Below are 283,393 nucleotides of genomic sequence, written 5' to 3'. Positions count from 1 at the left end.
GAATGAAGAGTACTTTAAGCTAATGTGTTCTTTGTTGTGAACTGAAAAGAGAGCTCTGGTCCACAGCCTCCAGAGCCAAACACACTGCCTTCCATAAGGACCAGTGTTGTTAACCCATGCTTTGGGCTATTTCTATACTACAGAGCTTATGCCTGCATAGCCTTCTAGTAGAGACGCAGCCATACATCAACTTTTTTTTTTTTTTTTTTTTGCCAGAATAGGAACAAGAGAGAGAAAGTGGGTAAAGTAGTCATTTTTTCTTAGACCAACTTCTGCGGGTGAGAGACAAGTCTTCGAGTTTACACAGAGCTCTCTCTCTTTCACGAACGACATCACCAGAAACATGCTTCTGATAGCACAGCTGTGTTCTACATTGGGGCTTTTGACACCACACTGCTGCCATAACTCTTAAGTGTAGAACCAAGCCTTGTGCTTCCCTCTCCAGTATATCCACTTAGTTGCCTTATATGTGGCCTGTCAACTCTTTGGGGGAGGTCCCAGTTTTTTTGTTACATGTTTGTACAGCATCTAGCACAGTGGTTTTTGAACTTCTTGTATGGGTGACCCCTTTCACATGGCAAGCCTCTTAGTGTGACCCCTCTTATACATTAAAAATTCACAATGGGGCCTTGGCCTGCAATGGAGGGGGGTAGGGTCACTAAATGCCACGGCAATACATAATGTTGAACATATTTCTGTTTTGCAAATAGCCCCAGTTGTTATAACTTGTCTGAGTAGCCAGGAACTGTGAGCGGGGGGGGGTGGGGTGTGAAATCTGTCCTCTCACTGCACAGCTTGAGCCCAGTTTGAATCAGGATGGTCCAACCTTTACAAAGCTGTGGTCTGGGTGCTCGTTTTGGGGCACCTCTATGGGCCATATACAGAGAAATGATCTGATTCTTGGATCTGAAATTATATTTTTAGGATTTAGCCATAAAGCATTAATGGGATTAAGAAGTATTAAAAAGACACTCGCTCACCTCTTAGTGAAGACCCTAAGGAAAAGATCTTTCTTGCACTAGAGTCCCAGTGTCTATCATATTTGCAGTGGCAGAGATAGCAGCCAAGTGGTGCTCTCCAGTTTGTTTTGACTTCTCGTTTAATTACTGAGAATGTGCTTCTGAACATTGAACAAAGCTTCAGGACAAAGTCTTCTAAGTTTGGAAACTGATCCTTAGGGACAAGTTTCCAGAAGTTTTCATGCAATTTATTCTTGAAAAGAAAATGATAGTCTGTAGTTCACACAGGTCAAACTGAAGATTGTGCGATTTCTGCTCAATTGGTACTTCCATCAGATTGTTAAATGCTAGATCTCTCACTCTCAAACTGCTAATCTAGGGCTGAGATACAATATTTCTGAGAAGCTGTGAAAATCAGCACCCCCACTCTCACATGAGAGTTCCTTACATGGTGGAAAATGGGTGATGTTCTTGGGAAGGGACACTCTGAATAATCTAAGCTTTCTGTGGTCTGCATCAGCATGGTCCACTAAAGTAGAAACATCCTGATTTCTACCTTGCAGCAGCCCATGCCTGAGGGTACCGAGATGTGTATGGGTGGAAAGGCACAGAGAAAGGCTGGGTTTTCCCGCTGCTCTTGAAACTAGACATGGTTGCTTTTTTTTTTTTCCAGAAACACACAGCTCACCTTTCTAATTTGAAAAATAAATTGTAGAAGGCACATTCCTGCACTCAGCTACCAAACTTGTAAATGGCAATGCAAATCTTCATATTCTGCATTCAAGTCCTCAAGGAAGCTGATAAATTTTCTGTGCTTCTGTGCTCTATTTTCTCTATGGATTACTTTTACCACTTTTATTACATTAGTTATCACATCACTTGTTTCAACAGATTTCTTGCAATATGCCTCCTGCTATAGGATGTAGTGCAGAAGGTAGGGTGTTCAACTCTATTTTCTTTTAGCAAACCTCCTAATCCCCCTATACAGCTGGTCATTGTTCATGCTTCAGCACAGATGGTACAAAAGCACACTTAGCAACCTCCATATTTGCTCACAGAAGTAAGGGCCGTGGTGGAATTAGCTCAGTAACTCCATGCATGGAGAAATCCTCATCAATAGTTTGGATGAAAATTAGTCTGGCAGTAAGTGGGCTGATGGCACGGGCTTCAATACACTGTTTTCCCCAGGAATTGACATTGCGGGTGGGTGGGGTGGTTTAAATTTATGGGGGGGCAGGAAAATCAGGGCTGATGAGGGGTGAGACTGTGAAGGTGGGCTCTATGGCACCATAGTAAAAACTGAAATGTTTCATGACTATTTTATTAGATTTAACTCCTATTTTAAAATCATCACACAAATTAAAGTTGGCTACTCAAGCCTTCTATGAAGCAGTACATCTACATCCTTCTTGGTTTCTTGTTATAATTTTGCACAACTCTGTTAATGCACTTCTTGAATGAAATGTGCTCATCTTCGGTGGCTTCTCATGTGTCTGGTACTTCCCTTCCTTCAATTGATATGCTCATTAGTTCATTCACATGCTCAGGCAGAGGGTGACTTCTTTCAGAACACAAAATTCTATTCAATGATGAAAAAGAACGCTCAACTATAGCTGTTGTGACTGGGAGTAGCAAGAGATTACTTCCTGAGCTGAAAGAAGTAGGAATTCTAGCACAAAGATCAGTTCAAGCCACTAGTGATAATAAAAAAGAAGTTGAAGTCAAATCTTCATTCATTCGTCATATGATATTCCACTCTGTTCAAATTCTCTATTCTATCCTGAGCACATGGCAGCCCCATTGCTGGTAGTGCCTCACTCTGCTCAACTGTTGGTGTTTTACAGGACAGGCATCTGTAAAAGCTACGTAGAGGTTGAGCAGAATCTAGAAGTCGCTGTTGTAGATTTTTAAGAATCAAGTCTGTGTACTTTTTCAGTTGTCTTAATAAACACTCCTTGTCCTCTTCACTAAAAGATTCAATATAAATGCCTTCAAAAGTCACCTTCTGGACTGAAGTCTTTGTTTCTTCCAGTACTTTTTCAATGGATAGCTCTCCGATTGATTCAACTGTAGCTTCTATTGCTGGACAAAGATCTAATACTGTTGTAGCAGATGCCTGGATGGCACTGTTTCAGGTGGTTTCAACAGTAGACTTAGAGAGAGAGAGAATGGCAATAGTCTTCTCTGAACATAGTAGCAAAAGTAATCCACCAGCCTCACTACTTAGATCCATTCCATCTTGGTAGATACTTTCCAAAGCCAGTAATAATGGCTGGAGTAATTTTAAGACAACAGGCAAGGATCACTCATGAGAAAGCCAGAGGGTTTTCCCAGGTTGAACTAATATGAACTGCAGTCCCAGTGTATCTTCTGTATTTTTCAAGATATTCAGTATTTTTGGACTCTTGCTGAAAAAAATAATATAATGAAGACATTACATTTATAGCTTTTTTAATGTCTTTTGAAGAGTCTGCAGCTCGTACTAGCGCTAGTTGGAGTAGATGGCCTCTGCAGTGTGTATAGGAGAGATTAGGATTACACTTCTCTGAGCAAAGCTTGTACTCCACCATGTCTTCCAGAGAAGTTTGCAGCTCCATCAAATGCAAAAGCAGCCATCTATTTGGGGTCCAATTGACAAGCATTTAACTCTTCTAAGATGTGGGTTGTCACAGATACAGCCTATGTGTCTTCTATAACTTGAATATCTAGAAATGCATCTACTGGCCTACCACTGACATCAAAATAACGTACACAATGACTTAACACTTGATGTGCATTTGCATCGGTGCATTCATCAGCTATGTATGCAGATGTTTTGAATGTGGCGAGTTCTTTACTTTTTCAACTGTTGAGTCTTTCACTGTTGCACCACATGCTTCTAGCCAGTCAGCTGAGTTTGTTGCAGAAAGATAGTGAGCATTTGCTGGTCTTGTTTGGAACCAGTGTTCAACTTCAGGATGAACAAGTGAAAATGCACTTAACATTGGCCTCCAGTTTGTAGTGTGTGGTATCTCTTGCTTAAATAGAAAGTATGATGCCGTAGCCATGTTTGTTCGCATGAACTGTGTTGTGTCTCCAGCATTCTTAACAGCCTCATTAACACTCACTGGGGTTGTCCTTGGTCAGTGGAGACTCAGAGTGCAGAGGTGCTTACACATGAGTTCACCTCCCAGGTGGGGAGCAAGAAAGCACCTTGCTCGTTCCTCCAGCTGCTCACTGTTCACTCTGGCCACTGTTGTTTGTTGTGCCTCCATTCCTCTATTGCCAATGGCCCTGCACCATCACCTTCTGCTGCCACCTGTCTCTGTGACCTCTGCAAGTTGGTCTCTTGAGGGTCCACTAGCTTTTAGTAATTTCAGCTGAGCTCTCAGTGGGGGAATCTTGGCTGCTAGTGCAGAGTGGGCTGTCTCTTCCACAGAAACACCGTCCCACAGCAGGTCTAGGCACTTAGACCTGATTATCAGTGCCTTCAGCTGTAGTGGTTAGTTAACAATACAAAAGACTATCTATGGAGCCTAATCATCTCTGTCTTGAAACAGTGGAGTGGTGTAGGTCAAACAGTACTTGTGACTCAGGCAGACTATCAAGTAAAACACCTGTCCCCACCCTCTCTCTAGATGCCCTCAATCAGCACAGGCTAAGTACAGTTCTGCTGCCCTTTACTCATACAATAAGAATAACAACATCTCATCCCCCCACCCTCATTCAAGTGATTTGTAACTCAACCCCAGCCAAAATCTATCACTGTGGCAACACAGCTCTGTTTGCTGGATACCTAGGTAGATTAGGTGTGAATGTAAATACAATCTGGTCGTGAAGCCTTAGCCCCAGCCATCATGGAGAGCTCATTTAGACTTTACAAATCATAGTTTGAAATTATTAGGTTGGCCAACATCACCAAAATGAATGCACTGACATTGTCATTAAAAGCAACAGCTGTATAAGGAAGCTAGTCTATGTTCATACTTTTCAAATCTATTATACTTTTTCAGATACATGTATTTTATCATACACTGTATATGCTTTTAAAGTGTGTATTAACGTTTCAATTTCAATTCACATTTCCAAACAATCACTAAATTTGCAACACTTCATGTAACTAGTTCACAAAACTGTGGGGGATGTTGGGGAAATTCAGGGTGGGGGGGTATAGGAAAATCCCTGCTTCAATACTACCTCCTAGATTACTGAAAAGTACTTACATTTTTTTTCAATCATTGTAGGGTGACCAGATGTCCGGATTTTATAGGGACACTACTGATTTTTGGGTCTTTTTCTTACATAGGCTCCTATTACCCCTATCTTGAGTTTTCACATTTGCTGTCTGGTCACCCTAAATCATGGTCTTTGAGTTTTGAGGACATGTGATCATTCATCTCCATTACCCTCCTTGCTACAGTGCAGTGGGGCAGTGACACAATTTCAACATTCTTTGCCATTTCTTCATCCCCAACTGCATGAGCCAGTGTGATAACACACTTTTTTTTTTTTTTTACCATATCACCATCCCTAAAAGCCTTTTTACATTTTACTGGCCTGAGGCTGCACCTTTATGATGCAGCTAGACTGAATGTGGGCGAGTGCGGCTGCCAGTTTTGGCAGTATGTTCCTCTGCTGTTGAAGTCTGTTTTTCATGTCAGCTAGTGCAAGGCATGTTTCAGAGTAACAGCCGTGTTAGTCTGTATTCGCAAAAAGAAAAGGAGTACTTGTGGCACCTTAGAGACTAACCAATTTATTTGAGCATAAGCTTTCGTGAGCTACAGCTCACTTCATCGGATGCATGCTGTGGAAAGTGTAGAAGATCTTTTTATATACACACAAAGCATGAAAAAATACCAACTCCCACCCCACTCTCCTGCTGGAAATAGCTTATCTAAAGTGATCACTCTCCTTACAATGTGTATGATAATCAAGTTGGGCCATTTCCAGCACAAATCCAGGTTTTCTCACCCCCCCACCCCCCCTCCCCCACACAAACCCACTCTCCTGCTGGTAATGGTGAGAAAACCTGGATTTGTGCTGGAAATGGCCCAACTTGATTATCATACACATTGTAAGGAGAGTGATCACTTTAGATAAGCTATTTCCAGCAGGAGAGTGGGGTGGGAGGAGGTATTTTTTCATGCTTTGTATGTATATAAAAAGATCTTCTACACTTTCCACAGCATGCATCCGATGAAGTGAGCTGTAGCTCACGAAAGCTTATGCTCAAATAAATTGGTTAGTGCAAGGCATGACTCTCCACTATGCTGCTTGTGTCTTGCAAGGGTGTAAGGTTAGCTAATACCAGATGACTCTTTCCCCCAGCTGTCATGCGCAAACAGATGCCACCCTGCGGCCCGGTGTTACTAGCAGTGAACAAGTCGTCATCTTCCCCTCTCGTGTGAAATGCGCTAGTCTCTGCCTCAACTTTTCTGATGACAGGTTTCAGAGTAGCAGCCGTGTTAGTCTGTATCCGTAAAAAGAAAAGGAGTATTTGTGGCACCTTAGAGACTAACAAATTTATTAGAGCATAAGCTTTCATGAGCTACAGCTCACTTAGAATCACAGAATATCAGGATTGGAAGGGACCTCAGGAAGTCATCTAGTCCAACCCCCTGCTCAAAGCAGCACCAATCCCCAATTTGTTGCCCCAAATCCCTAAATGGCCCCATCAAAGATTGAACTCACAACCCTGGATTTAGCAGGCCAATGCTCAAACCACTGAGCTATCCCTCCCCCCACTTCATTGGATGCATACAGTGGAAAATATAGTGGGGAGATTTTATATACACAGAGAACATGAAACAATGGGTGTTACCATACAGACTGTAACAAGAGTGACCAGGAAGGGTGAGCTACTACCAGCAGGAGAGAGGGGGACGGAGGGGGAAACCTTTTGTAGTGATAATCAAGGTGGGCCATTTCCAGTAGTTGACAAGAACAGTAGGAGGGGAAATAAACAAGGGGAAATAGTTTTACTTTGTGTAATGACCCATCCACTCCCAGTCTTTATTCAAGCCTAAGTTAATTGTATCCAGTTTGCCACTTTTAGGTCTGTAATCGAGTGACCAAAGAGATTGAAGTGTTCTCCGACTGGTTTTTGAATGTTATAATTCTTGATGTCTGATTTGTGTCCATTTATTCTTTTACGTAGAGATTGTTCAGTTTGGCCAATGTACATGGCAGAGGGACATTGCTGGCATGTGATGGCACATATCACATTGGTAGATGTGCAGGTGAATGAGCCTCTGATAGTGTGGCTAATGTGATTAGGCCCTATGATGGTGTCCCTTGAATAGATATGTGGACACAGTTGGCAATGGGCTTTGTTGCAAGGATAGGTTCCTGGGTTAGTGGTTCTGTTGTGTGGTGTGTGGTTGCTGGTGAGAATTTGCTTCAGGTTGGGGGGCTGTCTGTAAGCAAGGACTGGCCTGTCTCCCACGATCTGTGAGAGTGATGGGTCGTCCTTCAGGATAGGTTGTAGATCCTTGATGATGCATTGGAGAGGTTTTAGTTGGGGGCTGAAGGGGATGGCTAGTGGCGTTCTGTTGTTTTCTTTGTTGGGCCTGTCCTGTAGCAGGTAACTTCTGTGTACTCTTCTGGCTCTGTCAATCTGTTTCTTCACTTCAGCAGGTGGGTATTGTAGTTGTAAGAACGCTTGATAGAGATCTTGTAGGTGTTTGTCTCTGTCTGAGGGGTTGGAGCAAATGCGGTTGTATCATAGAGCTTGGCTATAGACAATGGATCGGGTGGTGTGGTCTGGATGAAAGCTGGAGGCATTTAGGTAGGCACAGCGGTCAGTAGGTTTCCGGTACAGGGTGGCGTTTATGTGACCATCACTTATTAGCATCGTAGTGTCCAGGAAGTGGATCTCTTATGTGGACTGGTCCAGGCTGAGTTTGATGGTGGGATGGAAATTGTTGAAATCAAGGTGGAATTGCTCAAGGGCTTCTTTTCCATGGGTCCAGATGATGAAGATGTCATCAATGTAGCGCAAGTAGAGTAGGGGCATTAGGGGACGAGAGCTGAGGAAGCGTTGTTCTAAGTCAGCCATAAAAATGTTGGCATGCTGTGTGGCCATGCGGGTACCCATAGCAGTGCCACTGATTTGAAGATATACATTGTCCCCAAATGTGAAATAGTTATGGGTGAGGACAAAGTCACAAAGTTCAGCCACCAGGTTAGCCGTGACATTATCGGGGATAGTGTTCTTGACGGCTTGTAGTCCATCTTTGTATGGAATGTTGGTGTAGAGGGCTTCTACATCCATAGTGGCCAGGATGGTGTTTTCAGGAAGATCACCGATGGATTGTAGTTTCCTCAGGAAGTCAGTGGTGTCTGGAAGATAGCTGGGAGTGCTGGTAGTGTAGGGCCTGAGGGCTCACCTTTCCTGGTCACTCTCCTTACAGTGTGTATGGTAACACCCATTGTTTCATGTTCTCTATGTATATAAATCTCCCCCCTGTATTTTCCACGGTATGCATCTGATGAAGTGAGCTGTAGCTCACGAAAGCTTATGCTCAAATAGATTTGTTAGTCTCCAAGGTGCCCCAAGTCCTCCTTTTCTTTCAACTTTTCTGCACGCCGCAGCCCTTGCCCTGCCTTGCCGGTGTGCCATGTTTTAACTGCCCCGTTTTAAATTCTGCAGAGCCCAGGCCCCCACCTTCAAGTGTAATTTAGCCTCCTGCCGCAGGAGCCCCCGCAGCTGCGGCTTTAGGGAAGCCCTTCCCCCCCCACCCCGCGACTTTCCACTTGGACCATCCTGATCCCCACTCCCGCCTGCCTCCCCCCTCCCTTCGTGGGGGCGGGGCTTCCTAGCTCCCGCCCCATCCGGGACCTTCGCTGCCTGCCCCGCCCCTTTCAACACTGATGACCAATAAGGGCGGGTTGGGGGGCGGGACTAGGCGCCGCGGTCTTCGCTGTGGGCCCGGCGCTGACCGCCGCGCGCTGCCCTCGCTGTGGGATCGCTGCTCTCCCCGCCCGGCGGCGGTGCGGCCATGGGGACGGTGCACGCGCGGGTGAGGTCCCTGCCGGCTCCGCTGGCGCGCGGGGCCCCGGGGCTGCGGAGGAGGAGGAGCAGGAGCAGCCGCGCCCGCTGCCGCGACCTTCGGGAGCGGGGCCGGGCCTGGCCGGGGGCCTCTGAACGTGGGAGCAGCGGGAGTGGCTTGTTCCCGGGCGACTTGCCAACCCCTTCCCCGCGGGCTGCCGAGGCTGCCCCGCCCCGCCCCGCCCCTCGCAACCGGTGCGGGGAGACTCCCTGCGAGCCTGGGGCGGCAGGATTCCTCCCTCCGCCGCCTGTCAGCGAGCGGCGGCCCCGTGGAGTCGCTGCCCCGGGGCGAGGCAAACCGCCCGGCGGGGGAGTTTAACCTGAAATATCTGAGACGGGACGCTTGCCCCTGGGGATGTGGGGCGGCGGGGGTCCGAGGACCAGCTCTGGGCGGCAGGGCGGCCCTCTCGCCGAGCTGGTGACATTTGGCCGCGCCAGGAGACGCGGGGGACGGGACTGAGACGGTGAAGAGGCGCCCCCGGCCAGGGTCTGGCTTTGCTCTCCACACTGATTTCCCCGGGAAGGGTTTAACTCGCTGTCCAGCTCCTTCCTTCCTTCTTTCAAGGGCCTCTCTCGCACACCTGTTGGCTACGGCTGGTACTGTTTTCAAAGGGCCACCGGGCTTTCTCTAATCTGAAACCGGGAAGTGGTGACTTGTGATAAAAAAGCTAAAGGACCCAGCTCATAGAAGAATGGGGATGGGGGCTGCGGCTTTTAAGCAAAGTGCATTTTTTTCACATGGCAGTCTTTCATATATTTGCACTGGTGTTCCCCGCAGAATAAAAGTCATTGAAATATTTGGCTTTTCTGAACAACATTTGGAAGTTTTAGATAATGGCATAGACAGTACGCGTATAAAGTTTGAGGATGATACCAAGCTGGGAGGGGTTGCAAGTCCTTTGGAGGGTAGGATTAAAATTCAAAATGATCTGGACAAACTGGAGAAAAGGTCTGAAGTAAAGAGGATGAAATTCAATGGGGACTAATGGAAAGTATTCCTTCCTAAGTGGAGTAATCAGTTGCGAACCTACAAAATGGGAAATGACTGCCTAGGAAGTAATACTGCGGAAAGGTATCTGGGGGTCATAGTGGACCATAAGCTAAATATGAGTCACCTATGTGACACTGTTGTGTGGTTAAAAAAAAAAAAAGTGGACATTATTCTGGGATATATTAGCAGGAGTGTTGTAAGCAAGACACGAGAAATAATTCTTCCAATCTACTCCACGCTGATTAGGCCTCAACTGGAATATTGTGTCCCATTCTGGGTGCCACATTTCAGGAAAGATGCGGACAAATTGGAGAAAGTCCAGAGAAGAGCAACAAAAATAATTAAAGGTCTAGAAAACATGATCTATGAGGGAAGATTTAAAAAATTGGGTTTCTTTAGTCTGGAAAAGAGAAGATTGAGAGGGGACATAAGTTTTCAAGTACATAAAAGGTTGTTACAAGGAGCAGGGAGCAAAATGGTTCTTATCCTATCCTCAGAGGTTAAGAAGTAATCTGCTTAAATTGCAGCAAGGGAGGTTTAGGTTTGATATTAGGAAAAACTTCCTAACTGTCAGGGTGGTTAAGCACTGGAATAAATTGCCTAAGGAGGTTGTGGAATCTCCATCATTGGAGATTTGTAAGAGCAAGTTAGACAAACACCTGTCAGGGATGGTCTAGATAATACTTAGTCCTGCCATGAGTGTGATGACCTCTCCAGGCCCTCTTCAGTTCTATGATTCTAAGTCAAGAAACTTGGAGTTAAAGTATGACACCTAGATTCAAGTTCCCTTATATGCACAAAAACAGAGCCCTTGGCTTGTATATTGGATGAGTCATAGAATACTATAATTTCAGCATATGTTGCCTTATCTTGTATTTTTCGTTCTGGTTCCAGAGCTCCAAGGTAATATTCAGTGAAATGAAAAGATGGTAAACTTTAAATTGATAAAGGCATATGTTTTTTCACACAATATGTAATCAGACAGTGGAATTTATTGTTACAGGAAGTTACTGAGACCAAGAACTTAGTAAGATTCTAAAAAATGATTGGACATTTATATGCATATCAAGGATATCCAGAGTTGTCATAATTAATTATAAAAATTTTGAAGGTGGTATTAAGCCTCATTCTTAAGGGTTTAAGCAAATTTCTGGTAGAGATCAGAATAAGATCTAAAGTGGGGGCAGATTATCCCACATCTCCCTACTGCAATGTTCTGAAACCTTCCTCTGACTCAGCTGTTACTGGTTGTTGTTAGAGACAGGATAATGAACTAGTTGGACCCTGGGTCTGGTGCAGTATGGCATTTCCTGTGTTGCAAAAGAATAGCTTCTCCCTGAAGTGATTCAGCGTATACTCTGCTGGTGACCTTGCCATAGAGATTGTTGCTGAAGTCTGATATAAGCAGTAGTGTAAGAGGGTATTCCACGACTTTGTGAAGTTCTTATTGTTCTTATTTCATAATGCTATAAGCTATAGCAAACAAACCCATTTTTAGTTGGGAAACTGAACTGACTTACCTTCTCACCTCAAAAGCAGACTCCAACATTGATGAGTCATGTTCTTAGAATGATGTTCAGAGGGCTGGTGATAGGAAGAAAACCTTGTGTTTGCAAATCTAAAAAGATTTAAGCCACACAACAAAGTAACATGCTGAAAAACCTGTTTTTCTTTCTAAACCAAATGTTATGATACCTTTAATTTTGCGTATCATTTCACATAGCGAAAGTATGCCTTAAAAATAAGATGACCGACAAGCATAGATGCCTATTAAAAATTGAATTATACAAGTATTTTTGAAGGGCTGGTGAATAATATCAGAAAAGTTAAATATTTGAAATTTTATAAAGGAAAGGAACTTTTTCTCCTGCAAAACTGTGTAGTGATTTAAAGAAACATACTGTACTTTTTTCTAGGCAGACATAACTTACTGTATAACATATCTTACTAAAGAAAACTCTCTCAACAAGGAAATTATTCAATATATAATAAAACTTTCTGCAAATATATACTGTACAAATACATACATGTAATGTCCAGTATTTTCTCTCTTCTATTTATGTTATTGTCATTCATTATAATATGATGGGCGGAATGGTGAGAATTTTCCTCACAAGAAAAAAACTCTCTGATGTGGTACAAAATGTTTAATTTATTAAATAGCAAATGCCAATTATTTTGTGTATATATTTTATTAAGAGTCTGGAGCCTCTTCCAGTGAGTGGGTCTGACTTTGGTGCTCTAGGAGATGAACCTGAACTAGTTGAAGTTGAACCTGAAGCCAAGCAGGAAGTCCTTGAAAACAAAGATGTGAGTTCCTAATCAATGGGTGTGAATGTTTTATTTAAATCTTTTATTTGTAGGGACTATCCCAAACCAGTATTTGAGATACAAAAGAAGAGAATGAATCCAGTAATGTCTGGTTTCCTGTGTTATTCGGTGATTAAAATCTGCAAACAGTTATTAAAATGATTTAAGTAATTGATTTTAATCATGTTTTGCATATGTACTTTTTAGTTCTTTTCCTGATAAAAAGTTGATTGATTGTTGAGTTGCAACTAAATATAGCTTTCATACTGAATTTGGTGCTGCTTTTTGCTAACCAGGAGGCTGCACTATGTCTGTAGCCATTTATTTAAGCAATTATATAACTTACATTTATTCAGATTCTTAACTTTTACATTTTATTATGTTAAAAATGTTGAATGCATTTCTTATTTACTAGATGGCTAATTTTTTACTAGTGATTTGTGTCAAGCTGTATTTAGATGGAAATTCAATTAAATGCACTTTTTTTTAAATACAAGTGCTGAATACATAAGAAATTTATCAAAGTTTAGCAAAACATGTTTTACATTTAAAACTGATATATTAAACAAAATATTATTTGTAAGGCTAAGATTTTGTCGGGGGTTCCCCAGCCGCAGCCAGGCGCTATGGGGGTTCCTCTGCCACCTGTGGTGGCTTGGAGCTCCGGGGGCTGCCAGAGATGGCAGGGGTACCCTGCAGTTCTGTCCCACCGCAGGCTGTGGGGGACCCTGCAGTTCCTGACCCCTGCAGGCTGAAGTCACAGAGGTCGCTGGAAGTCACGGAATCTGTGACTTCTGCAATCTCAGTGACTAAATCATAGCCTTAATTATCTGTAGTTAGTGAATTGAACTAATTGTTTGTTTCTGGCAACCATGTTCTTCAAGATTTTGGAACTAGTAGATTTCATCCTCTCACACCTAGCTTTATTCATAGATTGGAAGAGGGAAAACAAGCTTTCCTTCTTTTTCAGCTCCCAGTTGGTTTCTTATCTTTGAATGAACTAGTTCAACTGAACTAGTTGAATAAACTGAAACAAAAAAAAAACTTTCTCTGCACATGCCGTAGAGGCTACTGTGGTCAACAGTTGATTCAGCACGTCAGTAAACTCTGCTTCCAGGTGCTTAGCCAGTGACATCCACCAGTTCGGTGTCTGACTTTCTTTAAAACTTGGCAAGCTGATCTACTGTTTAATATTATTTTTGGTATTTAATGTAAATGATTTCAATGCATTATATTAATTTAAGGCGTTAACAAGGTTTGGAAGTGTTTGATCTTTATTGGTAAATGTTGGTGAACATCAATTTCCACACACACACACACACACACACACACACAGAGAGAGAGAAACCAGCAAGAAATATTTCCATCGATGATGATAAATGTGCAGATAGGCATAGTAAGAAAAATGCTGCTTGGGAACTTAATAAAGTTTTTGATTTAAGGATGTTTACTTCGTATATATCAATATGCTGTTGAAAATTTGTGTTTGAACAGTTATAAAACTTTAAATTTTTAGAATCTCAACATCTACTGTCATTACATATTGTCTTTTCCTCCATAATTTCCTGCAACTATAAACATTTAAATTGACAAAAATATTTAAAAAAATTAAAAATTATTTTAAAAAAATTGAATTCTGCCAAGTCTAGCCTTAACGTAGTTTGTCAATTTCATACTTAATTTTAAATAGGTTTATCTAAAAAAAATTTATTCAATTTAAATAAAATCCAATTAAAATAAAAAGATAATCATTTTTTATCAACCCTGTTTTTCCTACAAAATATGTTATTAAATGCATTTAATATGTTTAAGAACATAATGTTCTCATTTTTAAAGATGTTTCCTTTCCTGGACTTTGTTCATAGTCACTCCTCCTGGAAGCTTGGTAATGAAGTCTTTCCTCAATAAAAAATGTTTTAATTCTATTACATGTGCACACCAGTTTATTACTGTAGGGTTGCCAGTGATGGTAGGTTGCAACTATCTTCTATTTTATTAGAAAAAGGAGCATCTAATCATTTGGGGGGTTTTGTTTGTTTGTTTCTTAGGTAGGGGTTATTTTTTTTTTTGGCAGTGAATAATAAGTCCCAAAGCTATGTGTACTGAAAAGCTTGGAGAAAATAAGGCAGATTTAATCAATATAGTGCATTAAAATCAGATAAACTAGCTACAGTACTCTGCTATATAGACAAAAAACAATTTGAGTTTAAAAAAAAAATCATTCGGTATCTTGTAGTATTGTAGACCTTGCTATGTGTTTTAGTTTATAATATTCAGATGGTGATTGAATGTTTAATATTTACTCAGGTATTTGAGACTTATTTTTGACTGTCTATTTAAACTCCTTGCTTATATGTAAGTGGTAAAGGAAGTACATAGAGAACTCTATGTTTAGGTCTTATGTGTTCAAGATCATATGGTTTCAGCCAATGACTGACTTCTTCATAAAGATATAACTAAAATCCTAGTAGCTATGGACTCTTAGTGTAGTCTTTTCCTGTAATCAGTTCTTAATTTGGAGTTAGGAAATCTGTTTTTCAACATAATTCTTGTTAATGGAAATAATTAACTACAATCCAGGATTGGTGCTCGTATTGGTCCCTGATATTATAAATTAATAGTAATTCACAAATTAATCCTAGAATCTTGTACCTTCAGTCAGACTACAGTATTATTGATGTCTAGGTGGTTTAATTTCTTTTTTTTGTTAATAGTCATTTTATGTTTAGGTGGTGGTTCAACATGTACACTTTGATGGACTTGGAAGGACTAAAGATGACATTATCATGTATGAAATTGGTGACCTTTTCAAGGCTAAAAACCTCATTGATGTAAGTATTGTAGTGAGTGGCAGATGCTCTGCAAAACATTCCAGACTTGAAAAATTTACCAAGCCACTTACAGGTACTAGTTAGATGAGTAAACCTATAGGCCAAATGTAGTGTTTTTTTTTTTTTTTTTTTTTTTTAAATTAGGTGATAGGGGTATCCCATCAGCCCAGTCTCTTGTCACTTGTGCTACTAGTCTGCAATGTCTTTGTTACCACTGATGATTCCCAAGAAAGGAAAACCCAGTTTGACTTTCAGATCAGGTTAAGTGTGCAGAACTGATTGAAAAATTATTTTGTTTTCTTATAAACAGAGATAACATACACAGAACACCATGATGTTTTTTCAGTCACTTTTCAGAGTGGAATCACGCTTTATTATGTATTTATGTTATGTAGTTGTATTCAGTTCTTTAAAAAGAAAAGACATCAGCTATCATAGTTAGCACTTTGGTGGCATTGTCAGCCGGGATTGAAGTCTGAATCAGTATGGATATTCTCTCACTCTTGAGTAGACGTCTGTCTAGAATAAGGTTGGCCGGACAATGTGGGGAAGTTTTCATTGCTGCTCCCCACCTTTATACTGCTAGAGTTCTTCTGAGGTAATTTCTTTTTTTGGACCAGCTTCTGTTGGTGTAAGAGGCAAGCCTTCAAGTTTACACAGAACTCTTCTTCAGGTCCTGTAAGCTCGAAAGCTTGTCTCAGTCACTAAGAGAATTAGTCCGCTAGAGACACCAGGTGGTGTTTCTAATATGCTGGGACTGACACTGCTATGTTGTATACAACAGTTCTGCTGATCATTTTCCTTCTGTAGAGAAGTTCTTTATATCTGGCTCCTTCTGTAAGTACTCAATACAGTAATTAACACATGAGAGGTTTTTACCTACACTTTTGAGTTTAACGTATAGTCAGTTGATAAACATAAGAAATCCAAATGAGATGTTAAGATCTTACCTTGTTAACTCTGATATGGTTCAGAAGGGTTTTTTCCTTTTTTTAAAAATGTTTTAAAGAAAATGGATATGCAAGGATGCTTCAGTATTATAAAGTTGGTGATGCAAGTTAACAAAACCAGGAAATTGAGGTGGATGCTTTGTGTTTAACTTCTTGCATTTATGTTCTAATGTGTATAGAAGCCATTCAAAATCTATGAATGACATATGAATCTCTTTGTGCTATTTAGCCATTGTACCAGTGATTCCTTGGTAAGGTGCAATCCAAATTCCTTCTCTCATTCTATAGGTAATGAGAAAATCACATGAAGCTCGTGAACAGTTGCTCCGTCTAGGAATTTTTAGGCAGGTGGAAGTTCTGATTGATACATGTCAAGGTAAGAATTGGATTCTGTTCCTTCTTCTGCCACAGAGTTCCTGTATGATGCCAGGCAAGTCACTTAAACCAGAATCCTCACAGATGGTCATTAATTGTGTGTTCCTCATTTTCTGGCTGCCTATTGTGACACACCTGGGGCCAAATTTGCCAAAGTGTTCAGCATTCACAACTGCAACTGAAATGGGTGGAACAGTGATTTGAACATATAAAGGGCTGTACTCTGAAAAATCAGGCCCTAGATTTCTCAAGTAGGGCATCCAAAATTAGTGAACACTTGACAGTTTTGTCCTTTATCTCTGTACCTCAGTTCTCCAGGTGTAAAATGAAGATATTAATACCACCTAATGTCATGGACAGATTGTGAAGATGAATATATTTATGCTTGAAGTATTCTGATATTATAGTGAGACCACCATAGAAATGCCTATGAGAAAATTAATAATTTTGTATTTAGTGCAGGTTTTGGAAGGTGTGCTTGTGTCCACACATTGAACGAGAGTGCTAATAAGAAATAATGTGCAACTACGTATTCACTGAATAAGGCACGGGTTCTCTGGAAAAAAAAATAGTATGTGATCATGTAATTAAAGGCTGTATCATAATTCATATGCAGAAGGGGGGCTGAATTAAAATTGCACGGGCAATTTCTTAACTGTAGAGTGCTTGATTTTGCAACCTTAACATTCTTTTACCACAGGGGTGTGTGTGTGGTGTTTTTTTTTTTTTTTTTTTGGGTAAACATGTATGCTGTCTGACTTTACTCATCTGATACAGTAGCAGTTTTGCATTGTTTTCAGGTAATCTCCTTAACATCACTTCAAAATGTCCAGTAAAGAATTGTATTGTCATTTTTAATATCAACTTTTATTTTGTATTGATCAAATGTGTTAAAATGACCATGGAAAAAAGATCTTTAAATTACCATGTGTCAACATCTTCTTCTGTTTTATAGCTTGTATCTGAGCTACAGAACTGTACATACAAGTTCATCTCTTTGAAATCAGTGTTTTACTTTCATCTTTCAAAGCTAACTTTCATTCATAGTTCTGATAAGGTATCATAAATCGATAATTTAGCCTTTTTTCTATCTGTATACACCATCTAGCTCCTTGAAAGTCTGTATGCTAATGACATTTCTAATTTGAAGGACACTATTGTTTTATCCAACTTCAAACTGTGAAACAGTTTGACAAAAACACTTGCCAGTGGGGAGGAGGAAGCTTTCCCTGGGCGAGCCTCCCACTTACCATCTGATGTTGTGATAGTTAGAATTATTTTTTAAAGCTTCCAAGCCTTAGTTTACCCTAAGACAACTTACTAAGTATGACAGATGCAGAGGTGCCTGCCTTAGATTGCAGACAGCTTGACATGAGAGAGATGTGAACTGCCAAAGGCCAAAATCTTCACCTCTATGGTAGGAAGGAATCTTTCTCTTCTACATTTGTGCCCAAGTTACACTTAAGCAGTAGCTTGCACTGCCACACACATGTGTAATGTGCTAAATGAATCCATTTCTATCTGGATCCACATTTCCAAATCTGTTAAATAGCAGTGTGCTGGGAGCTCACATGGAGCTGAGAGCCGTGGTGCACAGATGAGGTGTACATAGCCTGTCTGCATGGGATACACACTGGTTCTGCAACAAGAATTTTGCAAGTACATGGTTATAGATAGGGCCCTACCAAATTCATGGCCATGAAAAAAGTGTCACGGACTGTGAAATCTGGTCTCCCGGCCAGCAGCTGCCGCTCTCTGGCTTCCCAGCTGTGATGGCATAAGGGTAGCAGTATCTCAATCCCTCCTACAATAACCTTGAGACACCGCCCTCCAAACTCCTTTTTGGATCAGGACCCGTACAGTTACAACTCTGTGAAATTTGAGATTTAAATGTCTGAAATAATGAAATTTACGATATTTGCCCACCCAACACTAACAGTAAATAAGAGAAATCCAATGACATAATTGTGTCTTTGTTTAATCCTTTAAAGCCAGACTGCAGTTTTCTACCTTTAGTTGAAGGGTTTGTGTTTTACTACAGGGTGTTCTCATCCCATATGAAAGAACTAAAGGTAAAATAAAGTTGTTTAAGAACACTGAGTATTTCTATATATTTTGAAAATACAATAAGTAGTATTGTCACTAAACTAACTTCTGACCCAAACTAGATAAATTGTAGGATGAAAGGTGTAGGCCTGGAGGTCAAAGGTTAGGATTATAACCCACTAATGTGCTATTAGTTATTGCTCTAATAAATAGACTCATACAGTTAGATAGCTGGGTGGCATAAGTGAAATGGTATGGTTGTGATGGCGTCAATGGACAAATGTCCATATAATACATTTTTTTCACATTTTCAGCGGTTGCCCTCAATCTGTAGCAACCCCTGAAATTAGTTTGGGATGTTGAAAGGGTCCCTTGCTTCTAGCAACCACAGTTGATCACCATTTTAGTTCTGTTGTGGTCAGCATGTCCAAGCTCTCCAGCCAGGTCACCTTTCAGTACATTCGCCTTCCCGGGTAACCAAAAGAAATATTTCCAAATGAAAACGCAAAATCCTAATGGCCACATAGCGGGCCTGTAGTTCCTTATCCCTTTCCAGAGACTTGCACCTTCGCAAGAGGGATAGTGTAATAGGAGATGCCAGGCTCATCTTCTCCTCTCGTTCCAGCCCAGGGCCCTTGTAATAAGAAGCAAGGGTCTGTTTTTTATGATCCTTCCCGGATTTCCTGAGCTGTTTCCTACCTTTGCCTGCATACAGGTGTCTGCTATGGAGCTGCACCCTCCAGTCCTCTCTCCTTGGAGTTTCATCAACTGTGTAGCTTTTACAAGTCTGTAGCTAAGTTGTTTTCTCAGGGTGTCACTTAGCTTGTCTGGCAGGTACCTTGGAACCCCATCATTCCTGCTCTCCCTTCAGGGTCAGTCTTGGGGTATCAGTCCCCTACTGCTGCTCTGCTGTCTCAGTCCTCTTCTATTGGCTCTGCAGTCCTTCTTTTGTAGGTGCTGCTCAGCTTGGTTCTCCCTAATTGGGGCTAATCCTTAATTAGTTGTGGCCCCCCAGGTGTGCCAGAATGGGCTAATTGGGCTTTCAGATTCCCTGTTAATCCATTATTTGCCAATGTGGGGCATGTGCCCCGTCATATACATGCTTACCGCTTCTCATCCCAGGATCTTTACAAAGCTTGGTATTTTACTTAACTGAGAGGGAAACTGAGGCATATAGAAATCAAGTAGTTTGCCTAAGTTTCCACAGCAAGTCTTTGTGACAGTCTGGCCTCCTGATTCCCATCCTCGTCTCTAACTACTAGTTCACACTACTTTAAATCAAAACAAAACAAAGTAGTTTCAACAGAGGGGCCAAAGATTGAAGAGGCATACAGAATGAACTACCTTTTCACTCCTAGTGGCATCCTCCACAGGTCAGGACTGAGACATGTAGTCAAGGCAGAGTGGAGAAACTTGTGTGCTATACCTGTTCTGTGACTGAATAGAGGAATTCATTTTCTGGTGCTGTCAGTCAGTATTAGACTCTCTCTGAAGTATGAAAAATCTCAGTAATTTGTCTTTTTTTTTTTTTAAGTGTACATTTAGTGATATGGTAGAAATAAAAATAATGAATTATCTGAGAATTTTAATGTAGTTGTACGTTTCATGCTTTTGCTGCAATATGTGTTGGTAGGAAGCCTCTGAATTTCCTCCTCTTATCAGAACAGTGCTTCTGTTGAAATGGCCTACTGTTATCAAGAGACTGTTTAATTTGGGAAATATTCTGTTACTGAAAATGGAAGGTCTGTGTGACATAACACATTGTTCCTTAAAGGCATATGCCCTTTAACTCAACTGCTCTAAACTGTGATGGTAAAAGACAAGTGGGCCAGAAATTATTTTTATTTTTTAAGAGGGGGGAAAAAAATGCTTTCCCATGGAGATTGGGAACACTATATTTCCAGTGACTATTTGATACAGCTACCTTCTTCTAAGATAAAATCTGTGTAAATCTGTTTTCATAGGGTAGGTTACCAAATGTATGTTAAACTAGTTCATAACTAAAGGACTGATGCTGAAAAAGCCAAATGTATGACAGAATCAAACGCCTATACGCAAATACTCAGATTCTAATTGAGATTTCTAATTTTGTGAGATTATTTTTCTGTATAACTTAGCCATTCATGAAGATTTGAGTCAACCAAGTTTTGATTTCTAAAAGAATGTTTTACAAAAGTTAAGTTGCCTTTTATACAGATATAAAGCAATATTGAACTGATTACTTGTAAGAAATGTATTAAATGTACAGTGCTCACTAATAAATGAATGTGTTTATTTAGGAGATGATGCCCTTCCAAATGGTTTAGATGTTACATTTGAAGTAACAGAACTGAGAAGACTAACTGGAAGCTATAACACTATGGTTGGCAATAATGAAGGCAGTATGGTATGGCTGGTTTTTAAGTGTTGCAAATTTCATTTGTTGTGGCGTAATTTATTTAATTTTTTTAATCTGAGAATGAACTTCATGCTTATGTGAAGACCTGATCCTCACAAACTTACTTCCACAATATAGCTTTGCCAAAAGACCTTCATCCTGGCCTATGGATGTCCCCATTGTTTTCATTCTGTGGTTGTATTTGGTACATCTGACAGGCTTTCCTCAAGTGAGTGTATTTTTCTTGTGCCCAAATGGGTACTAGGCTGAGATCATAACTCACTTTCACTTGTAATTTATGCCTGTAGCTAGATTTTTTTAGGATGCTAAGGCCCTGATTCAGGAAAACACTTAAAGAGGTGCTTAAGGTGTTGTGTTTTGAATTTAGGCCTAATACACAGTGTCCCTAGCCCAATAATTGGTTTTTTATGGTTTACAAATGAGTCAAATCTGTAATGTAAATATAAAATTCACAAATGTGTTGAATGTTGTTTGAGATGTTTTATGTGCTTAATGTTGAAAAGCATATGAGTAACTTTGTTCTCTGGCAGATCAGTTCATGCTAGGCTTTTCTTGAAGGAGTATGAGGTGTTTGACCACCAAATCACATTTATTTCATTCTTATAGTTTTGAAGACCAATCCCGACTGTTCTGGGCTGAAATCTATAGGACTTTTCAGGGCCTCAAATATTATAGAACATATTTGCATTACATTCACCTTTTATAGTTTAAGTATGATTAAAGATACATATCAACTTAAATTATAATCTTGTCTGAAAACTATTTACCTACTGGTGTTATAAATCACACAGTTATAACTGAATGAAATGACGGGAAAAAATCTGTTTCAGTTCTAGTGCATTTGACAAAACTCCATTTTCCCTCTTATAGTCAGCTTCCCTTCTGTTTGTTTGCATTTCACACAAAGCAGTGGAGGAGAGGAACATACTAAATAGTAGGAAAATGTGACATGTAAATAGAGTCCTGTATGGATACAAATTTATATTCGCGGATATAAATCAGTATCTGCGGAACTGCAGCACTGAAAGGAACAGAACATGGGGCTGCCGCTCCCAGGAGCCAGCGCCCTTCGTCGGCAGCAATGCCGACATGGCTGTACCACCCCCAGCCATGCCACATCCCTTCCACGCAGCTGTCTGTCTCTTTTCTCTGAGGGTGGGTGTGCTGCTTGAACACGAGTGCAACCAGGGACAGCTGCCAGTGAGCCTGGTGCCTGTCACAGTGGGCAGGGTTGGGGGTGGTACAACTGACCCCAAGGAGCTGTCAGCGTGAGGCACTTGCTCTTGGGTGCGGCGGCCCCACATCCTGCTCCTTTCACCGCTGCAGTTCCCGGGAGAGCCCTGCGGTTCCGTAGATAACTAATTTATATCCACGCAGGGCTCTACTTGTAAACACACAAATTGGCTGTGGGACTAAAATCACTCTTAAGTCTTCTTAAGAATTAATCTTAATCACAAAAATAAACTAAGTCTGATAGGGTTGCCAACTTTCTATTCGCACAAAATCGAACACCCTTGCCCCGCCGCTTCTCTGAGGCCCTGCCCCCTGCTCACTCCATTCTCTTCCCCTCCCCCCCCACCCCATCGCTTGCTCTCCCCCACCCCCACTCACTTTCACTGGGCTTGGGTAGGGGCTGAGGGTTCAGGACTGGGACGGGGGTTGGGGTGTGGGCTGTGGGAGGGAGTTTGGTTGCAGGAGGAGGTTTTCTACCTGGGGTTAGGGTGTGAGAGGGGCCTTGGGGTGCAGGTTCCGGCTGGGCGGCGCTTACCTCAGGCATCTCCCGGTTGGTGGCATAGCAGGGCTAAGGCAAGCTCCCTGCCTGCCCTGGCTCCGCACAGCTCCTGGAAACAGCCGGTATGTCTGGCTCTTAGGCAGACGGGTCAGGGGGTTCCGCACGCTGTGCGTGCCAGCAGGCACTACCCCCGCAGCTCCCACTGGCCGTAGTTCCCGGCCAATAGGAGCTACAGAGTCGGCGCTGGGGCAGAGGCAGCGTGCGGAGCCTCCATGGCCACTCTTGTGCCTAGGAGCTGGACATTCCAGCCGCTTCCTGGAGCCGCGCAGAGCTAGGCAGGCACGGAGCCTGCCTTAGCCTTGCTGCACTGCCGACTGGACTTCTAATGGCCCGGTCAGCAGTGCTGACCAGAGCCACCAGGGTCCCTTTTCAACTAAGCGTTCCAGTTGAAAACTGGACACCTGGCAACCTTAAAGTATTGTGGCTCTCGTCTTTACACTTTCCCAACAGCTTTGAGACCAAGGCAAGCTGGATTTGGTACGCTGGATCTGTGGATCTCTAGATCATGCTTTTCAGCAGTTTTGTACTCCTAAAAAAAGAGGGACCCTCCTAAACACAGCTCAGTGAAACATAAGTGATGATAGTTCTGGCTGAGAAAGACCTACTTCATTTTCCCAGCCAAAGGAGTGGCACTATCATGAAAAGGGTGCAGCTAGCATACAAGGAGGCGGGTGAAGTTAGCTGTAATACTTGAAATGTAGCAAAATATTTTACTCTAACTTTGACACAGAGAAGGGCATTAGTGTAATGCTTTAGTGATGAAAATTTAACTTTTAAAATTATTTTATTATGGGAAATACATTGCCAATTTGTAAAGGCTGTACACTTTGTGGACTTTTTAAACAGAACAAAGGACATTATCAACTCAAATTATAACATGTAAATTGCATGTCTAAAAGCAAATAATATAGTGATGGTTCAAAATTCCAATAAAAACAAATATTTTTAAAGAGTCAAAAATAAAAAGCATATATTACAGTACTAAGAACCAGAAAGTGATACTGGCTATAAACAAAAGTAAATTTGAGGTAATTAATTTTCATTGTCAATGTTGTGAGAAATGCAAAAAAAATGAAGAGCATAAATAGTGATGAGTAAATTGTCTTTTTAAAATGCTTCCATGTCTAATCCCGGACATTATTAGTACCATAAATACATTTTTCTACAACATATAATTGTTTGCCAATATCTTATTCTTGCAAAATCAATAGTAGCAAATGGTTTTTTTTCCATTTCTCCTAGGTTCTTGGGCTCAAACTCCCTAATCTCTTTGGACGTGCAGAGAAGGTGACCTTCCAGTTTTCCTATGGAACAAAGGAAACTTCATATGGCCTATCATTCTTCAAACCACAGCCTGGAAACTTTGAAAGAAAGTAGGAAACAGACACAATTTCTGAATACGCTAATATTTCTTCATAATAACAGAAATATTTCAAATTGAGGTTATTCTCTGAAAACTAACAAAAATGGTGTATTGGCCTCCTGCATTTTATTTTTCAATGGACCAGGTTTACTTTGTGAAAGTGATGAGTTGTTTGAAGTTAATGAAGTAGTGTTTGCTTATGTCAAGGTGAATTGGGCCCATTATCTTAATTTCCATGTGTAAAGATGTTTTTCTTAATACCAGCACTGTGAAGTCCATTTAGGATCTGAAACTGGGTTCTTTATGGCTAATGCTTAATTACCAGCTTCACATCTTAATTTTTTGCTTCCCATGCTTGTGATGTGATTAGCTGTGAGAGACATGGCAAATTAACTTATAAGAAATACAATGGTAGTCACATTACAGTTTGGTTTTGTTTTGAAATGTTTGCCAGTACATATGTCCAAAATATGATTTCATTAGTAAGATCTCCAAGATGTAAATTTTTCACTGTCATGCATGGAGAACTAATAGAATGCAATTCACAATCTTACTTACTCTGATGCATTGAGCTGTGAAAATTGACCTTCTATTTCAGTGGCTCTCAACCAGGGGTACACATACCCTGGGATTACATAGAGGTTTTCCAGGGTGGTATCAACTCATCTTGATATTTGTCTACTTTTACAGTAGGCTACATAAAAAAAATACTAGCAAAGTCCATACAAACTAAAATGTCATATAGACAATGACTTGTTTGTATTGCTCTATATACTATGTATTGCTCTATATACTATGTGCTGAAATGTAAGTACAATATTTATATTCCAATTGATTTATTTTACAATTATATGGTAAAAATGAGAACATAAGCAATTTTTCTGAAATAGTGTTCTGTGACACTTTTTTGTATTTTATGTCTGATTTTTGTAAGCAAGTAGTTTTTAAGTGAGATGAAACTTGGGGTATGCAAGACAAATCAGACTCGTGAAAGGGGTACAGTAGTCTGGAAAGTTTACGAGCCACTGTACTATTTCATGTGTCTATAACAATGCAACAGCTTCCATCAGTCTCCTGCAAACAGGAGAACCTCTCACTTGAAAGGACAACTTGTTCTAAATGAATGCAGGAACTCCTCACTTAACGTTGTAGTTATGTTCCTGAAAAATGCGACTTTAAGCGAAACGACATTAAGCGAATCCAATTTCCCAATAAGAATTAATGTAAATGGGGGGGGGTTAGATTCCAGGGAAATTTTTTACACACACACAGTATAAGTTTTAAACAAACAATTTAATACTGGTACACAGCAATGATGATTGTAAGCTTGGTTGAGGTGAGGAAGTCAGAGGGTGGGATATTTCCCAGGGAATACCTTACTGCTAGATGATGAACTAGCCCTCAAGAGTTAACTCGTTGTTAATGTAGCCTCACACTCTACAAGGCAGAAGGAATGAAGAGAGGGGAGACAGCATAGGAGACAGAGACACAACACCTGTGTGTGTGTGTGAGAGAAAGATGTGCATTTCCCCTTAAGTATGCTGATCCCTATCTTAAGAACACTGCCTTGTTAATTAGATCAGCAAGCTGAGACCTACCTCACCTGCTGCCTCCGGGACTGGTGTGTCCCCCCTGCTCTATGGAAGATGGGGTAAGCGGGGTGCAGAAGCAGGGGGGAGGCAGACACCTTAACATTAGCCCCCCTCTTTTCGCCCCACCCCAAGGCAGAGGGCAGGAGCAGCACAGGGCAGTGAGGGGAGGGACAGCTGAACTGCCAGCAATTGATAGCCTGCTGGGTAGCTGCTGCACAGGGAATTTAAGGGAGCGGGGAGCTGATAGAGGGGCTGCCAGTCCACTCTAGTTCCAAGCCCCCACCGGCTAGTTCTACTGGGCTGCTCTTCTTGCAAGCAGTGGACAAAGCAGGTGGCTGCCAAATGACATTAGAAGGGAGCATTGCACAACTTTAAATGACCATGTTCCCTCATTGATGAGCAACGGAACAACGAAACAACGTTAACCGGGACAACCTTAAGTGAGGAGTTCCTGTATGTTAGTCACTATTTACTATAGCTTTTTTTGTTTCTAACAAATAAGATTATAAAATGAGCCACAATTCTATACTCCACTCAGATTTCTTTGATATAGACAGCTGCCTGCTAAAGCCTTAAGGGAAGGTGGGGATGTGAAATTACTAGTAAGAGTTGGCTTGAGAGCTAGAGTAACTGACTCAGTTTCTTTCACTCTTGATAAGTAAATAAAACAGTTAATATCTCTTCTAGTACAGATTGACTATTTAAATCTGTGCTTTTACGATTCGTGCCAATATCAAGGGCCACCTACTCCTCTTTACGTTAACATCACATAGATGGTTCCCGAAACACATCTTTAGTTTTAAACTTTTACACGTTCTAACAATTTTGACTTCAAATCTCCATGTACTCTTTCTGTTTAGTTTTTCAGTTAACCTGTATAAAGTAACTGGACAGTTCCCGTGGAGCTCCCTTCGTGAGACTGACAGGGGATTATCAACGGAATTTAATGTAAGCACAATAGCACCTCCCTTTGCCTGTTTCGCTGCAAGAACTTGTGGAATTGAAACATTGTTTAGATGTACTCAGTTCAAGGCGTACTTGTTTAGTTTTTATTTTTTTCTGTAGACTTCTAAAATACATGTCACCATGATCATTTTGCCTTAACATGAATGATGACAACAATTCCAAGTAATACTTTTTCATCCTTTTGATAGATTGTATTACTTGGAATTGAATCTCACTTCACCTGTAGCAAAAACAAATTAAGTCTTTCATCTTACAAAACGGTTAGCGCTAAAGATGTCCTCATCTCAGAGAGATGTCTACCTGCTTGGATCCGCATAATTCAAAATGTTTCATTTGGGAGAAGATTCAGTAATCTTTGTCCAAACATAAAGAGATGAATTTTCTTGGCTTATAGAATTATATTACTCTGATGGGGAAGAGTGACTGACTTTCCCGCATCCAGTACAGCAACTTAAAAAGAGTAAACGTACCCATCTCCTCCACATAGAAATGAGGCATTAGAAATGAAAATTTGTGAGGAAAATGTTATATTTGTACCTTGTAACACTTCTGTATTGTTCAAATGTCTTTATTTGTAGTTTCCCATATGGAAGACCAATCACACACTGAAGTGGGAAGGTGTTTGGAGAGAGCTTGGCTCTCTTGCAAGAACAGCCTCCTTTTCTGTTCGAGAAGAAAGTGGACACTCTCTTAAATCTTCTGTCTCTGTGAGGCTTTTCGTATTGTAAATGGTATATGCGTGCTTTTGAATGCTATAGGAACTGTGAATGTTGCCAAAAGAGCGCTCTCTGCCGCTGGTGCTCGAAACATTAATAATCACTGCAGGCTGTGTGTTTGGTGCTCAGATACCTACTGCGTAGTGCGACTCCTCTCAACAAATCACCCAGTAGGTCACGAGGCAAAGTACTTATCTTCAGTGACCACTGGACTTTGCATGGCTGGAGGGAAGGTTAGCGCTCTCCTCCTCATCCTGCAGAGCTCCATGGGAGAGGATTCCTTTCCCTTCTTCCCACATCTTTTTCTGAAAAGCTGCTGAACACAGTAGAAGAGAGCATTCCTCCCTCTGTCCTACAGAGCTCCTGGGTTGCTTGTAAGCATTGTATCACCACAGCACTTTGCAGTCTTTGATTTTAACTCACAAAATGCAGGACCATGAGTGGATTTGAAAAGGGTTGCCATATGACCAAGTAATTTCTGCTGGGTACTGTAGACACTACATTTCTGGGGTCTACCACAGCCAACAGAGCAGATGCGTCTTTGATGCAGCCTGTTAACACAGAATTGGGTTATCCTATAGGCACATGGTCCTCTCTTGGCTCTCCAGTCCATGTAGATGATTTAGTCTTAGCCTGAGAGTGCTACTTGTCTCCCAGCATGTGCCCAGTTTCTGATGGCAAATAACTCATCCTTTGCTTAAAATATATCTAGCTTGTACCAGTTAAATAACTCTGTGTCTCTTTAGCACGCCATGGTAATCGATTCTCGGAACTCTTCAATCTTGCCAAGACGAGGTGCTTTGCTGAAAATTAATCAGGTAGTGTGGACTCCAGTAATAAGTGTGTGCAGCATGTTTGTTTTGTTTCTGGTTGATACTGCTCATTTCTGAGTTTATATATTGTTAGGAGAGAATACATTGAATATAAGAAAATCCATTCAAAATAGTTTTGTGTTCACTTTTCGGCACCAGTGTGTATTTTTAAATCACTAATTCTCTTTATAGAGGAAGATATAAATATGAAAATAAACAATATAATTTCAAAACAGTCTTCAACTATTGGCATTAAATTCTTCGGTTAAAAAATACTGTCACATACCAAAAGTGGATCTGGCAAAATAGACGTTGAGACAACATTTTGTACCATCACATCCTAATGTGGCTAGACTACGTAGCTATTCATGACTTTTAAAGTTCATTGCACTTAAGTTATTTTTATAAAAATAACTTTTCAGGATATATGCATGAGTTTAGAAAATGGCTTCCACTATCCACTTGCCTTTCATCTTAAATCAATTAGCTTCTCAGATGTATGCGTTAACAATTAGATTGTATGGTGAATTGAAATGTCATCCTTCCTTTCAGCAAAGTCTGGAAGTGCTAGAGCAGCAACTTGGATCAAATAAGAGCAAGACTGGAAAACTTCCTGTTTGTTCCTCCTAAGCAAAGATGGTGACTGTGATTTGGGACCTTAATAGGGAAAGGAGTGGAGGGTGTAAAGTGGGAGAAATGGGGATTCTTTCAAGGATACATATGTGATAAAGTGCACACTGTGAACAAGATTACTAAACTATTGATTATTGCCAATCGTTCGTTAGATGTTCAAAACAAAATATCCTGTTTTGCTGCTTGTATTCTATACACTTACCCAGATTTTCGTATAATGCAACTCTACTTTTTATAGGTTTCAGAGTAGCAGCCATGTTAGTCTGTATTCGCAAATAACACGGCTGCTACTCTGAAACCTGTCATTATGCAAGGCACTGCATTTAGCCGTATGGAATGGAAAACTATCAATTTCATGAAAAAACTTGTACAGATACAGACAGACATCTTCCTTTCCAAATGCAAACAGATGGACATCGTACGAAAAGGACTGAAGGTAAAAAATCCATTACAATCTACATACCATATAGACTATGCTGACAGCTTGTGCCACACGCTCTCAAAGAAACTGCGGAACCACCTGATCAACATCCTCTACAGCAAACAGGGAAGGATTAAGAATAAGCTCTCAAAACTGGATACTCTCATAAAAACCAACCTTCCACACAAACTTCCTCATGGATGGACTTTACAAAAACTAGACAAGCCATTTACAACACACACTTTGCTTCTCTACAAAAGAAAAAGGACGCTAAACTATTACATGCCACAACAGTGGTTCCCTTAACCGACCCAGTGATATTGTTAATCTATCCAACTATACTCTTAGGACAAATTCTTCTGCTGGGCTATCTTGGGGCCTCTCCTTCTGCCCCTCCACCCCCACGAACATGATACAGTTCTGTGGTGACCTAGAATCCTATTTTTGACGTCTCCGACTCAAAGAATATTTCCAACACACCTCTGAACAACATACTAACCCACAGAGACCTTCCTACCAAGACTACAAAAAGAAGGATTCTGGGTGGACTCCTCCTGAAGGTCGAAACAGACTGGACTTCTACATAGAGTGCTTCTGCCGATGTGCACGGGCTGAAATTGTGGAAAAGCAGCATCACTTGCCCCATAACCTCAGCCGTGCAGAAAACAATGCCATCCACAGCCTCAGAAACAACTCTGACATCATAATCGAAAAGGCTGACAAAGGAGGTGCGATCATGAATAGGCTGGAATATGAACAAGAGGCTGCTAGACAGCTCTCCAACACCACTTTCTACAAGCCATTACCCTCTGATCCCACTGAGGGTTAGCAAAAGAAACTACAGCATTTGCTCAAGAAACTCCCTGAAAAAGCACAAGAACAAATCCGCACAGACACACCCCTAGAACCCCGAGCAGGGGCATTCTATCTGCTACCCAAGATCCATAAACCTGGAAATCCTGGACGCCCCATCATCTCAGGCATTGGTACCCTGACAGCAGGATTGTCTGGTTATGTAGACTCCCTCCTCAGTCCCTAAGCTACCAGCAGTCCTAGCTATCTTAGAGACACCACTGACTTCCTGAGGAAACTACAATCCATCGGTGATCTTCCTGAAAACACCATCCTGGCCACTATGGATGTAGAAGCCCTCTACACCAACATTCCACACAAAGATGGACTACAAGCTGTCAAGAACACTATCCCCGATAATGTCATGGCAAACCTGGTGGCTGAACTTTGTGACTTTGTCCTCACCCATAACTATTTCACATTTGGGGACAATGTATATCTTCAAATCAGAAGCACTGATATGGGTTACCCGCATGGTTCCACAGTATGCCAACATTTTTATGGCTAACTTGGAACAACACATCCTCAGCTCTCGTCCCCTAATGCCCCTACTCTACTTGCGCTACATTGATGACATCTTCATCATCTGGACCCATGGAAAAGAAGCCCTTGAGGAATTCCACCATGATTTCAACAATTTCCATCCTACCATCAACCTCAGCCTGGTCCAGTCCACACAAGAGATCCACTTCCTGGACACTACAATGCTAATAAGTGATGGTCACATAAACACCACCCTATACCGGAAACCTACTGACCGCTATTCCTGCCTACATGCCTCCAGCTTTCACCCAGACCACACCACACAATCCATTGACTACAGCGAAGCTCTACGATACAACCGCATTTGCTCCAACCCCTCAGGCAGAGACAAACACCTACAAGATCTCTATCAAGCATTCTTACAACTACGATACCCACCTGCTGAAGTGAAAAAACAAATTGACAGAGCCAGAAGAGTACCCAGAAGTCACCTACTACAGGACAGGCCCAACAAAGAAAACAGAATGCCACTAGCCATCCCCTTCAGCCCCCAACTAAAACCTCTCAAACGCATCATCAAGGATCTACCACCTATCCTGAAGGGCGACCCATCACTCTCACAAATCTTGGGAGACAGGCCAGTCCTTGCCTACAGACAGCCCCCCAACCTGAAGCAAATACTCGCCAGCAACCACATACCACACAACAGAACCACTAACCCGGGAACCTATCCTTGCAACAAAGCCCGTTGCCAACTGTGTCCACATATCTATTCAAGGGACACCATCATAGGGCCTAATCACATCAGCCACACTATCAGAGGCTCGTTCACCTGCACATCTACCAATGTGATGTATGCCATCATGTGCCAGCAATGTCCGTGTGCCATGTACATTGATCAAACTGGACAGTCTCTACGTAAAAGAATAAATGGACACAAATCAGATGTCAAGAATTATAACATTCATAAACCAGTTGGAGAACACTTCAGTCTCTCTTGTCACTCAATTACAGACCTAAAGTGGCAATTCTTCAACAAAAAAACTTCAAAAACAGACTCCAACGAGAGACTGCTGAATTGGAATTAATTTGCAAACTGAATACAATTAACTTAGGCTTGAATAAAGACTGGGGGTGGATGGGTGATTACACAAAGTAAAACTATTTCCCCTTGTTTATTCCACCCCCCTCCTCCCCCCCACTGTTCCTCAGATGTTCTTGTTAACTGCTGGAAATGGCCCACCTTGATTATCACTACAAAAGCTTTCCCCTTCCCTCCCTCTTCTCCCCCCCCCCCACCCCCGCTCTCCTGCTGGTAATAGCTCATCTTAAGTGATCACTCTCCTTACAGTGTGTATAACACCCAATTTTTTTATTTTCTGTGTGTATATAAATCTCCTCACTGTATTTCCACAGTATGCATCCGATGAAGTGAGCTGTAGCTCACGAAAGCTTATGCTCAAATAAATTGGTTAGTCTCTAATGTGCCACAAGTCCTCCTTTTCTACTTTTATAGTCTTCAGTTATATTTTACTAACTGAAATGTTACTATTTCATGGAAAAAGCTTCAACTGTTTGATGTTAGGTGTCAAACACTGTTGCCCCATTCCACCAAGCTCTTGTTGACAACAAGTGGTGTAGAAAGGGGTAGCCATATTTAACATCCGTGGTAAGAAAGTGTGGTTGACCTTTCATTTCTCTAGGACTCAGTTGTGTTTTTTCACAGGTGTTGAATTCGGTTGCCCAACCATGCCAATGTGGAAACTGCTGTTGTCTACATAGAGAACACTGCTGATGGTGACACAGCCTTAGATGAATTATGTTAGGAAGGGGGGCGGGCCTCCAAAATATGCGTGTTTGTGGTATCTTAAAAGTTTCTGTTTTTTCTTAGGAGCTAGCCGGCTACTCAGGTGGAGATGTGTCCTTTCTAAAAGAGGACTTTGAGCTTCAGCTGAATAAGCAACTTTTATGGGATTCAGTAAGTATTTAAACATTTTCAGTTCACTTCCTAATGTAACAAGTGGGGTGATTTGAATGTTTCTCATGACCCTTTTTCATCGTGCCTTCAAAAAGATTTTACTGACTAAAGCTAGATGTGTAGATACTTTGATTTGCCTTAGAATTAATATGTATTATTTTTCTCATTGTATTAATCTCTTTTTATGTGACACTTCTGCATCTGTCATAGAAATTTGGAAGCTGGACTTTTTGAAGAGAATGGATAACTCAGACAATTAGGTGTGAGAAATGTTTTCCCTTAAAAAGGAATTCAGTTTGATGTAGCTATATTATGTGGATCTTCTGTCCATAGATACTGTTATTAGCTTTCTCATTGATGGTTGGACCCTTTAGCTCATATTTCTTCTTCCCTTGATTATAAATTTTCTGGTCAGTCTTGTCTGCCTAGATTTTAGTTATACATTTTTGTTTGATTATAATAGTACTATGAGTTTATGGTTATGTACCTGTTATCACCATTATTATCTTCATGTTTTTGTTATCTTCTATGTAAAACTAATGATGGTGAACTGGAAAGCTAACCTCAGAATTGTGCTAACAACATTATACATTGAATCCCCAACATACCAAGTTGTGGAGAGCATTAAGCACACAAATACATTTGAATTTATCTGTTTTAAAAACCCCTCTTTAGGATCTCTAATTCTGTTCTCTTGGGTCCACTGTAGATGTCCCAGAATGATGGATAGATACCAGAAGTTTCATGCATACACTGATTCTTCTTACATCTGACACCTTGAAATTTATAATTGTGTGGTATCTTTAGCCGATAAATTTGAATGTAGTTGTCCACGGCCCCTTATTTTTAATAACTTTAGCACAATATTTTGTGCTAAAGCTTTTTTCGTACTTTCACTTGTATGATAGAAATGAAGAATTTTAAGGTGAAACACTAACCAAACACTTTAATATCTGAGGGGAATGGTAGCAGAAAGGCAGTACTCTCTCACTCTATGAGTAGAGGATAGCTCATCACATCATTCTCCACTGACCAACTGGTTGTCTTAAGTGGAGCAATGTTACTGGTTTTGGAAGAGGTCCCTCTTTGGTTAAAAGAAATCTCTGAGGTCAGGTGTGTTAGGGTGGGAAAGAGATAATATACCATGAAAAACAAATGCAGGCATCTTCTATGCTTCAAACGTGAGACAGTACAAGAGGGGGCCCTTGCTTTGGGGAAGCAAGATGAACTTTTTGAGGTAACACAAGTTTCAACCAAAAAAGCTTTCAGGAAACCATTAATGTGCTATCAGATGATGATTTTTAGGAGGTTCAATTAAATCATGTGCTGTTTTGATTGTGATAGTGCGCTATTGGAGTGACTTTAGTAGTGCTGCTGTGTAATCAGCTTGCTTCTCTGTATCAAGGTGTGACTGAAAATAGATGGGCAGTGGAAGGCAAATGGTACTGTTTGGGGGCTTTCAAGGCAGTATGTTCAGTTTTTAACCCTGTATCTCCCATTAAATAAGAAGTTAAAAGGCAATGTATAACAAATGGAAAAAAGGGAAGATAGAGAGCAATCAATATACAGTAGAAGTTGTGAACTGCAGAAAACTGTTAAGGGAAGCTTAACATATCAGGAAAAAAACAATAGGCAGGGCTCAGAACAATAAAGGAAGAGATTTTAAGTATATTAGGAACAGAAGAAACCTAGCAATGGTGAAGGCTCACTACTAGATGGAGATGGTAGAATTGTTGTTAATAGTGCTGATAAGGCAGAAGTGCTCAGTAAATATGTCTTCTGTACTTGGAGAGAATGAGGATGATGTGCTTGTATCATATGAGAATGAAGTACTTTCCAGCTCATTAGTAACTAAAGAGGATGTTAAATATAATCTACTAGGGATAAATATTTTTAAATTAGCTGGCCTGGATAACTTGCACCCAGTAGTCCTAAAAGAATTGGCTGAGCAGATCTCTGAACCACTGATATTAATTTTTAATAAATCTTGAATACCAGAAACATTTCAGATGACGAGAACAACGCAAATATTGTGCCACTATTTTAAAAAGGGAAGCAGGATAACCCAGGTAACTATAGACTAACTTTAAATCCGTCCTAGGCAAAATAATGGAATAACTGATCGTGGAATTAATTGATAAAGAATTAAAGGATAGAATATAATTAATGCCAGTCAGCATGGCTTTATGGAAAAAAGATAATGTCAGACAAACCTGATTTCATTCTATGTTGAGATGACCAGTTTAGCTGATAAAAGTAATCTGCATAGATGTAATATACTTAGACTGTTGTAATATATTTGACTTAGTACCATGTGACATTCTGGTTTAAAAAATTAGCATTATGTAGTTTGATTAAAAAAATTAACATTACACAGTATCAATAGACCCCTTGTTAAACGGATTCAAAACTGGCTGGCTGACAGATTTCAAACAGTCATTGTCAAGGGGAATCATAATTGAATAGGGGTGTTTCTACTGGCAGTGTTCCTCAGAAATCAGTACTAAGCCTGACAGTATTCAACCCTTTCATCAATGATCTGGAAGTGTAAATTTGAAATCACTGCTGATATAATTTATGGATGACACACAGATTGACACGCTGGTAAATATTGATGGGAGCAGTGCAATCATACAGAGCAATCTGGATTGCTTGGTAAACTGGGCCAATTCAAAGAAAATGCATTTCAATATGGCTAAGTGCAAAGTTATACATCTAGAAACTAGGAATGCAGTCCATACTTTCAGAATGGGTGACTATGTCCTGAAAAGGAGTAACTCTGAAAAGGATTTATGGGTTATAGTGGACGTGCTCCCATGCAATGTTGTAGTAAAAGAGGGCAAATGTGATCTTTAGATATGTAAACAGGAGAGTAGTGAATAGGAATAGGGAGGTGGTTTTACGTCTGTAAATGGTATTGGTAAAATCAATACTAGAATACTGCATACAGTGCTGGTGTCCATATTTTAAAAAAACATGTTGAAAAATTGGAGAGGGTGCAGAAAAGAACCACAAGAATGATTAGAGGGCTGGAGAAAATAACTTGGAGTGAGAGACCTAAAGAGCTTAATTTGTTTCGCTTATCCAAAAGAAGATTGAGCAGTAACTTGATTACAGAGTATAAGTATTTTATGGGGATGAAATACCAGGTACTAAAGAGCTCTTTAATCTAGCAGAGAAAGACATAACAAGAACCAGTGGCTGGAAGTGGAAACCAGACAAATTCAGTTTAGAAATAAGGCATAGATTTTTAACATTTGGTGTGAACAACCACTGGGAGAAACTACCAAGGGAAATGGTGGATTCTTTATTTATTGATATCTTCAAATCAAAACTGAATGCCTTTCTGGAAGATATGCTTTAGTCATACAGAAGTTGTAGAGGTTTAGCACTGCTTCTTTGTTGCTGTTGCTTGCTACATTCTACTAGTCCATTTACTTACAGGAAATTAAACTTTTGAGTCGGTTTAACATAAAATGCACTACAGCAGTGCACACATGGCTCTGAACTGCTGTCTACTTACTACTTCCATTAATAATTTTGGGCCAGATTCTGTCATCCATACTCATTCAGAATAATAATTTCCAAGTAGCACCACTGAAGAAATGGTTAAAGTATTTATTATAAGGGAATGTGTGTAAATTTGGCCTTCTGTGTTTAGGTTGTGTGTACTGAGAGTCTGTGTATCTGCAGTAAAACTATACTTTTTATTTTTTATTTGACTATAGACTTTTGGGAGACCCAGCTGCACAACAGTATTTTCCTTCTATTTTGTACACTCAGTGCAGGCTACCAGTACAGTTTATTATTGTGATTTGGTTACCAGTAAATTTACCCAATATGTTATGCTATGTAGGCTAGTAGATAAGGTTGGTTTTTTTTGTTTTTTTTTTTAAATTACAGGGGCCATATAGCTTCCATTCTTAATAGATGTTTTCTAGGGATAAAGTGTATTCTAATGTTGAAATCACAGGGAGCAACTGATGTCAAAATGATGATTTTATTTTATTTTGGGGAAAAGCATGAGAGGGGCAAGATATGAAAACGGCTGAGAGCATGGGAGCCAGACTTGACTTTTTCAAATTGAAAAATAGCACAATACTTTAACAATTCTTCTGATAATGTAACGCTACATACTTCAGAAAGAGGGCAGCAGTGGCCAACAGTTCTTCTGAAAATACATTTGTTAGAGATTAGATACTACACACAAGCATATTCTGATCTCGCGTAGCTCCTAGTAAAGCCAGTGGGAGCTCTGCATGTGTCTTGAATGGCAGAATTTGACCAACTGTGTTATACGGTATCTGAATAATACACAATTTTAAAAAACAAATTTGCTTTTTTCCTAAGGTTTTTTCAGCAACTCTCTGGGGTGGAATGTTGGTTCCTATTGGAGATAAACCCTCCAGTATTGCTGATAGGCAAGTAATGCATTTAATTCTCATTGTCCTGTTTGACTCTCTTCATTGTTTTCTGTAAACTCAGACAATATACTATGAAAACTCCATAGTTGCTGTTTCTTTTGCATTAAGAAGGGGAGGTTTTTCTTTCTTCCTTTCTGTCTTGTTATGGGTACTAAACCAGGCAAGATCCCGTTTAATTTGAGCACCACATTAACATTTCAAGCATACCTCATATTCATCCTTTCCATAATAAAGGTTGTTATATAAACTTGCAGTGGTTGCCATTAAATAGCAAATATGTGTCACCTTCAACAGTTAAATTTACCATATTATTTGCATAATTACCCATTGTAAGTTTAGGAAATATTGCAGAGAAGGTAAATACATTGAGTGGTAACCCCATCTCATAACAGTGGTGTATTCTAGCTTGGGCTTTAAAATACAGATCTTTAACAAATGTTTGTAACAGTAATGCCATAAATATAAAGGGAAGGGTAACCACCTTTCTGTATACAGTGCTATAAAATCCCTCTCAGCCAGAGATAAAACCCTTTCACCTGTAAAGGGTTAAGAAGCTAAGGTAACCTCGCTGGCACCTGACCCAAAATGACCAATGAGCGGACAAGACCCTTTCAAATCCGGGGGGGGGGCGACAAAGGGTCTGTCTGTCTGTGTGATGCTTTTGCCGGGAACAGATCAGAAACGCAAGCCTTCCAACTCCTGTTAAATTAGTAAGTAATCTAGCTAGAAAATGTATTAGATTTTCTTTTGTTTAATGGCTGGTAAAATAAGATGTGCTGGAGGGAATGTATGTTTTTGTAACTTAAGGTTTTGCCTAGACAGGTTCTCTATGTTTTGAATCTGTAAGGTATTTACCATCCTGATTTTACAGAGGTGATTCTTTTACCTTTAATTAAAATTCTTCTTTTAAGAACCTGATTGATTTTTCATTGTTCTTAAGATCCAAGGGTTTGGGTCTGTGTTCACCTGTACCAATTGGTGAGGATTATTATCAAGCCTTCCCCAGGAAAGGGGGTGTAGGGCTTGGGGGAAAACGTCTCCAAGTGGTCTCTTTTTCTGTTCTTTGTTTAAAACGCTTGGTGGTGGCAGCGTACTGTTCAAGGACAAGGTAAAGTTTGTAACTTGGGGAAGTTTTTAACCTAAGCTGGTAAGAATAAGCCTAGGGGGTCTTTCATTCATGTCCCCCCATCTGTACCCTAGAGTTCAGAGTGGGGAAGGAACCTTGACAAGTAAATATTTAGACTTTGATATTTGTAAATAATAATCCTGTGAACTGCTTTAACTTTAAGCCGTGTTTAGATGATGTGTTATGGGTACAGGTAGAACATATTAAGACAGTTGGAACTTACTGAGAACTAAGTTCAGGATTCTGCATTTCTCTTCCAATGGTGAGTACCATCAGCACCTAACCCTGTAAAGGAACTGCATTTCTTACACTGATTGTGACATCAGGCATAGCAAAAGAAATGCAGACCCCTGTATTTTGGTCTTGGTAAGTAAAGATTAAAATTATTTGAAAAAAAAAAATATCAAAATGCTTTTATTTTTAATTTAAGTAAACCTGAATATGTCGTCCTCTTGATTTGAGTTGTTTATAGCTCTTGTATTTTCTTAAAAGCATTTCACTTGTAAAAAGGTTTCCTGTAATTCTGAATATAAATTTCAAAGAATTGATAAGTGTATATTTTACAATTTAACTAGAACACTTTTACTAAGGATTATTTATTTGATTAAAAATGACTTTGCTCATTAGGTTTTACCTTGGTGGACCAACGAGTGTGCGTGGATTCAGTATGTACAGCATTGGACCCCAAAGCGAAGGTGTGAGACTCTTAAATCCCAGTCTAATATCAACGTAATAATAATTTAAGGCTAGGGTTTGTATCTTTGTTACTTATTACAAATTTCAAATAACTGGAAACTGCTCTGCCTCTGGCATTTTTTTCCTCAGAAAGGGTGGGTATAATCCCAAGGGTCTGAGAAGTTTTAGGTGTCTTTGATCTCCTGTTACGTTACTAGTTCACCATGGAACAAAGCCAGTAGCCCTCAGGTATATTTCTAGACTACTTATACTTCTTCTAAACTGACTCTGCATGTAGGCTTGTTTAGGCTGTTGTACCTTTACTCCTTACACAGTCTTCTCTAAGCTTTCTCATTTCTAAAGGAATATTTAAAACTTCCCGATATCCTTCAAAGGGCATTAAGATATTGTGTATGTGTGGCTAGTACTAAAACAAGTTGAGGGTGAGGCAGAGTTAATACTGCTTCAGTAGCCCTGCTGCTTTCTTAAGATATCCTTGCAAGAGACAGGGCTAACAAAATGTCTTTGACCTTCAAGAGCTTCATCTGAATTTACTGATGTTTGTTTACAGGAGTGACTTAGATTTCAGTCTCCAGTGAGTCACCTTTATTTTTTGCAAACAACCTTCTAAGATTTAAAAAACAAAATGTGGTTAGAGTAGTGATTGTACTGAATCTCTATGTGGAACAGCATGTGCTCATGTAGTTTATATATAAAACAATGGGGTTTTGTTTAGGAGAAAGGTAGTGTAAGATGAGATAGGGATTTAGGAGCCAGGAGCTTCCTCAATTCTAATCCTTACTCTACTACTGACTTCATGTGACTGTAAAATAGTCACTCAATCATATCATTTCCCTTTCTTTAAAATGGGGATACCTGTTTCAGAGGTGTACAGTAGGTGGACTATGCTGAACACCGAACAGGTCCCTGCTCCAAATAGCTAGTCTAAAGGCAGAGAGAAAAAAGGAAGAGTACTGAGGAGAATTAAAGGGTGTTAGCTAAGTGTTAATTTATCCTTGTTGGAGGTGGGAACCTCTGGTAAGTGGGTTGTAGCTATATAAAGCAATTTAGGAAGTTCCTCCTGTATCGTATGTAGAAAAGTTTCCATTTGGTGTATTCTATGTAAATACTGTAAATACTGTTTTTTACAATGTTTTCCTCATGTAGGTGATTACCTTGGAGGAGAAGCCTATTGGGCTGGGGGCCTGCACTTGTACACACCTCTCCCTTTTCGGCCAGGTCGTGGGGGATTTGGAGACCTCTTTAGAACACACTTCTTCCTCAATGCTGGAAACCTCTGCAATCTTAACTACGGTAAGAAGCAAGATACTTATAAACCATTGCAACCTGATCCACCAAGTCCAAAGAGCATTATAAAGTTGTTGGATATTTGTTCACTCAAACCTATTAGTTTACAGCGTATAATATAGTGGGCCAATGAAAGGCAACTTTTGGTAGGCTGCGTATTTGAACGTTAACTTTAGTAAACCTCTATCTACAGCACTTGGTTTTAAAGCCTGTTGGGTCAGGAACTTTTCAAGTTGCAGAAGCGGTGGGTGGAAGTCTAATTGTGGTATTTCCATATATTTGTTCACCTTCTGGTGTGCTTGCTTGGGGAGTTAGGTCGACGTAAGGCAGCTTACGTCAACCTACTTATGTCAATGTCTACGCTACAATGTTCATCCCGCCGATGTAAGTGCCCTCCTACACCGATATAGTAACTGCATGTCCACGAGAGGTGTAGAGCTCATGTCGGTGTAGTTAGGGCAACACAGTGTCTGTGTAGACTCTGCTTTACTTAGATCGCTGTTGGCTGTCTTGTCAGTTTTCAGGGCAGGAGCCGTGAAATTGATGAGGCTGCCCGGCTCCCAGCAGGGAGAGGAGGGGCCTAAGAAACAGGGGCAGGTAGGTCCCGCTCCCCGGCACGAGAAGCCACAGGTGGCTTCTCCCCACTCCTGGAGAGGAACCAGGACCAGAGGAGGGTTGGCATCCCACTGGGAGCCTGTGGAGAAGCGAGTCCCATCAGGGAGCTGCCACCCGAGCTGTGAGACTGGACTGTCCACTCCCCACACGGTGCCTCTTAGGTTGGTGGAAGCACTCCTGGTGAGGATGTACACCACGATTTCAGGGAGGGTAATGTGAGCACTCACCAATGCAGTAATATTGCAATGGCTGTAAGTCAACATAATGTAGGTCAACTTATCTTTCTAGTGCAGATATACCCTTACTGCCCACTATCCCAGGCAGACTACTCTGAAAAGGGTTTGCAGGCAAACAGAAGAATCAAACTAGAATTCTGTGCTCAGATTAATTAAACTTGGTAGTACCATAACATGTCCAAGGGTGCAATAACTAGTTTGATCCCCCCCCCCCCCCCCCCACACACACACACACACACTTTACTCCTTCAGCTTCCTTTTCTTCCAAAGTCTCTTCAGCTATTTTGCTGGAGATAGTGTGAGCAGCTAATATTATAGTGACATTCGTTACCTTTGTAGCTTGAAGGAAGAGGTGAATTAACTCATGCAGTGAAGGTGCATTTTATATACAATTGAGCAGCATAGGCATCTGATTTAAAATCAGTAGAAATTTATTGAAGATGCTAAATGCTCTCTTTAATACTGGGTACCATAACCGTGGAAATTAGACAGTGGCTCTTAAACACCAGAAAGGAAGTGCAGAGTAGTGATTCCTGAATCTGAGATGGATCTGAGATGCTGAGGATCCATGGGAGTTGTAGACACTTTGTATGGAGTGGGGTTTGATTCTTTGTTTGTAGTGGATGTTCCAAAGTGCTAGGTTTACTGGCCCTGAAAATTGTAGTTGGCCCTTGAAGTTCTTGACTGTGTGGTTTGATTACCAGTCTCCAAATGTTTCTTTCCCTTCTCAGGTGAAGGTCCCAAAGCTCATCTCCGGAAGCTGGCTGAGTTCATCCGATGGTCTTACGGTGCTGGAATAGTGCTCAGACTTGGAAACATTGCTAGATTAGAACTTAACTACTGTATCCCTATGGGAGTACAGGGTAGTGACAGGTTTGTGTTTTTATAGTTTTCTTAGAATATTGACTAATTTTTAAGAGTACCTAGAAACTTATTCATCTGCTTCAGTGACAATTTTAGTCTTGTGTGTGTTCTTTATCTATTTATTCCTTGGCGATTTCTCAGCACTGAAGCATTTTTCTTTCAGCCAACTTTTTCCACATTGGTTTCAGAAGTACTTCTCAATTTAGAGCCATTTATATCTCAGGTTTCAAAGTTCACTGAACTTTGAGTTCAGCTGTTGAAATTGTATGAATAAAAGTGTGGCAGGTTCTATTTCTTTACAATAAGGAAATACAGACTCAAACAGCTGATGATGCTTTCCTTATCCATTCAAAAAAATTTTAAAGGTTACCAAACATGGAATTTCCCACCTGGAAAAAGTAAGCTTTTTAGAAAGTTAGGCATTGATAATGGGAGGGCAAGGTTATAATTGCATTTTGCAGCCAACTATGATTTTATCTACTGAGTGAATGGTACAATACACCATCAGAAAGCTTCAGTGGGAATACAGTTTCAGATTTTGCAAATAGACTTTTGCTGGCCTCAAGTTTTTTATTTTCTGACATAGTTGTTGACATAGTTAAGATGGATCCTTAAAGTTTTATCCTGCTAAATTCTGTTAACTTCATTAGGGCTAAAGGTGGTGTGAGAGAGTGCAGAATTTGGCCTGTGATCTTCCATTACTGATAGGCTGAAAAGCATGGAAAATATTTAACGTAACTTTTTTTCCTCAAAATATATTTGAATTGTAGTTTTCCAAGGATTAAAAATAGTGAAAATCTGAGGGGGAGGGCACTGTCCAAAGATACCTTATGTATCATGCTAATACTATGCACTGTATTGCCTTTTTCTTTCAGGATATGTGATGGTGTCCAGTTTGGAGCTGGAATAAGATTCCTGTAATATTACAGAAACACTTCACGCTTCTGTCAAAAAAGAGAGCACTTGAATAAAATATGGCTCACAATGATTCCAGTTTTTTTTTCCTTGAAGTATAAATGTGCCTTTGAATGATTAACCGCTCAGACTTCACAGGAAACTGCATTAAAGAATTATTCTGGAAAGGTGCACTGTACCTCTGATTTTTATCAAAGGCAGGCGGACTCTTTCATGGGATTTTAAAACTATTTTAACTTTTACTGAGGCTGTGGATACTTAAAATGAAAAAAAATAGGTATATTGGAAACTAGTGCTGGGATAACTCCACAGCATTATAATTGTCAGTGGACTACTTGTCTCATAAAACCCTAACAGATGTTTAGGATGGCCCTACTATATACATATACCATGTAAAGGTTAATACAGTGGGATATTCTTTTTCTGTACTTACATTATGCCACGTTGGATGAATAGAGAGAATGCCATGAAAAATTCCAGTATCAAGCACTTTTCAGTGTGTAACAAGCATAATGGTTGTACCTACAGGAAAGTACTCTGATAAAAATACTATTTTGAATGTTGTAAAATGAGCTGTATTGAAAATTGGACCCTAAAAACTTTGACTGCCCTTTTTTCAAAAATTTGAACCCAACTGTCCTGAATGAATGAATAGTAAAATTCAAAGACTAAATTTGTAGACATTCTTGATTCAGAAACAGCTGATTCGTCAGACTCTCAGTGAAGCAGGCAGTTAAAATACGTTGTCATATTTATGACAGATTTCCTGCTCTACCTTGGTAGGTCTTGCGCTTATTGGCGGATTTGCTTGCCTTGGAGTTTCACGGCAGCCCTCAGCTTGGCCGTTTTTCTGAACCCACAGTCCAGGTCGACTCCTCCTGTGTCTGACCAGGAGTTGGGAGGATTTGGGGGGAACTCGGGCCCGCCCTCTACTCCGGGTTCCAGCCCAGGGCCCTGTGGAATGCAGCTGTCTAGAGTGCCTCCTGGAACAGCTGTGCGACAGCTACAACTCCCTGGGCTACTTCCCTATGGCCTCCTCCCAACACCACCTTTATCCTCGCCATAGGACCTTCCTCCTGGTGTCTGATAATGCTTGTACACCTCAGTCCTCCAACAGTCTGCGTTCTCACTCTCAGCTCCTCGTGCCTCTTGCTCCCAGCTCCTCACATGCACACCACAAACTGAAGTGAGCTCCTTTTTAAAACCCAGGTGCCTTGATTAGCCTGCCTTAATTGATTCTAGCAGCTTCTTGATTGGCTGCAGGTGTTCTAATCAGCCTGTCTTAATTGTCTCCAGAAGGTTCCTGATTGTTCTGGAACCTTCCCTGTTACCTCACTCAGGGAAAAGGGACCTACTTAGCCTGGGGCTAATATATCTGCCCTCTATTACTCTCCTTTAGCCATCTGGCCCGACCCTGTCACATATTGTACTGTAGACAAGTCTTGCAGTGCCAGGTTTAAAAGCTGCATTTTGTACTTCAATACTTTCTGCAGCAGTTGCAAAAAAAAAAAAAAAAAAAAGTTGTCTACTTCTATATTTGAGATCTGATACCACTATCATATTACTTGGTTGTATATCAAAGGCGAGTTTTGACTTTTATATGCATTTCACTTTTAAATTGCACTCTGCTATAATGGCTAAGCATATTTTTGAGCTTTAAAAGCATTCTTATAAGATAGCTAGTGTAAGTCACTTGCCCTGTTCTAATGACTGCTTTCAAGACACTTAAATTTATATGGAATAAATCTACTTAACACAGATTTGTCAAATTGTCATTGAAATGTACCAGCACAGGCATAAAATCTGCTTGCCTTACATCAAAATCTACTCTTTTGTTAGTCATTGTAGAAATTAAAAATAAGTAATAAAATGGCTTCTCCTGGAGAAGTAGAGTCTTGCATGTCTATTAATGCAGCTCAACTATCTTACTTTGTTCAGTTGGTTTTCCTGGTGTCTAAGTCCTTTAGAGCCATTATCCAGTGCTGATCCTCAACTAGAAAATAGTCACGGGACTACTTGGTCATTGGGCACGAACACGTTCTCTTGAATCGCTCTGTCCTGCTGAAGGCTCAGGTTTACCACACTTGCAAAATACTGTGACTTTAATGGCGAAAGCTATAAAGCCCAGGAGTAAAATCTTCGTCCCACTGAACTTAATGGCAAAACTCCCATTAACTTTAATGAAGCCAAGATTTCACCCCAGATGTTTTGGTGTTGGTGAAAGTTGCTGCTCCACTCATAGGTTTAACCCACTTAAACATGGTGTTGATTTGCATGGTTGTGTGAACCTCTGCTTTCTCAAACGTCTGTCTGTTTTAAAATACTGCATCAACAGGATAGCAAACTTGAAATGGAGTGCATAGATTGTCAATAATAGTATAGTTTTAAAGAACCTTTATCTGATTGAATCATTAGCAGTGTATTGAAAAGCAAATGCAGTTTAGTTAAAATTGACCACATGATAAATTAATATTTAACAAAGCAGTTACAGGGGACTGTTTTTTACTGTTAAGTCTTATTACGTTAAGGGGCTCAACAAATGAGTGTTTCCTGGTAGTGTTTATGCATTTTGACATAACTCCTTTTTAGTAGGAGTGGGAATATTTACATAATAAAGGGTAACCTAAGCATTCTTTCATGGCAGTTAAAAGTAGAATTTGTCCAAGTTGTTCAGGCTTCTAAGCTAGATTAATTTCTGCTAGCTTTGTCACTCTCTCCAGAGATATGAAAAGCTCCTTATATACACATGAGGCTTGTTGCCAGATGAAAGAACAGGTCAATTAAAATCTTGTACTTTCCAGCGCTAGAGAATACCAAGGCCACAACCGTCAGTCATTTTAAAAGGCAAGGTGACGTGCCTGAGTTGAATCCTAAACATCTATAAAAATTGCTTCAGTTTTCATGCTAAGAAATTACAGTTAATCCCAACCTTAATTTCCAGAAAACTGATCTGATATTGAAGTGTTGAAGGATAATGAATGACTGAGTTGGTTTTTGGCATATATTGCCTTTAGAAGAGTTGATGTGGTATGTGTAGAAGAATTTCCCTGAAGCAATCATATAAATCAAACACTTTTCCTTCCAGGGATCACTCCAGGCTAACATGGTTGTAGTTGACATACCTCCAATTGAAACTTATTGCTGCCACCTCAGTGGATATGTCTACACTGCAATATAAGTTGAGAATTAATGGGACTTGAGTCATCTGACCGTGTGTTAGAGAACCCAGGGCTTAAGCATCTACACTGATTGTCAACCACAGGTTAATAATTTTCTACCCTGGGCTTGAACCCGGAACTCCAGTGTCCACACTACAGCACACAGACCAGAGTCTAACCATATCACAGCCTCTATCACCCTCCCAAAATGTGGCCACTCTAGCTCTTTGATCGTGGTGCAATGTGAGGAAACTTGACTGTCCACCCTGCACACTATTGGAAGTTTGAACAACCCCCAACACATCCTGCTGAGCAGTCATTTTGGTCTGTGCGCTCTGCAGCAGCGGAAGTGAGCAACATGGAGGAGGCACCTTTTGAAGAACTACACTTACTTGAACTTTCACTCCTGTGTCAGAAATGGGCAGAGCTTCCATGAGACACTGGTGGACATTTTGGCTGCGTTTTCTGATCCACTGAAGGGCACCTGACAGTTATGATGGGGGAGGACACAAACATGGCAGAGTCAAACTGGCTGATTCTGCTCATGACAGCTGCTGATGACCCCTGACTTAGACTGGCATTTCTGGAGCTGAGTGGTCAGACCACATCGTCATGCAGACCTGAGGTGATCCTCAGTGGGTCCAGAACTTTTGCGAAAGAAAACTACATTTCTGGAACTTTGCGAGCAGCTTGCCCCAACCCTTCAGCACAAAGACACATGAGGGTGGCCATGCTGGTCCAGAAGTGGGTTGCTATAAACATCTGGAAACTGCTACAGATTGCTACAGGTCTGTTGCCAGCAGCAGCACCAACTTGGTGGGTGGTGCAGGGCTGGAGCACCCACAGGGAAAAATTAGTGAGTGCTCAGCACCGCCCAGCAGCCAAGCTCCCCCGTCCTCACTTCTCTTCTTTCCCCCCCGCCCCTGAATGTGCCACGTCCCCACCCCGCCCCCTCCCTCCCAGCACTTCCTCCCTTCCCCCCCCACCCCCACCGTCTAACAGCTGTTTGGCAGCACTTAGGCCTTTCAGGGAGGGAAGGGGAGGAGCAGGGACACAGCGTGCTCAGGGGAGGAAGTGGAGAAGAAGCAGGGCAGGGGCAGAGACTTGGGGGAAAGGGGTGGAAAAAGGGAGGGGGTGGAGCTGGGGGGGGGGCAGGGTCGAGCACCCACTGGGCAGAGGGAAAGTCGGTGCCAATGGTTGCCAGCCTGTTTGGTATTGGAAAGTCAATTGCAGGTAAAGTGGCGGTGCAGGTTTCTGAGGCAATCAAGCATGTGGTTTACCCCAAAGTGGCATTCATAAAAGGTATGCCTGAGGTAATTGGTGGCTTTGAGGCAATGGAGTTTCCAAATTTTGATGGAGCCATTGATGGGACTCGTGCCCATAGTTTGCCCTTCTCAAGGACCACGAGTACATAAATCGCAAAATTATACAGGTACTTGTGGACTGCAGAGGTCATTCTATGAATGTCAATGTGGGTTGCACTGGAAAAGTTCATAATGTCTTTCATTGATCAGGAGTCTACATTCATGGACAGGCTGGGACACTGTTGCCTCCAAATGGCATCGTCACAAACAGAGTTCCTGTTACTCTGGGGGATCCTGTGTACCTCTTGCCTTTGCTTATGAAACTGTACCCTGATATCAGAGGTCCTGGCAAAAGACAGTTTAATTACACTTTCAGCAGGTGTAGAATGGTTGTTTGAATGTGCATTTGGCAGATTGAAATCCTGTTGGAGATGGGTTATGACTGCTTGCAAACAAGCAGAACTCCATGGCCATCCTCCTCACACCATCTCCCTTCCCAGCATGTTTCTGGACAAAATTCAAACCAGTCTTATTTTGGGGCAAATGACTTTGTCATCTGTGAACTGTATTTAACTAAAACGTACTAGATTTATAAATGGAACACAGTTCCACCTCTCCTCGCCCCTCTTCCAAGTTCCTTGCTCTCAGGTAGTTTGTTAGACCATTGAGCAGTCACAGAGCAGTGTACTTATGACAGTGGCAATGTAAGGTTATTTTTGACAAACAGGAATGCCCTAGCAAAAATCTGCACCTTTCAAGTAAAAATTTGGTTTCAATTTTTACTGTTAAAGTTTTCTGGTTGCCATTTTGAACTCCATGTGGTGGAGACAGGAGGTGGGAGTGAGCAAAGGCACTGGCATACAATTTTCCATTAGTGGATATGTTTTGCATTTGGTTCGAAGAACGTAAGAGCAGCCATACGGGGTTAGATCAAAGATCCATCAGCCCAGTATCCTGTCTTCCAACAATGGTCAATGCTTGGTGCTTCAGAGGGAATGAAGAGAACAGGTAATCATCAAGTGATCCATCCCCGGTCACTCATTCACAGCTTCTGGCAAACAGGGGCTAGGGACACCATCCTTGCCATTGATAACCTATCCTCCAGGAATTTTTTTTTTTTTTTGAACCCTGTTATAATCTTGGCCTTCACAACATCTTCCGGCAAAGAGTTCCACAGGTTGATTGTGCATTGTGTGAAGAAATACTTCCTTTTGTTTTAAACCTGCTGCCTATTAATTTCATTTGGTGACCCCTAGTTCTTGTACTATGAGAAGGAGTAAATAACACTTCCTTATTTACTTTCTCCATACCAGTCATGATTTTTCAGACACCTGTCATATCCCTGCCTTAGTCATCTCCTTTCCAAGCTGAAAAGTCCTGGTTTTATTAATCTCTCCTCATTAATTTCCTATTCCCCTATTAATAAACATTAAAATAGAGACAAACTTTACAGGCCTTGGAGCGGCTTCTGTCTGTCCCATCTTCTGCAGGCACCACAGTGAGCTGTTCTTTGGTTGGGGGCATCAAAAAGCTTCTTTGAGTATAGACCCAAGATGTGCCACTGCTGCTCCTGCGGCAATGCCGCCTCTGGGGCCAGTTTCAGTAACCACCGTTCTTCTTCGAGTGTTTGCTCATGTAGATTCTATTCTAGGCGCGTGGTCGTCCGAGATTTTTGTCTTAGCGGTCAGACCGTCGGACCAGCTGTGGCGCCCTCTGGGGTGCCATGCTCATGCTGCGGTATATCAGGTGCCACCGGCCCTATGCCCTCTCAGTTCCTCCTTACCGCCTGTGGTGGTCAGAGCACTTTTCTTGCTGAGCAAGAGCTAGTGGTTTCTCCTGTTTGAACTTCATGCCTTAGGGCCTTTGTACATAGTTTACCTATAGTAGTGTGAAGTAGCTGGAAGGTCTCCTTCTTGGTCGCTGTAACTTCGGCCCGTAGGGTGTCAGATGAGGGTGCTCACGTTGGAGCTACCTTATATGGCCTTCAAAAAGGACAAGGCCCAGCTGCGTCCGCACCTGGCTTTTTCTGCCCAAGGTTCTCTCCCAGTGTCATACTGGTCAAGACACATACTTGCCAGTCTTTGGTCCAAAGCCTTATGCGACGGATGAGGAACGCAGGCTTCATACCCTGGATGTCAGGCAAGCGCTGGCCTTCTACATAGATAGAACCAAGCTGTTCTGTAAGTCAACACAGTTGGTTGTTGCTGTGGCAGACAGGATGAAGGGTTGCTCAGTGTCTGCCCAGAGAATCACGCCTTGAAATACGGCCTGAATCCGCTACTTTTATGAGCTGGAAAAGGTGCCCCGCTGGTGAACATGAGGGTTCACTCAACTAGGGCACAGACGACATTGTTGGCCTTCCTGGCACAGGTGCTGATCCAAGAAATCTGTCTGGCTACCACCTGGTCATCCATCCACACGCTCGCATCTCATTACGTGCTTACCCAGCAAGCTTGAGATGATGCTGCCTTTGGCAGAGTAATGCTGCAAGACTGAACTCGGAGCCCACCTCTGAGGATACTGCTTGAGTCACCTAGAATGGAATAGACATGAGCAAGCACTCAAAGAAGAAAAACTGTTACCTACCTTTTTGTGACTGTTCTTCGAGATGTGTTGCTCACGTCCATTTCATTACCCCCCTCCTGCCCCTCTGCCGGAGTTGTCGGTGAGAAGGAATTGAGAGGGCGTGGGGTCGGTGGCGCCTGATATACCGTGGCACGAGCGTGGCACTCCAGAGGGCGCCACAGCTGACCGTACGGCCACCACTAAGACAAAAACTCTGACTGTGCACGTGGATGCACACACACCTAGAATGGAATGGACATGAGCAACACATCTTGAAGAACAGCAGTTATGAAAAGGTAGATAACTGGTTTGGGGTTTTTTTTGCTGGCCTCTCTCAGCACCAGCTGCTGGCTCCATCAGTCCCCATGCTGGATTCTGGAACCAGCAGAGCCCCATCCTGGCTGACCAGATCAGTGTGCACTGCCGTTGGCTTTGTGCTCGGTGCAGTACCCAGCATCCAGTCAAATTCCTTATAAAATGGCTATGATGTGTGCAAGTTGCTCAAGGTACAGTTCTGGTCCCTGGTGCTTGGTCTTCAGCTGCTTAATCTGTTCCCTGCACTGGTGACTGATCCAGTAAATTTGCAATGCTGCCAGTTTTTTGGCTATTTGCTGATATGCGTGGTCATCCCTGGTACTCTTGCTAAAATGCTGTTGTGCTGACCTCGCACCAGAGATTCCCCAAACTCTGACTGTGCTCCCGGAACCATGAAGCAAACTACTTCTTCTGGTCAGTCTCCACTGGAAACATAAGGTTCTCTGAAAGGGTTTGCTCAGTGGTCAGAAAAAAATGGAAGGGTTAATGCTAACTCACTGAACAAGGAAGCATTTTTGTAGCCCTTAAACCGGTGATTTATACATCTCTTCAGCTGGAGGTAGGTTGAGATGCTTTTACTTTGTAACCCTGCCCAACAATGTACGACAAGTTGAAAAATAACATCTAATTACTCAACTTATTTTTGTGAAAATCCCTTGGGCTCATTATTGGCTGTATGTGAGCATATATTATCTGAAAGATGGTATCTTCAGCTGTGTTATCCCCTCACATCATGGTAGGGCCATAGTATGGGTGGTCAGCGGTAATGCAGAAGGAATAGTATCACCTTATGAACCACCGCCCCTGGTTCCTCTAGCGGTGAGATCTCTTTAAACTGTTCTATCCAAGTGAAAAGCTGCTCCCTTGCTTTTACACTTGTGACGGCTGGCAGGCTCATAGCACAAGATGTGACAAAAGAATAAACTGGCAGGGATTGATTCACATCTTGGAAGCAGGTTTACTATGACATTTATTAATAGGGTAATTGCTTTGCAGTTTAAAAAATCCCCACATTTTAAAATTAGATACTTCTAAACAGGAGAACATTACTGGGGCAAATGAGTTAATAAAAACCACTACATTTTAAGCATTATCTAGGCCTCTGCTTAATGTCAACGGAAGTACATAGAGGGGCAGAGGCTAATACTATGGCACTTATTACTATATGTAAGACAATGCCTGACAAACGAACTATCAGCAATAATTTGTTCTGAAACATTGATGAGAGAATCTAGCCCACGGGATGGGCAATGTTTGACGAAGGGGGTGTTACGACAGACAGCACCAACCATGAACTTACAGAATCAAAACGGTCTATCTGCCAGTTTTATTACGCTTGAGTACAAATGTGGACTACGTGTCAGCTTATGCCACTGTGGCTCACATGTAGTTGCTCACCTAACCGGTTCCATTGACTTCAGTGAAACTTCTTATGCAAACAATGGCTTGCCATGCTGAATAAGTAATGAAGGAAAATAGTAATACCAACTGCTTATAATGCTTTCTATCCACTGATCTCAAGGGTGGGATTCACAAAGGTACATTGGCACCAAAATCCTGTGTTTAGGCCCTACTGCGATCTGCAAGACTCTTGTTCAGCTGCTGCCTAATGCTGTAGGAGTCTAAATTTGTGCAGTAAAATTTGTCTAGGTGCTTATGTTTCTGCCTTTGAGCATGTGCACTGCTGCCTCACGCAGTGTAGGGGTGCCTATCTCCTACTTAAGTCCTATAGCAGGGTTTCTCAACCTGTGGGTCAGGACCCAAAACTGGGTTACTAGAATGCTTTGAAAGGTTGTGTAGCAGCTCCTGGTGCCTCCTGTCCCATGGGGCTGGGTGGGCTAGCCTTTCTGGGCCAGGCACTGCAACCTATAGGATCCCAGCACCACTCATGTTTAAAGCTGAGCTGTCATGATGATGGGAGTCTGGATAGGCCAAATGTGAGTGACTGGCAGTGCAACTCATAAGCCAGGTCACTACTTCACTGTCACAAATTTGATCCAGTTTGGGGGGGCCAAACCTGAGCAATGCTGCAACCCCAAAGGCTGCAATGCCCGGAGTGGAGAGCCAGCCCCACAGCATGGGAGCTGCAGGAGCCGCCACTGGGTGGGGAGTGCTGGGCAGGACCCTGCTCCTCTCCTGGTTCAGATCCAACCAGAACTGCCTCAGGGCCTCGACCCCTAGATTTACTAGGTCACGACAGGCCATAAACATTTACAAATGGGGCCTGAGCCCGAAACGGTTGAGAACCAGTTCTCTAGAGAAATAGGCACTTGTCTGCATAAGTCATGGGCAGGGCCTGATCCACTAGGCATGCTCAGAGGCCACAACTCCGTACAAAATAGTTTGGGGGAGGGAGGAGAACCTCCTATATAACTGTTTGCCCAGTGGTTAGAGCACTCAGCTGAGATGTGGGAGACCATGGGTTCCAGCCCCACCCCCACCTGATAAGAAGGGATTCAAAAGAGATCTGCTAGCTCAGTGGTTAGAGCACTCTCCTGAGAGGTATGTTATATTCCAGTGTGGGGCTCCCTCACTCCTTCCAGCTGAAGTTCCGTTTCAGTTGGATAATTAAGTATTAATTGGGAAAGGGCTCCCAAAAGAGTAAATCATCCTTACTCCATCACGCAGTGGTCAGGGCATCTCCCTGCAAGCCCGTTAGCTGCTAAACTCGGTGAGAGGGGCAGTGCTTAGGCCACACCCCTCTGGTCAACATCTCCCATGGGCTACCTTAGACAGCTCCCTAACTAGCATGCTGGCTTTGTGGATCGCATTCTAAGGCACCTATCACTGCCCTGGCCCCTTGTCATCATATAGGTGCCTAACTCAGCAGCACAGTGTTGTTCCTGTGATTTTCTAGGCCCGTGAAAGTTAGGCACCACGATGCTCAGCATCACTACTCCAAAGTCCCTTTGTGAATCTAGCCCAATGTGCCTTACAAAGGAGGTCAGTATTGGCATCCCAAAATAAACACTTTAAATGACCAGCAGTCTCTTCATACCTGTCCCTACCTTCAGGTTTATGTAGGACAACATGCAGGGCCTAAAATGGGTGGGATTCCGAGTGTGTATGATTTTAAACCTGCTCTAAAAGCCCTCTCTTCACAAAGGTTACCGCTGTGTGGGTAGCTATTGCTAGGAGGGTTTTAGCATGACTTCTCTGACCACAGCGTGAGGTTTTAGCATGATTTCTCTTAAAACTGTGAAGCCAAATCTAGAACAGTTTTACAACACTGTCTAGGGTGGTTCGTGCTAGAACCCTATTAGCTACTGCTGTGCTTACAGCAATGTTTCACCGATGCTGGGAATGGCCTTATTATACTGAATGGATACTGTGCCAGTCAGATTAATGTAAGTTAAACAGTGTCCCAGGGGGCGGAAATCAGCCTGCAGCCAGTCAATTTAGCGTATATACAACTAAAATCATCTTTACTTCTATGCATAAGCTAGTCTTCAATTCAATAAAATACACTAACAGGAAAAAAGTATTGGAACTGTAATATTGTCTACTGCAGTGTCTCTTAACCTTTCTAGACAACTGTACCCCTTTCAGGAGTCTGATTTGTCTTGAGGACCCGCAAGTTCCACCTCACTTAAAAACTACTTGGTTACAAAATCAGACATAAAAAGACAAAAAAGTATCACAGCACCCTATTACTGAAAAATTGCTGACTTTATCATTTTTACCATATAATTAATAAAATAAATTTCAAACACCATTCCATTAACACTCAGTTTTAATGAGCGCTTCACGTACTTTCAAATATTAAACTAAGTAAAAAACTTTTCATACAACTTAAAATAGAGGCAAATGGAAAAACCATGGGGAAAGAACTTTGGGAACATTCAACTGACTCTGCATTGTTAAAGGTACATCCTTTACTTAACATATGCTGAAATCAAAAGCAGATCCTGCACTAAGTTCCAAATATAATCCTTTATTCCTAATAGGACATATTATATATAGTGGACCAACTTCTGTTGATGAAAGAGACAAGCTTTCAGGCTCCACAGAGCTCTTCATACAAGCTCTGGCAGATTTCCTAGTGAATACTCAGTCAAAGGAATTTCATGGCTGGTGTGCAAGGTAACACTGGAGATGTGATTTTTCTAGGATATATAATACTGGTATCATTCAGTCTGGAAGATGATTAGAAGACTAATGCACTTTGCCTTCCTGGTGCTCTCATGTCCTATCCTTAGGGGCACCTTGTACTCTGGTTCAAGCTCCTAGGCCTTCCGCATCCTGGATCAAAAAAGCCATCTGTCAGGAAAACTGGCCGCGAACTAAATAATGTTTTTAAGGACTAACAACTAGTAGAATTATAGGGACTTAAGTTATTCATCCCCAATGTAGAAAAGTGGATCATTTGCTCACACCCATTGTGATCTGACTTAGACTTAAGATCTCCAATATTCTAGAATATTTTTCCCTGTGAGAGGCTTATGCCCTGTCTGACAGGGCCAGGTCACACTCCTGTCTTCTCCTTTGTATCTGAAGAGTATTCAGACACTGTTCATTGTTAAACCCCACCATGCAATTTATGTCATTACTCTTCCCACCACCCCATTGAGCCATACACAGGGTTGACAACATCAGTTTTACCTCCATCTTCTACCAAGGGAAGGGCAGTGATCTTTCCACCTGGAGAGCCTTCTTGGTTCTGGCTCTGCTACCTTGCCTCTCCCCAGCACTTTCTTCCTGTGCCGCCTTCTACCCTCTGAATTAATGAGCTAATTAGCACTTTGGTCTTCCCCAGCCAATTCTAGGTAGGCAAATCAGGTCCACCCCAGGGGGGTTAATTGGTGCTGAAGTGATCAGAGTGCTGGCTCAGGTGTTGATGCCAACTACTCCATCACACCTTCCCTGTCCTGCTCCCTCATCCGATCTCTCCTTCTTTTGTATATGCAGCAGCTATTTAGTCCATTTTTGCTCAGTCTCTAAATTTTACCAGTTCTATTTTTAAATATTATTCCCCCCACCCACCCAAAAAAAGAAAACACAGCTAGATTTGAAGATGTTTGCATACAGTATTTTACATCTCAAGTGTTGTATTTTTCTGATTTGCTGGCATACTTAAGTCAGTGAAGGTTTATATGCTCTTTGGACTGCATGTTTAGCTCATGAGCTTTACTGAGTCATACTTTACTGATTCAACCATATAATCTGCTTTACCAGCTACACACCCATTTATTTCAATGGTTGAATGGGATGCTGCTGTACTTAGTTTTCCATGTTGCTAAAAATGATGCATATTTTAATACTTCAGTGGAAACTTTAGCAAATGAAATATGCACTCTGCCAGTCATGCTGCTGATCAACATTTGTTTGTTCAGCAGTTTCTAGTATATATTTTCTGGATTCAGTTACCTTATTTCAATGTATTCAAAGATTGAAAACATCAGTTTGGAAAGCTGCCTCATTTGCTTCAAGCAAATAAGAGGAAATTAGTTCCTTTACTAATTGCATGTTTTTCCCAAAGCTGTATGCAGACCTAAAATTGTGTGAACAAGGTAGGCAGTAAAATGCTTTCTCTAGACCTCCCTAAATTATATTAAAAACTACCACCATATTTGCCTCTTCTTGCAAGTCTCCTTCCTTCCTTCCTCAAAAAATATTACAGTAGTATGAGAGTTAACTTTATTTAGGATAGAAAAATACTGAAGAGTGACCAGTATACTCTCTAAGGGTGAAATTCATCTCTCTGTAGACAGCCAATACATCATTTGTGTCCCAACTTAAGGGGTGCGTATAGGCCTTGTGATTGCTTGTAAGCATTTGCATTGTACATTTAAGAAAAAGCCACATAGGATAAGTATTCCATTTAGTGAAGTGCAGCTTGACTACCAAAGTACATCTACAAACTATTTAAATCTTCCTAGTACAATAGCTAAACCATAGCATTATGTAATTTCACTCCCATATTATGGAAATACTTCTGCTACAATATGCTTGAGTAGTAAAGCTTATTAAGAATCTAATCCAGTGTAATAGACAGCAATGCATGTACTGAAATCTATGAAACACAGGAATGTTTCACCAAGATACGTGTTTTTATTAATGCAATATGCAAACCCACCCCCCCACCCTACCAGCCATAAGAAGAGAGAAACTAAGTGGAGCAAAGCTGCAAAGTTAACAGCAGGAACAGTGAGAGCAAATGAGACATGACAGTGAAGGCCAATAGAAGGGAAAACAAAGTCTCCGGAGCCGGGATGTTTTGGGAAACCGAGAAGGCCACAGCAAGCTGGTTTGGACTGAAACAAAGAGCACCAGGAACAGAGGTCGTGGAATAGAACACCCCCAAAGGAGCCCAGGGCTTAAAACCCTCCTGAGAGCTGGAGCAATTCAGAGATCAGCAGCAGACCTGGATGGCCTGGGCCCAGGACAAGAACTCCCATCCACCCTTCCCCCCACCCTTCTTCTGACATTACACCCAGGCCTGGCCGGCCTTGGGTAGCGTATGTGAGTATGAAAGTGAATTAGGGCTAGGGGCATTAACGCTTTCTTTCTTCCCCTGAGTGACGTGGGAGCGTTCCCAGCACTCTTTGCTGTTGTTTTATTATTTTATCAATAAAGCTTTAAACTTAGACCCTTGGTGTGCCTTGTCATCTCCTCCCTAAAAGATCCTTGGCCTCAGCCTGATCAACTGACGCCTTCAGGCAGGTTGGTAACAAAAATCTGTCACAAGGGCCAAAGATCAAATACCTCCAGGGCTTGAGGAAGGGATGTCTGATTAAAATAGGGACAATGGGGCATCTAAGAGAGCACAAACTACTTCGTTGTTTTGTGTTTAGGATTACAGTGAATACTGAACAGTAGCACAGTAAGCATGAGGAGCTCCAGAAAATCCTGCAGATTTAAAAAAAACATGTCCATGTGCTAAAGACTTATTTGTTTAAAACCTTGTGTATCATAGTACAGGAGTGACCCTTGAAGAAACAGAGTTCTAGGTTATGGGGTACCTGAGGGAGGATAGTCTAGTGGTTAGAACATGGAAATGGGAGTTTTGAGTACTGGTTACATTCTCACTGTGGCACCATGGGCATTTAGGTCCAGCTCCACAAAGGTATTTAGGTATTTAACCCCCAGTGATTTAAATGGGTGTTAGGCACCTAAGTACCTTTGGGAATCTGGACCTTACTCCCTCTGTGCCTCAGTTTCCTCATCTGTAAAATGGGAATAATAGTTCCCTGGCTTGCCAACGAGGCAGGATGGAGAAAATACTGCAGTAAAAGGTAAATACTGTGGTGGGAGTAAATACTAATAAGTGTTAACGGTAGCCACTGCACTGTGTTTTCCAGCCCAAGCTTTCCAAGTGTTTTAGCAGTATTAATGGATTAAGCTGAAGAGTTCCCTTATGAGGTAGGCATTATTCGCATTTAAACAAATGAGATGGAGGCCTAGAGAAGTAAAGTGTCCTACATAAAGAAAGGAAGTCTGATGGAGTTGGGAACAAAAACCAGGGCTCCTGTTCCAACTCATATTGCTTAACCACATGAACCATCCTTTCCCTGGGAGGAAGAGAAATTGACTGAAATACTGTATAATATTATATAATTGTTACATGTATCTGCTTAACAACCAAGACATATACCTAATGTAACACAAGAGGGTACTTTTATCATTAAGGGCCAAATTCAATTAAATATTTTGTTTACTGACCACCTCAGCTCACATCTGTTAAGTATAGGGGCATATGACCAAGTGGCAGGCCTAGAGGACCTGAGTTCTAGTCTTTGCTGAGCAGGATACTTGATAAGATGATGACAGGTATGGAGCTCCTGAGTTCTACTTTTGCTGAATACGGAGATTTTTGACAAGTCACTTGTCTTCTGTGATTCTGTTAACCCCAGAGAGATAACTAGCTAAAGAGCAGAAAGCTCAGTGTGAACCAAATGCTACATCTGGAACTGAGGTTGTGGAAGTGACTTTGCCACTTATCCCCTTGCCTCTGGCCAATGCCAGTTTTCACAGACTCCCAAGTATATCTTGGGCTCCATCATGCCATGACACCGTATCACTAAGTAAGCATGTTTTACACCATGATTCAAATATCTTGACAATTTGGTTCTGTAGGCCAAATATTTCATGTCTGCTTTCTCATCCAGTAACCACACTGTTAACTACCTGGACTGTAACCTGGATGTTTTTAGTAGTTACTGCCTGCATTTAGGTCCTGATCCTGCAAAGACTAATATGCTTGCAATGTGACTAGTCAATGTGACTGCTCATGGTGGTAAAATGATGCACACGCTTACGTCTTTGCAAGATGTGTGATTTAGTAGCCATGCTTTTAATATGAAAATCACAGGCAAAAGTAATTAAATTTATTAGAGGTTGTAGTTTCCAAACAAACATATTTACTAAATGGCAAACCTAAGAAATTCATTACAATTACAAAGCTTAAATGAAATGTTTTATTATATAGCAGTATTGACTTCATGAGTTGTCTATATTCAGAATGTATAACAGTAAAATATTTACTCTTGATCACTCCCACTAACTGAGATAATTGAAAGCCAGGTTGAAAACACTGCCTGATTCACAAGGACAATAGGAGGCTTAAATAAAGGGGCACTGTAAACTTGAAATCCAGTCAATTTAAAAAAAGTTAAAAGTAGCTATGGGTCTCCACTTGTAATTGAGATCTGCTGTCAGTTTTAGTGCTTTTTAAAGACCCTATTTTCATTTAAAATGTTTCTCTGCTCTGTTGATTTGTGAAAAATTCACACAAACAACAGGAGCAGGTGACTAAACTTATGCAACGAACACCATGAAATTGACTATACAGAAAGTCCAGTCAAATACACAAAGAAAACAAACCAAAGCAATAGAGGAATTTAAAAAAATCTCTCATCTTTCAGTTACAGCCACATTAGATGTTACTTGTAACAATAGCAGGGGGCTGTCGATTAATCGCAGTTAACTCATGCGATTAACTAAAAAAAATTAATCATGATTAAAACAATCGCAATTCCAGTTTTAATTGCACTGTTAAACAGTAGAATACCAATTGAAATTTAATAAATATTTATGGATGTTTTTCTACATTTGCAAATATATTGATTTCAATTACAACACAAAATACAAAGTGTACAGTGCTCACTTTATATTATTTTTATTTACAAATATTTGTACTGAAAAATGATAAAAGAAATAGTATTTTTCAATTCACCTCATACAAGTACTGTACTGCAATCTCTTTATCGTGAAAGGTTTCAGAGTGGTAGCCGTGTTAGTCTGTATCAGCAAAAAGAAGGAGGAGTACTTGTGGCACAAGTATTCCTCCTTCTTTTTATCATGAAAGTGCAATTTACAAATGTAGATTTTTTTTTTTTTTTTTTGGTTACATAACTGAACTCAAAAACAAAACAATGTAAAACTTTAGAGCCTACAAGTCCACTAAGTCCTACTTCTTGTTCAGCCACGCTAACAGAACAAGTTTGTTTACATTTATGGGAGATAATGCTGCCCTTTTCTTATTTACGTCACCTGAAAGTGAGAACAGGCATTCACATGGCACTTTTATAGCCGGCATTGCAAAGTATTTACATGCCAGATATACTAAACATTCGTATGACCCTTCATGCTTTGGCCACCATTCCAGAGGACATGCTTCCATGCTGTTGATGCTTGTTAAAAAAGCCCTCATTTTCAGAGAGAAGTGGGATTGTTAAATTAACAACAATGTCCCTTTATATTTATAAACTGCTCTGAGTTACTTCAGTGAAAGTTGCTATAGAAACACAAACTACTGAGCCAGATTACCCCCAATTAGCATAATCCCCTCCTCTAACTTCCGTTACTTGTACAAAGTTTAAAACAGAAACAAACTGCACCTTGTTCTCTATTTCTCCATATGCAAAGAGTTCATACTGCTTGTCCTTTCTTTCACACACACCCTGCATACATCTGAGCTGATCTCTATTTCCTCTCCACTTCCACTTGGTCAGTGACAGCCTTGACACCCCTTTTGTCTCTTGCTCTGACATATGCCTTAGGGCATTCTTCCATGCTGCCCCGTCCTGTTGGAAGGCCCTTCCAAAATCGGTGAGGCCCCTTCGCCCTCTAAGTGTTCAGATTGCTCCTCAAAAACTCTGCTGCATCACCTAAAGAAATACAAGTGTCCCCATTTGAAAACATTGTATGTAAACCACAAAGCATTATGTTTGCCTAATAAGTCACCACCCAGTCATATCTCAGAAACATGTCTCCTCCTCTTCCCTCCCCATCCTCTCAGTTTCTCATTTCACTGTATATTTCATCATTAAGGTCCCAATCTTGCAATTGTTCTGCATGAGTGGATCCCTGCGCAAAGCCCCATTGACTTCTGTGAGGCTCCCTGTGGAGGGAAGTGTCTGCTCTGTGACATTACCCAGGGTACAATCTGGACAGTTGAACAGCTGTGTCCCCTTAATTCTCTAGCCTGGGGTGCCTTTTACATTGCTGTACTGTCCGAACATCCACTCCTGGCCTGCTCATACAGACTTCAGCAAATTCACTCCCAGTCAAATACATGAGCACTCTGACCAGCCATCACTCGTGAATTACATACAAGGCAACAGCTGTGAATTCTTAGTCCCAACCTTGTTGCTCCAGAAATGTACAGTCCAGCATGCTACTGAACAACGCAAGTTCATAGAAAGTCTATCATTTCATCGAAGGAAAATGATATATGCACCAGCTTTATTTTCCCAAATGGAGTTTCCCACACATTTTAATCCAAACACACTTGTGAAGACAAAAGAATAAGATAAGTTTATTAACTATAGGAAAGATTAGATTTTAAGTGATTGCAAGTGATGATGCATAAACATCAGGATTGGTTACAAAAGAAAATAAAAGTAATACACAAGGTAACTGAACTTAAAAACAGAAGCCTTCCTCACCATATGCTGTAGTAAATTTCACAGGCTGCATTTCCTTTCAGTCTTGGACCACTTCCCCTCTTAGTTCAGTTCTTTGAGAGTCATTGATGTCATGAGCAGAGAGATGGGAGGAAGAGAGGTGAAGTCAACTGTTTTCCTCCCTCTTTATAATTCAATTTCTTATGCTAGAATCATCCTTGCTGAGCATCTGGACATAAGGTTTGAGTCTCCTTGTGATTAAATGTAAATTTCTTGTTCACACCTTGTCCCCTGCTGGAGGATGGCCGCTTAAGTAGGTAATGGCCCTTTAACACCTATCCGGGGTGCTAGTATGTCTTTGTCTCTGAAAAACTGGTTTATGGGTGCTACCAAAATGACAACATATTTCACTAATAGTCATACAGTAGAATCTTATAACTTCTCATAGAGTGTGGCTACACAAATAACAAGGTAATATTCTGAAGATTATGACTTTTCAAATGATCCCTCACAAAGCATACTTTGTACAAAATTCATCATAGTCTTGTAAAAGTATAATAGTATAGAGCAGGGGTGGGCAAACTTTTTGTCCCGAGGGCCACATCTGGGAATAGAAATTGTCTGGCGGGCCATGAATGCTCACAAAATTGGGGTTGAGGTGTGAGTGGGGGTGAGGGCTCTGCTGGGGGTGCAGGCTCCGGGGTGGGGCCAGAAATGAGGAGTTCACGGTGTGGGAGGAGGCTCCGGGCTGGGGTGGGGGAGTGAGGTCCGGGGGGTGGTGGTGTGAGGGCTCTGGCTGGGGAGTGCAGGCTCCTAGAGGCGCTTACTTCAAGAGGTTCCCAGAAGCAGCGGCACGTCCCTTCTCTGGCTCCTACCTGGATGTGTGGCCAGGTGGCTCTGCGTGCTGCTCCGTCCGCAGGCACCGTCCCTGCAGCTCCCATTGGAGCACCGGAGGGGGCCATTGGAGCATGTAGGAGCTAGAATGGGGCCATGCTGCGGCTTCCAGGAGCCACATGGTGCGACCCCCAACCCTGCATCCCGGCTGGAGCACCGGAGCGCGCTCCCCAGCAGGGGCTCGCAGGCCGGGTTAAAATGGCTAGAGGGCCGGATCCAGCCCACGGGCTGTAGTTTGCCCACCCCTGATATAGACCGTCACATGCTCACTTGGAACAGAGTGCAGGATTGGAGCCTAATGCATGTGCTAAATGCTAAGCACCTGAGCAGTTCCATTGAACTCAATGGAATTTTTAAATTAAACATGTATATAAAATTTGGCAGGATTAGAGCCTAAGATTTGTAACCTCTGTGGGATCTGTATTTGTGTGTGTTCTGTGAAGCACCTATTCACACTCATGGGGGCTATAAACTGGTAAGTAATAAGTATGTCTTTCAGCAGGATCATGAGTTACTTTGCCTTGTAGCCTTTCTTTATTAGAATTGAATATTTATATAGAAGTAGTGGGCAGAGACCTGCAGATGGGCTCTGCATCCCTTGTGCTAGGTGCTGCACTAATACACAAGGCATGGTTCCTGTTCCAGAGTCAATGACCTCCGCCCTATAATAAATCTGCACATCTGTGTCCATGGGGAGTCTCTCTGAAATCAATGGGGTCCCAGCAGGCACAAGCATCTGACCTCATGGAGCTCATTGGAGGATTGCTGCCTAAAGCGACAAGAGACACAGGCAGGGTGGGAGAGGAGACAGTAACATATAGACTCAAAAAGAAAAGAAGGACTTGTGGCACCTTAGAGACTAACAAATTTATTTGAGCATAAGTTTTCGTGAGCTACAGCTCACTTCATCGGATGCATTCAGTGGACTGAACATCTCCACTAAATGTCCATGGTATGCATCCGATGAAGTGAGCTGTAGCTCACGAAAGCTTATGCTCAAATAAATTTGTTAGTCTCTAAGGTGCCACAAGTCCTCCTTTTCTTTTTGCGAATACAGACTAACACGCCTGCCACTCTGAAACACATATACTGTTTGCAAGGCAGGGTGGTCTAATGAATGGGGCACTGGACTGGGGAATAGGAGATTTGGGGGCAGATCCTCAGCTTGTGGAAGCTGTCATAACTCCTTTGATTGTAATAGAGCTGTGATAATTGCCACCAGCTGAGGTGCTGCCCCTAGGCTGTATTCCCAGTTCTGCCACCGATTTTGGGCAAATGACTTCACACCTCTGTGCCTGAACCCCTCCCTTGTCCTGCCTGTTTCCATTGTCAGCTCTTCAGGGCAGGGGGGCTGGCTCCTCAGTGTGTGTGTGGTGCCTACATCTCAGAGGGGTCCTCTAAGAGCTCATGTCTTTCTTCCACACACAATAACATCTACACGTTTGCAATATGTGCCAGCCCCATCTCCTCATCTGGCTAATAAAGCGTGCTAAGGAAACCCAGGCAGACCAAGCAGTGGAAGGACACCTGGATTATGGATCTTCCTTGACAGGATTTTTTTTGGGGGGGGGGAAGGGGGGGTTCAGCGCACGTGTGGGATTTTTGTGTGTGTCAGCCCCATACCACAACCCCAAGCCTACAGTCCAGCTGACACAGGCGCGGTTTAACCACCCTCGTGTGCGTTTCAGCCCGCCAGGATTTCATTGCTTGCTCCCCAGCCGGGTAGGGAGCCCTCTGACTGCCTGAGCGAGGGGGCTCCCCTGGACTTCCACGCCAGGGCAGGGCGCTGTGGCAGGCTGGAAAGCGGCCGGTCCCTGCAGCTCCCAGCCCGCCCCTTTCCCGGTGCGTGTGTGGGGCTCACACACACACACACACGCCGCCCGGCCCTCCCCCGCCGCTCGCCCAGCCCGGCCAGACAAGGACACGCTTCCCCAGCCCGCTGCCGCCGCCTGCCCCGGGACAAGCCAAATGTCCTCGGCGCCCCTCCGCTCGCCCACCCTGCGGCCCCACAGGATGAAGAAGGACGAGTCTTTCCTGGGCAAGCTCGGCGGCACCCTGGCGAGGAAGAAGAAAGCGAAGGAGGGTGAGTCTGCCGGGAGGAGGAGGCGGCGGCGGCGGCGGCGGCGGGGGGGGGGGGTACAAAGTGAATCAGAGCAACGTGACTCGCAGCAGCTGCTGCGGGCTCCCCCCCCGCCGCCCAGGGAAACGGGGGCAGGGACGCATTGGAACAACCCCCCCGCCCCCCCCCCTTTGTTATTTCCATGGGCTTGAGGGCAGAAGAGGGGGGCCGAGAAAGGGGGGCCGAGAGCCCGCAGGCAGGTCTGGCGCCCTGCTGGGGCGGTGCGTGCCAGGGCCTGGCCCGCAGGGGCGGGCTGCGGAGAGCGCGCTCGGCAGAGGCAGCCTGGTAGCGCGGCGGGGCTGGGGGGCGCTCGCAGTCGGGGGCAGCACGGAGCGGTGTGGGGGAGCGGTCGCAGCCCAGCTTGGTTGCGGGGGCGCCGCTCAGTACAGACCGGCCTTGGCGTAGCCGGTGCTAACGTCAAAGGCTGTAGGGTCGTGCCCCGGATCTCACATAAAGCGCTGAGGCTCTAGCTTGCCGAATATTGGAAACCCCCCTTCACTGCTTACTACGAGCTCTTCCTTTATTTGCTCCTCGTTCACTTAGGCAGGACGAGCCGCTTCCACTTCTTTTTCTGTCTAGTTTTACTTCCCAGCTCCCATGCTCTTGCACGTGGGCTCTCAGTGAGGAGTGATAAGCCCGACACTTTTTTTCTGTTGGAAAATGAGCTCATCGTTGGGAAAAGGCTGAGAGCCACTGCTCCAGTACAATGCTGTGGTGTTGGGGTTGCAAACAGTGCAAGAGACCCTGTAAATCCAGCCAGCTGTTTTCCAGGGCTGGTCTACATGCTGTTTTGCTACAGGCCTACCTGTTTTGGCTAGGGGTGAGACGGGATCCCTTTCCTCGCTGCAGTGAGTGTTTGCAGTGCCATGCTACCATGGCGCAGCTGCTGTGTTGCAGCTGTGCCGCAGGTGTGATTTAAGTGTAAACACATTACTTAGTGTAAACACACTAGCCCTAGTGTGGACACAGTTGTGCTGGTATAAGGGCCAGGTCTGCACTATAAAGTTTTGCTGGCATTGCTATATTGGTCACTACTTTTACTAGTATAGTTTATTTCTCTTGGAGTGAGGGGGACCTGGAATAGGCTATGCCAGGTAACGCACAGTTTTGTTCATATAAATTGCATCCACACTAAGGCCTGGTCTAAGCTAGAAAATGAAATTGGCTTAACTACATCAGTCAAAGGTGTGAAAAATCCATACCTCTGAACAATATAGCTAGGTCATTTTAAGTCCCCTTGTAGATAGTGCTAGGTTGACAGAAGAATTCTTTCCTTGATCTAGCTGCCTCTTGGGGAGGTGAGTTACCTACGCTAACAGGAGAACCCCTCCCATCAGCATAGGTAGTGTCCATTTTAACTATGGACAAACCCTCATGGCAGTGATACTGCTTTAATTGTATCAGAATAGTTAAAATGATGCAACTTTTATGTAAACAAGAAGATACTGTAATTAGATTTTGTAGAACTAGTTTTAATTCTTTATAAACTAAACTTAAATTTTCCCCTAAACTAATTGACAACGTCCCTTTTAAGGATAACTCACTTTCTTGCCCTTTGATTCTTTGACTCTGAATGCATGTCTAGTCCTATACAGGAGGTATCCCTCAGCATCATCATCCTTACTCTCAAACAACTGGTATCTGGTAGCAGGAAATCCGAGTGTCATTTCCTTACGTTTGAATCTATTTTTTACGTTCTTGCTAATCAGAGACATTCTTGGCTCTGGTCTAGATTAAGATTGGAGGTGAGAGGGAAGGGGATAAATCACTTAATTTGAAACTCCTTTCACTTAACTATTGAAATTGTACAAAGAAAAGGATGCATCCGATGAAGTGAGCTGTGATTCACAAAAGCTTATGCTCAAATAAATTTGTTAGTCTCTGAGGTGCCACAAGTACTCCTTTTCTTTTTGCGAATACAGACTAACACAGCTGCTACTCTGAAACCTATTGAAATTGTGTATGTTTTAATTACACTTAATTATTCTATGAACAGCAATTAACTGTACATTTTTTTTTAAAATATAAATGTTTGGCATCCAAACTTGGATCAAAGGAGATGTTGCTAGGCCATACCAAACCACAACCCGGGAGAAGAAAAGCTATTTCCTTTGATTAGTATACTTTTTTAATCCAGAGTTTCTCAGACTTTGTCCCACTATTCCATTTCTGAGGTACTGAAGAAATATAGTCACAACGTCCCGTGATATAAGTCAATTTCAAAATATACAACTAAGTTTTTGATTTTTGAAGGTGACTCTTTGAGCCTAAATAGGTTGCCAGCATCACTTTTAAACAAACAATTTCCACATTGTAAGATTGTATTTTTCAGGACATCTGCTGCTGCAGTCACTTTTAGATGAGGCCAAATGCATGTTTTGCTGAGCTTGCCCATTATTTTGCCAACTCTTGTAGTGGCCACAGCTCCCGCTGGCTATAGAATTCTTATTTTAATTATTGCCTTTTGTATCAGATGGAAACTGCTTGAGTTGTATTGCTTTTCTTGATGGGAAGGAAATCTAAATTTGTGACTCTTTCCTTTAAATGGGATGAATGGAAATGAAGAAAAAAAAATTTCCACAGACCTGTGTAGTTACCAACAATTTGTTTATTTCATGTTTACGTTCTGGCGGGGCCAGCATTATGACTTTGAGTGCATGGAGGTTATTCACTGTAAAGGGAAGTGGCTTCCATTCCTTTAGCTTCTTCTGCCTTCTTCCCTACACCAGCCAGCTATTTCTTTCAACCCGCCAAGGCACAAATGCAGTATGTGACAAAGATCCAAAATGAAAGACCCCAAAAATGCACATACAGGAAACTTGAAAGCAAATGGTGGGTTTCATTTCTTTCATATAAATAACCTTCTCTCTAACCTTAGTTTAATGATTCCAGTGTTGCAGACTCCAAGCATTTAAAAATCATGAGTTGCATCTAAACAATTCATGAGATTGGCGTAAAAATAATGGGATTTTTTTTTTTTAAAGTGTTGGGTTCTTTTTCTTTGCCTCCTGGTTTTTGATGCTTTTGGGTGCACATTTTCAAGCTTTGCTCTGCAAACATCAGGGCTAGAAACTGCCTTTTTAAAAATAAAAATAAAAGCTGGGATTCTCCCCTAGTGATACACCTCCAGGAACTACAGATTTACACACACCAAAAATTGTGAGACTCAAGATCACGTTGCCAGAATTCACAGACTCATGGAAACGTAAGACTGGGAGGGACCTTGAGAGGTCATCTACATTGTCAGTACTTTGTTTCTGGATAGTTCTGGTCTAAATTTTCATTAATAATGTGAGAGGGCATGGAATAGAGGGAACTTTAAGACTAAAATGAGTGGTTTCAGAGTAACAGCCGTGTTAGTCTGTATTCGCAAAAAGAAAAGGAGCACTTGTGGCACCTTAGAGACTAACCAATTTATTTGAGCATGAGCTTTCGTGAGCTACAGCTCACTTCATCAGATACATACCGTGGAAACTGCAGCAGACTTTATATATACACAGAGAATATGAAACAATACCTCCTCCCACCCCACTTGGAAATGGCCTAACCTGACGATTACTTTAGATAAGCTATTACCAGCAGGACAGTGGGGTGGGAGGAGGTATTGTTTCATATTCTCTGTGTATATATAAAGTCTGCTGCAGTTTCCACGGTATGTATCTGATGAAGTGAGCTGTAGCTCACGAAAGCTCATGCTCAAATAAATTGGTTAGTCTCTAAGGTGCCACAAGTGCTCCTTTTCTTTTTACTAAAATGAGTGCCATCCCTTGAAATGAGATGTTTGAAAAGTACGTGGTCATTCCCATTCATCTATGGTTAGGAATGTGGGAAATTGCTCACCAGAAATTATTGATACAGGGGCTCTCCCAAAACATATGAGTTAGTTTAATGCCAACGGAGTTACATATCCAGCAGTGGTCAAAATTAGTGAGGCCTATTAACAATAGCCTGTATTGGGGATAGTATATTCGAAAAAGTGTCTTTTGGTGAATAAGATGTAGTCTTGGAGTCTGTAGTTGGTTTTTTAACATTAGATACAATTTTGTATTCCATTGGGTCAGAGATAGTTGTGTATCCAAATCTCTATTCCAAGCATCTCTGAAACTATCAGTTTTTAGCAGAGACAAGATGGGTGAGGTAATATTTTTTTTTTATTGGCCCAAATTCTGTTGGTGAGAGAGACAAGCTTGGCATACAATCTTTGGCAGAATTTTTTGGACCAGAAAATCATAAAAGGATACTGTTGGCAGAGTAAATCTGGGAAGTTTCCTCCAAAACCATGGAGGTTCTGGAGTTTCCAATGCATCTGGTCCAAATACATTCATAAGTAAATGCTTTAGCTGGAGATATGTCCATGCTCTGGAGCAGGGCAAGCCAAATTGTTGCCAAAGATCTACAAATGGTTTAAAGTTATCATTGGCAATTAGCTGCGACATAGTCATCATTCCTCTGCCCATCCAATCCCTCCACATGAAAGTTTTGCCAACGATTTTCAGGCTAAGGATTGCTCCATTGGACTGCCTCTACGTGGAAAAATGGATGGAAGCAGAACCTCCTAGCCAAGTTTGACCAAGCTTGCCTCACAGTTGTTGTTGTGGGAGCTCTGGAGCCATCAAATCTATAATAATTTGATCCTACAATGCCTGAACGGGAGATGGGGTGTACCAAAAAATTACACTCCTTTAACTCCCAATCCACTGATGTTCTGTACTGAGCTTAATTCCTCCTGCTGCTCTGCGGTTAGCTAGAGTTTGTTTATTTAATTTAGATTAAATTATTTGAAAAGATGCCTATCCAAGGCTTTAGGCACTTTGACACCTCATTAATAATACATTGAAATCCCAGGAGCATTAAAGTAATAATTTCAACAGGAATTCAGCCAGCCACCTACAAAAACTCCTTTCTCTCCTTTTGTCATTGTGTGAGCATACCCTCAGCCCTCTCTGCAAACCGTCTCAAACAGATGGTTTTTGCAGCCTACCTTGAAGGATACCAAATTCAGGCTATTCTGGACCAAAAGTGTGTGTATGGGGCATTCCAAAGACCCACAGCCTTTGGAAAGAACACCCTGCCAGCTGTCCCCTCTCTTTTCTAACAAGGGGGATCCAGCTCTAGCACTCCTACTGCCAGCAGCTGTGACAGTATGGCACAGGGAGAGAGGTGGTCCCTCAGGTAGGCCAGTCCCAAGCATTTAGCGCTTTATAGGTCATTAACCAACACTCCATCTGAAGACCAATGGGCAGCCAGTTTAGATCCCAAAGCACTGGTTAATGTGTAGCCCACATAGGGGGCATGTTGCAGTCATCTAATCCTGAGGTGACGAAAGCATGGATCGCTGTTCAAAGTCCACATCTGAATGAAATGACCAGACGTGGATGGCAAAAAACTGACATCTCGCACCACTTGTCCCGTAAACAAGGGTGATGTGAGAATAGAGCTGGTGAAGAGCGCACCTAGGGGGCCGCCTCACCAGTGGTGAAGGACAAAAGAGCAAACCATAAAGGGATTGCTTTTTGGAGGAACAAGGTTTCTTGTTTGACACTTTTGACAAACAAGAACACTTCCACACTTCCTGGCCTCTGACACCACGGGCTAACTCCACGTTTCGAATCTTACCATCACCTGTGCCACACAGCCTGGCTGGCCGGAAGTTTCCCACTGAGAGATTCTCATCTTAGTGATCTTTTACTTTGCTGGCTTCTCACCGCAACAGGAGCAGCTGACTCAGTCATAACATGTTACTGATCCCCCATCTAAATCCCTCAACACAAATGTAATAGGGTGGTCTGCCCCTTAAAGGGCCAATGAGGCCAGAGATCAGCCAGCCCTGTGCTGGAAGAGGAGCCTAGCAGGCAAGTGCTGGGAATCAGCTGACCCGCTTGGCAGTGTCAGATGATTGGGCCTAATGATTACCAGATAGGGGATGCAGCTGAAGCCTGGGAGGTGATGAGTCTTGGCTCAGTGGAGCTGCTGACTGCTAACGGTATGTCTATGCTGCAATTAAACATTCGTGGCTGGCCCGTTTCAGCTGACTTGGGCTAAGGGGCCGTTCAATTGCAATGTAGACTTTCGGGTTTGGCCTGGAGACTGAGCTCTGGGATCCTCCCCCCTCGTAGGGTCCCAGAGGCCGGGCTCTAGACCGAGCCCGAATGTCTACACCGCAATTGAACAGCCCCTTAGCCCAAGCCCCATGAGCCGGAGTCAGCTGACACAGGTCAGCTGCAGGTTTGTAACTGTAGTGTAGACATAGCCTAAACTGCCAGGGCCCCCCACAATCTGGTTTGAGAATAGGACTGTTATTTCGTTTGTCACTCAGCATTTCTTGTGTTGGACAATAAATAGAGTCCTTAGGTAAGGGCTATGAACTGATCTGTGTGTGGCTTGTTATCTTTCCCTGGCTGGTGACTGAGTTTACAGACCTACACTAAATGATCCACTATCTTTTTTAACGCTTTATTTATTTAGGAATTAACAGATCTTAGCTATGTAAATATCGGAGACAATACAATCATCTTTCCAACAGTGATCTTTTGTTAGAGAAACTTTACACAGTAATATAACAACCAGATCTCTCTATTTAACAACATGTTTTGTTACAGAGTGAGCAGCATTTTGCTTTCCATGGCATGAAATGATCCAGTATTTAAAATAAAACAAAAACCCTAACGTTCTTCCCCTGTCCCTTGCAGAGCGTAATGCTGATTGAGAGAATGACTTCTGAGGACAGATCTACGCTTAAAGTGCTGCATTGGCGCAGCTGCATTGACTGTACTGTTTAAGTGAAGATGCTCCTGTGCCAGTGGGAGAAGCTCTTCTGTCCACATAGTGCTGTCCGCCCAGGGAGTCAGGTCAGTATGACTGTGTCGCTCAGGGGTCTGGATTTTTCACACCCCTGGGTGACTTGGTTATACCAATATAGGTCTGTAGTGTAGACCTGGCCTGAGTAACCAGCAGGAAAATCCCTTTCAGCAAGAGTTCATGTGCTTTCAGATTAGTTCAGATGCTTACATTTTGTGCTCTGGCTGGTGTTTGCTTCCCCGAAGCCTGGGCCTGGACCTCAGCTGATCATTTAAAGGAGTCGTTTAGCTGGTGAACTTCTTCCATTGCCAAAACCTAGCAGGTCAGTATTTCCCATTGCATCGCAATTGTCATTCTTGGTGGCAGTCTTGTCTGCTCTGGGGATTTGCTCTGGCTACAGCCATTGCTGGTCTGCAGATTTCAAGCAGGGGTAACTTATAAGTGGTGTTGACTGTCTATACCAGAGGTTTGCACTGTTGCAGCTATGCTGTAGACAGGTCCAAAGTAGGGCCAAGGCCGAGCTGATAGCTCAGCCCTGGAGACTTTAGGCATCAGGGTTGAGGCATGTACTGGGGTGATGCATGGAATCCTGCACTCCTGCTGCCTTTGCTGTAACTTTTAGTCTGATGTGTGTCGTCTTCATTTTATGACCAGGGGTACAGAGTGCCAAATAACTGCAAGCGGCTGGGCACTGTTGTGGTATTTCTTGCCAAACAGGAAACCTCTTGAGTTCACCTGTTTCTTGCAAATCCTGGAGGTGGAGCTTGAGACAGGGTTCCACTAAGCAGTGCGTACGGTGTCTTGGCGTGGTGTTCTGTGTGTTTAGACTGTTACCAGAGACCAGTGTTGTTAGATCTTGCTGTTTAACGTCACTCGCTATGTGAAGGGATCATATTGTGTGTAATTTGGAAGCTTGTGTTTAAATGTAGGTGGCAATGGATTCATCAATGTAGGGAGTGGAAAATAAGTGGAGCCCTGATCCCTCAATCCTTGTACGTGCAAGTAGCCCCATTGAAGTTAAGGGGACTGCTTGGATAAGGAGGTACTACTTTTACGAGTAAGAGCTGCAGGATTGAGCCCTTCCCTAGCTACAATAGTGATTCTGAGCCTCTTCCTCAATGATGCTCTGCCTTTCTGTGTCTGTGAACTGGATCTTGTGTCTTGTTGATGACTGTGGGAGTCCCTCCCATCCGTGTTCCATAGAGTCACGTTCCATAGCAGGAAACAACTAATACTGTAGCTCTTCTTGTATCCTCCTTATCTTGTTAACAAGGCACTCTGTGTCCCTTTTGTTTCCTGCCTGGCCGGATGTTTGCTCCTCCTCCCGTTTCAAAGTTCTTCCCCTCTTGGCCACCATTGTGTGCCATGTGGAAATAATGAGTAAAAACTCTTGCCGCAGGGCTCTGCAGTGACATTTCTGACAAATGATCGCAAACCTCAGGGCCAGTTTAGAGGATCATATTTCACAGCTGCAGTACAATTGAAATGCCATAGCCATGAAATGCAAACTTTAAGTGGAAGAACAGACCAGACAATTCGTACATCATTTCAACCATTGGGTCTGTGTTCCTAAATAAAGAGCAAATTAATAATAAAATGGAAAACGTTCTAGGTATTAAATGCCATATTTCACCAATGTTGTGTAGTAGATAACCCATTATTTGTGCAGGATACTTCCAGTTCCAGTAGCTATTTAAGAAAAGCATTGGCGGTAGATAGAGCACTAGAATGGGAACGTTGAAACCTGAGTTCTGTCCCCGGCTCTGGCACCGACCTGCCTTTTGACAGCACTCTCTGCTTTGGTTTCCTCCGGTGTAAAGTAGGGAGAATGATACTTAGTTCGCTTCTTGTAAACTCATCTCATGAGATCCGTGGATGAAAAGCACTGTAAGAGCCAAGTGTAATTTATTGTTCATGTATGCCCAGCGAGGTATTCTGAGGTAATGGAAGAGTGGCACACAGCTTTCAGTGTCAGAGTTGGAAACACTGATTTCTAGTTGATCTGCATATGAAAGGGTGATATATTAACAAAAAGAAAGAGAGAGACAGCGCAGAATCTTTGGTCTGCACTTGGTTAGCTTTTATGATCCATTTACGCAGCATCACTGCTGCTCATATCTATATAAAGTTAAATAAGTAGATCAATGGTGGAATGAAAGCTGGTTAAGCAGAAGTGATTGTTTTTAGAAGGGGAATTTACATGTTTTATGTTGTTAGAGTTATACTTTTAAAATGATACGTGTACCTATATGGAGGCAGGTGACATTCCTGCCTTGATAGACACACACTGGATTGAGTCCAACTTATTCCCCTTCCTAGTGTTTCCTTAAATAACAACAAACATGAATTTGCTTCTGAGCTTGGCTGTTCATAGGATTCTACCATTCGGGGCCCCTCTGCCCCTGCCACTAGTTCCCTCTGCATTGGGTCAGGTCTAAACTTTAAAGTTTTGCTGGCATAGCAGTGTCAGTTAGTGAGGAGTGTATTTTTTTTGTTGTTGCTTTTTTTAAATGACGTAGCTATGCTGGCAGTGCTTAGGGTTGCCAACTTTCTAATCGCACAAACCTGAACACCCTTTCTCCGTCCCTTCCCCAAGGTCCTGCCCTTGCCCAGCAGCCCTGTCCCCTGCTCACTCCATTTCCCCACCCTCACTCACTTGCTCATTTTCACTGGGCTGGGGCAGGGGAGTTGGGTGCAGGATGGGGTTAGAGCTATGGCTGGGGATGCGGGCTCTGGGGTGGGCCAGAAATGAGGGGTTCAGGGTACGGGAGGGGGCTCCGGACTGGGACAGGGGATTGGGGTGCAGGAGGAGGTGAGGGCTCCATCTGGGGATGCTGGCTCTGGGGTGGGGCTAGGGATGAGGGCTTTGGAGTGCAGGAGGGGGCTTTGGGGTGGGGCAGAGTGTTGCGGTGGCGGGGTGAGGGCTCCAGTTGGGGGTGCGGACTCTGGGATGGGGCTGGGGATGAGGTGTTTGGGGTACAAAAGGGGGCTCTGGGCTGGGGCTGAAGGGTTTGGAATGTGGGAGGGGGTTGGGGCGTGGGAGGTGGTTCGGGTGGGGAGCTTGAGGGGCTTCGGGGTGCGGGCTCCAGGAGAGAGTTTGGGTGTGGGAGGCGGCTCAGGGCTGGGGCGGGGGGTTGGGTGGCTCCCGAGTCCACAGAAACACCAGCTCCTAGGTGGAGGTGAGGCCAGGCGGCTCTGCGCACTGCCCTCGCTCGGAGACGCCACTGCAGTTCCAGCCAATGGGACTCCGTCTAGGAGCTGAGGGACACATTGCCGCTTCTGGGGAGCCTCGTGGAGCCAGGCAAGAAGCCTTCCAGCCCTGCACCAACTGGACTTTTAATGGCCTGGTCAGTGGTGCTGACTGGAGTTGCTAGGATCCCTTTTTGACTGGGTGTTCCGGTTGAAAACTGGACACCTGGCACCCCTAGCAATGCTGTATATGCAGTTATACCAACAAAAGAATTTTTTTGCCAGTATAGTTTATTTCATTTAGGGAACTTGTCTAAGTTATACTAGCAAAAGCTTTTAAGTGTGGACAATACCTCTGAGAGAAATGGTGGATCTTTTTATGGATCTTGGATCGTATCTAAAAACCTTCACTTGGTCTGGCAGGAGCAAGAATCAGCGGAATAGCTCTGCATCTTTATTAGAGCAGGTTGAAAAACAAACACCCTTTTTTAAAAAAAATTGAAATACTGAAGTTGTTTTTATTTCAAAGTGTTTTGAAATAGCTTTTTTTGTTTTCACTAAAATTTTTGGATTTTTTTAAAAACTTTTTTCAGAAATGGTAGCAAAATAGTTATCAAAATAATTTACAGAAAATCAGTTTTCACAACTGTTTTTAAAAATATTGTTGGAGGGGAAAAGGCATTTTATAGACTGCTCAGTTCCTTTGTGGTGGTTGACTTGTGGTGGTTTAGGCTGGACTATATCTGCAATGCATGAAATCATAACTACTTCAGTGCTTTTTATGGATTGTAACATATCAGGGCTCTTTATTAATGTAAATTTTATTCAAGTGATTCACAGCTCAGTACTGTGGGAGTACAGAGGGCTTATTCAATACAGTTCTGAGTTTTATATACACAAGGAGTATTGTAAAATTAAATCTCTTTGGCATATTTTAAAAGCAGCCGCCTAGGCCAAACATTCGCATATGATTGATGTTTATTCTGTCATCTTTTCACTCTCTGCAGCAAACCGAAATTGCCTCCATCATTCTTCACCCAAGAGAATGTTCTGTCTGGTCCAAAATGTTCCGCTTTTAAGACTTGATTGAAAGCCCATTGAAGTCAATGGGAGTCTTTCCACTTACTTCATTGGGCTTTGGATCATGCCTTTATTTCACAAGAACAGGGGCTCAGCTAGTGAACTCCTTCCATTGCTGAAATCTATCAGCTTGCTGCTCAGCCTACGTGATAACTTTATCCACAGTGCAGAGAGGTTTCCTGATAGAGGAAGTACCAGGTATACATATGGTCACAGACCAGAACACAGAAGTGGACACAGAAGTCCAGAGTTTCAAACTTAGGGCATGGGGAGTGAGTAAAAATATATGACTGAGATTTTCAAAGTTGCCTAGGGGGATTTGGATATCCAATTTCCATTTAGAATCATAGAATCATAGAATATCAGGATTGGAAGGGACCTCAGGAGGTCATCTAGTCCAACCCCCTGCTCAAAGCAGGACCAATCCCCAATTAAATCATCCCAGCCAGGGCTTTGTCAAGCCTGACCTTAAAAACTTCTAAGGAAGGAGATTCTACCACCTCCCTAGGTAACGCATTCCAGTGTTTCACCACCCTCCTAGTGAAAAAGTTTTTCCTAATATCCAACCTAAACCTCCCCCACTGCAACTTGAGGCCATTACTCCTTGTCCTGTCCTCTTCTACCACTGAGAATAGTCTAGAACCATCCTCTTTGGAACCACCTCTCAGGTAGTTGAAAGCAGCTATCAAATCCCCCCTCATTCTTCTCTTCTGCAGACTAAACGATCCCAGTTCCCTCAGCCTCTCCTCATAATTCATGTGTTCCAGACCCCTAATCATTTTTGTTGCCCTTCGCTGGACTCTCTCCAATTTATCCACATCCTTCTTGTAGTGTGGGGCCCAAAACTGGACACAGTACTCCAGATAAGGCCTCACCAATGTCGAATAGAGGGGAACGATCACGTCCCTCGATCTGCTCGCTATGCCCCTACTTATACATCCCAAAATGCCATTGGCCTTCTTGGCAACAAGGGCACACTGTTGACTCATATCCAGCTTCTCGTCCACTGTCACCCCTAGGTCTTTTTCCGCAGAACTGCTGCCTAGCCATTCAGTCCCTAGTCTGTAGCGGTGCATTGGGTTCTTCCGTCCTAAGTGCAGGACCCTGCACTTATCCTTATTGAACCTCATCAGATTTCTTTTGGCCCAATTCTCCAATTTGTCTAGGTCCCTCTGTATCCTATCCCTGCCCTCCAGCGTATCTACCACTCCTCCTAGTTTAGTATCATCCACAAATTTTCTGAGAGTGCAATCCACACCATCCTCCAGATCATTTATGAAAATATTGAACAAAACCGGCCGCAGGACCGACCCTTGGGGCATTCCAATTGATACCGGCTGCGAACTAGACATGGAGCCATTGATCACTACCCGTTGAGCCCGACAATCTAGCCAACTTTCTACCCACCTTATAGTGCATTCATCCAGCCCATACTTCTTTAACTTGCTGACAAGAATACTGTGGGAGACCATGTCAAAAGCTTTGCTAAAGTCAAGAAACAATACATTCACTGCTTTCCCTTCATCCACAGAACCAGTAATCTCATCATAGAAGGCGATTAGATTAGTCAGGCAAGACCTTCCCTTGGTGAATCCATGCTGACTGTTCCTGATCACTTTCCTCTCGTGTAAGTGCTTCGGGATTGATTCCTTGAGGTGCTCCATGATTTTTCCGGGGACTGAGGTGAGGCTGACTGGCCTGTAGTTCCCAGGATCCTCCTTCTTCCCTTTTTTTAAAGATTGGTACTACATTAGCCTTTTTCCAGTCATCGAGGACTTCCCCCGTTTGCCACGAGTTTTCAAAGATAATGGCCAATGGCTCTGCAATCACATCCGCCAGTTCCTTTAGCACTCTCGAATACAACGTGTTCGGCCCCATGGACTTGTGCACGTCCAGCTTTTCTAAATAGTCCCTAACCACCTTTTTCTCCACAGAGGGCTGGCCACCTACTCCCCATGCTGTGATGCCCAGCGCAGCAGTCTGGGAGCTGACCTTGTTCGTGAAGACAGAGGCAAAAAAAGCATTGAGTACATTAGCTTTTTCCACATCCTCTGTCACTAGGTTGCCTCCCTCATTCATTAAGGGGCCCACACTTTCCTTGGCTTTCTTCTTATTGCCAACATACGTGAAGAAACCCTTCTTGTTACTCTTAACATCTCTTGCTAGCTGCAGCTCCAGGTGTGATTTGGCCCTCCTGATTTCATTCCTACATGCCCGAGCAATATTTTTATACTCTTCCCTGGTCATTTGTCCAATCTTCCACTTCTTGTAAGCTTCTTTTTTATGTTTAAGATCCGCAAGGATTTCACCGTTAAGCCAAGCTGGTCGCCTGCCATATTTACTATTCTTTCGACACATCGGGATGGTTTGTCCCTGTAACCTCAATAGGGATTCCTTGAAATACAGCCAGCTCTCCTGGATTCCTTTCCCCTTCATGTTATTCCCCCAGGGGATCCTACCCATCAGTTCCCTGAGGGAGTCGAAGTCTGCTTTCCTGAAGTCCAGGGTCCGTATTCTGCTGCTTACCTTTCTTCCCTGTGTCAGGATCCTGAACTCAACCAACTCATGGTCATTGCCTCCCAGATTCCCATCCACTTTTGCTTCCCCCACTAATTCTTCCTGGTTTGTGAGCAGCAGGTCAAGAAAAGCCCCCCCCCGCCCCCCCAGTTGGCTCCTCTAGCACTTGCATCAGGAAATTGTCCCCTACATTTTCCAAAAACTTCCTGGATTGTCTATGCACCGCTGTAGTGCTCTCCCAGCAGATATCAGGAAGATTAAAGTCGCTCATGAGAACCAGGGTGTGTGATCTAGTAGCTTCTGCGAGTTGCCGGAAGAAAGCCTCATCCACCTCATCCCCCTGGTCCGGTGGTCTATAGCAGACTCCCACCACTACATCACTCTTGTTGCTCACACTTCTAAACTTAATCCAGAGACACTAAGGTTTTTCTGCAGTTTCATACTGGAGCTCTGAGCAGGCTCCCTTACATACAGTGCTACTCCCCCACCTTTTCTGCCCTGCCTGTCCTTCCTGAACAGTTTATAACCATCCATGACAGTATTCCAGTCAAGTGAGTTATCCCACCAAGTCTCTGTTATTCCAATCACGTCATAATTGCTTGACATCACCAGGACCTCCAGTTCTCCCTGCTTGTTTCCAATTTCTATTTGTGCATTTGTATATAGGCACTTGAGAGAACCTGCTGATCGCCCCTCATTCTCAGTATGAGGTAGGAGCCCTCCCCTCACAGACGTTCCTGCCTGTGCTTCCTTTATTTATTCTAAAGGTGATTAGGTTTCCAAATCCCTTGCATGTGGATGAAAATCTCAGCCTGTGTTTATGAATTTGGAAGTGTGGGGTGTTATGTGAGGATACATGGGACATAGAGAACTCTTGATGACTACTTGTTAGGGACATCAGAAAAGCTAAGAACACAGTAAACTGACACTGGCATATACCATAAGAAGGACCCACTGCTTTCATATAGCAGTGTCTCTTTGGGACTTTTGACCATCATTACAGCTGGTAGAGCCTGTAACTGGAGCTGCTTTATGCTTCCCCTGTTAACTTCAGAGTTGTGCACCGCCGTTTCATATTTTCAACCTTACTGTGTTCCTGTTTCAGTGGTTCATCTTCCTCAGCACATCAGCAAACTAAGAGGCATCCCTCAAACCCATTATGTTTTTTTTAGAAGACTTAGTGACAGCAGGAAGTAGGGAAGACAAAAGCTGGTTACCCGCAGGCTTTCCCTTGCACTGACCTCAAGTCATCAAAGCAGTCATGACTTCAGCAGATTTTGTTCTCTGACATCTCGGGCTAACTGCATGCAGTTATTTATAATTTACTGCAGAAGCTAGTGACTTAAAAGTCAGCTTGCAGTATCTAAAACAGAAAAACCTGACCTGCTAGTCAACCTGAATCTGTGCCTCTTGGGACCTGATAGATGCAACAGGCTATGTCTAGTCAGCGATCATTGTGTCGATTCTATTGATGTCTTAGTCTGAATGGTTCTCTAATGGAGCTCTTACGTTTTCATTACCAGCTGACATTTCCCTCCTCCCCCAGTATATTCTCTATCCAGTTTTTATTGTCTCATGAGGCCTCCATGACTCTGAGTAATGTGGTGATTGGTGACAACTTGTGGCAGTAATACTCATAGATTCATAGATACTAAGGTCAGAAGAGACCATTAAGATCATCTAGTCTGACCTCCTGCACAACGCAGGCCACAGAATCTCACCCACTCACTCCTGCAAAAAACCTCTCACCTATGTCTGAGCTATTGAAGTCCTCAAATCGTGGTTTAAAGACTTCAAGGAGCAGAGAATCCTCCAGCAAGTGACCCGTGCCCCATGCTACAGAGGAAAGCGAAAAACCTTCAGGGCCTCTTCCAGTCTGCCCTGGAGGAAAATTCCTTCCCGACCCCAAATATGGCGATCAGCTAAACCCTGAGCATATGGGCAAGATTCACCAGGCAGATACGACAGAAAATTCTTTCCTGGGTAACTCAGATCCCACCCCATCTAATATCCCATCACAGGCCATTAGGCCTATTTACCATGAATATTTAAAGATCAATTAATTACCAAAATCATGTTATCTCATCATACCATCTTCTCCGTAAACTTATCAAGTTTAATCTTAAAGCCAGATAGATCTTTTGCCCCCACTGCTTCCCTTGGAAGGCTATTCCAAAACTTCACTCCTCTGATGCTTAGAAACCTTCGTCTAATTTCAAGTCTAAACTTCCCAATGACCAGTTTATATCCATTTGTTCTTGTGTCCCCATTGGTACTGAGCTTAAATAATTCCTCCACCCCATCACATGGTTTTCCAGCAGACGATGGTGACTGTTGGGAGGGATGCGTTGTTACTTTGAGTGGATTTTGTCTTTGAAATATGTTAAATACATTAGTTGTTACTGCTGGAGGTTACTGATTCCCACTGGGGCTGTATTAGGTCAGTTGATGCAATAGATTGAGTTACATGCTATGATATGCAAAATATGGCGTTTGTGTTGGGTTTTCCTGGCCACACGTGTGGTAGATACGGAATACCTCTTGCTTTATGTGCTACTTTTGTTACTCTCTTTAGTCATCACCTCTGAGATGGATAATGCTTGTGTTCGTGCAGGCACGTGTCTGCTCACACTACTAACCTTTACTGGATGGAATGTGTCCAGCCTGCCCATGTATGTATTTCTTGACTTGGGTCTTGTCTACAGGAGGATTTACTGTGAATCTACATTACCCCAGCTTGCTGTGTAGTAACTCACGGTGTGGCCACTGCTACAGCAAAAGTGTGAGAGTGTGGTTTAACATACTGCACTTTGAAGTAGTATTCTAAGCCATATGCTAGGGCTTTCACTGCGGTATAAAAATGTTTGCACAGCAAGTTGGTGCACTACACAGTCACACAGTGGCTTACTGTGCAATAAGTCACCATGTAGACAACACTGGGACTCCATCTTAGCCACGAAGAAACCTGTGTTTCTGCAGCCAGAAGTCATGGATTCTGTGCTGCGTGTAAATTAATTGAAAAACATGGTGTGCAACATGATTCCAGTTCAGTCTTGCCTTAAGGAGTCGGTTGGCAGAATATTTATTTTTTATTTATTTATGTATTGGAGGAGTGGGGTAAGGGGGAGGGAGAGAGGAGAAGGCAGTGTAGCCTAGGTGTTGTGGCCCTGGACATGGTTTTATTTCTGGAGACCTTCAGCAAGTCTATTATCTCTCAGTGACTGTTTCTTAGACTTTAAAAAGAGGATAATGATACTTGCCTCTTCTGTAAAACACCTGGAGATCTCTATAAGAGCTGCTTGTTGTTGATGTTGTTGTTATTATTTATTATTATAAAAACACTTTTCAACACCCAATAAAATGTATTTTCAAGTGATCATAAAACAGGCCAGCCCTTCTGGCTTTAATGACTTCCAATTCCTCATTTAGTATTTCTTATTTAAAACGATTGAACTGTAATACAAATATACACTGAAAAGAAAGGATGTATTTTTCAGTGTAGCTGCCATATGTTGGCTGTGAAAACTTTTAATTAGCTAAGCGAGAGAGATGTACACCAGTTCTTTGGGGTGGGGAAATAAACTCCTGATGTCGTGAAACGTGGGAGTTGGATGAGATGGGGAACTATTACAGTCTCTTTATAGAGCATGTTGTCTGTTTCTCATTATCTTTAAATAAAAACAATGTGTGATCCTCAAAACACATCTTCCCACTTAGCCTGCTTGGCAAGAGTTTGAAGACATATTATTAAATAGATGCAAAGATTGTTGTCTCTTTCATTTTAAAATAGAATGGCCTTTGCATACTGTAGTTTTTGTCTTGCATAGTGGTATGGGTCTAATACACAGCTCTGGCGCACACAGAGGATTGAATCTTCTTTTCTTCAGGGACGGTGGAGTTTTGGAAGGTTTTCCAGGCATCTGATTGTGGACTTTCCCTTAATGTGCCTCTCCTAATTCGCTCTCCACTGGTCTTCATTCACATGCCATCTCGTTGGGATCATCATTTGCCTCCCTTCCTGCTCATGCTCCAGAGATCTGCTACAGTGATGCTATCTCACCAGGATGTTGGGCAGGGAAGGAGTGGCTAGCACTATACCTTTAATCTATGCTGAGTCCAACCCCTTAGGGATCTATGTCATTGTGGACTCACTGGTAAGGCTGTTCACACCTAGGGTGACCAGATGTACCGATTTTATAGGGACAGTCCCGATTTTTGGGTCTTTTTCTTATATAGGCTCTTATTACTTCCCACCCTCTATCCCGATTTTTCACGTTTGGTGTCTGGTCACCCTATTCACACCCCATCTTGGAGCCCTGTCATATTGAAGCCAATCAGAATTGCAATTTACATACCCACTGAAGTGCCTGAAAACAATATAGGACTTCCTAGGTCACGGTGAAAGGAGTTTCATTGCACTAGGGAATTTTGCTTGAGAGCAAATCCAGCTGTGGGGAGGCAGCGTGGTACAGTGGAGAGTTTTCTCAAGGAAGTGAAAATACAGATAACAAGAATCTGTCCTGATTGGGAAATTTCACTTTTGTAATGGACAGGTCTGCACAAGCGACGCAGACTGTTGTTCAAAGGATGCTGGGTATTTTGGCATGTCACACCATGGGTAGTAACGTGACTGTAAATTGACATTGGGAGTGAAGGAGGAGTTCTCACTGGAGAACAGAGCCCAAGGAATCAGGCTTCTGCCCTCTGAATGGCCTGAGCAGGATGTAGAGAAGGAAAGATTCCCATTCTAACCTACAGCAACCCCCATGTGATGATTCTTGGCTGCTGGATCTATGCAAGTGTGGTTCAAGGGGTCTGTTCTTATACTGGGTGAGCTTTCTGGGGCAGGGGTTGCCTTTGTGTGGGATTTTTTTGCGGTGCCTAGAGCAATGGGGCCGCGATTCCTGTTTGGAGTGCTTGCACACTACTACATTAGAAACAGGAAATAATAGCAAAGCCGCTTCTCTTTCCTGGCTTTGAGTGTATCTCACTGTGTAGCTCTTCTGCCCACTTTTCCCTGCCAACCTGAGTCAGGGTCAGGCTGTGTAGCTTTAAAAAGAAATTTAGATTGGCCAATGGTTGGATTTGAAGGGCTCACTTCCTCTTCAAAGTGCCCAAGCCCACTGAACATCTGCCTGCCAAGACTGCTGCTGCTGCACCTCATGGCACAAAATAATGTCTTGCCTTATGCAAACTATGAGGTAGGCTGGTGCCTGATGCCACTGATGTGTTTCCTTAGAATAAAAAGGAAATGCAACAGGCTAGACTGACAGACCATGAGGAATTTCTAGCCTCATCTCCAAAACTCTGCACCTCCTGTTCAGTGAAATATTTGAACTCTTGGATGCTCACCCAAATCTGTAATCCAAACATTTGGATCCCTCACAAAACTCGGAGCCTCTTTTGGTTGGTACTTGGGCTGATATTTCTCATGGTTGAGTTTTCTCCTGAAATTCCAAGAATAGTCATGTGGTTGGAATGCTGGACTGGATTAGGACTCAAAGTCCTGAGTCCAATTTGGGCTCTGTTACAAAATTTCCATGTGATCTCAGGCAGGTCACTGAGTCTCTCTGTGCTTCAGGTCCCATCTGTAAAATGGGAATACAAATACTTTCTATCTCCCAGCGTCTGTCTGATTTGACTACTTGGATTGTAAACTCTTTGGGGGCATGAGCTGTTTCTTACTCTGTGTTTGTCTAGCAGCCAGCATAATGGGGCCCTGATCTTGGTGGAACCCTAGAGGCTCTTGCCATACAAATAATAATTTCCTGAATATGGCAGAACCGGAACCATTAGAAAAACTCCTTAAAAGGTCAGATTCTACCATACGTGGAGTAATATCCTACCATGCAAGGAGCTCTGCTGAAATCACTGAATGTATTCACAGAGTGAAGGCACTAGCCAGCATGGCTATGAGTTGTAGACTCTGGCTGCTGCTGTTTTGCTGCTTCGGGACAGGAAGAGGTGCTAAACACTTTGAAAGCTTTGGTTGAGTTTCTGGGTGTGGTTTCCAACCTTGTGAAATAGTCTGCCCATCCCTAGGCTGGACCCTATTTACATTGTACTGGGTTCAGACCCAGTATTTACTATAAAACAATAAAATTTGTTGAGTTAAATATCTGAATTGCAAGGTTTGTTTGTTTTTTAGCAAAACCCCACAGCAGGACTCCCTTTTCTTTTTTGTTGATGTTTGTGCATCTAGAGCTGTTAGTGACAGTTCAGAGAGAACTTATATTTGTGGTTTGCAGCATCTGTTATCTTCAGTGTACTTTTCCTGCAGTCACTTTTCTGCACCAAAAAGAGTTCCTTTCCTTAAATTGCGAGTCATAGCTGTAGATGCGAATTCATATGTAGCAAACGGCTTCTTTCTTGACTTCCATATCGCAGGCTGGATTGGAGAGTGCCATTTTCTTGCTACTACCGGTGTTTATCTGCTGTCATTGCCTTCATCAGTGAGTCCTGTTGCCTTTTATTTCTCTTGACATAGTCAGAAAAAAACATTTGACGTGTGCAAATGTGTAGACATATGTATGCTTAATATAAAATTCTGCATAACACTTTTTATCAATTAGAACAAATAGGAGAAGAAGAAAAGCAATAAGCTGAAGCATGTAAAACTTCTCCTGATGATCTGTATCCAACTGAGAAGGCTGTGGAAATGTTTATCTTCGAGTAGGGTGACTAGACAGCAAATTTGGAAAATTGGGACATGGGATGAGGGGTAATCGGAGCCTATATAAGAAAAAGATCCCAAAATCGGGATTGTCCCTATAAAATTGGGACATCTGGTCACCCTATCCTCGAGTCTGTTTCTGCAAATATCATTCATTGTAATGTTTACTATCTGGTGGAATCACATTAACTTCAGTCGGAATCGCTAATGGTGACAAATGGTAGTGTTCGCAGCATTGAGCCCTTATTTGGGGCCAGATTTAAAATGTACAGAAGTTAGCAAGTAATTTTTGTTGGTTTTTTGGGGAGAGGGGACAATGCTGTGTGATCAGAGATTAAAATGAATAGACTGTGTTGGGACTCTTCAGGTACGTTCCTGGCTCTGCTGGTTAACTGGCTGATTTGTCCTTCAGTAGTCACTTTGTCCAAAACTTAGAAACTTGGGTGCTCATGTTAGTGGCCTGATTTTTAGAGGTGCTCAGCACTCATTGCTCAATGGGAATTGGGGGGTGTCAGCACATCTGAAAACTAACCCCTTATTTAGGTGCCTATTTTGGGTTCCCAAACTTTGCCCTCAGACTCTGTGTGTCTATTATATTTTTAAAAATGGAGATGATAATACAATAATGTCTCTGAAGATTAATTCATTCTGATAAATCTCTTTGAACTTTTCTTTGGTGTAGAAGTCCAAAGTAGTAGTGTGAACTACATAGTAATATGCAATGCTTTATATAGCATTTGCTATACGAAATTTAAAAACTTCTTTATTAACTATATAGCAGGGCGGTGCTGGGGGTTGGAGGGTAGGGGAGGTGGGGTGAAGAACAAGTATCTCCAAAGGGAGTATTGATGTTGCCCAAGGCCAGTGCAGGGATACTAAAGGATGACATTTACTTCAGTAGGTCTCCCCACATAGCTTTCCTCTGCACATTAGACTCTTTCTTTCCTTAATGTTTTAACAGGCAACTTTCAGACTCTACCTCCCTCTCTTAAATACAAGGTTCCTGTTATTCATGCAGGAGGCAGTGGGAAACAACAAAGACCAACCACCGCCTCCATTCCACCACCAACAAATCCTTGTTTAATGAGTGGAAAATCCCTTCTTTTTATGGCAGAACTTTAACTGAGCAAGGGTGCAAACTCATGGACTGAAGCAATCCTTTTGCAGGCTCAGGAAGATACTTCATTGAATCCATTCAGTTCACATCTTGAAGGATAGAAGCTTTATTATTTGTATTGTGGTAGTGCCTAGGAGTCCCACTCATGGATCCTCACCCCATTGTGCTAGGTGCTGTACAAACATTTTTTTCCTTTTAAAATGTTCAAATTCTAGAAATGGATGGCCTTCATTTGCTTGGGAGAGTTCCCTACTTACTAGGTAGCAGTGAATAAGCTAGTGGAGAAGATGGCTAGTTATCAGTTATCCTTAAGTAATCACCTCCTCTCTAGGTGGCATGCATTCAAAACTGGGGAAGAGGTGGAGATAAGAAGCAGGAAACAAAGGAGGAAGGTCCCACGTCACAGAACAATTAATACAGGATGTTAGTAGGACATTCCTGACCCATGTTCTCTTGTTCCTTTGTCAAGCTTGAGTTGAATAACTTTCTGTTCCAAAGTGCAGAAGAACAAAAAAGATCAACTGCCATGCAGGCGACTTAATTGTGACAAGTAACAAAGCAGGCAAACTGCCATGATATATGGAGAGAGTTAAATATATTATAAATGAAGGAGCTGGGATTGTTGATCTCTGATGACTTTATCTAAATGAGGGGGACTCTTGTTTCTCTCTCCTCTTGAGTTAGGGAAGAACCATTCACTGTTAGGGACCTATGTATGCTTTTCTTTTGCAATGTAGGTCAGTGGCTGTTTCTTTTCTATAGTCGAAATGACCGCTGACACACACAAAACAAAACAAAAAAATAGTGATCAATGGCCAAGTAGAGCCTGTAACATGGAATTTGAGCCCCTGTATTTAAATAGGCACACGTTTTCTTTCTCTAATTGTTATCCACATGCTGATCCTCATTAAGCCCCATAGCTACATAAGGACCAGAACAGTGTTCATTTCAGCAATATCTTCTTAGTTGTCCTGGTCCCATTCTGCTTAGTTCAGGTAACAAGTTTAATATCTTTTTGTTATATTTAAAAGGACTCATAACTGCTGAATCCTTAAAAGCGGATTCTGTCAGGGAATAGAGTTGGACACATGCTTTTATTTAAGGGTATGGAGATATTTGTTTATGGGCTAAACACAAAAATCAATTTTGAGACTTCATTCATCTGTCCTGCGGTCCTGTTTCTTTGATACAGTGGGTCAGTGGGCATTTTAACTATAGGAAAAAAAACAGCTGCATAACTACATTGCAAAGGAAAAACATATGCAGGCCCCAAACAGTGCATGGTTCTTCCATTTCCCATCATAAGTGGGCTCTGGGGTAGTCCCAGCCCAAGCCCAAATGGCTACGGTGCAGCTGTATAGCTCCGCAGTCTGAGTCAGCTGACATGGGTAACCCACAGGTGGTTTATTGTCGTGTAGATGTATCCTTTGGGGCTCTGTCACATTACAATCGTACTGAATGTTATAGCATTACACCCTGAATACAGCTCGTCTGAATTATTTTTTTTTTCTATGGCAGTTTTCAACAACAATAGGAGAAAAAAAAAGATTTTTCTTAAATTTTTCCATGGAAATGTTCTGTTTTTGCTGAAAACTCAAAAACCAAAAGATTTTGGTGAAAAATTGAAATATTCCGTGGAAAACAAACACGTTTTGTGGAAAATTTTGTTTTGTCAAACATAATTTTCCACTGAAAGACTGTTTTGATGGAAAATTTTCAGCCAATCCTGATCCAGAATGTATGGCTTCTATCTGATGTGAGTGTTTTTTAAAAAAATCCTTTTAGGGGGAAATAAGGGAGACCTTTTGTTCACTGCCCGCCAGTCTCTGATGGGACTGTCACTGTCAATTTAGCACAAGCCCATAGAAGCCAATGTGACCCACTTCTCTGAGCTAAAAAAAGAAGTGTGATCAGACCTCTCTTTCTCAAAAGCAGTTGTTTTGCATTTGCCTTCTTTCTGACCTCCTTGTGTATAAATGGCACTGTGAGTCTGTTGGCTTATGTGGTTACTGTGAGTGTGTGTATTGTCTGCCTATTCAGGCTTACTAGTCATTTCCTTTTATTAAAGTACTTCTGTTTTGGATGTAATTCCTAACACTTTCCCTTTCTATGAATGTGATCAGGTCAGTTCCTATCACTTTGATTGAAGTAACTGCCTAGTATTGTTGCTAGTTTTGCATCCCTAACTGATGAATATTTTGCACTGCTCTCTCACTTTTTATCCAAAGATTTCATCAGATTTTGCAAACATTAACACATCAGTAATGCAGTAGTAGGCTTGTCAATTTCTGTGTATCCTTGGCCACTAGAGGGGGACAATGAGCCACACAGTGTTAGCATGTGTACATAGGCATCACATTCGCACTTTCTTTGAGGCAGAGAGGTGAAGTGATGTGCTCAGTTAATTTGTATGTGATGTAGCCAGGCATAGGACCCCACAGGATCTCCTGGTTTCCAGACCTGTGGTTTAACCACAAGACCAATTTTTTCCCTAAAAGCTGTCAGTGTCAGTGTTACTTTTTTACACGCACAATTTGGAAATTTTGAACAAGTGAAATAGAGGATGAAATTAACCAACCATATGAACTAAGTGGAAGGTGCTGTGTGTCCAAAGTGCCATGATCAGCATTGTGACAGCTGTTGCTTTTCTATTGGGTGAGGTTCAATCCTTGGGTCAGAAATAACTGTAGTTAAAATTAATTAGTTATCACTCTATTTTGTTTTTTAAGAGTTGAGAGTTAGTGATTGCCCTTTATAACAAGAACATTAATCGTGGTGAGTTAAAGGTGGCCTGCATTGTATCCTAAAACACTAACACCGTGTTAATTATGCTGACGTTATTGAGGAAGCAGATAAGCAAGTACCTCATGTTGAAATCAAATTGTTCTTACCTTTATGGGTAGTGGAATTTGCCTAATTGGAATTCCTTTTTTTGTTTTTTTTTTTTTGTCTGGGTTCAAGCTGAGTTTAAAATTCACTTTCATGCCTCTTGAGAAATGCTTGAAAATCTCATTGGAGCTTTCACTTTCTTGCTACTGGTCCCTTTCATTCTGTGCAGTTGTCTGCATTCCCATGCACCGAAGCAGCCGGATATTTGGAACCAAAGTGCCTTTAACAGCCCAACTTACTATTGTGGGTATAAACTGTACAGCGTGACATGTGGCTATACAGTCCAGGCAGTATATTAGTTTAAGTAGATAAGGCCAGGTCAGTCAGCACAACTAAATAGTGTTGGCTGTCAATGATCACCAGGGCCTGTTATGGTATCTGAGGCTTGTTAGAGCCTATGGATACCCTAGCCATGGCCCCGTCACTGGGATTGAGAGAGGGGTGGTTTATGGTCCTGTGCCACGGTGAGAATCCCATAGGCCAGAGAATGCTCTGTTGCCTGGATGATTTGGGGCAGCTTCCATGGTGTGTGACAAACCCACTGGTCACTTAATGATTCTTTATTGTTTTTTTACTATTTCAGTAGTGCCAGTGTAAGTGCATGATAGTAGTGAGGTCCCTGCTGTGAAGAGATTAAAATGTAAGGGCTAAATTCTGCCACTCTTACTTGCATTGAGATAGTTGTACCTCACTCTGATTTCAGTGGAACTACTGGAGAGGTAAGGCACAAGTCCGTGTCAGTTGTGGGAGGGAGGATTGGGCTCTGTTCAGGCAGTGCACAAGTAAAGGGGATTCTGTAAACCACTGTTTGATTTACAAGGATGATGTCCCGGGTTTTGAACGACCGCCTCTGCACTTTCCATGGAAATCTCACAGGACGTGTATCATGGGAGGCTGATATATGTGTCTCCTATTTCCCTTTTCAAATCCCAGGCTGTGTTGTTTAATTTTCCTTGTCTCATGACTCGTGGTGCCTGAGAAGAGGCACAGTACATGCCAAAGAAAGGAGGGGAGGGTGTTGCTGCTGACTGAATGCCCATGACAACAGCATGAGAGTGTAGTCCAATTCAGGGCACTGATCTTTAAAGCCGTAATAAGTTCAGAATGGAACAGGTGTAGGTCTCGGTGAGTCCTAAAACACATAACTGGGGTTGAAGACTTCTCACTGTTGCTTTTCTGCTACCTTTGATTTCCCTTTTTTTTTGTTGTGTTGTACTGAGCACCTAACTCGCTATATTACTGGGCATTGGGCTAGAATAGGGATCCTAGAGCTAAACAATTTGAGTTATCTCATTGTTGTCAGCTCAGGTGATTTATTGCAAGCCTCATGACCTTACCCCACTCACATTATTCTTCAGGGGATTACAGGAAAATCTCAGCTTTCATTTCTTTTACTAATTATTTATTTCATTATTTTACAAAAAACCCTTTTTGTTCTCTGATTGCAGAGAAGAGCCTGAAAACATGACTGGAGTGTAGCAAAAAGACACAGAAGTGAGAAGGCAATGAACTCTGGATTTATTAAAATCTCATTATTTTGGGGTGGGGCCTAGATCATGATTTTAGTATGTTTGGGGGTTGGCAATACTTCAAAAATGTTTTTTCCCAAAGAAGAGTGTGTGTGTGTTTGTGTTTTGGCCAACTAATGGCCAGACACTGGAACAAGCATAAGCCCCGATCCTGCAACTGGATCCACACAGATGGGACCCCATTAGTGTTGCCAACTCTGACTGAAGCTATTGCAGGAGATTCTTCCTCTCTCCCCCTCCCCCCCCCCACCCGACGTAATGCCATTTTCTTAAAATATCCTATTAAAATCTCCCGGATTGCTTTCAGTAGTCACTGGGAGATCGATGTCAATTCCAGGAGACTCCAGGCCAATCCTGTAGGGTTGGCAACCCTCGTCCCCATGTCCATGGGGAACCCCAGTAGGTCTGCCCACAAGGATCTGATTGCAAAAATGGAAGTACGTTTTTCAAAAGTGCCTATGTCCTGTTTTCAAAATGAGATAGGCATTTAGGAGTCTACACCCCCACTGACTGTCAATGAGACTTAGGGTAGAATTCTTAGGCACCTAGGTCCCATTGACTGTCAGTGGAATGTAGGCTTCTAAATCACGTTTGCAAATAGGACTTAGGGCTTGTCTCCTAGAAAGTTTTGCTACATTAACTAATAGAGTTAGAGCACCAACCTCCCCCCCGCCCCTCCTCCAGTATAAGGCACAATTATACCAGTCTGTACCAGGGCTTATGTCGGTATAATTATATCAATAAAAATTCTCACACCTAATCTGCAAAGTTATACTTGTATAACTTTTCTAGACCAGGCCCTAGGCTTCTAAGTCACAGGCTTTTGAAAATTTGACTCTGGGGCTATAACTGTTTAGCAGAGTCCCTCACAATACTACAGACCAGATGTGAATCAGGAGTGAGACCAATCCTTGTGACTCAGGGCATGACTACAGTTGTGAGTTACAACGCATTAAAGCAGCCCCTGGCACTCTAACTCATAATGCGTCCACACTGGCAAGGCACGTAGAGTGCCCGGACTCCGCATCTGGAGTGCTCCTGGTACTCCACCTCGACGAGAAGCATAACGCTTGATGCGCCCCAGCTGGAGTGCCGCGGCACCAGTGTGGATGCCCTGGTCTGTTAGTGCGCTCTGATCGGCCTCAAAAGTGTCCCATCAGTGTTTGGGGCGGGGGAGAAGCTGTCCAGTCCCAGCTGCAGGAATTACGATACCTTTGGGCAAATATCAAGGGACACGATGGAAAGGGGCCATGACCGGGACGCACTGCAGTGCAGGATTAAAGTGAAGGAGCTGCGGAATGCCTACCACAAAGCCCACGAGGCAAATAGCCGCTCCGATGCTGCCCCCGCGACCTGCCGTTTCTACAAAGAGCTGGACCCAATACTTGGGGGCGACCCCACCTCCACTCCGAGTACCATGGACACTTCAGAGTCCAGTTCAACAAGGCAGGAGGAGGAGGAGGAAAGCGGGAGTGAGGGTGCTGCGGAGGAGAGGAGACAGCCCAGCATCCAGAGATGCATGCAGCCAGAGCTGTTTTCAAGCCAGGAGGAAGGTAGCCAGTTGCAGCGGCTGGTGCTTGGGGAAGGACAAACACCAGAGGAGGTTCCTGGTAAGCGGCTTTTATTTTGGGAAGGAAGTTGTTCAGTGCGGGCTCTTGGGGCTAGGAGGGTTAGGGCTGCATGCATGCCTAAATGCGGAATAGGGCGTTGATGTGCTCTCTCACATTGCGGTAATTGGCCTCAGTGATCTCTTCAAAGGTCTCATGCAGAAGCTGGGCAATGCACTTGCACAGGTTCCTTGGGAGAGCTACGGTACTCCTAGTCCTGTAAGGCTAACATGTCCGTGCCACTGTGCCATGAGGGGTGGGGGGACCATTGCTGCACACAGGCAAGCTGCATATGGGCTGGGGTGGAAGCTGCATTGTAGTACAAGACCCTCCCTTGCTTCCTAGGTCACTCTCAGCAGCGAGATATCTTCCAGGACAAACTCCTGTGGAAAATGTGGGGACAGAGTTCAGTATAGGGGGCCCCTGCAGCTGTTAGTTCTCCCCAAGGCACAGAAACCCAGAGGACAGTACAGCCGTGAAACAATCAGTCCCCCTGGCCCCTGTGCTTACTCACCATTTTGGGGCTCCTGTGGGTTATGTGCGCTTGCTTTGGGACAGGCAATTTCTGCTATTGTGTAGACTGTGCTTGTCTACTTTAAGTACGGCCAAATCATTGATCTGTCTGGTGTGAACAGCGCTGCCTCTGTTAAGTGTTGCATTTTGCCTTTACAGATGCAACCTTGAGATCTCAGCCGTTCATGTCATCACCGGCCGAAAGACTCCAAGGAATTCGAAAGGGGCCACGTAGAAGCAAAGAGGACATGCTGCATGAAGTCACGCAGCAGTCCCTTAATGAAAATCAAAAACTGCAGGAGTGGCGGGAGAGAGAAAGGAGGGTCCGCCAGCAGAATGCGGATCGCCGGCACCAAAGCCCGGAGCGGCTGTTCAGCATCATGGAGCCCCAAGCGGGCTCGATACAGGCGCTCATAGCCATGCAGGTGGCGCACTTCTGCCCCCCCCCACCCCCCCTCGCAGCCCTTGTCCCAAAACTCTTTCCCTTGTGCCCCCATGTCACCTCCAACCCACTCAACCCCCATCACCATGCATTTTAGCCAGCCAGAAGTGCAGCACTCATTGCACAGCACTCCAGATGGGAAGGCTGAGTATGATAACAGGAAAATGATAACAGTATGATACGCAAATCTCTGATTGTACCGTTCCCCACCCCACCCCCTTGCCCTTTCTGTTTCCCAAGCAGTTGTGTTTCTTTTCAATAAATGGATTTTTTGGCTTTGAAAACATTCTTTATTATTGCATAAAGTAGAAGATACCTTAGCCCAGGAAAGAAACAAGCACTGCAAGTCAGTGTATCATACATAGGAAACACAGATTCCTACTAACATTGGAACCACTGCACTTCACTCCCGTGCAGGCACCAAACATTACTGGTGGCTTTCAGCCTCAAATTGCTCCCTCAAGGCATCCCTAATCCTTGCAGCCCTGCGCTGGGCCCCTCTAATAGCCCTGCTCTCTGGCTGTTCAAATTCAGCCTCCAGGTGTTGAACCTCTGAGGTCCATGCCTGAGTGAATCGTTCACCCTTCCCTTCACAAACGTTGGTACAGCATGTGATATAACCGTGGGGATGTTGTTGATGTATGTGTTATGCGGGTCGACATCGTCGTCGGACTCCTCACTGTCAGTTTGTAGCTTAAGGAGTAACTCGACTGCCAAACGTGATGTGCTGGCGAGACTTATCAGCATATTCCTCAGCACTTCGGGTTCCATTCTGGCAGACCGAAAGGGAAGACAAAGCGCGCAGTACAAAAACCATTGAAAGACGGCGCCAAATGTGAATGGAAGCACAGGGATTGCTGGGATGCGAAGCGATGCATCACAGGGCTTTGGGACAGGACCCAGAATGCCTCCCCCCGCCCCCTTCCCACAAGCCACAGCGCCAGAATGGGAAGAGGTGCTCTGTGGGACAGCTGCCCATAATGGATCTCTCCCAATGCCGCTGCAAATGTGGCCACACCAGTGCTCTTGCAGCTGTCAGTGTGAACACACGGCAGCGCTTTCCCTACTGCGCTCTCTGAGGGCTGGTTTAACTCTCAGCGCTCTACATCTGCAAGTGTCGCCATGCCCTTAGAAGAAGCAAATTAGCTTTCCCCCCTTCTGCCTGAGGGCTGGTCTATACTAGAATGTTTTACCGGCATAGCTGAGTCTGGTAGGAGTGTGGGGGGAAAATCACTTAGCTATGCCAACAAAAATCCTAGTGTAGTGTAGATGCAGTTTTACTGCCAAAAAAATGCTTTTGCCAATAGAGCTTATTCCATTTGAGGAGCTGGTATAAGCTATACTGGTTAAAAGGCAACCCCTTTTTTGCCAGTATAAGGTGCTTTTCCACAAGGGGGGTTTGCTGGTATAGCTCTTTTGGTATACAGTAGCTACCCTGGGAAGCCCTTTTCAGTGTGGAGATAGCTTCTGTTATCTGGAGACGTGTGAAACTTGTCTCAGTTAGACTAATTTTTTTGCATAACTTTTGTGAGCCTTTATTAAAACATCTGTTGGGTTCTTCCCAGACATGGATACATTTTTCAATCTTGAATAATTTGTTTTTGTTGCTGTCTCCATTGTGTGTTTGTGAGTTGTCTTGGTCTCTTTTGTGTGTGTGTTGTAAGTTATTTTTCCCCTCCTGCTTCATTTCTGTATCTCATTAACGGACTATTGGTGTGAAGGGGAAAGTGGTGATGCAGAATTGTTACCAAAAAACCCTGTGAATACACTTCAGAGTTCACCATGTTGAGAGTACCCCAGCAAATGAATGTTCACACAGGCATGTGCACTAGAATTGTGAATAATCCTGATCTGAACTTTGCAGCTTCATTTTTATTTGCTTTCATGGGACAGTTTCTTATTTTCAGAAACTCTGGCATGTGGAATATTATGATAAACCTGAAGCTTAAACCTCAGAGCAAACATAGCCACACGGGGAATGGAAGATGATGAAATAAGACCTGCTATTAGGTGTCTCTGACTATCTGCATAAGTGATCAGTGCCTTTTGAACCTCTTATTCCTCTCTGCACTTCAGTATTCTCTTTGATAAGCTATTGTGATTGCTTAATGGTAGGGGAATGTGACTGTGCCCTGGCTAATGGGCAAAGATGACTAACCGGGGACTTCTTGTGGGCTAAGTGCAACCTTTAAAAATTGTGTGTCAGCTGTTGCCTCGAGCTGACCGCGATGGACTTATGGCTTCTTTGTCTCTCTTTACAGAACGTGAGGTATGTTGCAAATTTCATGCTGGGAGTTCATCCTTCTTGAATTTCATGCTACGAAGCAAAGTATTTTTTCTCCCCCTACTCTCCCCTCCACATAACTGCTGCTGCCTTGTTCTCTCTTCCCAAGTCACCATGACCAAATTAACCCAAGTTTGACTGGCCAGGCATGTCAGTCCCTGTCCAGCTGCCACTCTGCCTTTAATGTTTGCACTGCCCACACTGCACTGCAGAGGTACGCTCCAGACCATCGCATACTGTAGGGAGCCAAAATGGCAGGGCTGCTTTGTAAAAAACGCAAAAAAGGAGGTACGCGAAAGGATTTGTCATGCACAAAACTCTAAGGTTTGTAAGCTACCTGTGTGGAGCAGAGATCTTGCTGTGAGCTTCTGGCTTTCTGTAAGTGAGGCTCTGCCGGCGGGACTGTCTCTTAGAATTTGCTTTATTGAAATGGCAGCACTTTGCTCTGACTAGGCACTTCCTTCAGAAATAGGACAGAACCTTCTGCTCTTGTGGAATTCAGCCCAGCAAATTGGATTTCAAGACCAAACATGTTTCTTCAACTGTGTGTGAGGTGGGCACTGGGTGCCTAATGCATGACTGTATTTATTTCCACCTTTAACTTTTTCTTTATCTGTTTTTGAGCCCTTAGCATAGAAGTGGTGTTGTGGAAAGGAGGAGATTTTATTTGCTAAAAATACTTTACTTTGTTCTGATTTCAAAATGTATTTCTTGCATTTTAAAAATATCTCCTTCCTTATCTACTCTGATCAGAGAGCTTCCTTTTTGAATCAAACTCCTGGGGGAATAAAAGCAATTTAGCTGCATTTTAAAAGTAGGCTTGGCAGAATTTTATTTTTCTGGACAATTTCGATGGATAATAGCAATGATTATTTTAAAACATTTTTTTCAATTTCAGTTGTCATAGTTGTGGGAAATTATGGGGGGAGGCCAGACAATAATGCTTTAATGGCGGCAGATAGGATTCCAAATGTTAAGCTTTATAACCTGATACAACATCAGATGCCAAAAACATGCAAGGTAAATGTCCTTAAATCAAACCATAATAAGTTCTCAAATAGCATTTTTCTGACTTTGCTGTTCTGTAAATTTTGATGATTAGTGATGGAAATACTTTTTCTGTGTGTGTGTGTGTGTGTGTGTGTGTGTATGTATGTATGGTGAAGATGACGTTTGCTGACATTTACTGATTAAAAAATGTAATCCTTCCAAGTCTCTTCAAAAGACTATCTTGTTTAAATGTAGCTTTCTGAAAGCATCTTGAGTATTTATTTAGCGCACAGTGGGTGTGAGGTACTTTAAAATATATTTGTTCTCCAGGGCAATGACTGTCTCATCATCTATCTTTCCCTAACATTCAGGGCAGGGAGGCACTGGTCCTGATGGGATATTTTGGGTGCTACAGTAATGATGTAAATGCTACTAATAATGAAGATAAAACTTCTGCCATGAAGAGTTAATAATTTAGACTGGGATTTTCAAAGGCAACTTGGTTGAATGGGATTTGGGTGTCCAAATCTCTTGGGAAGCTCTTGAAAATCTCCATGTTCCAGATCTGCAAAACCTTATTTGTGAGTATTCCTACTTGCACGTGTATTTCCATTGACTTCTCAGCATAAGGACTATTTGAGGGAGTAAGGTTTTGCAGGATTGAGCCCTTAGTGGGCACATAGAGAGGATGCCATGCTATGAAAAGACACTCAATTTAGCATGTGACTTTTTAGTTCTGTGATTTCTTGTTTAGGGGAATTTTGAAAAAAATTAATAAAATCCAGATGTCTTTAGTGTCTTTTTTTAAATTAACTATGTATAAGTAAAAAGCTACAGTATATACAACACATTCCATATATAGTAGAGGATGCAGTTTTGCTCCTGTCCTTTTGCAAGAAGTATACAATACCAAAAGTGAGCTGTACCTTCTTACCGGCAGCACACACTCTTGTTGCATATTAACTCTAGCAGGTCACTTTAACATGGATCTTAATCCATAGGCTCTCAAAATGTATGAATCTGGCATTTGTTGCTTCTGGGGACATAAGGACAACATGTGGCATTCAGGAAATTTATACATACTTGATAGTCTGCCAGAAAGCAGAAACTAGTTCACCTCTTGAAATCCTCATTAGGAAAAGTGATAAATGGTTTTAAGTGCCTTCTCTTTGGATGCCAGTGAAATGTTGCATGGAGATTATCACGTGTGTGTCCCAAGCATTCTAATTCTCTGTTATCCTCTTTCTGTATGGTGGGGAGGTGGAGAGTGGTGACATGGGACTTTTTATGACATGTGTAATATATATATAAATGGCTAGAGTATATGGGTTGATTTCACTGCATGAAAGGGGAGTAGGGATATATTTTTAAAGAACTGCCTGATGGGAGATGGATGGGGTTTAGATTGCCTTTTTCCCTAGGAAAGGACTGCTCTTTTGAGCTTGTGGTTATTTCCCAGTTTATATGGAAATCCTTGCTTTGCCCCAAAAGAGCCTCAAGGACTTTGGCCTCCTGTGTAGTCTCCTGCACAGACAATGAAAACATTCTTGTCACTCCTGGAGTGATGTTGCTCTTTTTTGGTAGGTCGGAGAAGGACTGGTTATCTGCAAACTTAAAGTTCTGCTTTTACTGTGCCTTGGAACCTAGGTCTTTGTATCCCTGTCCACCACACTCTTCCTTGGTGGCCAATGCTATGTGAAGCTGGTGATAGTGTAATGCTGGCAAACCGCAGTCGTCAGCAGGTGGAATCAAACCTGGGATTTCTGGAGCTTAATGCATGAGCCTCTACTGCATGAGCTAAAAGCCATATGGCCCTTAGCTAAGGCTATAGAGCAGACTCATTAATCTCTCTCTCAGTGGTTTCGTTGCCACTCAATGGGACAGAACACCACATCCAGAAGGTGTATGCGTTACATACTTCCCCTAGCTGAGGAAGTGCATCCCGAGCTTCAGAGACTTCCCAGTTGAAATCCCGGACGAGCCTCCACTTGTAACGTCGACAGACCCCCAGTTGTTGGCAGGTGGCATTGAACCTGGGACCTCTGGAGCTATAGGCATGAAACGAAAGCCATATGGCTGTTAGTTAAGGCTGTAGAGCAGACTCATTAATCTCTCTCTCAGTGGTCTCAATGCCACTCGATGGGACAGAACACCACACCCAGGAGGTGTGTGGGTTACAATAGGCAAACCTAAAAAGGTTGGGAGAAACATCCATAAATGTGGCAGCTTATCTACCACCCTAATGTATTCTAACTTTTTCTTGGTCTGTTAATCTCATGAGAACAGGAGATTTCTAGCATTTCATGGTAAAAGCAGATTAAGGATAAATAGGACCAGGATCCACCATAATTTTGAGATTTTCCCCCTTACGTAGTCCTGTCTCTCCCCTATCCAATAGTCCTTTGCTGACTCTCACTGCTCTTGATGATATTCTTTTTTCCACTCCTGGGTTCCTGATCTTCCTTCAAAGCGTGATAGCCTAGGGAGACCAGATCCTAAGGATTCTACCTTAATTCTACTGCCGCCTTCAGATGGGTCCGAAATACTGCAAGAGCTGCTTTCTCATGATATTTTGGCATTTCCACCTTCACTCCTCACCGTGACCATACAGTGCAGAAGGATGTGAAACTGAACATGTCAGCAGCAGCAAAAGTTATCCAAGCTTCAACCTGGGGGAGTGAAGATTGATCGTGGGTTTTTATTTTTTCCTGGACTTTATCCATCCCTAACCACGGTGTAGCACCAGGCCCTGCAATGGGTTGTTGTCAGCAGAGATTGAACATGGTGCCTCTGGATCTAGTAGCATGAACCTTCTCTTCTTGAGCTAAAGTAAACCAGCTGTTAGCCAAGGCTGGTAGCAGGCTCATCAATCTCTATATGTGGCCCAGCCACTAGTAGAGATCAGCAGAGCACCACACTGAGCTGCTGTGGATTACAGTAGCCTACATAGTTTCCTTGTACAGTGCTTTTGTCTTATTTCAAACCCATCTGTTCCTTTAACTTAAAATAAGTGGTTGATTTTGTTATCCATAGGAGCTTTAAAGTGAATATCCGTTAATAACGTGTGATGATACTAATAGCACACACAATGTGCTTGTGCACAGTTATTCCATCCAACACTGGTGAGAGTTAGGTATGTTAATATTAGTAGCTGAAAGGCCATACTGCTGCAGCAGTGTAATTTGTAAAGTTGTGTGTTTTTAAAAAAACTAAAAGAAGCTGTAAATGGCTGAACATCCCAGTGCTGATTGAACCTGGTGATATGCTAAACAAAAAGGGCTCTCAGCCATGCCTGTAGCCATTTCCATCCGTTCATACTGACTCAACAGACATTCTAGGCTTCAGAGAGACAGTTGGGATTATTTCGTGGGTCAGTTGTGTTGATTTGTTTGTAGGAGGATTGTGTGGGGAGACGTGTTGATTTGTGTGAGTTGTGAATGGGATGGGGGCGGGGATGGTGTTGCCATGAGGGGTTATGTATGTTTGGGTTATTATATGTGCTGGTTGTGGTGTTGTGTGGGTGGTTTTGAGGAACTGTGACAGCTGCGCCAAGTAATCCACCATCTCTTCAGTCTCCCTCATACAACCAATGAAATTGTTGTTGAACGAAAATTAGCTGTAAAGAAAGGGTGGTGATTCGTTGAGTTACTGCGGATATCGCAGTGGAATAGGACTCTTGGAGTATCATAGATACATGCCTTACTGTCACATGGGTGTAATTCATAAAATCAAAATGGCTGAGAACTTAAAAACTGGATGGTAACAGACCGTGAATGCCGGCATAAGTGAACCCAGTGGTATTCTGGGCAAAAATAACTTTCAGCCATGCTTGCTGCTATTTCCATCGCTTCCCCCGATTCAACAGACATTCTAGGCTTCAGAGGGGCATACAGAGTGACAGTCCTGGAAACTTGCTCTAAAGATCCATTTTAGAAATGGCTGAATGGAGACTCAGACTAGTTGAGCGACTTCCCCAAGATCCTACGGAGAGGTCAGTGGCAGCTTTGGGTTTACAGCTTGAGTTCAAAGATTCCAGTCTTATGCTTGATCCCCTAGCCCATACTATGCCTCTTTATAATGTCAGTGCCAGTGTTGGACTAAAACCCCTTTTGCTGTTTCTCAAGTCTTCCTTGGGCTCTTTCAGGCTTTTTGTTAATTATAGTTGCACATAGTGATCCTTGCAGGTGGAAATAGGGTGACCAGATATCAAGTGTGAAAAATCAGGACCGGGTAGGGGGTAATAGGAGCCTATATAAGAAAAAGACCCCAAAATCGGGATTGTCCCTATAAATTCGGGACATCTGGTCACCGTAGGTGGAAAAGATTATTCTTATCGTCATAGAAGAACTAGTGTTTAGTTCCACTTTCTGTCTCATGTGCAGCCCCATGAGGTGCACAAAAGGAACAATCTTTACTCCAGACTGAGAGAGAGTCCACAGAGCTCTAAACACTTCCCAGTGTGGGAAATGGAAATTCTGAGTTAGTCTTTACTGCAAGCTCGAGATCCTGCAAAATAACTTCCGCTAAATCACCAGGCTAACCAGCTGTTTATGAAACGGCAAAATGTTTTGACTCTCTGATTCTATTCCACAGCGGCTGTGGTTCTTATTTCCATAAGCTGTAAACTTGCTTTGAAATGGGCCTGCCGGATGTATTCTCCCACTGTAGCTAAAAATTGTGTAAAATGTACAAAATTCTGCGTTTACAAAAGTTTTTTTTCTTTTTTTCTTTTTCCTTTCTTCTCTTCAGTGAGCGACCTGCAGGAAGAGGGCAAAAATGCTATCAACGCTCCAATGTCTCCCACCACCATTGATATCCACCCTGAAGATACCCTATTAGGTACAGTATTAATGCTACAGGCATAAGTGGGTGTGTGTTAATGGAGATCAGTATGTGCGTAGGTATTGAACATTGAAGTTAATTGAAGCCAATAGAAATGAGCATGAGCTATGGTATGTAAAATGTAAAATAAAAATTAGAAGGACTGAGAGAAAATTTGAACAGCAGCGAGTCCACTACTCAAGTATGTTAGAGCCAGGAAGCTAGCAAGAGAATTGGACTATCAGGAAGACAAGGGCATTGCGGAGAAACTAACTGATTTCTTTGCATCATTCCATATCACAGAGGATATTGAGGAAATACCTAACCTGGAACTAAAGTCTTTTCAGGTAATGAGGATGAGACACTGTCAGAGATTGACATATCAAAAGAGGAGGCCTTGGAACAAACAGCTAAATTAAAGAGCAACAAGCCACCAGGGGTCGTGTTCCAAGACTTCTGAAAGAATGAATTGGCTGAAGTGCTCATATAAATATTGAAACTCTCATTAATATCACTTACACCCTCCAGGTTCCTGGTGTAGTAACACATACTGTACCGAACTTTAACAAAGGTGCTAGTGGTGATCCTAGGAATTACAGACCATTGAGCCTTACTCCAGTACCAGAGAAACTGTAAGCAACAGTAATTAAAAATAGAATTATAAAACACCTAGATGATCATATGATAAGACAGACAAGCATAGCATCTGTAAAGGATGCCAATCTACTAGAACTTGAGAATGTCAGTGAAACAGTGGATAAAAGAAGAGCCCATAAATATAATTTTATTTGAACTTTCGAGAAGTTTTTGGCAAAATGCCACATATTAAGGAAACCAAGGGCAGGTCTACACTAGAAGCACTACATCGGCGCAGCTGCACCAGTGCTGCTGTGCACCAGCACATCTGGTGAAGACGCTGTATGCCGATGGCAGAGTGCTCTCCTGTCGGCATAATTTTTCCACCTCTGTGCGAGGCGGACGTTATGTCTGCAGGAGAGCGTCTCCCACCAATGTGGCGCCGCTGTGGACAGCGCTTAGGTCTTGTGTCGCTCAGGGGGGTGTCTTTTTCACGCCCCTGAGCGAGGTAAGAGGTGGATTTACGCAGTAGTGTAGACCTGACCTAAGTAGTCTTGGGATGAGATGAAAAGTACTGTTGTGGTTCAGAATACAGTGGTTTCTGGTCAAGAGACAGAAAATGGAGTAGGAACAAATGGTCAATTTTCAACATACCAAAAGTTTTCATGGTGGGGTGTGCCAAGGTTCTTGCCAAGGTCTGATGTTTTTAGTGTATTCCATTAATGATCTGAAAAAGGAGGTGAGCAATGAGATGGAAAAACGAGCAGATAGCGTATTTAAGGTAGTTACAATTAGAGTAGACTCTGAGGAAATCCAGAGGGACCCAATTAAGCTAGATGACTGGGCAGCATGATGGCAGATGAAATTCAGTGTTGACCAGTGCAAAGTTTTGCACACCAGAAAGAATAATTTGAAATCCTCACACATCATGCTGGCTTCTAAATTAACTATCAACAAGAAAAAAAACCTGGCGTCATTGTGGGCATCTCAATGGGAACATTGGCTTATAGCAGGGATTGGCAACCTTTGGCATGCGGCCCGTCAGGGAAATCCGCTGGTGGGCCTGCACGGTTTGTTTACCTGTAGCGTCCGCAAGTTCGGCCAAACGCAGCTCCCAGTGCTCCAGGCCAATGGGGGCTGCAGGCAGTGGTGCGGGCTGAGGGATGTGCTGGCCACCGCTTCCTGCAGCCCCCATTGGCTTGGAACGGTGAACCGCGGCCAGTGAGAGCTGCGATTGGCCAAATCTGCAGACGCCGCAGGTAAACAAACCGTCCCGGCTTGCCAGCGGATTTCCCTGACGGGCCGTGTGCCAAAGGTTGCCGATCCCTGGCTTATAGGGTAGCAGTGGTCAAAAAAGCAAATAAATGCTAGGAAGTGTAAATAATTAGACCGAATATAATTCTGAATATATATCTTGTTATACTTACCTGGCCCCGTCACCAAAATATCTGAGCACCTCACAATCGTCAATGTATTTATCCTCACAACACCCCTGTGAAGTAGGCAAGTTCTGTTATCCTATTGTACAAATGGGGAACTGAGGCACAGAGAGACTAAGGCTATGTATTTATCCTCACCTCACCCCTGTGAGGTAGGGAATTCCTGTTATTCCCATTGTACTAATGGGGAACTGAGGCACACAAGGGTATGTCTCTACTAGCACTTTGGTCAGCAAAACTTTTGTCAGTTGGGGTGTGAAAAAAACACAGCCCTGACCAACATAAGTTTCACTGACAGTGTGGACAGTGCCATGTAGCTTCCACTGCTTGTTGGGAGTGATTTTTTTATGCCAGTGGGAGAATTCTTTCCTGCTGGCAGAGAGCAGCTACATGGAAGACCTTATAGTGGTGCAGCTGCAGCAGTACAGCCTTGCGGTCCATTGTGTAGACATAGCCTCAGTTACTTGCCCAAACTCACACGGAGTGTGAGAACTGGGAATTGAACATGGGTGTCACAGCTCCAGGTCTCTAGGCCTAGCCACTAGACCATTCTTTTTCCCGAAGTACGTATTAAATAAATGGATAATACATTCCAGCCTTGAATGCTATATTGGGTTCTGGTCATCCCATCTCACAAATGATGATATAGAAAAAATAGAAGGGGACTAAATATGGGTCTGGAGAATGAACAGAGGGTGGGAGAGATTGAAAAGATGATAAATGTTTAGTTTTTAGAAGAGACAAATAAGAGGAGCTATGCTAGAGGTATATAAAATAATTAATGCAATAGAGGAGGTAAATTGAGAGCTTCTATTTATCTTTTCTGATAGTATGAGAACAAGAAGGCGCACACTGAAATTAAAAAGCAACAAGTTTAAAATCATAAAAGGAAATGTTTTCCTCCTATCTATATATATTTTAACCTGTGGAACTCATTGGCACAGGATGTCACTGAGGTAAATAATTCTGAGCAGTTGAAAAAAGGAGTAACTGTTTATATGGATAATGGGAAAACCCACAGTTACATTAAATAGGCAAAGGAAACCAGAGAGACAAACCTGCATTCTTCTGGGCATAAGCCAGGCACTGACTGACCAGAATGGGGAAGAAAACTAACTTCTGTAGAGGTTATTCCATAATGGAATAAAGGCGGGGGACCTAATGCTGCCTTCTGCTGCATCTGGTATTGACTCATTTCAGAGATGGGATACAAGGCCTTTATATAAAAAGAAACAAAAAGAGCTTCTCTAATTCCCTCCGCTGTTAACTATTAAAGGTGGGAGGGAGAGGCTGCGAAAGATTAGGGCCCCACACAGGAAATGTGGGTGTTGCACAAACATGGGTGAGATCTCTTTTGAAAGTTCCAGCTTGCAACCTTATGGACTGGGCGTGTGCTGGGTGTAACTTCCTCAGCGTTAGCCTGCTTGACTCATCCCAGTAGCCAAGAGGAAGTAAAGAACCAAAAGAAACTGGAAACCTTACAGAATCAGAAGCTCTTCCTAGGTTTGTGGAAAATTTGGCAAACGTTTTCAACGTTCAGTTTGATTGTTTTTTAATAGATTGTGGACCCTGCAAAGAACTGAGCTCAAATGTCTGGGCAGGTATAGGGAAACCCCACTCAATTGTACAGTCTCTCATATCCACCCAGTGTGAGTGCAGAGCTTCATCACTAACAGCAGTGTAATTGTAATACTGGGACAGTGGGTCGTTGTGTTCTGGTGCCTGAATAGTGGTGCAGGTCAGAGGGCTCTCTGTCCATGGCACTGTGGCTATCAAAACTCCTTTTTGTGACCATAATATTGTTTGTGTGGTTGACCACATAGTACCACAATGTGTTGGCATCTCTGTCCATCTTCCATTCATGTGTACATCAAGGCAACACAAAGGGTAAGTCCACACTGCAAAGAGCCTCCCAGCCTGTGCAGAGGGATTCATGCTAGCTCTGCTCAAGCTAGAGTGCTAAAAATGGCTGAGTAGACCAGGTCAGGTGGCAGCACGGGGGGTCGGGTGGAGCTGCTGCCTGGGCCAGTGTCCACGCTGCTGTTTTTAGCATGTTAGCTTGAGCGGAGCTAACGTAAGTCAGTCTGCCTGGGCAGGTAGGCTCACTCGCAGCTGTAGAGTAGACCTACTCAAGCAGGCCTGGCTTCTTAAACGGTACAGTGAGATGTGAGGCATGTGTTTCATGTATCAAAGGCTTCTGCCTCATAAATCTTAGGCAAGTGTATGCTATGGGCTTCTGGCCCGTGGAAGTCAATGGAAATTTTGCCATTGACTTCCAGCGGGTCTGGATTTCATCCTGTATGTCTATGTGCACAGCTAAAGTTAAACCCTCCAGTTCTGTTTTAGCTGCAGAGCAGTGGATCATGTAACAAGGCTGTGATGCTGCATTCCTGTTGCAGTGTAGCAGCTGTGCTTTCATTTCCACTTATAGGAGCTGTTCTAAACTAAATCACAACTGTCATTTCAGCAACAAAGGAGATTACAATGAGGAAAGGTGGGGAGGGCTGAATTTGCTAGTTGAAATGGAGCACCAGAATTTAACAGGCTGTAACAACATTGCTTCTTAATATTCACGTCTAGGATAGAATGTTGTATGCAGATGCATTCATCTGATGCATCAGTTATGGTGGGGAAAGACATAGGGGGAGCCTTTGTTTGAATGTATTTGTTACCAGTTCAACAAAGTGTTGGCTCAGTGGACAAAACCTCAAATGCAATCATCTTTCTAAAATTAATCTTTACTCCTCCCTCTCCCTCTTCTGTTCCTTTGTCTCCTCTCTTCCTTTGGATTTTTTTGTCTTTCACCCTCCCTTCTCTTTCCTCTTCCTTGTTTTATCTGTCTCGCCTCTCCTCCCTTCACCCATGTGTTATGGAGACCCTCCTCTAGCTCAGAAGAGCTAGATAGGTCTTCCCCCAGAGCCTGTTGGCATGGTTCTTTCAGTTGGCCCAAGAAACTGTGTAGAAAGACACTCCCTACGCTTCCTTGCCAATGGCTTTAGCTACAGTATTCTTAGCTGTTGCTAACACTGAGGAACTAAGCTGGGTCCCCAGTTCTGATGCAGCCAGCCACCTCCTCGATGCCTTCTAACTGTCCCACCCCACTCTACTTCCCATGTGTATGTCTTCCTTGTTCTCTTCCACTCATTCCACTCCACTTTCCTGTTCTGTGTCCCTGTTCCGTTTCTATCTCCTTTTTGTGTCTTTTCCCTTCTCCTTCTCCCCTCCTTCCCAAATTGTGTTGGTCTGGCAGCTCCTTGGTGGTAGAAGGAGAAAATATTTCTCTCCTTTCCACTCTTCAGCTCCACAGCAATGGAGCAGATTGCACCTCTGCTAAACTTGCTCTGGGCACTTTCCTCCAGGCACAACTGAATTTGACCTAAATCTTTGTCAGTTTCACTCTTGGTATTGCTGCCCGACATTGACTCAGCATTATGTGCAGTTGCAGCAGACTAAGTTCAGTCCTCGCTAGCTAGCAAATTCTACAGTGGAATTTGAAAAGGCAGGAGAAAGGAGGATGACCCATAATCCAGCATCACCCCTGTTACAGGGAGCACAATGCAGTGAGCTTACTGGGTTCTTTGGGATGCTGCATTCTAGTGATGTAGCTTAAAATGAAAACTAAATAACTGAGGAAAGGATAAAATGATCATCATTGTTAGCTGGGTGCCACTAATGCGCTCTGGTCCATCTGGAGAAAGACATAGCCCTGCCCCAAGGAGCCTACATTATATAGGAGACTAGCTGATACAGCCTGACACACACTGTGCTGCGTGATCTGATGAAGGCCAGTTGAATCTTATTTTAGGGAAGTTAATACTGTGTAATCCTTCCGTGTATCTCTAAAGAATTCCCCATGCTTTGATCACTTGATGTTCCCTCACTAGTATGATGATTAGACTTTGCCATTTCTTAATCAACTTCCAGACAACTTTATAAATAATAGCTCCTGCAATATCCTCGACAGTGTGTTCATGTCATGGCTCTAACTAGACATTTCCCTTCTCAATGGCCAGAGGAAAATGAGGAACGTACCATGATTGATCCCAACTCCAAAGAAGACTCCAAGTTCAAAGAACTGATCAAGGTAGGAAGTAAATACTTGTCTTGTTTTTCTTTCATGAAAAAATCTTTAGATCTCTATATGTAATCCTTTGCAAACCAGAGATATATATCTATGTAAAGGGATAATAATTCATGAACTGTCCTGGATATTGAGGTCACGTACAAGTGCTAGGAAGTAAAGCCAACAGCAAAGAAGATATGAGAAGAGGTTGGCAGACATCTGAGAGCCTGAGGATGCCAAGGGAGGGGAGATGAAGGCTACAGTTTCATCCCTTTAAATACTGAAGTGAGGCAGAATTCAGCTTGAATCTAGCAATGATCACAATGCCATTCCTCATGATGTGAGAGACTGGGCTCCCTGTCACTGTGATAGCAGGGAAAACAGTTTTGGAAGGTGTGAGTTTGGGTTACAGGAAAGGAGTGCAGATGGATGAAATGTAGGGGAGGAACAGGATTTTTCGCTGGGTATGAAATTCTGCCATGGTGGAGGAGGGCCCATGCTCTATGTTGTGGAGCCCCAGCAGTGCTCCTGTTCCAGGAAGGGGGAAGGTGAAATGGTTGTGCAGGGTGGTCTTCAGATTTGCGCACTGGGGGAGTGGGTCCAGGCTAGGTCCAAGTGGAGAGGAGCGTTGAGAATATAGGACTATCGGCATTGCCATAATGAGTAGACCTGAGGTCCATCTTGTCCAGCATGCTGTCCTCTATGATGACTAGAGCCAGATGCTTCAGAGGAAGATGTAAGAACCCCACAGTAGGCAGAGGTGGCATAATCTGCCCCCCACCTTAGGTGTCTCATTCTGGTCTCTTAAAACTAGAGATTGGCTTACGGTTAAGATCTAAAGCTTGAAGTTTAACATCCCTTCCACTATATTTTGTTGTTTATTATGCTCACTCTGGATGGTCTTGGTATCCATATAAATATCTAGTCTCTTTTTGAATTCTTGGCCTCAATGACCCCCTGTGGCAATGAGTTCCACAGAATAATTACGTGTTGTGTGAACATTATTTTCTTTTGCTGGTCTTGAATTTTCCTCCTTTCAATTTCATTGAATGTCCCTTTGCTTTTGTGTTATGAGACAGGGAGAATAGAAGCTTCTGATCTACCTGTGTGCTAGAGGAGGGACTGGATCTGTGATTGTCATATATCCAGTAGCTGGGAGCATCTGCACTAGGTGTGTGGAGGGGCAGCAGCTGTTGTTCTAGCTCAGGATCTGTAGTGTTGCCCCACAGCCTGTCCTATAACGGTTGTAGACTCCATCCCACTGCAGCCCGAGTTTCGCACACAGTGCTCATTTACTCATGCTCTGTGTGAGGTGGAGGAGTCTAACCCAGAGTGTGTAGCATTTAGAAGGGCCAGTTTAAGGGTTAGGGCTTTGAGGTTAACGGAGTGAAGGTTGGAGCAGAGAGAGAAGTGTTGGCAGGTTTGTACCCTAATGCAGTGGTTCTCAACCAGGGATCGGGGGGGGGGCGTGAGCAGGTTTCAGGGGGGCCACAAAGCAGGACCAGTGTTAGACTTGCTGGGGCCCAGGGCAGAAAGCTGAAGCCCCATCGCATGGGACTGAAGCCTGGGGCTCTGAGTCCCACCACCCGCGGCTGAAGCTGAAGCCTAAGCCTGAGCAATGTAACTTCACCGGGGCCCCAGTGACATGGGGCCCCAGGCAATTGCCCAGCTTGCTACCCCCTAATGCCGGCCCTGGCTTTTATATGCAGAAAACCAGTTATTGTGGCACAGGTGGACTGTGAAGTTTTTATAGCATGTTGGGGGGGGGCTCCGAAAGAGAAAGGTTGAGAACCCCTGCCCTAATGCATCCTTTCTTCCCAGAAGCTTTCATGCTCCTACTACTTTCTTACTACATTTCCTGTACTTGCCTCTCTGCGTGCGAGGCTTTTGGTTTATATTGCTTTGGATAGAAACCACAGTGCAATAATGCTTAGATGTGTCAGAAAAATCCGGATTATGTAATCCCATGAAGGAGGCAAGGACGTGTGCTTTGATGCATTCTTGTCAGGGTATCTTTACATCACTGGAGTGAATGCATGCTTCAAAGAAATACCACAGCAGCCTATGTATGTACTTGCAACACACCCATCATTGTATTATCAGACATCGCTTTAGAAACATAACTGCAGCTTCCTGTCCAGTTGCAAATCCATCTTTAGAGAGGAGCTGTGTGTAAGTACACGTGATATTATTCCCATTGAATATGTTGTAGAATCTCACTCATTCTCACTGCGTTAATCCTCAGACGCAACAGTGCTTGCAAAAACCCTACTGGTCTTGTGCCGCTATTCCAAACTGTACTACAGGGTGTTCATGGCTGTCCTATGAATAATCAAAACTGAACGAGTGCGGTCAGAATAAGTGAACCAAGCACACTCTGGAATGCAGTACACTTGATTTAAAATCTTGTTAGTTTGCTGCAAGGTCTGTTCCTGATCCTGTTGAAATCAGTGGGAGTTTTGCTATTGAATTTAGTGAGACTTGAAGCCCTTATGGTGTGGTCAGGTATGAATCTTTTGAGTCATTAATACAAATTAGCAAGATTCTCCTCCCCTCAAAATCTGACTAGAGCAAGGATGAAGACTTGAGCCCTGATACTGTAATGTGCTCCTCATAGGCACAAAGGTCTCTATGCATGGGTAACATTGCAGGATCGGGGCCTGGTTCACCATTACTCAGCACAGTTGCTTACAAATCAGACTGGTAAGATTTTACTCCCACTTTGGGCAATGGAGAACTGATCCCTATGTCCTGGAAACCACTAGGGGCTGTTTCCTCTGGACCATCCAAAAAGAGCCTTGTGTTTATTCTTGTGGGGCTACTCCAGAGAGGAGAGCCATATATAAATGTAAATATTCGTTAACCATTCACAAGCTTAATTTAAAGCAGGAGTTGGAAAGGCATAGTTGGAAAGGAATCTGAGGACGAACTTGGTGTGAGACTGTGAGGCAGAGAGGGGATTGAATTATGCTGTGATTGTACCTGAATGACTTAATGAAAGTGTGATGGGTTGATCTTCTCTTTGCTTTGTATTCTTTTAATGGGTCACTAAGCTGTCTATTACTATTGTTGTTTATTATTTGAGTTGTGGTAGCACCTAAGAACCCTAACTGGGACCAGGACCCCATTTTGCTAGATTCTGTACAAACCCAGAACAAGACAGTCTGTGCTCCACAGGGCTTACAATCTAAGATCACCATTAAATAAAGAGGGAAAAACTGAATAGTGACTTTTATAGCTTTAATTTTGATCCTAAACCTTTTCAGGATTTCTTTCCCCTCTCTAAAAAGCGGATACATCTACAGTATTTTTAATCCCTCTTCTTAATTTTTCCCACTCCACTCACATACACGCTCACAAATCAATGTTGTGAAAAGCAGAGTCGGGGCAGGGAAGCCCCTGGGAAAATGAACCAGGGAATCTAATAGTGACATATAGTTTAATACCTTTTGGCTCCACAGAAAAGGATGTTTAATCTCTTCTTCCCTGCTGCAATAAGAATTGTATCCGTAATGGATTAAGCACCTCAGGCTTTTGTTTGCATTTGGAAGTGATTAAAACATAACTGTCCTAGCTCTGGGGGAGACAGACTGTAGAATCCCACTGTAATGCAGAAAGAACAAAAGGGAAAATAACTTTTCATCTCAGCTAAAGCAAGCATAGTAAATCTCTTATACTGAATGGCTGCTGTGTGGAGAACTCTATAATAGATGCTTTGACTGCTCTTACAGAACTGAAAATGAGCACAAGCTAGAGGTGGGCTTACAAAAGAAAAAAAGTGATGTGTAGTATAATTATATATTTTAAAAATAGTCTGGCACAATGGGTCAGGAGGAAATCCAGCTGCAAAGAACAACTAGATAATCAAATAAATCCCATCAGTGGCCATCAGTCCTTGTTTTCCACTTCATTTGCATCTGCGTGTAGCGAATTACAGTTCTGGTCTTGGTAGAACTGTAGGTTCTGATTAGAGTTGTATGAAATTTACTAGATGGCCCAAAGCTGGAAGCTCAGATCAAAACATAAGAACTGAGGCAATAATTCATAGTAAATAGCTTATCCAGGAATTTTTGGACTTTCCTGCTGTGGGTGACCTTCTTAAACTTTTCTCAGACTCATTTGTTCTTGGTCTGTGGCTTATTTGCAAACAATTTTATGTGAGTATTTGGAATTCAGCTTTGAGGGTTACTTTTGATTGGTCACTTGGGTTGCTTGGTGTCAAGGTTCCTTCCCCACTCTGAACTCTAGGGTACAGATGTGGGGATCTGCATGAAAACCTCCTAAGCTTACTTTTACCAGCTTAGGTTAAAACTTCCCCAAGGTACAAACTATTTTACTTTTTGCCCTTGGACTTTCGCTGCCACCACCAAACGTCTAACCGGGTTTTTTATTAGGAAAGAGCCATTTGGAAACATCTTTACCCCCCAAAATCCTCCCAAATCTTACCCCCTTTTTTCTGGGGCAGGTGTGATAAAAATCCTCACCAATTTGCATAGGTGACCACAGACCCAAACCCTTGGATCTTAAGAACAAGGAAAAAGCATTCAGTTTCTTAAAAGAAGAATTTTAATAGAAGAAAAAGTAAAAAAGAATCACCTCTGTAAACTCAGAATGGTAAATACCTTACAGGGTAATTAGATTCAAAACACAGAGAATCCCTCTAGGCAAAACCTTAAGTTACAAAAAGACACACAGACAGGAATATCCGTTCCGTTCAGCACAGCTTATTTCCTCAGCCATTTAAAGAAATCCTAATCTAACGCATATCTAGCTAGATTACGTACTAAGTTCTAAGACTCCATTCCTGTTCTGTCCCCGGCAAAAGCATCACCCAGACAGTCAGAGAGGCTTTATTTCTTCCTCCTCCCAGCTTTTGAAAGTATCTTGTCTCCTCATTGGTCATTTTGGTCAGGTGCCAGCGAGGTTATCCTAGCTTCTTAACCCTTTACAGGTGAAAGGATTCTTCCTCAGGCCAGGAGGGATTTTAAAGGTGTTTACCCTTCCCTTTATATTTAAAGACACTTGGTATGTGGCTCTTCTCTGATTAGATAAGCATGTCATAATTCTTAGGGCTTGTCTCCATGACCCTGCAGTTTGGATTATCAGGGTGTGAACTGTAGCGCACACCAAAGTGCTGCATTGTAAATGCCCCAGGTGGACATAAGTTAATGCAAACTAGGTACCTTTTCGTTTGCACCAGCAGCGTCCACATGGGGCAGTTACAACCCATCACTTTGGTGTGCACGTCAGTGTACGCCCCTGTAAACTGAAGTCTGGGGCCATGTAGACAAGCCCTTATTATCAGGTTTCCAATATGAATGTTCTTGTTTACATAGTTAACATTTGTTTGCCGTTAATATCCTGACTCGCTGCTTTAAGATTCTCTGTTTTGGTGAACATTCCTACCATTAAATTGTTTACTAGAGTAAACACCGAAGTGATGTGAACATAGTTGAAACCAATCCATTTAAATAATTCTAATGTGTACTCAGGGATATTTGTAAGCTATTCCAGTTCTACTGAACAACTTCAAATATTGTGATCTTGAGAGTAATGCAGATTTGAATCCCCTTTAACTCTCACATCTATGTGTTCTGTTGTTTGTTGGATCCAAAACTGGAAGGGGCCTAACTTTTGGTTCTGGTCCAGATAGAGCCAAAGAGTATAATTTCCAAAAGTGTCTAAGACCCAGATTTTTAAAGGATTTAGGCATTTCTCTACTCAGTATTACAATTCTTAACTGACTTAGGTGCCTACATCTCACTGAAAGTCAGTGGGATTTAGGCTCCTAAATCAATTAGCACTTTTGAAAACTTTATCCAAAATCTCATGTAAACACCTATTCTCTTAGATTTCCCCCATTCAAGATGAGGGAGATCTTGCAACATCTGTGTTACAGTTTCAGGATTAACTGCACCTTTGGTATCCCTCCTTGATGGCATCCACTTAAGGTTTAGACTTCCCAGCACTCACTTCTCTTGGCGTGGAGAACTGGCCTCTCTCCTGTTAGTCAGGGGGGTTTAGGCTTGCAGTCCCTCTGCACCTTCCTGTGGTTTTTCCAACAGATCTGAGCAGGGTACAGAACCTGTCATTAACTTTTTTCTCCAGAGGCTATAACACTGTACACCGATTTACCAACAAGCCTTCACAAAGCTACATTTATTCTTAGGACAAAAGCATTACAGAAAAAACCTATAAAAACAATAAAAGAATCTACACGCATGCTAAATGCTTACCAGAGGTTATTCCCAACCCCAACATAAGGCTCTGGTGGGCGTCAGTCTTTCAAACCCCACAACTGGCTTTGCCCCCTTGGTTACAAGTTCATGTCAGTTTTTAAATTGGGAACCAGAAACCGACTGATACCGATTGGTCAGTTCAGCTCTTTCTTGATGCAACTCTTGTGCCTTTGATCTCCAGTCTCTGGGTACAGGTCAATGGCCCTCTCCTCAGGATGTAGCTCCAAAAGGCTGTTTTTTTGCACAACCAGGGTTGCGGCATTTGGATTAATCACTCCTCAGGGATTCCCCACTTACTGTCTCAAAAGTCCATGCCTGTCTGGCATAATTGAAGGAGTTTGAACTCCGTACACTTCCCAGGTCTCACATCTGTCACAGTTAGGGTGACCAGACAGCAACTGTGAAAAATCAGGACAAAGGTTGGAGAGTGCCTGTATAAGACAAAGCCCCAAATATCAGGAGTGTCCCTATAAAATCGGGACATCTGGTCACCCTCGTTACAATCAGCTGATCTTACAAGGTTTTGCCATTTAGGGTCAAAATCTCGCAAAGATAGCTTGGAGTATTTTGTTGTTGTCAAATTTAAACCTGAAACCTATCCCTTTCAGGTTCAGATTCGACAGCAACCAAACCTTTCAAGTTATTTTTGACACAGAAACCTTGTAAAATCAACTGATGTTGCAAGATGTTTTGGACCTTGAACACTCTCTCCTAAACGGAATCCTGCTCCAAGCAATGCTACTTGGTCAAGCCCTGATTTCAACAAACATTTTCATTTAGTTTTCACTCCTTCAAGGTTAAATGCATAGTTTGGGTAAGTCAGATCTGATGAAGACAAAAATTAAATTTCAACCATTAAGCTGTGAGCTTTGAGCATGGGTTTGCGAGTTTTCACAGAGGCCTACCATGTGACTAACCAGTGCAAGTTTTGTTCAAAAAAGCTAGATGTTCAGTCTTAAAAATAAAAAAACGCTTGTCCAGAAACAGCCTGCACTGAAGGTTTAGCCAAAAGGCTTGCAGACCTACATGACTTACACCAGCAGTTTCCACACTCAACCACAAAGTGAGCTAAGCTCTCTTGTTTTTTGCATGCTTTCACATTTTCTTGCGGAAGGCTCTTCCAACTCTTGTTTTAATGACCTTTTGCTTGGAGTTGGCTTTCTTTGCTTGGCTTCCTGCTTTCCCATTGTGCCAAGTGCTCTTACGTACTCGTTTTGTTTTTATTTTGTGTTCTTTATTTGCAACAGTGGTGACCTAGGGCTCTTTGTCCTTGATCTCTGCAAGTTTGCTCTGAACAAGTTTCAGCGTGTTCTGGGGCAGGCAGCCTTTCTAATAAAGCACTTTATGGGACTGGTGAAGTTTGACGCAAAAAATGAGCGTACCTGTCCATAATACGAGTCAGCCAGGCAGACCAGATTTTTTTTTTTTCCTTGTAGGATATTCACACCATTTTATTTCTGGGTTCTGCCTGTAGCAATTTCAATTTTCAACCCAGCACTCGATAATAAAGCATGGCTCATTAAATCAGACATAAGAGTTTGTCCTAAAAGTGGTTTAATAAATATGTGTGTCAAAATTTAAAACACCACTGGCATGTTTATTATGCATATATGTGCCTGGGGATCTGATACAGTTGCAGATTGTTTTTATATGTCTCTGTCTGTATGAGGCAGCAGGTGAGGTGATGGTGGGGAGAGGAGTTGATTTTATTGCAGTTTTAAAACTGCTACTAGCCAAATACTGTAGAACACTTAAGAGAAATTCCACTTTTAGGAATTTAAGGCCCTGATCCAACAAAACACTTAAGCATGCATGTAACTTTGAGCACACAGATTCTCCCACTGACTCCAGTGGGACTACTCACATGCTCAGTTAAGTACATGCTTAAGTGCTTTGTTGTGTCTGAACCTATATTGAGCTGCTTAAACAGTCAACTATTACAGAAAATTGGCTAGATTGTGTCTGTCTTTGTGTAAATGGGAGACTTGGAAGACATGAAGAGTTACGCCTCTGTGGGCAATGAATCAGAAAAAAATTCTGTCTCTGTTGTACCTTTTAAATAAACCAAATTACTCCTGTTTCTCCTCTTGAAAGAGTTAAAAAGATCCAATGCAAAGAGCATTTTTTCAAGTTTCCTCAGCAAGACAAGCTTTTGCAATCAGGAAATCAATGGGCGATCTGGCTAACTTTGGTTTTTGAAAACTGCAGCTCTTGTCATTCTCTGAGGGCTTTTTCAAAAAGGTTCAGATGGATTATTTTTTAATTACAAAATAATTTTCTCTAGGAGGGCTGATATTGTGGGCTGCATATTAAATGAGTTTTCACATTTTTTGCCTTTTCCCCCCTTTTCAAATGTAGCCATTGTATTAATTTTTTTAGAAACCTGCCAACTAGTCCTTGTTTTATTTCTCTCTCTCCTTTATGTGTTTTTGCCAAGAGGTCTTTTTTATTCTAAATTTAAACTGTGAGTGCTGTAACTTTAACTCCTTACATAGGGTAACATTTTCCAAAGTACTTAAGTGACTTGGGAAGTCAATGGGATTTAGGTTCCTATTTTGAAAATGGTGCTTGGTGCTCCTAATTCACATAGATCCTTTTGAAATCTGTTTACCCATGGTCTCTCTCTCTCTCAATCTCTTCTCTGTCACTATTGTGATACGAGAAAGGTGATGAAGTAACTTCAGTCACAGTCTTTTGTGCTAGATTTTAAAGAGCTTAGCACCCAAAAATTGCCATTGTTCCAATGGAAGCTGCTGTGGGCTGAGAACTTTTGCACATTTGAAACTCTAACCACTTCATTCAGGCTCTAAATGCACTTAAAAAAAGAAAAAAGAAATCTGGCCTTCTTCTTTTAAGGAATGATGCTAACCGTGTATTTCTTTATGGCTTCTTTCTCGCTAAACATTTTCTATTGCTGTCCAACAGTTATCAAGGTGATGTAGTTCAGGAAGAGGCTACAATATCTCTATTTTACCATCTGAGACAAGAAAATATCTAGTTAATTGGGAGTTGCTTTTTACTGGAGTTAGTGATAGGTCTGTAATGCTAAAGGAGGCCTGTCTTCCTCTCCCACCCAATCCCCATTTCCTTCTTCTCTTCCTTTCACTGTAATGGCTCCTTCCTACCTTAAAAACGACTGTAACCTCGTTCTCCCCCTTACCAACGAGACTGTACTGCCCTGCTGCCCCCAGAAAAGAGCTATAAGTTAGTTCCTTGACCTAGTCTGCAAGGGCTGCTCTGGTCACGTGCACTGCCCTATTGTGCAATGCCTTCCAAACTCTTCTACACAGGTTGCACCCCACTTACTCTGCCTTGGCTGGGTGTAATCTTTGGCCAGCTGACAATGGCTGGGATTGTCAAAAGAGCCTAAGGCAGTAGGGCACCTAGTTCATGTTGAAAACTGAGAGGATGTGAGTGCCTAACTCCCGTAGGCTCTTTTGAAAAATCTCAGTCTAAATGTTGAGGAGAAGAACAGAGGGGTTGGTGCCCCTATCAAGACACGGCCTGAGAAGAGATCACTGAAGGGCTATGACATGTGGTGCACAGAGGAGAGGATGGACACTTTATTGTATACGTTGAGGAAGTGATGTTTGCTTGGCTGGAGTGAATGACAAAGCAGATACACGTAGCTTCTTTATGAACTCACGGAGGAGCAATGTCTAAACTATTGCAGAGCACTCAGTCATCAGATGCCTTTAAACTCTATCTCCCTCCTGCCCCCCCCATTGAAAAATACATTACACATGAGTCTCTTTAGTCATGTGCTTATATCCTGCACAGCATTAAAGAGCTGCTGCTATTGTCTCACGGAAATCTGTTCAAAACATTTTTAATTAAAAAAAAAAAAAAAAAAAGACTTGTAGAGCATTCTTTTTATTACAAAGTTTCTTTTGCTTCCAGGCAGCTTAAAGCAAAGGGGAGATGAGATGTTCATACCCGCAAACCTATCCCAGTTCACCCTGAGTCAAGGGCTTGCTATGTTGTCCAGCTGAAACTTGTGAAAAATTGTGCTCTTTTTTTAGCCCTGATTTTAGTAGCTCTGTTAATTTCTACAGTATCATGGAGACCTTTAAGAATCATGTTAGAGGTGCACATGTATAAGGATCTCAAAGCGATTTATGAATATTAAGGACTTGTCTACATGGCACTGGCAAAGCACCCTAGAAGGGTGTGTGTTTTTTTTTTTAAAGCGTTCTAATGTGCTGCACTTTAACTGGCCCATGTAGATCCTGCTGGCACACCTTACATTTTAGACCCCTGCCCTAAAAGGTGCCTATTTTGTGTTAACATGAGCTAGGTACCTTTTACAGCATGCCAGCCGTGTCTACGTGGGGCAATTAGAGTGCAGCACATTAGTGTGCTTTACCAATTACATCTCTCTGGCGCACTTTGCTGGCCCCATGTAGACAAGCCCTAAGTGTGTGTCTCTGCTGCTGTGCAGGTTTCAGAGTAACAGCCGTGTTAGTCTGTATTCGCAAAAAGAAAAGGAGTACTTGTGGCACCTTAGAGACTAACCAATTTATTTGAGCATGAGCTTTCGTGAGCTACAGCTCACTTGATTATCATGCACAATGTGTAAAGAGTTGTCACTTTGGATGGGCTATCACCAGCAGGAGAGTGAATTTGTGTGAGGGAGTGGAGGGTGAGAAAACCTGGATTTGTGCTGGAAATGGCCTAACCTGATGATTACTTTAGATAAGCTATTACCAGCAGGACAGTGGGGTGGGAGGAGGTATTGTTTCATATTCTCTGTGTATATATAAAGTCTGCTGCAGTTTCCACGGTATGCATCTGATGAAGTGAGCTGTAGCTCACGAAAGCTCATGCTCAAATAAATTGGTTAGTCTCTAAGGTGCCACAAGTACTCCTTTTCTTCTTGCTGCTGTGCAGTAGCTTAATACAGCTGAACCTCACTAACTTGTATAAATTAGCCAAATACACCTTGTAACCAGCACGCCCGAAATGCCTGTTTCTCCCAGTGTTGCTGACTCTTGTGATTTTTGTCACAAGTCTTGCAATATTTGTTTTTTAAGCCCAGCTCCTGTCATCGCAGGATTACATAAAAATCTCAGCTTGCATGTAGAAAAACAAAGTAAGATCCAAAAGCTCATGGTTGTGGAGAAAAGGTGGAAATGTGGATTCTAACCAGAAAGCAAATCAATGGAATCCACAATTTTGTATATATAACATTTAAAACCTTACGATTTTTAAGCCATTCTCATGATTTTTGGGGGCCCTGACTCATGGTTTTTGAAGACTTGAGGTTGGCAATACTGCCTCTCCACTTATAAGCAAAGATTTAATAGCAGAAAGCAAGGTCTCTTATTACAAAAATTACATTACTTCAGCAAAATGTACTTTAATATAGAGAGCTTAACATAGTCAACTGGAGTAAAACAAGTGATGAACTACTTTTTTCCCATGCTAATGCCAACTAAACAAAGACATTTCACTGTTTTGCCTGTTACTTTTAAGGGGGTTATTTCTGGGGCTTGACAAACTTAATATTGTTCCTTTTTTAAAAGATTCTTTATGCTCCTTCCTGCTTCAGTTAGCACATGCAAGGTTTTATAGTTAAGCTAATTTAGCATATGGGACCTGTCACGCACAGTACAGAGTGACTGCCAGACTGGCCCAGCTGACTAGCATTTTGGTTCCACACTACTCTGTCTGTCTATATTGTGCTGTGGGTGCACTATGTAAAGTCTCATTCAGGTCACCAGACTCCCAGTATTAGGGGCTTTTTCTTATATATGCAACTATTGCCTCCCGCCCTCTCCTCCAGAAGTATCCTGATTTTTCACACTTGCTATCTGGTCAAGCAACTTCTCATCCATTTATTGCTTGGGTTGATAAAGGACTAGGATTATTCTTCAGGGAGCCTGTTTATCCTATAGTAGGAGCTAGAGCTTATTGCCTTTGTAAAACACCCGTTCCTGTCTGGCCAGTGACCAAACAGCTGTAAAATACTGTTTAGTGTGTATATATACCGCTGCTCTGCTGTGCTCAGGTCTTTCTGACTGGCTTAGAGATCTTTTTAAAGCGCAATACTGTATTAATTACATATAACAGAGATTTAGCTCAAGTAGTGGTAGCCTGTGTTTTGGGAGCAAAAGGATCTGAATGGAATAATAGATGACAGTGAGCTGTATATTTTCATCACCTATTACTGACTGGCTCTAGAGAGGGAGAGGACTCTTGTGAAATCTGGGCTCCCAAAAAAGTTGAAGCATCTCTTCACCACCTGAGTTCTCTATTGTTTGGAAGTAAATATACAAGATGATTATTCATGCAGGGTTACCTGTTTCTGGTCCTTACTTTGATCACTGCTTGTGATACAAGTAACACACTTCAGTGATTAGACACTTGCCTCCCATCTCCATTCTCCCAGGTTCTAATTGACTGGATTAATGATGTCCTGGTAGAAGAGAGAATCATCGTTAAGCAGCTGGAAGAGGACCTTTATGATGGGCAAGTGCTGCAGAAGCTTTTGGGTGAGTTGAAGCTACAGAAGGGGGGCTTTGCAAAGAAGTCAGCCCCTTTGGTTTGATGGCTAGTTGCCCCCCACAGACTAGCTGTCTGCAGCTTTGGTAAAGTTAAATATTCAGCCCATCCCCCTTGGCAATCCATTTAATAAATTATAATGGTTCATCTTTCAGCCCATCCACCAACTTTAGATCTAGTGTGTCCACTTTTGAAAGTCTTTGGGCTGAGAGCAATCCATTTAATAAATTATAATGGTTCATATATTCAGCTCATCCACCTTGGCAATCAGGCACAGCGTCAGCCTGTCCTATCTTTCTGCCCATCTGTTCTGTTCATGTGACCAGGTAGGGGATTGGAATAGACAAGAATCCTGCTCCCCAGAATGTGTGATTCATGCTGATGTCTAAACTCCGTCCGCTCAGGAGAACATCCCAGATAGATGAAATGGGTGGGAGGAGACATGTGCTAACCTTGGTCAATCAAAGTGAAACTGGCCTAACTTTAGATCTAGTGTGTCCACTTTTGAAAGTCTTTGGGCTGAGAGCAATCCATTTAATAAATTATAATGGTTCATCTTTCAGGTCAGAGTGGATGCTCTTTCAAAAATTAACTTTGTACGATGTGGCATGAGTGGGGTACACACACTGTGCCCTTACACGTGTCTTGGGTTTGGGGGAGAGAGGATCTTCAGTCAATCAGTAGGTTAAGTAAATAGTTATTCTGTCTATCACTCGGCATCCCCCTTACACCTTCGCTTCTCCATTTGCAACCATTGTCCCCTAATAGCTTCTACCCAGAATCCTTTGTGTCTCAGAGGAGGTGCTGCAGGAATCAATGCAGTGGTTCATAAGCTAGAAGCACCCCATGGAGAGACGTAGGCTATATCTGCGCTACAGACTTTCTAGCGGCACTGCTGTACCGCTACAGCTGTGCTTCTGTAAGGTCTCCCGTGCAGCCGCTCTTTGCCAGCAGGAGAGACCTCTCCTGTCGACATAGCGCTGTCCACACCAGCACTTTTGTCGGTGAAATTTGTGTTGGTCCTGGGTGTGTGTTTTTCACAACCAACTGACAAAAGATTTAGCGAAAAAAGTGATATTGTAGACCAAGCCTCAGAGCTTCAAGTAGTAGAAGATCAGAGACATGCTAGAGAAACAGGCTCATAGTTTCCTTAATTCTTGTGAGCCACAGATTGAGAGTGACTGCCCATGGAACGTTTTCAGTGATCTGGAGGGGCTGGAGTGAGAGGTTTCAATTATGCTAATTTCATTAGGCTTTATGGATGCTGCTTTCTGAGTTTCCCCCATGTGCCACTTAGAAAGAGCCCCACAATGTTCCAGTAAACATTCACAAAATCTTTTAAACATTGATTAACAATAACGGCTTTATTATGCAATGAAAACTCCTCAAAACACAGCTTGTGGGAGCTCAATAAAATGGGAGGAGAGCTTTCTAAATTTTTTTTAAACTATTTATTTAGGAAGTTTTAACAAGTTTACAGATCCTTGTCCTGTAAATGTCAGAAACAAAACAAACATTACAACAATTAGCTTTTGTGTAAAGAGACGCTATCTAGGAATATAGTCACTAGCTCTTTTCTAGCTAACAGGGTGTTGCCATATTACAGAGTGACCATCATTACAATACCTATGTTGCTTCTAGTGACTTTATGAAATGGAGTGAAATCTCTATGCACATGTAGTTAACAGACCAGGTATCTCTCTCAAATATTAATATTAAAAAAACAAAACAAAACAAAAAACAGTTGGATAGTTGTGCTAGGAGCTTCTTTTCTTTTTGCAGGTGAACTCTGAATACTGAATAAAAAGTAACCCAATATTTAAGTGACTATCTGTCCCCTGTCTGTTTTGCTGGGCACGTAATCAGTGTGTCAATTTTTCCAGAACCACAACCTCTTATATTTATATATAATTAATTTTGGAACCATTCCTCAGTGGTTGGTCTATTTTTCTTTTTCCAGTGAGAAGCTAGCAATGGCCAAGCAGCTACTAGCAGATGAGAGATTAATTCTTCATTTCCTTTCAGGGGTGCTGGAACAATTTGTATAGTGGGGGTGCTGAGATCCATAGAACCAAACTGCAAACCCTGTACATAATGGAAACCACTTCAAGCCAGGGGTTGTGGCAGCACCCCCAGCATCCCTAATTCCAGCACTGATGTTTCCTTTGTGTGACCATATCCCCTAAGAAGCCCCAGGAGGATTACCAAAGGATCATTTGGTAATAAATATTCAACCATTTGTGATACTTGGTTACAAATTGCGTCCCGATATTCTCTAATGACTGGACATGTCCACCATATATGCATGAAATCTCCTTTTTCGCCAGTTTCTCCAACGTTCCCCCCAATCAGTCTTTCTCTATTTTTTGACTTTGGCCTAAGTGTTTGTATGGTTGGGGCCATTGAAACAGTATTTTAAATAATTTTTCTTTTTTAGTGCTACAGACTGAGGTTGCTGGTCCTCTTTCCCACATCAAACCCTATTCCTCTGAAGTAATTTGTGTGTCCACATCCTCGTCCCAGCGTGTCATATATCAACACTTTTTTGTGAGGAACATTGTCTGCAAAGATTGATATAAAATAGTTATTTTTTTTTGTTTCCTAATTGACCAGACTCCATTGCTTCTATTAAAGGTAGCTTTCCGTAATCAACTTTTCTAGAGCACTGAGAAGCAGAATGCATGACTTAAAATGGGGGAGCTTTAAACACTGGCTGGTCAGGCTATGACTGAAGGTGGGGGTACCTCTTAGCTGAAGGTGTTTGCACAAGTGCAAATGGCTATGGATTGGCGGTTGCATTCAATAGACTATGTTGTTTCTATAGAATTCCTTCCTAGCCAATGGTCTTCAGCCACAGCAATTTAGAATAACAAGCATTCAGACATGCTGGTATAAATCAAAAGTTTTGGCAGGGATCCCTCCACGTAGGGTGCCCCAGCCAACCATTTTTATCCCGAGGTGCTCCTTCCTACAAAGTGTGTTGCTTGGACAGCACTTCAGAATAATTGTGGTGTGCTGTCCGTTCTCTAGGAGTCAGTTTCAGCATGCTGGGGAGCTGGCATGGGTCAATGGTGAGAAACTGTGAGTTCTTTGCTTATGGGAATTTCTGGTGTGTGGCTCCCAACTAGTTGCAAGGGATAATAAAAGGGCAGAAGTATGGTCTCTGCTCTCCCTTACACACGTTGTTGCTGTAGCAAGTGGCGGTGTACTAAATAATCTGAGGTGGGTGTTCCTCATAGGGAGAGTTTATACAAATCAGTGACCTTCTATTGAGGGCACAGTGGCACACGTAAACTCCAACTCTACAAACATTTAGGCTGGGTTACTTACATCAGTATAACTTACATCAGTATAACTGTCGCTCAGGGGTGTGAAAAATCCCCACACTTGGGCGATGTAGTGATACCGAGCTAACCCCCAGTGTAGACAGCACTATGTCGACAGGAGAAGCTACTGCCTCTGAGAGGTGGATGAACTATGTCGACGGGAGAAGCTCTTCACTAAAGTATGACAGCAGCGAGGCTGCAGCGCTGTACGTGTAGACAAACCCATGTGCTTAACTTTATTAAGACAGCGGGAGGTCTTGTGAGTAAAATTATGCATGTATGAGTTTGCAGAATCCTTGTCGGGTTGCCTTTTCCCGCATCTTCTAGCATGCAGGCCTGCCTCTTCTTCACAGAAGAACCACAGTCATCACAACTGGGCTCCATCTCGTGCTCTAGTCAAGGCTTCTTGACTGCTTTAGCCATAGCCATTGCATCGTTGAGGCTAAATGTCTTGTACTAGTGACACAGCAAGAGGCAATGAAGTATGTGGCACTGGAGGGGCTTCTTTTGGTTGGGGTCTCACAATATGTGAGCAAAGTTGACCCTTCATTTCACCCTTTTGCATGCACAAGAGGCTCATAAAGTAGGTTCCTTCAACTTCGTGCACAGCTTGATTTTTATTGTTTCATTCATGTGAAAGATGCTCCGAGATTTAAGAACAGAATTCGGATTCCTTAGAGGACGTATGACAGGTGAAAATCAGGAACTTGTCATCTGGAGAATTCTGAAGCCACCCAGAGTGGCAGATTAGCAAATGGGTGATGGACTTATTTAGAAGCTGAACCTCGTTTGCAGAATTTGATCAAGATGATAAGTATTGCCACTGAGATGCCATGATATACATAGTGTCAGCATGAAAGATTAGCAAAATCCCTATTTGCTGGGCTGTCAATACACCCGATCCCTAACTTGTGCACTAAAAGGTGATCAATAACAAGGGAGGTATATGACAAAAAATTCACTTCCATTGGATGTGAGGCTTTCACCCCTAAAAATATGTTCTAGCTGGGTATCGAGTGAGCTGGCCATTCTTCCCTTGGCCTGAGGAAGGGAAGAGAAGGTACCAGCTCCTCCCTTTGCTGTACAGCTTATTGGAGGACAGCTTGGTCTCCTTGCCTCACCCCCCACCAGTTTGAGGAAGAGTAGATAGAGGTAGCTCAACTGCAAGTTCATTGGCTTGAGGGGGGAGGGGTAAGGAGAAACACTAGTGTGTGGTTCTGGGGGAATAGTTCAGATGAACTATTGAGGAATCCCAAATGTTAGGAATATCTGTGATTTTTACCAAAACTTGCTGTGCCTTGTCCACTGGTTAAAACAAAACAAAACCAACCAAACAAAAAAAACCAACCAATTGACTTAGGCCTTGTCTATATGAGAAAGTTATACTTGTTTAACTTAAATCTATTTTTAAACCAATTCAGTTAAACCAGTATAAACCACTGTGTAAAAGTTTATTTTGGTTTAAGAGTTGGCCTACTTAGGCTGTGTCTACACTATCAATTATGTTGGTGTAACTTATGTCACTCAGAGGTGTGAATAAGCCATCCCTCTGAGCGACACAAGTTACACTGACCTAAGCACTGGTGAGGACAGCGCTATGTCGGTAGAGCTTCTCCCACTGACCTAGCTACTGCTGCTCGTTGGGGGTGGATTAATTAAGCCGATGGAGAGCTCTCTCCAATTGGCTTAGTGCGGCTACTCTAGAGAGCTCACAACGGTGCAGCTGCATCGGTACAGCTGAACCGCTGTAAGCTCTCTAGTGTAGCCATAGCCTTAGGTTTAGCTTAAACTGACTCTTAACTGACTTCAGCTAAACTGAAATAACTCAGGTTTCAACCAAAATAAGAGTGTCCACACAGCCTTTTGCACCAGTTTAACAAAATCAGACCTTTAGTCAAAGTGGTGCAACTTTCTTGTGCAGACAAGGCCTTACTGTGTTAACTCATTTACCTATAGGGAAGGAAAAAGGAAGGTACAACAGCAAAATTTTTGTTGTACCCTTGTGAAAATTATTATAATATAACACTTCTAAAATACTACTAACTAAGGGTCTCTGTGTCTTAACAAATACTGAAGTTACTGGAAAACATCACTGTGAAGTTTGGAAGGTAAATATTCCCATTTCACAGGTGGGTTACTTGTCCAAGGTGACAGATCTGGGGATTAGAATCCAGGAGTCCTGTGCTCTCCCCTATGCTTGTCTAACAAGTCCTGCTTTGTTTGTTTGTTTGTTTGTTTAAATGCAGAAAAGCTGGCTGACCGTAAATTGAATGTGGCAGAAGTGACACAGTCTGAAATTGGTCAGAAGCAAAAGCTGCAGACAGTTCTGGAAGCTGTCCATGATTTACTCCGACCCCACGGCTGGACAATCAAGTGGAATGTTGACTGTAAGTGCCATGTGCAAAAAAGTCTGCTTTGAAGTGAGACTGTGTCATGTTCATGAATGCAGAGGAAATGATTTTCTGCTGCCCATTTCAGAAATGCAGCATCCATCCTGGTAACCAATAACTTGATCACATATTCTGTGCTGCAGTGTTTTTACAGACTACTAATAGTAATGTATATGTGTAGTCCATATATATAGCATTAGAAGGTTGTGGTTATACCATATACCCTCCTACCTCTATAGTTCTGGTTCGAACTCCTTCAGATGAGGAGAGTTATGTCATAATTGGGCTTCTTGAAGTGTGTCATTTCTTTAAGCATATATTATCATTAAAACATTGTTTGCTGAATCTCTATAGATCTGAGAAACTTGTTAGCGTCTCAAGATAGAGACCTAAGAGCTTGGACCCATTCATTCATTCTGGATGTCCAGTTTAGAGACCAAAACAACGGGGAGTCCTTGTGGCACCTTAGAGACTAACAAATTTATTTGGGCATAAGCTTTTGTGAGCTAAAACCCACTTCATCAGATACATGGAGTGGAAAATACAGTAGAGAGGTATAAATACACAGCATATGAAAAGATGCAAAAACTAATTTTTCCCCCTGCTGATACTCACACCTTCTTGTCAGCTGTTTGAAATGGGCCACCTTGATTACATTGAACTCATTAGCACTACAAAAGTGATTTTTTCCTCTCTTCTTGTCAAATGTTTAGAATAGCCCACTTCTATTTTAATTGAATTGGCTCGTTAGCACTGACCCCTCCACTTGGTAAGGCAGCTCCCATCTTTTCATATGCTGTGTATTTATACCTCTCTACTGTATTTTCCACTCCATGCATCTGATGAAGTGGGTTTTAGCCCATGAAAGCTTATGCCCAAATAAATTTGTTAGTCTTTAAGGTGCCACAAGGACTCCTTGTTGTTTTTGCTGATACAGACTAACATGGCTACCACTCTGAAACCTGTTTAGAGATACTATTTCTGATGGAGTAAGCAGAAAGAACATCCCTTTAAAGTGTGGCCCTTTATCTACAAAAGAATTTGTGATGTGTTTCCACCCAGGGAGTGAACCATCTTAATGTGGCTTATAAACAGGAACACCATAGCCTGTTTAATTTTGCTACAGATGTATTCCAGGTGGGCATTCTCAAGTGTAGGTCTCATTTAGTACAGTTGAGCATATCTGAACTTGCTCGAGGAGATGTGCTAATTCACTTTAATAGCCAATGCAATTCTGTACTTCTGTGGTAACTTTTATGAATATGCACTACTTTGTTGATAGACTCAGCTGTAGTTCTGAGGCTGTGCATACACCTAACTACTGTACACGGTTAGTACATGTAATATGCTCCCTCAGGTCCTTTACTCCTCCCTGAGGAGAGGGATGATCTGGGCACTGGTCTGGTTTCAACACCTGGCTCTACTTTTGACTTGTTTTGTGACTTTGGTCAATCGGTTCCCCTCTGTTACCATATCTGTAAAGTGGGGATAATATTTCACCAGTGGACACAGGTGAATTGAATTCTTATTGTTTTGTTTTGAGATCATTATGTGAAAGGCCTAAAGTATTGCCTTGCTAACCAATAAAGTTTTTCAACCTTTTTTTCCACCCCCTAAAGGCTGGTTGTTTAAAATCTGTTTTCGACTTGTGTTTTTTACTTCAGCAATCCATGGCAAGAATCTAATTTCCATTCTCCACCTTCTGGTAGCTTTGGCCATGCATTTCCGGGCTCCCATCCGACTTCCTGAGCACGTTTCTGTGCAAGTGGTAGTTGTAAGGGTAAGTATGAACTCCCAAGTATAGTTGTGTCATAATGGCTGCCATCCATCACCCTGATCACTCATCTTATATGCTGCAACCTCCCCCCCATCCCCCCTTAGCCCCATCTCTGTCTTAGTTATTTAGCTAAGCCCTCCCCTGTGGTATTCAGGAGGCCAGAGTGGATGGTCACAGTGTTCCCTTCTGGCCTCAGAATCTATGAATCTTACAATCTTTTATGATGTGTTCACAAGGTACCTAGAACAATACATCCCTAATAATGGTCGGGGCCTCCAGTTGCTATTGTCATACAAAAAAATTAGTAGTGTATAATGGAATTTGCATGTCAGAGAGCTCCATTTGTTGGCTTTTTACTAAAGGTAAATTATTGTTACCTCCTGCTCGTTGAAGAGGGAACCATTCAAACAGAAACAACACCAGGATCTGGGGAGAGGTTTAGAATCTGTTTTTTGGAAGCCCGTTGTGTTTCCCAGGGTCCAGTTCGTCATGTCAGTTGTGACACTCTGGTTCCTTTGGTTCTGCATTTTGACCTTGATCATGGTCATTCACAGCTCCGTTCCTCTGTTTGCTCTGCTCAATTAGAGAGATGGGATTAGACCCTGACTTCTAATCTCCTGCTCTAGACATTGCAACAGTCCTTTCTGTCTTTGCTGCCTGGTCCTGGCTTTTTTGCCCATTTCTCGTGGTCCACAAAGAGCATTTTGCTACTGCAGGGCATTCTCACTCTTGTTTTTTGTCTCAGTTTCCATCATAACTCATTCACTCTTCACCTGGGCCACGTGGTTCTCTCTGGCTGATGAAGCTGCAAAAGCCCCAAAATGGGTCCTGAACAACTACTGTCCTACCAATCCAAGACTACTACTGGCTGGCTGCTTTCTCATTCCTGTTTTAAATGTTCAGTGTGATGGTCCATGCGGTTGTAACGTATGCACAGCTGACGGCATTGACTGTGGATTTGGCAGGTAGTGTGAGGTCACCCCTGCTGTAGTAGGATTCATTTCAGGAGTACAGTCTTAGATTGAGCGGAGCTAGCATGATTCTGCACACTCCCAGCTGCAGTGTAGACCTACCGTGGAGGGACAAGGGGGATGTGTGTATGTACGTGTGCGCACTATCTATGTATGTCACTTTGCTGAGAAACTTCTTTATATTTACTATCCTGCTGCTACTATCCTGTAGTATTTTAAAATACAGTATACTATCCTGTATTTTAAGAGTTTGAGTGAGGTGTAAAATATTTGTAGTTGAATTTGTACGTGATTCAGTCTTAAGGAAATATATACCAGTTCAATAACGTGTCAGTTTTTAAAGCATGTGTCAGCATTGATAACATTTTAAATAATACATATTAATAATAATAATGTATTGTCTGCATTGTATTGCCGAGAGGCCCCAGTCACAATCAGGGCCCCATTAGACGAGGTGCTGTAGAAACAGGGTAATAGATGGCCCCTCCCCTGATCCTGCAAACACTTTTATATGCATTCAAGGGGATCACTGAACATCATGGAAAGTGATTGGAGTATGTAACCATCTGCAGAATTTGACCTTCATTTAAGAAAAGATGCAAGAAGTGACAGTCAGTCGGACTTAAACTCTTAAATCGCTTAGGCACTTTCGACATTTTTACCCCTTAGAAAAGTCTTACCTTGAATTAGTTCAGCTGATGCAAACCCCTAATGTAGACTCAGTTAAACTAGTTTAACCCTTGCTTAAAATTGGCTTAGCTTAGTTTCGTAATTTACCAGCATAAGCCTTATTTGTTTGAAGCCTTTTCTACATGACAAATGCTTTGCCGGTAAAGCAGTACCAGCAGAGCCCCCTAGTGTAGACACATCTTACAGCAACAGAGGGAATTTTTCTGTTGGCATAGTAACACCACCTCCCCAGATCATATTAGCTATGTCAACAGAAGCCCTCTTCTGTTGATATAGCTGTATCTACGCTGGGGGATTAGCTGGCATAGCCATAAGTGGCTAGAGGATGTTTGGGGTTTTTTTTGTTTTTTGTTTTCACACCCCAACCAATTTAAAAAAAGAAAAGGAGTACTTGTGGCACCTTAGAGACTAACCAATTTATTTGAGCATGAGTTTTCGTGAGCTACAGCTCACTTCATCAGATGTTCTGATGAAGTGAGCTGTAGCTCACGAAAACTCATGCTCAAATAAATTGGTTAGTCTCTAAGGTGCCACAAGTACTCCTTTTCTTTTTGCGAATACAGACTAACACGGCTGTTACTCTGAAACCAACCAATTTAAGTATGCTAACAGAACTTTGTAGTTTAGACCTGGCCTAAGTATGTCCACTTTGGAATTTTGCATGGGTTAACTAAATCAGCTTTAAATTGATTTAGGCTGGGTCTCCTTGACAGATTTTTTTTTTTTTGTCAGAATAGCAGTGTTGGTCAGAGATGTGAAAAAAACCACACCTCCTAGCCAACATAGCTATGCTGGCACAACCCCTGATGTTGACAGAAGAGGGCTTCTGTCAACATAGCTAATGTCCTTTGGGGAGGTGGTGTTACTAAGCTGGCCGAAAAATGCCTTCTGTCAGCATAAGCTGTGTCTTCCTTAGGGGACTCTGCCAATATAGATATACTGGGAAAGCATTTGTGGTGTAGACAAGGTCTCACTTAAACTGGCTCGCCATTTCCAATATAGAAAAGTTCTAACAAACAATAGGAGGGAGAAATGGCAGGAAGGGTGAGGGTAGCAGTGATAAGATGATGAGGTTACATAGACCGGGTTAATTCACAGCTTGATGATTTGGTTTCATTTAATTATTACTTTTTTAACCTCTGCCTGTTTCCATAGTGGTGTTAATTTAATAACCTGCCAGTTTCTACTTTTAAAAAAATCCTATATGTATTTCCAGTGTTTGTTTTTTGTTTTGTTTTTAAATTCTACTGTAAGTTAGCTTCTTTTCTTTTCTTTTTTCTTTTCTTTATTACTACATTTGCTGTTTTTTTCAATGGTGTGGTTTTTTCAGTTTTTTTTTTTTTTTAAATATCTAAATAATTCCAGCCATAGTGTTTGGACTTCTGTGGGTAAATGTAGTCATTTGTGCCTGGTGTCTTAGGGATGTGGGATCCCTTATAGAAGTGTTTTGCCTTGTTTAAGGCTAAAAGTGTGAGTGGATTGGATTAGAGTAGAATTCCTGGCATTTACACGGCTGGTTCAGAGGTCTGCAAGGTAAACCTGCAGTAGCTTCCCTAGGGAGAGAACATGGTCAACTGTATAAAGCATGGGACTAGGAGTCAGGAAACTGGGTTCGGTTCCTGGCTTTTGCTATGTGACTTTGGGCAGGTCACCTAGGGCCTGATTATTTGTTTTCTGAGATGCTGAGCACTCACAGCTACAACTGAGGTCAGTGTCTCTGAAAATCCTGCCTTACCTTCCTTATTTCTCAATGTCCCCAGGTTTTAGATGGGGATAACATATCCACGTTGATGAAGCACTTTGATCTATGGGTGAAAACTCTACAATAGTGCGAATTATTAACAACAAATAACCTGGTAGCCACTCAGTGATCTAATAGATCTTTTTCTTCTCTGGTTTCTATGAGCCTGCTCAATAAAATAAAACAAATTTACCATAGCACCATGCTGCAGGTGAGAGCAAGTAGTCTATGCAGGTCCTGAAAGATGTAATGCCCTTTCTACCGTTTCTTTAAAACATTGATTTGGATTTTAGGGGAGAGGCTAATGCTTTCCCATGCTGTCTGGATTCAGTTATTCAGTTGAAGGTGAGGACATGTAGGAACTGGAAAATCTGAGCAATTTGATCTGGGTTTATACCTCGTAGACTTTCGGATGCATGCTGCACTGTATACGCAGAATGCAACTTTATGTTTAAAACAGGTCTTTCTGCTTTCTCTCTCTTTGCAGGAAGAACTATAATCTCTGTACCACACATAGCAAGAAATGTATTTCGCATACCAGAGAGATTAGTACAGCATAAATGTACGCTTGCTACTTAATAACTGTATTGTGACAGACTCCACAAGATGGCAGTGTGTCTAACTTCAGGGTGGGTTGTTGCAAAATCAGTATGTATTATTGCCTCTTGAAATTGACCAGTGGTATTTTATTTTATCTCTTTTTTAAATGCTTTGCCTATGAAATATAAACTGTTTTTAGCATGACAATCTGACTTTTGCAGTTACTCATGAAGTCTTGAGCTCAAGTTAACTGGTTGTTTTGTATGACCCTATAAGTGGCTGCCTCGGATACTGAGTTAGCAGGGCTAAGGTTGCATTGCTGAGTAGCTTTAGTAGTTGAGTTGTTCAGCACTCAACCCCCGACCCCCCCCTCAAAAAAAGAGGAAACCCTGGATGTACTTGCCTAAAGCAGAAAACTGAAAATCCTGAGGGTTTGCTCCCAGCTGACTTCCCCCTCCTGAGTTTTAACTTTCATTTGAAAGATAAATTCACATCAGTTAATTTTTTTATAATAGAGCACTATTTTAAATCAGGAGAATATAGAAAGACTTATTCATAAATCATCATAACGACAGTGTTTAAGTCCACTGTGCATAGTTTCTGTGGGATTATATTCAAGGCTTACCTAGAGAGTCCATCTCTCTCCTAGTCCACTTAATGTCACAAATGTGCAGCACATCTGGCCTCAGTGCTACTAAAAGATTTGTGGGGTATCACTGAAATAATCCTCCAACAGCTGGAGTCCCAAGTCAAAGCCCGGAGATGAGGAACGTATGTGGTGTTCATGGAAAAATAAGTCTATTCAGTGACTGCAGTGTAAAGGGTCAGGCCCAAACCTTGATCACTTGTGTCTGGGCTGGCCGGGTCCATGGGACTAGGTTCCAAGACTGCTGTAGGACCAGCATGCTCAGCTCCTAAAAATCATTACTTTTCCCTCCAGTAACTGATTCCAGCCAACCCAGGAGCAGGATTCACTTCTGTTCTTCTTCCTTTTTCACATTTAAGACCCATTATTCACCAGCTTTACTTTCTGAATTCATTCACTCACAGCTATTGCTTCCTGCCTCTGGGCTGTAAAGTGGTTGGTGGCTGTGGAAGCCCATCTAGGAAGCAGAGCAGAGCAGAGGAACAATGGGCTGGAAACAAGTCAGCAGTTGCTTAGCACTCAGTGTTGGCACTCACTCAGAATTCCTTATTTGTCCATCCCTGTGGTCATCCCATCTTACATTATCAGACCATCCAGGCAGTAATCCTTTAGCTGCCTGATGGGTGCAGAATCGGATGTATTCATGAAGTGGATTTGATGTGTTCTTAAGACACAGTGGGACAGATGCCCTCACTACAGCACAGGGCTAGGCCCTAGAGTGGAGACATGACAGCAAAATAGCAAGCGATAACAGCTGCTTCCAACATTGCTCCAGGCCAGGTTTGCTGGTTCACTAGAAACAGCAAAACTGTTCTTGTTTTTTGAAGAAGGGGTGGCAGGAAGGAATTCCTGCAATGGTTCTTGGGTTAAACAAAATGCTTCAGAGAGGGGTGCTTCTTTTTGGTGCTTTCCTCAATAACAACCATTTCTTTTTGATGTTTGTGGTTCAACTGTCAAGAATGAATGAGAGGGCATGGGAGGAATAGGAGGGTTTCATGCCGGGGAGTGGTTTGCCTTGTATACCAGAACTAGAGCTAGTCCTGAAGCAGCAATCCGAGTTAACCGAGTCATAAGTCTATTTGACAAGACTTGCTTGGGAGTCAGCAGCTGGGATCTGAGCTCTTTAAGACAGCATCTAAAGCAGTAAGAGAAAGAAAAGGAAAAAAAATTCTCTTCCTTCAGAGGGGAAATGATATATCCCTGAATTTTGTAGGGTACCTATGTAGTCTGTGGAAGGGCAAGTTATGAATGTAAGTAAGCAAGTAAAAACACTGGCTCTGCATTGAGTTAGAAAACTACCATACAGGAGGACCCAATTACAGCAATGAAGTGTGTCCCCAAGGCTCCAGCATGGCGCAGGGACATGCTTAAAGCTCAGCTTGGTCTTGTCTACAGTATAAAGGCCACGTTTTATCAGAGTCTGGGGAAACCTGTTTTGTAACTGGGTCTCACCATGCACTAGCTTTCTGTAGGGCAGAGCAGATCTTAGTCCTGCAGAAAATCATCCTGAAAAGTCCAGTAAAAGGGAAATAACTTCCATTATAAAATAGTCAGTCTTCCCCTGCTACAATTCCTTGGTGAATTGGTTACTCCTGAAAGAGAGCGACTGACTCAACCACATTTGGATTCCTGTGCTGGGCAAGCTTCCCTCACACACTGGTAGCTTTGCCAGTGCTCCTCAACCCTGACCTCTGGTAACAACCCTTGTTATCCCAGCCCCAGACCGCTCTGGGGCTGCCAATTCATTTAAACCATTCTTTGATGTTTGTGTCATGAGCAAATATCCACAGGGGGCTTCAGATGGGATTGACAAACTCTCTCTCTAATTTGTGATCCAGGCAGAATTTTGACGCCTGTCTCCTGAGGAGACTTGCTCGTGAATTTATAGGCTGCAGATATATGCGTCCTAAGCATTCATTTGGCTGTCAGTCTGATAAATGCCACTGTGCTAAATCGTAACCCCCTGTGTCAATTGCCTTGCCCCATCTCTACAGAAACTTAATTTTAAAAGCTAGATAAAATGTGTGCACTCCTTTGGGACGCTAATGGGAGAGGAATGCTGCAGAACTCTTACGAACTCCTCCACTACAGTTCCAGTTTCTGACTTCTGTATCTTGGTTTCCAGAAACGGGAAGGCCTTCTCCAGACGGCTCACATTACAGAGGAACTCACAACCACAACAGAGTAAGCAGGAAATCCTTATCCATCTGACAGAGGGGAGTATGTGTGTGTGTGTGTGTGTGAGAGAGAGAGAGTGTAGGGGGTACGTATGGTGTATCGTTACTCAAAATGAAAGAGCATAAAAAATTCTGTTTACCAGATTAACCAATTCTGTGAAACCCTTAATGTACAACTTTTTTCATGCAGAAGCCACTTTATCACTGGAAATACATTGCAAAGGAAAAAAATTTCTCCTTAACAAGCCTGTGTGCCAAAAGATTTTAGCTATATCCTAATATATCACTGATGATCTTTGCGCAACAATTTTTTGCTGTCTCCCTTACCCCCTCTGTGTATAATCCATTTCTGTCCATCCTTATCACACCACGCTGTTAAAGGAGCAGTGTAGGGAATTTGGGGAGGATCAGCAAGATGTTTCCTTGGGACACCTCCTCAAAATGAACTAACTGCTTTCATACAAAAATTGAGTGTGGGAAGGATCTGTAAGGTCTCCCCATCCTTGTGCTGCACAGTGGGAGCCCAGCAGCATACTCCTTTTAATCTTTGCAGCTGGTCTACGTCACTTGCTGTTTTTACAGTTCTCCCAAAGCAAAAGGGATAGAAATGCACTTTGGCTAAAAAGTGAAAGCTCAGACTCTCCATCATGGGGCCTAAAGGCAGTATTAACAAGGGGCTTACATGAGCCCTCTCCAGCTCATCAGTGTCTAGGCTCCTTGTAGGGATGTCTCAACCTTTTATCATTTTGTAGCTAAGTGGAGTACCAGGTGGTTTGCTCCGTGGGGGTCCTTTTGGATGAAACCTTCAGAAATGAGGGCGCAGCTTTTCTGTGCAGACATTAAAGCTCTCGTGGCCCTTTTAAGGGGAATGGAGGTTTGCCATGGTGTCTTTGGCCGAAACTACTTTCCTTCCTCCAGCTTGTGCAGTGTGCTTGGCAGACCTCTTTCTCGGAGGTGGCTGCGGTTCAGTGGTGCTGGATGTAGTTTGTAAAGTGTTTCGTTTTAGGGGGAAAGGTGCTACTGTGTGTTTGGTGTGTAATTAAGTGTGTATTTTTATATGGTGTAGATCTAAATAAATGAGGCACCTAAGTGCTCTGACACAAGTTAGAAACACAACCCCCCCACCCCCCCACAACCTAACCCCATAACAGCCAACAAAACTAAACCCTGGACAGAACTCTCACAAAACTCTTCTGTGCATATAGATAGGCCAGATTCTCAGTTTATGTAAATCTGCATAGCTCCATTGACTTCACCAGCTGAGGACTTGGTTCATGTGTAGTATGTGCCTATGTTATTTCCATAACATACAAATACGCATACCATATATAAGCTATATATATAAATATTCTATTTCTCTAAATAAAACTGTGGTATACCTAACCATCGCAATGCTTATTCTGAACTGTGTAATGTAATCTATTATCTATATGTGTACAGGGATTTGGTATCTAATAATATAAATTGATATATTTATTCATTCACTCTTAGACTTGGAAAAGTAATAATTACGCTTCATCAGTGGAGTTACACCCGGGATACATTTGGCCCATTGTCTTCCTCCAGCATGTTGGCTCTGATTCTGTTGGGTGCTGAGACTTGTACCTCAGTGGGGGTTGAGGATCCTTAGTACCGCACAGGATCAGGCCCAGTAAGGCCAGGATCTTTTCCTTGACGGTAATGATTCATGAACTAAATGAATATTTTCTCATGTTCTCACTTGCAGGATGATGATGGGAAGATTTGGTAAGTAACACATGAACCTTTGAAAGTTGCCCCTTCAAACACATTGACAAAGCGTCTGTGTTTCTTACAAGTTTTTCTTGGGTAGTCCAGGGCAGTGGAGCAGGCAATTGCACAGGGCAGGAGCACATGGCTGGGACAGCTCTGTTACTGGCTGTGGGGAGTACTGCCTGAAGCACCAGGGAGGAGTGGGGACTGGAACACAAGGAACAGCTACCAAAAGAGCCAGAACTACTACTTGGAGTGATGTCCCCATCGGTGCTCCACCGTAGGTGCGGCAGCGCCTTTGTGTCAGAGGTCTTCAATAGCAGTGCCCATCAGACCGCACACGTGCACCTCTCCTCCCCCGCGCTGTGCGGTCTGACCGCCCTCGGACCCTTCTCTACTGCCTGTGGTCTAGTATGGAACAGTTCGCAGAGCCCACTTGGTTATTTAAATAGTCTCTTACCTGTTTTTCCCTCTCGTAGTTAGCTAGCTTCTTCATTTTCTTTTCTTCTCCTTTATCCTTTAAAAAAAAAAAAGTAATTATTTTTTTGTTTTCCCTAATTCCCGTCAGGGATGCTACTCCCTCGCCCTTATGCCTGGCTCTTCTGGGTTTAAGCGGGGCAGGTTTCTCTATAACAGACAGCCATGCACAGTATATCCGTTGCCTGGGAGAGGGACGTTTCCCAGAAGTGTTCCCACTCCTCGTGGAAAAGTCCCTGCAACCAGTGTCAGACCCCAGTTCTTACTGCTCACTGGAGAGACACTCATGCTCAGCAAGGTTGTCTGGTGACCCTCACTCCCCTTGTCCGAGGAACACCATTATAAATGCTGGCGGCAAAGCAGGGTTTGGGGTGGAGGCTGACAGCTCGCGGCCCCCCATGTAATAACCTCCCAACCCCCTGAGGGGTCCCAACCCCCAGTTTTGAGAACCTCGGTACTAAAGCTGTGGCTCTAGAGAGCTCTCTGGCGCCATCTGCTGACTCTTTCCCATATCACACCTCAGCCCTGTGCTCAACACAGGCACTGACCAGAGATCACCCACAGGAATTCACACAGCTGTCAGGCCTCGCTGTAGCTGACACTGCAGATACTCCACTCCTCAGACAGGAGGTGTCCCAGATCTCACCCACTTCTCAGTCAACACGCTCTTCGTGCTCTCCCACAAGGACAGCATCTCCTTTCCTTAGTGATGTCGAGGAGGATGTGGGTGATTATCAAGACTCTCTTGCCCCATCAACATCAGGACAATTAACATCAACTTACCAGCCTTACTCTGCCGCAAGTAGGGCACCCAGCCTTTTCAGGGGCCCCTATGGATGCAACCATATATTCTCTTTCCCTCTAATTGGCCATATTGGGACCCCCATGGCACAATTTGGTAATCCCACACCGCTGCAAACACGCCGACCTCCATCCATCCCCTCTTCAACAATCTCTCAACTTCCAGAAACACAGCCTCCACAATACCGCTACTGGAGGAGGAACTGGAAGGAGAGCAGGATGAGGAGGTACCTCTGGTCCTGCCGTTTTCTTCATCTTCACCTGATGAAGCCATCATGCCACCACCTCCCACTGCAGCTGATGATTTTCGTCACTTTCAGGACTTGTTTTATGGAGTGGCTGACTCCCTAAACATCCCACTTGAAGAGTCATGGAACAACAACGTGAACTGATTGACGTTCTCCATACTCGACAACAAAAATTGCTCTACCTATTAAAGATGCGCTATTTGAACCTATAAACCTTTTGCAGACTCCAGCTTCTATCCCCCCCTACATGCAAATGGGCAGATAGGAAATATTATGAACCTGCAAAAAATGTGGAGTTATTGCCCCAAATTCCCTCGTGGTGAATGCGGTGCAAGAGAATGGCCATCAATGCCAATCCCGATCTGGTCATCCTGACTGAGACTGGAAACATTTAGATCTCTTGGGCAGAAAATCCTATTCATCTGCTACCCTCCAGTTTCGATTTTCCAACTACGAGGCCCTTATGGCTAAATATCGTTATAAAGTTTATTCTAAGCTGGAGGAACTTTGCCAGGATCTGCCAGGGGAAAAAAGGGAACAATTCCTGCACCTCATTTCGGAAGGTCATGACCCCACAGGCCTCCCTGGACTCAGCTGATACAACTGCCCATCCATTGCTACTGCAGTAGTAATGCGACATGCATCATGGTTGTACCTTTCAGGATTCCCTAAGGAGGTGCAAAATACGGTCGAGGATCTCCCGTTTGAGGGAGAAAAACTCTTTTCTGAGCGCACGGACAACTCCTTACACTCATTGAAAGATCCCGAGCCACTTCAACCTACAGGACACGTACTTTCATATTGCAGTACACCCTGCTCACAGACATTTCTTACAATTCATCGTCGGCCACGGTCACTACCAGTACAGGGTACTACCCTTCAGACTATCCACAGCTTTTGACTTTTTTCCAAAGTACTCGCAGTGGTCATGGCCTTCCTCTGCAAACAAGGCATCACCATTTCCCAGTATCTAGATGATGGCCTTCTCAAAGCGCCATCCAAGACCGAAGCACTCCGAGCAGTCCACACTACAATGACCCTCTTTACAAAACTGGGCCTCCTTATCAATTTTGAAAAGTCCACACTAACCCCAGTGCAAACGCTGGAATTCATTGGTGCTCTATTCGATGCCAAGTGGGCAAGAGCGTTTTTACCACCTCACAGGTTCACAGCAATAACACAACTAGTTTCAACCACCCGAGCATGCCCCCAAATCCCAGCACTTACATGCCTCCCACTTGTGGGACATGTGGCTGCTGCTACATTTGTGGTCAAACACACGAGGCTGCATGTGCGGGGTGTCTTCAGGGCTGGCTCATACAGTATATCTTCCTCACAAGCACAGCATGCAAAAACTCCTGTCCATGCCAACCCAGGTCAAGGACTTACTGCTGTGGTAGATGTGCCCGACAACATCTGTGCCAAGGTCCCTTTTCTTCAACCTCCGTGATACTTACCGTAATTGCAGCCAGGTGCACTCTAACAGCCAATCTGTGCTGTTTGGGGTGAAGGAGGTAGTTCAATCTGAGAGGTAATGGAGCTCAGGCAGCATCGACCTGTCTGTCGGCACACCGAAGTTGGAACCGGTTCCACATCTAGTAGAATCGCACCTGCTATTTATCACGATATGTTTTACTGAATCTGAACAGGTTATTTCTGTATCGTACTGTGATACTTACCACTGATGCCTCCCTCCTCGGCTGGGGAGTGAATCTATGCAAGCACACTATACAGGGCTGATGGATGCCCACTGAGTTCACCTTACCAATCAACATCCTGGAACTGAGAACGGTCCACAATGCCTGCCAACATTTCCTACCACTCCTCAGAAACCGGACTGTTCGAGTAATGACGGACAACCTCGCTTGCATGTATTACGTCAACAGGCAAGGAGGTGCCAGGTCCCATTCCCTATGCTCAGAAGCAATTAAGCTATGGAATTGGTGTATCCACAACATCTCCATCTCTTCTGTGTATCTCCCTGGACATCAAAATATGACAGTGGATGTGCTGAGCAGAACCTTCTCGCACGAGCATGAATGGCAGCTCGTCATGAGAGCACTCCGACCCATCTTCTGTTGATGGGGTCATCTCACCATAGACCTTTTCACCACTCACGAGAACACCCACTGTCCTCAATTTTGTTCCAGAGCAGGCCTGGGATGTGATTTGCTGAGGGATGCATACATTATGAACTGGAATGTGCCACTTCTGAATGCCTTCCCTCCCTTTCCCCTCCTGTTCCGAGTCTTATGCAAGATACAGGAAGATCAAGCTCTGGTTATACTAATAGCACCAACATGGCCATGACAAGTCTGGTACGCGTACCTGCTTCACATGACACTCTCTCGGCCTATAAACCTTCCCCCAGCATCGTGGCTCCTCTCTCAGGACAGGGGATGCATTCACCATCCTACTTCGCGGATGCTCCTCCTGAAAGCTTGGTCCTTTGTGGCTCTGGGATTCAGAAATAACTGTTGAGATTCAGTAAAACATATCTTGATAAATAGCAGGTGCGATTCTACTGGACGTACCTATTCCCACACGTGGAACCGGTTCCAACTTCGGTGTGCCGACAGACAGGTCGATGCTGCCTGAGCTCCATTACCTCTCAGATTGGACTACCTCCTTCAGCTCAAACAGCACGGATTGGCTGTTATTTCTCTTAGAGTGCACCCGGCCGCAATTACCACATTCCACTGCTCTGTCGAGGGATATTCAGGATTTGCACATCCCATTGTCAAACATTTTCTTAAGTGTGTTCGAAACCTATACCCTAACATACATCCCCCCACTCTGGGACCCCAGCCTAATGGCAGCCTGCTCGCTCCTTCATCTAAGCACTGTGTGAGACCAAGAAAAAAGGCGTGTTGGGTTCGAGTTGGGTAACCTCTTTGGGGCCTGTGAATCTGGAGCCGCTGGAGAAGGCACAGTCTCTCTTCATACAGAAGGAAAATGACTTTCATTGACTTCAGCGTGAATACAACTTTCATCAAATGCAGTGGATTTACCATTAAAATATCAACAGAAGTAATGCACTCATATTTAATTAGTTTAAATCAATTTAGATGAGATTAATTAGTGAGTGCGCAGACCTGTTGAAGTGTAAATCGCTATGGAAGTGCTAAATGCTTATTCTTTACATTGAATACTGGGGTGGAGGATGGGGGGAAATCAGGTCTGCGTTCAGGCCTTAATTCAGCAAGATACCTACTTGCATGACTCAGGGCTGGTCTATGCTGGCACTTTACAGCGCTGCAACTTCCTCACCCAGGGGTGTGAAAAAACACCCCCCTGAGCGCTGTAAGTTTCGGGGATGTCAAGCGCCAGTGTAGACCGTGCCCCAGAGCTGGGAGCTGCTCCCCTCGTGGACTACACAAGCCATGACTACAGAAGGCATGTTAATGCTCTGCCGCGGCAGCACTTTAATGTTGCTAGTGAAGACGTGCCCCAACTTCAAGCCTGTGAGTAGCTTAATTTAAGTCAATGGTACTCCTAGCGTGCTTAAAGTTAAGCTTGCGAGTAAGTACCTAGCTGAATCAGGGCCCGATTGCTGTATCACTCAGCAACGGGCATACACAATTCCTGAAGAACACAAACATCAAGTAATATTCAATGACCATTTGATATAGAGAAAAATAGGCCATAGGGCAACTTTTCTTTCCGTTTGTAATAGATGTTTTTTGTTTTCATGTGTCTGTTTTCTGTATTGAATGTGAAATGCAGAAGGGAAATCCCCCGATTTAAGACACCATTTTCAACTACTCCCAAGATTCCCAATTCAGTTTGCTCTGGCCTTTAGACACCTATATTGGCTGACTGATTTTTGTTTGAATCTCCATTGTGTGTTTCCTAAGACAAGGAACAAAGAAAATTAACATACATAACTTGCTTCCACATCTGACTGTTACAGCAGAATTGATTTTTCTAACATTGCTTTCGTCTCTTTGTGAATCAGAACGAGATGCCTTTGACACCCTCTTTGACCATGCACCAGATAAACTCAGCGTCGTGAAAAAGGTGAAATATTTTAAAAACGTATTTCCTACTGTAGTCAGTAGTGGATTGAAAAGCAGGAAGGGGTCCCAGAAGTCTGGAAACCTGTAGAAAATATTTGTGGTATCAGTGGAAAAAATATGCCCATCAGAATCATACAAATTTCACTCCAAAGTTACAACTGAAGTGCTTATCTTGAAGCTTTGTGGCTTGGCCCAGTATTCACTGGAGTCAGTTAAGACTCCCATAATTTCAAGTGGGTTTTGGATGATTCTTGGTGTTTGTCAGCCCTCTTCCATACAGCACTTTGAGAAAAACTACAGGTATTAATATCCAAAAGAAGCATCCAGTGTCTGATCTGAGCAATTGTCTTGTACAAGGGGTGCCCTTCCACAGCTGGAGAATCTCCCTAGTGTACTGTGGCTGTCAGAGGGATAGATATGAGTTGTGATTCACCAATTATGGCTGCAAGAAGTTGTAATACACACACACTCACTCACTCAATCTTGCTCTCTTTATTTATTTAAACTTCACTTCCATTAATGCATCCAAAGGGATGCTCACTTACGACAGCTGGAACAATCCCCTGGGTCTGTTCTTCTGATACAGATCACAGGCCACCCTCTGTTCCACCTTCAACATGCCACTTTTGGGGGGCAGAGGGAAAAGGAAGAATAGCCATTAATCTGGGCCAGCTTTTGTTAATATATCCATCTGGAAGAGAACAGACAAAGATTTTGCATTATTCCATTGGCTTGTGCAAATACCAGTGTTAAACTGTTGAGCATAAAACTGAGTAACTATTTTACATAGAGATTGGAACTGAAATTTGCTTCTTTGCATTATATGATTGTTATTATTTGTATTACTAGTAGGGTTATCAATTAATCACAGTTAACTCATGTGATTGATTAAAAAAAATGAATCGTGATTAAAAGAATTGATTGCCATTAATTGCACTTAGAATACCAATTGAAATTTATTAAATATTTTTGGATGTTTTTGTACATTTTCAATATTGATTTCCGTTACAACACAGAATACAAAGTGCACAGTGCTGACTTTATATTATTATTTTTGATTGCAAATGTATGCCCTGTAAAAATGATAAACAAAAGAAATAGTATTTTTCAATTCACTTCATACAAGTACTGTAGTGCAATCTCTTTAGTGTGAAGGTGTAACTTACAAATGCAGATTTTTTTTTTTTGGTTGTGTAACTGCACTCAAAAACAAAACAGTGTAAAACTTTAGTGCCTACAAGTCCACTCAGTCCTACTTCTTATTCTGCCAATTGCTAAGACAAACAAGTTTGTTTACATTGACGGGAGATACTGCTGCCTGCTTCTTATTTACAATGTCACCTGAAAGTGAGAACGGGCGTTCACATGGCACTTTTATAGCTGACGCTGCAAGATGTTTACATGCCAGATGCGCTAAAGTTTCATATGCTCCTTCATGCTTCAGCCACCATTCCAGAGGACATGCTTCCATGCTGATGATGCTCGTTAAAAAAAAATGCGTCAATTAAATTTGTGACTATACTCCTGGGGGAAGGGGAGAAACTGTATGTCTCCTGCTCTGTTTTACCCACATTCTGCATATATTTCATGTTATAGCAGTCTCAGATGATGACCCAGTATATGTTCGTTTTAAGAATGCTTTCACAGAGATTTGACAAAACACAAAGAAGGTACCGATGTGAGATTTCTAAAAATAGCTACAGCACTCAACCCAAGGTTTAACAATTTGAAGAGCCATCCAAAATCTGAGAGGGACGAGGTGTGGAGCATGCTTTTAGAAGTCTTAAAAGAGCAACACTCTGATGCAGAAACTACAGAACCCAAACCACCAAAAAGGAAAATCAACCTTCTGCTGGTGGCATCTGACTAAGATGATGAAAATGAACATGTGTCAGTCAGCAGCATGGATGTATGTCCTCTGGAATGATGGGTGAAGCATGAAGGGACATATGAATCTTTAGCACATCTGGCATGTAAATATCTTGCAATGTCAGCTACAACAGTGCCATGCGAATGCCTGATCTCACTTTCAAGTGACATTGTACACAAGAAACGGCATTATCTCCTGAAAATTGTAACCAACCTTGTTTGTCTGTGTGATTGGCTGACCAAGAAATAGGACTGAGTGGACTTGTAGGCGCTAAAATTTTACATTGTTTTATTTTTGAATGCAGGTTTTTTGTACATAATTCTACATTTGTAAGTTCAGTTTTCATGATAAAGAGATTGTACTACAGTACTTGTATGAGGTGAGCTGAAAAATATTTTTTTATTTTTTACAGTGCAAATATTTGTAATAAAAATAAATATAAAGTGAGCACTGTACACTTTGTATTCTGTGTTTTAATTGAAATTAATATATTTGAAAATGTAGTAAACATCCAAAAATATTTAAAATAAATGGTATTCTATTGTTGTTTAACAACACTATTAATCACGATTAATTTTTTTTAATCGCTTGACAGCCCTAATTAGTAAAGCACCTAGGAGCCCTAGTCATGGACCAGGACAGAAGAGGTGTTTTCCAGGATACATTTAAACTAACACGTTTAGGCGTGTAGCATGGGCAAGTTTTTATTTTTCCATTCTGAAACTGCTGCTAAAGCATTTTTAAAAAGTTGATTGAATTTTAAGTGAATGCTGCCCATTTAATATACACTTTAAAATCTGACTCCACGTCCCTCTAAAAATATTTTAAGCTGATGGCTAGATTGCTGGGATAAATATCTTAGTACAGTAACTCCTCGCTTAACGTTGTAGTTATGTTCCTGAAAAATGGTACTTTAAGCTAAAGGATGTAAAGCGAATCCAATTTCCCCATAAGAATTAAAGTAAATAGGCGGGGTTAAGTTCTAGGGAATTTTTTTTCACCCTTTAATACTATACACAGTGATGATGATTGTGAAGCTTGGTTGAGGTGGTGAAGTCAGAGGGTGGGATATTTCCCAGGAAATACCTTACTGCTAAATGATGAACTAGCAATTGGTTGAGCCCTCAAGGGTTAACTCGTTGTTAATGTAGCCTCGTGCTCTACAAGGCAGCACGAATGGAGGGAGGGGAGACAGCATGGCAGACAGAGACAGAGAGACACACCCTGTGTGTGAGAGAGAGGTGCGCATTGCTCCTTTAAGTACGCTGACCCCACTCTAAGTACATTGCCTTTTTAAGTAGATCAGCAAGCTGAGAGGGCAGCTGCTGCTAGGAATTTCCCTCCACTGTCATGTGTTCCTCCTGCTCTATGGAAGATGGAGTAAGCAGGGTGCAGGAGCAGGGGGGAGGGGGACACCCTGAAATTAGCCCCCATCTTCCTCCGACCCTCCGCACAGCAAGCAGGAGGCTCTGGGGAGCAGCTCCAAGGCAGAGGGCAGGAGCAGCACATGGCAGTGGGGGGAGGGACAGCTGAACTGCCGGCAATTGGTAGCCTGCTGGGTGGCTGCCACATAGGGAATTTAGGGGAGAGGGGAGCTGATAGGGGGGCTGCCGGTCCACCCTGGTTCCAAGCCCCCAACAGCTAGCTGCTACGGGCTGCTCTTCCTGCAAGCAGTGGACAAAGCAGGCGGCTGCCAAATGACGTTATAAGGGAGCATTGTGCAATTTTAAACAAGCATGTTCCCTAACTGATCAGCAATGTAACAACGTTAACTGGGATGACTTTAAGTGAGGAGTTACTGTATATATTCATGCTGCTGTTGTCCCTCTGCTGAATGGTAGCAGATGTCTAGGGCCTTGCAGATCAGCTTCCTGTTCAGATGGAAATCAGACATACAGAGCCTGGGTATATTCTTATTGTAACTTGTTTATTTATACACACACACACCAGTTCTGGAACAGAGGGGTCACAAACGGCACACAGACCATCCCTTCATTCAAGAATCTCAGCCCAGTACCAAGGCCCAATTCCCATAGAACAGTTCTGGCGCAAGAATTGGCTCTGTTTAGAGAATTAGGGCAGGCAGTGCACACTCCTGCTGCTTACCATGGCTCCCCCAAGAACCTGCAACTGAACCAACACCACCATAGCATTTCCTCCAAGACTAAAAATGTGCTCGCATGCTAAGAAAAATAACTTGTAAGAGGTGACTCCTGCCATAATACTGTTGCAATGGAGATAGTAATTTACACTGCTGTATCACTTTAATTCTTACATTTTTTTATTTTTGTGTGTACTGACAAAGAGGGTATTGTGACAATTGTTTACCAATCTTTTTAGTCTAATGCTGTATTAACCCTACCATATGGACATTGGTTCTTGTTTCTAATCTCATTAATCCTTGTCATCTTCCTTTACAGTCTCTGATCACCTTTGTGAACAAACACCTAAATAAGCTAAACTTGGAAGTGACAGAATTAGAAACACAGGTAGGCGTTCTATACAAGAAAATAAATCTCAAGGTGTAAATTACAAATTTAGGCCCCAGTTGTGCAAACTGTTTTGCATGTGCTTCTCTTTATACACGTGAATAGTTTTGCTAGAGGGATACACATGTGTGTTTGCCTTATTTTGTAGGTGATGGTTATTTGCAGTAATGTTTGCCTCTGGCTGCTTCTCTTGCCCACTTATTGCACACATGACTTATAGCAGATGCAGCTGGTAATTTGTAACCTCGCCTGACTTCAGATAACAAGAGAAGTTTTAGAATATTTAATATTTGTTTGTGATATTGACTGTAATATATGGCTGGGTTTCAGACCAATGTTTCGAACACATCAAAGAAAACATGTGCAAAGCACTCGCTGTATTACTTAAATTATGGATGAGAGCAGGTGACGGGCATGTCTTTTCCAACTGTGTGAATTCAGGCTGTTGATCTGAACCAGGATATCCTCAGTTGATTCAGTAATTGTTGTGGCATAGGTCTGTCTGTGTTTAACTCAGTTTGGGTATTGGATATCCTTCAAAACACTATAACCCAATCAAACGTGAGTTCTGGAGACACTGGGGCATGTTGCTTTCACTCAGCTGCGAGCATATCAGAAGCTTGCATAGCTCTAACTGCTGTAATAGAAACAATTAAACTGTGTAATGGAAGAGAGTTCATAAAAGATAAAGACTGCTTTAAAATGGGACTACATGGTTAACTTATTCTTTGCTGTTTGCCCAGGAGAGTAAGTGTGGGCACTGGATAGCCTAGGGAATTGGTTATGGACTACTGAGCATTTCATCTGGGTAATTGGTCTGAATCTGGCCTAGGCTGATATAGATTAAATTGATCATCCACTGATGGAAATTCTGGGGCCTTAGTGAATGGGAGGTTTCAGTCCAGTTCTGGGGCCTGGCTATCTTTATCACAAAAATTGACTTGAGCTCTCTGCTGAGATACCTGTGATTAATTGGGCTATGGAGACTTGATCCACCCTCTTGCCCCAAGAGTCTTGTATGATTGCTATCAATGCGGTATCTGATTTATGGGTACAGATCTTTGATCTCCAAGGGCTGTCAATCCAGCATCGTTCACCAGTGCTGAAATGTACAAAGAATGTAAAAAATACAAGAAAATGCGCCAGGGGAGGTTAGAATAAATGGAAATATTGGTTAGATGAGACACCTTCTATTTTAGGAATCAATCAGAATCTTGGAACTCCACCATTGCACTTACGGTGGAAGCAGTTGCTAGACTGCAGTGCAAAGTGGTCAGAATTAACGAGGATTTTTATGCTCTGGAAAGTAGGTTGAGAGGCTGTCATGTCTGACAAGTTACTAGATAACACAGAATTTTGATCACTGAACTATTGCTTACCTTGGTCAGATAGTGCAGTAGTACATAAACGTGCTGGCTGGGTTTTCTGTACTACTGTCCCTAACTAGATGGAATGAGACCTGGTCAAGTGTTTTGAGAATTTCTTCCTCTAGTGGCTGGCCTACAAAGTGGATGTAGATAAAGATTTTTCAAAAGAAACAAATAGCAACAAAGACCCTAACTCCTATTCATTTCCAATTGGAGTTAGGCACCTCTCTGCCATTTGTGCCTTTGAAAATCTCCCCCTTAAGTCTACTGACAGCTAACAGGAGTTTCTGCTTCTGCTAAAGTGGTAGTGGCTTATCCCATGCCACATTTATGTGGCTCTGGTTTTGGAAGTGTAGGTCTCTGTGGATTGTTGCACTGCTTTATTATTACTGTAGCGCATAAGAGCCCTAGTCATGGACCAGGACCCCATGGTTCTGGATGTTGTACAACACAGAACAAAGATCGCTCTTGCCCCAGAGAACTCTTTGCATGTTCCACCTTATCTCTGATTAAAAAGTTCAGGGGATGTCAGACAGGTCATATTGGAACCAATATAGAGAATTCTGTTTGAAAGATACAGTACCTACCAACATTTAAAAGGAATTGTATGGGTTTACAGCAGTGATACTCTACTGGTGGGTCTCTTCATAAGCTTGGTGTGGCTCTCCTCTTGGGTTGGAGCACCTCATCCCAAGTCACGTGAACATACATATGGTGTAAAACAAGGAAAAGGCATGCAAAAGAGTTTTGTGTGGTCTTCTGGGTTGTCTTTTAAAGATATAGTTTCCCATTATCAATGTAGCACATAGTTACTCATAGTGAGGGTGGTGAAAACAGTGCACTCAGATGTGGGGAGACATCCCTGTGCCCCTCTGCAGCAACCTGTCTAGCCACTTAGGGACTCCAAAGAAAAACCCGTTCGGCATTCCTCAGCTGAAAGGATATTGACCATGATACAGGGCCTGATGGTTGAGTCTGGGGAGAAGAGGAACTGGCCAAGGGTCCTACTGTTTCTGACACAAGTGCAGTAAACTCCTTCTGAGTCCTGAATGGGGCAGAAGGTAGATTATTAAATGTCTGTAAACCAGCTAATGAAGTGCTGCAAGTAGAGGTAAATGGTTTGAGCCGTTTATCTTGATTTTTCTCATTGGTTGCAAAGCCTCGCATGAAACCAAATGCCTCTTGCCTGTCATCTGGGAATTTCACCAGTATCTCTCCTCAGTTTGCAGATGGTGTCTATTTGGTATTGCTCATGGGTCTGCTCGAAGACTATTTTGTTCCACTCCACCACTTTTATTTAACACCTGAAAGTTTTGATCAGAAGGTGAGTAGAAATTCCAATCTGGACTCTGCTCACTACCATATCCCACATGCTATTTTCCATCCATTGGCTGAATTCTCTTCATGCCCAGTTAAGCCAGAGTATAGCCATATCCTTTCTTTCAAAGGCTGTAGCGAAGGTGCATTCGTTATAACACTTGGCAGTTCCTAGAATCCTTACTTTAAAGGTTGCCTGTGAAACAAAGGTGTAAATCCCAGTGACTTTACCAATACTTCCTGAATGACTATACCTATAAACATATTTAAGAGAAGAAAAGCTAGGTCCTGCGATGTCCAGCACAGTTGTGGTCATATGATGTTTATAAACCAAAAGGATATAAAATAATAAATAGTTTGCACTTACATAGAACTTTTACGTGTTCAAATTGAATAACTTATTTAATTATTATTACAGCAATGCTTAGAGGCCACTCTGAGACCAGGGCCCCATTTTGCTAGGCATCGTATATAGTCACAATAAGAGACAATCCCTGCCCTGAGCTACTTACAAATCCAAGAAAGGCATAAGAAGGGCAAAAGGTGGGAGACGGGAAGTCTTGTCCCCATTTTACAGGTGGGAAACTGAGGCACAAAGAGACTAAGTGACTTGCCCAGACTAGCATAGGCAGTCAGCACCACAGTGCTAGGAATTGAACCCAGATGTCCTGAGTCTCAGTCCAGTGCCTTCACCACAAAGCCATCCTTTATCTTTCCTAATTTTTGTCACTTCCCTGTAAAATGTGGAAATAAATAATATTACCTCTAATGTGTATGAGGAACTGACGCAGAGCAGTAGTGACTTGGCCAAGGCCACACAGCCGGTCTCTGACTGTATTGGGGTTAGAACTCATTTGCTCAGCACTGATAGTGGGACTGACTCTGTACCAGATGCACAGTCAAACATAGGCTCTGATCCTGCAATGAGCACCCTATTGGCAGCATGCCACACAAAACCGCACTGAAGTAAATAGGAATCTACACCAGCTCAGGGATCTGCTTGTGCACAAGTCACATTGTTCCTGCCCCAAGGGGTTTGTAATCTAGGTACACAGTTTTCCTCTGGGTCTCCCAGTGTTCTGTCTATCTAGCTAAGCATTTTCATGTATTTCTTTCCATATGGTAAGATGTGAATGATGGCGTCTGAGCTGAAGTGGGTTATTGTGGATGGGCATCACAGACGAAGTGAGCTGTGAGGAGAGGGTAAGGATTTGCCACGCTGTTGCAGCGAGGGGCGGCCTAGATCAGTGGTGCCTAGAGTGATAAGCAAGTTGTGAATGTTGCATGCCATTGGGAGGGGCGATAGGTTGTCTGTGTTGGGCCTTCCCAACAGCCATGGAGAGGAGGGGCAGTGCTGGCTGCTGACTGCCTACTCGGGTTGGGCCCCATGGGCCCTCCTTCACAATGGGTGTGCCACAGGGCTGAAATTGAGTGAGTGGCATTGCAACCTGGTGCACAGGGGTCACTGTGCCACTGAGGTTTGGCCCTGCCATCCCCCCGTCATGGTGGAGAAGTGGCAGGACCAAATCTGAGTGGGCAGAGGGGCAGCCAGCTCTGCTCCTCCTCACTGCTGCTGGGGGGCTGGCTCCTACACCAGGGCTTGCCCGACCTCCTCCCACTTCCAGCAGCTCGTTTCCTCTCTGCTCTGCCCACAGGACTTGCTGAGTGACAGCCTCAAGACCTGCTACAAGAAGGAGGAACTGCAGGGCATGGGAGAGGGGCAGTAGGGAGCCCTGGAATGTACCATGTGAAAAATTTCAGGGATGGCCCTTGGTTTAGATATCCTGGTTCACTGTTATCTTCTGTGCTATGTAATCCTCCTCCATGCTATGCAGTGGTGCAAGTACGGTGGTACGGTCTGGTACGCCATACCAGTAAGATATTTATAGCTGGTATGGTGTACTGGAAAGACACAGGAGGAGCCTGCCCCACCCCAGCCCTTCCACGTAGCTGCATCTCCTGAGTCCTCCTGCCTGGGCTCTGTAGAGCAGCCCCGCCGGAGGACAGGGGTGGGGTGGGGTTGGGTTGGGGCCCGACGGCCCCACATTCTGCTCCTTGCCCCACTGCGGTTCCCAGGAGAGTCCTGAGCAGCCCTGCCAAAGGACGGTGGATACAGCAGCTGCTTCTGCCTCACATTCTTCTGTTCCTTTCGCCGCTGCAGTTCCAGAGAGCCTTGATCTCCCAGAAACCTCAGTGGTGAAAGGAACAGAACATGGGGCCACCAGGTGTACTGCCCCCAGCCCTTCCAAGCAGCTGTGTCTCCTGAGTCCTCCTGCCTGGTGTCTGTACAGCAGCATGCCCCAACTCCTCCCCCACCCATGTAATGTGGGATGGATGTGGATCATGGGGAGGGGACGGGGAGAGCGCGGGGGCCCCAGGCTGGGGACAGAGCGGGGACGAGTCACGTGGGTGGGGTCACATGGGGCAGTCACGTGCCTCCCCTTTGTGTCCTTTCCATGAGTGCAACGTACCAGCAAGAAATGATTTCTACTTGCACCACTGATGCTATGTAATCTTTCAGTGAGTTCAGTGCCAAGCACAGTGGGGCCCTGACCCTGGTTGCAGGCCTTAGATGCTTCTGGAGTACAAACAATGTATCTGCCCCCTGCGAGGTTGGCTCCTTGTTCTGGTGGGGTTCTGTGGAGCTCTGGTCTGGCGCATAGTGCATTCCAGGGTTATGAATAGGAGTGAAGCTGGCTGCATTGCGGGTTGACATGTTAGTAACGTTGCAGGAACTTAGTAGTCTTTAAGGGCATGATCCTGCAAAATGCTGAGCACCTTCAATTCCTGCTGACTTTAGTGGAGGTGGTTGAGGCCCAGAGTCTACCAGGAGGAGCCCAACACCTTAAAGGACTTGGTCTTCACTGCCCAACTCACCTTTGATGGATATAGCTCATCCTCATCAGAAGGGATCGTACCATACCGTAGGGCAAAAAATATATTGTACCAAATTAGGAAAGTATTGTAACTGACTGAAGAATTTGCCTGAAACTCCTTGTCCTGTTAACCGGTGTCGATTCCGCTGAGAAACAGCAACCTGGGGTTTGCTGACTCCCTTAGGCAGGTGATGATGAGTTGCCAGATGTGGATGTATGGGAGGTAGGAGTGGCTTCCTGGAGAGGAGAGACGAGAATCCAGGATGTGGTCTGAGAAATCCTATGAGAGAAACACCTAGGAGTAACCGAGCCTGAGGATAAGATCTGAGTGTATCTTTTGTTATCTTAGAGTTTTCTTTTCCTAATAAAGAAATGCCAAGGGAGTGGGTGATGATGATGGACTTCATATTCTGTGTGGACTATGTTTATAGAGCAGGTTGGGAAAGATGAATATTTTATTATTTCATTAAAAAAACCCTTCATGGGTACTGCTTAGCTTTTTTTTTTTTCTTCCAGTTTTTCTTTCTTTCTCTCTCTCTTATGGGTTGAATTTTCTTGCGTATAAAATCGTACAATGCCTATCTATATGCCATAGCTACTCAGCTGTGATTGTGGTGTTGCTTGTTTATGTCTAGCTGCATGAGACTCATGCTGAACCAAAGTTATTAGATATTGTTTTGAACCAGACACGGAAAAAGAAAGTGTGTCTGTGAGCATGGGGAGGGATTAGTTTGCTTTTATTTGTGAACTGTGCATCTCTTTCTACCTCTGAAATTGGTTTTGCCTAAATAAATCAAGGAAAAACAGGAGTAGGAGGAAAGATTACAATTCTGATCAATTAATCCCACAAAGGGAGCTTTTTCTCATCCTAATGCAAAGGGGTTTTGTATGCATAACTCCCTCACTCACTGAGATGAGTAGTTTTAATTACATCTCCCCCCTCATGGCACATATCTCCAGAGTCAATCACTTAAAGGGACAAAAATACAAAGATCTCTTTGCACAAATTACCTTTCCACATGCAGAGAGGAAGAATTTCTTAAACGTCAGTAGGCATCCAGAAGAAAAGCTGATTGCTCACATTAAATCCTTTCAGACTAACATTCTCTCCCCAACAGGTTTCTCTTCTAAGGGCTTGTCTACACTGGCAATTTACAGCACAGCGGCTTTCTGGGTCGGGTGTAGAAAAACACGCCCCTGAGCGCAGGAAGTTTCAGTTCTGTAATGCGTCAGTGTAGACAGTGCACTAGCGCTGGGAGCCGCGCCTCTCGTGGAGGTGTTTGGTTTTTTTTAGAGTGCAGGGAGAGCTCTCTCCCAGCGCTGTGCCCACACAAGCCAAGCAACGCTTTAGCTTTGCCAGTGTAGACTAACCCTACTTGATCCTCTTCATATTTTTCTTTCCTGTATGTCTCCCTGTTCTGTTCTCTGACTTCGCCTTAATTCTAAGAATAGTTTTTGTGGGTTCTCTGTTAATGTGACTGTCTTCTTTTTCATAGAACCCAGAAGCCCTCTTTTCCTCTGTCAAGATACTGCTCTTAATTATTACTGAGGGACAGCCGTTTACTGTTGCTGATTGGTACTTAGTTTGTAATGATCTAGTGAAAATAATTTGAAAATGTTAAGCCTGACCTTACTTCTAATCTCTCTCCCTAATTGTCACCTGCTTTCTGTTGAAAATTACTGCTTGGATGGCAGATGATCTGTTCCGTAGAGTCTGAAACACTATAATTTATCATGAGTATACAGACAGGAAAAGCTCACCAGAAATGCAGATGTTTCTGCCCTCATATAAAGGCTGTGACATCTTGACTTCTCCAGGTCCCTCCCTGCCCTACATTTGTATGATTTATTGATCTCAGTAGCACACCCAGTCTCCAACACAGAGACTTGATTGTTCTGCCAAGCTTTTGTGGGGTTTCCTAATTCAGACTGTACTCCATCTTAAATTTTTGACTCTTTACATTTGGAAACTTTCTTCTTAAATGAGTACCTCGGTTGATTTGATTTCTGTTGTCTTTACTCCTGGGAGGAAAACAGCTACGATTCAGATCAACAAATGTTGTTGATTTTAAAACCAACAAAATAAATCCCAGCATCATTATTTTTGATGTCAAGAGAAGGGAGAAGAAAGTAACTGCTTTTTCATGGATTTGTTAGAATTTGGGAATTTATTTAAATTGCTTCTTTGCAGGTCCATAATGTTTCCTTCGCTTTTGAGTTGATGCAAGATGGAGGGCTCAAGAAACCAAAGGCTCGTCCTGAAGGTAATATATACACTATAGAGGCACAAGCTATTTATACAGGCATAGTGGCAATTACATCTCTCGTGTTACTCCATTAAAGTCAACAGGGTTACATCAGGAAATAATGTTGTGGGTGCATGTATTATATATATATATACACACAGAAAAACTTTGTTTATCAGACTCCCTCTTATCCAAAAGACTCCGTATGCATATCTGCATTATCTCCCTTAATGTGCATCGTAACTGGAGCAGACTGCTTTTGACTTTTTAAAGGCTGTACCTCCGAGTACCGAAGCTAATTAATGGAGCAGTGTCAAGAATCTTGCACTACCTCTGCACTGTTTGCTCTTTGGCTAACAGGAGGAATTATGTCGTCTTGACTGTCAGTCGAGCAATCTTCATTTTCATTATGACTACCCCAGAAGTGTGCTCGATGCTTTTGCAGCACACACAGAAAGACAAGGAGGCCTGAGGAGTTTTACAGTCTAACTTTAAATGAGACAAGTGAGGATAATAAATAGCAGGGAGGGGATGAGGTGAGGAAGGGAAAAGGTTACGGCATCAGGATCGCCTAGTTACTCGGTTTAGGCATGTGCCCGTCTTCATGTCTCAGACTGTTTTTTTCTTCTTTCCCAAAGTGCACCTAAAGGAGAGATTTGAATGAAGTGAAAATCTTAGCCTGGAGGACCAGAAGCAGGAATACATTCCATATACTGGGGCTGGGGAAGGTTGTGGGTGCAGCGGGATCAAAATCAGGACTGGCATCGTTGGTGGAGTGGAGGGGATGGAGGGGGAGAAGAGGTGAAGGCAGGTAGCTTAGCCTGACCATTACTGTTTGTTACTGCAGGAAAGCATTCAAAACAGTGTTACTTTACTCTTTGCTCCGGACTCCATGTGGTTTGCCCTCTGATTCAGTGTACAGCAGAGGATATCGTAGTGAGGCCTGGTCTACACTGGAGTGGGGGTGGTCGATCTAAGTTGTGCAACTTCAGCTACGTGAATAACGTAACTGAAGTCAACGTACTTAGATCTACTCACTGTGGTGTCTTCACTGCAGTAAATCGACCGCTGACACTCCCCCGTCAACTCTGCCTGCGCCTCTCGGTCCGGTGGAGTACCAGAGCGGACAGGAAAGCGCATGGCGGTCGATTTATCACGTCTTCACTGGATGCAATAAATCGCCCCCTGCTGGATCGATCACTCCGGAGGTAAATGTAGACATGCCCTGAGAACTGGGACAGGTTTCAGTGTCTACATGGTCTTATAATCAGCTGATTATTGTACCCTTTAGAAATTAAATTTATTAATAAAAGTAGGAGGGCAAGGTTAGTTAATATGGCAGTCATCTTGGTCTGATTGTCCCCCCGCTTTGCAGGAGGTAGTCTTGTGTGTACTGTTCCCCTTTAGCACCGGTTCACATCTGCTTCTCTGGGTTGAATGAGGGTGCTGATACACCACACAGAGCTGTGATTTCCAACAGAGGAGACACTGTTTTGTACAGCTGCTCCTGTGGAAGGGACAGTAGCATCGGAGGCTGTTTTTGTTGCAGTAGTTTTATTTCATCTTGCTGTGGAATCCAGAAGGACAGGCATTTGCAAACTTTAGTGTCCCTTTGAATAACAATTTGCAGTGGTGCAGTTTCTCACGCTCCACAGAATGTTTTATGTGTGGGATTCGCTGTGTATGCCCTACTGTACTGGTGTCACTTTGTGCCTGAATGGACTGGAAAAAGCACCAGTTGAAGCTATTTATTTACATTGATGGACAGTTGGTTTGACTCGGGTAGTAAAGGCCTCTTGAATTATTTGTTGTAGGATTTTCTGAGGACAGGGCACTTTAACACCACTTTGCAGTCTAAGTGCTTTCTGCAGTACTCGCAAGAGACAGGTCTAGTATTCAATTTAATATTTTAGTATATCCTGCTCCACTCACTCCCACCCCAATAAAATATCAAAAGTCATCTTGCATGGTGTATACAACATTGCACAAATTACAGGCCAAGTTCTGGTCTCTGTTACATCCATTAAATACAATAGACACATCTGAAGACAAAATTTTGCCCTAAGTCATTAAAGTAGAGTGAATTTTAGTGGGCGGCTTTATTATCTTCCCAAGGGATTTTGACAGGTTGTAGAGGTATTATTCATTTAAACTCTATTTTAGGCTATTTTTATGATTTATTGCCACCTTTGGTTGGCATTCTGTCAGTTAGCACTGGCTGGGCTTTGGCCACACAAACTTCCTCTTACAAGGAGCAGAAGATTGAGATCATGGGGTTTTTTTGGGCATGTCTGGTGTCCCTCTTGTCAGTGCTTCTCATCTCATGGCCTATAATTACCCATGCAGTGAGGCTATATCTGATATTACATTACTTTTTAATCTAGCAGACAAAGGTTTAACAAGATCCAATGGCTAGAAGTTCTTTGAAAGGAAAAATTAAACTGGAAATAAGGCATAGATTTTATAAGTGAGAGTAATTAACTAATAGAACAAATTACCAAGAGATGAGGTGGATTCTCCATCACTTGAACTCATTAAATTAAAAGTTGATGTATTTCTAAAAGATATATTCTAGTTCAAGCACAAGTTATTAAACTCAGTGCAGGAATTACATGGTAAAGTTCTCTGGTCTGTTTTATGAAGGAGGTCAGACTAGAAGATTGTAGACCCTTCTGACCTTAAATTCTATGAATCATTACATTACATTAGCAAGTAAAAGACTCGGGTTTATCCCTTTTCAGCAGGAGGAGTGAGCAACATGTCATAATTCCCTCCCCATTGCCTCCTATCAGCTGAGGCAGAAGTTATGGCCGTGACTCAGAAAGAAGACCCACACGGTCTTCAAGGGAGGTCTCTAGGATGTAGGATCTTGAGAATAGGAGGGAAGGGAAGAAGTAAACCAATGGAGCAATGGGAAATGGCACAGATACCCTAAGAATCCCTGAAGGCAGAGGACCACCTGTCACCTTAAAAATACAATCATCCCTGTTAAGTGATGATTGCAAATAAACTGCACCGTCCACTTATCTTGCAGACCTGGTACTATAACAAAGAGCAGAGACAATGAATCTCAGTACTGGGCACCTAGAGATGCAGTCCTTGATCCTTGGCTCTAGTGGAGCTGTGCTTAGTGCAGCCGTAGAAGGGGGCTTTATGTCACCTTCATGCTCCCCCAATGCACAGGGCTGATTTGGTCTCAGCTGCTCTAAGTTCTAGCTGCCTGCAGTGGACTCAAGGGGGATTGGTGGAGCGCAGTGCTTTCTGGCCACCTTTCCCTCCTTTGGAGTACTCTCTGTGTTGGCTGGATGGTGTAGAGTTGGCTATGCAGGCTCTATGCCAGGTAGGGATTGCCCATGCCACAGTAACCTCAGCTAGCCTCATAGGCCAGCTGTAAGGGTGCTCTGCACTACCAGAGCTATACATTTGTTATTGGAACTTCAAGTTGGCTGCCAGCACCGTTAGGTTGAATCTTCCTGTCGGTTTCCCTGGCCCACACCAAAGATTCCCCTTGGCTTGCTGATTGTGGAGGATATGGCTGGTAAGAAGCTTTGCTCCTCAGGGCTAAATTCACATTTAAATCTGTCTCTGAGGCAACTCGATCTGTTGCACAGAAGGTAGTACACATTCCCAGGCCATTTGGGAGTGTTGTGCTGCTGGGGATGCTGTGGTGTTAAACAGCTTCCTACGCCTTCTGGAAAACTTTGATATACAGAAACGATTCTGCTAAAACTAGGACTATTCTTCCTGTGTTATAGTGGTCCTTTTCATACAAGCAAGATCTTTGTTAGGAGTTCCCTTGCTCCTGCTGCACACGTACACAGGTTAGGAAGAGAGGATAGCATGGGGGAATAGCATGACGCTGGGAAGTGGTAATTGGATATGTAGCTGTTCACTTCTAAGTCACGACTTAAAATCCGGCCAAGCTGATAGAGGCTGCACGTCATTTAGTAATGCTGGTGGCTGTCTGGAGGCTTGTGTAAAATAATTAATTTCTTTCCAAACAAGTGTGTGCAGCACAAATCTGTCCCCTCAAATGGTGCTAATTGAGAGCCAGTTGGCCATCCCATCACGGAGGCTGAGAAGCATATGTTCATGGAGCATGAATTTCTCTCCTACCCAACAAGGGATCATTTCAGGCCAGGCATGTTTGCAGGGCATGGTGAGGAAGCCTGTGCTGGGTCCTCTCTGTGGAGCTCTATAGCCAGCACGTTTCAATCCACATGTTAAACGAGAAAGACAAAGAGTCTCTCTTCACTCAACTGTGCAAAATAATAGACAAAGGAAGAGAGGGTGAGAGGAGACTGAAAACGTCGGTTTTTTGGGAATGGGGTTTGTGGGGTTTTTCTTTTTGTTTTTACCTCTCTTCCTTCCTCTTCTTCCACCCGAACTGTTCCTCCTCAATTTTTTTCATCTTCCTGTTTCCCCTGCTTTTCCCTCCTGTCCTCTCCCTTTCCCACATCTTTACCTGCTGCTTTTCCCCTCTCCTGCGCTGCTTACGTTGGCAGATCCTCTCTCCAGTCTTGCAAGGGCACTCTGTGCTGTACTTTCCCCTGGCAGCCTTTGGAATGTACTTCTCTCCGGCACTTCCTCTATGTTATCGTAGCAAAAGGACAGGAAGAGCAAAGAGAGAGACTCTCTTTGTTGTACATCTGAGAAGGGGGAATACCAAGCCCATGAGCAATAAGTTTGAAGTTTGCAAAGGGGAAGAATGGGGAGGGTGGAAGACAGCCTGTCTTTATGGTGGACTGTAACTGTTGATGCACTCTTCCCTTCCTTTCTCAGATGAAAATGTACCCACACTCTGGCACAGTGAGGGGGGATGCAGGAAGGTTTGGCACACAAAGCAGGAGTTTAAGTCCTGCTCACTGCATAGCAAGTCATTGCAGAGGTTCTAGATACGGTGGGTCCAGAACCTCATGTGAAATATACAATTTAGACTTAAATCCCCACTCTGGACCCCTGGTTAGTAATTTCCCTGGTAGAAACTCACTAGAAATTGTTAAAGCTGTGACATGGTATCTAACATAGAGTATTTTTCAAAGTTATTTGTGAGATATCAGGTCTGAGACACAAGAACACTGCAGCCTATGATAAATTGTAGATCAGGGAGGGATGGGGGTTCTTTTTTCCCCCCCCCCTCCAGAGAGAAGTTTAAAAATATCAGTGATTAAAGTACTGTTATGGCTAAGGTTTCTTGAAGTCTATCATATGATGCTATTCAAGGGAACTGGATCTGTATTTTTTAAATTTGATTTGATTTTTTATTCTTTTGAGTTCACAGATCAGAAGACACTTTCTTCCATTCATAGGCAACTGGGAGGTAGCACTAAACCAACCTTAAGAATCTCTCCTTTTCTTCCACAGATGTTGTTAACTTGGATCTGAAGTCTACCCTCAGGGTTTTGTACAACCTGTTCACAAAATACAAGAATGTTGAGTGATCCTGGAAGCTGCTGAGATGTTAATCCTCACGACCTTCTTAAGGAAAGAAAAAGAAAAGAAAAAAAAAGGGAAAAATGAAACACCTTCTATGTTCCCATTGTGCCTTACACTATATTCCATGCTGCATGATGGCATTCCTTCTTCTGTTCACATTATCTCCATGTACCTCTTTGCATGACGTGCCCACTGAAAATACTTTGTGGTATTTTATGTTAGCTCCCTTTTGAAATATCATTTTTACATCTTTGCTCTGAGATCCTGGTGGGTCTGTTTGCTAGGGTCAACAAGCTTTCTTGTTCTGTTGATAAAGAAATCTACTACTAGCTACTTTGATAAACAGGAAAAACTTGAACCCTTCTTGATGGGGCAATGCCTTTATATACTTTCTTTTGTAAACTGCTTGGTTACCATTGGTGGTGGAAGATATGCTAGGCTTGAGTGTTAGAAATACAACATTGCATTGTAATATATTTAGAAACTGCACAGTTTCCATTAAATAAGGTTTGTGTGTGTTACTGTATTTGTTTCCAAGGACACCACCTGAAACTGTACATAAGAACCCATGAGGGCTTTTTCTACCTTTCATGTTAACCTCATACTACCCAGTGTTATTTCCACCTGATGTTTACACACAGACTAGAAATGGAATTATTGCCCCATCTGGTCATAGCTGCTTTTCTCTCCCTCCTTTTGTGCTGAGGAGGGAGCTGTAGCCACACTTGAAATGTGCAGTCTGGATCAGCTCGGTCAGGAGCTGGTCAAGGATGGATGGGCTGGATTTATGCATTCTTTTTAACCCTTCGTGGAATGAACAGGGGGAATCACAGTTTGATTGCTTAGAGGTGCAAGGTTGACCTTTACTTTCATGTGGAAAAGCTAAAGCACCTGCTCCTGCTCTCATTGAAGTCAATGGCAGTTACAGCACGACAGAGCCCAAAGTGTGTAAACAGAAGTACAGTTTTTTGTCTTGAAAATTAAATGAAGCAAGGTCATTTTTCAGTAAGATTTTGCCTCTGTTTCCTGGGTTAGTCTGGACAATGCCATGTAATGTACACCAGTATCAAACACACTGGACTGCACCGAATTTGGAACAGTTTAGAGGTGCAAGCCCAGGGCTGAAAACGACATAAGTTTCCTTTCAGTGATGCTGTGATGAGTTGACTTCATCCCATCATTCCCAATGATACTTTGCTACTGCTGTGAACTCTGGACCCAGTGCTGTAATCCTTAGGCAAAACTCCCATTGAGGTCAGTGAGAGAAAAGACTCTACCCTTCGAATGTATCTACCTTGTCACAAGACACTGTTACAGCACTTGATGGACTTCACCGGATTGTGCAGACATATCTGTGTGTCTAATGATGCAATAGGTGTAGTTAAATGTACAAAGAAGGCAAGGCTAGGATGTGGTTTGTGTGAGCAGGTTATGGGCAGGGCTATTGAAAGAAATAGTATTATAATGCTAAAGCAAGTTATTTGTGGGCTCTGTATTTTATAGCATTCCTTCCCTTAGAATGTGGAGGAGATTCAAAACCACTATCTTATTGCTTTCTATTTATCACATTAGTCACATTTTATGGGCTGCCAGGTTTTATGTAAAGCATTTAACAGAGCAGCCTATCAAGGAAGACAGTGTTACTGCGTTATCTGGGCCAAGTTCAGTCTTGTTGTAAGCAGAGGTCCATCTCTCATTGACTACAAATGAAATGCATCTGCTTACACCAGGACTGAATTTACCCTTCAGCATTAAGGACCAGGAGGAAACGCATGTCCCCTTACTGTGCTATGTGAACTGTGGTGTAATTGTACAGAAGAGTCTTCTCTTCATTAACATTTTTGTCTCAGCTTGACACTTTAACAGTGACTTGCAAAAGGAGAAAACACTTATTTTTTGTTTCTTTATGAGGTATAAAAGTGGCCTAAGGGGGCTAGTGTCCAAAAAAAAAAAAATTAAAAAAAAAGCGGGAGGAGGTTTCTACTTGTTTCCATTCGAAACTCAGCTCACATCTACTGTGGGAGATGCTATGGTGACTGAAGAACTAGTGAGTTAGATTGTAAGAGCTAGATTCACAAAGGAATTTAGGTGCGTAACTGGGCACTTAAGTCCAAAATGTAGATCCTCAACTCCCCTGCTCAGCTGCTGCCTAGTCCTCTAGGTCCCTAAACTCCTGCTTAAACTCAAATATTGGATATGAAGTGGAAGAGCTTCAACAGGAGAGAATGAGAGCCCCACCCCAGAAAATTCCATAACCCAGCAATTAGGGCTAGTTGGGAGACCTGAGTTCGAGTCCCCACTCCAAGTCAGGTGATTTGAACTGAAGTTGGTTTTTTACATCTCATGTGAGTGCTCTAACCACTGGACTATTAGATAGTCCTTATATGAGTACTCCTGTGAGCAGGGGACTGCAGATTTGGGACCTTTAGTTTATATGCGTGGGCAAATTGCCAACAGGATGCTTTTAACTTAAGAAGGGCTTCCCCAAAAGCAAACAGTTTTAAAACACAATCATCTTGATATAGCTCCCCACCAACTAATATTGTTTATTTCATTCTTAGTCTATCACATACCTAATATGTGGGTTGTAATTAGGGTGATCAGATATCCTGATTTTATAGGGAAAGTCCGGATATTTGGGGCTTTTTCTTATATAGGCTCCTATTACCCCCCACCCTCTGTCCTGATTTTTCACACTTGCTATCTGGTCACTCTAGTTCTAATGGGCTAATATGTTTTGGGTTTAAAGCTTAAAAATATAGGTGTCCCCCCATCAGTGCTAAAGAACAGGATGGCTAATATTTTGTTCGTATTACTGGAAATTTTGAATTCTGTCTCTTATGTAGAGTTAGTTGGGTAGAAAAGGCCAGGGAATTCTGAGGCTTGTTGCATAGTTCTTGACCACTGCATGCCCAACATTCAAGCTTCCACATTTATATATGGTTAATGAGATTGGCTGCCTATACAGCCTATGTAATGTGCCTTGTAGATTCACCATCAGAACTGTGGATTCCGTTCCAGCCAGTTGTCGTACAACTTGTTCTATGGCTCAGGAGAGGCCTGAGCAATGGTCAGCTATGTCTTAATGTTTCACAAGACTGCAAAGCAACAAAAAAGAATTTACATCAATGTAAAAACTTAGAGCTTTCTTTTTTCGCCCTAATAGAAACCCAATGCTTTGTGTATTAATGTATTTTAAGAATCTTTTCTACTATTTTTTAACAATGTTCACTCTGGATTTCTGTTCCTAAAAAAAACCCCAACCCACACAAAAAACCAACCTTGCAGATGAGATACTGCACTTGTCATACCGTGGACAAGTCTGGCTTTGTGAGAGTGTAACAGTAGTGTACTGTAAGCAAATTACAATGCAATCCTATGTTTTCTAAAATCACAGTAGGAGTGTTGTGGAACTTAATGCATGGTTTGTGACAACTGTATTTATTCTAATAAACAAATAATGATTACATAGCTTTCTTGCTCTTATTTGGCCTGCTTAATGGATGAAGTTCTAATAAAAGGAAGGACTTGAATGAAGAATGCATTTAATGAAGACCAAGACGCCAATGAGATATTGGTCTGCATAGGCCTTAGAAAACAGAGCAGGGACGTGACAGTCTGTCTCTCTGGCACTGGTAGAGCAGCATATGAAGGGGTTCACTCACTGCCGGTGTGCCTCTCTGTGCCTGGGTCTGGGAATTAACTTTTTCCCCATATGGTGGCCCCTGCAATCAGTTGCTTTCTCTCCATCCTACCTCCATGACTTGGAGTGCTTCCTCTTGATGATTCAGCCCTTCGGCCAGTCACTATATAGTCTTCTCCCACCTTTCCAGGGCAATGACGTCCCACCAGACAAGCTGTCCATATGTCGTCCCAGGCAGTCTTCTATTCCAACTCCAGCTCTGTGCCACTTAGCCAGTGGCTGGTAGGGGAACCCAGGCCTGCCTGTTACTCTGGGTTCCAGCCCAGGGACCCTTTGACTGCTGTTGCAGTCCTTGGACTCCTTCCTACCCACCTCTCCATCTCCTTGTCTTTGTCTGGGTTTACCCCCAGAGCGTCCTCCATTCCCCAGGGCCACTTCGCCTCCTAGGCCTCTTGTAAGATTCCCTAGTCCAGGGCAGGACACCAGGGCTTACTTGCCCCCTGGAGCTCCTCCTTGTCCCTGGCCAACACCTTTTTACTCTAGACAGCAACTGCAGATACACTGCCTGCAACCCTTTCCTGTGCTTACTCCCTGCTTTATAATGCTGTCCCAATCCCCACCTCCCAGCTCTGCTTCATTTGCCATTTGGCCCTATCCAGCCCTGGGTCCCCTCCAGGTGCAGTATCTAAGGTTAATTGACCCCTTCTGATCCATATTAACCAGTTCAGGGCTCGTGTGGGGTGGACGCGCCATCACACGCCGCTTAGACTATCGTACTTAGATCGGGGCATCTTATCAGTAGAAAGCAATTGGGGGGAATTGGAGAACAGCAACAAAAATGACTGTGAATGCATCAGTTAGTGACAGGAAGGCTTTAGACAACAAATCCCAGTCAGTGTGGTTGAATGATGAATGAGTATATGTGGGAGGGGATGGCAATCAGCTACCATTATCTGATGGGGATGTATGGTGAGGAAGGAGAGGAATTGAGTAGTGCTTGGGGGCTATAACTTGGAGTAAGAATGTGAAATTTTTAAAAAAGGAAAATTTAGCTTAAATATGGTGGTTTATGATATCAGAGTGAGCCCCATTAGACTGTGAAATAATCTCCCAAGGGAAGTGGGGGAAGGAAGCCTTACTGCTTATGATGCTTAAAACTAAATTGGACTAACCACTTGAATTTACTTCAGGGAATCATCATGCATTAGTAACTGGATGGATATGACCTAGTAGGCTTTCCCTATTAGTATGCCCATTACAATATTTTAAAATGTTAATTAGACTAGGGGAAAATCTAAATATTATATCCTGAAGAGCGGTTTTGCCTCTTTGTCTTCAGAAAGAAAAGTATTTAATCACCTGAATGGTAGGTGCTACTGTATATTTCCTGAGAGAGATGCAGTGTTCTGTGCAGTATGACCACAATTTTCCCTGTCAGTAAAATACCAGGGGGTTGTTGCTGCAGGAAGTGGGTGTCTGTGGCAGGGGAGTGAGGTGGGGAGCAGTGGGTGGGGGTGGGGTAAGAGGAGGTGAACGGCAGGTGGGGGACTGAGGAGGGATGCAGGAAGCAAGCGGTGGGCGGGGGGGCGAGGAGGCGAGCGGCAGGCCCATGGCCAGTGGGTGGATTCCCCCTTTTGGGGATGCTAGCCCCTGACTCCATCCATTCCGCCCGCACACACCCCCTATGGCTGGAGCCAAAAGCCCCCAGCCCGGAGAAGCCCCGAGCGCCTCCCCATCTCAGCCAGAGGAGCCCCGGGCTGGCCGAAGCCCTGAGATGCCTCCAACACACACACCTGCCCGGAGGAGCCCCGGGCCAGCCACAGCCCTGCCCCCCCCCCCCTCCAGACCCAAGCCACCCAGATATGTTTTTCATTATTATTTGGACTATTATGTCAAAGCATTTTTAAATTCACTTCAGAATTGTACAGACAACCACTTTTACCAAAAAAGCAAAAGAAACAATAAAGAAGACAAGAAGGTGCAAAGTACCTTATTTGCATTTCTATTCTGTTAGGTCCAGTAAAGAATAGAGATAATTGTGCATTTATTTTTATTATTGAGTTTGCAAAAACAAACAAACAAACAAACAAAAAAAACCCCAAAACCTTCCATAAATAAATTACAATGATTTGGATGTATATATGTGCATATTACTTTATTAACTTTAGGAAAAAGAAATAATTTTAGGAAAAAGGTGTCAGTGTGGCCACCAGCAAAAGTTGCTGGCCTCACTCTGAGGCCACCAAAAATTTGTTGCGAGAACCCCTGGTTTAGATGCACATTTACTGCAGTTACTATAGATGCTAGCAGAGACCATACTTGCTGATATTAGGGCTCTGAACAGAATTGTGGTTTCATTTTTAAAATGTAACGTAAGAACTGTGTGTAACTTGCCTCTTGATAATGTTCAAGCTGCTTTGATGCAAGGCAGCAATTTCAACACAAAGCTGCCCAAAACTTTATCCTATGCTAGGTTTCATACTCCTTCCTTTGACCTTTCCTTGAATACACCCCTTGAGGAACACTTAAAGAATTATTAAAGGCAACATGGTGTCAGTTCTTTTATGTAAAATGTTCATATGCAAATTGATTATATTGGCTAAATGTGGCATAACGTCATCTCTTTCCTGTTGCTACCAAGCAAACCTCTTGAAAACCGCAGTGCAAAATGAGGAAGTAAGGGACTGTTCTAAACTGAGTGCAAAGAACTAGTCTTTCTTTTTGTTTCTTGCCTACTTTTCTCATCGTGGTGTTCTAATGGCAGCAGTATAAAATTAGGTGGATTGATTGAATCCTGACACATGCAGTTTTTATTTTTTCAGACTAGAAAGCCTTTTCTTTGGTACTAATTTTGAGCTTATTTGGAATACCACTTTTGGCTTTTTCCAACAGGAAATAAATCAATTCAAACTTCTTGGTGTCCTTATCTGCAAAAGTAAGTGTTTCGTGTATATTCTATGGTAGATTATAATTATGGTAGCATTATGAGCAGTAAAATATACATAATAGCTCAGTGAAATTTTGAGGAACCAGATTGTGAAGGGATAGTAGACGAAAAGTTGGGTGATTTGAACTATTAATACAAAATGGTTATTTTGCAATCCAGAACCTTCTTAACTGCTATTTTCAGCAAGTAAGGAACTGTAGCATTGCAGCTTATAATATTATAGCAACTCTTGACATACCTGAAAACTTATTCACTGACTACCCCTAGCAGAATGCAGAAACATAAATAGCTTCTGCCTTTCTCAAGATCTCAGAAAATTTAGGATATTCTCTCAGTAATTGAGAACACAGAACCAAGTGATACCATTTTGCTCAAAGAGTCAAGTGTAAGGCCAATATGATTTAAAAATTCCAGTACACAATATTGTTGCAATCAATATTCTAGCAATTGTTTTATTCCAAGTGTTGTTCTCCATGTACCAGTAAATAATGGATGCACGGATGCAAGGCCGGAGAAAATAGCCTGATAGCAAAAGAAGTGAAAAGAAAAATAGAAAAGATAGTCTGCAGAGCCCTATTGCAGCGGGCCTGCGTGACAAACTCCAATCTTAGTACTTCTCCCAGCGCAATTAAGGAACTGAAATAGAAAAAGGATTCCAAACACATTCACGTTCCCCCATGATGTTAGTGCAATATATAAACCTTTAGCAGGCAGTTTTCTGGGCTATGTACAGACATCCTGGGGGGTTGTTTGGAACTGAAACTTATTGTATCAAATTTTTGAGCATTTCACTGGAGCAGGGATGACCAAACTTACTGACCCACTGGGCCACATATAATAATCTTCAGAAGTTCGAGAGCTGGGAGTGCCTGCTGGGGCTTGGGGCTTCAGCCCTGCGGGGCATGCCTTCTGGAGTTCCTGCCCTGCAGCAAGGTGGTGGGGCAAGGGAATTCTGCCCCATGGCAGGTGCCTCCCATGGGGCAGAAGCCCTGAGACCTCCCACCCTCGCTGTTGGGCAGAAGCCCCTAGACCCAGCACCTCTCCTTAGGGCAGAAGCTGAATGCGGGGTGTGGTGGGCTTCACGAGCTGCACTTTAACTGTAAAAGAGCCACATGTGGCTCGCGAGCTGCAGTTTGGCCACCCCTTCACTAGAGTGGAACTTGAAGCCTGATCCAGAATCCACCTTAATAATAATAACTAACGATCCTATGAAATGCTGAGGCCCTCCATTCTCAGCTGCTGAGCAGGTTATTGGATTGAGCCCTAAGGGTATATTTATGTACGCTGCCACCAATTTTTAATTTAAGGCCTGTTCTTGCGTGGTCCTGAGTACTTCTTGTGACATGCTGAGATCTCCAACTCCTGTAGCAGTAGGTGCTCAGCATCTTGCCAGCTTAAGCCATAAATTTGTATGAGATCCCCAAGTTTTTTCAGCTTGCCAAAACAGCTCCTGAATAAATCAGAGGAGTCAACGTTCCCAGGAGGCAGGCCCCGCAGCATTCTGAACCCAGGTGGGCTTGGGAGGTGAGAAAGTGGCAAAAATGGGCACTGTACAGAGTAGCAGATAGTCCCTGAAGTTAAAAGCTTACAACCCAATAGACAAGTCAGACACAGGGAGAGGAAAAGGGTAGAACACACAAGCAGACTGCCCAGTACGGTAGTGGCAAATGTCATGTTAGTGCTGTGATTTCCCCCACCCCCACTCCTTTTTGTGGGTTTAGGTGGAAGTATGCTAAATGGAAAGAAAAGTGAAGAGGGAGGGGACACAGTAGTGAAGGAGGTGAGGGAGATAGGACAGGGGTGAAGATGAGGGTAAGAAGGGCAGATGGGGTGAAGCTGAGGTGAAGGGCCTGTGAGGGAGAAGGTTGCAGCAAATTCTGATCTACAATCTAGGTTTCCACTGGGCTAGACATGCAATGCTGGGTCACTAGCCTGACACTGCACACCAAGCCAACTTATTGTAAAATAAGGGCTTGAAACAATCCCACATCAATATTCTCCCTGGAATTAACAGGAGATTTCTCAGTATACATACTGTATCAGCCAAGATGGCCACCATCAATCCATTGATTTAATATTACGGTGGCATACCTACTGAATCTAGTCCCTTTATAGCCTTAAAGTGCTTCATGAATAATTAGGGCACAACTGTGGCTCACCCTACATGCTCATGCAGCGGAGTAAAGGGGTGTCTGGCACATCCTCACTCTTCTGGGTGGTTTAGTCAGTATGGTGGGCCCCAACTCGGCGGGGAGAGCAACCTCCATTGGGACCTTCCGCCCTCCTGTGCAGATGGACAGGCAAAGGCAAGGAATGGGCAGAGCCTTGATGTGGTTGTCAGCATTGCTGAGCTAGTGCAGAGAGGGAAGTCACTGACACCTGCTATCAGATGAGAGCAGATTACTTCCCTCACAGGAGCAAGGCTGGGGGAGTAGAAATCAAACAGTGACTGTTACTGAGTCACAAGTCAGGTTCTAGTCTGAGCCTGGGCTGGCACAGCAACCTGATGCTCCTTACTATGGGTGGCGGGGAAACCTCTCTCTAGTCCTCATCAAATGAATCCCCACACAACCACTCAGCGGCAGGTGTTCCTCTCCTCACGTCACAGATGGGGAAACTGAGATGCCAAGGTCCAAACTCTCAAAGGTGGTGTCTGATTTTGGGGGCCTCCCCAATATCCCATGTGTGTTTTTAGTTACTAACTTTTTATTAGAGAGAAGCAGAATTGTTGACAGTTCAAGTTTTTTTCAGCCATAAGTATTGAAGGAAGGGTGACTGATATCAAAGGTAAGGGGAACAGCAACGCTGAGGCAATATAGGGTATGAATTACAGTAAGTGTACCCACGTCTAAGAGTTCCGAGAAAGATTTTTAAAGGCAAAAGTGGCAGTTGGATACCTAACCATTGACCATTGACCATTGACTTTCAAGTTAGGTATCTAATTGCCACTAGTGCATATGAAAATCTTCCACTATATTAATTACATTTTTCATTTCCCTTGTTCCAGCGTTCCTCAAATAGTTCAGTTGTTGCTCTTACGTAGGCAGTAAAAGGCTCCATTTCTTATAATTATTCCATTCTTGCCAACTGCATTTCTAGAGCTGGCATTTGGTTTTGCAACCATAATGATGAAATACATTCTCTCCAGAGGTTTTGTGCATTTCGTGTCTATTGTGTTGTGTTGTGCAAGACCGACATGTGAAAGTATCTAATCATAGTTTTCTGCTAGTATTGTCCCGCCAAGCATATTTTCAAAATGGAACGATCAAAGTTTGTACTAAAACACAACACATGCACTTTCCTTACACTGGAGCCCCGATAAAAATGTGAGAGCGATTCTAAGGGGACTCTCCCAATGCTGTTTGGAGTTTTAAGCTGTCAGAGCAAGAAACCGTTCCTTAGAGATCTTCCATGTCAGATGTGCAATACTGTTTGCAGTGGATCTCTCACCTATTGATTATTCTGCTTTCCTGTTCTCACAATGTGAATGTTTAACAAGGCGTGCCTCACTTTCCTTTAAATTTACTTCTTCCCCTATGTTTTTGAGACTTGGAACTTTTTTTAATAAGAAGGAAATGTGTTTCCTCTTCATAATAAAACATAGCTCTTAAACAGCACTTTTCTTCCATAGGTCTCAAAATGCTTTACAAAGGTGGTCAGTATCATTATCCCCATTTTACAGATGGGGAAACTGAGGCACAGGGAGGGTAGTGACTTGCCCACGGTCACCCAGCAGGTCCATGGCAGTGCTGAGTCCACATGCAGTACTCTATCAATTAGGCCATAGGAACATAGCATTAATAATACCGGGCAGATTATTTATCCGTGGTATCTGATATTCTGCCTCTAGCAATAGCTAAGATTTGATGCTTCAGTGGAAGGTGAACTGTGGCCCTCACTTCCAGAATGCGCCTGATTAGCTATACAATGCTGTTCCCCTTCCTGCCCTTTGTCTGTTTACATTGTAAAGGGCAGAAACTGGCTCTTACTCTGTGTTTGTACAGAGTCTTGCATGATGTAGACCAATCTCAGACTATTGTAATACAAATAATGAGCAATAATAATTATAAATGGCTGGTGGTGATGCAAGTTGTAGTCCTTTCTGACCCCGGCAGATGATAATTTTGTACACTGATGTATAAGATTTTAATATCCCTATTTTTAGCTTGCATACTGTAATTACAAATGTTATTATCCAACCCCTTAAAATCCAGTTACAGTATGTGACAAGATTTCCTGATGCAGTGAATTTAAATTTACTTGCCATTAGTGTAATAAGTTAACCTCTTGTTCTTATATTATAGGACAAAGTAAAGAGAGACTGCTCAGTTTTTAACTATACTCTTCAGAATCTTAGTCTCCTTTAGCTCTTTACCATTCCTGACTAAGCAAGCCTAGCTTTCTCAGCCTTTTATATTACATATAAAAAATCCTATGTTAAAAGAACGTTAAGGTTGCAAAGTCAAGCATTCTAATGTTAGGAAATTCTAGGATTACGTTTGTGTATACAAACTTATTCTGCTCTCCCTGATATGTTTAAATTTTTGAAAGATACAATTCCAGGTGATAGAGAGGAATGTTTTCTAGTGGTTATAGACCCTTCTGCCTCTGTGCTCCAACCTGGTTTTGTCCCTCTTTGCTCCTATCCAATTCACCCCCACTTTGGCATCTGCTACCCTCTCCCACTCTTCCTGTCCAGTTTTGAAAATCCCTTCCATAGTCTTCTATATGTTAACAAGATACTTTGGTCTGTTCTCCTTTGTGTGTTGCCATCCCCATTTTATTTCAGGACAGTAGTAGTTGGGAAGGGAATTAACGTCAAAACCTGAGCTTTTTTGAACTTCCTTCTAAAATACATACAGTCTTCTAGATTCGCTATATTCTTGGTTTATTCATCCCAAACAGTTAAAGTGCTGACCATTTTTATAACTTGCACCCCGATGTCTCCTGCTGAAGCATTTATCAACTGAACTGAAATTGGATTTTGCTGATCTAATTCAGATTAAGCAGAACTGACTGGAGTTAAGACTTTTTTTGAATACTGTAGTGCTTTTCATCTCCAGGAAAAAACTGATTAACTTCATTTTAATTTTAATGTTGCTTAAATATACGTTGCTGCATGTTTAAAAGTAGTTCACCCACAAACACTTCAAAAACTGCTGAAAGAAATAATTTCATTTGGTGCATATTCCCTCATTCGTACTCATTTTGGCTCTAGCACATTTTGAAATTTTTTTTTCAATTTTCTAGGAGCAAAAAATAATACAATGGAACCAGACTTTCTCACTGCTTTTGCACAGCCCAGTGCACTTCATCATTCGCCACCTCAGAATGACATTGTTCAAGGTATGTGTTTTATAAACCAGCAATGAAGAAAGAGAGAGGAGGGACCCAAAGAACCAAAAAAAAAAAAAAAAAAAGAAGTTCTCAGCACAGATGAATCTCACTTGTTTTACAACATTATTACACTTGTCCGAACCTGGGAAGTAAGTAACCCTTTTGCATGGAATTTAGCCTCCAACTCTCCATAGGCGGGTTATGAAGAGTCAATGCAAGTTCCGGTTAATCCTCTAAATGAGGTTTACAATTCACAAAAGAACCAAACCAAACTGTGTTTTTGTTTATTTTTAGAAAGTGTCCCTTTGGTCTCATCAATTTGAAACCCCTGGAAAGATAATTTGTAACAGGCAATTGTAATGATCTGATATGCCCTTTTCTCTCTCATAGGAAATCTATAAAATTACAAATGAGTACACTTTTTCATGCTGTAATTAGCAAAATGGGGCAATACTGAACTGATGGCAGTTGTTATAGAAAACTTGCATTATTCACATCAGAGAATTGTAATGGATATTGTTCACTTCTGTTTATAGGAGAAAAGAGGAAATTAATAAATCCTACATCCTGCAATAATGCTAAGTTGGAAGAACTACAAATGGTATAATTTCTTTTACTAAATTATAATTTACACATGAACTGTTGTTTTTAAATGTTTTGTAATCAGGCTCCATCATGTAAGGTACTGAGCACTCTAGCCCCAGTCCAGCAAAGTACTTAAGCAGGTTACAGGTTTCAGAGTGGTAGCCGTGTTAGTCTGTATCAGCAAAAACAAAAACAAAAATGATGAGTACTTGTGGCATCTTAGAGACTAACAAATTTATTTGGTGTGATAGGGTCAGGCCAGATGGCTACAAGAGAGTGAAAGAAGGCAGATATATTAGCCCCAGGTTAAGTAAGTCCTTTTTCCCTGGGTAAGGTAACAGGGAAGGTTCCAGAACAATCAGGAACTTTCTGGAAACAATCAAGGCAGACAGGCTGATTAGAACACCTGCAGCCAATCAAGAAGCTGCCAGAATCAGTTAAGATAGGCAGGCTAATCAGGGCCCCTGGGTTTAAAAAGGAGCTCACTTCAGCTTCTGGTGTGCATGTGAGGAGCTGGGAGCAAGAGATGCAAGAAGCTGAGTGTGAGAAGGCGTACTACTGGAAGACTGAGAAGTACAAGCATTATTAGATATCAGGAGGAAGGTCCTGTAGTGAGAATAAAGAAGGTGTTGGGAGGAGGCCATGGGAAAGTAGCCCAGGGAGTTGTAGCTGTCACGCAGCTGTTACAGGAGTCACTGTAGACAGCTGCAATCCACAGGGCCCGGGGCTGGAACCCGGAGTAGAGGGCAGGCCCGGGTTCCCCCATCTCTCCATCCCCCCAACTCCCTACTTGATCCTGGAGGAGTTGACCTGGACTGTGGGTTCCATCAGAGGGGAAGGTCTCTGGCCTGTTCCCCGATCCACTAGGTGGATCAGCAGAGACTGCGGGGTTTGTTCTTCTTCCTTTTCCCCAAGCTGGCCAGTGATGAGGCTAACTGAGTGAACAGCAGATTTGAGCCATGAAAGTCGCCAAACTGAGGGCTGCCATGGACCCCTGAGGCGAGCAAATCCGCCAATAAGCGCAGGACCCACCAAGGCAGAGGAGGAACTTTGTCACATTGGGCATAAGCTTTCATGGGTTAAAACCCACTTCATCGGATGCATGCAGTGAAAAATACAGTAAGAAGATATATATACACAGAGAACATGAAAAAATGGGTATTGCCATACCAACTGTAACGAGACTAATCAATTAAGGTGGGCTATTATCAGCAGGAGGGGGAAAAAACTTTTGTAGTGATAATAAGGATGGCCCATTTCAAACCATTAACAAGAAGTTGTGAGTAATAGGAGGGGGAAAATTAGCATGGGGAAATAGTTTTTGCTTTGTATGATGACCCATCCACTCCGAGTCTTTATTCAAGCCTAATGTAATGGTGTCCAGTTTGCAAATTAATTCCAATTCTGCAGTTTCTCGTTGGAGTCTGTTTTTGAAGTTTTTTTGTTGGAGAATTGCGACTTTTAGGTCTGAAATTGAGTGACCAGGGAGGTTGAAGTGTTCTCCAACTGGTTTTTGAATGTTATAATTCTTGACGTCTGATTTGTGTCTATTTATTCTTTTGCGCAGAGATTGTTCGGTTTGGCCAATGTACATGGCAGAGGGGCATTGCTGGCACATGATGGCATATATCACATTGGTAGATGTGCAGGTGAACGAGCCTCTGATAGTGTGGCCGATGTGATTAGGCCCTATGATGGTATCCCTTGAATAGATATGTGGACAGAATTGGCAACGGGCTTTGTTGCAAGGATAGGTTCCTGGGTTAGTGCTTTTGTTGTGTGGTATGTGGTTGCTGGTGAGTATTGGCTTCAGATTGGGGGGCTGTCTGTAAGCGAGGACTGGCCTGTCTCCCAAGATCTGTGAGAGTGAGGGATCATCCTTCAGGATAGGTTGTAGATCCTTGATGATGCATTGGAGAGGTTTTAGTTGCGGGCTGAAGGTGATGGCTAGTGGCGTTCTGTTACTTTCTTTGTTGGGCCTGTCCTGGATATCTGGGTATTCTTCTGGCTCTGTCAATCTGTTTCTTCACTTCAGCAGGTGGCTATTGTACTTGTAAGAATGCTTGATAGAGATCTTGCAGGTGTTTGTCTCTGTCTGAGGGGTTGGAGCAAATGCGGTTGTATCGTAGTGCTTGGCTGTAGACAATGGATCGTGTGATGTGGTCTGGATGAAAGCTGGAGGCATGTAGGTAAGTATAGGGGTCAGTAGGTTTCCGGTATAGGGTGGTGTTTATGTGGCCATCACTTATTAGCACAATAGTGTCCAGGAAGTGGATCTCTTGTGTGGACTTGTCCAGGCTGAGGTTGATGGTGGGATGGAAATTGTTGAAATCATGGTGGAATTCCTCAAGGGCTTCTTTTCCATGGGTCCAGATGATGAAGATGTCATCAATGTAGCGCAAGTAGAGTAGGGGCATTAGGGGACGAGAGCTGAGGGAGCGTTGTTCTAAGTCAGCCATAAAAATGTTGGCATACTGTGGGGCCATGCAGATACCCATAGCAGTGCCGCTGACTTGAAGCTATATATTGTCCCCAAATGTGAAATAGTTATGGGTTAGTCACAAAGTTCAGCCACCAGGTTTGCCATGACATTATCGGGGATACTGTTCCTGACAGCTTGTAGTCCATCTTTGTGTTGAATGTTGGTGTAGAGGGCTTCTACATCCATAGTGGCCAGGATGGTGTTTTCTGGAAGATCACCAATGGATTGTAGTTTCCTCAGGAAGTCAGTGATGTCTCGACGGTAGCTAGGAGTGCTGGTAGCGTACGGCCTGAGGAAAGAGTCTACATAGCCAGACAATCCTGCTGTCAGGGTGCCAATGCCTGAGGTGATGGGGTGTCCAGGATTTCCAGGTTTATGGATCTTGGGTAGCAGATAGAATACCCCTGGTTGGAGTTCTAGGGGTGTGTCTGTGCAGATTTTTTCCTGTGCTTTTTCAGGGAGTTTCTTGAGCAAATAGTGTAGTTTCTTTTGGTAACCTTCAGTGGGATCAGATGGTAATGGCCTGTAGAATGTGGTGTTTAGAGAGCTGCTTAGCAGACTCTCGTTCATATTGCGACCTATTCATGATGACAACAGCACCTCCTTTGTCAGCCTTTTTGATTATGATGTCAGAGTTGTTTCTGAGGCTGTGGATGGCATTGTGTTCTGCACGGCTGAGGTTATGGGGCACATGATGCTGCTTTTCCACAATTTCAGCCTGTGCACATCAGCGGAAGCACTCTATATAGAAGTCCAGTCTGTTGTTTCGACCTTCAGGAGGAGTCCACGCAGAATCCTTCTTTTTCTAGTGTTGGTAGGAAGGTTTCTGTGGATTAGTGTGCTGTTCAGAGGTGTGTTGGAAATATTCCATGAGTCAGAGATGTCGAAAGTAGGATTCCAGGTCACCACAGAACTGTATCATGTTCGTGGGGGTGGAGGGGCAGAAGGAGAGGCCCCGAGATAGGACAGACTTTGTGACAGGTATTTTAAAAATGCCCTTTGAGTGTTGGTGTGTATGTATAGCTCATATTCACAAATCCCTAAACATATGTTTGTGTGTTTCTATATTATATGTTTCCTAAAACCTAATGAGCTCACAATCGGTTCATGAAGGATTTAATTTTTGCAACAGGGTTTACCATTATTAAAATATGGTAAACGAGAGAATCTGAGAGGTGGTATAGCAAAAAGGAATCACTAAAGACACTGAATTCATTCTTCACAAGTTGCCAAAATAAAAGATTTCTTTAGCCTGTGATTGTGAAGATTCCTGTGAGCTTTGCTGTTGACCCCATTCATGGTTACAGACCATGCAACCTGGGTTTGACTGACTAACCCAGGGGTTCTCAAACTGGGGGTTGGGAGCCCTCAGGGGGTCGGGAGGTTATTACATGGGGGTCGCAAGCTGTCAGCCTCCACCCCAAACCCCTTATTTGCCTCCAGTATTTATAATGGTGTTAAGTATATTAAAAAGTGTTTAATTTATAAGGGGGGGGGGTCGCACTCTGAGACTTGCTATGGGAAAGGGGTCACCAGTACAAAAGTTTGAGAACCACTTGACTAACCCGTTTCCTCACTGGCCAGGGGAAGAGAGAGAATGCTTTATGTTGCTCACCATCAGTAATGCCTTCTGGCATATCGGGGAGTGGCAGGCATTGTCTTCCTTGTCTGGAGAGTTCACAGCTCTGACACCGAGCCTTTAGCAAGGCAATTATAATGGGAGACATTGGAGTCGCTTCAAGGGCTGCCTTAGAGAAGCAAAGAAACTCACTTGTGGAAAATATTAAATTAGTTTCCTGATTTAATTGGGTGTTCTTATCAGGGTGGCTTTGGGGGCAAAGAAATATAAGCTGCAAGATGGGCCACCTCAGTTGCCAAGATTATTAAACTACAGGTAAAATGTGAAGTGCTTAAAGCAAGAAGAAGTTAGTAGCAAAGTTCTGCTTCAACTACTCTTTTTCCTTTCCCTACCTGTTCTTTTCTTCTGTATTTTCAGATACACTTCTCTGTACTGCTGCCTGGGGAGACCCTGGTAGCTAGAGGTAAGGCAATGTTGCCTAGGCTGTAGGCTAGGGAGATGGCTGTTAAAAGATAAAACAGGTGAACCAGGAAGCTTGTGACTCTATTTTCAGCAGTGCAGTTCATCAGCTTATGCCACTGCCCTCAGCTTGCCAGTTCAAACTGCACTAATCCAATGCATCGTCAGAACTTGAACTCTAGGCATTAGGTGAAGAGAGAACCACAGTTCACTGAGTGAAATCCTGCTGTCTCTTGGCTTTGAATATACATTACACACACTTTGAGAGCTCATCAATATAGAGCAGAGAGGTTTTTTAGTTTCTTGTGAATTTTCAAATATCTCATAGGGTTTTTAAGTTTTCTTTCATACATTTTTCTTTGAGAAGCATGTCTTCAGAGTAACAATATGGACTGGAATGTTTCAGCCTGACGAACAGTCTAATGAGGGGAAAATAGGCTTATTCAGGATTCCATTCACCCCTGGGCAGAGAAGCAGCACAAAACTGATACACCAATTAAGCCCTCCAAGTAGGGTTTAATTGGGACAGACATGAGCATGGACCATAGAACTGGGGGCTTCCAGAACTAAAGCATGAGCTGTCACAGCTTGAGCTAGAGCCAAATCTCTGTAGCTGGGCTGTAACAGACTAATAGCCTCTAAAAAGAAAAGGAGGACTTGTGGCACCTTAGAGACTAACCAATTTATTTGAGCTACAGCTCACTTCATCGGATGCATTTGCTGTTTATTTTCCACTGAATGCATCCGATGAAGTGAGCTGTAGCTCACGAAAGCTTATTCTCAAATGAATTTGTTAGTCTCTAAGGTGCCACAAGTTCTCCTTTTCTTTTTGCGAATACAGACTAACACGGCTGCTACTCTAATACCCTCTGCGGATCAGGCACAGAAGAGGACCCATAACACATATTCACCGGTGGGTTTCACTGGCTTTCTGCACAGAATGAATTCTACCCTTTAAGCATTTCATATTTTGAAGTGCTGAAACACATTCGATCAACCACAGCAGAGAGGACACAAATAATCTGAGCACCTTCCTTTACCACACAAAGATGTGTTCCATTACATACTGTGTATATGCCACTTAGTGAGATGAATTGAAAATAAAGCGGATGTGGGTGAGGAGGAGAGAAAATGAAAATGGAGAGAGAAGAGAGTTGGAAAGAGAAAATAGGGGCATGATGTTGAGAGAGAGAGAAGACTGAAATAAAATAAAGACAAGGAGAGACTCGATGGAGGATGAAAACAAAACAAAAGACAAAGGAGAAAGGTGCACTCTTGTGGTGGTCAAGTGTTACCATTTATTTTCCCACTTTTTGTTCCAACAACAGATATATCATTGTTGACTGTTTGATTTTTCCCTGCAGCTCTTGATAGATTGGATTAACACAACCCTGAAAGAGGAACACATCATAGTAAAAAGCCTGGAAGAAGATCTGTTTGATGGGCTGATACTTCATCATCTCTTGGGTAAGTCGCTTCTTTGAGCTCTGCTCCCTAATAAATCTCGCATGCTCTTCAGTGCAGAAGCTCACAGATAAAATAAAAACCAAACACACTAAACTGTAAGAACAGCTTTGCTTGCTGGTATCGTACTAATTATTAATGCCTCTTGCACTCAAATAGACACGAGCACTGCACTGTGAACCATATGTGGTAATTGTAATCCTGAACAGGTGCTTGATCTACCCTTCCCCACCAACCTTTGGAAAGTCTTTTTATTCCGTTGTTTATATAGAGAGTAAAAAGGTTAACTTTGAAGTCTGAGGTTATAACACCTCCAAGAGGTGCTGATGACATTATAAGCCATGACAGTGAATATGATTTATGATATTACCATAAATACCAGCTGGAATCACCTCTACAATTATACATATATATGTATTGTGACAGGATCAGACCAGATGGCTACAAAAGAGCGGTTGAAGGTAGATACATTAGTTCCAGGTTAAGTAGGTCCCTTTTCCCTGGGTAAAATAACAGGGACTATTCCAGAACACTCATGAACTTTCTAGAGCTAATTAAGGCAGACAGGCAGGCTAATTAGGACACCTGTAGCCAATTGGGAAGCTGCTAGAATTAATTAAGGCTAATCAGGACACCTGGTTTAAAAAGGCTGTCACTCCAGTTAGTGAAGTGTGTGCAAGCAGCTGAGAGGGCATGCTGCTGGAGGACTGAGGAGTACAAACGCTATCTGGCATCAGGAGGAAGGTCCTGCGTTCAGGATACAGAGGAGGCCATGGGGATGTAGCCCAGGGAGTTGTAGCTGTCACGCAGCTGTTACAGGAGCTACTGTAGACAGCTGCAATCCACAAGGCCCTGGGCTGGAACCCGGAGTAGAGGGCAGGCCCAGGTCCCCCCCAACTCCCTATTGGATACAGGAGAAGTTGACTTGGACTGTGGGTCCCACCAGAGGGGAAGGTCCCTGGCCTGTCCCCTGACCCACTAGGTGGACCAGCAGAGACTGTGGGGATTGTTCTCCTTCCTTTTCCCCATGCTGGCCAGTGATGAGGTTATCTGAGTGAATGGCAGATTTGAGCCACGAAAGTGGCCAAACTGAGGGCTACTGTGAATCTCTGAGGTGAGCACAATCTGCCAGTAAGCACAGGATCCACCAAGGTAGAGGAGGAATTTTGTCACAATATATATTTAAAAGCCATAGTCTGAGACCTCAGGCCAGAACTTCAGCTGCTGAAAATCAGTGTGGCTATATTCACTTCAATGGAGCAACATCAATTTTATACTAGTTGAAGGTTTGGCCTCTTGAATCAATGCCCAGCCTAAAGTTATGGTCTACCATTCCCCCCATGACCATCCCTCTAATTACTGCGGTCTTCATCCTCTTCTCCACTCTACTTTGACTGCAACTGGATTGGCCCTCACCTCCTAATCTTCTGATCAAATCTCATAAATCATAGTGGTGCCACCAGGCTCATGAATAGGTTTGGTTTTCTTTTATAATTTGGGGCTGTGATGTCACAACTATGAACTAAGATTTTTTTTTTATATGAACTGCTATGTGCTCAGCACATATACCAATCTACAGGGCAGATTCACTCATTGGATTCCTGCAGTTCCCACTGGTAAAACCCAGGCTGTGGACCACTTGTGGCTAAAAGTCAATCTGCAGGGCAATCAGAACCATGCAGTCAGAACCATGTGCGGAGCCTTATTGATGTCAGTGAGATTCTGCATGAACCCAAGGGAGTACCTATGCATATCCAATTGCAGGTTTTGGGTCTGCGTTATATAATTTATTAAATTATACTGATCACTTACATCAAGACTTTTTTTAGTATTTCTGCTATGATTTTGTATTGTCTTTACAGTGCTGTTAAAACACATCAATCTTGCTTTGTTTTGTTTTAACTATGCTCCATCTCAGAAAAACTAGGATCTCTCAGGCTGGATGTTGAGAAGATGGCACTGACGGAAAAAAAACAGAAGCGTAAACTTGCTGTTATTCTGGAAGCTGTGGGCCAGTGTTTACAACTAGAAGAGAGCCAGCTGAAATGGAGTGTTGATTGTATGTGAAGAAGTAAAATGCAAGGAAATTACCTCATAAAAATACATTGTTCTGGGGTTTTACTGGGCTAAGATGATGTTGCTAAAGGACAGATGATCTTGGGGTTAAGGCACTGAAATATAGCCAGGAACTGAACCCAGTTCTCCTGTGTCTAACTGCAGACTTCCTATTTGACCCTGAACAGGTCTCTTTAATCTTTCTGTGCCTCATTCCCACAGCTATAAAATGGGACTAATCTGCCCTTCCTCACAAGCATATTTGGAGGTATATTTCATATTTTGGTTGTAAAGCACTAGAATGTTCTCAGGAAGGGGCAATGGGAATGCAAAGTATTACTATTAGGCTGTAATGAGTTTGCACATTACTTATAATTTGCTTTCTTTACATGAAACAGCTATCTTCCAGAAGGACTTACTGAGCACATTATATCTTCTGATTGCAATAGCAAAGCACTTCCAACCTGATCTGCCTATCCCTTCAAATATTAGTGTGGAAGTAATAATCATTGAGGTAATTATGGCTCTTTCCTTTGCTGCCATGGGGTCACAGAAATCTCACAAGAAATTAAAAAATACAGTGGAGGAAAAGTGTGGTGAATATCACTGTATAACTGTTCTGCTTTTGTTTTCTGTGTAATTCACCTTTTAATTCTAGAAATCTGTTGTTTGCAGGAGTAACCAGCCATTTTGTGTTCAGTTCAGAGGTAGCGTTCTACAGAGACTACAAACACAATGCTTTGTCATTGAGACTTTCCTGCTACGCTTTTGCTGTTTCCACTTAATGTAAAATAAAAGGCATTCAGACTGAAAGCAGAGTTACTCTTGGTGGATGGAAAATTATAACTGATTATAACCCCAACTGTTCAAAATTCATTTGTCTGCTTCCCAAAATCCTGAGATTGGCCTAAAAATCATGAGATTTTTCTTTTAAAAATTTGGGGTTTTTATTTACTTTCTGATTTTTGTGACTTTAGGGTGCACTTGGGTCACATTTTCAAGCTTTTCTCCACACCTATGAGGGCTAGGAACTTACTTTCAGAATTTTATTTATTTAGGTAATGAAATGAAAACTGAGATCCTCACATAGTTACATGACTCTAGGATCTGGGGCTTTAAGAAAAACATCACATATCCCACAACTTGTGATATAATTGTGGAAGTTGGCAATACTGAGTCAGATTTTTAACTGTGGGTGAAGTTCCCTTGCATATAGAACATAGCATGAGGCCTATATCCTCCTTAAAGTCCACTTAATCCCTATTTGCAGGGCTACACATGGGACTTAAGTGATGCATATGCCTTGGGCTTGCTCTCTACACATTTACATCGAGGAAAGTCTGGATTTAAATGCTTTATTATATGGATAGCCTCTGACAGGAAGATCTAGATCTTGACCATACAAGACGCCAGTAAAGTCATTTTTGACAGTTGGACTTAGGTTCCTAAGTCACTTAAGCACTTGTGAATATTTTAAACTTAAAGTTTATAGCTGCAAACTGTTAATAAAAGTTGCCTTTACTCCAACACATTTCCTTGTATAGTTCTTGCAGTTAAATATTATTCTATATTGGCTTTCTGTTTAACAGCGTACCTTAACAGGATTAAGGACAGAAAATGCAGTGGAATATATCACGGAGAATAGGTAAGAGAAGAAACATTTTATTTTATACATTGTATACATTTTCCAATAACTTAAGCATGTGCTTTCCAGAATTCCACCCACGTTGATACCCTGATTTACAGTTTCACTTTTCTGGGACATTGTGAATTAAAACAAGGGAACACACACATTCTGCAAAGGAATTTCTAAACCAGTCACACTTTACTCATAGACAAAGCACAAGAGATATTCATATCTGAAACAACAAATGCCTGAACACAAGACCTTCCCTCAATTTCCTCATCCTTCCTGAGAGCTCTTTTGGTATTAATCAGTATCCTTCAGTGAGTCCAGGATCCTCTGACACCATTCTCTGTTCAGTCTTGTCTTCTGGTTTTGGCCCCCTTGCTAAAGTAAGTCTTCTTTTAACAACTGTTTATTAGACCTTTTCTCTTCCTGGCCTTCCCCTGGGGTTATTCCAGCCTCTAGCCCCCTACGGGCTGTGGCTGGGGTGGTTGGAAGGCAACAATTTCATTTTATGAAAAAATTCCAGATTTCAAAATTTGTTTTTGTTCTGCATCAGATCAAAAGGGCAATGTTTCAAAATATTTTATGAATGAATACAAGAGAGGCAGAAAAAAGATACACCACCCCAATAATAGGCAATAGTCCAAAGGCTAGGGCATTCACGCTGGTTAAGTCACTGGTTTGGAGGAGGGATTTTAACCTGGGTCACCCACATCCTAGGTGGACCTAGGGCATTGGCTATTCTGTGGTGGGTTGGTGTGTCTCACTCACTAATAAGACTCCATTCTGGACTTTAGAAACCTTCCTCACAAAATTTTCATCAGAACATTTTGATTTCAATGAATCAGTGTTCAACTAACTCTAGCTGTGGCCTTCAGCATCCTCTATATTTGTTACCATGGATAACAGCCATTAGTAAGTCAGTAATCTCTGGCCAGTGGTCTCCACTGTCCTCCTAGGGCCAGGTTATTAAACTATTGATTGTCCTTATCGAGGGTCAACCCCTTAGGTGCCAGACCCTTTGCAAAAGAGGGAAGATGTAATTTTTACATGACAGCATACAGAATCAAATAAGCATATAATCACACAAAGAGTTCATAAAAATCAAACTGAAAGTCATAAGTTCATATAAACATATTCCCAATATGTCACACCAACACATTGACCTGATCAGAAAAAAAATTCTGAAATTGCTATTACCAAAAAGTTCAATTATACATCATGTCTGGTTGCCATTTAGTTACAATCGGTTCAGTAATTTAAACATTTTCAGGGCTTAGTAAACCTACTGCCATGCTAAATAAACACTACTGCCATTGGACGAAGTAGAGGCATTTATTCATCTTGCAGAGCCCGTACTGGTTTTGACTGGTCTTAGCAAAACCTGACAAATGACATAGTTAGTAAACCAAGCATGTTAGGTTTATACATCTGAGGTTAAAACTGCAATTGTATAAAAACAAAACCAGTTTACATATTACTAATTTATAGCTATTGTATTAATACATTACCAGAGTTCAGCAATTTTTCCTTATTTTGGTAGTAAAGAAAGAACAATCTGATCTCGCTCAGTTTGTGAGATTCTCTAATTATTATATGAGCTCAGCCATGGGACACAATGAAATTATGGAGGTTGCACCGTGAGCTGGAAACAGTTTTTCCCTGCTACAGTTCCATCATCAACTATTATATTTTATATGTTAACACAACTTCAAATTCTAGTATTGTGAGCAGCTCGTTGGAAAACTGTGCTTATAAAATAAATGTGCGTTAGTCTGTGTGCCAATTAAAATATTATATTCTTCCAAGAACACATAAATACAGTGCACTATAAAACTGTCTGTTGGAAAGCTACCTCTGGCAAATAACTGGTGAGGTTCTGTATTCTATCTCCTACTTCATAGGGATCCTTATGGCACAGATATGCTTTGCTTAGAAATTGGATTAGTTCTGCTATATGTTTTTGCTAATTCTCTTTTTGTTGTTGAATCTTTAGAGAGAATTTAGAAGGCCAGTCAAGTAAGTACTCTGAAGGCCAAATTCAGTGTTTCTTTACTGCATACTGTTTTCAAAAGTTGTATGTATCCAATTCGGATCTCACTGACGTAATGATAAATCAGGGCTATCCCCATGAGATCCAGTGGAGTTACAATGGTATAATACTGGGAGGAGATCAGAACTGGGCCCATCATGGTTCCACTTGATCACCCCACAGGAGAGCCTAAAGCCATACTGGCAATGAGAAATAAAATCGAGGGAGGCAAAATGATGGAGGGGTGAAGTGAGATGAATCCCATTTACTTCAGTTGAACTATTCATGTGTGTAATAGCTGTAGAATTGGGCTTCTGACTTGCTGCCAGTTTCATTCAGGTCTGTTTTCTTTAGTTTGCAAAATAACGTTTTGAAACTTTATTATCACTTGATAGCAGACCTTAACAACCAGGTTAATCCAAAGCTGAATGTACCATCAGAACCACCGAAGGAAGTAAAACATTTCATTGTGAAATTCACCCTGGTGATGAGGGTCAGCAGAAGGCTTCTATACCACTTATGCTCCATTTTGGGGTCTTACAAGGCCTGTTTGAGCCTTGCTATCTGCAAAGGGGTAAATTTCACCCTCAATGAATAAATGGGGCTGCTTTAATTCTCTTCTGTGCAATTCATATGACCAGTAACAGCCAGTGCAGAGACAAACTATTTCATTGAACATGTATTTATTTTTTATCAGTTATTTCATTAAGTGGTCTTCATTTATAAACTGAGACAATGCAGAAAACCTGCAGATGAATCTGTCAAAGGAAGAAACCTTAATTCACTCTTCAGTCTTTAATCTATTTTTTAAAAAATATATCTTGCTTAAAGAAAGGAAGAAAAACACAAAGCTTAGCTCCAGAAGAAGGCTCTCTAGTTTGTGACAATGCTGTAGGATTTACACACATTTCTGCTATTGATTTATTATTCTTTGTTTCCCAACAATACTGAACCCACAATTGAATAGGGAGAATGAGATCCAGTGGCACTCTCTCAATACTTATGTAGTATAGCTGCCAATTTTGATGAGTAGTCTCTCTCCTAAACAAAGCTGAATTCACTTCCCACACCATAGAAGCCACAATCTCTTCTTAATTACGCTGGCATAATGCCCCTGATTTTAATCGAGTTGGAGAACTTTGTTCATCTCAGGCAAAAGCAATTGTGTTCATGGGTCACTGGGGTGGGAATTCACAAAAATTTCATTTCCATTTTTCACTGAAAATGTCCGAATTTCATTCCAATTTCCAGCCCTAATTCTCACATGTAATGTTACTCAAAATTACTGGGTGAGGTTCTATGCTCTGTGTTATGCAGGAGGTCAGACGCAACTGGTCCCTTCTGACCTTCAAATCTATGGATTTAGAATTATGGGCAAATATTTCTATCACTGAATGTAGGGCCATTCTCCACCCTCAGTTTTTGTACAAAACTCCCATTGATGTCAATGGAAATTTCAGGTACTGAAGAATGGTAATATATGCCACTTATTTTCTACTGATTTTTATTGCAGATGTTCAGGGTTAAGGCGCGGAAATGAAAAGAGATGAACTATAGGGCCCATGGAACTGCAGCTTGCCTAGGGCTCATGCTAATGGCAGCACAAACTATGAGAACCCATTCCTGTGAAAATTAGGGAAGCTGATTAAAAACAAACTATTTTGTCTGACATAGGAGTTAAAGTCAGGGGAAGCACAGCTCTCTCTTCTCTTTTATATGAAGTGGGGAAGAGAATATCAGGGAGCAGTGCTCTTCCTCAACTCGACTTCTCCTGGGCTTCTACAGGGAGGGTTCCCACACTCCCAGTTCAGTTTATTTTAACCACTGGTCTAGTAGTTACTCCAGAGAATCCCAATTAACATTTATTGAATATTTTGCCATAGAAGCTGATGCCTTTGATGAATTATTCTCACATGCACCGGACAAACTGGATGCTGTGAAAAAGGTAACTTTTAAACGTTAAACAGACATTGACATTTGCATTATAAGATATAATTAACGAATTCTCTAAAAATTCCATTTTCCCCCCTCCCATTCTTTAGGTGCTTTTGCAATTTGTCAACAAGCATGTTGGAAAATTAGGATTAAACGTGAAAGATGCTGACTCTCAGGTAGCACTCTTTGAGATGTATGTTAAAATGTCTGTCGGTTATGTTAATATTCCCTGTCACCTCCAAAATTCCTATATTTCTCTTTTAAACTTGGCAAATATACACATTCATTCATAGCCTGAGTTCAGGCATATCAAGTGTCAATTTGGGAGGATTTTTAATGCCAATATGATAAGTAATTGAAAATAAGGGGTTTGTATGGAACACCATCCCAAGGTTGCAGTCATATAGGTCCTGATTTTCAGAGGCTCTTGAACCCCTACATCTTCCACTGACTTATGTTGGAAATGTGGGTGCTCAGCATCTTTGAAAATTAGGCCTAAATTGTCCATAGTGGCTAGTGATTTTTTGAGTGCCTAACTTAAGACATGGTCGAGAGGCCTGGTTTTCACAAAGTGCTGACCTCCAGCCCTCTGAAAATCAGCCCCCTTTAAAGTGCCTGAAGGTGGGCACCCAAAATCACTGAACACTTGTGAAAATCTAGGTCATAATTTATAGGTAAGGCTAAGATTTTTGTCATGGGAATTTTTAGTAAAAGTCACGGACAGGTCATGGGCAATAAAGAAAAGTTCACGGAAGCTGTGACCTGTCTGTGACTTTCACTAAAAATATCCATGATAAAATGGGAAGGAGCTAGGCAACTGCGGGGTGGCTGGGAGTTCCGGGGACCCCACCACCTGTGGGGGCTCAGAGCCCCAGCGGCGGGGAGCTGCGGGGATCTTCCTGTACCACCGCTATGTGGAGCTGTGGGGGTCCCCCTGCCCCGCCACGGTTGGCAGGGAGCTGCGGGGATCCCCGTGCCCACGGTGGCCAGAAGCTGTGGGGTACCCCCCATGCCCATGGTGACTGGCAGTTGGGGGCCTCACCGCTCCCTGCTGCTGTGGAAGGCAGCAAGACCCTGCAGCTCCCAGCCGCCAGGGCTGAAGTCATGGAGGTCTTCGGAAGTCACAGATCCTGTGAGTTCCGCAACCTCTGTGACAAAATCGTAGCCTTATTTATAGGGCATGATTGTTCCAGAGGCACAGCCCTGCGCTGGGAACAACGTGGAGCCACCACCTCTGGAGGAGTTCCAACAGGGTTTGCACTCATCAGACACATCCCTCACAGAGCACAGGGGAGAGTTCACACTGCACCATCTGTGAGGATGGGTGCAGCCTGCTCACTCCAGTGAGGAGGTGAGGTGCTATAACTCTGTCTCCTCCCACCTCCTGTTGGTGCAACTGGCACCTCTTGGGGCACATAAGTGGGAGGGAAACCGTTCTTATGCTAGCGAGAGTACAGGAATTGTGATTCTCCCATGCCTCTGAGTAGGGTGAACAAGTGGAAGCAGATTGGGATGCGGAAGTTCCTTGTGCTTTTTTCCTTCTTGGCATGCACATGAAAGGGTGCGGGAAATCTAGCCTACAACTAACACTTCACTGCAACCATTAAAACCTTTGACGCAATAATAATTCCACTGGCTTGCATTGTATGGCTGGAGACTGCAGTGTTAATTACCAAGAATGGAGCTTTTGAAGGGATTGCTATCAGGAATCCTAGATGAAATTTCCTTTTATGTAGTGATGCGTATTTATTTTTGTTTGAAATCTGTTCAAACATGGGACATTTCAAATATGGGACATTTGTATTGCTATCCTCCACACACTGTTACATTCCTGCTACACTAATAGGAATTTATGAGCCTTATATAGATAGAAATGACATTGTGTGTATAAATTGGGGTCAAAAAAATAAGTCACCAGTTTGTATAATTTATACTGTATATTCTCAATTCTTCTTTCCATAGAAGAACATTTATCAATCTGAGTAAAACTCTTTGAATCTTTTTTTCCCTGGCTTTGGTAAAAGCCAATTTAATAAATAATACTCAGGTGATTCTTCTTATAGTTTGCAGATGGAGTTATCTTGCTTTTGTTAATTGGACAACTTGGGGGGTATTTCCTGAATTTAAGGGAGTTCTTCCTGAACCCAAACTGTGCTACGGAAATGGTAGGTTATTATTTATTTACTTAAGCCCGGATCCTGCAAACACCTTACATGTACTTTATGCACATGATTAGCCCCACTGAAATCACAGACACTACTGACAATGTGTAAAGTTAATCATATGATCAAGAGTTTGCAGGATAGCAGCTTTAGACAACACACAAGAGTGTTCTAAGCATGTTATAATTAATTTTTTAAAAAAACAAGTCCCTGTCCCAAAGGCTATACTGAAATCTACCATGATCCTACAAAATGAAAGTGATCATTATTTGCATTTGTTAACCAGACAAATGCACTGAATTCATAGTGCTTTAAATAAACACCTCTGTGTTGTATGGGTTGGAACGCGAATGCAATATTAGACCAACAGCTTCTTCCATTTAGCCACACGGGTGACACAGCAAGTGTAGGGACCACAGAGATTCCCTCACATTGTCCCACAAATGTACCTCAACCATAACTTGATGGAACCACTGCTAAGGCCCCACGTAGGCAAGGTAACTTTTCTAAAAGTTTCCTGCTGTTGCTAACATCAATTCACCTGACCTCTGTTAGCAAAGCTGAGAGCCCTAGTACATACAGCCTGTCAAATAGTGACCCTGTTTTAAAACTCTGATAATTAGATTTGGGGAAAAAATAAATTTGAATTGAATCAAAATGAAAGTTTTCCATCTTCAATCACCCTTTCCCTTTTCTTTCTCCACTATTTCTTTTGCTCTGATTCCATTAAATTGGAAACAAAACATTTTAATTTCAAATCACTTTAGAAGAAAAAAAATCAGTAAAACCCATGAAGAAGTTTGAACAAAACAAACATGTTTTTGGTTTGTTCAAAGAGTTTTGTAGAAAAGAATCCCCATTCTTTTGACCAGCCCTGTTAGTTAATGATGCCTAAACATCTTTTTTGTGAGGAATGTAGATATCTCCATTTTTTGGAGGTAAATTGCAGAGTAAGACAGTGGCAGAGTTGGTATTAGAATCCAGAACTACTGACTCCCAGTCCTAGCCTCTACCCATTGGACACTGCCTTCAGAGAGGAATCCACTGAGAGTGTGAAGCACTCTGCTGTGATACTGAATATGTCAAGAATTTTCATTTTAGCAAAGTTAATCCCAGGTACTGCTTTTGGTCAAAGCATTGTTTACTAATTTATTTTCCTGTCTTACACCCTGAGTGATATAAAAATCTAACTACTGTAGTTCAGAGACTTTATTTCAATTTAAAACACTTCCCCCAAATCCCTTATGTACTCTAACTCCCCCACATTTTAGACATTAATTGGTACAGTAGAACATGACACTGTAACCTTCACTGCAGAACTCCTGAGATTTAAAACATGACATTCCTGTTATAAAAGGTGGTGACAACCAGCCATACCTTCAGGATCATTATTGTGTATTGTCTTTTACTCAAGTTGAAAGCTGATAGTTCAAAACCAGTAAATACAGTCGGTGTATCTTGGGCAGAGGAAATTGGAGTGAATTCTAGTGAGGGGGGAAAACACTGAAAAATAAAGGAAAATCGATATTAGAATATATCTAGAATGTATGTAAACTGAAAAGAAACCAAATGTGGTGGCGGCAGAACCCTGCTCAACGTAGGATGGAACTATCCTTTACCTCTTAGAGATCTCCTCAGCAGGGCATCAGTGGTTGGAGTTATCCTCCTGCTCATCCTGTGGCAACAATGGGTGGTGCACTCTCTGATCTCTTGCTTCACCACCCTCCCTTTGATGTCAGAGGATGGCACTATCCCTTCCCCCCTTTCCTTTATTATAGGTGGAACTGGAAGGCTCACCTATAGTTAAGGTTGCCTTGATACTTCCCATAAATCGCATTATAAGACCTTGTTCTCAGTTGATCATAACTTTGCCAAACTTCAACTATTTGGGCTATACTTTTCCAGGCAAGGTACCTGCCTCAGGCTGAATTTTTTTTTCCAACTAAAACAGTTCACCTATTTCTGAGAACGAGGTGAGGGGGAACTTTGTTGTTTTGCCCATACTAAAAACATTTTCACAACCCATTTGCTGAGAAGTTCTAGCTCCTCCATTCTTTGAAGCAGGAGGTGGTTTTTGTGAGGATTTTTGCCATCCCTGTGAAAAACTGCCCAAATTTGGTCAATTTATAAGCCTCTCAGTTGGCAATGGTCAGTATAGAGTGTTGTTTGAGTTTGGCAGCTAAATTCCCTGAAGATTCTGTCTTCACTGAGCATGCTCCATCCTCTCATTGCTCCTGTGTGTGACAGGACTGCACATGTACCATCCCCTCAGAGCAACCAAGCATGCTCCAAGCCCTGAGCTGCAAGGCTGCACAAGACTTTCTCTTCAGTTGCTTCTTCAGTAGTTGTGGGCCATTGTGGGCTGGGGCCATTGTGGACTTGGGCACTGGAACTGAGAGCAGGGAGACTGTCTCTTGTTCTCTCAGTGTTCCCAGTTGCTGGGCCTAGGTAGCGTGGAGGAAAAGGAGGAAGAAGCCACAGTGGGAATGAGGGTGACCAGATAGTAAATGTGAAAAATTGTAACACTTTTTTTTCTCAGGGGTTGGGGGGTATGGCTGAGTATATAAGCCAAAGTCCCCAATATTGGGATGTCTGGTCACTCTAGTGGGAATGCAGAGGGATGAGGAAGGGGAGGGATTTAGGGACCAGAGGATGAGCAGGAGCAGAGGAGGAGGGGAGCAGGAATTGGGATGGGGGGAGGTTCATAGATTCCACGGCCAGAAGAGACCACAGTGATCATCTAGTCTGACCTCCTGTATAACACAGGCCATAGAACTTCCCCCAAATAATTCCCAGAGTATATCTTTTAGAACAATGCTTTTCAATCTGTGGTCCACGGAGCCCTGGGATTCTGCAGACTATGTCTAAGATTTCCAAAGGGGTCTGCACCTCCATTCAAAATTTTTTAGGTCTCTGGAAATAAAAAAGGTGTGTTTTAGAAAAAATATCCAATCTTGATTTAAAGATTGTCAGTGATTGAGAATCCACCATGACCTTTGGTAAATTGTTCTAATGGTTAATTACCCTCACTGTTAAACATTTATGTCTTATTTTCAGTCTGAATTTGTCTAGCTTCAACTTCCAGCTATTGAATTGGGTTATACCTTTCTCTGCTAGATTTAGGAGTCCATTATTAAATATTTGTTCCTCATGTAGGTACCTATAGACTGTAAACAAGTCTCCCTTAACCTTCTCTTTGTTGAGCTAAATACACTGAGTTCTTTGAGTCTATCACTATGAGACAGATTTTCTAATCCTTTAGTCATTCAACCCTGTCCAATTTATTAACATCCTTCTTAAATTGTGTGCACCAGAATTGGACACAGTATTCCAGCAATGGTCACACTAGTGCCAAAAACAGAGGTAAAACAACCTCTCTGCTCTACTTGAGATTCCTCTGTTTATGCATCCAAGGATCACATTAGCTCTTTTGGACACAGTGTCACACTGAGGGCTCATATTCAGCTGATTATCAGCTATGACCTCAAATCTTTCAGAGCCACTGCTTCCCAGGATAGAGTCCCACATCATATAAGCATAGCCTATATTCTTTCCTCCTAGATGTATACATTTACATTTAGCAGTATTAAACATATATTGTTTCCTTGTGATCAGTTTACCAAGCGATCCAGTTTTTTCTGAATCAGTGACTCGTCCGCTTCAATATTTACCATTCCCCCAATCTTGTGTCATCTGCAAACTTCATCAATGATGTTTTTGTGGTTTCTTCCAGGTTATTGATAAAAATGTTAAATAGTGAACCAATCCATGTGGGGCCCACTGGAAACACATCCATCAATGATGATTCCTCATTTACAGTTACATTTTGAGACCTATTTGGTTAGCCAGTTTTTAAACCATTTAATGTGTGCCATGTTAATTTTATATCATTCTAGTTTTTTAATCACTATGTCACGCAGTACCAAGTCAAAGTATACTATGTCAACACTATTACCTTTAACAACCCAACTTGTAAACTCAGCTAAAAAAGATATCAAGTTAGTTTGATTTAATCTATTTTCCATAAACCCATGTTGATTTGCATTACTTACTTTACCCTCCTTTAATTCTTTATTAATTGAGTCCTATATCAGCGGTTTCATTATATTGACTGAGATCGATGTCAGGCCTATAATTGCCAGGGTCATTCTGTTTATCCTTTTTAAAATTTGGCACAACATTAGCTTTCTTCCAGTTTTCTGAAAACTTCCCCAGTGCTCCAAGACTTATTGAAAATCAACATTAATGGTCCAGCAAACTACTCAGCCAGTTCTTTTAAAATCCTTGGATGGAAGTTATTTGGATCTCCTAATATAAAATGTCTAACGTTAGTAGCTTCTGTTTAACATCCTCCAGAGTAACTAGTGGAATGGAAAGAGTGTTATCTTCACCATATGAAGAGACTATATCATCTGTTCCCCCCCGCCCCCAATATAGACTAGAATTATTTATTGACCATGTCTGCCTTTTCTGCATTGTTATTGATAAGTCTACCAGTTCCATCTAGCAATGGCTCAATACTATTGTTAGAATTCTTTTGTTTCTAAAATATTTTTAAAATTCCTTCTATTGTCCTTAACTCTGCTGGCCATAGATTTTCCTCTGTCCCTTTGCTTCTCTTATCATTTTTCTACAATTCCCAACTTCTGATTTGTATTCATTACTATCACCTTCCCCATTATGCCATTTGTTTTTACACTCACACTCACTCTTACTTACTTTTTATAGCTGCCTACTTCTCCTCTAAACCAGGTCATTTTTTTAACCAGCACAGGCTTGTTCCTTGATTGTGGCTTTTGGGGCATCTAGTAAGATTTTCGTAAATGATTCCCAATTATCATTCACATTTTTCTGATTAAATTCTTCCTTTTAGCTGATTTGGGTCATAATTGTTTTCAGCTTTGTGAAATTGGCCCCATTAAAGAACCAGGTGTACATATTAATGGTCTGGACTTTATTCTGCTTGCAAATCATGATCACTTGTACCTAAGCTACCATTAATTTTTAGTTCTGTGATCAGTTCCTCTTCATCTGTTAGGAGAAAGTCTAATAAAGAATTCTCCTATGTAGGCTGCAACACTTTTTTGTTAGGACATTGTCATCTATAATGTTTAGAAATTCCAGGGATGTTTTGGTACTGGCAGCATGAGATCTCCAGCATATGTCATGCAGATTGAAGTCCCTCATGATCATGCAGCTTATTTTCCTTCACATTATAGATAAGTGCAAAGGAGGTGGTTATCCTGTTCCTAACACTGATTTGGTGGTCTATAGCAGACACCATCTGGTACTCCATCTGTGTGTTTTATCTGTTAGGACATTGATCTGTAAGCATTGAAGATCATTTTCTTCTAAGTTATTGGTGATTTGGAAACAGGTAATTCCACTGTTGACAAAGAGTGCCACTCTCCCTCCCCTTTTCCCTACTTGATCCTTCCTAAATAGGTTATAACCATTGATTTTAACATTCCAAATGTGAGAATCATCTCACCATGTTTCAGTAATGCTAACTAGACCAAATTTATGCTCATAAATGAGCAATTCCAGTTCCTCTTGTTTATTACTCAGGCTCCTAACATAGTATATAGGCAATTTAATAATTTCTTCTCTTCGTGTCCTTTGGTTCCTTGATTAATTTTGTTTTCAACATCTCAATTTTGTGCTGAGTGCTCATATCTTCCCTCTTTTTACCTTATTAGTTTAGCTTTCTCCTGACTATTCTAGCCAGCCTGTCCCCAAAGTGATTGGTTCCCCTACTACTGAGATGGAGGCCATGTAGACTATATAATCCCCTCTCCCCATAGAAAGTGGATCAATGTTCCATAAACCCAAAACACTATATCACTTACTTAGCCAACAATTCACTTCCAGAATCTTCTGCCTTTTGTCTTCTTTCACTCGTGGGACAGGAAGGATCTCAGAGATCACTTGGACATTCTTCTTCAGAATACTTCCAAGTTCCCTGAAGTCATCTACTATCTGCAAAATATCCCACAATACGGTGTCATTAGTTCCAATAGGCATCATCACCAATGGTGATGCCTGTCGACTTCAGAAGCCTATCCAGTCTTAGAGTGGTGTCTCATTTCTTGGCTTTAGGAAATCAGCACACTGTCCTATTGTCTGCCTGTGCCTTGCAGAATTTCTTTTGATTCTTCTGAGTATGAATCTCCAACAAGAATTATCTGTCTTCCTTGGACAGTTGGAGAACTTTTTGCAAGCAAGCTTGACTGTGACCGTATGCCTCTGGTGGTTATGAACTGCCAGGCTTCTTCTCTGATTTCCTCTCTCTTTGATTCCTTGGTGGCCAGCTCCCTTCTTCCTTGAACCTGGGGTAACAGTATTTCCTCTTCACCTTCTCTGATTCTCAGTAGTATCTCTCCTCCAATCCAAGAATCTTTTCTTCCAGCACAGCCACCAGCTTGCATTTCATGCACATGAACTCGCTTCTGTGTTCAGGCTGGAAAGAGGACATGTCAGAGATGGAGAGGAAGACAAGCTAGTGGCATGGGGCAGAAGAGTCTATAACCACTAGAGTAGACTTTTATCCAAGACTTCTCATATTTCCAACTTCCTATCAGGCTGGAAATGCTGAACAGTATTACAGTGCTTCTGGTTCCATCTGGAAGTGCAGAAAGATGAATGTGCTCCCTTTATCCAAACCATTTTGCCTATCAATAGTAAGTATCAGTACTCTGTCTTAAGATTTATATAAAAGATCAGCATTCTACTTTTATGTGGAAGTCTCATAAACTTGCTGAGGGAAACATCTGATCCTCCTCACTCGGTGACTTCATTAAACAATCATTTTATTCATCCCCAGGTGAAGTTTATAGCTCTGTATAATCCTCTTGTTTTCCTTGTCTGCCATGGATTTGAAGAAGAATCTAAACCTAGTTTCAAACTCTGTCATTGTTATCTGTAAATCACAAAACCAGGTGGAACATAAAGGTATCACTTTAGTTCAAAATAAAAGAGCAATAAGCTCTTGCTCAGCTTATGCATGGTTGGACATAAGTGCGTAACATGGGGAGGTTAAAAAGCAGAGCATGCCAGCACTGTACACAGTACCTCCTGGAGGATAAGCTGATCAGGACCAGTAGAATGGTTAAGGAAGCAATTTAAATTTTTGTTTTTGTTCTTACTTCATTAGAGGAATAGTCTTGTGACAGAACCTAAATAGACAACCTGTCTTTAGATTGTTAAAATCAAGAGGCGAATGGGATCTGGAATGTAACTGTAAATAAATAAAAATCAAGAGCTTGAAAAATACTTGATTCCTAGAAGTGTCCTTAATATCTCAAGTGCGATATCCATGATGATATCATCAGTAGACCTTTGTATGTTAAAACATTAGGATAATGTTTGCATTTACAGCTGCTCAGAAAATTTCAAACCTTTAGGATTTTAAATGAAAAATAGAATACTTTCTGCAAATTTAATTTATGTTAAACATTTCCCTGTGTTTTTATCAAACTTTTAATTTTTGGGGCTCTCATTAATGCAAGATTTTCAGAAAACTTTTAAATGAATTGATCTTTCTGCATCCCTTCTCAGGTAATTTTTAAAGGAAATTTGGTTTCTATTTTTCTGATTTGGTAATTGATAGAAGTGATTATAAGCTTTTCACCAGAACTAAAGAGAGTATGAAAAAAATGTTGGTACAGCAATGCTAACTCCCATTTCAACTACCAAAGAAATAAAGCATGCACTATCTATATTTGGCCTGAGTTCACTTTGTTTCATTGATCTCGTCTGATCAACAGCTTCACAATGTTAACCTTGCAGTGGCTTTGCTGACAGATGGAGGTCTTCTAGATTTTCTTGTCAATGCTGAAGGTGAGTCATAACATAGTAATTGTTCTGGAAGAGAATGATTCTTGCTCTGGTTCATGAAAAGCTAAGATACTCAGCTAGAGAATCTTCTCCAACATGACAACCACATATTTCATAACATTTCCTTTGCTTCACATCTCCTGTATATATCCCATATTTTAACAATCTAGTCTACACTAAAAAAAAAGAAGTTCTATTGTTACAATACCCACTGTTTGGTAAGTTAACACCATTTAAAGCAAGAATGAAATTATGTAAGATACATCCGTAGTTGCTGAAATTACCAATTAGGAGTAAGTGTGTTGTCTGTGGGACCTCATTGCCAAAATCAGGATGTGAATGTATTAGTAGATTTTTAGAGACAGAAGTGACCATTATGATAATCTAGTCCAAGCTCCTAAATAACATAGACCATTCAATTTCACCCAATCATTCCTCAATCAAGCCCAGTAATGTGTTGCTGAACTACAGCATATATTTTAGAGAGACCTCAAGTCTTTATTTAAAGATGTTAACTGATGGGCATTTTACCATGTTCCCCAGAAAGCGATTCAAGTGTTAAAAATGGCATCTTTTCCCAGTTGGGTAGTCCGCTCATGAACAAGATTGGGGTATGTGTACATATGAGCACATGGAATGGTCGTCTATCTGTACCTACGTCATTGGGTAGAGACCATCAAAAAATGGAAGGTGTGGGAATTATGAAAAATTGTTTAATTTTTTTCGTTAACGTTTTCGATGTTTTTTTCCAACCAGCTTTACTCATGGGTAGCTGTCATTAATGTCAATGTGAGTGATTTGTGAGCATGCAGTGAAAAATTGGAGCCTTTATGCCCTATACTTGGAACTTGAAGTTCAGTGAACCAGTCTAGTTAAACTGTGAAAGATAAATCTGTGAAAGCCTCTGGGTATACCTTTTCTTTGAGTGGGTTAAAAGCATTGGACATCCATTTCTCTAAATGTGGAGGATTGCCTCAAATAATGTCTAATGTTGATTAATGTGGGAAATATAAACTCCAGCATCTGTGTATCATTTATGTACAGCTACATAGGCCAGATCCTCAGCTGATGAGTGTTGGTATTTAATGGAACTACACTGTTTACACCAGCTGAAGATCTGGCCTAGTGGTCCTACTGCTGGTCTATGTTCAGTACAAAGCCATACATTTACATTACTTGAAGAGGAGCAGCAAGCCCTCTATGTCTCTCATCGTTTGGAAGAAGTAGTAGTTTGCATACAAGTTGATGTATTAACTAGCAAAAACCCTTGTCAAACATGAGTTGAGGTTGCTTAGCAGTACCCTGTGCACTTTCAGAATATGGAAGTTAGCAGCTGAAAACTGCAACCTTCAAAAAGCAGGAAGTACACACCACAGAATAAAGTGCAAACACTACAAAGCCAGGAAATGAAGAGTTAAGGCAATGTCTGCTACTATTCACATTATAATAGAATCACAAAAAATACAGTTATCAAGAAAATCTAATAACTTTACATTTCCTGTTTTGGTTCTTGATTTAGTTAGATTGTAATTTGGGGAAAGTGAAAGATTACCTTCAGTGCTTTGACATTTGAAGGCTTGTTTCTTTCTTGTGTATCCACAGATATAGTGAACAGAGATATGAAGACTACATTGCAGGTTTTGTACTGCTTGTATTCCAAATACAAGACCAAAGAAACATGAAGAGTGAAACCAAGAGCTAGATTTTCTTGCTAGTGTATGCTGGGTTTAATTTTCAGTCCCTAGCTATGTGTTTGCCACTTTGCACATGCGCACACCCTGTATGACACTTGTATTAATATGCTTTGAAAAGTGTGTATGCTTGCAAAGTTTCAGTGATATAACTTGTGCTATCTATAATATAAATGTGTGTGCACGTGCGTATTCAGGGGCCAGTGTTTTCTGCTGTTCCTTGGCTGTGAATTTTGCCACAGAAACAGAATCCACCCCTTGCTTCGTCTAAAGCCCCCAAATGCTGTAAAGACTTGTCAATGTGCTACCCCAGCCCCTGCTTCAACACCTCACCCTTTTATCAGCGAGGGAGCTGGAAGTCATTTTTAGAACTTCGCACCTGTACTTGCACTGAGGTTGCTGCAGCACCATGATGGAGTTGAAGTCCATGGATAGATTCCAAGGGGGCTTGAAGCCCATAGTCTAATAACTCCTGTACTACATTTTCAGGCAGGATGATGAGATTAATAATTTTAAAAAATGGCTAGCGGTATGAAACTTGACAAGGCATGAAATGTTTGAAAAAACCTGCTTGCCTCTTAAAATACATTTACATTGGCGAGACTATGCAGGCCATCCACTGTACAGTATTGTGGATTTCCCCGGTCCTCCATACCTCCTAAAAAACCATGAAAGAGCCCCCTTATTTGCCCTTTAATCTAACACAACATTGTGGCCTGCTGCAGCCCTCTTCTCCCTGCAACTCTTGTGCACCTACTTATGGCCAGCCTGAATACTAGTCTCTGCACTATCTAAGTGCAAGGGGAGAGGCTAACATGACTCCACCTTCCCCCTTACAAGGGTGCATGGGAGGGTGGGTTGGGGTGTGGCTCATTCTATCCCAGTAACACTCAGAGTCCAGCACTGACGGGAGTTTATACTGAAACCTTTTTGTAGCTGCCACTTCTGAGTTTGCTCTTGTGGGGCACACAAACTGTATTGGGACTATACAGGATACCTATTCTGTACAATACCTCCAGCAGCTGCCACTAAGGTATGCACCCGCGCAATCCCCACCCTAATGTAACTGGCTGCAAAAGCCACATTCCTCTCCTTTAACTGCCACCCTGGTGTTTAAGTCCTAGGCCCTTTGCGGCTTTCTTCAGCTTCATTTGACCTTAAAGTTATTTTAAATTTGCATGTCATGTATATTTGGCTTTGAAAAATTATAATTATGCAAAGCTACTGAAGGAGAGAGTTCCACAAACCGCTATGAACATCATAATCCCATTTGCATTGATGCTAATTATCAAGATACATTTTACAAAGGAAAATCCAATGTCTGGTGCCAACAAGTTACCAAAAAAGAGCACCCTGCTTCAATAGCAAAAGTTAATTAAATCAGCTATTCCAAAAGATTCATATCTGACGTACATTCTTAGGGTTATCTCATGTATGAATCTCTGTAGATATCTTGTTTTATTCTCCTGATGGGCTCCAAACATCTAATGAAGGGGAAGACCTTAAAAGTTTGTGTTCTTTATTCACTGATACGTTTACCGGAACATTACATGAAGATTAGAACACCGCTAGATTACTGAGGATACAGAAATAGAATGTCCATCACAGAGGGATTTAATGACTCTAGGGACTGGTACTATGGTATAGGCACAGCCTTTTGCCGTTAGGTAATTGGTTAGAATCCAGCCCATGTTGTTAGGGACTGGAAGTCATTACTAGATGATGTATTTTTAGTGGCCTATGGTCACATAAACACCACCCAATACCGGAAACCTACTGACCGCTATACTTACCTACATGCCTCCAGCTTTCATCCAGGACACATCATACGATCCATTGTCTACAGCCAAGCTCTAAGATACAACAGAATTGGCTCCAATCCCTCAGACAGAGACAAACACCTACAAGATCGTTATCAAGCATTCTTAAAACTACAATACCCACCTGGGGAAGTGAGGAAAGAGATTGACAGAGCGAGACAGGTACCCAGAAGTCACCTATTACAGGACAGGCCCAACAAGAAAAATAACACCACTGGCAATCACATACAGCCCCCAGCTAAAACCTCTCCAGCACATCATCAACGATCTACAACCTATCCTGGAAAACAATCCCTCACTCTCACAGACCTTGGGAGGCAGGCCAGTCCTCGCTTACAGACAGCCCCCCAACCTGAAGCAAATACTCACCAGCAACCACACAACAGAACCAGTAACCCAGGAACCTATCCTTGCAACAAAGCCCATTGCCAACTGTGTCCACATATCTATTCAGGGGACACCATCATAGGGCCTAATCACATCAGCCACGTTCTCAGAGGCTCATTCACCTGCACATCTACCAATGTGATATATGTCATCATGTGCCAGCAGTGCCCCTCTGCCATGTACATTGGCCAAACCGGACAGTTTCTACGTAAAAGAATAAATGGACACAAATCAGACCTCATAAATGGTAACATACAGAAGCCAGTAGGAGAACACTTCAATCTCCCCGGTCACTCAATAACAGATTTAAAAGTAGCCATACTTGAACAAAAAAACTTCAGAAACAGACTTCAAAGAGAAACTGCAGAATCAAAATTCATTTGCAAAGTTAACACCATTAATTTTGGCTTGAATGGGGACTGGGAGTGGCTGGCTCACTACAAAAGCAACTTTCCCTCTCCTGGAATTAACACCTCATTATCAATTATTGGGAGTGGACTACATCCACCCTGATTGAACTGGCCCTGTCAACACTGGTTCTCCACTTGTGAGGTAACTCCCTTCTCTTCATGTGTCAGTATAATAATGCCTACATCTGTAATTTTCACTCCATGCATCTGAAGAAGTGGGTTTTCTACCCATGAAAGCTTATGCTTAAATAAATCTGTTAGTCTTTAAGGTGCCACCGGACCCCTTGTTGTCTATGTGAAATGAGTTGGTGATCTCAGTCCAATTCCTAGCTAGGCAGTAGTCCATATCACACAAATAACCCTTTCCTTCTTTTTACAGACCCTTTCCTACTTTTAACATCCCTATTTTACAGACGGAGAAAATGAAGCACAGAAAGGTTAGCAAGTTAGTGCAGAGCCAAGAATATGATCCATAAGTGCTGGCTCATAATCCCTTTCTCCAGAAAGCACACCTTCAAACTTTCCCTTTTCCTTTCTCCAAAACATGTCTGTCCATTAACTATGCCCCCTCCATCACCAGATCAAGAGTGCAATTCCCACAGCTGATCACATAAAAGCTCTTCAAATGTATTACTCTGAAATGAATGAAAATCATTCTCTGTCTTGAAAATTGGAGATGGTCCTGATTTTGGAACATCTTGTGCTCTTTTCGTAAAGGGGAAGTTCCAGTAAATAATGTAATGGAACGGAAGGTAGGGCTGTGGGAAAGCAAATATTTAGATTTCATCTCATAGCATTTAAAATCTTGTGGTCAGATCCTCAGCTAGTGTAAATAAATACAGCTCTTTTGAGGACAATGGATCGATTTATGCCAGATACCTATCTAGCTCCTGAATAGGTGGATGGACTATGCTCTCCTTTCCACCTCAAGTTCTCGTAAGCCCTTTTGTAATGAGTAATCTTTTATTTTTATTTTTGATGTATGTTTTCAAAAGGATGACAACTAATGTAGTTGAATCAGTAACTTTAAAATAGAGACTGAAAAATGAATATTTTAATGTCTTTCACACTTTAAGCCAATTCATAATGTGCGTGATGTCTTGAATAAGCATATGTCTAATTATAAAAAGCCTATGTCTGATTCGTAAAGCATACTTTAGAATTTTGGTAATCCATTAGACAGCCATCCACTCCATAATTTCCTATAAAAATATGTACAAGTGCACTACTTATGTATGGGACACAGTCATAGATTTGTCATAGATTGATTAGTAAATACAGAGTGACCGTGCTAAAGCACATATTCCATCAGCATGGAACTGGGGAAAAGAGAGTTATTTATTATTATTCTAAGATGTTATTTGTGCCTGGCACAACCAGTGACAGACTTGCTCTCTTTTTTCTCTTATGATTATCAGTCAATAAAAGAAAAATAAGCCTATTTGTTCTGTATTTACTGGCAAATCTATCATGACATTTTAAGTAATGCCCCAATATGGACATGTCATGGAATAATTTGCCTTGCCATATAATTAAATATACAAATGTAACTCTCCTGTAATTTTTAAATCCTAGAAATTAAGTATTCCCCGAGGGGAGAATTGGGTGTGCTACTAGAATTCTAATCTATTCTGTTTTCATTACACCATATAAATTGAATTATGATGGATTGAAGACTGGCAATTATTTCTAAGGAGCCAATGGCTCTGAGTGAATCAAATAATTTTAGAAGACAGAAAAAATATTGCACTGTTCTATTAAATATTCAACAGGTGATCCAAGATGCTGCTAGTAGGGTGAATGCTAAACAATTCAGGGTGAATGCAGGGTGTTATCAGCTTGTTATATTGTCCTCATTTTAAAGATGGGTACACTGAAGTAGAGAAGTGACTTGTAAGTAGCTACACAGTGAGCCACCAGCAAAGACTTGAGCAGTATTGACAGGGTCCTAAGCCTCACTCCCATCGTTATTCCTTTAGATTGTACTGTCTCTCAAGCAGATACACTGTCTAGCAGACAGCAGAAGAGAAGAGCCCTACTGGGAAGAGAATCTCTGAGGACAGGAATGTTGGCAGCAGGGCCAGTTACCCAATATGCACTCAGTGCACTTGCACAAGGCCCCCATCTTATGGCAGCAGGGCCTTGTGGGCCAGGAAAGGGGCAGGGCATTGTAGGGGGTGAGGGGCAGAGGAGGGCTCCGTCTGCCTCGTGTGGCAAAGCCCACAGGCTGGAGCAGGGAACCAGGCCCCACAGGCTCCTGTCCCATGGGTGTTTGCAGCTAGGCAGGTTCATTCTCCAACACCTCAGGGGCTCCCACCCTGTGGGGGCAGGACCTTAATGTCTCCCATCCTTCCGGGGGCAGGGAAGATGTGCCCAATTTCCATTGTGCATAGGGCCCCAAAATTCTTTAATCCTGGCACTGGCTGGCAGGAGGCCTGTGGAAAGAAGGGCCGAGGAAAGGGTGGAGTTACTGTGATGCACTGATTGTACGCTTTAAGCACAGGATGCAGTGGATGTGCAAAAGCATCTAGACTTGTTATAGAATAAAAAGGAAAACAAATAGACATAACTAATTTGAATACAGCAGGCTCTGTAAAACTCATGAGATCAGGATTCCTGGCCCTCTACAAGACAGGAGCTACTTCCTATGGGATTCCTTAATCACTTTTGAACTCCCCAGTGTGGGGTCAAACTGCAATAGGAACCTCTCCCTGCATTCTTTCCAGGTAGCTGGCCCTTAAAATTTGGGAGCAACAAGCAGTTGTAGTCCTAAAATGACCATTATACGTTTGCTTGCTGAAGGCGAAAACCTCTTTTCCGTCCAGCAGTAAGTATTTTTTTTCTTCTTTTCTAATTCTTGAAGAGATCATTTGTCCCCAGAGTTACCTGCCACCATCTCATTAGCAACTAGGTTTTAAACCTTAGACATCAGTTAATCAAAGTTTCCCCTCCCCCTGAATTCAGAAGAAAGATACAACTTCATTGCTCTAAGGACTAACAGCCGTTCTGAGGTTTTGCATGCTTTATTTTTCAAGGAATTTATTTCAGAATTAGAAATAACTGGTGATATTAGTAGGGAGGTTGCAGGAAACAAAGCAGAAGAAAGGCCATGCTACATCATCCCCTCCATTGATGCAGAGGCTGGTGGATTTCACATGGAAGCTCACATTTCCAGGGGGAACACAAAAAGAGAGAGAGAGAGAGACACTAGACTGGAGATTAAAGTGAATCATAATTCAGGAGCATCACTGAAGGTTAAAACCCAGAGAGGTCTTTTTCAGCCAACAGGTTGTTGAATCTGAAATTGAAAATAAAAATCTCCCTTTTGAATTTTGGTTTAAAGAACATCAGAACACCTTTTTTCATTGATTGTTTCTGTCCACGCCCCAGTGGCTGCAGGCTCCCAAAATTTGGCTCTCTCTCACTCCATTAAAACAAGCGTGTCCTGAGCCCCTCAACTTTAGCAACTAAGCAATATGAAAGGCTTTAAGGATTTCGTCCAGAGACATTTCCAGGGTGCCTTTCTAAAATTTAAACCTATGAAATCTCACCCACCCAGGTGGAAAAGATCCATAGCCTCAGAAATTATATAAAACGAGGTAAGTATTGAGTAGAGTAGGCCAGAAAATGATTTTTTTTCTCAGTGGAAAATTTGGAGGTTTTGGTGAAAAATTAAAAATAAAAGTATTTTGATTCTGAAATAGTGCCTCATGGGAGGTGTAGTTCCCATGCCTCATGCTCCCCTTCTGCTCTATAGGCTGGGATTCCTGGTCACACTACATCTCCCATGATGCACCATGGTCTCCCTCTTGGTGAGGGGTATATCATGGAAAGTCATACGGCTGCAGTGCATTATGGGAGATGAAGTCTGGCTTGGGAACCTGGTCCATAGAGAAGAATGGGAGCATGAGGCTACTGAACTGCAACTCCTGTGAGGCACTGCAGTGGCATTTCAGGAAAAAAATATTTCTGGTTGTGGGTGTTCATTTCTTTGACAAAAAATTAAAAATTTTCCATGGCCACTTTTTGTGAAAACTTTAGTTACAAACCTTATTTTCCATCAAAAACCTGTTTTGATAGAAAATATACACTAGCCCTATTCTGTGTCTTCACCATGACTTGTGTGCCATTGCATGCCTCATGATTCAATGTAATTAACACCTCTGGTCTCAAGCATTTTTTCTCTGTATTTGTCAGCTTTTATGGTGGACTTCATGTTACTTTAACGGTGGTGAATGTAGCTGGCTGAACACCCCTTGAGACTGAAGCCTCCAGTTTACTACCAGGACACTTACAGCTCAAGTAATGGCAGTGTAAACTCCCTTCCTGATGCCATAGAAAATTAACGTACCTCAAACCAGTAGTGGAGAATCCAACTATTTACTTACCTACAGGAATAGCCCCAGTAATGTCTGAGCACTTGATAACTAGTTGGAGTAATAAGAAGGCAGTTTTGGTTCGATGCTCCCTTAGTTCTTATTGGTTCTGATAAGATTGCTGACCGGGTGTGTTGTGACAGATCGCTCTCAAGGGTATAGAAAAGAATAACGTTGTTATGGAAGGACTTTGTCTAGGATGCTTTTCCATGAAGCTAGAAGGTCAAGAATTGCTGTTGAAACTTCTTTTAGCGGATCCCCACAGCAGGAATTTTGACTCTGGCCCACCTCTAATTGAGAATCCATGTAAAACGCATACCTTGTACTTTCCACAGAGCAGATGGTGCAACAGGCTTTACTGACTGCAGCCAGTAAAATAACAGATTGTCTAGAAATTTTCTTCACTCTTGGCAGACAATTGAATTTAGAGTGCAGCATGATGCTTAAGCTTATTATACATTTCAGCAAAAGTGGGCAGTCAGTGAAATTTTTGTCATCGGCTTTACTGAAAGCTCCTTAAACTAAAAGATAGATGTTGGAAGTCGCTTCATGTTAAATGATTTGGCCAACAGTTGGGTGTATGTGTTTGTACCCCTTTTGGAGAAAACTTGTGGTACTGTGAGTAGAAAAAGACATTTTTGTATGTGTAGGATTAATTTACTTGCCAGACTTTTTTTTTTTTTTTTAAAGTATAGTGGAAACCTCTTACATCTAGTGTGTCACATTTCAAAAGTTTGTAAAACCATACTTTGTTTCCAATATTGCATATGAGAAAACTGAGCTTTTAAATGTATTAAAAGTTAGGTCATGTATATTAATTCTTTGTCACAATAGCGATTTTGATTCTTGGAAGGATAGCTAGGTAAGTGCAATTAAGTCTTGAGCCATGTCTATGCTGTGTGGCAAATTGCCGGCACTACTGTGATGGGTCACGTGATTTCTCTTCTTGCGGGGGTGGGGAGGGAGTTCAGGGCACCATTTCTTGCCCCTGAACTGGGGTATTAACTGCCTCACTAGTGTCCTAGAGGAGGGGAGTGGAGAGGGAGGGACCTTGGCCTGCCCTCTACTCCGTGTCCCAGCCCAGGGGCCCTAGGGATAGCGGTAAACCACTAGAACTAGCGGTTCCTTCCCCTGGGCTACTTCCCTCTCCTGGCCTTCAGCTTGTGAGGCTTCCTGCGCTCCCTCTGCACAAACCAGGTATCCCTTTACTTAGGGTCTTGGTCTTCTTAGCCCACCGCAGCACTTCTCCAAACTCTCCTCTGCTTCCTTCCAAACTGCTCTCTGCTCCAACATCAATCCACTCTGCGTCAACTCCTCCTCTTGTCTGATTGAAGCAGGGGGTTTTTATCATGTGACTGGCTTCAGGTGCTTTAATTAATTTATAGCAAACTTTCTTCCCTCTACAGGGAATAAGGCTCCTGTCTAACACTCTCCTGCTGCCCTCTGGCCATGCTGTATTACAGCTGGCATATTTAGCTTTTTAAGTGCTTTCTGTAAAGAGCTACAATGGCAAGAAGCGAGTTGCTGTACGCAACAAGTTTTATTGATCCTATATAACCTAGAAAGTGTGCTAATACTGTTGAGCTCCATCTACTGTCACATTATCTGTCAAGTGACTCTTATGGAGGCACTGGGGAAAGAGAGCGAGCCTGGTAGTTTGGTTTCCCGAATCCTAGTGAATGCCCTAAGTTCAAGACCCTGCTTCAGTGACTATGTATTTATATATAAAAAGTGGAAAAGCTTCAACAGGAGAGACTGAGAAAGCCCCACTCCAGAATACTCCCTAGTCCGGTGGCTAACCAACTCTCTTGCCATGTAGGTGACTGTAGCCAGGCGGGGCACTCACCGCCGCAGCGACTCCTGCTCGTCAATCCGGGAATTAGCTCATCCAGCTCAGGAGTGCCCTTGTTATACCAATAAAATAAAAACCAGCAGGATCTTATTAAAGGGGAAAAGGCAAAATGCCACATTTACTGTGAATACACAAAAAATCATAGTAAGCAGTTAGTTATAGCTATAACATTCCATTCAATTTCATATTTATTCACACATTCATTCATACACACACACACACACACACACACACACACAGGTTCTGCAAGGTTATCATAGTTACCAGTCTTAGAGTTGTTCATGCCAAGCCACTGGCCTGGACACGAGGAGGGAGCAGGGCCTTGTCAGATGCTCATCTGATGCTCCTGGACGTTGGTTTGCAGAATCAGACCCCAAAGTTCTCACTTTCTAGAGTCCATTTTTATAGGAATTTCTTCCTATGCCAGTCTATGGGAATTGCTTCATCATGCTGTTGCTGAATCAATCGGCAGATGGCACATTCCTGACGGATCCGTGCTGCCAGATGTTATCTTGTTCTTTGGTTCTCCCATTCTTGAGGCTGTTGGGTGGATTCCAGTCTGCCCTCCGGGGTTCCTCTGGTTATTTCCACTTGACACCTCCCTCAGCCGATAGAAACTGGATTCTTAGGCTGGCACCTCCCTGATCATTCAGTTACTATCCACACCAAGCATCCATCCACATACATCCTCTATTTCTATTTTAATCACAATTGTTAAAGCGAGATGAATACAACAAAAGGGCAGGGAGTCTCTGGGTGCTGTTTCTGTTACAGAGTATTGCTTTGAGTCTCTCTCTGTGTGAGTAGTTGTTACAAAAAATTGCTTTGAGAACAGACTCTGTCTTAGAATGTACTAACGCAATTAGCAGCTTGCAAGTTTCACACATAGAGGGAGAGAAACAGTACCAAAAACCAAGAGACCTCTTAATTAGTAATACCCTGGAATTTAAACTATGGGGAATCAAACTCATTTGTGATTTTAATACAGAACTTCTTTAATATGATCCAACACCCTCCTCTGGCCGGTTCCTCCCCTGCCCTTACCTGCCCCCCTATCTCCACCACTTCAGGCCCCACATCCTCCCGGACCACGGTGCCCCTTACCTTGGGGTGCTGCCCCATGGCAGCATCCCCACACTCTGGGTCTCCCCTCCCAGGGGAACCCCAACCCCCTATACCCACCTTGCCTCAGTGGCTACTCCCAGTCGTCATCTACCCCCTTCTCTCAAGGGCAAACTGCAGTCTGAAGTGGCCACCCCATCACTGGCAAGTGGGTTGGACTGCTGTCTTTTCTTGCCCTGGCTGCCTCCCTGCAGCCCTAGTACCTCCCCTGGCCTTCACTCAGGTGGAGCTGCAGTCAATCAGCCTAGGCTCTGGTTCAGAGCAGGGCAGTAAACAAAGCCTCTCAGCTCCAACCTGCACTCAGGTGGGGCTGCAAGCAGTTAACGAGCCCAGGCTCTGCTTCAGAGCGGGGCAGGAAACAGTCACCCAGCTCCAACCTGCACTCAGGTGGGGCTGCAAACAAAGTCAGTTAACTCAGGCTTTCCTTCAGCTAGCCTGAGGGAGGGGGAGACTGCCACTCATTGGTTGGGTGGCAGGGGGGACGCAGGCCCTCCCACTCCACTGCGCCCCAGCCCTGGCCCCTAAGGGTGGCGGAGTGCTCTGCCACCGCATCAGAGGGGATCCTGACCTCAACATGCTGACTCGCTCACTGTCAGCTTTGCAGCCAGACAGGGGTCTACTACCCCTGGGTCACTTGCACTCTCCCACTCCAAGGTGAGGTAAGGTGATCAGCAGGGGCCTCCGTTGCCAGCAGAAGCTCTGCCGGGGTTGGGCCAGCTGGCGGTCCTGGCCAGCCATCTGTCTCCTGCAGGGTCGGGTCGTCCAGGGGTCCAGGCGGTCCGGGTCTGTCGTCTGCTTCCCCCGGGGTCAGGTCAGTCCAGGCGGTCTGGGCCAGTCGTCTGCACTCTGCGGGCCTGCTGACACCTCCCAGCACGAATGCTCAGGGGACCCACCTGTTCCCTCCAGTGGCTGGGCCCCTACTGAGCTTCCGGGTCCCACCTTTATACTTCCGGCCCCGCCCCTTGGCTTTTGGGGGATGAAGCTAGGGGGTAGGGCTTTACCCACGAGGGGGTGGAGCCACCCTCTTCCTCTGTTTGGGGAAGGCCAGTCCACCTCACTACAGTGACCCATGTTCAAATTCCTTCTCACATAAAGAGCAGGGGGGAACTGAATACTGGTTTCCCAGGACCGTAACCATGATACTAAAGATTATAAGGAAGGGCCTCCTCCTCCTCCTCCAATCATTCTTTACTTCTGTCAAAGTGCCTGAAAGTTTAGACTTAACTTGACTTTTTTTGACTTTTCTATTTTCTATTTCTATTTTCTAATTTAAATTTAAAAAATTGTTTTCAGTTCAACCCAAAGTAAAAATAGTTTAAAATTTTTTTGGACTTGCCAGCAAACTGAAAAAGCCATTATTAGCACAGCTCGAGTCGACTCCCGGATTAAAGTTGTGTCAGAAGTTTTCAGATTAATAGGATCTTTAAACCTTTATTTTGTAAAAATCTCACTGAAATGACAAAAACCAAAACACAGAATGCAAATTTTGAGCATGACTTGAATTTTCATTGTGCGCTGATGAAAAATGAATGGATGGAGTGAAAATAATGTGAGTTAAAAATTTTGATGACAAATCTGCCGTGATGCAAACACCATCAGGAAAGAAAACAGAGTGATTGACTGACCCACTCCCCCAACTCTACAGCCTAGGGAGGAAGTTACTTGAGCTGGGAAAGAGGGGACTAGGACTTCACATTTTAATTCTTCTCATTGCTGTTTACATTTCCATGCAATATGCTACCCTTATTTTGACTGAGGCCATGAACCCCAAACTAGAAGACGGTCAGGAAAGAGCTGCCGAAAACTTCCCTCTACCATCCTCCATTTTTAATGTAAGTTAGCAGAGAGTTTATGCAAGGTCACTTCCATCACTGAATCCAGGTCTCTAAAACGACAAACTCCAATCTTATTCACCACACCCCACTGCCATTTTGAGACATCTGTTGAAAAACAGAAATTAAGGTGCATTCAGAAGTCTTGTTTTTGTGTTAAAGATAGCACAAGGTGAAGGGGTTAGGCTAGAGCACATACTGAAATGTAGTTTGAACACAGTTTTGTCCTTTCTGTACCGGGTAAGCAAGCCATATTCGAAACCTTTCTTGATCTGGAAGCATAATGAACTAAAATCTAAACATGGTGCTGTGACAGAGGTTCCTGATCCAGTGTATTATCACTTGTACGGCAGTAGTGCCTAGAAACCCCAGTCAGGGGCCAGGACCCCATTGCACTCTAGGCACTGTATAAACACTTGAACAAAAAATGGTCCCTGCCCCACAGAGCCTTAGCTGCCTGGACTATTGAAGCTGGTACAGCTTGTTGCAGGAACAACTAGCCTGAGCATCTGGAGATCCAAATTCTAGTCCCATCGCAGGTTTCTCCGTGTAAACAGATTTGTTTCTAAGCAGGAATGTTTGTTTACGGAGGAGTGTGATTAATCTGTGTTGGGTCTGCTTGTATAGAAAATGTCACACTCATCCCAGCATGTTGTGACATCTTTCTACACCAGAGGAATATGTAAACTGTTTCCCAAAGTTAAAATAAAAGTTTACAAGCTCAGTTGAAACAATCTTTTTTTAAAAATTGGTTCAAAGGACTTTCAAAGAATTTTGCATGTTTACAGCTCATCTGATCTCCCCACCACCCACCCCAGTGAACACTGAGCACTATAAGGATGCTCGTTTAGAGCCATCCCTCCCCAACTTAGCACAGGTTCAGTTTCTTGGGCACAACTGCTGGGGTGAGACAAATAGCCTTATTTATAAATAGCTGGTTTCTGCCATATATTTTCTTGGTGCTCAGATAATCTGAGATAATCTGGGCTATATAAATACTTTAAATGGCTAGAGGTGGTCTCTACAGGGCTCACATGCATATCCTTATACTTGCTGAGAAGCACGTTAAAGTAGGTTAATCTCCTTTAATGCACAGGTCCTGATCTTTTGATATCTCCTAGGCTATTCAGTCATACAGTCATAGGACTTTTCATATCATATCTGACCAGTGGTCTCTACAGTCTTATCCCCTGCCACCAACAGTGGCTTAATACTAGATAATTCAGAGGATGGTGCAAGAAATCCTACAGTAGGCATTTATGGGATAACTGCCCCCGGGAAAATTCCCTCCTAACCCCCAACAATTACAGGTTGGCTTGTGCCCTGAAGCTTGAGGGTTGCTATGTAGCTTCCAAAACTCTTGTTCATTTTTAATACATGATTTTAACTCTGGATATTCTTGTTATCCATATAAATGTCTATTTTTTAAAATTCTGCTGAGATCGTAGCCTTATTTAGTGGCAGTGAATTCCACAGGTTAATCGGGCATTTTGTGGTCTGAGACCAGGCTTCTTTTTAGTCATGTCAGTTTAGAAAGTAGAAGCTATCTAAATGCTTTTTATATCTTAAGTAACTTTGTGTTGTAAATTCTTTGCCACCACTTCTTCATAGCTTATTATCATCACTTTGTCCTATTCAGTCTCCCAATTTCCTAAGGTGGTGTTGAACAAGCATTGGATAACTTTTCAAAGTCCTGTAGGAAGTTACACTGATGTATGTTTCTATTGCTTGTCTATTAGAGATGAACTCAGAGAGAGAGAGCCGCTTGATAAGCACTTTACAAAACTTAGCTGAACTTTGCCTCAGCTCTGTTGGATATGCTAATCCTAATGAGCCCTCCCATCACTGGAGTCAATCAAACTGCATACAAAAATGACCTAAGTGGCCTGTAAACGAGAAATTAGAATGATCCAGCTTCATGTAATAAAGACAAATGGAAAGTTCTGTAGCCTGCTGAGATAAATGTTCTGAACCTTGGTGGATTCATAAGGTGGAAACATTCTGAAGTCTAAACAAGCTGGTTGATATAGTCAAGATATTATTAGGATTTTTTTTAAAGGTACAGCGAGCACACTTTCCAATTTTGTTCTGTTTTCAAAGATTCCAATGTTTTGAGATATATGCTCTGCACTTAAAATGGGGAATACCACTGGAACTGGTATCATCTCTAGAAAAACAGAAGAAATCTTTAAAATGATAGTGACCATAAAACTAAAACTTTTTTAGGATTGCCTAAGTGTATAAGAAAAATATCAGATATGGGTCTAGTGAAATAGCAGCAGCAGCAAATTATTCTGAGTTATTCCTAAGAGAAGTTTCCAGGTTCATTATGTGTCAGATATTATTTTAATTGATTTTAGTACCTTTGTAAAAAAAAAATCTGGAGTGCTGTTGAAAAATTACATACTCCCCAAAAATGATGTTGGCAGTGCCTTTTTCTTTGCTTTTCTTCATTTTCTGCTCCAAGTTGTGTATCTCTTCTAAATCACAGACAGTAGTCTTGGATTTTACTTGGTTTTACCTGAATCTGATCTTTGCCTATTCATCCTGTTCTGTCTCAGCTGGTTCCTTCCACCTGAAGAGAGGAGGAAGCTCTGTCCGGCAACTTGCCCTCACAACCCTTCCAGGCTTGTAACTTGACCTCAGATGGACCAGGGAGGATCGAGAGGAATGATGGCCTAGTGGTTAGGGCACTATGGAGACCTGGAGTCAAGCCCCTGCTCTGCTACAGACTTCCTGTATGACCTTGGATAAGTCACTTAGATTCTCTGTGGCTCAGTGTCCCCATTTGTAAAATGTGGATAATAGCACTTCCTTAGAGGTGAATTGTGAGGATAAATACATTCAACATTGTGAGGTGCTCAGACACTATAGTAATATGGGGTCATATAAGTGCCTTAGATAGGGGCTCTGCTTGCCCAAGGAAAGGGTCACTGGTACATAACTTCAGTCTGAAGCTGACAACATTTATCTTGAATATGTCAACAGACAATAGAATGGAGTGCCTCTTCTCTTTCCTCCCCATCCCTTTCTCTTTGTTCTACCAGTGTTTGGTTGAGAAATTGACTTGACAATACAGAAGGCTTTATAAATAATCTAAGAACATTTTAATCTTTGCACAGTTAACATTTCAGTCACTTAAGAAAAGGGTTAAAAGAACAGATGGCTTTGTAATTGGCCATTTTTCTCTGAACACCTAGAAAAAGGGCAGAAGGTTAACATAGTGTGTAGTTATTGGAAAATTAAGCCTTAAGACTGTGAAATAGAATGCCAAGTCATAGTACTGGCTTTGGGGAGCGAAGTAACATAAAAATAATCCTTAAACCATGACACATATTAAAGAATGTTTAGTTAGTTCTTTGTAAGCTAACAGCCCAGCTTGATATATTCAATGAAACGGACAACTGCTATGTTTTACTTTGGTACCAAGTCTCAGTGTAGTAATTCGAAGTTTCCAGTAACACAGGACACCACAGAGTGCTACAGATGGCGGAGTTGGGATAAGAAGTGACCTGCAAAAGGTGAGAAAAGACTACCAGGGCGGGGAGGGGGAGGCAGGGTTCTGACTTGAAAATAAAGTTACACTCCTCAACCTACACTACATAAAAGAATGTGATTGTACCAACTGAGTGGTAGTGATCTCTGTGCTAAACAAAGTATGCAGTCTCAGGCTCTTAGTGTGAGCCTGAGCCATCCACACCTTTTGGGCTGCTGCTGCCCTGTTCCCTTAAAGAGGTACTTTCATAGTATTTCATCCAGGATGCGGATCTTGTGACTGTCATCCGTCACCATGGATGAATGTAACATTCTTTGTCTGGGGGTTATGTCTTAAATTAATCTGGAAATGGAAGTTAGTGCAGAATGGGCCAGCCCATGTGTTAAGCAAAGGGTCTCTTGATAAGCGCAGTGCTCTGTACTGACTACCTGTGGGCTCCTTGGTAGAATTTATAATATTGGTACGGACTTATAAAGTCCTAAATGCCCTAGGACCTTCGTATATAAGGATATGTCTACACTTCCTGTTGTGACATATTTTGGACCAGCGCGGGAGCACATTCCCATCAGATATGCTAGGTATGTACTTGGGAGGCAAGCTCCTCCTGCTGCTCACTCTGCCACAGCTACACTTCTATCTTTAGTGTGCTAGTTCGTTCAGAGATAGTGTGGGTATGTCTGCCCATGCTGGAAATTACACCTTCAGCTTGAAGTGTAGACATACCCTAAAAAGTTCCTCTCATTTGCTTCTATGCTACCACAGTTGTGGTAAGCAGAGGTTCTAGAACTGGAGTCCCATTAGTATAAAAGAGGGGACTACTGACAGGGTATCTTCTTATAGGGTCCATCCCCAGCCTTTGGAATTTGCTCCTGTGATGGTCCAAAATAGTCGCGTTTTCTGACTAAAAGGGAACACCCAGCTCTTCCTCCTTGGCTTTGAGGGAGGAGGGAGATTGTGGGTTTTATGAGCAGGTCTGTTGGAAAAGGTTTAAGTTTCGTGTTAGTGGGAGGGTCTGTTAACTTAATGGGATTGTTCTCTATTTAAAGATTGTCAGAGGCACCCAGAGCCTGGGGGAAGAGGGCACTCTTTTCAATAGCTCTTTTGAAACAAACAATAAAATGTATATATTTGCCCACATATTTCTTTAAAAATTGATCTTCCCATGTTAGTTAATTACTGCAAAAGCAATATGGATCTAGGGACTTGAAGTCAATGGGAGTCTTTCCATTGATATCAATGGAAGTTAAACCAGGCCCTTAGAGCATGCCTTGTGAGTACTTCCCAGCCTGTCACTTCTCCTGGCCTCTTCGATCTTTGCAAATAAGTGAGAATGCTCTACGTAAATGTGATATCCCAATTCTGTCCAAAAGTGCAGTCTTCTTCAAAAAGGCCTTTTCATCACAGGAATGACATTCACAATATTGACACCCCCCCAAAATACCAATCAACCGACCAAAAAAAAAAATTGTAATCTAGAAACTGATCAACCTTAAAAAAAATTAATTCCTGAAAAGGGAGAAGTGCCAAAAGATTCCAGGAAGTCCACTAAGAGCTTTGCTATTGACTTCGCATGAAGGGTGGTCAGGTACTATAGTGATTGGTACCAGAATAAAAACCCTGAGAGAGAGACAGATGAATGGATAAACACATGATTCTGGCTTCAGTGCAGGATCAACCATGAGGAAATGCTGAAGACTCTTAGAGAGAGAGAGAGAGAGAGACTTCAGTACACACACTTCAACAGTGACAAAAAGAATATGGAAAAATACTGGCTAAGTATAAGACAAAAAGAATATGGAAAGATACTGGCTAAGTATTTGCATAAATGTTCTGTTTTTCTTTTCAAATGTGCTCACTTATGAAAGCTCTCCCCACTCCCCTGTGTTAAAAGGATTATGTGGTTTTTATACAGTAGATTTCAGAGTGGCTGGCCTCAAGACAATTAATCAGTAGAATTTTTATTATCAAGGTTGTTTACACATTTGTATCTGCAGATGGTCCACATATAGCTTCCTAGTGGAGAATATCTCATAATTGTGCCAAAATATTATTCCTGAGATTGAGCTGAGGTTTCTGAATTATAAAATGAATGCTTTGTTGGAGGTTTGGTGTAGAAGTGAACGTATCAGGAAAGAAAAGGAAGTTGCTATGTCAGTTAGTATAACAGTATTTTGAAAACTCTGGATATGTGGACCTAAAATGCATCTCTCATTGGCTCTAGTTGGTACTGAAGAACAGTTATGTTTTGAATTAGTGATAAAGGGGATATCCATCTGGTGATTCTGATTGCATGTTAAACAGTTCTTGCAAGTCGTGTTTTCAGTCCACTCTGTGTTACTTTTGCCCTCAAATTACACGAAAATGCCGTTTAAGTCAGTAATGCTTCAGCTACAAAAACTGAAAGGTTGAAGCATACACCAACTTAGTTTAATTTGTTATGTTCAGCTGTTATCAGAAATAAATAAAGTGGCCACAAATCATTACAAAAGTGGAAACAATATTTGTATACAGAGGTGTGTCACAAGGACGTTCTGGCTCTTTAAAGGGCAGCCAGGTGAAAAATACCTATTTTCACTCACTTTCTTATTGTTTTCTGATTTTTTCCAGGTGGAAAACAGTAGAACAGTGTGAAAAGTGTTTCCAAATAACAAAATGTCATTTTAAGTCCAAAAGAAACAACATTTTTCATTTTGTTGGGGAAAAAACTCTCAGAAACCCCCAAAATTTGGGGGGTAAAAATGTCTAAAGGAGATTTTTATGGGGGAAAATGTGGGATTTCTGATCAGCTTTCATGTGAAGTGAGAGACCTTCAGGGAGCAAGTAGATGTTTTCAGGCCGCTCCTCTGATCAGATCTGAAGGAGGAAGGACTGCTGGTGACTCTGGTAAGGAAGAATAAGAACACCAGTGATTTCTGGTAAGGGGTGTGAAAGGAGTTGGGTGGAGCGAAGATGGGTAGACCTTCTAGAGAAGATTGAAGGAAGAGCTTTGTATTTGTATTTGTGAACTGACCAGTCCGATCTGGTGGATCACTACACTGTAGAATGGTACTTTAGAGAATAAGAACTGGAGGATTTGGCTTGTGTGAATTCTTTGTTTGCACTGGACTTTCGTCCCAGAGGGAAGGACTTCTGATTGGTTTGGCTGAAAGGGTGAACTATAACTAACTACCCATATAAGGAAACTGGCATGGAGGGGTGTGTGTGTGTAAACTGACATAGTGGTTGTATATGCCACTGAATGAAGTAAGCCCTACTGTTCAAAGAGGATTAAAAAGTATTCGTGGAAGAACTTGTGGTACTCAGGAATTGAAGGATTCTAGGAAAATAAGTGGCAGGTAAATTGGGTAGACATGGGCTGTATTGTGTCCTCATTTGCCATTGAGGAAACTGGAGCTTGAGCATGGGCAGCATATGACTCCTGCCTTTGGGGAGGCTGGGCATGAGCTCCGGAAGCTCCCTAGAAGTGTGTGTGTGTGGGGGGCCACTGGTGCCTGGACTGTGGCCCTGCCCCCTGCCCGCCCCGGCTCACCCTTCTTCCCCTGAGGTCCCGTCCACGCTCCGCTCCCACTCTACCCCAGGCCTGGCCCAGCCTGCCCACTGCTTGTGCCTCTTTGCCCCCTCCTCCAAGACCCCCCTGCCTGCCTGATGCTCTTGCCTCTTTGCCCCCTCTCCTGAGGCACCCCCCGCCCACCACTCGTGCCTCTTCATCCCCTCCCCCAGGCCACCCCCGCCTGCCACTCACACCTCTCGTCCTGAGTGGCGGGCGGGGGACCCTTGGGGAGAAGAGGTGGAGCGAGGGCAGGAGAGGAGCAGCATGGGTGGGGTCATGGGGGACAAGGATGAGTGGGAGGGGGGGGCCTTGGGCCAGAGTGCGGGCGGGGGTACAGCCTGGACGCCCTTTCGGCGGTGGAGTTCCCAAGGTGGTGGGCTGGCACGCCTCCAAGAAGGTGTGCTGCATCCTGTTTGGGGAGTCTTAGTCTCCTCTGGCCTCTTACACCCGCTGCCCATGAGCTTGAACCTGCTGCAAGTTCTTAGGTGGTGTCTGTGTGGGGCGGTGGGGGGAGGGTGATGCATAGATGAGAGACACATTTTCTGAACTGTGCACATACGTTGTGTAGGTGTTGAGGCAGCAACTGCATAGTATAGAGAATCTGCTTGGCATGAAGAGGTATTCCTCTCCTCCATTGGTGCCAGGATCCCCAAAGGGCCATTTTGAAGATGGAGACTGGGTATGGCTGGGGCATTGGTGCTATACCCTCATCCATGATAAGGAAGCCAAGTACAGCAGCAGCAGCCATTTTCTAGAAGAATCTATACTCCTCATTGACAAAGGGATATAGCTAGTTCTTCAGCTTCACCTGCATGGGATGGAGGGTCGCTCCACACCCTCTCTCCTACCAATGACTCTCTTACTACCTGATCCCCATGTGAGACTGATCTTATCCTGAAACTCAGCGCCACCTCCCGATCTCAGTTGCACCGGTTTTACATTACTGTAACTCTACGGCTATTGGTGGAGCTACTCTTGATTTACACCAGTGTGACAGCTGTATCAAGCCCGCAGTGTCAGAAACGTTGGATCTGTGTATACCTAGCAGCCAGCAAAGTGTATGAGGTCTGCTTAAGACCTGCTGTATTACAAGGTAAATGATCGCTGTCTGGAAATGATCATTCTTACTTGTAATTCTTTTTTTTTTTTTATTAAAGCAGAGCTTTAAGGTGCAGAATATCTTGAGGGAATTTGCTTTTACTAGCAAGGGATACAAGTGAACTATCAGAAAATCATGAACCTTGTAGAAAAATGTTAAAATCGGAGTACCGGCCCACTTGTTGTTTCAAAGCAAGAGACTGGTGCAGGGAATGATTAATCAGGGCAGGCCACACAGGACAAAAATGCCTTAACAAAAATTGGCAACAGCTCAACTTAGGCTGAGGATGGTGGTTGACATAGACTAGAGCAGGGATCGGCAACCTTTGGCACATGGCCCATCAGGGAAATCCACTGGCGGGCTGGGACGGTTTGTTTACCTGCATAGTCTGCAGGTTCAGCCCATCGCAGCTCCCACTGGCCGCGGTTCACATCCCTCGGTCTGCGCTGCTTCCCGCAGCGGATTTCCCTGACGGGCCGCGTGCCAAAGGTTGGCGATCCCTGGACTAGAATGATCGCTTTATGTAAACAAGATGATAGTGCAGTCCAAGAAAGTGTAGGCTGACTTCTGATATCCCTGTTTATTTGTATTAGCTTCTCCCATGTTTGCCTAGTTTAGTGCCTTAAAGTGCGGCAGAAAATTCAAATTGAAACTGGGTCCTGAACTGATAGTCACACTGCAAATCTACTTGAGAAGGGACCCTGCAAGTGGCTCCTTAATTTGCAGCAAATAAAGAGCAAGGGAGGGTAAGCGATCCCCACCAGAAAATAACATAACCAGTTCCGCTTCTTTTTTTAAAAAAGATGCTGTGGGCAGTGATGAGCTGCCAAAATCTTAACAACGGGTTCCCTCCTCACCCCACGAGGGGGTCGTTGCCCACCTGTGCCCCCCGGGACTCCTGCCCCATCCAATCTCCCCACGTTCCTTGACGCCTCCCCCCCCCACCCCCCTCCCCTGTCCTCTGACTGCCCCCAGAACCAGGCAGGAGGGTCTCGTGGGCCACTGTAGTGGGTGCCCACCCCACCCCTAAGAGCTGGAGGCACCTGCCGGGGGGCGAGGTGGGGAGTCCCAGCAGTGCTTACCTGGAGCAACTCCCAGGAAGCATCCGGCAGGTCCCTCTGGCTCCTAGGGGCGGGGGAGCATAGCTGGGGGGGAGCAGGGGGAGCGGCCGCTCCCCCCACTGATCACATCAAAAGTGGCGCCTTAGGCGCCGACTCCCTGGGTGCTCTGGGGCTGGAGCACCCACGGGGAAAATTTGGTGGGTGCAGAGCACCCACCAGCAGCTCCCCACCCCACGTCGGGCCCCAGATCACCTCCGCTCTGCCTCCGCCTCCTCCCCTGAACGCACCGCCCCGCTCTGCTTCTCCGCGCCCCGCCCCTTCCCATGAATCAGCTGTTCGGCGGGAAGCCAGGGAGGACTGAGAAGCAGGCCGCAGCTTCCCACTCAGGCCGAGGGTGGCGGAGGTGAGCTGGGGCGGGTAGCGGTTCCTTTGTGCGCCCCCACCGGGTTACCTGTTGCAGCGCGGGTGGCCCCCCTCGTGCCCCCCTCCCGCCCAAGCTCACCTCCTCTCTGCCTCCCTGGGCCTGATGGGAAGCCGCCGCTTTCTTCTCAGCCCGCCCCGGCTTCCCGTGCGAACAGCTGAATCGCGGGAAGCCTGGGGGAGGCGGAGAAGCAGAGCAGGGCGGCGCATTCAGGGGAGGAGGCGGAGGCCGAGCAGAGCTGAGCTGGGGCCGGGGGTGGGGTGGGGAGCTGCCGGTGGGTGCTCTGCACCCACCAAGTTTTCCCCTTGGGTGCTCCAGGGCTGGAGCACTCGTGGAGTTGGCGCCTAAGGCGCCGCTTTTGGCCGATTAAATTTAGAAGCCCTTTTAGAACCGGTTGTCCCTTGCGGAACAACTGGTTCTAAAAGGGCTTCTAAATTTAACAACCGGTTCTAGCGAACCTGTGTGAACTGGCTCCAGCTCACCACTGGCTGTGGGCATACTTAACTTCCTGAGGGGCTCTGGACCGGTGCGGCCCATCCCTACTGGGTCTTCACTCCTCTCCCACCTGGAAAGTGGGGAGGTATCTACCACCTGTAAGGCATCCTATCCCTCTTGCTGGACCCAGCAGAGAGCTTTCTGCAAGTCCAAGGGTGTTGCACATTATCCTCCCTGCACCCAATGCAGAGTTCCCCTTAACTTAAATACAGCCTAGGGTGGGACAAATAACACCCCCATCAGTCAAAGCAGGCTTAAGGAACTTCTGTGGTCACAATTAACCCCAACCCGCCACACCAGTTTGTCTGGCCTGGGAGTGGGCCCTTAAAAGGGAGGCACTCAGCCCAGGAGCCGTGGCATTCTGAAACAAGCAGAACTAGAGCCCACTTGATAAACTGCTTGAGAGTACTGCCAGCCTGAGCCCTCTGAGGAAGGAAGAGGGACCAGTTTTGTTTCTTTTGTTGAAAGACCCAAGACTAACTCTTGGCCTTCAACCAAGCAGAAGGGTGGGAAGCAAAACTTCCTGCAGAGCCTGAAAGACTGCCTCCCCTGCTTTGTGTGAGGAAGGGGACCTGGCTCCTCCTGGGTCTTGGGGCTATTTTCCTTTTGTTTTGAACTCTATTACCTGTGTGTATGTATGCACACCCTCTGCCCCTGAAAGGCGTGGAGTTGCTAAGAAGTACAGCCACAGTGTTATACCTCAGAGCCCAAGACCAGACCACAGGACAGAGGTCACCCAGGAATGATGTATGTGGTAAGCAAGGCACCTACCTTCACTCCAAGATATAACCTTCAACACAGCCATAGTATATGTTATCCTTCTGCCCACATGATGGAAATTGTCAGCTGCAAAGGCCTGTGGCATTTTGCTTTAATGAGCTGCTTGTTGGCATATACATTTTCCTCTTCTGTTTCAAGTGTGATTGTTTACCTCCTTTTTTGATTTTTGTTCTCGGTACCCAGTCTCTGAGCAGGGAATATTTGAACACAGAGGATTCCCTAGCGTGACTAATCAGTGCCCAGTTCTATATTTTCATCCATACTTGTTCAGTAGTTCTCAAATACAAATATTATAAATGACAAAACATGTCCTGTGAGGATCCCAAATACTTTACAAACATGAATTAAGTGAGCTTCACAATTCCCCTGTGAGGAAGTAAGTAGTATTATATCCATCGCTCATATGAGTAACCTGAGGCACATAGGGAAGTGACTTAAATGCTACATATTTGTTTACCTCTGCTTCTTCCTTCTCAGTGTACTTTCACTCATCTAGCACACTACTTAACTTCACTTAACACTTACACCCATCCTTCATTTTTTGACCAACTTACACAAATCAGGTAGTTTCTTGCACTTCTTGTCACGTCTGACATCAGCCTGTTTAAAAGGCTGACCCGATGGTGGAAGAAAGACCCTTTTTTGCTCCCTGCCATTACAAATTTTTTTGTAGCACCTCGTTCTAAATGTCTCAAGCAGCTGGACTTCTGCAGCGTCCCTTGGGAAGGGTATTCTGCTATCAAATACATTTTAAACCTGATATTTAGGGAAATTTTCCTTTGCTCAATTTCATCCTATTACCCCAAGTTATAGTCCCCTTGGACAAATACCATAAGCAATTTCTCTCCCTCCTTGGTGCTTAGATACTTCTTGTGCACAGCTACCACATTCCCCTCTGGTCATCCTTTTACCAAGATTAACATATTTAGCTCTTTTAAACTTTCCTCATAAATCAATCCCTCCAGGCCCTTCATCATTTTTTGTTGCTCTTCTTTGAATTCCCTCCAACTTGACTTATTAACCTTGGGTCATTTGGTTGCCTCATTTTCATTCCAACTTAGTTCAGTGAGATTTCGAAGCAACAAGAAGATATCAAATTTGTACCTTGAGAATATCCTGATAATGAAGGATAGATGGAAATTCTAAATTACAGCCAACAAGAATAGCTAGAATTATCAGATCGGGAAAGTCATCGGTAGCTTATTGCCATGTAGGTCTGATGGAGCTGTAAGTTACTTTATTGATATTCATGTGTAATGCCCACTAATGCTCAGGCGAGTGATGCAGGTGAATAATGAGGAGAAAACAGACCCCGTAGTACACAAGCTGATAGGTAAGTAGGCTCTGCACGCTGAGATGACGCTGTGTGAAATATCCAGCAGGAAATAAATTAGATTTCCCCCATGTGCTACCACCACCTGCCTACCAGTTGAGAAGTGCTAGTGATGTAAAACAGAGCTTTAGAAAGCTATTGAAGTTACATTGGACAAACATGGGAAAGATTTAAGAAAATGAAACAGCCTAGGTGTGGTAAAAGGAGAAAAAGTGTTTCACTTTAATGCAATTCTGCGATTGAATATTTAATGATCAAATTAGAGTCTAATTTTTCTGAAAGCCCGAGTTCAGAGTGAGTTGCTATAAATATTACCCTTTTGAAGCATTGTATGTGAGAGAGAGAGAGAGAGAGGGAGAGAGAGCAGGCCTCAAAATGGCTGAACCCTTTAATCACATATCTCTGGCTTTGTAAAATGGATATATGAAAATTCCAATGAATAAATATATTAAGTAGAAAAATCACATTGAGAGAAAAGCAGCAATGCACCTAGAATCACAATTGCTTATTTGATGCTCTCGTTGTGTGTTAAATTGGAGATAAATTAAAGTTGAGTTAAGCATAATTCTTAAAATGAAGCTTCTGGTGCAAATGGAAATATCTTCCAAATTTGCTTAAAATTCACTGTTTCCACAAGCATTCCTAAACTAAAGTATTCACATACAGAAAACATAGAAAGAGCTCAAATACAAAGTCAATTCAGTTAGGAATCTGACCAAATATTCAATTCTCTCTCCCCCCAGTATTTGCCCCATTCTGTTATGAAGACATAATGTAAAACCTGGTCCAAAGCCCACTGAAGTTAATAGGGTCCTTCCATTGACTTCATCAGAAGTTAGATCAGACCCAGGTCTGAGTTGTTTCTAGCTCTGTTGCTAAATTGCTGTAAAAGTCTCAGCCCCTCATTTATCTCAGTTTGCCCTTCTGTGAAATGAATGTATGAACACCTTCACACTGGTTTTGGGAGGCTTAATTTACTTAATGTTTGTACATTTCTTTGGGGCCCCAGGGATAACAAGTTAAATTATTTACAATAGGACTCTGCTCTTGCCCCTCACTGATCTTCCCATCCCATAATTTGTGCATATCCGAACAGCGGTTTTTTTTTCTAACACTTGAGCCAAGATTGAATGGTGTCATAGGTGCTCAACAAATACTGAATAAAAATAATAATCTTTAGCATTTTTATGTCTCCTTTTTGTGTATATTTAAATAAGAACATATACAACAAAAGCAAAACTTTGCATATCGAATTTTCAAACATTTCCATCCCATATTATAAGAACATTTCCAACTAGTTTGCATTTACTTAATTATAGTCCAGGGAAATCACTTCAGCAGCAAAAGGCAAATTTCCAACTTGATACCCTGTATCATGCCTTAATGAGGGCTATCCTTAGAATGTTTTCTGAATATGTTGTCTTATGAAATAAAGTATTTATAAGTTCTCAGTAGAAATAATGCTGCGGCTCAACTCTCGATTCCAAGCTCCATTTTTTTTTGTACCAATGGCTTGAAAGGAGTAGCCGGTGTAACATTTTCAAAGCTGTGAACAACTATAGATAGATAAAACCTTGACATCTTTAGGCTGAAGGATCCCCTAGAACCACCGGCAGCAGCTTGTTTTTAAAGAGCTGCCACTATCCCAGAGCTCTTACTTGGCCTTCCCGAATCAATTGTGACTGCATCTGGGGGGGCGGGTTAGCCCCTTTATAAAGGTCCCTTTGACACCAGCAACAAGAGTACCATCACTCTCAGGAGTTGTGGCCAGGAAACACTCTGGGCAATGTGGTCTAGCAGGTAGAGCACAGGCCTAGGATTCAGGAGTCTTGGGTTCTATTGCCAGTTCTACCACGGGCCTGCTGCGTGATCCTGAGCATGTCATTTCACTGCTCCTGTGCCTCAGTTTCCCCATTTGTAAAATGGAGATGAACCTTACCTGTCTTCATAAAGCGCTTTGAGAACTACAGATGAAACGTGCTATATAGGAGCTAAGTAGTAGTATTATGGTGTGGCTTGCCCCCCTCTAACGTTGTGTACAGTGTGGATTCCACCTATCGTCTCCACCTTCTCTCCCAGCTCCCTTTTCTATAAAGGGGAGACTCTCCTGGGATTGGGGTAAAATTAAGATTTTTCTTACACTTATCTGGGTTGGACTCACCTTTCCAACCAGAGTGGCATAACTGGGTTTGACACCTACCTTATGTATGGGAATGAAAGACTGATACTTGAAGGAAGGGGGTGGGTACTTTGTGGTACATTATTATTCTGTATAATTTGTATTAGTGTAGTGCCAAGGAGCCCTAGTTACGGACCAGAACCCCATTGTACGAGATGGGATGTGCTGGAGGTCTCTGGCAAAGCCCTCTGTGTGCACAATCTTTTTACTGTTCATTTTAGTTTTTGTTATATTTTTAGCGGGAGTGGTTAACATGGCTGAGAAGGTGGGGCAATGCTATTGCATGCTGGGTAGATGGACACCGGAAGGGGATTTGGCTGTAAGAATTTGAGACTCTCAATTCCTCTAGTATTGAGTAAAACAGGAAAAAGTTTGCTGTAAACTAAAATGAAGAGGTTTAGTATGGTATCTACTGGTTTTGTATTGTTACCTCATAACCTTTAAAGAGCTATCAGTGAATAAGGGTCCCAGTAATTGGTTCATGCTATTTAATACAAGACTGGTGATTAGCAAATTATCAATGATTGTTATTTAATAAAGCATAAGGGTCCTGACTTTGCATTCCTAACAGCTGGCTGGATGATGTGGCAGGGAGTATTTTTACCCTATTGGTTTTGGTAGGGCATTGAATATGGCATGAACCTAAGTGGAATTGTAGAGGAGGAGGAATGTCTGCTATTCATCCAACCTGAAACAGAGGCGGTCAATACTCAGTACAGTGTGTCCTTGTATCTGTGTCCTGGGATGGAATTAAGATGGTGTACAGCTCACCCACTTCTCCGCACAGTGTAAGGGACAGGGGTGTTGATGGTCTGGTCTAGTGGTCACAGCTGGGCTGGTGTCTATACATCGAGGCAGTAGTCAGTGAACAGGGATCAGAGTAATCGCTAGTGCTGTGATCACTAGACAAGAGTCAGGCCGGGGTTGGAGACTGGAGAAAGATGAGGTCTGGAGTCACAGCAAGCCAGAAGTCTGTGTGGTTGCTCAGAGAATTTCACTCCAGGTTTAAATACTGCATTTGGCCAATCAGAGGGTTGCAGGATGCTGTTGCTCTGAACCCTTCAGGTGGTTCTTCCTGTGGCGTCTAATCTCCACAGTGCTTCTTGGATGTGGCTCTGCATGGCCTCCTGGTGGCAACGTGGGAACATCAGCTGTCCCAGGCACTTGGGTTCTAGTTCCATGGGGCCTTACACAAAGACTGCACGGGTTGCTGGGGTTCCTCAGTGTGTGGTGGCCTTGGCAACACCAAGGCAAAGAGTTCTCAATGACTGTAATAACCATGTCTCTGACATTGTAGTGTCAATGACCATGCTTTTGGGAAGTTCATGGGGACCATGTTACTATCCTACATGGTTTCTGGCTCAGCTTGTAAAGCTTGGCTACATTGTTGAACTAGTTTTTGGGACATTGGACAATAAGAAATTTTACCCATATTATGGATTTATGGGATTTGATGTTGGGGCACACCTCTCTTGTTCAGGTGGTCCATCCTCAAAAGTTAATTGGAACGGAGTGTTGCTGTGGGGTCAGAGGGAGAATATTCTTTCTCTTGCACATCGTGCTAACTATGCTTTGATACACATTTATTGGGGTCTTTTGTCCTTTATATAATTATCCCTACATGCCCTTTTCCCTGGCTTTATCCTCAAGGTCACATTACCTTCTGGATGACTATCTTCAGTTGAAACAGGAGGTAGGATGGCTAAAAACTGGAATTGGAATTCTGTGCTGAAACTGGCAGAGACAAAGATATGTTGCATTCTTATGCCACAGGAAGCAAAGTACGGTTTCTTTTACCGCCACCGTAGTGTCAGCTAAGTCTCAAGACTTCAAGAGGTAAATTTTAACCTATAAACAGAGCTGGACAGGAAATCATTTTCCTGATTCCCAAACATTTTTGAGATTTCAAAATTTTTCCTATCCTGAATCAGGCCGTCCCCACCCCCACCCCTCCCCCCGCCCCCCAAGGTCAAAAATCACAAAAATTTTTGCAAACCAAAAATTTGAAAAAAAAATTCAGTTCAATCAAAACTTTTTGTTTCTATAATTTCAAAATGTTTCATTTTGATTTTGAATTTTATATTTTTTACTATAATTAGCTTGAATTTTTAAACAGAGTGGTTTCAACTGGAAAACCAGAATTGTTTGTTTTGAAAATGTCAAAGTATTTAATTTTGACTATTTCAAATCTTTATTCTCAATTTTATTTTTAGTTGAGAAATTTATCATAAATAACCCATCCCTCTAAAAAGCATTGGTTTCAACAAATCAGCATTTTCTGACCCTCCCCCCCCCCCCCAAAAAAAAAAAAAGAAGTTGACAGTTTCTCTAGTTCTACCTAAAAAATCCTAAATTACTTGGGACTGCCCTACTTGAAAAGATACCTCTTTCCCCCTGCAGACCATAGCTGTGGTAGGAAGGCATAAGTGCTTGCTTTGGATCCCTCTCAATTTAAGAGAGATGTTAGTGCCAGAGCATTCTCCAGGGGAAATTTATTTCTCCTCTCCCTTGGTCCAAAATAGCTTAAATTTGTTGCCCTTAGGGGATGTTGCAAAGTCCATCTCTTCCCCCAGGTTTTTAGGAGGCAGCAGTACGCTGAGAGCTGGTCTTTGTAGGTGAGGTTGGTATTTTGTTTTTTTTTAATACCAGCTGGTAATTTTCTGGTGTTGTGAAATCTGTTGGATTTCACTCTTGTTGGTATCAGAATGAGCGTGATTGAATGTTTAAAGGCCTCTATTGATCTGTAGAGGCACTTTTTAACGTATCATATAACCCAGAATTACAGCTGGTTGAGAAATGTTGTTTTGTGTTGAAAAAGTTCAACAAAAAACATTTTCATTTTTGTTGACATTTGTTTACTATTTTTGGAGGGGTTTAATCAAAACACAGAGTATTTTCAAACAGTGTTTGGTTTTCTGCAGCTAGTTGGTTGGACAAAACATTTTGTTTTTTCTGCAAAATAGCACCTCAGTAACTGAAATTTTTCAGTGTTTCATTTAATCCTACCCCCCCAAAATTTGTTGGCTAAAGACAATTTTCATTGAAAATACATTTCAAAAGAGAAGTTTCTACCAACTATTCATTAAATAGATTTTTAAAATAAACAATTGACATTAATAACTTGACCTGAATTTTGCAAATTAGTAAATAAGAGAATAGTCATCATTTAAAACCCCAGACAGATAATGCAACACTTTATTCTTCTACCTGATCAGTTGAATTTTAATTATTTGTAGGACTACTTTTATTGCATACTAGTAAATATTTTGATATTTTGTGAGAACACAGAAGTCTTAGTAAAATCTGTCACATGGCAATATATGTGACAGATGTAGGTCACATGGCTTAATGCACTACTGGAAAATGAGTAGGCCTTGTCTACACTGGCAAGTTTCTGTGCAGTAAAGCAGCTTTCTGTGGTGTAACTCCCGAGGTGTACACGCTGCCAAGCCACTTAGTGCGCAGAAAGTGCACAGTTATAGTGCTGTAAAAAAACCACCTCAAGGAGAGGCGTAGCTTTCTGTGCCGGGACTACAGTGCCGCAGTGCCAGTGAAGACACTGAGGTCGATTACAGTGCTGCGATTGGGAAGTGTCCCACAATGCCTGTCCCACAGTGTCCTCCAGGAAGTGTCCCACAATGCCTGTTCTCACCTCTCCGGTCATCGGTTTGATGCTGCCCTGCCCTCAGGTGACCAACCATCAGCCCCACCCCTTAAATTCCTTGGGAATTTTGAAAGTCTCCTTCCTGTTTGCTCGGTGACACGTGCAGTGGTCTCAGTGCATCTTTCCAGATGACCACGCCTGCTCCACGCACCAGCTATCCCCAGCTTGGAGCAATGCGGAGCTGCGGGACCTCATCAGCATTTGGGGAGAGGAGACTGTGCAGTCACAGCTGCACTCCGGCCATAGGAATTATGATTCCACGGACAGATTTCACGATGCATGACAGAAAGGGGCCATGACCGGGAGACACTGCAGTGCAGGGTCAAAGTGAAGGAGCTGCGGAACGCCTGCCACAAGGCGTGGGAGGCAATGCTCCGGTGCTGCGCCCACGAGCTGCTGGTTCTACAAAGAGCTGGATGCGATATTCGGTGGCAACCCCACCTCCACTGCGAAAGGCACCGTGGATACTTTGTTGGCTCGCATGCCAGTCGAGAGTGGACCGAGCCAGGAGGAGGAACTCTTAGACAAGGATATGGAGCAGGACCCAGAGGCAGAGGACGACTCGGAGGCCAGAGATGCATGCAGCCAGGAGCTCTTCTCTGCCCCGGAGGAGGCTAGCCAGTCACAGCTGTTGGAGCTTGGCGAAGCGCAAACAGGAGAGGGGGCCCCCGGTAAGTAGCTTTGATTTTGGGAATCGCTAAAGCAAGTTGTTGGGGGCAGGAGGGTTGCAGAAAGCAGGCTTGTGTCTGTAGGATGTGTGTACCCCCACATGCCTAGGCTGAGCGGTGGAACAGGGTGTCGATTGACTCCCTCACTTCACTGCAATCTGCCTCAGAGAGCTCCACAAAACTCCCATGGAGATACTGGGCAATCCACTGCCACAGGTTCTTTGGCAGAGCTGCTTTGTTTCTTGCCCCATTAACGGTAACTTTCCCACGCCAGTCTGCTGTCACTGGGGTCGGGGTGGGGACCATTGCCGCAAAAAGGCCAGCGGAAGCCACAGTCTTGGAAAAGACCCTCCCTTGATTCCCTGCTCACCCTCAGCAGCGAGATATCTTCCATAATGAACACAGCCTGTGGAAAATGTGGGGATGGTAATGATTATAAGTCCCCCCTACAGTGCTGACTCGCCCCAAGAGCCATGTGCCCAGTGCACAGTACGGTCCTGGAACACTGATTTCCCCTGCCCCTGCGGCTACTCACCATTTTGTGGGTCTTGTGGCTCATGTGTTCCTGCCTGGGGTCGGCCAGTTAGTGACAGGTATGTGAATAGTGGCTGTGTTTTAAATCACTGAATCAGCGGTCTGCCTGTTGCAAACAATACTGCTTCTGTAAAATGTTGCATTTTGGCTTCACAGATATGACCTTGGGAGCCCAGCCTCCCTCTTTGTTATTGCCGGCTGAACGGCTGCGCAGAATTAGAAAGAGGCCACGAAGAACTAAAGAGGACTTTCTGTGTGATGTCATAATGCACTCCAGGGCCGAAAAACAGCAATTGAAGGAGTGGCAGGACAGCGAGAAGAGGGACTGAAAGGAGAACGCAGTGCACCAGAATGAAGCCACAGAGCAGCTCTTAAACATTATGGAGTGCTAAGTGGACATGCTCCAGGCGATATTAGCACTGCAAACCGAGCAGCTCCGTGCCCGCCCTCCCCTGCAGCTGCTGTCGCAAAACTCTTTCCCATGAGCCCCCCAGACACCGCCAACACACTGTTATCAACCTCCTGGCTCCAGTCTGTACCTGCTGCATTTCACTCCTGCCCCATCACAGTTCAGCCCTGCAGATTCCCAGTATCCACTGCACTCAATACCCATCCCTCTGCAGTTTAGCTCTGCTGAAGAACAGTACCCACTGCACTGTACTCCAAAGGACAAGGTTGCATAGGATATCTGGACATACACAAATCTTTAACCATCCCAGGACCCCCCACCACCACCACAGTGCTGATGTGTTTTTTTGTTTGTGTCTCTCCTCCAGTTGTTGTTTTTTTTAATCAAAGAATTCTTTTGGTTTGAAAGCAATCTTTATTCCATTAATTAAAAGCAAACAGAGCCCTGCAAAGCAACAGGCAATTTTCTTAAACCTTCACAGTGCATCGTCTGCACCAATCACAATCAGCTCCTAGCATTACAAGCACTGCAATCCCAAGCATAGCAACAAATATTAGTGGCTTTCAGTTTCAAATTGCTGCCTCAAGGCATCCCTGATCCTTATGGCCCCATGCTGGGCCCCTCTAATAGTCCTGGTCTCTGGCTGTTCAAACTCAGCTTCCTGGTGCTGAGCCTCAGCGGTCCAGTCCTGAGTGAAGCTTTCACCCTTCCCTTCACAAATATTGTGGAGCATACAGCACACGGCTATAAGCATAGGAATATTGTTATTGGCCAGGTTCAGCCTCCCATATAGGTAGTGCCAGTGGGCCTTTAAACGGCCAAAAGCACACTCAACAGTCATTCTACACTTGCTCAGCCTGTTGTTGAACCGGTCCTTGCTGCTGTCAAGATTCCCCATGTATGGTTTCATAAGCCACTGCATTAAGGGGTAGGCAGGGTCTTCCAGGATCAAAATGGGCATTTTGTCTACGGTGATCTTCTGGTCTGGGAAGAAAGTCCCTGCTTGCAGCTTCCTGAACAGGCCAGTGTTCCAAAAGATGCGTACGTCATGCCCCTCGCAGGCCAGCCTGCATTAATGTCTATGAAATGCCCATGGTGATCCACAAGCACCTGGAGAATCATAGAGAAATACCCCTTCCGATTAATGAACTTGGTGGCTTGGTGGTCCAGTGCCAGAATTGGAATATACGTGCCATAGATCATCCCTCCACAGTTAGGGAAGCCCATTTGTGCAAAGCCATCCACAATGTCATGCACGTTGCCCAGAGTCACAGTCTTTCGGAGCAGGATGAGATTAATGGCCCTACATGCTTCCATCAACCCAAATCCAACGGTCGACTTTCCCACTCCAAACTGGTTAGCTACTGATCAGTAGCAGTCTGGAGTAGCCAGCTTCCACAGTGCAATCGCCACGCACTTCTCCAACGGCAGGGCAGCTCTCATTCTCATGTCCTTGTGCCACAGGGCTGGGGCGAGCAATTCACACAGTCCCATGCATGGATCTTTCCTCATCCAAAAGTTCTGCAGCCACCACTCATCATCCCAGCCATGCATGACGATGTGATCCCACCACTCAGTGCTTGTTTCCCGAGCCCAAAAACGGCGTTCCACTGTGGTCAGCACCTTCATGAATGCCACAAGCAATCTCGTGTCGTAGCTACTATGTGTGGCAAGATCAATGTCGCACTCATCTTGCCTTTGTAGTTTAAGGAATAACTCCTCTGCCACTTCTGATGAGATAGTGAGAGCAAGCAGCATATTGGTTAGCAGTGCGGGATCCATTCCTGCAGACCAAAGAGGCAGGACACGCAGTACACAAACTGTTGAATGATGGTGTCAAATACAGACGGAAGCACAGGGATTGCTGGAATGCAAAGTAATGCATCACAGGGCATTGGGACAGGACCCAGGATGCCTCATGACCCCCTCTGCCTTCCCTCAGCTCTTAGTGGCAGAAGAGGAAGAGATGCTCTGTGGGATAGCTGCCCAGAGTGCACCGCTCCGAATACCAATGCAAGTGCCACAAGTGTGAACACGCTATTGCGCAGGCAGCTGACCGTGTGAACACACAACAGTGGTTTCCCTTCAGCGCTCTCTGAGTGGTGCTGTAACTGCCAGAGATGTAACTCTGCCAGTGGAGACATACCCTTAGGTACTACAGTGTTGAGGACAATATAAGAACCTATATCAATAGAATAGAATTAGTGAAATGAGAACACTCTACCACACTCTGCTATTCAGTCTTTGCTGTGATGTGGGGAGAGACATCTGTTTTTGTTTATTTGAATTATAGGGCGTGAAGATTAGTGATGTGCAAATGAGCAAGGTTCTACTATAAATAATTTTTACTTTCATCTGCTGCTATCATCTTATAATGCCAACATTCACTTACATTTATAATGTCCAAATGGTGTATTAAAAATAAGTTAGAAATTGACTCATCTAAATTTATTTGCTAAAATGCATGTCCTACTTGTAATACTGAGAATGATTTTGCTTCTGAGAGCTCAGATGCCACTTCTTCAGCAGTTTCCATCAGATAATGTTCACCATCTATGGCTTTATTTAAATTAGAGTGATGCATATCCATGCTTTGTTTGGCTTTTCAGTTAGTGCCACAGAACTCTGTAAGTTGTTCCACCTATTCTCAGCTTTAACTTATCAGTTTCATCTTTGGCTTCATTGCTTAAGTCAAATGGTATTTTTCTTGGTGAATGGATCATCAGTGAGGCTGTGAGTCTGTCATGGAGGTCATGGAAGTCACAGATTCCGTGACTTCTGCAGTGGCCAGTGCGGCTGGCCTGGGGGCTGCCCAAGCAGCTTGTGCAGTCTCTGGGCCACCCACACCGGCTGTTGCTGGGGCAGTCTTGGGCTGCCCCCACCCCCAGCAGCAGCGGGGGTCCTGGGCCACGTGCCACAGCCTGCCCCCTCCCCTCAGCAGTGGGGTTCCGGGCCACCCGTCGCCACCCCCCCAGAGCACCCAAGATTTAGTCAGGGGTATATAGTACAAGTCGTGGACAGGTCACAGGCCATGAATTCTTTTTAACTGCCCGTGACCCTGTCCATGACTTTTACTAAAAATACCCATGGCTGAAACATAGTCTTAATCATCAGAGTTACTGCTTTGTCCATCAGAATATAGTATTCTTATAGCAAGCATCTTTGATCTTGGAACACTTCTGATAATTACCCCCAGTGTTCTCTCTGTATGTATGCTCTCTCCTTCTCCCTCTTGCCATGATCGTGTTATTTATAGCAAACATCATTTTCACTAATTTCTTTGCTAGGCAGGTTTCTAATCCTAACACAAGTAGTATGTCTGCATTTAGTAACTGGAAAATTATTAAGAGCCAGATTCTACTACCATTAATCAAGTTGAGTAGTACCTTACTCCTTGTGTAGTCCCATTAAAACCAGTGATACTATTCATTGGAGTAAAATGCTACTCAACATAAGAGTGGCAACATCTGACCCTTAATAATTACTGGTTTTTAAACATATAATAAAGTTGGCATTATACTATTTTTTATACCCAAAATATGAAACAAGTTATATTTTAGCTTTCTGTAGCCTTTCCTTAGCGATACTATTTTCTTTGAATGCCAATGCATTGTACTCTGGTAACTAGTTTAAAGGAAACAATTTTAGCACAAACATTTTTTGATATCTTCCATTTGAAATCAGTTTGTTTCTTTAGTCCCTGTACTTCCAAGGAGCTCTGCCTCACTGCTTTGCTGTTCTGTTTGATCCCTCTTTGGGTTAACAACTCTCAGGGGAGGAGGGGCATGGATCAGAGTTCAGGTTGCACTCCCTGTGAGTACTTGGCCCGGGCTAGGAAAGCTAATCATCTGACCAACAGACCAAATGTGGTGATGAATCCTGGTCACGTGCCACCTGAGGCCCATTGCTCATAGGCTAAGAAGAAGAGACAACTCTCATGACTTTTATCATGAATCTCACAATATTTTGTGTTTCTCTTTACAGCCGGGCAAATAGTTGATTGTTCAGTTTGACCAGAAAACTGAAAAATCAGAAAAAAAAAATAGCTTTGTTTCTGAAAATGTTTGGAATTTTTTGAGCAAATTGGAAAAGCCTAGTCCATTCCAGAAAACCACGTGTATCCACCCAACCATCCTCTTGCAGCCCTTAGCCCAGTGGTTAGGGCACTTGCCCAGGATGTATGGGACCCTACTCTGGAGCAGAGACTTGATCTCAGATCTTCTGCCTCTGAGGTGGGTTGCTCTCAACAGCTCTTACTGAAGTTGTGCTACTTCTTTTTATAATTACTCAACTATTCGTCGGAGGAAGAGCTAGAACCCAGGTGTCCCCTCTGCCAAGTGAGTGCTCCGCCCCCCAGGCTATTGGCACTACTGCTATGAGCCTGCCTCTCTCCTGAAGCTGTTCCACTTTTTATAACTATGTAAATATTCATTTGGCCAAGGAGAGTGAGAACGATTCGTTAGGCTGGTGATTGAGGCTTTCACGTGGGAGGTAGGAGATGTGGATTAAAATCCCTCCTTTGAATGAGGCAGAGAGAAGATTTCAATCCACATCAATATAGAGATATGCGCTCTCGCTCTCTCTCTCTCTCTGTTTACAGCATGGAACAGCTTCAACAGAAGCACCTGAAGGAAGACTAACCTATAGCCTGGTGGTTAGGCGTCCTACCTAATAAACAGACAATTTGAGTTTAAGTCCTTGCCCCAGAGGGGGGATTCAAACATAAGTTTCCTACATCCCAGCCAAATGCCCTAACCAATAAGCACGGTATTTTTGAAGCTGGCCCTGAAAAACTTCTTCCCAGACAAAACTAATGGGATCAAATTTGTGAATACTTTCAGGCTGACTGAAATGGCACTTTCAATGAATAAACTATTCATCCAAAAATTTCTCCCAGCTCTGTTTCTCTTATATTCTCAGCTTCTGGAGCCATGTGATTACATGAGAATCTAAGTTCTCATTTTAAAAGTGGTAGAAAGTTCCTAGCCCTCACGATGGTGAAGAAAAGCATGAAAAAGTAAACTGTAAAGGTTCAGAAACTAGAAAGCCAATAAAAGAACCCAACACTTATTAATTACATAACTCTCATGTTTTTTGGGGGTCTAACTCATGATTCCCCCCCACCTCCAACACTTGGGATTGGCAATAACATGCTTCATAATATCAAGGGATTCTGGAAGAGGGAATGTCAAAATGGAAGCGTTAAGGGAGTGGTTTAAAACGTGCTTCATTTAGTGTTTGAGTGTTGGATGTTAGCTTTTAAATGACCCCAACTAAGCTTGAAGGTCACATTTCATTGAAACAAATAGGGAGAAGAAGAGGTGCGTTTCTTGCTAGTGCTGTTCGTTAGAGGCAGGCTTTTCTACAAGGGTATTTTAAAAAAGGCAGCAGTGTGCTAGCTGACATTTTGAAAGCTATTATTGCAATAAAAAAAAGCTAGAAACACAATTGTTTTAAACACCATTAAAAAGCTAATTTAGGAATTTCAGATTGTACAAAATCTACCTGGGAGAAACGACTCGTGATTGTGTGCTAATGCACATTTTTCAAAGCCCTGCCTGGTCCAAATTAATCCCCGCTGTTAACTCCGTTGAAGCCAATGGGTTGCACTAGGGATAAATTTGTCCCAATTTTAACACTGATATTCTTGGTACAGAGACAGTTCTCTAGCAGGATGTGAGCAAATGTCCTGATGAAAAATTAAACAAGTTTGCCAGTCACCACAGGAAACGTTGCTGCCAGGAATTTAACACAATAAACCATGGCATATGCCTTCCTGCATCCATGCCCTCTTATGGCAGCTTGGTCAATTTTGTCATTTTAAAAATAAATGACTAGGGTCATGTCTGGACTAGGAAGAGAGATAATGTTTTAAATTATGTTAGCTAACACATTGTAACATGATTCTAAACAGGATTTTGCACCCAGTCTATACAGGCCAAATCACAGTTTAACATGCATTAGCTAGGTGGATCACAACAAGGTAAAACACTTCTAAATATGCCTTGTATTGTCTACACTAGGAGCAGAACCCTGTTTGACATCATGTTAGTTCAGTGTGTTAGTTTCCATGTTTTAAAACCAGTCTATATATCCCCAATCTAGACATGATCTAAATGGCCACAGAATATGCTACTAGTGTTATTACAACATGATAAATAGGTTTGGGATGATGGCTGAAAATGTAGAATTCATTTTACATTCTCATAACTTCTGGAATAAAGGGTGCCACATCTTCAAATTATTGGCAGAAAATGAATTCAAAATAAGAACATGCAAACTCCTTGTAATCCAGTGAAGCGTGTTCTACTTGGACAAGTTACTAATTTGTTTCCTTTTGGGTTTCCCCTCCTCTGCACTTGGACAGCTAACCATTAACATATTGCGTATTAATCTCAAAATAGACAACAGCTGGCTGAAAACCAAGAGAGACAAAATTAAATTGTTATCCAATTTCGTTTCTGCTGTGTTTTCAAGTTTAAATTGGCATCAGTTGAAAATTTTATTTTTTTTTTTTTTAAAAAGGCATATTCTTACTTAAGTTATCTACACCCTTGGAGTTTTCAGAGCTACATCTGTTTGTAAGTGGCAAAAATAAATTCTTGCTACTTCTTATTTCTGTGAGCCCTGTAGAGCCAAGCTGGTAAGAGGGAGCGAGTTGTGTGCCAGATTACTTTTCATCTATACATAATTCATATTTGATATTGGGTAGAATTAATTCTAAGAATTATATAGTCTTTAAAAGCAGACTGACCAGGCTTTAGGTTGTCACTTCCAGACAAAAGTATTAACAAGCAAAATCATGAGTAAGAATAAAGAACAGATAGCCTTTGGTTTTGGGGAGGTTTATCTGGATGACAAAATCCATAGGTGGATATTTAAACATGACCTATTTTTCTAGTCCAGGCATGACCATAGTTATTTAGCCTTTAAAATTACAAAATTGATGAACTGCTGTATGAGGGACATGAGCATAGGCAGGCATATGCCATGGCTCATTGTTTTTAATTCCCGGCAGCAACATTTCCTATGGTGACTTGTTTAATTTTTCATCAGGTCATTTACTAACATCCTGCTAGAGAACTGTGGGTTGTGTTAATCTCCCTTTACAATAACTTTCAAAATTGTGTAGAAAGAAAGAGAAACAAAACTGTTTGTTCAAAGCAAGAAATAAATCCAAACTGCACGGTGGAATCCTGCAATTTCCTAAGAAATGGCAATAGCAACTCCACAGACAGGACACCTGTGTAAATTCCTGTACGGGAGACGCATGGTATTGTAAGGGGCAGGCTAACACCTGTCAGATCCAAAGAATCTATAACTCAGAGAACACAAACTGTTTAAGATAGAGGGAGGACACCTGAGAAGCCAAATGGGTCAGAGGGGAGAAGGTGCAAACTTGAGATTTCTTTGCTGTAATTATATGACTTAACTTTTGCTGATTGTGTCTCTGAGCAAGCTCCCATTGAAATCAGTGGGGGATATTTCTATTAGGCTACAGTGATAGTTGGATCTGGCCCTATAATACATGAAAGATATATTATGGAGACTGTTTATTTTGTTTTATTCTGATTTTTCTCTCCATAATCAGTATTGTGTTTAATGAGGCCATTTGAGGCTTGACTTGTGTAGAGGTAAAGACACTGCAATAAGTCCTTGAATGGGTTGCAACCTTCTGACCCCTTAAGGCAGAGAGGGAGAAAACAGCCTGGAGGAATTAACTGAAGCAACTCCCTAAGTAGTACCACCCCTAGAACCATGCCTAATACTGGCTGCAATGAGTAACGGACTCTGAGAAACTTAAGTGACCACAACAAGTGGCAGGAGCTCAGTTTTACCAGCAGTGCAATCCCAATGAAGAAGGTTGTACTGATTTAACTGGGGTTCGCTATTTGCAGATTTGGAATGGTGATTGCACAGGTGAACATGAAGATATAATTCAGTCTATAGAACCTCTGTTTTAAGTGGTGATGAACAAGAAGGAAAGAGCTTAGGTTGAATTTCAGGTTCCAAGTTGAATCTGCAGGGATGGCCATTAGAAGAGGACATGTTTCTTTTGGCAAAATGAACACATTTTGATCTGGATGTCGCTGTGAGAGAATAAACATGGAACCTTACAATGCCATTTTCATTGGGTCATTGTTCAGAGTAGAACCACACTTGAAGGATTAACTGCTTCTTTTAAACTCTTGATGCTTAGCAGCAGCGAGCCCTTTGCTTCTATATCAGATGCATTTTTGCATTGACATTTAACACTGGAAAATCTGACTCAAGATTTCACACTGAAGGAGGCTGATAATATGTCTCAGGATCAGTGTCCTTGTACAACACATTTACTTACTGCACAGTGACATTGTAATCTGGCTGTATTTTAAAATCACTTACATAAGCACGTTCCAACTTGCACCATTTCTTTCACGCAAACAGCACTTTCACCTCACACTAATTAGCACTGATTAATGTATCCAAAGTAATGCAGTATACATTCAGACAATGCACAGGATGAAGCAGCCAAACACAAATATTGTAGTTTTAAATCTTTTGTATCATACCAGTGTCAAAATATTATCGGGAGAAAACTGATTCCTAAATTGTAGCATATGTTTTTCTAAATTATGTCAAGGGTGCAGTTGCTTTGCTCTGAGTACTCGCACAATCCTGCAGGAATTCTGTGTCATGAAACTGTCTCTCTGAAATGCCCATGTAAGTTTAATTGACACACAGCTCAGAAAAGATTTATATCACACGATTCCTTTCCTCCCTGCTTTTAGTGGGTTCAGAAGGTTGCAGACCTGTATGTGGTGTCTTCCTGCTTAGAGAGGTTTCTACATGTACTGTACAGCCAATAAGCACTTGAAGCTGTGGTTCTGCCTACTGGGGAAAGGTAAGAGAGTATATAGTAGTGGTCTCCGGTAACAAATAATAGTTAGCATTTATAGAGCACTTTATGGAGCAAACTATAAGGCATTGGTTGGTGAGAAGGCATGAATTTTATTAACTGCATGAACACCCCTCTCAGGCTGATTCAAGGTGAGTTGCACCAGTTTAAGCCTCTGCTGAATTAGACCTCAAAGCACTCCACAAACATTACAGTTCAGGATTAGAAAAACGTGAAATGTCTCAGATATATGATCAGCCTGCTAGAAGGGCTGCCTCTTGCCCTTATGCACTCACGGCAACTCAGATGGAGGGGTGCTTGGATGTCTGGACCATCCTAAGGTAAAATTATGAGAAGATGGAAGGCAGGACTTACCATGAGTTTGGAATAGACTTGTGGAGTGATTTGCATGGGAGATGAAGGCATTCAGAGCTTTTCAAAGGGGCTCTGATCCGCTCAGGATCAGAGCTCCTATACAATTTAAAGCTGAAGACTGCTGCTGAGAGGTGTATGGGTTGGAGCTAACAGGGATGGGGGAATGAGGTAAAAGACAGAGACGAATAATTTAATGAGACTTTAATAATCTGACAATAGAGAGAAAATGAGTGAACCTCTCCTTACACCAACTCTTAAAAACACAGCTACTGAATGTCTCCTTGCGTGGAAAAAGGGGACTGTTTCACAAGCAGGGAGAAAAACACTTTTCCCTCCTACCTGGTGCTATCAATAAGCATTCTGAGGAACATGGTTTTATATTTTTAATATATATATATTTAGTGCTATAGTTCCAAAGAGCATGTATCAGTTCACGCAGACAGAAAACTAAGCTGGGACATCAGATACATGAATCTGATGTCCCATCTTAGTTTTCTGTCTGCATGAACTGATACATGCTGTTTGGAACTATAGCACTAAACCAACCCACGTGGTTAAAAGTCTTGTATAGCTGAACCTGCTATCAGAAGGTGGAATTTGTGCCCTGCTCTTTTTTCATGAAAAATCCCTCAGTCTTATTTGACATCTAGGAAGAAGCCTTATGATATTTTAGTTTCCTCAGAGTACATAATTTCTTTCAGGGTCATTTGGCAGACCCTTTTAAAACTGAATACCCTTTTATTTATTTCTTGCAGTACAAACACTGCAGCAGTTTGAAGGAGTGGACTCAGTGTACTTTGAAAGTGTTATTTCAAAATTGCAAATAAATCTTCCTTTTTTTTTTTTTTTTTGCATGCTAGAGATAGTGAAACGTCGGTAAACATTGACAATATGTGTCAGTTTGTTTTAAAAATCAATAATAATACATGGCATATAACTTAAAATAGTACTAGTTATAGTCTGATATATTGGAATTTGGTACAGAGGGCAGTTAATACTTTTATATAGTATCTGTACAATAAGGACTTTGCTAGGCCTTAAAATTTTAGGACCAGATAAGAGAAGAACCAATATGCAGCTAATAAAATAGGGCTCAATCCCATGAAGTGTGCTGACCCCTCACCTCTTATTGTCTTCAGAACTGCTGCCTCTCAGCCTCTTGCAGAAACAAGTCCTTAGTTCTCATAAGCGCACTGTACAGAGAGTGTGTGTGTCAGAAGTGCAGAGCCTTTTGCTGATGTCCTTAAAAGGAGGTGCAGCTGTAGGATACTATTTTGTGACTAATGCATGTGTGTTGTTCTGTTAAAATGTCTTGTATTAATGCAGTAAAACATACTTACCAATGGAATCTGTGTAAGATGTCCTTTTAAAAATCCTACTTTATTTCTTTATATATATATAAAAATTTGGGTGTCTTGCTGGTGAGAGATGTTATATTGACAGCTGAGGAAATGGAACTTTTCTGTTTCCCCACAGAACACGGACAGCACAGGTAGGAGTAGTGCAAGCTTTCCCTGTTCCCCACATTGCCTCACTTCTGTGCTGGTAGTTCATCCTTCTCCCCACCCCTGCCCCCATTCAATCTGTGACCTCTCTGGTGAGACTTCCCAATTATGGTGATGGCAACTTTTGTGATGTGTATACTTGACTGTTAGGAGGAGGACTGACACCTTCAGCTAACTTCACAAAGACCAATGAACAGGCTGGTGTCACACCTGACCTGGGCACAATTTAAATAAATGAGGCCTAGAAATGAAAGGGTCCTTACATTCTCCCATTATCAATCCTGTACTACCATAGTTTTTCGCACAGTCTGTTATTTTTATTCTAAACTATGTAAATTTAAGAATTGGTAGCTCTGCCTATATTTAAGGTTGCCCATTATAAGACTGATTTCAGTTGCTTATAACTTTGCCCAAATGGTTGCAGTGTGGCACAAATTTCCGATGCCAGGTATGTGTCTCATAAGGAACTTGTTTTTTAAAGTTTCAGCAAGAATATGTCAAGCATTTCTGAAAATGAGGTTAGGGAAAATAGTGTTTATCCCATGTTTAAATTTTTTTTACCATTGTTTAGTTGAGAAGATCTAGCACTTACATGTTTTGGAACTGGGGCTTGACCTTTGGCTGGGGAATTGCCTTGGTGCCTTTTGCTGTTTCTGTGTAAAACCACCCACATTTGACCAAGTTGTAAGCCTCTGAAAAATTGCAGGTCATACATTCTTGTAAGAGTTTGGCAGCTAAATTCTCAGATTATTCAGTGAATTCTATTCAGTGAACCTCTCTGCTTCCACCTTAAGATGACTGATTGACTTCAATATTGATGTTCCTCAGTGGCACTATTTGTATGAGTTACTGATTGCCATTGTGAATAAGGGGTCCATAATCCAGCCCTTGAGTTTAGCAATCTCAGCCCAATTAATGCATATCTCCAGAGGGCATGTCTATGATGTCAGGCTATCTGCATACCATCCCTTGTCTTTCCTGTGCCAGGTTGCAATTTGTCTTTGAGTAGACAAAATTATCTATGATCTATGCAATGATCTATGCATTGTTTACCTCTACCAATTTCTGTGCTATTCACATTGGCTAGTCCAAAACCTGCTCCATTTTTAAAACAAATTGACAACCTGGTATCTTTCCCTGAAATATTGAGAACTGAATCCCTCCAGCCTAGAATTAGTATGTAGCCTCTGGATGGCCTATGGCTATAAAGAGATACTTGCTGTATACAATACATGAATTCACTAATATTCTTTTAGTGTTAATTTTTTAAATTTATTTTTATAGATATGAGCCTAAACTGAACCTTTGCTATACTTGAGCTCTCATGTATGGTGCCTTAGAAGTTAGGGAGGGAATTGAGGTGACCATGGCATTTTGATTGTGGAAGCTGTCTGTATTCTTTTGATGGTAATTTATTATACCATATAGAGTGTGACTACATATATTTTCAAGCAAAGAAGTTTGAAACAAGTGGCTTCTCTATTAAAAAAAAAAAAAGAAGAGGACAATGAATGTTGACCTTTTTAATACTACCCTTTCATCATTGCCTCTTCTAGTCATCTATTGTGTCTTTGAAGTGTTAGCTCCTGAAATTGTTACTTCTGCAGGCGAGGACAAGAAAAGTGCAAATAAATAAGATTCTCACATATTTTGTTTTGAAAGACACAGTTTGGATTATTAAGCTAAATTTTATTTATATATAAGAGAGAGTGAGGTTTTTTTGAAAATGGTCAGATTCCTGCATGTCACATGCATGCTATTCAGCGACACCAGCACAGACCATGCACAGTTATTGTAGCCCACCACTAGCTAATGCTAGATCTGTTCCATCTATGACTATGTATCTGATCTAGTTGGAGAGAGACAGAAAAGACCTATGAAGTTGACTTGCCCAAGACCCTCTTTCAGGGAAGGATTGTGTTGTTTTGTTCACTCAATATATCATGAAAATAAGAAACTAACATTGGGATTGAGGGCATCTATATACAAAAATCTAATACAAAATTTGGAAACAAGAAGGCCAGGTACCTATCATTTCCTTTACATGCAAATTGCATCCCTTTCCGACAACTTCTGTTTGTCCTTAGTACTTTAAAGTCCTGATGCTGTCAATGGTGCTCTGTGAGCTCCTCTGCTGTTACCTTTCCTTGTAATTATGGGCTGTATTGGCAGCTCAGTTGGAGAAGCTAGCACATGGGCAGGCTCCAATAGCGGCCAGGAAAAAGATCACATGATGCCTAGCGCCATCAGTGGAAGCCCCTGTAGCCCCTCCCATCTTCATTTGCTTCAAATTGGTTCAAAAATCACAAATTGTACAATCATCTCTTTGGAGACATGCAAGTAAAATCTCTGTGGAATCAAGGAGTGTGTGTGTTAGGTGGCTGGGAAATGGGGTGTTGGACAGCAATAAATGGGAGAGGGGTTCAGGGCTCCCTGGAAACAGGAGGTTTAGGGATCAAGAAATCAGGTAAATAGCTAATTGAGATTAATTGTCAGTGTGACTGATTAGCACAAATATCTAGCCCTGCAATTACCACAGTGGGTGGCCAAGCAAACAGTTGATATTATTGGATATATAGATGCTATATGATGAATTAACCTGCAGAAGAGAAGAATGAGGGGGGATTTGATAGCAGCCTTCAACTGCCTGAAAGGGGGTTCCAAAGAGGATGGATCTAGACTGTTCTCAGTGGTATCAGATGACAGAACGAGGAGTTATGGTCTCAAGTTGCAGTGGGGGAGGTTTAGGTTGGATATTAGGAAAAACTTTTTCACTAGGAGGGTGGTGAAGCACTGGAATGGGTTACCTAGGGACGTGGTGGAATCTCCTTCCTTTGAGGTTTTTAAGGTCAGGCTTGACAAAGCCCTGGCTGGGATGATTTAGTTGGGGATTAGGTCCTGCTTTGAGCAGGGGTTTGGACTAGATGACCTCCTGAGCTCCCTTCCAACCCTGATATTCTATGATTCTATGAATAAATCTCTTGAGAGAGAGGCTAATTATAAGTAAGGATACAATTTAGTCATTGAGATCAGGGAAGAAATGGATTTGCCCTCCCTACCAGTGGCTGGGGCTGAAGCATTATGCTCCCCTCCCCCACGCAGGAGCTTCCGCTGGGGCAGGTAGCCCATAGCTTTGGACAGGGTTGGGGTTATGTATTCCTCCTGCCCATAGCTTGGGCTGGGGCTGTGTGACCCCCACCCCCATGCCTATGGTCAGGGCGGGAGTTGTGTGGACCCCAACCCCACCCCTTCAGCCGGGGCTGAAGCTGGGGCTGTGCGCCGCTATGGCTGGGGTTAGAGCCAGGCCACATGTCCTTCTGGCTGTGGGGGCTGTGTATCCTGCCCCCCCCCACTCCTTCAGTTGGGGGTGGGGCTTTGGCTGGAGCTGGAGCCGGAGCTGTGCCCCCTTCCGTGGCAGTGAGGGTCTGGCCGTCAGTCCCCCTGACCCTCTGCGGTGGGGCTCCAGCTGTCATCCCCCACACGCCCCTTTTATTTTTAGTAAAAGTCACAGACAGGTCACAGGCTGCAGTGAATTTCTGTTTATTGCCTGCGACCTGTCCGTGACTTTTACTCAAAATAACTGACAAAATCTTACCCTTTTATAGAAGCAATGAAATGTGCAAAAGCCTCTGAGCGCTTAGAATACCTGAGAACCTGAGTCTGTTGTAATAGATCTAGCTGAACTCCCCCTGCTGGACGCTCTCCTGACTTCTGTGAGAGCATTCAAATGCTGAATCTCGCGTGCTGTAGCTTGCTGGGATGGGGCAGAGTTTAGGCATTGTCCCTGGGTTTGGGACCTCATGTCTGACATCCCTCTTGGCAATGGGGATGTTGTGATCCAATTGTTTAGGTCCTAAAACTAGTGCTGTCCCCCTCCAGCTTCCTCAGCAGCTCTTACACGTCCCCTAGCATCTCACTGAGTTTGTGGGACTTCTGGTTTACCGTTTACCTCTTCAGGAGTATGCGATAGTGAAGACAAATAGACACCCAGACTTTGCATGGGATTCTAAAATGTAATTTACTATTTATTTAGCATAAGAGATACACAGAGCTAGACAAAATAACAACACAGTTCTATGTCCTTTCCCTGCCTCAGTTTCCTCTCAACTCTGGACAGTTCTTTTGGCATAGGACAGAGTCCTCTAAGGAGTCCAAGGTCCTACCTCTGTCCAGGATTCTTTGTCTGCCCTCCTACACATGGCTTCTCCATCCAGCAGAACTGGAACCTTTAGATCCACGGAACAAATGGCTGCAACTTGAGCTAAGACAGGAAATGAAAGCAAATGTAGGTTGTCACCCAGCTAGTGAGTGGGCCAGCTAGTACAGGAGGATGAGATGTACACTGCAAGGGGGTTTGCAGATATTTGCTGAGAGCAGAGAGATGTTAAGACGCAGGAATCCTGGGTTGTATTCCGGGTAGTAAGGGCAGTGTTCTCTAGTGGTTAGATCCTTCTTCCCCTGGTCCCTTCAGTCTGCCCATGTCCTGGTCTTCTCCCCCCACAATCTTCTCATTCCCATCCCTGCACCTTGATTACATGTCCAAGACCCCACTGGCTCCTCATCCAAATCCCTGTTTTCCCCTCCACCCCCTTCAGCACCATGTCCCATTCTCCTCCCCTCAGTCAGCTCACACACCCCTCGACTCCTCATCCCAGTCTCCCCACGTGCCATTTAAGTTCTGCATCCCAGTTTTCCCACCCAGTCTTCCCAGTCAGCACCCCTCCAGGCTTGACTACTCACTCCTACATTCCAGCCAGGCTGCTGCCTCCTTCCTCCTCCATGATGCCTGAGCCCCCAGCAGCAGAAGCATCGAGAGCACATAAGAGATGGTCTTGCTACTGTCGGCTCCAGTGACCGGCACCACAGCAGCCCCCGGCTGTCAGAAACAGCACTTGCTGGGAAAGTGCGGCTCACAGCCCTGCAGCCCCAAGATGGCGCATGCCACATGTAGACAGAATCTTTGAAGAATTTAGCAGCCAAACCCTAACAAGTCTCTGCTGAGCATGTACAAACTGAGATTTTCAGAGGCTTATAACTTGGCTAAATTTGGGTAATTTCCCACCAGGATGGCAAAAGGCCCATCCCCCTCCCTGATACCAAGATGAGCCCCCTCCCCACCAATTTTCAAGTCCCTGCTCCAGAGCATGGAGGCTCTAGACCTTCTGAACAACATGATTGTGCAGATTTTTTTAACATGGGCAAAACAACATCCTTTCCCTTTGACACATTCTGAGAAATGGTTGGTTTCAGAGTAACAGCCATGTTAGTCTGTATTCGCAAAAAGAAAAGGAGTCCTTGTGGCACCTTAGAGACTAACCAATTTATTTGAGCATGAGCTTTCGTGAGCTACAGCTCACTTCATCAGATGCATACCGTGGAAACTGCAGCAGACTTTATATATACACAGAGAATATGAAACAATACCTCCTCCCACCCCACTGTCCTGCTGGTAATAGCTTATCTAAAGTGAGCATCAGGTTAGGCCATTTCCAGCACAAATCCAGGTTTTCTCATCCGAAATGGCCTAACCTGATGCTCACTTTAGATAAGCTATTACCAGCAGGACAGTGGGGTGGGAGGAGGTCTTATTTCATATTCTCTGTGTATATATAAAGTCTGCTGCAGTTTCCACGGTATGCATCTGATGAAGTGAGCTGTAGCTCACGAAAGCTCATGCTCAAATAAATTGGTTAGTCTCTAAGGTGCCACAAGGACTCCTTTTCTTTTTGAGAAATGGTTGAACTGTTTTGGCTAACATTTTCCAAAAAAACATTTTTCCTGAAGCAAACACCAGGCATGGGTAATTTCAGTCCGGATACTTAAAGTCTGGCAAATTTATAAGCAAATGGGTCTTATGATGGGAAGTGTTGGGCAACCTTAAGTAAAGGTGTTATCACCTGTGCCACCTATAATATGAAGTAAAATTTTGATTGAGAATTAATTTAACATTGAAGACGCTGATTCAGCTAGGTAGTCCCATTAAGAAAATCATTTAAGCATGTGCTTAACTTTAGACACATTTTCAGGTATCAATGACTTCAATGGGATGCAAGCAAAAGGTTAATCATGTACCTCTAAAAGCTTTGCTGCATAGGGATGCATATAAGAACATACTTAAATGCTTTGCTGAATTCAGGATCAAAAGATTAAGCTTTCAACAGCTAAATGTATGTAATAATAAATATTATAGATGGGTATGAGCCCAAGCAAATTAGTACATTTGAAGAGAGTTGAATTTTATCTAAGCTGCAGGAAAAGAAATATAAAGTCAGACTTTTTAGAAATCTGATCACTTATTATTTCTTATGTATTATTTATTTCTCATAACATAGCATCATATGCAGAGGTTATTGCAATCTATGGGCCCAACCTTGCAGTGTTTACTTCTGTGAGTAAGAGCAGATAGGGAAAATGATCTTGAAGTTAAGGCAGTAGATGGGCATTTAGGAAACATGGGTTCAATTCCTGTCTCTTCCAGTGACTTTCTGTGTGATATTGGGCTACATCTAGTAGAAAACAGAATCTTCAATGAAAGATTTTGTTGAAAACAGAGAAAGTTTCAACCAGCTGTAGGCCTGACACTGAACTGGTCAATGCCCTGATTTCTCTCCTGTAAAATAAGAATTCTTCCTCCTACTTTTTTGTCTAGTTAGATTGTAAATTCTTCAGGGCAGAGATTATCTTTGTGCCCGTGCAGTGCCAAAGCAAGGCCCAGACCTTGGTTGGGATTTCTGGGTGCTACAGTAATACAATACCTAATAATAATAAATTAATAATGTCCTATGTTGAACAATAATGCCTTATGATCACATGTTAAAGGGAGCAATAACATATAATTCTCATGCCGTCAGCCTAGAAAGTAAATTGTTTTCTCAGAAAGGAAATTGATACAGTACAACACCTTGAAGGCTGCAACCTAATGCCTTTTTAACAAAGACAGCATGTTGAATGGTGATGTACGATCACTACGAACACAGAGCTTAGTCCATCATTATTAATTCTTCTATACACTGTTACCTAAAATTTGCCTTTCAGTACTCCCTCATTTCAATATTGGAATACCTTGTTTAATACAGAGGCTTCCCCTGAAGGATTTAATATCTGACTATGGTATTAAAACTTGTTGCAACTAAAGTAGATCTAGAAAAATAATTAGACTAATCCCCCATAGTCTCTGAATCATAGAGGCCAGATCCAAAATCACAGTAATTAATAAAGACAGAAGAGAGCCAGATATCCATTGATTCCTTGAGTATTAGTTCAGCAGTTGTGTATTGTTTGCCCTACCCCATATATTTACCTAACTGCCTTTCAAAACTTACCTAAAGTAGTTGCTTCCACTGTGGCAAACTGTTCTACACAGTAGGTTAACTGATCTATGTAGAAAGTAATTCTGCTTAAATTCCTTTAAGGTCTGACCCTTGTTTCAGTTCATGTCTCCTGCTTCCCCTATTTGACACAAGTTCAAATAGCCAATAGACCAGACATGGCTAGCAAACCCTAAGATGTTAATGAAAAGGGCAATCACTCCCTCACCTGTGGCTGAATGGCTGGTTAGCAATAGCTGGGATAAAAAGCTGCAAGGCCAGCAGAGCTGGCTGGCTACTGGAGAAGCTGAGAGCTACATAGCATTGGACTGAGAAAAACCTCTCAGAGAGAGACAATTTCTTGGCAGAAGGGTTCAGGGAAGGTTACTACACCGTAGATGCCTGCAAAGGACACAGGTAGGAAGCAGCCTGGGGGGAGGGGAGGCAGTAGGAGACTTAACTGCCTATCAGAGGGCACCGGGGCTGGGAACCAGGTGTGTCTGGGTCCCCCTACCAGCACCCTTGCCAAAGTGGGGAAGAGACTGCTGAAGGCCAGATTTGGGGTGGTGGTTCTAATGTTTTTCTGACCTTGCACAAAAACACTGGACTTTATTTTTGTCCCTGTTTTGACTTACTTTTTGTTCCTTCCCTGCTGAAGACAGGAGAAGGAGAGTTTGGGCCCTATGACTAGCTATTGGAGGCCATCATGGAGTTCTTAGCACCTTGGGGTGGGACCCCCTTACTACTCCGAAAGGGGACAGACTCAAATGACTCATCCAAAGGGCTGGAGCTGTAAAGAGATTCCAAGCCCCACAGGCCATGCTTCTGAACTGGGATAAAAAGGGAAATTGAGGTGAGAGCATTGTTATCAAGGGCTTGGCCACGAGGGGGCATACTGAAAGGTGAGAGGCTTGACCACATGGATCTGTGGGTTTAAACTAGGTCAGCGTGCACCCAAGTGCAGCTGAGCCTCCAATTAAGAAGACCAGTTGCAGAATTGATCCAAAAAAGGGTTTTGTTTTTGTTCCCCGCCCCTCCCCTCTCCTGGTGAAAAACTTTTGAGTTTCTGGCAAATATAGAAAACAGAAGTAATTCTGCCAAAAACCAAAATACTCTAAATCAGACATGCTGTTGCATTGTCTTACGGGAGATGAAGCTTGGGTGCCTCATGCACCCATTCTCCTCTGTAGGCCCAACTCCCTGGTCAGACTACCTCTCCCTTAATACAGCACATTCTCCCCTCTTGGTGAGGGGAGGTGGTAAGTCCTGGCAGTCACACGGCAATGGTGCATAATGGAAGATGAAGCCCAAGTGGGGAGCCCAGCACATTGGGAGCATGAGGCACCCATTCTCCTCTATCTATAATTCCATGAGGCACTGTGGCAGTATTTCAGAATCCAAAATATTTAAGCTGTTGGCTGAAATAATCCAGTTTTCAACCTAAAAGTAAAAACGTATTCAGTTATCAGATGTTCAGCTTTTTTCAGTTTGAAATATTGAGGGGTTTTTTTTTGGCAGAAGGCGGGTACTTTAAGGTTAAAATTTTTAGTTGAAAATCCAATTTCCTGACTTAAAAATAGTTTTGATAGAAAATTTTCTATCCGCTCTAATACGTAGCATTCCTCCTGTTTGCACCATAGGGCATGCAGACCTAGCACCAGTATTTTGCTTGCGACGTACACCTCACATGCAGCAGACATACTGCCATGATCAGATCAAACTGTGTGAGTGCTGTCTCCATTTGACCGTCGTCATTTTACTCTGTTTTTGTGCAAGGTCAGAAAAATGTACTTAGCCTTGGGTTCAATACCTCTCTCTTTCTAATACTTTGTTTGCCTTTTTTGGTGCTTCTAAGTATTGTTCCAAAAAAGTCTGAATTTTGTCCCCCACTGATCCTCCTCTTGATAGACCTATCAGTCATCCTTCTGCTTCAAAGCAGGTGCTTCTGCTATTTGAACTAAAGAATAATCTACTGAGTTAAAGTTAGAGGTGGACAAATGCTGCAAGCCAGAGCTGGTTTAAAGTTTTCAAAATTTGATAATATAGTAGAATGAAAAATTGGGTAAAATGTTGACAAAATGTTTGGGTTAGAATACTCACTTATGAACTGCTCATGCAAAATCTCCTGAACAAGAAGTAATCAGTGAATTAATTTTGAATAACAAATAAATTAAAGCAAACTTATAATGTCTTATGGGGCAGTTCAGAAACAGAAAGGTTTAAATCGATTGTGAGTAAATTACTTGCTCCAAATTATTTGCTTTGCTCTAGTTCTTGCACACACTCAAGCAGGCTGACATTCCATCCAGCAGAGAGTTGTTAATATACACACACATCAGCCTCTACATTACAAAGCCAATATCTGTCAGGGCTCCTAGTCTGCCCAGGCTATTCTGAATTTGATTTCCCACTTCTATTATGCAGTGCTGATTGTCTAATATATCTCACTGCCTGTACAGCACAGAATGTCCTTTGGTAGGATCTACAGCCTTTGTCCCTTATTGCATGTTTTTTCTTCTTGGTCATTGATACATGAAACGACCTCTCTGTTAGATGTAGTAATGTTTATAGTCACACTCTTCTTGTTAACTTGTTTTATACAGAAGTGTTTCCCCTAATGCTATTCAGTTTAATCCTCCGGGACATTTAATTGGCCACCAAATCCCTATTTCATTCCTGCTGACCTTTTGCATTTTATCATTTTTGCGTGATACTCTATCGCAGTCTTTTTTAACATAGAGGTAAATTATGCATTATTATTGGTATTACAGTAGTGTCTAGCATCCTATTGGGTATGACACTTCCTGTCCCAAAGAGGATACAGTCTAAATAGATAAAACAAGCCAAAGGGTGGGAGGGAAGCTGGAGTCTTCAGAAAGGTGAAGTGGCTTGCCTAAGATCACAGAGCAGGCCAGTGGCCAAACTGGGAAGAGAACCCAGATTTCCTGGTTCCTAGTCCAGTGCACTACGCATTAAGCTACACATCTCAAATTCTCTTGGTTACCTCTCTGTATTGTTGCTTCAGAAATTCTATCAGCTTTGTTCTGACATGCTGCATGAATTTACCAAAATCATATCTTTATTCAAACTAAGTGTTCCAGTCAGGTATATCTAGTCTCTCTAATCAATATTTTCCCTTCTGATGGAGTCAGCCTTTCCGATCTGTATTTCCTTAATAGTCCCTGGATCCTTCTGTCTGTTCTGTATGACTTTACGATATACACAGTGTGATGTTGCACTCTATATGTTTATGGAAATATGCTTATAAGTGTAAATATAACATAACTGGAATATGCTTTATGCTAGATATGGCATGTGACATCTTTGCAAAGATTATAAACTACTGAATATATTCATCCTATTTGTATGCATGTAACATTTTTATATCTGAAGTTATGAGCCTTGGCTATGTGCTTGTATTTAAAGTGTTTGCTGTAGGAAACACATAAGGGAGGTTTGGCGAACATACTGTGAAGGGGCTATTCAAGTAATTGGGAGTACTTAACTAACAATGGACTTTGGGAGACACCAATCCACATCTGAGTTTCCTGGGAATGTTCAAACTAACACTTAAACCATGGCGTCGGCCTGCAAAAAGCTTAATCGTTCATGGACATGTGACTTGCCTAGGTGGCTACAAATCTCCATCTTGTTGCTGTGATTTTGCACAGAAGAACAAAGGGGTTTCCGCCCACAAGAGAGAATATAAGGGCCCTGGAAGCCTCTCCATTTTGTCTTCAGCTGGCTCAAGAGATGGCCCCTCCACTCCAAAGAGACGCCTCAAAGAAACTGGAACAAAGGACTGTAACTACGGGGGTGTGAGTGATTGCTGGACCCAGGCCATAAACTACAACATTGGTCTGAAAAGGATTATACCTGAGATAACCTCTAGAATGAGACATTAGTATTTGTAACTATATCCGTAGTGTATTAAGTTAGTCTTGCGTATTTTGATTTATTTTACTTAGTAACTTACCTTGTTCTGTCTGTTACTTGAAACCACTTAAATCCTACTTTTTATACTTGTGTTTATTAATTAACCCAAAGTAAGTAATTAATACCTAGGGGAGCAAACAGCTGTGCATCTCTCTCTCTTTGTGTTATAGGGGGTGGACAATTTATGAGTTTACCTGTATAAGCTTTAACTGACTTATTTGGGGTTTGGAGCCCAATGGGATCTGGGTGCTGGAGACAAGAGCACTTCTTAAGTTGTTTTCAGTTAAGTCTGCAGCTTTGGGGACGTGGTTCAGACCCTGGATCTGTGTTGCAGCAGGCTTGTGTGTCTGGATCAACAAGGCAGGGTTCCAGAGTCCCAAACTGGCAGAGAAAACAGGCTCAGAGAGAGTCTCAGCACAGCAGGTGACAGTCCCAAGGGGGGGTCTCTGTGACCCGCCCCATCACACATAGTATATATTTTGAGTTCTCAGGTTATTCCCCAGATAGAAATACCTCCATCCCAGCCTCTACAAATTTGTGCTGAAGTTTGAATAGCCCTGATGTCTTCAGTAATTCTGATTTCTTTGTTACCAGTTCTGGCTTATCCTTTCTTAAAAAAAAATCCTTCTGTTTCATGGCATCGGTCCCCCCCACCATGTGACCACTGAAGCAAGAAATTCATTTACATTTTCTGTTATCTCTGCCTCTGTCACTGAATTGCCTGTATCTCTGAGCCCTTACTGACTCTTTCAGTTGACCTCTTTCATCTTATATACTTGAAATTACATTTTATTATCCCTCATTGTGTGCAGTGCAGCCTTCATTGTGTTCTTTGCTTTAGCTCTATCTGAATTGCATTCACCTTCACTTCTCTGTAAATGTTCCCATTCACCTCCTACAAGGTACCCTGGCATTTTGTTCCTCTCTGAAGGCTTTTTCCCCCCCTTAACATTGATTAATTTTTGCATTTCCTTGTTCCTCCACTTTGGCAGTTTCTACTCCTGACTGTATTCATCACACAGTTAGCAGTAGAAAAGCAGATGGCAGACACAATGCCATGAAATACCTGTTTGAACACTTTGCATTTTCTTATCGCTTCTGTCAGATCCTTCCCAGAGGTTCTGTCATTCTTTCTTTCAAAATGTGTTCTGTTAAAAATTCAAAGTCCCGTCTGAATAAAGGCCTCTTTTTTGGTATAGAGCAGCTACTCATTACAAACCCTAATTAGGCCAGGCTCACTATTTGTTAGATGCTGTCTTCACTTTCACATCTAGTCACGTCAGCTGAATTGCAGAGAAGAACCAAGCTGAATACTTCCTGTTTCCAAGCTGTGTAAGGAAGCATGCCCCAGCCAGATCTATACAATATAGTTGTATAGATATACATATATAATAAAAATAACATGTATAATAAAAATTATTTCTCCTCCAGTTTTAGTATCATCTGCAAATGTGGCTGCATCGTGCTTGGCGTGCCACTTAGTATGCCTGGAATTTTCAAAGACTAGGCACCCAAATCCCATTGACTTTCAATTGCAGGGCCTTGATTGGTGCCTTAATCCTTGTGACCCCTTTGACAATCTGAGCCTATGTGTGTAATTGTTCACAATATATTAGTGCCAGGGAACTTTAAAGCCCTTCTCTGTTTGTGGCCCATTCACAGCTATCTTTCTACTAGGAAATATTTCCATCTCAACTGTGGTTAACTTGAAGCATAGTGGGAAAATTAATCCATGGATTACAGACCGTTTATAAAATGCATCAAAGCTGAAGAGCAGGTAGATAATTTTTTACAGAGTCACAAAGGATCTAGAAATAGAGATGGAAACTACCTCCACATTTGCAGATGGGTCTAAAATGTAGAGGAAAAAAATCTAATATTTAATATTAGATTTAATATCAGGAAAACCTATTCTGACAGTGAGATGTTTTTGGGTGTGGAATAGGCTGCCAATGGAAGTGGTGGAAACACCATCACCTGTAAAACTAGTCTAGACAGAAAACTGGTAAATACATAATAGGAAAGAGTCCTATACTGGCATGAGGCTGGGCTAGTTGATCTAAAGGGCCCCTTGTCATCATGGTCCTTACCTTCACTTCTTACCTCTCTTTCTATGGAAATAATTCTCCTTTGATTTTATTTATACTTCTTCTTTCCATCTCTTCCACCTGCCCCTTTTTCTATAGAATCAGAGACCCCCCACATTTATCCCTGGTGGAGTGCCATTAATTTCAACCAATGACATTTGGAGACCTTTGGGAAGAAGGGAGTATTCTGCACAACTGCCCTACTTTTAAACCAATGGCTGTTAGTAACTTTTAGAAGCCTTATTCTCTTAAAGCAATACATTTGGAAATGGATTAGCTAATGCTTTGACATAATCCCACCTCATCCTTGGTTTACTGCAGGCAGGTTAGACATTTGGGGGTATTTGAGAATACACTTATTGGTTGGGCTGCTCTCATCAGCAGTTGTAAACAGTAGCATGTCAATACATGTGAGATGGTCTCTTGTGTAATATACTGTATCTTTCCAATGCAAATAAAGAGAGACTATGCCTCGTGTTTTTTGATTCTAGGATGGTAAACCTTTCATCTGAAAATCCTGCTATCCTCAGCTGCTCGTTATAATAATTCTGTTGAAACATAAAAGAAGTTAGATTATTTTTTTTTTGTCGTCATGACTGGGATTTTTGCTGCTTTAAATTACTTGGTGGACTCTAATCTCATCAGAAAATAAGATAGTCTTAAACAGACTGTGGATATTGGCTTTCTATTCTTTAACCAGAGTTTGGTTTTTTGGCAAACCTTCTCTTCTGTTTTATTAATGATTACACAGGTCTTCTGTAGTTCAGCTACATCAGAAGGAGGCTTATGTGGTGTTGTTGAAGCTAAACCTTTCCCTGTTGGCCAGACCCAAACTCCCCCTTCTAGTTCCTTTAGGGATTTTAGGCTATTACCTTGGCTACTGGGTAAAGCTAGTCTTTTGGGGAGAGATTCATTAAGTGGAAAGAAAACACTTTCCCCCCTCAAGTTCTTTAAGGGCTATTGAAACATCAAGATTAATACCCCCCTTCTCACTGTCTACCCTGATTCTGATTGGGCTGCAGCCTCATCAGCTGGTTCACAGTGGAGTGTGATGTTTTTTATCAGCAGCTGAACAGCTGCTTTTCTTTGATTTTTATGTATTTATTGGGGGTGGATTTAGTGCTGGTGAAAGATCTCGGAGGACTGAGAGGAAAGACAGTCTTGCGATTAAGGCCCTCAGTAGCTCTGGGTTCAGTTCCCAACCGTGCTACAGATTGCCTGGAAGAATTTGGGCAAATCCCCTATCTCTCCGTGCCTCACTTTTTCCATCTGTAAAATGAGGATATTGTAACTTGCTTTCTCCCACCATTTTTGCCTGTCTGTTTAGACTGCCTGCTGTTCAGACACAGACTGCTCAGCACAAGGGAGATCTGATCTTAGCTGGTCCCTGTATGTCCTCCTGTAATAAAAACTAGACTGTAGACTGGAATCTTACTTTCCAAAACAGCAAGGTTAGCAGGGGTAGCGGTAATACAAACTTCCACAGAATGTGGTGTATATTTTCTTTTTGAAGGGGTGAGAATCTGGTTCAGTTTCCATATCCATTCGTTCTTTGGTGTCCTCCCAGAGGACTGGCAATTTTAAGGGAGGTGGGTCCACCCTCAGCCATGTCCCACTTAGCTCACCTCCCCAGGTGGAGAAACTGAAGAATATCCCACAGCAGGCAGGCCAAGTGGTTAAAATCAGTCCTTCTGGGGTATAGATAAAACCGAAGCCGGTGGAGAGTCAAAGGGGAGAGGGCAGGCTTCATGTAGGAAGCCCTGGGAGTTGCTGCTTGGTAGAGAGCAAAAAGACTCAAAGGAGCAGGAGAGCTGAATGAGCTGCTCTACGCAGGGGGGCTCTCCCTAGTTCCCAGGCAGAGAGCTTGGGGATTGCAAGCCTGCAGGGAGCAGGAGCCAGCTAGGAAGGCTGGAGAGAGAGGAAAGTCTAAGCAGGGATAGGACTAAGAGCCCTGCATGAAAGGTTGAGAGCCAGCTAGGAAGGCTGGGTGGGAGTTTTTGTTTCCTTTGGAACTTCATTAATAAATCCAGACCCCATGGAGGGGTGTTACTTGTCTTACAAAAGCCTATGTTGAAGCTATTGGGGGGGCTGAAGAGGAGGAAACTGCGGCAGTGGCTAGCAAAAGCCAGGGAAGGTAGATGGTGCTGTGACAGGCTCCAGTGATGAGAGTGCCGGCAAAGATGGTGGTTGTGGTGTCTTTTATGATGTAAACCTCTATCTTCTCATATGTACTTCCGTGACACCCAATATTGCAGTAGCTGAGTACCTCATCTTTACTGTATTTATCCTCCCAACACATGTGTGTGGTAGGGCAGTGTGGTTACCCCATTTTACTGAGGGGACTGAGGCAGAGAGCAACTAAGGGCTTGTCTACATGAACAATTAGTTCATGGCAAGTGGAGGGGTGAACCTGCCAAGGACTAACTGTCCACATGGACTGTTCTGAGGAACGTTAGCAGTTTAATTCACTTTGATCTAGTCCCATTTCAAAGGGGACTAGATCAAAGTGCAATAATGAACTGCTAATGTGTCTCAGCAGAGTCCGCACAACAGTTTGGTCTGCATCAGGCCAGTATGGAGTAGATTCAAACCCCATTTTGCCACAAACTCACTGTTCGTGTCGACAGGGGCTTTGTGACCTGCCCACGGTAACAGAGGAAGTCTGTGTTTGCAGCAGAAAATTGAACTTGGGTTTCCTAAATACTGGATCAGCACTGTACCACTGGCTTTGTCTGCAATCTCTTCGCCTCGGGACTGAATTGGGACTGACTAACTGCTTTTGAAAGAAAACTAAAAAGTGGCACTTTGTGAATTAATTAGTGATACCTATCCCAAATATCTATAATCTTACTCCAAAGTGTAAAATGCAGTTTGATGGATTGCAAGCAGAATTTAATCTTTAATGAATTTCTTCTCTGTGTTCATGGAGCACAATGAAATGTGATTCTTTTTTTATCATAGGTTCAGACAGAATGAAATGTTTAAAAAAAAAAAAAAAAGGCGGGGGAGAGGGGAAAATCATTTGTGGACAGATAGTTGAAAAGGAAAAATGAGGAATAGTAGAGAGTCTTATCACATTGATTATTTTACATAGAAAAGAATTTAAACAAACAAATCCACCAAAAATGGTAAAGGGGAAAAAGCAGTTAGTGAAGAATTATTTTCACTGCATGCTTCTCTGCCCATTTTCTTTCTGACCATCCAGTTGACTTTTATTTTAACATCTAAAATGCTTGTCATAATTATAAATAATGTTAATAGCTGTAACAATTTATTATGCCAAGAAGTGTGAAGGTGCAAGGAGCTATTGGATTTGGAAATACATTTTGCTTTGACTAATATTTTCCTCTGCTTTCCCTTAATGACACAGGCAGAGTAATTCATCCTTCTAGATAAGGGTGTTGATGCCTTTCACAAGTCACCTACAGACAAGAGATTTGCTAGAGGCATTTCCAATCTCTGCTTCTGGGACTGACCAGGTTTCCTGTGCACCACTCTAGTTCCATGCCGTCCTGATGGACAGAGAATGGATCTTGCCACTAGAACTAGGTAAATACTACAGAAATGTATTAATGAGTCCTGTTTGTTTACAACCCCCTTATGATTTTGTCTCAGAACTTCCATTCACTTTTTGTGAATATTTGTGCCAGGGGAAATTTTGTTTGTAAGAAGGTTTGCAGAAAGAGTGTGTGGCTTTCACTTGTGCAAAAATATATTCACAGGCAGATATTTGTGCAAATGATTATTTTGAAGGGTATTCACACCAGAAGGACTGACTAGGCCGTTTTGAAAGCTCTGTGTGGATTTGGGAGCAGAAATAATGCCTAGTGACTTAGGTGAGCAGTCATACAGCATGAATTGTGAAGGATGCATAGAGAGAACTCCATACAAGCATCATGGTGACTAGTTCACAAACCAGTCCATAGGCTGAAATGTTTTCCATTTTCAAAAGCTTTTGAATAGCAAATGTATTTGTTTTAGAATAACATGAACAGGAAAAGAGGCTAAATTTATTGAATAACCATTTCACTGCAATTTTCAGCTCTCCTGAGCACCCAAATTATGCAGTTCCCACATAACAGCACATTGCTGTGCCATTAAAGGCCATGCCACATTAAGGTACTTAAGCACATGTTTAACTTTAAGCATTTAAGTTGTCCCATTGAAGCCAATGGGGCTACTCATGTGCTTAAGAACCTTACTGAATTGGGGAGTATGGGGAAGGGTAAGCACATGCCCTTCCAATTTTGAAGTTCCAATTGAATTAGGGTCAGATTTACAAAGGAATTTCGGCAGCTAAAGATGCTGATAAGTGCTTTTGAAAATCATACTAGGCACTTAGGTGCCACACTGGATTCGAGTTAGGTGCCTAAATACCTTTACAAATCTGGCCCTGTGTTACTTTTCACAACCAAGCGAGAAACTGTAGCACACTATTTCCTTTTGGGCTCCTAGGACAAAAACCCAAATTCAGAGCTGGTGGAAGCATGTGCAACTCGCACCAGATCCAGATATAGCCCATAATGACTCAGGCTCTATCTAAGCTACGCTTGATAGGCCAACATGCAATGCTTTGGTGCAATTGTATGTGGAAAGACTTCTTCATGACTGACAAGAAGATACAGAAAAATTTGTTTTCAACATGTCCAATGATTTATACTGTGAATCCAGCTGAAGAAAAGGAAGGCAGATAGAATTTGGTCCTATCCATAAGGATACCTGCTATAAGTTTGTTCTGTTACTAAAATCCTCAGTGGATCAAAACAGTGTGTGGGGGAGACTAACACACTTTCACTAATAAGTTTAAGAATTAAATTTCTCTTTATCCCTGGCTCTGGGATTCAGGGATCTTGCTGAAATATTTTTTCATGCATTAAACCTTACTAGAAGCACTGAATATTCTTTCTTTCTTTCTTTTTCTTTATTTGAGCTCGTGCTCAAATAAATTGGTTAGTCTCTAAGGTGCCACAAGTACTCCTTTTCTTTTTGTGAATATTCTTTAGAATTTTCTCCCCCTTCCCTTGCTTTCTGGATTATAGTATTGCTAAAAGAGGAAGTAAAAGTCAATGTCTATTTCTCTGCCTTTTGCATCTAATGGGTGTAGAATCCTCTTTTTTCTTTAACAACTCATAGCAATTTGGCTGTTTTGTTGCTGATATGACAAGCAACATGCCAGCGATTTGATTGCTGATGTCCAGTTAAGACCTTTTTACCACCCACACTTGACTGACTCCAGTCCAGATCTCCTGACGCAATCTATCAGTCTAATGCTAAATTGGATGCTAATGAAGAGGGTTGGTGTCGGTGTATAGTTTTCAGTCACTTTCACCACTTACTAATCTTATATTTATAGCTAGAGCTGTTTAAGAAAAAATGAAAAGAATGAGGAGCTAAAGGAATGTTGTTAATGTTAAAGGAATACTTCAGAGAGTGAGTGAGTGTGTGTGTTAAGAAAAAGAAAATTGATCTTATAGCTAAAGAGTCTTCAATTCCAATTCCCATCTCATCTTTATTAAAGCAGCTGGCATGTAGCAGGTTGTGCAGATGGATCAGCAATGACTATATATAATATGCTGATCCATCAGCATATATATGATGTGTGACTGTTTGGGTGTCAGTTTATCAGATTAATTTTCTTTGGCTTTGTAATCAGAAGACCAACTGTTTCATTCGTATTTGTTCTGCTTTGCCCCCAGACACCAGGCTTCGGTGTTCTGAGGCCTCAAGGCACTACCGTCCATCCTCAGAACAGCACAGTATGTGTTGAAATAGAGCCCCCAAAGTGTGTGGATCACAGAACTGTCATGCTAGGCAAGCTACATATTTAAAAACCAACAACTTGGCACTTAAATATCATTTTCCATCCAAGAACCTTGCCGTGCTTCACAAAGGAGGGTGAATATCTTCAGCCCCCATTTGACATGCGGGGAGAAGCGAGGCACAGAAACACTGACTTGCCCAAGGAGGTACAGTGAGTCCATGTCAGAGCTGGGAATAGAGTCCAGTTTGCATTGTATGTCACTTATATTTCTAAAAGTGCATATTCTAGCTGATGTGCTTGGTGTTATCAAAGTGGGTGCTGAGGGGCCTCTCTACCTCTCAAAAATGGCTGGTGGTACAAATACACACATGCAGACATATCTTTAAAAAGCCTCCGTGTGGGCAGTTTGAGATGTCTGAAACCTATGACTAAAACTGGAATGTTTCTGAACTTGTCTGAGGTATAACAGGAATACTTCTGATCACCCATATTAGCTGTTATATTGTCTCTAATGGCTTGGAGCAGAAGAAAGAGCCCTTATAAATTTCAGGATTCATGTTGTGTACATTTATATTTCAAATGTTCTACAAAGTTCATATTGTTTTCTGGTTAAGATTTGTAATGTCAATATGCATGGAACCATATGCTAACTGTAACGGCAAAAACACATTGTGTGTAACCTGATTCACAGTAGGCGCTCTCTGCTTGTATGAATTTGCTTGCCATGACTGGATCCTGATGATCCCCCTCGCTGGTCTACTGCTGTAGGGTGCCTGGGAGCCTCATTTAAAAACCCTGCACACAGGTCCTATGCAGCGCTCGTACAATCTAAGACACCTGAGAGGCACCCCCTTCTTCATCTTGCCTGTATCACATTAAATTCAGCCTGCAGTGGAAAGAACCATAGCAGTGTACAGAACTTTCCCTCCCTTGCTGGCTCAGTCCATTAGAACCATTGTACTTCAAGGCTTATAATGAGATTTAATAATAATTCAGCGTTAGCAGCCTGAGCCAGCCATTGGGTTTCCACTACATATTCATAGACTCTAATAGATGCTTCGAATGAACTGACCTATAAAAGTCACTAATAGCTTTGAGATACACTTACTACTAGTCATAATGACCATGTAAGTGTTAAAAAAAACTCCAACACAATAGACCTGCTGTTACTAAAGTGACAGTGTATATTTAAAAATGCTCAGCATTACACTACAAAGCAATCCAGCTCCTATTAAGTTGACACAGAACGAATAATGCTGTGAATTGTCTGCAGAGCACATGATGAAGACGGATAGGACAGCATTGTAGTGAAGATGCTGCTTTTAAGAACCATCTGCGTTTTTCCTGATTAGAATGAAATTCAAGGAATGAAAATGTTGCTGATAAATGTTGTGCATACGTGGGCAATTGCATGAAGTCATTAGATTTTATTTATATATATATATATATATATATATATATATATATATATATAGTTAACTCATGGGAATAGAGATGGAAAATCCTACGGTAAGCATCTGCCTTATTTTGATTACACAAATATTTTATTTTCACTTTTAAATCCATATGAGGGAAAGCTGCTGAAATGATGACCTAATTTTTGCCAATAAAAGGTGACAAATCTGAAGAACTGTCCCAGATTGAGGTGTCATTAGAAGAGGTTTTGGAACAAATTGATAAACTAAACAGTAATAAGTCACCAGGACCAGGTGGTATTCACACAAGAGTTCTGAAGGACCTCAAATGTGAAATTCCACTACTAACTGTGGTCTGTAACCTATCATTTAAATCAGCTTCTGTACCAAATGACTGAAGGATAGCTAATGTGATGCCAATTTTTAAAAAGGGCTCCAGAGGTGATCCCGGCAATTACAGGCTGGTAAGCCTGACTTCAGTATTGAGCAAACTGGTTGAAATGATAGTAAAGAACAAAATTGTTAGACACATAGATGAACATAATTTGTTGGGGAAGAGTCAACATGGATTTTTTGTAAAGGGAAATCATGTCTCACCATCTACTAGAATTCTTTGAGAGGGTCAACAAGTATGTGGACCAGGGGATCCAGTGGATATAGTGTATTTAAATTTTCAGAAAGCCTTTGACAAGGTCCCTCACCAAAAGGCTCTTAAGCAAAGTAAGCTGGCCTGGGATAAAAGGGAAGGTAGTCTTATGGATTGGTAACTGCTTAAAATATAAGAAACAGAGTAGGAATAAATGGTCAGTTTTCAGAATGGAGAGAAGTAAAATCATGACCGATGTGGAGAAAGTAAATAAGGAAGTGTTATTTACTCCTCCTCGTAACATCAGAACTAGGGATCACCAGATGAAATTAATAGGCAGCAGATTTAAAACAAACAAAAGGAAGTATTTTTTTCCCACACAACGTACAGTCAACCTGTGGGACTCCTTGCCAGAGGATGTTGTGAAGGCCAAGACTATAACCGGGTTAAAAAAAGAACTAGATAAATTCATGAAGGATAGGTCCATCAATGGGTATTAGCCAGGATGGACAGGGATAGTGTTCCTAGCCTCTGTTTGCCAGAAGCTGGGAATGGGCGGCGGGATGGATCACTTGATGATTACCTGTTCTGTTCATTCCCTTTGGGGCACCTGGCATTGGCCACTGTCGGAAGCCTGGATACTGGGCTAGATGGACCTTTGGTCTGACCAAGTATGGCCATTCTTATGCGGGAAAGCTTCTGAAATGTTCTAACTTTTTGTCAATAAATGCATTGGGGGTGTGTGGCTAGGAGGAAAGGAATAGATCCTTACTTGAAGTCAATGGAGCTATGCCAATTTAAACCAGTGTAAGATCTCTCCCAAAAAATAAAGTGACTTGAACTTTTTATGTTGCTCCTTAATAGAGCTGGTCAAACTTTCTTCCAACAGAGTGAGTGTGTGTTTGTGTGTGTATATGTATGTATGTATGAATTTTTGTCAAAGATTTCAACAGGACATCACTGAAACATTTTGGTTGGTTTTGACCTTATAAAAATGGGTTTTTTATGTTATAATTTCAACTATTTTACCATAGCATACCATAGTTGAATATTCTAAATGAAAGTTGAAGTGATAGTCAAAATGAAATATTTTGTTTTGCAAAAATTCTGATGTTCTGATTTTTTTATTCAAATTTGGACAAATTCAATTTTTCAACCAGTTATATTACTTAATATGTTTGTAATGCTCTGGTCAGGAACTGTATGCCACTTCTTGGTTTCCCTTTTGGGATCATCTCAGGGTTTGGGGTGGTATAAATCAGAAATTGTTTTAGTAAGTGCCATAAATCCCAGGAAAGCACTGTTTTTACGGATATACCAAGATGTTTAAAAAATATCCTATAACTTTTCTCTACTAAGATTATCAATAAATAATATTTTGAACTGTTCTAGCACATCCCACCCAAGGAGCTCAAAGCAATTTGTATAGTTAGTTAAACCTGAGAGCAACCCTATGAAGTTCAACTGTGACCACTTCAGTGGCCACACTTTTATTTTTCTTGATTAGATAAAACTTACCTAGATGACAGTTCAGGAGTTTTTAGAATCTTTTTGTGAAAGATCAGTCATCTCATGATACTGCTACTTAGTGATCCTGTTAGTTATTGGACCAAATGACAATTTTGAGGAATTGGAATTTATCTTAATGAGAGATCCACACAACCTGAATATCATCATTGGGAGGTGAGAACACATTTGCAGAGTGGAGAAAAAATCCTGAATGTAATTATAGCCCATTTGAGCTTCATGCTCTGACAGTCTCTCTCTTGCTATTAAAATTCACTTGTAGTAACTGTTACTGTGCTGATGTAGTCCGTCACAGGAGACCTTTTCTGGAAGAGGGAGAAGGGTAATGGGAGGGGGGAATGTAAGTTTTATTTTGTTGTCTTCCTTTATTCTCAGTAATAGGGGGAGTTGATGTGAAAACATATCAATGTTAACACTTTTTTTTTTTTGAGTCCGTGTATTGTAATAGGGACTTAACTACCTCATCTCTAAATCCTGCAGTTCAGGGTAATATTTTTCATAGCTATGGGTAAACACTGTTACCTCAAGGGATTGATAAATTACAAGACTACATTTTGTAGTCTTACATTTGCAGCAAGATTAAAATGTATCATTAAAGATGTACGGTCATTATTGTTTCAAACTGTGTTTCAAAAGTTTTAAATTGCTGCTTTGCACGTATATCCTTGCAGAGTCCAAGAGTTACCTTGCTACTGAGTTATAGCCCAGACTGTATTTTCTGAGAGCTGGGCGTGGCTGGAACGTGTCTTTGTAGGATATTGCACTCAGAAGGCAGTCAGAAAGGGCAGCTTGGGATTTATCAGCTTCAGTTGTATAATATTTTCAGCACACTTATTAGCTGAATTATTCTACAAGAAAAATTAGACTTCTATTGCCGATGGTACGAAGTGCTATTTACAAATTGGATTTATTCACTTATGTCAATTCAGCTTATGTCAATTCAGCTTGTTATGTGGTAGACACCTGTAGAGCTAATTTTTTTACACAGAGCTCTCTCAGAACTTGATTTAATTAAAACAGCAAATACACTTCTAGCATCAATTTTCTTACTTTTCTCCCTACTAAGCATTCAGCATGCAGGCTGCACACTCACAATTTTTCACTGTATTCTTTAGTCCTCCTTTCCCCCCCCCCCTCCACTTCCCCTACATAATCTCGATCTGTAACTAGGCTTTTGTAACCAGTACTCAGGCTCCCTATACTTTACCCTACTGTTGAATCCCTGTATTTGGCTCCGGTGCATTGCTGGTGACTGCTTGCCAGTGCTGTCAACATTATCAACTACCACAGAGCTAGGGCTGCTCCAGACCCTATCTTGAAAGAGCAGCCCCTGCTACCAGTGTGTGTTAGTGTGTACAGATGAAAGGCAGGGAGCATGTGCTAACTCAGGGGTTGGCAACCTGAGGTATGCGTGCCAAAGGTGGCATGTGAGCTGATTTTTAGTGGCACTCTGCTGCCAGCCGCTGGCCCCACTCAGCCTGCTGCTGGCCTGGATGGACGGAACCCGGGGCCAGCAGTGGGCTGAGCTGGACCGGCGGATGGAACCCCAGACTGAGCGGCTCAACCCACTGCCAGTCTGGGGTTCTGTCGGCAGGGGAGGAGGCATTTCTCAAAGGTTGCCAACCCTAATGCTAATTAATGAGTAGTCAAAGACTTAGGGCCCACTCCTGTGAAGTGCTGTCTCCTGGGGGTGATACAGAGCACTTTTGCTTTCCATTTACTCTAATGGGAACTGAGGGTGTTCAACATCTCATAGGCAATTAGGGCAGCTGACCAAAATACGTTTACCCCAGCTCTAGGTGACCAGTGATAATTCACTACATATCTGTCCAGTTCCTCAGGACTGGCTTTCTAATGGGTTTTGTCTTTGTTCACACAAATAATTGCATCATTGTTGGTGAAGGCCTGAATTTCAGTTAAAAACGTCGTGTTCTTGGTAATTCATTATCGTTGTTGGTTTTCGTACCCTAATAATACTGTTGTAGAATTGTTTTCTAGATTGACATAGAAGTTTTATAAAATGGCAAGGAAAGAGCAAATTACCTTTATAGCATTTTTGTCATGCAAATATGAGTCATTAGGATGCAGACTTAATTAGTAAACAATTACCAATAGCTCTTTTAAGTTTTCATGAAGGGTTAAATTTTCCGCTCGTATTACTTGGCAAAGCTCTTCTGAAGTCAGTAGCGCATGGAAACACTGCACAGTAGAAACTGGCCCAAAGACACTAGATTTAAAGGAAGAGAATGAAGAATAAGAGCGGGAAAATGTAGAACTGTAGTGTGAGACGGCAGCAATGTGTAATAGAGTTCTTTGTAAGTTTCTACAATTTTAGAGATGAATTACCAAGCACAAAACCAATTGTATTTGCTCATTATTGCTTCATTATGATACATATAGAAAGCATTACCTTTTTAAAAAAAGAGCTTGTATGTTTACTCTAGATATGTGGGACAGATTCTCATCTAATGTAAATTGTTATAACATCACTGAAGTCAATGATAATGGAACTCTGACAATTTATGCCAGCTGAGGATCTGCTCCCAAGGCTTTAGGACAAACCCTTGACATTAAGGGCCACGTTGTGCTGTGGCCCTTTGAAAATCTCTAAAATTGCACCTGTGAACTTTGCTTTGTTTTAGCAGTTGTGTAGCTAGCAGTCAAACTACACCATTTGTAAAAAATAGCTATTGTGGCAGGCACAAATTTAGATGCCCTTTGAAAAATGTCCTTTAATGTCAGAAGAACACCACAGATTGCACTGTTTTCTTAACAGACTGAAACCAAGAGTTTAACTTGCTATGATAATCTTATAGGTTTGGGTTTTTTTTAATACTTTTCTTCCGTAAGGATCCAAAAGATCCTAACAGTTGAACAAACTGTATAAAGATCTTTTCATCCACTATTGAACAGACATGATATGTGGCCACTCTTGAAGCACAAACAGCCATGCAACATAAAATTTGGAACAGGGAGTGAAGAGGGGGGTTTGGGTAGGCAGAAGAGGTGGGAACTATTCACATTAGAATTTAGCCAGGATGCTGGACACTGCTACCTTTTACAAAAATTCTCCTGGGATCTTTAATGGCCACAAGTGGTCAGGACCTTGGTTTTCTGTCTTCTCTAAAAACCACACCTCTAGCACCAGTGCCCTTTAGCACCACAGGGATGATTATTTTCTTTCTGATCATTGATCCAAGACCAGTTCTTGGAAATGCTGGCTGTTTCTGAAAGCATATGTACTGGTCCGGCAACTCTAAGCAGCTTTGCATCACTCATCCATGTTACCTCCCTGATTTTTTTTTAGCAGTGACTGCTGGAGCTGGAGATTAACCCTGTACACTGTTTGAAAGCTGGCATTCCATTTGTTTTCACAGGATATAAAGGCATTAACCTTCTAGGTTTAGGAATTCTCAAAACAGTGGCTGCTACAAGCATGTCTGATTTAAAAAGCAGGTGAGGAAAATCATGGTGATAATCAGAATGACACATGGTTAAGGTCTAATATGTTGCAGTCTGACAGTTAGGAAAGAATTCTTTGTACCACTGGGGAAGGTTAGTGGTTCAATTTTGCAGTAAGCCTTTTCTTTCCCCAGTGCTGATGTTTCATCAAATATCATACTTTAAAACTGTCAATGGTTGCTCAGTCTAATAGTCCTGTTTTTGACATTGATTTAGGACTGAATATATAATATGCCAGAATTTCGACCAATCCAAATTTCAGTCCCTTTACCGAGAGATGTTGATTCATTGCTGATTCAGAGGGATGAATATCACTTATTCATTAACACTAGAATTGGGCAAAAATTTTGTGGTGTGTAGTTTATTTGCCAAAAAATGCAATTTTGACAAACTTTCATCTCAAAACTGTTTGCAAGTTTGTGCTGAATGAATGACCGTGAATAGTCCCTGGGCTAGGGAAAGAGTGAGAATGACTTTACCTGGTAGCTAGGGCACTCACCTAGGATGTGGGAGACCCAAGTTCAGGTCCCTTTTCTAATGACTATTTAATGATTTATGCAAACTTGAACCGCTTCAGCAGAAGAGATTGAGAGCAACCCATACCATATTCTATTCCATAGCCCCATGGCTATCGCGCTGGCCTTCTGTGTGTGAGACGCTAGTTCAAATCCCTTTTCCATATCTGGCTGAGCCGCGAATTGAACCTGCGTCTCTCACCTGCCAGCCTAACCACTGGGCTAAAAGTTTTAAGGGAGTTTCTGCCCTTCCCTCATTCTATGAGTCTAGTCCTCATTTGCTTTTGTTAAAATGTCTGAAATTGAAACAAACATTCAAGTCTTGGCGAACAAAATGATTCACTTGCCCCATTAAAAAGGTTTTCCAGCTTTTCAGTTTACTAAACATTTAGAAAAATTTTCATTTTACATTGTCTGAAATGACTTGAATTGCCAGTGAACTGAAAAGTCCATTGCTTGTCCAGCTATAAATAACACCCCTATTTCTGTAGCATCTGGGGATTATTTGAAAGTCTCCCATCCAAGGGCCAACCCCTATTTAGCTTGTGAAATTTAACAAGATCACAGCAAAAGATTATTTTTACTTACGGGCAGAAATCTGGTGCGCAGTAACTCAGGAATCCAGTGAAACCATTTGTTGAAATATAGGTGTGAGGAAAATATATTGCTTTTCTGGGTAAAGTCATCAGCTTTTAAAGTCAATCACATTTAATGCATACAGCACTGCACTGAAGAGGAAACTATTCATTGCTGAACATTATGGGCCAGATGTTTAGCTGGTGTAGGCTGGACTGCTTCACATAAATTGCCAGCTGAGGATATGGCCCATAATCTAGTTCCACAATAGATCTTCACACTGCGCTTAAAAAGTCTGACCTCTATTCTTAAAATATGTCCTTTTGGTTCCAAGGCCTGTTAATGAAAATGGTAATTTAAAAAAAATATCAGGTCGAGACTTTTTTTTTTCTGTCAGCAGTGCTGTCCTCCGCTAGGTAACTGCACCATTTGTCTTCCCAATCCTAGCCAGCACTTCGTCACGGCTGACCACTGCTAAATTGTCTTGGTGGAGTTCCAGCCTTCAGCTTGACAGCATCTGTAGCAGCCGCACTTCATTTCTGCATTCTGTTTTTGGTCCCAGGGGATGCAAAGTCATTTCACCCAAGTGATCTTCTGTCATAACTAGTTCACTAGAAAGTCATGTTCGTTAATGTATTTGCCCCTCCAGAATGACTCTGTCTTTCATTCAAAGCCAACCCAGTGGTCTTGGCTATTATTGATGTTGTTTTTCCATGTTTCCTGAAAATTTTTACACCTGATCTTAACCAGCAGTGTAGTCACAGCCGTAGACTCAGCTGAACTATCATATGAATGATAATGCATTCATGCGTGCTCATGGTGAACCATTTGAGCATATTTTCCCAAATGACCATTAGCAGCATCACACTGCTTTTCCCTCTACAAAAATAGTGTAAGTTATGCTGTTGTGTTCTAAATCACTGAAGTAAAATCTATCCCTGTCTTGTTTCACCTTGACCAAGTCATTGAACTGCTCTGTGCCTCAGTTTCCCCATCTGTAATACAGGGAAAGTCCTACTTCCCTCTGTCCCTCACAGGAGAGTTGTGAAACTTAATTAACATTTGTAAAGCAGTCAGAGTCCCTTGTGTGTGTTGTAGTCGTTCTCTATTCTTGCCACATTTGTGCCTAGATGCCCTGCTCAGGACCCCATTGTGCTCTGCACGCACACATAAGAAGACGGTCTCAAAGAGTTTACAATCTAAGTATGAGAGATGCTATAAAACTGTGTTCTTGTTTTTCATATCCTCCTATCCCATCCACTTCTGCATCTGTAAATGTATTCATTTAAGCCAAATAAGTAAAGGAAAATAGTTCTGAAAAATGACCATGTTGCATATACCTGCTTTGATGATGCCAATAATGAAAACTCCAAGTGTTCAAAAATCATGAATCAGACTGCCAAAAATCATGAGATTAAATAAAAATAAAAATTTGAGGTTCTATTTATTGAGCTGACTTTTTTTTTTAACCTTTAGGGTGCACTTGGGTCGTAATCTCAAGCTTTTCTCTGCAACCATGTGGGCTAGAAACGTACTTTAAAAAAAAAAGTTGAGATTCTCATGTGACTAAGTGCTTGACTTTGTTAAAATAACATGACAATAAAAAACTGAAATCTTAATTACATGTGTAATCCTGCTTTAAAACCGGCCCTTGCTTTTGACCACAATTTGAGGACTTCAATAGCTCAGACACAGGTGAGAGGTTTTTCGCAGGAGTGGGTGGATGAGATTCTGTGGCCTGCGTTGTGCAGGAGGTCAGACTAGATGATCTTAATGGTCCCTTCTGACGTTAGTATCTATGAATTCACTCGCTGTTGTATCTGCTGCAACCAGTGCCGGGCTGAAGTGGCAGTCTGGTGACTTCTCCTCACAGGGGATAGGACAAAATGATGACTAGAGGCTGGATCACAAGATAAAATGCTCTGAGACTTGACAAGTGAAGTCTGTAATTAAATAGCACTTTCATTGACATTAAAGTCCTAGGCTTTCAGACGTATAGTGAGATTTTTTTTTCATTTCATTAATATGGTAGAACTGTAGGACTAGGAGATGGAAAAGACCTTGTCAACTCATCCATTCCATCTCCATGCCGATGCGTGACTCTGTTCCCTTCAGTACATTTTACTGGTGCTTTGTCCTCTGCACATCTGCCTGGTACTTGAACGTCCGAAGTTATTTTACTGAAATGACCTGTATACGTTGCATAAATGTGTGTGATTTTTGTACGTGGCTATGTGATGATAACATGTAGTTCTGTTTCCAGGAGCTAGTTTATTTTCCCACGGCAAGTATCTGGGTCTAGTGCTTAGATCATTAGGATCCCGGAGCCCTTCCTCGCAGCCTATTCAAGTCCCACTGCTGTCATGCTGTGTGACTGTAGGCATGATATTTACAGAACCTTTGAAAAGTGAATGTAATCACAGGACTGTGAGGGTTCCTTAAACTTCTGAGAGACTGAACTCCTTTAGAAAGCCCATATCTTCGTTTTAGATGCAGCCCAGTACCGAGGATGCAGTCTGTGACCAGCAACAACCAGAAAATAAGATGTGCTCAAGTAAAAGGATGTTGTTTCTCATAGTGAGCCTTGCAAAGTCCCCCTGAAAACTAAGCTGTTGATGTTATGAATCAGAGCATCAGCAGAGTGTAATACAAATTCATCCTAGGCTACATCTTGGCGTACACATTAACTAGAAATTCTGCTGTTTTGTAGCACCTGTGTAGTCCTGTTCTAAAATGTCTAGAGATGGGCAGCCTCTAAGCATGCAGAACAGATCGGGCCCTGCTTGCAACTTAAGCAGTTGAACATCTATCGTCCCTGGTTTGTGAATCGTGGTGCAGCTTAAGCAGGAGATAAGTGTCCAGATGCCTAAATGATGGCAGCATTGCATGTGTTTAGAGGCAGAAATTTAGGCATTAAGGGTATGTCTATACCGCAGTTAGACCCCTGTGACTGGCCCATGCAATCTGCCTCAGGCTCATGGGGCTCTGAGTGAGAGGCTGTTTAACTGCAGTGTAGACACTCTGGCTTTAGGACCCAGCAAGGTGGAAGGGTCCCAGAGGTCAGGCCGCCTGAATGTCTACTGTCAATGAAACAGCCCCTTAGCCTGAGCTCCACAAGCCCAAGTCAGCTGGCCCGTGCAAGCCCCAGGTGTCTAATCGCTGTGCAGACATACCCTCCGAGAACTTTTATCCTGAAAACTTAGGGGTCTAAACTCACTTAATGCCTACAGGGTTCAGTGGGAGTTTTGTGGATTGCATTGGAGCCTAAAACTGGGATTTAGGTACTTCTCAGTGGTTTAGGTGCTGAACACCTTTGTGGATCTGGGTCTTTTTGCCTCTCCGTGTTTTCAGTTCCCCAATTGTAGAATGGGAGTAATAGTACTTCCCTACCTCACAGGGGTGTTGTGAGGATAAACACACTAAAGAGCGTAAGTACCATAGACAGATGGACTAGCTACCTTGATCTCAAAGTGCTTTACAAACTGTGAGCAATGAAATTCAGATTACACTTGTGAGGTATTTTACAGTTTGTTAAAGAGAGGCACAGAGACCTGAAATGACTTTATCGAGGTCAAAGAGCGAGTCACTTGCAAAACTGACTAGGACCTAGGAGTTCTGATTCCTTAGTCCTGTGCCTGAACCACTAAACAATACATCGAGAAGGCAAGGACAACTAATAAACTACTGCTGTTTAACTAGGTATTTATGAACACTCACATGATGATACTATCTGGATGCTCATAGCATCAAGAAAGTCAAAAATTGCTCTTCAAAACATCTATGCTAAGTAGTAGTTGTAGCAGCAGGCAAATGCTAGGAGTGACTCAAATCTTTGGCTGGTTAATATCAATCATATCTTTAACCACTATTGCATCAGTGCCCCCAGAAAAGAAGAAATAAAGTGCAATTTAAGTCTCCTTTATGGGAAACTTCATTATTATTAATACGACTTCAAACCAACTTTTAGGCTATCAGAACACTTAATTATGGATTATAACCAAGCCTTTTGCTTTTCTGCCACCTCAGTGCAATTTTTCCATATAGTCTATATCAATTTTTTTCCAGTGAGGGAATTTGCACACGTATGCCCGTGCTCTCTGTCGTAAAGCAGAAATAATTGCTTTCACTGCAGAGGTGGCAGCTTCTGCTGGAACCTTTTTCATATTTAAACAAAGAGGTATTGTCATTTAATGAAGAACTGTTCTCGTTACTGTGATTTCACCTATCTCTGGACATCTAATATTTGTGAGTAAACTCTAGTCTTCTCAGTTGCAAATGTTTTTCATTAGGTTCTCAGAATCCTCCTTCCCAACATCTGGGCTCTGCATTCTTTGGCATGGTCACGTCAAATTTCTGTAGGATACAATGAGACAGTAGAATAAATGGGAGTGCAAATTTATAGAGACAATGATATGTGATCCTGTTAACTCTCTGCTACTGAGTTAGTGCTATCTTGTATTTTCAGACAATAGATATGGCACTCCTTTCTGGAAGACTGTGGCCCAGTGCATAAGACTTGGGTCTGCTATATTAGGGGCCTGGGTTCTAGTCCCAGCTTTCTCCAATATGACCTTATTATGCAACTTCTCTTGTAAGAAGTTGCATAATATTTGTAAAATGGAAGACTTATTTGTCTGCCTACTAGGGTTGAGATACAAAGCCTTACTCAATAGCAAGGGCTTTAAAGGGTACAAGTGAAACTAGAACTTCTGATGTACTGACTGGAAGGTCTGTGCAGTTTCCCTAGGCTTTCAGGGTAATTCTTTCCACTTCTGCCTTCCTATGCAGAACAATGCCCTGACTTGACATTGCAGCAGGACAACAGGCAACAGGCAGTTGGGGTCGGATGAGTATCTGGCAAAACAGAGACATTTAATCTCTACTGTTGCCATGTGACACTCTTGAATGAGTGGTTTCAGAGTAGCAGCCGTGTTAGTCTGCATCCGCAAAAAGAAAAGGAGGACTTGTGGCACCTTAGAGACTAACAAGTGAGCTGTATCTCACGAAAGCTTATGCGCAAATAAATGTGTTAGTCTCTAAGGTGCCACAAGTCCTCCTTTTCTTTTTTCTTGAATGAGTGGCATTTCCTTTCTAGTATCAGATGTCACAAAGACTCTACATGTGATCCAGTTTTCTCTTTAAGGGTATTAAGTACAGAAAGAAATGCTAACCATGTTAAGTAAAAGGTCATATATTGATGCTAAGAAACATTCAGCTTGGATTCTCTCATAGAAAAAATATACCGGTATTTTGTTTACAAAACAGATAATCTGGCTTGGGGTAAAAGTCTGTTCTGATATAAGATGCTCTGCCCATTCTGCTTTTTACATGAATCGTTTTTCATATAGAACAGTTACGAATGCTAACGCAGCTTTGTCAATTTTTTTTAAATAAACCATATTTATAATTCATTTGCCTTTTAATAACGTTCTTTCCCTCTTTAATTGAGATGCTAAGGTTAGAAATCATACATTAAAAAAAAATTGATGTTCCCTACCTCTGTTGCTAATAACACTTTTGGTTATTATTGTGATAGATTGGGAATACGTCTGTGCCAAATTGTGAATTCCGTTTTTGCTCGGTGACCCCTGTTTTGTTTCAGGGACTCTACTCTGTATTGTAACCTTCAGTTTTGAGTGTCCCCTTGCTAGCGAGTTGCAACCTTCTTTGTGGTTTGATCATCCATGTTGGAGTTGGGACTTGAGAACGAGCGGAGAGACTGTGCTGAGACGTTATGGCAGAGCCATCAATGTTGAATGACTCTTCCCTGCTGTAGCGTTGAGTTTTCTGCTGGCAGGCCATTGACTTTGAATGTCTGTCTCTCCGAAAGCCAACAGGGTGTGGGGTGTGTCCGTAAATACTCCCCAGCTGCAGGAGATGGACAGAAATGGTGACAGTCTGTTTTTAAAAGTGGAGTGCTTTGAGCGTGATGCCCGTCCATTGTCACATGCCAGATGAACAGGTTGCAGAGAGCGAATGAGAGAAGGACTGACTAGCCAAAGGATGATGACTATACCTGGTACTCACAGGAAGAGTGAGATCAGACTGAGGGGTGGGTGTTCAGGATTTTGTTGTGTCTCAAAGAGCAGTAACTCAGTAGCGCTAGTGTCTGCGGTTAAGAAATTCCTTAGCTATGCCTAAAAAGAACAGGAGGACTTGTGGCACCTTAGAGACTAACCAATTTATTTGAGCGTAAGCTTTCGTGAGCTACAGCTCACTTCATCGGACGCATGCAGATGAAGTGAGCTGTAGCTCACAAAAGCTTATGCTCAAATAAATCTGTTAGTCTCTAAGGTGCCACAAGTCCTCCTTTTCTTTTTGCGAATACAGACGAACACGGCTGCTACTCTGTAACTTAGCTATGCCTGTATTCCTTGCTTGCCTGCCACATTGTTCCTGAAGGGGTTAATCAAAAGCTAGAACTCCTGTAACCATGTGGACTCTGGGGAATGTGTCGAAGCTAGGGGTGGGGGGGCAAGGGGGCTTGGGAGGTCTGAGGCACCTGTTCTGAGATCTGGGTGGTTGGACTGTGAGGTTCTGCTGACCAAGAAGGGCATCAAACATAAGGTCTGCACCTGGGAGAGTGCCTGAGAGACCCAGAGCTCTAGAAACAGTGACCAGCCACTACCTGGACCCAGGGAGCTTACAGTTGCCAACTTTCATGTGATAAATAAGCACACCGACTTTCACAAGAAGCCGAAAATCAAACTAATCCCATTTCAAAACAAGGCCAAAACAAGCCAATCCCTAAGAACCCCAACACTCCCTTCTGACTAGATTTCTTCTCCCCCGCCCCGCCTGTATGCAGTCTGGGACTGTGGTGGGCCCACTGTGCACCCCGACTCTTTCCCCGCTTGCCCCTGCTTGCCAGGAGCCAATAACAAACAAACAAACAAACAAACAAGCCAAACAAGCTACAAGCCAAAAACAAGCCCAATTTCTGTGTGTGTGTTTTATTTTTTTCCCCACGGGTTTGGCATGTCTGCTTACAGGCACACAGGGCCTAGGATTTTGGTCCATGTACTGCAGACTGCCATCTATCCTGGTGAAAGGACAGTGCCAAGCTGTGACAACTAAAAACAAAATCTAACTTACTTTTTTTTACCATTTACGCTGCTTATTTACTAATGTTTCACACCTGGGGCAATGAAACGAAATTGTCTCTTGTTTATAGTTGGTGTCTCTTTCTGATTCTCATGCAGAATGCTGCAATGTTTGGGTTCCAAATACAGCAAGGAATAGTGAAATACAAACCAAACTTTGTGTTTGTGGATTTTTTGTTTTAAAATTCATGAAACATTTTTACTAACTGTTTTCTGCAACCATATATATATTTTTTTTCTTAAGAGGAAACTTAATCCTGGGCCTGAGCTATCTGACAGCATTGCGTTTAAATAGCACTCTGACAAATGTAAAGTCTCTCGTTCATCCCAGGTACAGCTGGATGGAAAATGGGGGGTTGGAAATGTTAGCAAAAACTTTCATCAGAATTCTCCCCCCCTCTTTCATTAAAATGTTCAGGCAGAAATTTTCCAACCAGCTCTAAACTCAAGATCTCGAATTTCTTTTTAAACATTAATTAAACCTCAAAGCAGCCCTGAGGTTTAGAAACCAGGAGGATACCTATTACATGTGATTTTTCATGTGTTCCAAAAGCTGGTTCTGATTGGTTAACCGAGGACACCCTGGGCCAGATCCTTAGCTGGTGTAAATCAGTGTACCTCTATTGATTTCAATGAATTGACATCTCTTTACACCAGCTGAGGGCCTGGCGCAGTATTTTGTTCAACTGTGCATTAGAATGTAAAAATATTCAACACTGCACAAATACATCCTTTCCAAGCTGTCAGTGGAACCATGCCCAGGGTATCCTGGCTGCAGAGCTTTGTGGTTTGCTGCTCCTGTTCAGTTTGTCCCAGCAGACACGGTCTTTGCATACAGATGTAGTGGAGAAGATGCTTGAGAGAAGAGATCACTGCTCAGACCATGCTGACAGGAGAATTATTGCTGTTAATGAAAGCACAAGCCCTCTGAGTTTTCCCTTGACCACAACTGATGGACCAGCAGGAGGATTTGCTAATTATCCATTTGTTGACTGTGTTTCTTGTTACAGTCTTGATCATTTACTTCCAAAACACACCACTTGCAGCATTTTGCACTCCAGCCCTAAAATCAGCAGGAGTGGCAGAGAATATCTCCTCGCCTCCCTTTATAAATGCTCTCTTCTGGGGATGTGAACAGTGCGTGACAATGTGAAATCTCTGTGCATTTCCATGCCCAGGAACAGACACTGTTTGTAACAAATTGACAAGATCTCTTTCTGGTCTCTAGCATGCAGTTGTTACAGGTCTTTGGGCTTCTCGAGTCTGAAGAATCTGTTTCCTGAGGCTTCCTGGAATAAAGGGTGTTTTAAATATGTTGACTGTCTCTCACCTTCTTAAAGCAGAAACTGGGTGGGGTAGGGGTGGGGTCCCTGTTCACTTTCTGAATCACTTGTTTCCCTAATTTTAACCTTATTTTCCCCCCCCCCCCTTCTCTAGTTGCTGTAGCTGTGCTCACAGTCACAGCATGCTCCTTAAAGTTGCTCTCAGTATTCCTTACTATACTTGCTTGGATGCTGAGCCACCTCTGTACTTCTGCCCTCAAGACCTTTAGGGTATGCCACATGAGGTTCTCTATGTGCGGGGAGTGGACTTGTCAAGGTACTATCAGAAGTTGTCCAGTTAGCTTAACATGTCTGAGCTGTTTCTTCCTAGAGTTAAGGTTGTGTTCTGTTTAGTACTTAAAGCAGCCTGACTGCTTTATAGCACAAACACGCTGTACTTGTCCCAGGTTTTCAGCACATAAGCACTGAATAGGGCTTGAATTTTCTGAGGAGTTTGAAGGAAAAAATTGGTTTAACAAGTTCCAATCAATTAAAGATTGGGCCCAAAAAAAACCCTTATTCACCCAGACCTGAGTAAGCTTGGCTGTCCAAAACTGTGCAAAATGGACTGTAGGGGGAATGTTTGGTCTGCTTATGGATGTGGGGAATTTGGGAAAGAGGGTGCTGAAAAGCTGGCATCCCTATGGGATGGAGTTAAAATAGGGGTGTGTTTTCTGTATACAGTGGTTATTACAGTGATAAGGTGGGTGTGCATGTCTGTCTGTCTGTCTCTCTCACTGGATGAGTGGAGGGTATGTACCATTAGATGTCTTAACTTTTCATTTCCTTGGTTTTGTGTAACCTTAATTAACACAACATAATTTGTATATCGATAGAGATAAAGCTGTCAGTGTCTATGCAGTACGTATAACTTGTTCCTTAATCCAAGCACAGTATCCTGGAGTTGAAATATATCATGTGTCCCTTTACTGATCTCTGATTCGGGTAAAGGCTCCCAAGTTTAGCTTCACTAAATCGAGAATTTGTATTGGAGAAAGACCAAAACCCTGGATGCAGATGGCTTCAAACTAAGGGAGCTCAGATTTGATCTGAATGCTGCAGATGGCCCTTCTCTGTAATGGCCAAACCAAATCCCTGGCATGGAACGTGCACAGGCTTTGTGAAAATTCACATCTGGATCTGTAGTTTGGGATCTATACTCCTCTCTAATTTTAGATTGTTTATCTTGTAGATTTTAAAAGAACTTGAATTCCAGGTAACTGCATATACTTGAAGGTGACTATTTTTTTGAACTGACTGTAGAATGGATTAGTTCATAAATGGATTTCTTTGCAATTTATAAAACTGACATAAAAGGACCCCTCTAAAATAACCTCCAGATGTGGTGATGATCCTTGCTTTAGGATAGTCAGCAAGCTGAGTTAATGCAGGCCATTATGTAGACTGATGCTGTGAGGTGAGGAGCTACAGGGTGGGGGTGTGTGTGTGTGTGTGTGGTCTTGAACAAATAATCCCTTTGATGCTTACAACACCTGAGCCCTGTCTCTTCTCTGCGGTGAGGGACAGTTGATCCCCAAAAAGAGGGGTATGGCTAGACTGAGTAACAGACTCCAGTGCAGAGAGGGGTTGTGGAAGGGACAAAGCACAGGGTCTGTGGAAGGCCAGCACATCAAGGGCACAGTCTGGACTGTCTGTGACAGGATTTTCAAGCTGTTGCTAATATTCAGAACAATAGTAATTAGCTATTCATGACTTCTATATCTAGGGAGTAAAGAGGGGACTGTATTCTACACTCAGAAGAAGAAATTAGCTATGCATCCCCTGGGCATCACCATAAAGTTAGCTGAATTTGGAAAGCTAATCCTGTAGTTCTAGTCAAGCTGTGTGAATGCTTTGAGCGTTTTAATAAATGGAAATTAAATTAATGTTAAATCACCACCGCGTCTCTGGCTGTGAAAAAAGTGCAGTAAATATAAATAATTAAACCGGGGACACAGTAACACTAGAGCAATTTAGCTGTAGCATCATGTGTATGAATCCCCCATCCCCAACCCCTCTTGAAATGGGAGCATTACAACAGCTCAATTGTTCTTTAAGAAAATTAGTTTAAAAAATGCAAGCATTTAATAAATGTAAAATAGTGACATTATTAGGCTTCTCTTTCTGCTTCATCTCACAACATTCAGGCTCTTAACATTTCTGTAGCTTTACCATAAAAAGCTTCATAAATTAGTTTTCTAAAAATAACCCACCAAACTGTACCCTGCATTTTTCTCTGGAAGTACTGGGCCATGTAAATCTAGCCCCAAAATGCTAATGCTGTGAAAAGCAAATATTATTCCTTCCTGGACCGTATGCATTATTAATAGGGGTTGGGGTTTTTTTTAGTGCAGGAAGTTCTGATGGGTTCAGCTTTGCAACAAGGGTTTTAATCTCAGATCCCCAAGCTCTTAGTGCATGCACGTAGACCTAAAACTGATGAATTATGAGTTGACTGTACTCATGCCTCCAAAGCCTGGGAGGACAGAAATGGTGGTAGTATTTAATGATATTTATCTTGATTCCCTAGAGCCTGGTGTGGTTTCTAGACAGTGTTGATGATCTATGCTCTATCGAAGGCAGAATGCTGTTTGCTTTTTATCAGGGCTTGTCCTTGCTTTCAGGTCTCTTTTACAAAGGTGACACTTATTTCACACTGACATTTTCACAAACTTTTAAGAGGGGAGGACAGAAGATGCATAAAATGATTCTTCTTTCTCTTTAGCGAAATGGCATCCACCCTAATAGGAATGACACTCATTTGTTTTGTTGAATGAGGTGCAACCAAACTCGCTGAAGGGAATTTTTCAAAGAAAGTACAGTATTTCGATCTTATGCTTTTGTTAGGGGAGGGAATTACTGGGGTGTGTAAGTGCTACTGCAGCTCAAGGGCAGCAGTAATTGAAGCGATGACATTGAAAAACCGCTTCATTGAAGAGATTTATTGTAGGTAGTTCTTGCTCTGAGTTTTAAAGGGGGAGGAAAAAAATTCTGAAAAGGAAAAAGCCTGGGATGGAAATTGCTTGAGTCACTGCTCAGGATTTTTTTTAAAAAAGTGCAAAGTGGTAAAAGGATACATCCTGTTAAGTATCTCTCCACATTACTCAAGGGGACGGAGTATTGTCTAGAAATTGGAGAATAGAACTGGAAGCTGGTAGTCTTGGTTTGTATTCCTAGCTTTGCTAATGATTTTCATGTAACCTTGAATCCAGTTGTTTAGGGCCCAGTTTTACAATTGATAGAAACAGGATTGGGCCCTTGACCTGTGTGTACTTCTGTTTTACTATCTGAAAATTGGGGGTGATGCTCCTTCTTTTCCTCAAAGGGATGTTGTTGAGACCTAATTAATGAATGCTGCCAAAGCACTTTGAAATAGTCACACGGAAGGAGGTACAGTAGAGGGTTAGACTGGCCTACAGGACTTCATGGAACTTTTCTCAGGAGACCCCAAGATTTGGCAGCTTTGCAACCCCCCTCTTGACACTGGAAGATAAACCAGAGATTTCACTGAATTGTTGATCTGGGTCCTAGGCTCACAAGAGGCTAACAGACACTGGAGAAGAGTGTGGTCAGGAGAAAAAGCTGGGGGCTGCCCTTGTTGCTTTTTAAAATTTTTTTGCTTGCTACCATATTCTACATTACGAGCTGGTATACACTGGTGTAACCAAATCAGGCCCGTTATTTTTAATGGGACAGGTGAGTTGCTGTTGGTGCCCCCCAGCCCTTTTAAATTGAAGTTTTTGGAAGTTTGGGAAGCTTATATCCCTTCTTAAAAATAACCCACTAGGCACAATTTGGGAAACCCACATGGAATGCCAAGTCTGCCAAAAGAATAACTGTCTAGTTAACTTCATGCTCCTTTTGAAAGGAGCTAGAAATATTCCTTTGGGGTTGTCTGGGGTACCTATGAAAGTTACGACTCTTTTTAGACCTATTATATGTAAGCGGGGGAATAGTCCCGCTACTGGGGGGAACTTTCCTGGCTTCTGCACTACCCCGGTGAAGTGGGCTAGCGAAAGGATCTGAGTCCTCGCTCCCACTTCCTTTACCCAGTGGCCTCCCTGCTCTTGAGGACTCCCCTTCCACTCTCCTGTCTTGCAGAGTCCTCGTAACCCCAACAAGGCTGGGCCCAGGATTCCTGGGGGGCTCGACCCCCAACCCTGCCGTGGTCACCTAGGACAGGGGCTAGGGTGTCCCCACTCCGGGGTACTCTCCCTGCACTGGGCACTTCTCTGACCCACTGACCATTACATACAATTTAAAGCAAATGCAATTTACTTAATCAACAATTAATTTTAAAAAGAAGAAGGAAAAATGGGAAAGGTTAAAGGAAACACATCACCCCGCTCGGTGGCAGGGAACATCACAAACAGGGTCTCTGGAACGTCAGGGCAGTTCACAGACTGTTCCTTGTAAGTCCCAAGCCTCCTTCTCAAGCCCTGGCTGTGCTGCGGGGATGCTGTGGGTCGGACACTTGCTCTGGTGGTGGCCACACGCTCTCAGGCTCTAAGTGGTAGGACCCTTCTTCCCAGTGTCGCCCCCGCCCTGTCGGGGTTACGATCCAAGCCTGGCCTGCAGAGCCTCTTGGCTGAGGTGTCTCCCTGTGCTGGGCCCCCAGGGTCCCCCTCGCTCTCCCCAGCTGCTCACCGCACCCAGCTCCGCACTGCTCCAGCCCCAGCTCCACCACTCTGTCTCAGCGCGGCAGCTGCTGCTGCTCTGCCTCCAGCTCCCTGGGCTGCTTCTCTGGCCCCTCTGGCTCTGGTTGCTGCAACTCTGCTCCCAGGGCAAGTCTGCTCTCTCTGGGCTGCTTTTCTGGTCCCTCTGGATCCGGCACAGCTCTGCTCCCCAGCTCAGCTCGGGCCCCTGCTTTCGGCCCCACTCTGTCTGACCCAGGCAATTCCAGCTCCCACCAAGGACGGGACCTCCCTGGCCTCCTGACTCCCTGATTAGCCTGCCCGCCCTGTCATTCAGGCTGACCTAGAGCATTGGCCTCTCCCCATTGTTCCTGGGGACTGTCAGTCTCAGGGTACTGATTCCCCATCGACCTTCCCCCTTTTTAGTACTGGGAGCTAGCAACTAAAACACCCCCACTGAATGTTAGTAAGGGGGCAACAGTCCCCTTACATCATAGAACCTTTCCGAATCACTTCAATGGACGAGAGACAAATGCAATTGTGGGCTCTGTCTCTTTAAATCTAGCCTCAGGGGCAACCTAGGAGCGCGCACAGACTTCCTGTTCCCCTTTTGCTCCTGGTGGGGGAAGTAATCTGCTACAAGTCCTGACCAGGAGTGAGTTCTCCCACACTGGTTCCATGGTGCTGGTTGGTGCCCTGGGGACAGAGTCAAGTTCCTACCTCCTCCCTTTACAGGGGGAATATGAGCCATACAGCCCTTGTTTTCCTCCCCATGCCTGCAGTGGAGATTAGGGGAATTTTGTGCGGGGGGTCTGTGGTACTGTTGGTACCAGATACAAATATTAATGAATTGACTATAAAAGCAACAAGGAAAATATATTATGAAATGCACTTTAGTCATTAATTTGGCAAATATAATTCCATCTTAATTATTCGAACGTCCAATTTGGCCACTGTCATGTGGAGTAAAGTAACATTGGGTGTTAAATAAGGAATCTAGGACCGAGTTAGTGCTTTGTAGCACCGTGGTACAAATAATGGTCTGGTGAGTACCTGCTCTTACAATATGTTGTTGTGTGGATACATGCTATGACACTGCTGTTAAATTGTTACTGAAAAGTGTGAGTGGTAGCTATGTGAATTAGTGTGGGGTGTGCTAAGTAAATACTTAGTAGTTATAACACTGGGTAGCTACCATGTTAGCACAAAGTGGCCTAGTGAATAGAGCAGTGGAGTGGGACTCAGAAGACCTGGGTTCTATCCCCAATTCTGCTAGGAGCCTGCTGGATGACCTTGGGAAGTAGTCACCTCTCTGTGCCTTCATTTCCTCATCTGATAATGGGGAATAATGACACTGACCTTTGTTGTAAATCACTGTGAGATTTACTGATGGAATTGCTGTGTAAGACCGAGGAGGAGTTGTTGTTAACACAGAGCAATGATCTCAGATTGAGGCCTGCAGGCAATATTGCAATGGAAATAATTAAAAGGATCCCATTTCCATCAGGCAGTCAGGAGAGAAAACAATGGTGATATCCTCTCAAATGCTGGCTAAGTAGACTTTGCCAGATTTTAGCAATTCTAGATGGGGTGCCGCTGATTTCAGTGGGGCTTCGGATTGGGCCCTATGTGACTAATACACAAACACTATTGGTGTGCTGTGCCAGTTTATGTAACAATGGCTATAAAGGTGAATGAATGAAATAATCGCCTGATTGGACAGTTCTGACCCCTCCGCTCTCAGGCACTCAGCCTGAGAAAAGCTGGGATGGGCAAACCCCCATTCACAGACAGCTGCTTTTGTCATAAACTCTTAAAATGCTTCCCAGCTAACTCACTGAGAGAACCTACTGCCAGCCAACTGTCAAATCTAAAATAGACCCAGTTCAAATCCAACCCCCCCCCCCGCTTCTTTTTCCACATTGCTGTCTTGAGTGATGTTTCAGGATTATGCAAATTCTGCTCTCCTCACTTCCTATTGTCTCTTTGCTGCTACAAATACACATAATTATTCTCCTGGATAGCAGCATATGTCTGTCTGTTTCCCCCCTGTACAGTAGCAGTAACATGCCCATTTATCAGGCCAGGCAGCCATTTATTGTTTTGTGTATAACTCATCAGTTGAACAATGTTTGATATGAAATGTTTCATAGATTCAATGAAAACTATTTTAAAATTTATTTGTATTACCGTACCCCCTAGAATCCACAGCTGAGATCAGGGTCCCATTGTGCTAGGCCCTGTACAAACACACAGTAAGAGATAATGGTCCCAGATCCAAAGTTACAGTGTAAAGGTTAGGAGAGGAGAGAGGCAAAGGGTATGTTTACTTTGCAAAGAAAACTCCATGGCACCAAGTCTCCGGGGATGTCTACACAGGGATAAAAAAACCCATGGCTGGCCTGGATCAGCTGACTTGGGCTCACGGGGCTTGGATTCCAGGGCTGAAAAATTGTTGTGTAGACATTCGGGCTTGGGCAGGAGCCCAAGCTCTGGGACCCTGCGAGGGTGAAAAGTCCCAGAGCTTGGTTTCCAGCTGAAGCCTGAACATCTACAGTGCTAGTTTTAGCCCCACAGCCCAAGCCCCATGAGCCTGAGTCAATTGACCCAGGTTCTGGGACTCGGTGCCGCAGGTTTTCCTGTGCAGTGTGGACATACCCAAAGGGATTTGCTGAAGGTCATGCACCCATAGAGCTGGTAGAAAAATTTCTGAGGGCTTGTCTACACTGCAAAGTTGTTGACAAAACTTTTGTCTTTCATGGGAACTTTAAAAAGCTTCCCCCGAGAAAGATAAAAGTTTTGCCAACGCAACTGGCAGTGTGAACGTGGCTTTGTCTGCAGGAGCACTCGTGGGACTGGAAGTCTTTTGTCGGCAAAAGTACCGACAACAAGCATTTACACACGCTGACTTTTAGCAAGAAGGCTGTGTCGACTTGTTAGCCTTGTCGCTAAAAGCTGCATGCTGTAGACAAGCCCTGACTAAACAGTTTGCCCCGCTAAAACAGGGGCTGGCAAACTTTTTGGTCTGAGGGCCGCATTGGGTTTCTGAAATTGTATGGCAGGCCGGTTAGGGGAGGCTGTGCCTCCCCAAACAGCCAGGCATGGCCCGGCTCCTGGCCCCTTGGGGACCTCTGCCCATCCACTCCCCCCACTCTCTGTTCCCTGACTGCCCCCAGACCCCCCGCCCCTAAATGCCCCCCAATGTCTGGTCCAAACCCCCCACTCCTTCCTGACTGCCCCCTCTCTGGGACCCCTGCCCCATCCAACCACCCCTTCTCCCTGACCTCCCCTGGACCCCCCACCCCTAACTGCCTCCCGCCACCCCATCTAACCGCCCTCGCCTTCCTGACTGCCCCACCCCCGGAACCCCTTCCCCATCCACCCCCCCTACCTCCTGTCCCCTGACTGCCCCCAGAACCCCTGCCCCTAACTGCCCCCCCGCCACCCCATCCAACCCCTCCCCTCCTCTCCTTCCTGACTGCCCCCCCGGGACCCCGCCCCCATTCAACTCCTGTTCCCTGCCCTTTGACCGCCCCGACCCCTATCCACACCCTGGCCCTGACCCCGAACTCCCCTGCCCTCTATCCAACCCCTCCGCCCCCTTACCTGACACGGCTGCACCAGGTCAGGCCGAGCTCTGCAGCTGCGCTGCCCCAGGAGCTCACAGCCCAGAGCATTGCACCGGTGGCGTGGCGAGGTGAGGCTGCGGAGAGGGGGAACAGCGGGGGAGGGGCCGGGGGCAAGCCTCCTGGGCCAGGAGCTCAGGGGCCGGGTAGGACAGTCCCGTGGGCTGGATGTGGCCCGCGGGCCATAGTTTGCCCACCTCGGTGCTCAAATGTAGTTGTTTAGGCTAAACTGCAATATTTCACACGAATGCATTGATTTTGACACAACTTTCAAAGTAAATGTACTGAAATGAATTGTTTTGACTATCATTTTTTGTTTTGTTTTTGACTTATATTATTATTATAATGTTTTGACATTATCAAAATGAAATGTTTTGATGTTTCCAAATAAAATGTTTTGGAATTTCTGTTCTGTGAGAATTTTTTGTTTTTGACTTTTGTTCCTAACTGGAACACGCAGAACTTTTGCAGTGTTGGAATTTCCCGTGGGATGGAAATTCTGTTTTCTGACCAGCTCTACATACCAGTTCATTGGTAGACCTAGGAATAAGAACCCATGTCTTCTGCATCCCGGCCCACTGCCCTGTCTACTGGATCACGCTGTCTTTAAGATTTAGATTTAAAACCATTCTGTTTTCTTACTACCTCTGACTTGATGCTATGTCAGTTGCTGTATTTTGGGGGCCAGACTATGATCACAGGTGTGCAAAAGGGGGCACAATCATTCAAGGACCCACTGCCTTTCAGTCCTCAGTGCAGTGGATCAGCACAATGGAATTCCTTGTGCTTAGGGAGGGCAAAGATTCTGTATGGCTAGTGTAGGATGGCTATTAATACTAGGCACTGCAGTTGAGATTTTTAAAGTAACTAGAGGATTTAAACACGATTCCCATTTAAATTAATGGGGGTAGTGTGGCTAAACGCTAGCCAGCTTTGAAAATCTCAACCTGTCTGCTACACCCTATTTACCATGGCAAACAAAACTGTGTGGAGATTTTCCAGGTTCCAAAGTTCATAGAATTCACTCCATGTGACTGGCAATGTAACTTTGTTCCCCACAGAGCCAACATTGCTATGGCAGAGTGAGCTGCATCATGCATCAGCAACAGTACTAGCAGCTATGTTGTGACTGCAGATGCACTGCTGCTGTTGGGGAAAGGGATGAGGCAAGCTTGATTTTTCAGAT

At 42.7% G+C, this 283,393-nt stretch overlaps 3 protein-coding genes across 5 annotated transcripts; all 3 read left to right on the top strand.

Annotated features, from left to right (window-relative positions):
* The first annotated feature begins 8,826 nt into the window (after positions 1-8,826).
* On the top strand, positions 8,827-42,733 carry SAMM50 (SAMM50 sorting and assembly machinery component). The gene is made up of 15 exons (XM_077825816.1): positions 8,827-8,959; positions 12,179-12,289; positions 15,019-15,120; positions 16,359-16,446; positions 20,771-20,877; positions 23,924-24,054; positions 26,497-26,584; positions 27,181-27,309; positions 28,065-28,136; positions 32,411-32,497; positions 36,848-36,918; positions 38,675-38,742; positions 39,890-40,036; positions 41,613-41,754; positions 42,621-42,733. The coding sequence occupies exons 1-15, from the start codon at positions 8,939-8,941 to the stop codon at positions 42,664-42,666; spliced, it is 1,410 nt and encodes a 469-aa protein (XP_077681942.1). The 5' UTR covers positions 8,827-8,938; the 3' UTR covers positions 42,667-42,733.
* A 20,971-nt stretch (positions 42,734-63,704) lies between these two features.
* PARVB (parvin beta) lies at positions 63,705-161,734 on the top strand. 3 transcript variants are annotated; one of them, XM_077825785.1, is made up of 13 exons: positions 63,705-63,826; positions 100,240-100,329; positions 106,340-106,410; positions 119,020-119,122; positions 124,705-124,845; positions 126,513-126,628; positions 133,339-133,397; positions 135,117-135,136; positions 140,606-140,667; positions 144,957-145,025; positions 147,615-147,716; positions 152,777-152,849; positions 158,196-161,734. In XM_077825785.1, exons 1-13 carry the CDS (start codon positions 63,712-63,714, stop codon positions 158,270-158,272), a joined length of 1,098 nt encoding a protein of 365 aa, XP_077681911.1. In that variant the 5' UTR covers positions 63,705-63,711; the 3' UTR covers positions 158,273-161,734. The 3 variants fall into 3 exon arrangements, with proteins under 3 accessions (XP_077681911.1, XP_077681929.1, XP_077681920.1); XM_077825803.1 differs by lacking the exon at positions 63,705-63,826 and adding an exon at positions 70,896-70,982; XM_077825794.1 differs by lacking the exon at positions 63,705-63,826 and adding an exon at positions 83,782-83,898.
* Positions 161,735-164,605: 2,871 nt separating this feature from the next.
* Positions 164,606-196,292, top strand: PARVG (parvin gamma). The gene is made up of 13 exons (XM_077825771.1): positions 164,606-164,845; positions 170,108-170,203; positions 170,731-170,795; positions 176,664-176,766; positions 178,682-178,822; positions 179,217-179,332; positions 180,408-180,463; positions 182,445-182,467; positions 184,364-184,425; positions 184,523-184,591; positions 186,479-186,580; positions 194,344-194,416; positions 196,016-196,292. Exons 2-13 carry the CDS (start codon positions 170,125-170,127, stop codon positions 196,093-196,095), a joined length of 969 nt encoding a protein of 322 aa, XP_077681897.1. The 5' UTR covers positions 164,606-164,845; positions 170,108-170,124; the 3' UTR covers positions 196,096-196,292.
* The last annotated feature ends 87,101 nt before the right edge of the window (positions 196,293-283,393 follow it).

This window comes from Eretmochelys imbricata, chromosome 1, assembly GCF_965152235.1.
Source record: "Eretmochelys imbricata isolate rEreImb1 chromosome 1, rEreImb1.hap1, whole genome shotgun sequence".
NCBI classification, from domain to species: Eukaryota; Metazoa; Chordata; order Testudines; family Cheloniidae; genus Eretmochelys; species Eretmochelys imbricata.
This window is presented reverse-complemented; position numbering and strand designations above follow the sequence as displayed.

Excerpts from the sequence above, each read along its gene's own strand:
- SAMM50 (XM_077825816.1), top strand. The coding sequence starts at position 8,939 with ATGGGGACGGTGCACGCGCGG. Across the intron at positions 24,055-26,496 it reads CCTGGAAACTTTGAAAGAAA|TTTTTCAGTTAACCTGTATA; the intron begins GTAGGAAACAGA and ends CTTTCTGTTTAG. Across the intron at positions 41,755-42,620 it reads GGAGTACAGGGTAGTGACAG|GATATGTGATGGTGTCCAGT; the intron begins GTTTGTGTTTTT and ends TTTTTCTTTCAG.
- PARVB (XM_077825785.1), top strand. The coding sequence starts at position 63,712 with ATGTCCTCGGCGCCCCTCCGCTCGCCCACCCTGCGGCCCCACAGGATG. Across the intron at positions 119,123-124,704 it reads AGTGCTGCAGAAGCTTTTGG|AAAAGCTGGCTGACCGTAAA; the intron begins GTGAGTTGAAGC and ends GTTTAAATGCAG. Across the intron at positions 147,717-152,776 it reads CTGAAAGTTTTGATCAGAAG|GTCCATAATGTTTCCTTCGC; the intron begins GTGAGTAGAAAT and ends GCTTCTTTGCAG.
- PARVG (XM_077825771.1), top strand. The coding sequence starts at position 170,125 with ATGGAACCAGACTTTCTCACTGCTTTTGCACAGCCCAGTGCACTTCAT. Across the intron at positions 170,796-176,663 it reads AGTTGGAAGAACTACAAATG|CTCTTGATAGATTGGATTAA; the intron begins GTATAATTTCTT and ends TTTTCCCTGCAG. Across the intron at positions 184,426-184,522 it reads AACTGGATGCTGTGAAAAAG|GTGCTTTTGCAATTTGTCAA; the intron begins GTAACTTTTAAA and ends CCCATTCTTTAG.